Here is a 218,970-nt window from a genome sequence, read left to right as displayed (position 1 = left end):
TTCCTGAGAGAACTGAAGCAGCCAAGCTTTTGTCCACCATTATGTTAACCTTCTACAGGAGCTCTATCAGGAATACCCTGGCCAGATGAATTACAGTGTGGTACGATTGCTGCAGAGAAATGGATCCGAGGTCAATCCACAGGACCATAATAGTGTCAGAGAGGATCACTGGAGTCTCTTCCCCTCCTCCGACGTGATCTACTGGAATTATTGTCAGAAGAGGGTGCACAAAATCTTTCAGGGCCCCTTTCACCCTGCACTCAGCATCTTTCAGCTGCTCCCATTGGGAAAAAGATAAAGAAGCCAGCACCACCAGGCTGGGGAACAGCTTCTTCCCATGGGCAGTGAGAACGCTGAACGACCAAAGGAACTGCTCACACTGACCACCCGAGTTCCTCATATTCACACCACAAAATTTATTTATTTGTATATATGAATCCTTGTCCTGCCTATGTATTGCTTGTTTGTATGTGTGTTATGTCTGGTTGTGTGTCTGCATGTTTTGCACTGAGGACCAGAGAACACGGTTTCATCCGATTGTCCTTGTGCAATCAAATGACAATAAACTTGACTTGATTTAAGAAACACAGGAGCTCAAGATTGTACTTGTGTAGCTGGAGCTGTGAGACAGCAGAAATATTAGAGCCTCCCAAGGGGAGCTTTGTGGTCAATTTGAGAGCAAATCATTTGCAATATTATGGGAAAAGGGTGAGGGAATGGGATTGGTGAACTAACTCAATGGGCCAAATGGCCTTCCTCTGTTTGATAGCATTGATATGATTCTATAATTTCACTGTGCCCTTCTTCGGGTCTCTGGGCTTTGCCTCTCCCTTTCTCAGGGTAGATAGTGTGAAGATGTTTCATCAGGTTGTAGTTATCTTGAACTCGGGTGTGGGGAGTGGGAGGGGAGGAGGTCATCATCTCAGGGCAAGGAGATGAGACGCGGAGGTATTTCTTCCCTCAGAGGTTGTGCTTGTAGGATGTTCTACCCTTGAGAGATGCGTGCTAAATCAACTGAGTATATCCAAATGTAACACCTGATGGATCAAATGGCCTGCTTCTGCTCCTATTTCTTATGGTCTTGTGATCTTGTGGGCCTAGTATGCTTCGTATATGCTCTTCATAATCAATATGACAATTGTTCTTTTGCCATTACACCCTTTCTCTTTACTATCCCCATTTCACTAATATCTGAAAATGCATTAATTCTGGCTTCCATATATTCATTGATTGAACCTTCATAGCTCTCCAGAGTTTTAAAAAATCCAAAGACTCACTGACCCATGGGTGAAGACATTTTCCTCTCTCTTTGCCCGTCATGAAGGGAACTTCATGTTTGACTGATCTATTGGACTTTTTTATGAGCTTATGACTAATAGAATGGATAAAGGGAAACCAATGGATGTGGTGAATTTTGACTTTCAGAAGCCCTTTGATATGGTCCCACACAGGAAATTGGTCAATAGGTTAGAGCACACGGGAATTTGGAGCCTAGTGTGCAGTCTGGTTGCCACATTTACAGGAAGGATGTGGAGGGTGCTGAAGTGGTTCATCAGGATGTTGTGTGGATTAGAGAGTATTAGCTAGCCAGAGAGGGGATTGGGTAAATTGGATTGTTTGCTCTCAAGCATCAGAGGTTCAGGGGATGTTTTGCTGGTTCCAGGGTAGTTTGTGGTTAGGGATGGTGGTGGTGGTGGTGGTGGGGAGGGGGAGTTCAAGAGCCTGGGCACTGTAGGGGACCCACATTCACCTGTAGACATTTTCCTTTTTGAATGTCTTTAGTGGACAGATTTTTGCATTAATGAGTCCAGGTACAGGGGAACAGGAGATCTGAGGCCAAGATCAGATTAATCTTGATATTACTCTCACAGACAAAGAATTGCTAGATGAACTCAGTAGGATAGCTCAGTGGTCTTGTAAACCAGGAGTCGCGAGTTCATTCCTCGCTGGGGCCTCATTTCTGTGTGTGGTGCTGGACAAAATGGCAATTCCATCTTCCCAGACAAAATTAAAGGATTTCATGTAGGCTACATTTTAAATGTCGTATTTTGTGACAGTAATGAAACCTTTACCAGTGTCCATGGACGCTGTCTGACCTGCTACATTCTCCCAGCAACTCTTTGCTCAGAATTTCAGTATCAGTAGCTGCTGTGTTTCTCTATTGAACTGACTAAATGCCCATGCAGGTCAAAGGCCTACCCTTTGTCTTCTTCCTTCTGTCCTTCTCCTAATCGGACAAATCTCCTTGCACTCCCAGGATTCTAATCTCTTGGACATCCTCAATAGCTGTTGTTGCCGACCTTGATTTTCAAAGGCATCCTGAAGGTGACCTCCTGTTATGACAAAATGTGTTGCAACTTTACTCTGACTTATCTCTCTGGGCTGCCCACTAATACAGTCAAACCCCCAGTATCCGGCACGTAGGGGGCTTGGTAGATGCCGGATAAGTGTATTTTCTCTGACTTCTCTGACAAGGCCTAACTAATACACCGGCATTAAGAATACACTGTTTAAAAGACAAAAATACTATTCTGTACTTACACGGAACAAACTTCACTTGCATGAATATATAAAACTTAAAGCATTTTACTTTATTTTCAGTCATATTCTTTGAAAACATTTAACCGTCGCTGCATCTGCAGGTTCCTCCCCCTCCACGGGGCCGCCCGAAAGATGAACAATAACATTATAGATAATTAACACCCCACCTCTCCCAAGTTTACAGATGAAGCCTCTGACCAGGGTGACTCTTATTACGCAGGGATAAGGAGACACTTTAAGAGAGTCGACCCAACGGCGAGCGGCATCAACCAGCTCTTCACCCTGGGCATTGCCATTTAATTCAAACACAACTTTATTCAAACAGCTGCTATGAGCAAAGCCCGACCAAGGCCCTCTGCTGGCTGAATATTTGCTCCCATCTTCACCAAAGGTTTTTGTGTAACTTCAGAGAACATTTACATTTACAATTTTAAACTTAAGTTTTTTTTTACCTATTATTTTGTTCTTATTTATTTTCCTCAATTTTATTTTTGCCAGTTGCTTGAATTCCGGATAATGAGGGTTTTATAGTATTGAAAGACAGAATGAACCTGGCTCTCAAATGAACAGATTAGGTTGGTTCTCTCGTTTAGAGAAGAAGGATAAAAAGTGGAGATAGAATGATCACAGAGAGATAATTATGATAATGAGCCACAAAGTCTTTACTTGCTGCAGTCGAACAGGTATTTCATTAAAAACTACATCTATACATCAAATTAAAAATAGATAATAAATACAAAATATATGCAGTTTATAAATATTCACAGTTACCATAGTGCAGGAAAAAAAAGTGGTAACAGTGCAGACAATCCTTTTGTCATTTGGAGTGGGGCGGTTCAAAAGCCTGATAGCTGCTGGAAAAAGATGTCTCTATTTTGGAGATAGAGCACAACTAGTGAACGTCAATATAAGAAAGTCACCAGGAAATCTAATCAGGGTTTTGAAAGAAGCTCTTTGACTCAGGGAGAGGTGAGAATGTGGAACCCACTTGCACAGGGACCATCAAACTGAAGGGTTTAGATCTATTTAAGGACCAAGGAAGAGGCCAGAGAGATTTTGTAATGATCGGTTTACATGGAGAAGGCCCAGTTGGAGTACAGTATTAGTTCCCACATGAAGTGGTGGGGCTGAATGACCTGATTCTTAATTTAAAAAAATGTAGACATACAAGCCCTTTCAACCCACGAGCCCATGCTGCCCAATTGACCTACAACCCCCTGAAAGTTTCAAACTGGAGCCCCTGGAGGAAACCCACACAGACACAAGGAGAATGTACGAATTACTTACAGACAGCGCGGGATTCAAACCCCGGTCCCAGCCCCTGGCACTGTTACAGCATTGCACTAACTGCTACACTAACCGCGCCACTTATATTCCAAGTAGGAAGGCAGGTAAGGATTCATCTAATGCCAGTATGTGCAAGTGCAGCTGGAGTGAAACAGATGCGCCGTGGAAAGTATCCTGTCTGGATTCATCGCTGTGTCGGATGGGGCACTTCCGTCCAAATCCACAGGAAACTGCAGCGAGTGTTGGACGCAGCTCACACCATTGCACAGGCCAACCTCCCCTGCATCGACTGCAACTTCACCTCCCGCTGCCTCAACAAAGGAGCCCACTCACCCGTCATATACTCTTCGCTCCCTCAGGTAGTTTGAAAACACATGCCATGAGAGTCAAGGACAGTTTCTTCTCCTTTGTTATTAGACTCTAATGTGGACCTCAGTAAAAAGATGCTTTAACTGAACCTTATCTCTATAACACCACATTCCACACTTCTGTTTTGCTTTCTCCAAATGTTGTACTTAAGCATTGGTTGGGGTGCCTGGATAGCACACTAAACAAGAGTTTTCACTGTATTTCGAGGCACATGACAATAGAATCCAATCAATACCCCTGACATCAGCTATGACTCCTGGAAACCAGGCAGCCGAGGATTTGGGCAGTAACTCAGCTAAGCCAAAGCAGATAATGTCCACTAAGGACATGCAGAGTAACACATCACTGCAACCCCTGACCATCTCAAATCCTTGCCCATCCTCTCCCTCCATCCAACCCCATAATGCCACCCTGCAAAACTGAGGAAAGCAGGGACATAGGAGCAGGACCAGTGTCTGGCCTGTCAAACCTTCTCCGCTTCTGAAAGATCATGACTCATCTGACTGTGAACTCAGCTCCACCTCCCTGTCTTTTGCCCATAACCCTTAGTTCCCCAAATGTGCAAAAATCTATTTAACTGTAACTTCAATACATATTAAATGGCAGCCTCTTCCTCGGATGGAGAATTCCACATTCACTAATCTCTACGAAAGCACTTCCTCCGCATTTCCTAAATCTACTCCTCAGAACTTTGAGGCGATGTCTTCAATTTCTTAAAACTTAGACATGCATCACAATAACAGGCCCCTTTGACCCATGAGCCCGTGCTGCCCATTTAATGGACAACCCTGGTACATTTTGACGGGTCGGAGGAAATCCATGCAGACTTGGGGACAACGTATAAACTCCTTACAGACGGGACTGGATTCGAATCTGCGTTGCTGGCGCTGTAACAGCGTTGCTCTGATCGCTACACTAACCGTGCCACCACAGAGTTCCCTAGTTCTAGTAGACCAGGTGCTGTAGGTTTCTGTGAGGGGTGCTGGGCAAAGTGGTGACTCTCTGTCTGCCTTACAGTAGACAAAGTTAAAGCTACGTGTCAATAATGGAACCTTTACCTTATGCACCCTCAACCATGTCCCCTAGTTCCAGTAGACATAGCTTCAAGTAATCACTTGGTTCCCTTGCTGACCCTTTCTTGGTTCTAATTGGCTCTGGAAATGGCCGTGGAACTCAGAAGACATCACAAGCCACCTGTGGAATCTGAAATGCAAAAGGTTAGTGGTTTCAGTCTTGCCTGACACCATGCTAGATGCCTTCACTTTGCACAAATTAAAGGTGCTGCAGTGCATGGCAATGCTGTCAGCAACTGACCACACATCATTGTTGATGATGACAGTGACAGAGACTAATCTAGTGATTTACTTAAGGTAGAAGCCAAATACTGAAGATGTTGGAGATCCAAAATAAAGAGAAAAATGTTTCAAACACTCGGCAGGTCAGGCAGCAACTGTAGGGAGAGAAACAGTTAATGTTTCAGATTCCTGACCTATCATGAAACTGCAGAGTCCGGATCACTGATTTCCTCAAATGCACTTTCTTATTTGTTCTCTGTTATTTATGATGGTGACAAGGCAGTATTTATTGTTGTCACAAGATGGTCTGAAAGAATGTCATATTTACGTAGAGTCTTTCAAGACATTCCAAAGCAATCTGCAGACAATGAAGTGCTTTTATTGAACTGTTATCTCTGTTGTGGCTCTAAAAGCTGCTGCCTGACATCTCCTGAGACCTACATTCAGTCCCAACCTTGGGGCTGTCTGTGAGAGTTCTCACATTCTCCCTGTGAACACTTGGCTTTCCCTCTCCCCCCCCCCCCCCCCCCCCCGCCCCCACACCGATGCTCCTGTTTCCCAAAGCTGTGGGTTAATTGGCTGCTGTGAATTGCTTCCAATGCCTGAGTGAGGGGTGCAATCTGGGAATATGAGGGAACAAATGAGGGCCAGCATAGGATCACTTTAAAAGATGCTTGAAGGATGCACCCAAGTTGATGGGCCGAAGGATCTGTTTCCCGGCTGGGCAATTCACTCTATGACCTTGTTTTCAATAGCAACCAATAAAGGCTAGATTTTTGAAAGGCCAGATTGAGAAATAAATTTTACCTGGAGCAAACCATCCTTGAAATGGCGCTGTGGGGTCACTAACACCCAAAGAATATACCCAACAGGTCCTAGGTTTAACATCCCTTCTGAAAGGTGCACCTCTGACAGCTTGTGACTGGCAGTGGGAGTTTTAAACTAGTTCTCAGGTAAAGGCTTGAGCCAGAGCTTTTAGCCTTGACAGCAAGAGGAGATGACCACCTCAGCTCAGCAATAACTCCCAGGAAGCTTTGTGGATGATAAATGTCCTTCATTTTCATCTCCAGCAATGACCGTGGCAGACAGTCGCCAGACATCTGTCTCCACCTATCATGGATTACAAAGAATGTACATCTACAACAATCTGAGCAAAGTTCAGTCAATGGGCCAACACAATAATCAACAATTCTCTTCATAAAAGGCTATAAAATCGGTCTCAGCTTCCATTGATTTTTTGGCATAACTGATTGAAACAAATGCATACACTTCATCATTTATTTATTGGCTGCTCTGCTTTGCTTTAACGCTTGCTGGAGCTCCAATCTTTTTAGTGCAAAGGCTTTGCAATTGGTTTTGACCAGATATTCACCTTGTGAGGGCCTCACAAGACTTCTGAGAGGTTGGGAGGAGGACTCTAACCAGTAGAGCATCAGGAGTTTGAAAGAGGAATGTGGAATACAGAATTTTCTGACTCATTTGCTGTCATTATCACAGGATTAAGAGCTTCCCATTGGTGGCTCAGTGTTCGTGCTGACCCAAGGGATGCGGTCAATCATTGTGGGGTGCTGAGTTGGCCCATCGCAGTCAAAGCAAGTGCATGAAATATTCCAAATGAATGTGTTGTTGCCAGTAAAATGTAAGTCAAGTCAGGCCAGATTCTAAACATTTCCAGCCGTTTGTGTTTTCAATTCAGGATCTTTGGCTCTCATATAATGTCCCAAAGGTTTTAGACGCAAGTCCCTCGGCAGATAATGGAGCATATAGTCTCGGCTGACATTGCAATTCAGGACTGAGGGAGTATGGCATTACTGGGCACACCGTCCTCAGATACAAGGCCAAATGGAGGCCCTACCTTCCTTCTCAGAGTGACTTAAACAATCCCATGGGACTACATTGTTGAAGAGCTGAATGTAAATGGTTCAAATGAATCATCTGCTTATTTATTACAGTATCTGTAACGTTTATAGAAGGTTACTGCAAACAATTTGACCCAAAGGATAGACTAATGCTTTCACTGCAAAGTAAGGGTGGTAGGGATCCCAGCCTCAGCATGGAGCTATTGGTCTACCAGGAAGTAGTGAACTCTGCCCTCCCAAATGCTTAGTAGGCGTAGACTATCCATGGCAGGCAACTCAAAGCACTTGAGAGATATCTCTGATGTGACTCGGCAAAAATCCTACAAATTCCACTGGAAGGATACATAAACCAATGTCAGTATCCTCTTTGAGAATATCATCTCCTACGAGCGAGGCCCTAAATGCACTCTGCCGGTTCCAATGAGAAGTTTTCTTGCCCCGTACAAGATTTCTGAAACAGATGCTCTTCTGAGCTCTGTCAGAAAATTGGATTGTCTGGTGGACAGAGGAGATGAACAAGAACAATGAACAAGTCAGTGTTTCATACACAGAAGTGCTAGAGAAACTCACCAGGTAATGCAGTGTCCGTAGGAAGTAAGGATAATATAACCAACATTTCAAGCTTGAGCCTTTCTTCAGGGTATGAACAAAAACAAGTCCGAGTATTGTGTGCAGAGGTTGGGAGGTCAGAAGACATTGGTGAGGCACCAGTGGGGCATTGTGTTATGTTTTGGTCACCATGCTACAGGAACGATATGGTCAAGCAGGAGAAGGTGGAGAGAAAAGTTCCAGGTGTATCACTAGGGTTCAGGGGCCTGAGCTATAAGGAGAGGTTGAGCAGGCTGGAGCTTTATTCCTTGGAGTGCTGGAGGATGATCGATAGAGGTGTACAAAATCATGTGAGGGTGAGTTCACAGACTTTTTGTCCAGGATAGCAGGAATCGGTAACCAGAGGACAGAGGTGAGGTGGGGGGAAGAGATTAACAGAAACCCGAGGGATAACATTTATTCCACAGAGGATGGTAGGTGTATGGAATGGGCAGTCAAAAGAGTTGTAATGTTTAAGAAAAGGATACATGGATAGGATGGGTTTAGTGGGTCAAACGCAGGCTGATGGGACTAGTGCGGGTGGGACATTTTAGTTAGCATGGGCAAGTTAGACCAAAAGGGCCTGCTTCCACACTGTCTGACTCTAAGAGTATTCTCAATCCTTGGCCCATGGTCATTCAAAGTAGACAGGGGGCACTTGGAACGATATTGAAAAGCTTGAGGTCAAGGGCAAAAGGAAGCCTAGTGTAAAAAACAATGGTGCTGATCACTCTCAGACCAACTACTCACTAGCTACCAGTTGGGTCCAACCTGTGGCAGAGTCTGGGGTGTTCCACATTGGCCCCTCAGTAACCACAGGAGATGGAAGGTAGGGCCTCCATTTGGCCTTGTATCTGAGGACGGTGTGCCCATGATGCAGAAAGACTGGCCGAGGAAGAGAGAGAAAGCGACCCCTCCAATTCTCCCTTGGTGCAGACGACACAACATTTTCAAAGGACCGGCCAGTTGGAGTGGATGATAGGTGAAGGTAAATGACAGATGCAGTGGTGGTGCAGAGCAAAAGGAGGTGGAACCAGAGAAAAAAGTTAAAAAATTGGCTTGGAGGAGATGGGAATAGCAGAGACAGGATTAGATTGGCAGGTGTTCAGCGGAGTGTGGAGATCTGGAAGATCTTGAAGTACAGTTCCCTAAAGTTATGCTTTGGCTGCAGAGGGTAAGAGGTCGGGGAGAGAGAGGGCAGGAGAGAAGGGACACTGGTTTTAAAATGGCACATAACTAGTTATATGGTGCGACGCTGGAGAACTGAATTATAGGGTAGAAGAGCAAAGCAACAGAGAAAGGAGTCATAGAGTCACACATCAGAGAACCGGGATTTCAACCCATCTTGCCCATGCCAACCCAGTTGGCATCCTGGCCTGGTCCTATTTGTTTGCATTTGGTCCATATCCTTCCAATCCAAGTGTCTTGAATGTCGAAATTGTACCCACTTCCACAGTTTCCTCTGGCAGCTCATTCCAGATATGGACCACCCTCTGAGAGGAAACATTGCCCCTCAGGTCCCTCTTAAATCTCCCCCCCCCCCACACCTTAAACCTCTGCCCTCTTATTCTAGTAAACAAGTGGTAGCAAGAAAAAAGGATTGAGGATTGTTGCCAATGGAACTGGGATCAGTTGCAGAGATATCTAATTATCTTGAAGCAAATTTGACTGGCTGTGAAACTCCCTCCTTAAACATGCAGAAGTAAATTGTCACACGATTACTTATTTGAACAGAGCTACAGTCTGGCAGATTGTCACAGAGTCACCCGGTGAAAAATTAGCGGCTGTCTTGACTTGCATTTGACATCCTCTGTGGGACTAAGATTAATTATTTGACAACAGAATTGCATTATGGAAAACTAAAATAATCCCTTGCTAGAATACAAACTGGGTTGTGTAAATTGGAAGCAGCATTACGGGGCCACTGTGGGAGCTCTCCTGTGATGCAGCCTGGCGATCCTTACACGGGCACTTACCAACTGCAATGAGGGAAGACATCAGGAACTTGTTTGTCAACTTCCTGCTCGGTGTGCTTTTCCTTGCCGTGTGGTGAGAAGGTTGCAGGATCCATGTTAACTTCCTTATGCCAGCTCACTATCTTTCCTTGCGACTGGCTTGTTAAATAAAAATACACCATCATGAATCCCTTACAATCTGCAGAAGGCAGGGTGGAGTGAAAACGGGAAAGAGGAGAGAAATGAGATATCCCACCCCCCTCCACCCCCCCCCCCCCAACAGTGTGGTGCTAAACCTCATACCTTGATGGTTCTGTATCTTTATCTTTGCTCTACAGTATAAAGTACATGCTCTGACCTGCTGAGTTTCTCCAGTGCCATGTTTTTACTTCAATCATGGTGTCTGCAGACCCTGATGTTTTACTCCTGACCAAGAGTTTGGATGAACTCAGAAGCTGAGCTTGCTCTGCTTTTAAGAGTTGGCTTGGTAAGGCCAGGGGGCATGGTTTCCAGTCTCACTCCAGAGACTTGAACTAAAAAATTGAGGCCAAAAGTCCAGTCAAGAACACAGTCAGAGATGCTGTCTATTGGTGGTGAAGGTGAAAGAGCCCATGGGAGTATTTAAAGAAGAGCGATGGGCCCTGGCCAATATTTATTCAGCATCAGACCTGGTGAGCAGCACCTTGGTGTTACTGGGATCAACAAGCACACACCCTCCCTGCGACCACTGTTCAGCAACTCCGAGTGTCTGCCAACACTTTGGGACACTGCGAGGCTGTAAAAATACATTCCGTCTTTTATTGCATTGACTTTCAAGAGATGGGCTTGAGATGAGCCTAAAAAGAGCTCTTGCAGCATAAGCTTTAGCTTGGGAAACTCAGCTGTCCCAGACAGCAGGGAAACAAAAATAACACACAACAGAAAAGAACCCTTTGAAGGCAGCACCACTCAGGGTACAAAGTCTTTGTCCTGCCCCTGATCTTTATGCCTGGACTAAATAGCTCCAATAAATCAGTCACTTTATTCCTGCCTACTTGAAAGATTCACTTTCCCTTGTGGCAGGGAAATCAAATAATGGGATGAAATGATTCCCTGTGCAGAATGAATATAATTAAAAAAAACAAAGGGTGCATAATTTGAAACTTATAAGACTGCTTTCATGTATTTGGGTTAACAGTTCAAAAAGAAAGCATTCCAACAAACAATTAAGTCTAGTGTTTGATAAAAGAGATTGGACATTCTCCAAAGCCTCTCTTGGCAGTAATCAATGGGAATGGAGTGAATGGGCCCAACTACAAGTAATTGCAGCTTCCTCTCCGATTGTGTTCACCAACAACAACCCCTTCCCCAACCACAGCCTCCTCCCCTCCTTACCACCACGCAATCCCGTTGCGCAATGTATCCTTATGTGGGAGAGAGTAAGCTAATTAGTGGTGAACCAATCAGCGTCTGCAGCATCAATGGGGCATTAGAATCCAGGACCTGTCTTTGCCAGGAGAGAAGTAAAACACAAAAGGCTCCAGACACCGTGGTTGAAGTGAAAACACAACGCTGGAGAAACTCAGCAGGTGAAAAGGTGTACTTGATGTAGCGACGTTAAACCTATGTTTCGGGCTTGAGCCCTTTTTCAAGATATGAAAAAAAATGCCCCGTCACTTCTTCATACCTTGATGAAGAGCTCAAGCCTGAAACATTCGTTATGTATCTTTATCGTTGCTATATAAGGATGCCATGGTTGGCATAGCGGTTAGTGCAACGCAGTTACAGCACCAGTGATCAGGACCTGGATTCGAATCCCATGCTGTCTGTAAGGAATTTGTACGCTCTCCCCGTGTCTGCATGGGTTTCCAGTTTCCTCCCACTGATTGAAACGTACGGGGGTTGTAAGTCAATTGGGTGTAATTGGACAGCACGGGATTGTGGGCTGAAATGACCTGTAACCGTGCTGTAAGTCTAAATTTTAAAATGTATAAAGGACACTGTTTGACCAGCTGAGTTTCTCCAACATTGTGTTTTGACTTTGCCAGAGCTGCTCTGGGCTCTGTGGGAGTTAAACACAGTACATATATTTAAAACTGTTTTTTAAACATTTTTTTGGAACCATTTTATTTCTTTAGTTGGAACAAAGTTGGAGATGCTCAGCAGGGTGAGGAGTTTAGAACTGGGAGGTTAAACAGCAAAATCACTGACCCCAGAGTTCTGGCCATTGAAAACAGGAAACCCCAAAATTCAGCTCCCGCAACTAGCTTGACACACCTTCCAAGTGCAGCGCTATGGCTGCAGTCTGTGCTGTCTCCAAGATGAACCATTAGAATATCTTCTCCCTGACTGATCACAAGATATAGGAGCAGAAGCATGCCCTTCGGCCCACTGAGTATGCTCCGCCATACTAATAATGAGCTGATCCATCCTCCCACTCAGCCCCACTTCCCGACTTTCTCCTCGTCACCCTTGATGCCCTGAATAATCAAATACCTGTCAATCTCTGCCTTAAATACATCTAACGACCTCGCTTCCGCAGCCGCCTATGGCAACAAGTTCCACAGACAATTGTGTACAGTTCAGATTCAGATTTCAGATTTATCGTCAGCGTATATACATGACATCGCACACAATCCTGAGATTCTTTTTCCTGGTAGTGCAAAAAAAAACTGTTCAAAACGTACACTCGTAAACAAATAAAGAACTGTTAACAGATACAGATCTGGTCAAAAAGCTGAAAAAAAGTTGGAAATTAAGATGGAAAGCGTGCAGGAAAGGTTCATGAGAACATTGCCAGGACTGAGGGTCTTGAGTTACAAGGAAGGGCTGGATAGGCTGAGACGTTTTGCCCCGGAGCATAGGTGGCTAAGGGGAGGACCTTGTAAATAGTCACAGTCTTTTCCCTAAGACTAGAGGGCATGTATTTAAAGTGAGAAGGGAAAGATTTGAAAGAGTCCTGAGGGGCACTTTCTTCATTCAGAAGATGGCAGATATATGGAATGAGTTGCCAGAGGAAATGGGGACAATTGTAATGTTTCAAAGTCATTTAGACGGGACAGGAAAGATATGGGTCTAATGCCTGGACAACTTTGACAACAGGGTCTGTTTCCTTGATGTGGACTTTGGCAACAGGGTCTGTTTCCTTGATGTGGAACTGTGATGAGAAAGGATGTAGGAGTTGTGAAATTCAGAGCAGAAAGTCACGTCCAGCAGGTGGGGTTGGGAGTGCCCTCCACTCCCAGAGAGAAAAGCAGAAAGCAAGGACATCGATATCATAGAGGGACAGAGCTGACGTTGTAGAATTCAGCATGTATTCCAGATGCTGCAGTGCTTTCCGGACAGAAGATGTGCTGCCGGTCCTCAAACTTGAGTTTGGCCTTCACTGAGTATCTTGGCTGTCCAGCATGGGCGGCTTTGGTTTTGATTTTTAAATAGGAATGGGAATGACAAACCCTTGCGTCTGCTTCACAAGTGGGTCTAAAAGGGGCTGAGGATCCCTCTACAGAATGCTTGAGGAATCACTGGTAAATTGCAGCAAAACAGGCTGATGCAAAAGGATTTGTGCATCAAACAACGTTACACCAAGCCCCATTGACAACTCTCAGGGTTTTGAATGGTCTTCTAATTACACCACTATTGCTATAATGGGGAACCTGTTTTGATAGGTTCAAACACTCCTGGATTGTTCCATTGACAGCAGGAGTGAATAGCACTCCATCAACAAGTGCTGACAAAGAGAGGGGCACCCAGTGTTCTCCAATGCAGAGAGCTAGTCCAGATAGATGAGGCTTTATCCTTCCCTTCCCCAGAATTATGGAATTGTGAAGGTAGGGGAAGAGAGCACCAAAGGGCCATAAAAAGGCTGATCAGATCCTTTGAGTCTGTCCTACCGGTTAACGAGACCTGAACCTTAACTCTATGGACCCCTGGACCCCCACAGCAGGGAAACAGGCCATTTGGTCCATCGTCTCCTCCCATTTACACTCACCCTCTTCTAATCGCATTTGATTCTGCCTCCATCCCATGGACTCTCCTCAAATGTTATCACCCACTTGACACAGTGTGCAATTCTCGGCAGCCAATTAACCAGATGACCTGCTCATCTCCCACATTCCCAAAGATGCATGGGTAGGTAAGATGCCCCCGAGTGCATGGGTGAGGGGGTAAAATCTGTGGGATGTCGATGAGCGTGTTGGGAGGGTGAAAGATGGGATTAATATGGATGGAAGGGCCTGTTCCCCTGCTGGATCTGTGTAGGAATCGATAGCATCCGGAGTTTAAAACCTGGTACTAGTATGTTGACGTTGAAACTACTGAATTGTTATCTGGTTCATTAATGTCCTTCGGAGAAGTTCATCTGCTATCCTTGTCCAGTTTAGCTGATATATAATCAAAACACAGAAATGCTGGAGGAACTCAGCTGGTCTCGCAGCGTCCATAGGAGGTAAAGATAGGTGACTGATGTTTCGGGACTGAGCCCTTCCTCAAGGTATGAGCAAGGTTTCACTGGCTGATGGACAAAGTTACAATGAACTGCCTTTGATTTTTTTCTTTTCCTTGTACTATTTTTATTAGCTCTAAGGTTGTTGTAGCCGAAGGATGGTCATGGGGACGAGCTCCCACTGTTGCACAAATGTTCTTCAGGGCCTGTGCCTCAAACAGCCTCTGACAACCAAGTCCAACTCTTGACCTTCATGTATGGCATAGATCTTATGCCAGGAGAAGGGGCAAAGTCAGGCCACTGGCACCTTGATTCCAGTTGCTCCAGGCAGATGGGGCTCGTTAACCACGGATGAGGGAAAACTCCGACTTCAAACCTCCACTGCCTTGCGGCTATACCCGCTAACGGGAAAGGCTTTGGGAGTAAACCCCGAGGAAAAACCCGGACTCGGAGTCCCGAAGGCATCTGACTGCTGCACCCAGCATCGGGTCGGCAACTCCTGTGATGATGTTGGCACCAAACCGGTCGTTCCTTTGGACCTGTCATTAGCATGGGGGGGACACTGCAGGGGCAACAGTCGGATCTCCATATCAACTCTGCCCTAGCTTGTGCCTTGGAGAGGCCACTTCAGCTACTACCCAAGGTCAACCACAACCGACAGAGGCCACGCTATTTTTATTAATTTTATAAGGTGGTTTAAATAAATGTTTGCACAGTGATGCTGCCATAGAACAATATTGTGACATGTTCATGTCAATAAATTCTAATTCTGATTCTGAAGTACCAAGTACAGTGAGAAGGGTTCTTCTGCAAGCAGATTAATAGGTTATTCCTGGCATTTGTACAGCTGTATAAAGAGCACAATTTACAAAGTGGAGGTTTGCAGAGAAAAGGAAGATCAATTAGCTCCAAGGTAGGGCAGCAATATATTTGGCTTCAAATGGCCCAGCACACCGTTCCAACCGGGACCAACGGGAGATGTGGCGTGAAGCCTGATGCAATCAGTAACAAGCCCACTCTGTGGATGAGAAGATTAAAACATTCCCCAGAATGAAATTCAAAACCACAGGCTGCAGATTGAGTTGAGTTGGACCCCTGGAGACATCTGCCATATGACACAAGAGTCTGGGAGGTAATCCGGGCGAACCTAACATTTTCCCGACTTCCTGCTCTTGTGAACCAAAGGAGAGAGTGCCAGTTACCTAGAGCAGGGACAGATTCTGTTGCACTACCTCCCCGTTTGCTCTTCCTGTTGCTGAGAACCTCACCCACCCCATTCCTAGTCATAAACTGGCCAGAAACACAACTGAGCACCATGTATCAATATGATAATCATTTGAAACATGCTTGTTCACTTTGCTCCCTTCCTAAACCCAAATCCATCCAAGCACGGACAATTGTTGCTTTCTGTATTCTGTGTCGGAGCTGCGTAATTGGTCAGCCAAAGAAGGTGTAAGGTGCTCCTTCCATCCGATGGCCTACAGGTCACCCTTGGGCAAGGAGTAGCACCTGTGTAGCCTCCCAATCAGGGTCACGTGAAGCCACAGATTGCAGATGGTGGATGGTTTTTAGAAGAAGATTCTACTAATTGGAATTTCTGATTGTAAAACTGGGCAGATGAATCTGCTGATCAATGGCCAGGGTTTACCCGTCCAGTACGGACCCTGCAACTGAAGAAGGCAATGGAAAACCACTTCAGTATTTTTCCCTTGTATAATCATGAACTCAACATTGACTACAGTCTCAGCTCAAAGATGGAGCCTTCGCCGAAGGAGAACAGGGGAGGCAACAACTACAATTCACAGGGTCAGAGATTGTGATGGATGGATAGACATGATTGCCCTCGCAAGGCACCCGAACGTATTCTTTCACAGGAATAGAACTGTACAGCATGGAACAGCCCATTCAGCCTAGCTGATCCATGCCATTCCATATTAACCTCAGCACATGGACCATAACTGTCACTGGGCAAAGACTCATCCAGACAGATGTTGTCATTGACTCACTTTTAATGATTATACCTTAATGAAGGGCTCAAGCCAGAAAAGTTGGTTATATATCTTTATCCTTGCTCCATAAAGAACGTTGTGGGACCTGCTGAGTTTCTCCGGCACTGTGTTTCTATTACAATCACAGCGATTGCAGATTTTCGTGTTTCATTCAACTTCAACCACCCTTCTCCAGCAGACTCTCTGGGTGAAGAAGGTTCCCCTCTTATCCCCTCTGAATCACTTTACCTTAGCCAAATTGACTTGTGTATTGTCACGTGTACCAACATACAATGAAATATCTCCAGGCAAATCAACCCGTACTTAAGTGCACCAGGGAGCGCAATAAGTGGGCATAGGTTTCAGATGAGAGTATGTGTTGCAGAGAATAAAACTCAGTTAAGACAGTGCAAGGGCAGCAACGCTTTGCAAATGACAGGTCCATTCTGAGGGGTGAGACAAGTGGGTATGTGACATTGAGGTATTATAGTGCACCAGTGAGAGCTCACTTGCAGTATTGTGAGCAGTTTTAAGCTTCTCATTTAAGAAAGGATGCGCTGATGTTTGAGAGGAGGTTCACAAGGATGATTCCATGAATGAAAGGCCTTCCTATGAGAAGCATTTGGCTGCTCAGTCTATATTCGCTGGAATTTAGGAGAATGAGTGGGGGGGGGGTGGATTTCATTGAAACTTTTCATTTGTTGAAAGGCGTGGACAGAGTAAATGTAGAAAGGTTGTTCCTCATGGTGGGAGAGTCAAGGACTTGAGGGCACAACTTCAGGATTGAAGGACATTGGCTGAGAAAAGAAATGTGGAGGCGAATCTGTGGAGACCATCATTGGGTATATTTAAAGCAGAAATTAATGGGTTCCTGGTTAGCCAGGACATCAAAGGTTATGGGGAGAAGGCTGGGCAGTGGGGCTGAGTGGGGAAAATGGAGTGAATGGCGCGGCAAACTTGATGAGCTGTATAGCAAATATTTGCTCCTATGTCTTATGGAAGTAACTGCCCTTGAACCTGGCAGAGCGTGTCTTCAAACCCATGTAGCTTCTGCCTAAAGTGGGGGGGGGGAAGAAAAGAGAATGACTGGGGGTGGGATGGGTCTTTTGGATTACTGGCTGCTTTCCCAAGGCAGCAGGAAATGAAGAGAGTATCCCCATGTCCTCTAGTTTTATCTATCTCTGCTATGTGGAAATGTTTCCTGCAGTCTATCATTATCTAGGCTCATAATCTTTATCTGGGCTGTGAAAAACGTTGAGTCACTACTGCCTTCTGGTGTCGATCTGATGCAAACTTCATCCTTACTGTCCAGACTATTGGTGGTGAGATGTTCTGAGCAACTCCATTTTACCCTCTAAAACACAGAAGTCCTGGAGAGCCTCCACGTCTCAGGAGTAAAGACACATAACCACATTTCGGGCCAGAGCCCCTCATCAAGGTATGAGGAAAGAGCAGGAAGGTGCCTGCATAAAATGGTGGTGGAGGGAACATAGGGAAGAGCACAGGCCCACAGACAAGGGGTGGGAGGGCAGAAGAGAAAAAAAAAGCTGAGAAGTAATGGGGGAAGGGGATAGCTCTCTGAATGGAGAGTGAAGGGGATTGGGAGCTGAAGGAGACAGGCAGAGGGATGGAGAAAGGAGAATGAGTCAGGAAACTGGAGATGTCTATGTTAATGTCATCTGGTTGGAGAGTGCCCAGACGGAATATTTGGTGCTGTTCCCTCCCGACTCTGATGTACAGCTGGGGAACATGGATTAAAGGAGATATCCCACAAATACACGCCCCTTTTACATCACAACTTCCAGTGCTGCCTATGTTTCACAACCAGGAGCAGGCTTGGAGTATCCTCAATAAAGAGCAAGTCCCACCCGTGTGCTCATTTTAAACACCTGGGGCATGAAACCTGCCCAGGTGTAATTGGCATTGAAAGAACCAAAGACTTGTTGATCCAAACCAAGGCTTTTATTAACTAAAAGACTGGAGCATATCACAAGTAGGTCGACCAGTTCAGAATGACCTGGTCTGGCTAGGAGCAATCCTTTAAGACCTGCCAGTAGGCGTGGCTACACTCTCAGCCAATCACAGTCATCCTACACTACCATCTGTACATATACACATTTGTGATAGAATCTGTACTATTACACCAGGTATCAAGTCACATGATTTCAGGTGAGAGGAAGATGGCCAATTGGAAGGTCGTGTTGGCTGTGGGAGGATTTGGGCATGAGGGAAGTGACCTTTGACCTATTTCCTGTCCGACCAGTGAGAAGGCCCCCCTATGTAGCACCATCTCTGCCACTTTCTCCAGAAGGAGAGTCCCTCTCTGAGTCCTCGAGTGTTCATTGGATTCGCCTCCTGGCCTGCCGCAGCCTCTGCAGCCGCCCAGAGTCCTGTCCAAACCATCAGTAACCCAAGCTCCAGATCCGAACCTCCGACATGACCAGGAAACCTTCAGTGCCTGCGGCATCCTCTCGTGTCCCAGTTCCAATACCTGGTGCCCTTTCAGTCAGTCTCCAGGCAGCCTCCAGTGGTCCGCACCTGGTGTGAACCACCTGGCCCCAGTCGCCAGCGGCCCTCAGCCTACGTGGGTTCCTGGGCTCGAGTTGCCAATAGACCACCGCCTGTGTGTTTCGTCAAATCGCAGACCCCCCCCCCCACCAATCGGTCTGCCGACAGGGCCACCATCCCATGGGTTATCTCCTCTTAAACAGGAGGTGTTCTCCCTGCGCCAGTCCTCTACTTCCATGGAATCTACAACCCCTCGTGGTTGTTGCTGATCAGAGGCGCTGCCATCTTGGATGCAGACCCCACGGTTGCAGTGTTTTTAAATAAAAACCACTGTCAGCCCCATTTAAAGCTTGTACGGAATTGACGGCAGTTGAACTGGGCGGATGGAGTGCGGCGTCTCCGCTCTCCACTGGTCCACACAAATGGCAGTGCTGCCGTCACAGCAGTGCTGCCATCTTGAGAATGTGGATGGGCAAGAGGGCCCACCTGTGCGTAAAAGGGTGAAGGACCTGTGTCTGTGCCCTATCCTGCAAAGGTCCCCAAGGCAAGACCAAATCCACTTCCCTTTGAAGGGTTTTGGCCTGAAATGTTGACCATTCATTGCCTTCCAAGGATGTTGCCTGACCTGCTGAGTTCCTTCAGCACTTTGCTCCATTTTTCCAGCACCTGCAACCTCTCCTGTTTACCTCCTTTTGAAAGTTGCTGTTGGATCTGCTTCCATCCTTCCTGCAGGCAGTGTCTCGCCACCACAACACTCATCATGTGAAAACTCTTCTCCTCTGCTTAGTTTTTGATAATTACTTTGAATCCTTGAGGGTTCGCAGCACTGCTCAGAGCTGACCATTGACCTCCCTCCTGAATCACTCTGGGGAGCTTGTTTCCACTACGCTGTGCAGAAATCATCTGCAAGCTTTTTTTAAAAAAACACGGCCGCAGCGTTCTGGGAAATAATTCCTAAATTCCCGTAAAGCAATGGGTGTAGAAAGATCGGAACGCAAATGAGTGACTCATTCCCATTCCGAAACTTTATCTGCGGCACACCTGGACGTTATTGCAGTCTGAACTGCAGGTGGTCCACAACAGTGGTCCAATGAATACGACATTACGGGTGACGTCGACCCATGTTCATCCTACGTAAGTACCGTACATAGGGTACTTAGTCTAAACACGTGGCGGTATGCATACACAGGTCATTCTGTGTGAACAGCCACCCCAGAAGGTAAATGTGAAAAATGATGACAGACAAATAGCGCTATTTATATGTAAAAAACATAGATGTTGTTGCTCCAGTAGCTGTGGTTAGTAGTTCTTGCACACGGTGCGTAATCTCTGCAGTCACAGCACAAACATAGGGAGGGTGGGGAGGAGGGATAACTAACTGTTAATTAGGCTTCTGAAAGGCAAGCACTGCAACATAACAGAGCTGTACAGGTATTACATCACGATCCACTAGCACCAGCTGCTAAGAGGACTAGAAGGACCCGTAATTAACTGGAAACGTGTTTGAAAGTGGAAGGGTAATTAACATGCAGATTTCCACTTACCCAAAACAGGTGGGAATGTTTCTGGTTCGTGAAGTGGACGGACAGCAAAGTGAGAAAGTAGCGTAACGCGGTGGAAAAGCGAAGGTAGAAAGGGCAAGGAAACTTCCCAAGGAAGCTCAAAACGGTGGAGTTGTGGACAGTGTGGAGGGCTGTCAAAGAACGCATGACGTGGGCCAGTTATCAATGTGGGCAGAGAAATGGCAGATGGAGTTTAAATTTAAATATAGGCATAGAGCACGGTAACAGGCCTTTATGGTCCACGAGCCCATGCTGCCCAATTACACCCAATTGACCTACAACCCTCGGTACGTTTTGAAGGGTAGGAGGAAACCAAACAGCTGGAGGAAACCCACACAGACATGGGGAGAAGGTACAAACTTCTTACAGACAGTGTGGGATTTAAACCCTGTTCTGGATTCCTGGCGCTGTGACAGCATCGAGCTAACTGCTACGTAACACGGTTGAGTGGGGTGTTAATCCAGACAAATGTGGGGTGTTGCCCTTCAGGAGGTAAAAAGTATTGGAAAGTACACAGTAAATGGCAGGGCTGAAAAGAGCACTGATGGCGGGGTGCAAACCTGTAGTTCCCTGAAAGTGGTAATGTGCATAGATGGGGTGGTAAAAAAGGTGGACAGCAGATTGCCTACATCGGTCAGAAAACTAGATGTCATGTTACAGCTGTTTAAATGACTATCGACCAATGGCTCTCCTATCCAAAGAGATTAAGTGTTTTGAAAGGCTGGTACTAAAGAATATCAGCTCCTGTCTGAGTGGTGACATGATTCTGTTCCAATTTGCCAACAGATCTACGGCCGATACTATCTCACTGGCTCTACACCTGGACAACATCAGCATCACGAAGAAAGCACATCAGCACCTCTACTTCCTCACAAGTTTGCAGACGTTTGATATGACATGGAAACCCTGGCAAATTTCTACAGATGTGTGGTGGAAAGTGTGCTGACCAGCTGCATCAGTCTGGTATGAGGACACCAATACCCCTGAGTGTAAAGCCCTGCAAAAGGCAATGGACACAGCCCAGGACATCACAGGCAAAACTCTCCCCACCATCGAGAACATCTGCAGGGAACACTGCTGTTGGAGAGCAGCAGCAATCATCAAGGATCCACACCACCCAGCACACACACTGTTCTCACTGTTGCCATTGGGAAAGAGGTATTGGATCAGGTTCAAGAACAGCTGCTCTGGCTCCACCATCAGACTCAACAACAAACTCAGTCAGGGACTCATTTAAGGTCTCTTACTTTTACACTTTATTGATTTTTTTTCTCTCTGTGTTGCAGTCAGTTTGTTTACTTGTTTACAAGTGTACCTATCTTATTGAGTACAGTTTTATGCACGAAGACAAAGTACTAAGTCTGCCTCGCCCTCAGGAAAAAAGAATCTCAGGGTTGTATGTGATGTCAAGTATGTACTCTGACAAGAAATCTAAACTTTGAATTTTGTAACACATTGATTCGTGTTGTGTGCAGTTATGGTCGGCCCATTTCAGGCTTTGGAGAGGGTGCAGAAGGGGTTCATCAGGACGTTGTGATAAACATCATGCCTTTGAACCTCCCAAGCTTTCTGTGCTGCTCTCATTTGAACCTTTGGATTCAGCCAGAAGTTTAATCACCTGCAGATTTCAGATTTATTGTCAGATACATACATGACATCACTTATAACCATGAAATTCTTTTTCCTGCGGGCCAGGCAGAATTACAATTTAATGGCAGTACAAAAAAAATGTGCTCAATTTACACCTGTAAACAAATAAAAGAGAGAAAGAAAATCTATAAAGTGCACAAGTAAGACCCCTTAAATGAGCCCCTGATTGAGTGAGTTTGTTGTGGAGGAGTCTGATGGTGGAGAGCGAGCAGCTGTCCCTGAACCTGGTGGTGCGAGTCTTGTGGTGCCTACACCTCTCTCCTGATGGCAGCAGCGAGAACTGAGTGTATGCTGGGTGGTGAGGGTCTTTGATGATTGATGCTGCCCTTCCTGTAGATGTTCTCAATGGTGGAGAAGGTTTTGGTTGTGATGTCCTGGGCTGCGTCCACCACCTTTTACAGAGATTTATCCTCAGGGGTATTGATGTCCCCATACCAGACCAACACCATAGTTTCAGCTGCCTCAGCCCTGGAGCTGGAATTAATTCCTTAAACCCTGCAATCTTCGATTCGCCTTTAAAGTGCTCCTTAAAACCTACCTCATTAACGGAGTTCTGTTCACCTGCTGGGATTCCTATCCATGTGCCAGATTTGTTGTTCTCATTCTAAAGTGTTTTAAGATGTTTTGCGCTGTTAAAATTGCCCATTTAAATGCCAATTGCTGTTTTGTGAAAACACCTCGACATTGTGCCTTCTTGGCAGCTCCAGGTTAATTCTGACCCAGTGACAAAACTCTGAGGTGTCCAGAGATAGAATTCTCAACCCCACTAGAGCAATGGGAAATTTCACCTCAAGGTACAGGTATACCCTGCTTTACAAAGGTGGAGTGTTCCTGAGAAACCGCTCGTAAACCAAAAATTCGTAAAATGAAGACTTCTTGACTACTATTGGAGGCAATTTTTGAAAATGTGAAAACTCATTATTATCTCATTATAATTTCTTCGTAAATGTGAATTTTTGTAAAGCGACTATTTGTAAAGTGGGGCTTACCTGTATTACATTTTATAAAAACACATACATCTAAAAATAACTAGTCCCAGTAATTGTAACCAGGAAGCTACTGGAGTCATTGGTGTCACCAATATCCTTCGGGGAATTAAACATGTCAACACTGCCCATATGTTCAAGGTTCATTTTATTGTCACATAATAATACATTAAAAATGTAATGTACACGATATGTTTCAAATTTTGTCCGCCGTAAGGCAAAGAGTTGCCATGAGCATTGCCCAGCGCCCCTAACAACAGGAGAAAGAGAAGTAAAAGGGAGTCCCTTCAGGGACAGTGAGTGTCTGTAGTGCTCCTGCAACCTCTGCAGCTGCTTAGACTCCTGTTCAATCTGCAACCCGAGCGCCCGATCTAAATGTCCGACATGATCAGGGAGCCTTTGGCGTCCGAAGCCCTTTGGGAGCCCTTCTTGCCCTCGGCACCCACCTTCAGAACCATCAAAGTGATGGGCGCCAATGTTCAGGCACAATTTGGGATGAACAGTAAGTGCTGGCTCTCTCAGACATGGTCACATCCTTTGAACAAGTTAAACAATGTCCAACCTGGGGTCATTAATGACTCTGAAAGGCAGGTGAAATCCATTTCCAAGTCCTTTCTGGTGGTAGTAGTCACTGGATCGAAGGGTGACTTGGTTCATTGTTCCAGAGTTTAGATATGCCATACTCCCGCAAAGCCCACCTCACTGACAAAAGACAAAGGAGGAAAAACCCAACACCCAACCCCAACCAACCAATTTTCCCTTGCAACCGCTGCAACCGTGTCTGCCTGTCCCGCATCAGACTTGTCAGCCACAAAGGAGCCTGCAGCTGACGTGGACATTACCCCTCCATAAATCTTCGTCCGCGAAGCCAAGCCAAAGAGAGAAGACTCTATGTCCCTGAGTCATGCTCCCCAACAAGGTACATTCACCTGGCTTGAGAGATAAAGTACCATTTCTTGGCAGCCCTGAGTGGGAAAATGGTCAATGACCCCCTGAATTTATGCTCCTCAACCACACTGACTCCCCCAGGTCTCTGAGTTCATACTATGATTCCTTTCATGTAATATTACATGAATATGCTGTCCATATATTAATGTGAAAGTACACAGAGAGTCACCATTAGTATTGTTCCCTTCAGAGTCACTGAGTGTTCGTGGATTCACCTCCAATACTCTTGCAGCCTCTGCAGGTGCACAGGCTCCTGTTCGATTCATCGGCAGCCCAAGCTCCCGATCCAAACTTCCACCTCCAGCCTCTGAGCCCCTAAGCTAGCCCGTTGCTGTGGTCCCCTTCAGCATAGGTTCATCTCCTCTGCTTCTCCTTCTCAATGGTGGTGTGGGGGTGTTCTCTCCTTTTCTGGTGCCTTGCCCCGGTCCACTGATCCCCAGAGCCTACACCCTTGTGGCCACTACTGAGCACAGGCCCCTCCCATCTTGGGCACAGACCCCCCACAGTTGCAGCATTTTACTTACCAAGACGATTGGCTCCTTTAACAGGCCATTTAAAGCCTGTACGGAGCCACCAGCATTAGGACCGGGCGGTTAAACCCTTCGGACCATTGATTCTCTGCTGGGATAACCAGCGGTGTTGACTATCTTCAATCAGTGCATGTGGTGGAGATCATATGGGCTCATCGCAAGCAAATTGTAGAACTAGCAACTTCAACGACATCTGAAAAGCCTCAATTTAGAGAGTGGGGGAACCTCAAATCTAAGCAGGGAACTTTGTATGACAATACAGGGAATGGAGAAAGTTACATATAAATGATCTGCATTGATTCTGCATCAGTTCACAAACTGTGATGCAGGCAGGAGGGTTAAGTGAGTGAAGTTCCCTGATCATGAAATTAAAAACTGGAGGTGCTAAAATCTGAAATGCAAACAGGAAATGTTAGGAACACTCAGGAGCTCAGCCAGCATCTGTGGACAAAGAATCAGTTTGCCTTTCAGAGCCATTCTGACAAAAGGCCCCAAAGCTGAATTGTTAATTGTTTCCCCTCTCCACAGATGCTGCCTGACCTGCTCAGTACTTCCAGTATTTTCTGCTTTTATTCTGAATTACCCAATTGTCTTTTTCTCTCACACCATAAGGCGACACTAATGGCAGGTTTTGTCCCCAGGCAGAAGGTAATTTTATGTAATATTACATATTCTGTACTCTCTTCTTTCTTCTTTGGCTTGGCTTTGCAGACGAAGATTTATGGAGGGGTAATGTCCACGTCAGCTGCAGGCTCGTTTGTGGCTGACAAGTCCAATGCGGGACAGGCAGGCACGGTTGCAAGGGAAAATTGGTGGGTTGGGGTTGGGTGTTGGGTTTTTCCTCCTTTGTCTTTTGTCAGTGAGGTGGGCTCTGCGGTCTTCTTCAAAGGAGGTTGCTGCCCACCGAACTGTGAGGCGGTGATATCAGCCCACTGGCGGTGGTCAATGTGGCAGGCACCAAGAGATTTCTAAGGCAGTCCTTGTACCTCTTCTTTGGTGCACCTCTGTCTTGGTGGCCAGTGGAGAGCTCACCATATAACACGATCTTGGGAAGGCGATGGTCCTCCATTCTGGAGACGTGACCTACCCAGCGCAGTTTGATCTTCAGCAGCGTGGATTCGATGCTGTCGGCCTCTGTCACACTCCTGTTCAGCTCCGAATCATGGGTCCTTTACCGGCCTCACCTACGGCTCCTAGAACACTTCCACCAGCATTGTCTCCGCTCCATCCTCAACATTCATTGGAGCGACTTCATTCTGTACTATTGCATGACAATAAAGGCCATTCAGCTCATCCTGTTCAATGAACAACTATTCAATAATTAGGTTGTGCATTTCCTGAGGTTCAATCTGTATCCTGTTGGTCAACAGCTGATGCAAGTACTTCTTAAATGTGATGAAAGATTCTGCTTCCTCAGACAATAATTTCCAGACTCCCAGTAGGCACTTTTAGGTGGCCAAAATCCCCGATGTAAAGATGCATGTTATGCCCATATACGGCTGTCAGGAGGCCACTTGAAAGTGCAGGAGGTGCATGCAAGGCGAACTTTGTAACCCTCCTCCGGGAGGGATAATCGCCAGAGCACTGAGGTCCTCCCCGCCCCGGCACATGAATGCAGCTGCCTGAAAACGACTGCTAAGGGGATGACAGTCAACTGGCGAGCACCTGACAGCCCCCCTCCCAGCTGCTTCTGCCCCCACCCCCGGCGTGGGACGTCAGGACAGGAGCAGCAGGCGTGGGCTGTCAGCATGGGGATGTCCCACATGGGATGTCCCCACACTGATCCCGCTACACCACTCTTTCCCTACAGTCCAATATCAGTCCCCAGTGTGGGCGGGACATCCCCACACTGACAGCCCGTGCCGGCCGCCCCACAGTGTGGGGACTGATATCGGACTGTTGGGAAAGAGCAAGGCAGGAGGATCAGTGTGGGGACGACGCGCATGGGAGGTCCCCGCGCTGACAGCCAGCCATCCTAAACCTGACAACCCAAAGGGACAGAAGCCAGAGTGCGCTCAGAGGCACATCCGGTACAGCTATCCCTTCAGGTGGCCAGCACTGCTCTTTCAGCGCTACCACCTGAATGGCAATTCAAAGGGCCACTTCCGCTTCTGCAGGCGCATTCCTGGTGTAGAATGCACCTGAAGAAGCCCTAGTGATGGCTCAGAATAATTTTCTCACCCCTCTAATTAAACCAATATCCTTCCCCGGCCTAGTTAGTGTTATCAGAACTAAGAGAAATAGGTCCCTCCAATTCATCCAGTCCATCCCGTAAATCTGCCTGCTTTGTTCCAAATAAATAACATCAATAGAGTTGGTCTCCTTTTGATGAATGTTCTGCAGCCCTGGAAGCATCTCAGGAGACCACTAGCAGGACTGTGAGGTCCGAGCATGGAAACTACAGGAGAAAGCACAAGTTGGGTTGATGAGATGTTGGGAAACACATGAACTGGCCCATGAGCCTGTGCCGCCCAAATGTCATCAATTAACGTTCTAACCCCGAACGTCTTCAGAATGTGCGAGGAATCTGGAGGAAACCCATGTGGAGGAAACCCATGTGGAGAACGTACGAACAGCACCAGATTCGAACCTGGGTTACTGCCACTGTAATAACGCTGTCCTAACCACCATGTTAACCATGGTGTAGGGAGGTTCAAGAGCCTGATAACTGATGAGGGAAAAAAAAATACTGGTCTTGAGGTGAGGTTTCTTGACTGAATGTTTCCTACCTCTTCTCTCTTTCACACTTTCTGAGGCAGGGGTTCATTGACCTCCTTGATTATCTTCCAGGCAATTGGGAAAGTGGGGACTCTCACACCTCATTTAGCCCGAACATTTGGAAGCGTAATACAGGAAACACACACATAATATTTGGGTGGCATAGCGGTTAGCACAACACTGTTACAGCGCCAGCCTTTGGGACAGGATTTCGAATCCTGCACTGTCAGTAAGGAGTTTGTCTGCATGGGTTTCCTCTGGGGGCTCCTGTTTCCTCCCACCATTTGAAATGTACCTGGGAGTAAGTTAATTGGGTGTAATTGACCAATATCGATCTTGTGGGCTGAAATGGCCTGTTACCATGCTGCATGTCTAAAATATAGTATATATATATATATATTAAGGATCCTACAAAGAACAACATGTCAATGACCCATTAATCAGGTTTTAGCAGAGTTGTTCCAGAATAAGTGGCAATGGGTGAATTTGGGAGATGTGTCAGGTACAGGGCTCAGTAATTGTATTTATCTAGATGCTGTCAGGAAATAATCACAAATTTCTAGAAAAAAAGCAAAGCTTGATTCAGGCACCCGAATATTTTCCACTTGCCTGGAAGTGTCTGCTCGAACCAAAGTCCCTTGGGTGGAATTCTATGCAGCAAACCTCCATGCCAGCTCATGCCTCTCAGAAGTAATAAAGAATATCACAGGCATCTAATTGGATGTCACTTGGTGGATTTGTACAGAAGGCTCCGATTTAATTATAATTTAAAGATACAGCATGGTTACAGGCCCTTCCGGCCCATGATCCTGTGCCACCCAAATACCCCAATAATCCAACATCCCCGGTACATTTTGGAGGGTGGGACAGCGTCAGATTCGAACCCAGGTTGATGGTGCTGTTACAGTGTTGCGCTAACCACTACCCTAACCATGTTCTTTGGAGGCAGGCATTGAAAGCTATCAAGGCTTTGTACGCCTGCTCACACAGAATGACTCAAGAGCTTCCTATTGCTGTTTCCCTAGCTACAGCACTGCCTGCCCCTGACCCCCTCCAGCCTCCCGATAGTAGCCAATCAAAAGTAGTGCCTTCACCTCTCCAGGCTCAATATTTTATTAACTTCTGCAGCTAATCTGGAGATGAGTCCAGATGTTTCCTCTCTGTGTTCACTCAAATCTGCACATAAGGTAAATTGTCCCTCCTCGCGCAATCCAGCCTTCAACATCTGCCTCATTAAATATTAAAATTTGTGTTTGCTATTAATCTGGGAGCAATAAATATTTTAAAATGTCACTCTTCAATATTTACAACCTTCTGATTGCCTTGTAGTAAAGGGGAGGTGCTGATACTGCCTGCAAAAATGGAATAGGAAGGTGAACTTGCCGGGGAGATGGGGGGGTTTCTATGCCGAGCCCCTCCAAACTCACACAAGGGAGAATGAACAGGTGAATTGTTCATCAGGCAGCACCTTGTTTGGGTTGCCAACTCTCCAGGGCTGTGGATTCATCTCCAGGACATCAGTTGGAGGAGGTGGAGGGGGGCAAACGGGAGCAGAACACAGGAAAAACAACCATGTTCTTCAATAAGCTTCCCCACCGTCAACTTGCTGGTTATTTTCTAATTGCCGTTGAATACTCTTGTTATAACAATATTGCAGAAGTAGCAGTGGCAGGGCAAGGTTGGAATAGGGAAGGAATCTACAGGAAACTACAGGTGTACCATGGGGAGCAGTCTGACTGGTATGGAGGTGCCAATGCACAGAATAGGAAAAGGCTGCAGGGAGTTGTGAACTCGGCCTGTGCCATCATGGGTATCAGTCTTCCTTCCATCAAGAAAGCAGCCTCTACCCTCACCATCAGGCCATGCCCTCTTCACTCTGTGACCATCAGGAAGGAGGAAGCTCAGGTGTGAAACCTTCCAGTAATTTATTGACCAATCAATGATGCCTGCGTCCCACATTGGAATTCCCCTTCCAATTGAATGGCTAGATGCTTCTCAGTCCCACCGAACGTGTTCCTCGCATCACAGATGTCACCCCTGGGCCAGATGATGTATTTGGCCCTTGAGCAGGAACAGAACCCCAATTAAGAAGAAGGAATTTACAATGATTGATTCGTGCGTGTGCCACAAAAATCCCCCCCAAATTTTGACTGGCACACAGCTTGCAAGTGACTCTCCAGCATTGTCTATAACTCATGACGGAGTGTAGCTTGCGTTCATTCTCAGCTGCTCTACGTGGTGGGCCTTGTACCTACAGCCGGCTAATGGGGGCCAGCTCAGGTATGCCCAAACTAGGGCAGGTGATTAAAGGAGCCAGTGGCGAGCAGAGTATTCCTTCAAAGGGGCCAAAGGCAACGTGTGTGCTTGCTGCGGGTGGTCTTGACCTTGATTGCCAAATGTGGTGACTTCCGACCAGGTTCCTGCCTGGGTTCAAATGACCGTCCAGACAATAACGTCCCAGCAAGTTGAAAGTCCTTCTGGCATCTGCTAGTAGCTGGGAGGTGGAGGTAATTGTGGACCTTCTAGGCTCTGTTAGCTTAGCTGCAGATGTGAAGTGGAGACTCAAAGGAATAGGGTATAACATGAAAGTCTGCAGACACTGTGATTATAGTAAAAACATAGAAATGCTGGAGGAACTCAGCAGGTCTCGCAGCATCCATGGGAGGTAAAGATTTATTACCAATGTTTCAGGCTTGAGCTTTTCCTCAAGGAAAGGATGGTAATATATCTTTACCTTCTGTGGACCCTGCTAAGTTCCTTCAGCATTTCTGTGATTTTACTCAGAGAAATAGGATTTGATTCAGATTGCTGTTTACAGAAGACATTATAATGTCTTCTCCTTGCCCTGAACTGACCAGGCTTTAATGCTCCTTGTTTGTAAATCTTCTGTGAATTCCTCACCTGTCCATCAACCTTTGGTTTTTATAGTAAGTGCAAGTTCCATTTACAGAAAAACTGCCATCGATTGTTTGGAAATCCTGACGGTTTGGTATCATTCCCAATTGGAGAGGACATAGGAACAAAGGCCCGGGGTCTCACATTCTCTTTAAACTCACCAGGGAGTGGGCTCTAAGCCCCTTTTAATACTCAAGTTCACTGGAAAATGTATTTACTGCCTTGTCGCTTTTAAATAAAAAAGTGAATTAAAAGAGTGTTAAGGCAGCCATTCTCAATGGTGGCCCAAAGATCTGCTGGAGGCCACAGCACATTTAAAGCCTTGCTTTTTTTTTCACCTCACGTTACACGTTTTTTTTTTAAATGTTTTTTATGTAGTTGGTAGAAGTATAGAAGAAACCAAATCTTGACTGCTTCACAGGGAAGAGGGTTCATAAACTTTGAGCAAAGTCCTAGGGGGGGCCTTAACTTAAAAAAAATGTTGAGAATGGGTGTGTTAAAGTAATCAATAGGAGTAACAATTTAAATGACTTGTTGAACAGCAATGGTCACATGCCGACACATGCTCTTCTTCCTCAGGTTCAGAAGGTTCATAAGTGAGATATTAAGTACTGCCAGATTCAAGGATAGTTTTTTTCCCAATGTTGTCAGACCTCTGAATGAATCCCATGCTAGTTCCGTTTACCTGTATCTCTGCACTCTGTTCTGTGCTTCTGTGCTGTACGGGCTGACTAGCTAGACTGCACAAGCATTCTCACTGTACCTTTGTATGCGTGACAATAAACTTGGATTGGTCTCAAGAAGCCACACAGATTTAATATATCTCTGAGAAACACGTGGAAGGTAAACTGAGACAATTAACTATTTTTCTGTATGCAGGGGCTGCTAAATAATTCAAATTTCATTTTTATTGTCACGTTATAGAGGCCCAGCAAGTCAACCCTAACATTCATTTAGCTGGACAAGAATACAGTTATAGATTACAATGAGAAAGAACAATTATGCAAAGTTACAGGAGCAGGATAAGACTGTTGTGGAGTTCATTCAGGAGCTGATGGCTGTGGGGAAGAAACTGTTTTTAATCCATTGGACTCCATGTCCTGGTTTTCAGGGACTACTAACAAGTGCATATACTCTATGTCCCAGTTTTACAGGACTGGTTTTATACCCAACCACCAGCTGGTTTGTATTGGTTATTTGTACTGTCAAGTTTTACCCATGGTCCCAGTCCAGAGTATGGTATAAATTATGAAAGGTAAAAAATGGCCAAAGGGTTAAGCCTGTTGGTGCACAATTTCATACTCATGAGGTTTCTCCCCGATGGCCCAATGGGAGGAGGGAGAAGAGAGTGTGTCCAGGCAGGGTGGGGGAATGTTCTTCAATACGATGAATGTCTTACCTAGGCATGGTGTCGTTGGAGGGGAGTGTGTGATGCTCTAGATGCGTTCACCATCTTTTGCAGCTTCTTGTCATCTTGGGCAGATCCGTTCCCGGCCCACGCTGTGATGCATCCTGATGGCATTTCTCTCCTTCGCCTTTATTTGATCAGGGGTTTTTGAGAAAGGAGTTACTTTCCAATTTCTGCACAGTGCTTCTTAAAATTATCTGTGTTTTTAAGATCCAAAATTATTTTATATTTAAAATTTTCAGCACAAATTAAATTTAAATAAATAGCTCACCAACAACCAAGAGTTGAAATAGAGTCAGAGAGATACACAGCATGGAACAGGCCCTGCAACCCAATTCATCCATGCTGATCACTTTGGCATTCCAGGCTAGTCCCGTTTGCCTACATTTGGTCCATATCCTTCGAAGCGGAACAGAGAATTGGTTAACCAATAAAAAGCAGAGAGCTGGGGTACAGAGGTGTTTTTCTGGTTGGCTGACGGCAATGTGCTACAGGGGTCAGGGTTGGGCATGCAACTGTTCATAATATACATAAGCAATCTAGAAGAAGGGACAGGGTTTTGCTGATGACACTAAATTGAACGGAAAAGCAAATTATGCAGATAATATGGAGAGTTTGTAAAGAGATATCGATAGGTTAAGTGAGTGGGCAAGGGTCTGGCCGATGGAGTACAATGTTGGAAAATGTAAGGTTATCCACTTTGGAAGGAAAAATGAAAGATCAGATTATTATTTAAATGGTACGCAATTGCTGCATGCTGCTGGGCAGAAAGATATGAGAGTGGTTCAGGGTGGTAGATTTAGGCCGGAGATGAGGAAGGACTGCTTTTCCCAGAAGGTGGTGAATCTGTGGAATTCGCTCCCCGTTGAAGCAATGGAGGCCAGTGTTCCCTCGAAGCTGTGCCTGTGCGCAAATGCGGATGAAACAGCCTACGTGCGTGCACACGCTTGCACAATGTGCGTTCAGCGAGTTCCTTTGTGCGCACGCATGCCGGCACAGCTTAGAGGGGACTCTGGTGAAGGCGACCTCAGTAAATTATATTTGATAAGATCAGATAGATTTTTACATAGTAGGGTAATTATGGGATATGGGGAAAAGGCAGGTAGGTGGAGATGAGCCTTTCATCAGATCAGCCATGATTTCATTGAATGGCGGAGTAGGCTCGACGGGCTGGATGGCCGACTCTATTTCTTATGCTATTATGTTCTTCCTGTGCACATATTTGTCTAACTGCCTTTTGAATGTCATTATTTTACCTGAATCAACAGTTTCCTCTGGCAGCTCATTCCAGGTACAGACCACCCTCTAAGTGAAAAAGCTGTCCCACTGGTTCCTCTTAAATCTCTCCTCAAAAGTATGCCCTCCAGTTCTGGGCATTGGTGATGGGAGAAAACTTGGCTCAGCTTTGCTGCAAATAGAGTTATTTTGGCACATTTAATTCTGTCCTTTTGAACTAGCTTTCTTCCATTTCCGCCTCAGGAACTGTAAGACGTTCACTGCCGAGCATTTAACATTCCTGCCACATGCACACAGCCACGATTTGGGACACTACATCAGCCTCACAGCAAGGTGCCTGAAAACACATTTTCACCTCCAGTGAACAATTGACTTCCCCGCACTTGCTGGGATTCTGGCAGGGGATGCACGGACCACAGCAAATTGATTTCTAGTTTTTATAGGTAGATCAAATATGAAACATGTAAATTCACTTATTGCGGTGATGGTAATGTGTTGTGACCTGAATTAAGCAAATGAGGCGACTTTGAAAACCATTGTTAGCGTCTGCTCAGAGAGGTCTTATATAAAGCTACATAGAACAAATACACAGCGCAGAAATTGGCGTGAACATTGAACTCTCCACCTTCAGGTAACCCACACCCCCCCCCCCCCTCCCCAGTTCCTTCCTCTCCTGAGTCGGGTCCCCTCATCTCCCCCCTCCCAGACCCCATCAACCTGTTCCAATTAATGCCCCCCCCCCAGTTCCTTCATCTCTCCTGAGTACCACACCCACCCCACCCCACACCCCAACCCCACCCCCCACCCCCAGCCCCAATCATGCAGTTCCTTCTCTTCCAGGTCCTCTCACTCCTTTCTCAGCCCCCATCCCTTCTCCTACCTGGTTGCATCTGCCTATCACCCTCACACTCTTCCCATTTGCACCCCTCTGCCACTGTTCCCATCTTCCTGATACAGTCCCACTCATCTCCTCCCTTTCTTATCAGATGTCTTGGTTATCAGCCCATTCTTCTCCCCACCTATCGCATTACAGCTCTGTCATCTCCACGCCCCCCCCCCCCCACCGCCCCCACCTCCATCTGCCCATCATCTTCTCCTCACCTGGATCCACCTATCACTTCCCAGCTCCAGCCTGACGCCACCCATCACCTCTTTCTCCTGGCTGCCTCCCCTGATGCAGGTTTCCAAGTCTCTTTGTTCCGCAACACTCCCCAGGCTCCCACCATTCACCGTGGAACTCCTGACCTGGTTTAACCTCCCAAAGTGTAGAACTTCGCACTTGTCCGAGTTAAATTCCATCTGCTATTCCTTGGCTCATTTTCCTGCTTCATCTGGATCCTGCTGTGATCTTAGCTAATGTTCTTCACTGTACCACCAATCTTAGTGTCATCAACAAACATACTAAACTATGCTAACTACACTGTCATCCAAGTGGTTCACATAGATAACAAGCAACAGTGGACCCAGTGGCAGAGCTTCTCCCATGAGGTCTGACCCTCCAGTCCACATGACAATGAAGGACAGGATGGGATGGGATGAGTCTTTTCATTTGTTGGCGGCTCTTCCAAGGCACAGTGGGAAGTGTAGATAGAGTCGGAAAGGAAGGGTGGGGGTGTGTGTGCGCGCGCAGGCACGGGCACGTGATGCTCTGAGCTGCATTCACTACTCTCTGCAGTGTCTTGTGGTCTTGGAACAATTCCTCTCCCACCCAGTGCTGCACCCTGACAGGATACTTTTGATGGTACATCTGTAAAAGTTTTTTGAGGGCCCTGCAGAATTTCTTTATGCTTCTGAAGAAGGAGTGCTTTTGGCCTGGTTGAAAGGTTAATGTCCCTGGGGACATCCCTCCAAAACATCTCTCTACACACTCTTTGCAGAGGGAGTGTACGAGCAGGCAGGGGGGTTTCTGAATCAAGCCTCAGAAAACTACAGGCCAAGTGCTTGTAGATGAGTATAGCTTTGATAAGAACACGATGGTCCACGTGGACTGAAGGGCCTGTGTCGGTGCTGTATGACTCCACGAATCTCTGACTCTCCAAGTCTTTCTATGTTAAACAATGCCAGTGACATTTTATTTAAAAAACTCACCTAATTGCGATCCATCTGATTGGTTACCATGATCAATACTAGTATACAATTATTCCAAAAACAACGCAAGTTGCCAGCTTGTGTGTCGATCTGAAGGATGTTACTTGCCTCGGCTCCCTGATGGTACTGTCAAGATTCATCACCTGCGAAGAGCCGGCAAAAGGTTGTAAATGGTGGGCAGATGTAGCGGCCAAAGGACAGAAAGCAATCGAGGGAAAGAGGAAGGTATCAGGAGAAAGAGGTGGATAGGCAAAGAGGGAGAAGGAAAAATAGAAAGAGAGAGAGAGACAGGCAGAAACAGATGGGGAAGAGCAAAAGAGTAAGAGAGAGGAATAAGAAAGTGCAAAGAGCGAGAGGGAGAGAGAGAAAATAACATTCAATTACAGATCAAGAGACAAATTACTGGATCTGGAGCAGGGTTGCACATCACAAGTTAAATCATTGTTTTGAAAATTCATGCATTTCAAATGTTCTCATTTATCTTTTGCAAAGACTCTGGTCTTTAGTAAGTTTCAAATATCCTTAATGTTTATTTTTTTTTCTCTTGTAGCCCAAGAATATTTTCCTAATTACTATTTTCGTAACAGTACAGAAAGCCATCACAGTTTCCACCCCATCAAAAGAAGAATATTTGAGAGCAGCTGACATTCCACCTCACACTGATAAGTTATAACTGTCCCTTTGTTGTTCTTGCGCTTTGTAGCTGAACATATTTCTGTCCGAGCAGCAGGTGACAATGGAGCGACTGGGAGCAGATAACAGGCCTGGTAGTTCAATTCATTCTCATCATTAACATGCGGTTTGTTGCAAAAGTGCAAATTTGATGCTCACTTGGGCTGAGTTATTGCCAGTTTCAATCAACGTGCTTTGAATTCCTCGCCAGGTTTGATAGTGTACAAGTCTGGCTTGGATAAACAGAGGGAAGATGTTATTCTTGGTGAAGAGTCAGGGATCTGGGGCAGATTCCAAGTGATGAGAAAACTACACAGCCTCATGATTGGCTGTGATTTACTTCTCTCCGTGACTTGCTTAATTGACTACATAGCTTCATGTTCTTTGGAATAAATGCCTTCGATGATTTCACCAGCATGTTGACATGACAGTCAAAAAAGTGCGCCAATGGGTCTACTTTTTAAAAGATTAATGAAGTTCAACATGTCACCCCCTAGCCCTCAACAACTTCTACAGGTGCACTGTTGAGAGCAGACTGGCTTGGTGCATCACAACGTGGGACAGGAGCAGTTCTGTTCAAGGTCAGAAGCTGCAGGGGGTGGTGAATGTGGCTCATGCAAACTTCCCTCCTGTCCACAGAATCCACCTACATGTCCTGCTGCCCTGCAGAGGCAGCCAACATACTGATGCCCACTCTTCTCCCTCCTCCCATCAGGGAGAAGGCTCAAGTGTGTAAAGGTGTGTGCCGACAGGATTAATAACTGCGTCCTCCCTGCAGCCATCAGGCTCCCCATGTCAGTGCTCTCATGCTGCCCTTGCTTGGTGTTGGTTGATCTTTACTTCCACTGTAATCTTCCACTCTGTATATTGTGCTCTTTACATGGCTGTATGAATGTTTTAGATAGCCTATTAGATTGCTTGCAGAAGAAATCCTCTCACTGTAGAAGGTATCATTTGTCAAAAAAAACTTAAAGAAACGTAATTCAGGTCCAGTTGGGTGATGGTCTGGAGGTAAGTGGAATGTGGGTAAAATAAATTGGGATTAGTGTTGGGTTAAATCAGATAGGAACTTGATGGTCACTACACACATGGTTCAGACTCACATATGGACCATAGAGATAGTTGATACGCACATGACCACCCGTAAATTGGAAGAACACCTGATTTTCTTTCTAGGCTCTCATGGCATTAACATTGACTTCTTCGGTTTCTGATGACCTACTCTCCTTTCTCCCCCCACCCTTTCCCCTCACTTCTTTCCCTTAGTTCTCCACCTCTTTCCCTGTCTATTCACCCAGCCATTCCCTCCTCCCCCCCCCCCCACTTGCTGCTGTGCCCACCCTCCCTTCTTCACCTATTACCTTTGCTGAGGTTTGAAGCTCAATGGTCGTGGTGTGAGGCCTACTGAAGAGACCAAGCCGCGGGTTAATGTGGCCTTCTAGTGGTGCCTGCTTCGATGGTTGAGGAAATGGCGCAACATGGCGGAGACAGAGGAGGTGTCCCACTACGACTAGAGCGGTGGAGCAGTGTTAGTCCCGAGAAATCCTGAGGGAGGTGTTGGTCGTAGTCGATGACGACCTGAAGCGCGAAGCTTCATGGAGTTCAGATTGTCTGAAGTTGGGGTGGGGGTGTGGGGGCTTTGAAGTGATCTGTTCCTCTGCCACCTCGAGCAACTGTGACTTGTTTGGCAGTTTCCCCTTTGAAGCTGGCAAACAGTAACATCCAAATCCTGCCGACGCCGGTAAACCAGCCCCAAGATGGCTGCAGTTGGACTTTTTGTAACATCCAAATGGAATTTTGACAGGGGCTATGTGTTCACTACTTGTTCTTTGAAGTCTGGTGTTGTTATCACTGTTGTTCATTTGAAATTGGGAAGTTGTTCATTGCTGCGACCAGGAGGAATGGGTTAGGGTTTAAATAATTAATGTTCTAAGGTGGATAGTCTATGTAAAAAGATGGCCACGCCAGTATATTGTGGCTGCCTGTCATCATTTAGACAGTAACCAATTTATTCCTAATTGTATGTTCGGCGCTTGGATCAATGTGCACTGTGTTAAATGCTCTGTTTAAATAAACTACTATCTCCCAGACATCTGCTGTCCCCACTCAATCTGAACCCGCCCATGTCCTAACCAGCACACCTCGAGATCCCACTCAATGGGACCGGCAACCAAACTTGTGCTCTGTGCACCCACACACCAGGAGAACGGACCGAGGAGTGTATTTGTTAACAATATTAAAACCTTCCAATTCATTTCACATCTAGGTTCCCTTTAAATACGAGTTACCAGACAGCTAATTTACTGACCTGTACTGCCAAGTTATCAAGCTTATTATTGATGTTGTTAATTCATCTCTCTAATGACAAAACATTAAAATGACTTTTAATCTTTGGAATTCCAGTAATGTAATAGGCTTTTCTTTTTTACTTTGATGGTATTGAATTAAGAAGCTTCTTCAATTAATGATCCTCAAAGGGAGCAAAGCAAAAATCATTGATTCGCCCATCTCTTGAGGTTTCTTAAAAAGTCCGTTTGACAGGGCTAATGTTTTAGTGTGAGGTGTCTCAGCATTGGAATTAGTTACACCTATTTATTTCAAGGCCTGGTCAAGGAGTTAATGTGCTCAGGTGTGGTCAGGGTGGCACTACCCTCTGGTCTGGCAAGGAGACTGTTCCGGCCCTGGTCAGGGGGTGGAAGGTGCTCTCTAGCCTGATTAAGGGGTATGGACAGTGGGTAGCACCCTCTGGCCTGGTCAGGACATGTGGTGTCCTCTAGCATGTGTGAGGGCAGTTATTGAGGGAGTGCTGCAGAGTGGGGCTGTTAAACCAAGGGGGATGTCACTAAAAACTGAACACAGATGTTGCCTCTTCATTACTCAAGAGAAGCAAGCAGATATCTGGCCATGCAGTTTATTCCTCAACCACTCCGTGGAAACAGACGATCTGCTTCCTTTACCACTTTGCTAGTCGTGAGTGCTCGGTAGGTATTGGTCTCCCTATGGTGTCTGAATCTTATTGGTTGGTAAAATTACTACATGTTAAAGTTCATGGCAACTTTTCAATGTACTTCAGCACACATCCTGTTAAGTAACTCTTTCACAAATGTAATCAGAAGTTCCTGATATTGGAGGGCTTTGTTAACGCAAGATTTAGGTCCACAAAGATTTTGCTTCCTGAAAACCTTTGAATGTATTGTATGGATTCTGGGCCGCTGATCATGAAAATCACCTTAAAATTTTCCTATCACAGACCAATTTTTAGATACAACCTATTTTTGTGATTTCCTGTCATATTTTAAGTCTACTTCAAGCCAACAAAACCATGATGTGCAACCACGTTACTGAAAATTCATTTTCTGCCTTCACACTTGGACGTCTTCCCCGCTGATCTTGGTGCAGTCAGTGAGGAACCTGGTGAAAGGTTTCACCAGGTCATTGCGACCGTGGAAAAGTGGCATCAGAGCCACTGAAATCTTTCAATGCCGGCCGACTATTGTTGAACACTGACGCGAGAGGCATCAGATGCTGAGTACAAACGAAACATTTTTAGGTCAGTTGAACTAAAGCAATGTGTCAATATCGTTATGTGATTAAACCTGCTCAATTCAATGAAAGTGAATTTAATGTTTCGCCAGCTTCCAGCGTGATACAGCAAATCTGAAATTATCTTTGGATTCAGCTTGAAGTTGTCTATCGTAATGCCTCATTTCTTTTCAGGAAGCGAACATTTTGAAAAAATGTTGTTGTCCAGTGCTATTGAAGTATCACACAAGGTGAGAGGAAAATAAACATAGCCTGGTTGGGAATAGGATGGGGGGGGGGGGGGGGGGGAAAGTTGGGGATTTGTTGGATGTAACAGTCCAGGGATTAACTTGCATTCAAGATTAACAAATGTTGCCGAATAGTTGAAGAACGAAACAAACTGATGAATCGAAAAATAATATATTGTACTGTCAACACTAAGATAAAAATTAATCAATATGAAAACTGGTGATATCCAGCTTATCATTTCATAATAGTGTGACTTATTTAGTCCCTTAATAGAGAAACCAAGACAGATGTTTCTCTGCAGTACATTTTAATGTGGATCTGATTCTATGAAACTCCACATCAAGCAAATAACACAGTGCTCTCTGCCCTGCAGCCCTGATTTATGAACCAATTTGCACAACCTGTCTGCCGGTCCAACACATCTCAGAATGATGGAGCAGGAAGCAGGAGGAAACGTCAGGCAGGGGCAATTAAAACAGATCCTGTGCAAGCTTTACCTCCACCCTCTCCCCTTCAATTTCTGCGTCATCGTTCCCCACTGGGGTCAGCAACAGCCGGTGGGGAGCAACGTTGAGCAAAGAGGTGATTAGCCCCAGTGATGGATGCCCTTTGCTCTTGCAGAGCTTGGAGCAAAACGACAAGCCTTGGGTTCAGCAAGTTGGCCTGGTATTAAATCAGAAACATATTGGTTTATGACCAAGGATGCATGACATTAATTGCTAATGTACCCATAGTCACTGCATGGGTAACAGATGTAATGGACTCAATTCATAAAATCTGATAGTTAATATCTAAAATACATTCAGCCAGGCTTTAGGGCAGGACTTTATAATTTAATGTAGATGGCTCCTTTTGCTCTGTGCAATCAAGGTATCTTTCAAAACCATCCGGCTTCATTTCTCAGCTTCCTCTGGACGGAAGAACCTTTTCTTGCTCTATAAATCAGCTGTTTAAAAGTGACAGTAATTCATTCCCTGCATTAAGACTCCCCTGATGGCTGGTTGGTTGAAGCATTGTTGGAGGTCCCAGATTCAGCTCTGTGCTAAATGACTCAGTTCTGTCCACTGTGGGGTCAGGTGAGCTGCTACTGCAGCCACTGGGGGAGGAAAGGATGGTCACGCATACTTCCACCCCCCCACCCCCCCACCATCTGGGGGGGTGGAGACTGGGGAGAGAGGAGGCCAAGGATTGGGTACTTCCACAATAGCTGAAGATTCATCCAGGACTACAACACAAGGCAGTGAGAGATCCCAAAGCACTTCACAACTAGCCTGGAGGTGTTCAAACCAATACCCAAAAGTTTAGTCAGAGAGCTGGGCTTTGTTCTAAAAAGAGCAGGGAAAGGAAAGACCTTAAAAGGGCAGCAGAATTGGCGTAGCAGTTAGCATAACGCTTTTACAGTGCCAGCAATCGAGATCAGCGTTCAAATCCCGCGGTGTCTGTAACGAGTTTGTACGTTGTCTGTGTGGTTTTTCCCATGGGCTCTGGTTTCCTCCCACCATTCAAAACATATGAGGATGTAAGTTAATTGGGTGCAAATTGGGCAGCACAGACTTGAGAGATGAAATGGCCTGTTACCGTGCTGTATGTCTAAAAAAAACTTTAAAGAATCTGGTGCTCAGGGTCTTGCCAGGAGTAGATACAGGCAAATCATCAGGAATAAACAAGCTGTGAATTAAAGTGCTGTGAAAAATCAACCTCAGTTCCATCAAAGAAGGATTTGAGGTCTTAGAGGGATTTGAACTCAAGATTAAGGGGTTTTAAGGGGAGGCAACAGTGTGGGGCAGCAAACGCAAGGGAAGATTGGTGAATGGGATAGTGTGAGATGGGACATTGGTATAAGCCTGGGTCAGTGTGATGATATCCATTTGAGAGCAGTCCCTAGCCATCCCACCCTTCCAGGACACCAAGCCTTAGTGTCAATGGAAGAAGGAAAGGATTTATGTTACAGTTAGAGACCTTATGCACACTTTCACCACAGGAGCTGAACACTAAACATGATAGTCAGCATTGCTCTGTGCATGGGAAATCATGTCTCGTAAATTTGACTGAGTGTTTTGAATTGGTAACCAAGAGGATCGATGAGAGCAGGGTAGTAGACAGCGTCTACGTGGACTTTAGCAAGACTTTTGACAAGGTAGATATGTGCAGAAGGTGAGATCAGATGGGATCCAGGATGAAATTCATCAATCCCTTCAATGCACCAACACCACCCTTGGTCAATTAAGATAAAGGACGTTAAAAAGTCAGTACTTTATGCCTGTAATAGACATCACAACCAAATGGGCAGCAGTCATCCTGGCCCAAACATGCTCCTGATACCTAGAATGTCAACAAAAGGCAATTCAAGGTGCTGGAAAATATCGCAAATAATGTACCTGAAAAATCCTCCAAATTCACTTCACAAATATGAAAGCCAACATTAATACACTCTCCACAATTCTGGGGACCTGATTACACTCTGTCAGCAGTGTTGGACATGCTATGTCTCTCACCTGCAAGGACCAGTCTCCTCCAAGTTCACGGAAAAGACTACCAGGCAGATAAAGCAAAGGTACATGGCTAGGAACGGGTTTAGAGGGATATGGGCTGAATTCAAGCAAGTGGGACTAGCACCTTGGTTGGCATGGAAGAGCCCATTTCTGTTCTGTATATGATTCTTCAGGCCCTTTAACACTGCCCTTGAAAGATGGTAATCAACTACCTTTTAACCGCTTCACTTACCTGTGTGAACTCGACAAAACTGGGATGTGGGGTCATTTTCATCCCGATACGTACTCACCAATTTAGGTAGTATCAGAGGGAATGCGTTTTACACTAGTTCTGGTATAAAAGGCTCACCCATCTTCCGGGGACGCCAACACTGTCATGCTACAGGTCCCGCCTCCTTTGGCACCGGGATACCGGGTCCCTATGTAAAAGATTGCACTGAACAGGCTTTTCTTGGTTCAGTGTGAATGACCTAACCCAATCTGGCTTTAAACACGGGTCATTAGTGGGATCTCTACAAAGGGTTATATGACTCCACCTACTGACTATTATCCTTTACGTGGTGGACAAGAAAGTTTGGCCCTGTGGAAGAACACGGTTGCACTGAGATTCAGAGGCTGTGTGGGTTATTTGTGCTTTAGTTGTGCACAGTGCAAGCTACACGTCACCTCTCACTTCCTTTAATCAATTCGCACCAACCACTACTTCAGAAAGGACCACGTTGCCCTTAGCAACCCTGGATCTGACAAGAAGAGTATTTCCTCACGAAACTGGTTTCACATATGGAGCACTAGCCCTTCGTAAACTGAGGCACCTTTTCTGTGAGTCTTTAAATTCAGGGCCTTGGTCGCTACCTTCCAGTGTACGGTTGTGCGTCTAGGATTATCAGACTTTGGTTAACAGTTCCTCAAAGCTTTCAAAATAAAAAGAAATTAAACAAAGCATTGGAGCTCATTTCTGAAGATGAACTTAAAACAAGGAGCCACTGCAATATCCTCACACATCCTTGATTGCACCAAGTCAGAGAGCAATACCATAATGGTTAAAGAACTACCCAGCAAACCCAAGGCAGGTCTGACGATTGAGGCAAGAGTTCAAAGACCATCAGACCAGCTGGTGAATTTAAAATTAAATAATCAGATAATGCAGAATTCTTTTTTTTAAAAAAAGCTACTGGGAGAAATGATGACCTGGCAAAAAGTGGAAAATTCACAAATGTCATTTAGGGAACAAAATCTCGGCTGGCCTTACCTATTCTGGCCTCAGCGTTAATGTAGACAAAGCATTTACAGTAACCTTTTTGCTCTTTTTAATTTGCAGCTCAACATGACATTGTGAGTAACTCCAATCACCTTTGCTCAGTTGCCTTTCACTTCATATGGGTGTTCCTGACAATTCCAGCATAAAGCAGTGGCCTTACTTCTTAACTAACCTTCCAATGTAACGACATCAGAGCATTACATCTACGTAACAGTTCTTTGAGGCAAACCCTCTCTGTGATTCACCGCTGAGGGCAGTTAAAATGGGAAATAAATGTTGGACAACAGATCCCACGTCTCCATGAGAAAATTTACAGAAGAACCATGTTTGCACGTAGCTCTTGGGCTTCAAGCAACTAAAGAAGAAATGTACAAACTAGGAGAGGGAGAAAAGAGAGAGAGAGAGAGAGAGAGAGAGAGAGAGAGAGAGAGAGAGAGAAACATCCACATCTAGAGAATGAATTCATAAAAACAAGCAAGATCAGAAAATGTCAACACAAATTTATGAAAGTGGAATAGTTTTTGACAAATGTCTTGTCGAAGCACTGGGAAAAATAGATCTAGGAGAAATGCCTGTGATTTTCCAAATGCCTGTGATTAGGTACCACTGAAGAGGTCGGTGGGCAAAATGAAAGCCCATGGGATTGGGGATAATACATGGACGTGGATTGAGGTTTGGTTGACAGACAGGGAGCAGAGAGCAGGGACAAAGAATCCTTTACCAAGGTGATGGGCAGAAATTAATGGGTTCCTGAAGGGGGTCAGCATTTGGTCCCCAACAATTCACTATTTACAATCTACAGTATAGCTGACTAAATACATTTGCCAGCAGGAAACCAGATGATATTGTGAGGCCTGAGGAGGATGCAAAGAGGCTCCAAGTTGACAATAGGTGCATTGGGTGCATGGGTAAATACATGGCAGATGTGATGGCCTTCACTGCTGGTTGGATTGAATTTAAGAGCAGGGAAGTTCTGTTGCAAATGTACAGGAAAGTGGTGAGGCCGAACCTGGTGTACTGCATGCAGCTCTGGTCTCCTAACCTGAGAAAGGAAAAGACTGGTTTTGTAGGTGATCAGAGAAGGTTCACCAGGTTGATTCTGGAAATGTGGGGGTTATCTCATGAGGAGTAGACTTGGGACTATACTCATTGGAGTTTGGAAGGATGGGGGAGGGAATCCTGTGAAAGTGAAACTAGTGGGCTGTAAAGCTCAGAGCCACGGCAGGTCGGGTCTTGTGGGTTGTGTTGTCAAAATCCTCCTTGATTCCTTTTCTGTGGGCCAACTCGCTGAACATCTGTGGCAGGTACATGGCTCAGTCAGATTGATTAGCTTACCATAGCCGATGGTTGTTGGATCTCAACACAGGAGATCCTCAGAGAACCAGCAAGCATCATGAGGAGATGGATGGAAGTGTTTGCACAATATTCAACTAGATTTGTAAATCCTCAGCAAGTGAAACAGCCCATGTTCACTTACAGCACAACCTGGCTCACAGTTGGGTATGGGCTGATAATGGCAAGTAATGTTCATGATCAGTGGTTCCCAAACTTTTTTGGGCTGCCGCCCCCTTGAATGATCCCAACCCCTCACACATATATATATAAAATGAACAAACACCTCTTTCTTGGTGTTAGATCTACTGCAAATTTAAAGCAGCAACTAATCTAACACTTTAAACAAGTGTATGCATTTCACAAATAAAACTTATAGTAAGTCCATTTATTTAGCAATATGGAAGGGTAAATTTAAATCTCACCTTTAACTAGGCAGTGGTTCTCAACCTTTTTCTTTCCACTCACAGACCACTTTAAGTAATCCTTATGCCATAAGTGTTCTGTGATTAGTAAGGGATTGCTTAAGGTGGTCTGTGAGAGGGAAGGGAAGGTTGAGAATCACTGCTCTAGACCCAATTGTTACTGAAATATTTTATATGAAAAAAATTGTCATTGGCCCATTTCCTTTGGAGTTCTGAAACCGTGCACATAATGAGTCATTTAGGGTTAAATAAAACAGAGGTTTTCAAACTTTTTATTTCTACCCACATACCACCTTACTAATCACATAGCACCTATCGCCTTGGGATTACTTAAGTGGTATGTGAGTGGTAAAAGGTTGAGAACCACTGAACTAGAGTCTAGACGCAAATACAATTGTGAAAGGAATAGATAAGGAGGGAATAGATAGGAGGGAGGTTGTTTCCACTGGCAGGTGAGAAATGAAGCACCCTCTGCTGTTTGGTTGGGCAGAGAATTGCACAGATGTAGAACTAGGTGACGTCGTCGAGTAGATTTAAGACAGAGGAGCTTCTTTTCCCAGAGAATGGTGAATCTGTAGAATTCTCCACCAAAGGAAGGAGTCCAGCTGCTACACTTTTCCATATTACCCTCCATTTGCTAGATTTCATTTTCCCACTCCTGTTCTGATTTCTTATGCTCTTCGTTGGTGGAACAGGCCCAGGGGGCTGAATGGCTTTCTTTGAGAAGTGTGGTGAGGTTTGCAGTAACCACAACAGTTATGCAATGTTTGCCGTGTTTAGTAAGTAGCGTTCAGGATGGAGACTCTTTGGGTTAAAGTTTGCTGTAGATTTCATCATCGAAGAATCTAAACCTTCCCTTCAGTGGCTAACTAAATTAATGAAAACGTTTGCTTGTCAAAGAGGGCCACAACTATAGATTTCTATTTGACAGAGAATGAGGCCATTCAACCCATCAGGTTTATGAAATCTCATGTTATAATTTTACTCCCTCGTTTATTTTCTCTGAAACCTACTCTCTCCAAATTGGTATCGGTAGTTTTAAGTCTGATATGTCTGGTCGTGTTTGTAAGAGTGTCGGCAGTTATTGGTATCAGTAGTATCAAGTCCAATTTGACTAGTTGCACTGTGTCATGTGATTGAGAATACTTGCATGTGTTATCCCTGTGGCGACCCCCTTACGTGTGTTTCAATGAAGATTATTTCTGCATTCAACCGGTGTCCAGACTTGCTATTCTTTGAACCCACTGAACTTTTCTCTTCCGACACAACAAACAGTTTGGTGGGATTGGCTCGCAGTGTGAGGGAGAGTGCATAGTCAATCGATTTGTCTCAAGGCCAGCATTTATTAACCTTCCTTGCCCACAACTGAGAAAACAGTGACGAACTGACTCCTTCAACTGCCTCAGGGCTTCTGGAGAGGTCCCACCCATCTTTCCAGAACTTGAACCCAGTGACAAGAAAGGATGACCGATGCAGTTCCAAGTCAGTGTGGATGGGAAACTGTAAGTGAGGGCTCCCCTTGTTACCATAGTCATTCCTTCAGTTGGAGGTCATGACCTTGGGAGGAGCTGTGGAAGTGCCCTTTTCCATTGAACTCCAGTGGTGGAGGGAAGGAGGAAATGGTGTGCTAACCATGTAGGTTGCATGGATGTGGCTGGTGCTGCTCCCAGGGCCATAGCAATGCGGAGTAACCCACCACGCACCTGACCTATGCCTTGTAGTTGTTGGAAAGGCTTTGGGGTAACTGGAGGCGAGACATCCATCACAGGTGGTCCAGATGCTTTCACAGGGAATGGTGCCTCGGGTCACTGATGGTGATCTAACCCAATGGTTATCAACTTTTTTTTTCACTCACATACCACCTTAAATAATCCTTTACCTACCATAGAGCACCCATGGCATAGGATGTCTTAGGAGCTCTGTGGTTAGTAAAGGATTACTTAAGGTGGCATTGGGTTAGATTCTCTCATGAACATTACTTGCCATTATCAGCCCACACCGAACTGTGAGCCAGGTTGTGCTGTAAGTGAACATGGGCTGTTTCACTTGCTGAGGATTTACAAATCTAGTTGAATATTGTGCAAACACTTCCATCCATCTCCTCATGATGCTTGCTGGTTCTCTGAGGATCTCCTGTGTTGAGATCCAACAACCATCGGCTATGGTAAGCTAATCAATCTGACTGGGCCATGTACCTGGCACAGATGTTCAGTGAGTTGGCCCACAGAAAAGGAATCAAGGAGGATTTTGACAACACAACCCACAAGACCCGACCTGCCGTGGCTCTGAGCTTTACAGCCCACTAGTTTCACTTTCAACCCAACATCCAACTCCAAGGCGCTTGGACCAGCCTTCAAAACTTGACCAGGAACAGAGTGGCAGTGACCATCACACACCACTTAACCCACCGCCAAATACAGTAAGCAGTGAGCTACAAGGAGAGTTTTGGTCTTTAAGAAACAGTTCAGCTTAAGATGCACAAGGTGAAGTTTGAGGGTGGTTCCAGACTCACTGTCAATGTTTCCATTACGTGTAGCATGTCTGTTTTCTGTGCAGAATTGTTGTGACCTCTCCATCTCATGCTATGGTCGAGGCAGGGGAGGAACAAAAGCCTTCTCATTGCGTGCAAACAGCAACCTCAGCAAATGTGGTTTCCACTTTCTGCCCAACGTGCACCAGTGTGGTTGGCAATGATGGCTGTGCACTGCTCCCCTCAGGCAAGGAGTCACTGTTCTACTGAGAGACGGCTGATTGATTGTGGCTGTGTGACGTGTTTGTGGCTGGCAGCATTTAACCAGAATGGAGAGAGGAGGAGAGAAGCAGAAGCAAGAAAATGAAGGCCTTCGAAAGTGGCGGCCTCTTTGTGGGTTGTCTATCTCATGAGATCATACACTTCTTTTACATGGCCCACCTTGAGTGGAATTGTGGTCCTACCAAGATGCTGAAACATTGCTTGCTAAAAATAATGCCTGCGCTCGAGCTTTGTCAAGATCTAGGACACTGAGTGAGACTTGTTTCCTGTTTATTAGAATCTTCGACACATCTGCAGCTGTGCAGAATGACTCAGGGAGAAAAGAAGCAAATGTCCAAGGGAACTGGCCACCTCTGCAAGAGGAATTCTCCTCACATAACAGGCAGTTTGTCTGGGCCAGCAACATAATGAGCACCACACAATTATGGGGTTACCATTAAAGACTCGGATCTGGGTGTCGGAGAGGCAATTTACTTGAGGTGTTTGTGACAATACAAGAATTCCATTGGGCAGACATGGGAAAATATTTCCTCTGGTCAGGGGAGTAAAGCACAAGGAAACCTAACCTCAAAATAAACTCAAGGCTGCTTGAGGGTTTAAATTAAATTATAAATTTAATTTTTAAAAATGTTTATTTACAGCACGGTAGAAGCCGATTCTAGCCAGTTAAACCTGTGCCACCCAATTACACCCAAATTAATCTACAACCTCGTACGTTTTGGAGAGTGGGAGGAAACCAGAGCACATGGATGAAGCCCATGCAGACACAGAGAGAACGTACAAACTCCTTACAGAGTGTGCACGTTTCGAACCCCAGGTTGCTGGCACTGTGATAGCGTCGTGCCCACCATGACACTAACCATTACAAATGGAGGTTGCTGCAGAGGAGGTGGACCACCTCACAAGCCACCCACTCCTGTCCCATCAATGGAGGAGAGCACAGGTCCCACAGAACCAGAGAAGCAAACCACCCTCAGTCCTGGCAAACTGCCTAAGAAGAAAGAAAAGAACAATCGGATATCTAAAGCACACATACATTCTGATGGTGGCAGGCAGCTGAAAACATCAAGCTTGAGATGAAGACTGAGGGACCAAGCAAAGTTCAACATTCAGATTTACTGTCAGAGTACATACATGACATCACATACGACCCTGAGATTCCTTTTCCTATGGGTGAAGCAAAATTGCCACTTATGGGTCGTGCAAAAAACTGAGCTCAAGAAGTAAATGAGTCCCTGGTTGAGGAGTCTGATGGTGGAGGGGTAGCAGCTGTTCCTGACCCTGGTGGTGGGAGTCTTGTGGCACCCACACCTCTTTCCCGATGTAGCAGCGAGCACAGAGTGTGTGCTGGGTGTGGATCCTTGATGATTGCTGCTGCTCTCTGACAGCAGCATTCCCTGTAGATGTTGTTGATGGTGGGGAGAGTTTTTCCTGTGATGTCCTGGGCTGTGTCCACTACCTTTTGGAGGGCTTTATGCTCAGAGATATTGGTGTCCCTATACCAGATGATGATGCAGCCAGTCAGCACACTTTCCCCCACACCTCTGTAGAAATTTGCCACTGTTTCCGATGTCATACCAAACCTCCGCAAACTCCTGAGGAAGTAGAGGTGCTGGCGTTCTTTCTTCGTTATGTCATTGGTGTGTTGGACCCAGGAAAGATATAGAGAAAGTTAGTGGGGTTGGGGAACCAGCCACCCTTGGTCCCACTCGATGGCAGAGGACAATCACCAAACTCAGTCACTTCCTCCCACTCTGTGACTTGCACTTTGGTCTCAGAATCTGCAGAAGTCAAGAACCCTCAAGAGCGGAGAATGGGCAAGATACAAAAGAAGGCAAGCTTTCAAGTAAGAGCAAGGTGAAATTTCTGTGGAAAAGCTGGATATTGGGAAGATCAAGTCTGTGGAAGCATTGGCTAAAATTTTAGGGTGACATCAACTGTCACCTTTACCTGCCCCAATCTGTATGTGGGGTATGTTGGGGAGGGACAAACGTTAGCACTGATGATGAAGAGCAGATCATAGACCCAAGCATTCACATATTGTTAGAGTGCCGAAGGGCAGCGGCACAAGTCAGATTCTATCTGGACCCAGTCTCCAAACTCTCCAGCAGAGAGTGACCACCATATTGTGGATATGGACTCTGGTCCTTGGCCTAACATTCAGGGTGAACTCTGCCAGCCTGGATGATAAAAATATGGTGGGAGTATTTTGGATGAAGCCAAGATGTCCATACCTTCCTGGGTCCTGAGGCCTTTATGTAGCCCAATGCAAAATGGGAGGAATTGTGCTTCATTTACCCCACCCTCTGGCCTCTCAATCCCCACCCCTCCTGAATCACAGACCCACTCAGACCCAGTCCCCACCCTTCTGATTCTGTGCCCACCCTCTTGACTCTCACACCCTCCTGAATAACATCCACCCAGACCCAATTCCTACCCTCCCGACTGTCCCCACCTCCAACTCTGTCCCTACCCTCCCGACTCTCAGTTCCCACCCTCCTGACTCTGTCCCCTCCGTCATGAATCACAGATCCATTCAGACCCAGTTCCCATCCTCCCAAACCTGTCACCATCCCGACTCTCAAACCCCACCCTCTCAACTCTGTTCCCATCCTCCTTATTTTCTGTTCCCACCCAGAGTCCCTATCCTCCTGACTATCAGTCCCTACCATCCTGATCACCAGCCCCTACCCTGCCATAGTCCCCATCCAAAGTCCCCACTCCCCTGACACATTCCCCGCCCACCCCCACCCCCCACAGACCCACCCTCCTGACACTGTGGACAGGTGCTGATCTCATGTATGTTTCTCTGCACGCAGAAGCCTCTTTTGAGAAACAGAGAGAACCCAGCAACCTTGAGATCTTGGGGAGAATCTCCTGGACCCCCACAGACACCCCTCTCCCCCACCCACACCTCTCTCTCCTCCCCCAGGAACATTGGTAGGGGAAGGGGCTAAGCTGGATGTGGAGCTCGGCTCTCTATTGGCTAAGATTCAAAGTTAAACACTTTCAGATATTCAGACATTTTGAGGCTATTACAATGGATGCAAATTATCTTAAAGAATAAAAAAGATGCTCTTGAAAAATGATTAAGTATATATTAAAAGAAAAATAGTAAAATAAATTCAAGAGTTTATTTGTAATTTATATGCACACGTAAACATGGCCAAAAGCAGGTGAAAGTTGCTCCCAACTTGGAACACTGACTCTCGCCTGTCTCTTTTTCTCCATGGATTCTGCATGACCTACTGAGTTTCTGCAGATTTTTGTTGTCTTGCACATTGGATACGTTTTCTGCCCTTCTGGGGCTATCCTGTGTTTGCTCAAGATGCTACACATTACAGGTTTTTTTTAGACAGTGATGTTGGAAAAATCTGTGAAAATTTTAACGTAAATTAGCATAATTACTCACCTTACAGTTGTTTATGCCCTGTGCATGTTAGTCCCAGTGCTTTCATGTGGATCAACGTGGCCTGCGTCATCAGCTGGGCATCTGATTCACAAGGTGAGTTGTGCGGTCCGATTTAGACTGTAGGCTTCCCCCAAAAAGTAGTAGGGGGTCCTGCAGGATAAATCGTGGTGCAGGAATGGACTAAAAATTCCTGCTCTTTCCTTTTTAGACTGCCCGTGTCGCAGCAAATTTCGTGGATTGTGCCGTTACATGCCTGCGGTCTAAAAACTCTGGGTGTCTTCATTTTAACATCTCATTCAGAATCAGAATCAGGATTTGTTGTCATGAACAAGTCATGAAGCTTGTTGTTTTTCAGCAGCGTTCCAGTGTGAACATTTCTAAACCACATTGCAAAATAAATAAAAATAGTGCAAGAAAAAGAGAAAGACAAAGTAAGGCAGTGTCTGTGGTTCATTGTTCTGATGGCAACGGGGAAGAAGCCGTCCTTGTGCTGCTGAGAGCTTGTCTTTAGGCTCCTTTTTCCCGATGGTAGCAGAGTGAAGAGGGCATGGCCTGGGTGGTGGGGGTCTTGGGGGATAGAGGCTGCTTTCTTAAGAGACCGCCTCTTGTAGATGTCCTCGATGGAGTGAAGACTGGTACCTGTGATGTTGCAGATTGAGTTAACAACCCTCTGGAGATTTTTTTTTATCCTGTCCCAAGTAGCCCTGACAGCACCACCCACCCTCAACTTTGGAAAGGTTCAGTTTTGATTATGCACCTGAGTTTCTGGAGAGAGGTTTGAAACCGCAACCTTCTGATTTCCCTTCAGTAAATTAAAAGGTTGTGCTTTTTAATTAACAATGTGCACATGTCCCAAGTTTAGATAAGTAACAAACTGCAAAACTTAAAGACAAAATTGTTGTTGTTTTAATAAATGAAATATTTATTATGTACAAAATTTGTTGCAGTTCTCGCATTGTACATTGTCAAGAAAAAATGAGATACATTACTGATTGCTTTTAACTATAATGTACCACTTTTTAGATGCTTAATTTAGTAAGCGAAAGTTTAAATAAAGCATTAAGCAGCATGTAAACAGCAATTACTTGTTAATTTGACAAGAGCATCTTGAATAACAAATGTTTTTGCTAAGTTTGTATGAGACTAATAGTGTGTTTGGTTTTAAGGATGGCTTTTCCAATGAAGTGGTGACCAACTTTGTTGTCACACCAAAGACAAAGAGGGTCGGGAGGGAAGGGAGGAGAGGGAAGGAAGGAAGGGAGGGAGGGAGGGAGGGAGGGAGGGAGGGAGAAGGGAGGGAGGAAAGATGAAAGATTCCCACTGCCCCCTCCAGTGCGGCTGCCTCTGCCACCCCAGGATGCTGAGCTCAAGACCACATCAGTCCTTGGCAGGAAATCTCGGAGTCAAACTCTGCAAGGGACCAAAGAGGAAGAATTGTGCGCAATGGAATAAAAATGGGCTGGATGACATTCTCGTGAAAGACCTTGAAACATCACAGAGGAGTTATGTAAATGCAGTTTGTTGATTTTGATGTGGGCAAGCTGAGGTTGCAACATCCTTTGTTTGAGATGCCTGAATCCCCCAGATAAAAGAGAAGATCCTGACAGGAGAGGGCCTTGCAAACCACCCCTGCAATCCATGATTTGTCCCTTCCAATTAAATCCTCTCAACCATTGATTTCATGTAAATTCAGTACATTCAACCTCTTAATGTGGGCTGACAGTTTCTTGCTTTAAAAGCTAAATAAAGTCACTCACTGACACATCCTTTAATGTGAAATGTGACTTTATTCCAGGCTGTCACTTTTACAGGCTTTTGTAGCACACGGTCATTTTAATTGTTAATGATAATTTATTGTACTTCCTCTTTGCATCTTTGTACTTGCAAATCACCAAGGGAAATTATTAGTGAGATCCAAGTGTTGTGGATCGATCACAGGTGAATTCCCATCCCATGTGGAAAGGCATTCCTCAGCCAGGATGTTCCTAATGGGATTTGCAGGGATTTACCCTCTCCGAGAGTCTGTACTGAGGTTTACAGATTCCAGACGATGGAAGACTGAGAAGAGAAATATCCTGACTGGATGAATGTTTGGTGTTCTCCACCTCCTCCATGGGTCATGGGTATTGAGTCATTGAGTAGAGTCAAGATGTTGGAGTGATTATTCTAAAAAAGTAAATAAAAGCCTCAGGTATGAGGAAGGCAGGCTAAGAGTGATCTGACTGATCTCATTGAGTGAAGGTTCAGTCTCAAGTGGGCTGAGTGGCCCTATCCTGACCTCCCACATCATGTCTTCTCACTTTCTAATGGTCGTCAAAATGGAGTTTGATGCTCACGGAGAAAGGAAAGGAACAAAAATATCCTCGGACATTGTTGCAATAAGTATCAAACGATACCTTCTGGTCAGCCATTTAGTGAGGGAGTGTCGTGGTCAAAGCATTGGTGGGAAGGGAAAGATGTCAGTAGAAGGGACGCCGAGAGTCAGAGAGGGTTCGGGAGGTCATTCTGGAGCTCAACACTAAGGCAGCAGTGGCACAGATGCTGGTGCTGAGCTGGTTTGGGTGTGCTTATGATCGCAAGACCAGAGCTTAGAGGATCGAAGATCAGCGAGGATCGTTCGCATGATTATTCTATTGCAAAGAATCACCTGTGTTGTCATAAGGACATGAAGTTCAGGTGACAAATCCACCGCCCCCTGCTCCAACGTGTGTAGGAAGCAAGACGAGAGAAGGGGCGGGGGGGGGACGGGAGTGAGCCGCGCTCGTCCGGGGGAGGGGAAAAAATAAAATAAAATAAAGAAATATATAAAAAAAGGACATGAAGTTCAAGGTTGCTAAGCAAACTCAGGATGAGATCACTGAGTTACATGCTTGCGCTCAGAAGCAAGGATGAAATAGTTCCGTTTCCTGCCTTGTAATATGATTAGCCAGACCCTACTGAGATTCCGATGTGTTCAGTAAGATTTTCAGGGGCACTAACCCTGAAATGTCAAACACTCATTAAGCCACTGTAATGATGTGAAACCTGAAATGGGAGTTCCAGCTCCAAATCCCAGCTTCACCAGGGATAGAAAACCCAAGCACTTGGACACAAGATCAGGAGCAAAGCACGAAAGTCTCCAGACACCACGGTTGAAGTGAAAACACAACACTGGAGAAATTCAGATGGTCAAACAGGCTAGTTTCAATGGCTTGATCCCTTCATCAAGGTTTTCACAACCAATATTTTGGGCTTGAGCCCTTCATCAAAGTATGATGAATGGCTTGATGAAGAGTTCAAGCCCAAAACTTTGGCTATGTATCTTTATCTTTACTACATAAAGTACACTGCTGAGTTTTTCCAGCATTGTGTTTTTACAAGAACAGAGGCCCTGTGAACAGCTCTGGGAACTCTGGTGGAGGCAGGAATGGAAGAGTTGATAGATTACATAGATCCTGTAAACCCAGTGAATTCCCAACATCAGGGAAGAGTTAGAGATTCACTCCAAGCCTAGTTCTTAGTGACAAGTAGCATCGCGCATGGATTATCTCTGCTTTGCAGTTCCTCACTGGTGATCTCTTCCCTTGGTTTGACAAGGAATTCATGGTGGAATTCTCAAGGAAGACTTTGATAGAATGAAGACTCAGCCATTTCCAGCTCTGCCCAAATATCAACTGTTGTGTTCTCAAACCAACTCCTGAGGTCATCTGCCCTGGTCCCTTGTGCTACAAGACTCCTGTTGTAAAACCATGGCTGATGGGTTGAGTATGAACATGGGAATAAATCCAGGTAGCACGTATATGGATATTACTGGATTTGGTTAGTTGCTGTTGGTGTTTGGCTATGGATGACATGAAATTCACCTTGGCCAAGGGTTTAGTGTCTGTTGAACACTCAGAAGCAGAGGAATTGGCATTCAGTGTCTGCTGCCCTCTTCTGCTGGAACCTTGAAATGAGATCTTGTGGAGGAAGCAGCCATGGTTCTATTTGAAAGACGGGATGTTTCATCGACATGACCAAAACCATTGGGCATGATATGGCAAAGCAAATCCAACCAGAGTAGGGGATGAGGCTTGCAATGAGCGGATGCCACAGGCAGTACATTACATGGACAGATTCCATTACAAAGGCCGACTGAGGAAGTGGCTTGTGCTGCAACAGGAAGGGGCTAGGCTTTCTCCAGCCGAGGTTTTCTTTGTTAGTCGCTGTTGCAGAGGTGACATGACAATTAAAAATTGTGCTCTGCTCCCTGTGCTGTGTTAGAAGCATGACTGGTTGAATTTCCGCAAGATCAGCTGACTTCAAGCTCATTAAAAATAACTCAGTACTCTATTTTGTGCAACAGTGTTTCTCATACATCACTTCTTGTTGGCCTCAGAGGAGGGACGGACAACAAGCCTTGTGCTTAATAAAGGAAAGCCCCTGTGCCTGTGGCAGAAGAAAATGAGGAAAAGAATGGAATCCTCCCAATGTCCATATCTCTCCTACTATTGCTGGGAAAGAGAGAAGGAGAAAAGGAGGCCAATACAATGATAGCATTTAACCCTTTGGACTGTCCAATTCTAACCTTTCATAATATATACTGGGTCCATGGGTAAACTACAGTATGAACCAGCTGGTGATTAGGTATAAACCTGTCCAGGAAAACAGGAACACTAAGTATATGCACTTGTTGGTAGACTCTGTAAACAGAGACATGGAATCCAAAGGGTTATGAGGCTTCCGGATAGACACATGGATATGCAGAAAATAGAGGGATATGAACCATGTGCATGTGGTAGAGCATTGCTTTAATTTGAGCAACATGTTCAACACAGATATTAAGAGCTGAAGGCCCTTCCTATGCTATACTGTTCTATGTTTCATGTAAAGGAGCAAGAAGATGAGGGAGAAGGTTCAGATAAAAGGAATAGAATGCCAAGTTAGGGAGAGCTTTTCTCCGTAGACATGGCTCAGCTGGATTAAACATGCTCCAACTCTACCCATTGGCATCCTGGGCAGCAGACCCAACTTTCTCCCACTCTGCACGGTTTAATCTCGGTTCTAGATGTCAGAGGTGGAAGAGAAATGTGTGATGTTTGCACTATCCCATGTTCTTGAGATTCAGAAGAACTTTGATGTATATGGAATTAAAACCATAATCTGCTGACCAGCCACCTGCAAAGAAGAAAGTCCTCCATTCATCTTGAGATAAGAAGGCTGAGATAATGAAATGTGTGGGTAGAATGGATGCAGAGAGAATGATGACAATACATTTATTCCCATGTACATTGAACAATGTACACAGCACTGTAATTCTTTTGTGCTGCAGCCAAACAGGTACTTTGTTAAAAAAAATTATAGTAAACTTAATTGAGTTGAAAAAGTTAATAAAAATGTTAGGTAGATAATACATATTCACAATAATTCTGGTGCAAAAATAACTGACAGTCCTTTTGTGGTGTCAGAACCGTCCCTGATCAGTGCAGCAAGGGGAAGTTCAAGAGCCCAATAGCTGTGGAAAGAAGCTGTTCTTGAACCTAGAAATGCTGGTCTTCATGATTCTGAATTTTCTGCCCAAAAGGTAGCAGTGACCAAGCAATGAGGGTCCTTTATGTCGTTGGCTGCCTTCTTGAGGCAGTGCCTCATATATATATGTGTTCAATGGATGGAGGAGAGGTTGGGGTCCTTGATGAACCTGGCTGTGTTTGCTACTTTCAGAAGTTTTCTGCATTCCTGGGAACTTGAATTTCTTCATGCTTGTCGAGGGGTGGGCAATAGATGGAAAAAGGTCAACATAGAGGGCCTCTAGTATCATACCCAAGCTGAGAATAGCCTGCTAGCACCTAACTGTAGCCCATCTGATACCCATACAAGCCCTAGAAAATCCAGCATTGTTCTGGCACCACTTGCAATGCACAACTGGGGTTAGGGATAGGGTGTTTGTACAAAATGACAAACCAAGAGAACTGGGTGTGGAGATCACATTGTGAAGAAAAACTCCCACTGAAAACAGATCATGTTGAAAGTCTCATGCTCTGGGAGGAGCTGCACTTTCCAAACAGTGGTGATTTAATGTATACTGTTGTGAATGGTGCACCTTACGTACCTGTGTGGCTGCAGCAAGTTAGAATTTGGGTGCATCCGTACTTATATGCATGACAATAAACATTTAGACTCAGTCCAAATGCACTGTCTTGGCTGTTGAGCGTCCTGGGGTGTCACCAGGTCAGTCCTAAAGTCTCATGTTCTTTAATCAATTACTGATTTGCATGATAAGAATTGCAGGTCCACAACTTGCAAAATGTAGGAAATTATTTCACTTGGGTAGTGTTTGTGGTGTGTTAGAGCTGAAACTATCAACAGGGTAGAGACCTGGTAGCTCCAGATAGGTCCTCCTTGTGGAACAATACCTCAGCCTCTCTTGTGCTTTCCTTCTCCTTCCCCTTCCTACTGGTCTCTCCTTTTACCCGCCTCTCTACCTCTCACAACTTTTTCCCAATACCCTCAGCCTCTCCATCAGTTTCTTTCCCCTTTTATAGACAGTTCCAGTTGACCACTGGAATCCTCTGCAGCTTCGGCTGGAGGTGGGGAGAAGATTTCCAAGTTTGATCTCAATTTAGTCCCAAAAGCATCTCCATCTAATTAAGAGGTTGGGAGCTCGCCAGAGTGACAATTCAAGGATGATGATATATTCACAAACCAGCTCAAAGAAACACGTCTGGATCACCAGTCACTAGTCACATTCTGGGAGATTAGCAAATACATTTTGACATTGAGCCACATAAAGAGATTAGGACAAGTGACCAAAAGCTTGTCCATAGAATTAGGTTTGAATGAGCATCCAGATTCCATTATTGTCATTTTTTTTAACCAAAAGCAGAGTACATACATGACATCACGTACAATCCTGAGATTCTTTTTCTTACAGGCTAGGCAGAATTTTCACTTATCAGTATTGTAATCTGCACTCATATATAAAAGGAAGTGCAATCAAACAAAAATATTCAGTAATGAATAATGTGCTAAATAAAAGTCCCTGATTGAGTTTGTTGTTGAGGGGTCTGATGGGGGAAGGGAATTCAGGAAGGGAGTTCCCGTCTTGGATCCACACTGTTGATGACAAGTGATGTAAGTCATGGAAATGCAAGAGGCTGCAATTGGAGGAGGGTGGAGATCTCAGTGAGCTGCATCATCACTCAAGGTTGATTATTCAACCCTCACTAATCACCTGGACTCAAACAGGAGCCCCGGCCCTTTCTGGGAGAGGCGGCTCCTGGTGTGGAACTTCCTTGAGGGAGGGAGTCAACATCAACAGAAGAGGAGAGGTTAATTGACAAGCCATCGAGGGGGAATAGATGTAACGGTGCAGAGAGCAGCAGCAAAAACGTGTGCGTCCTTTTACTAATTCAATTTACTATGAAGGTTAAGTTGTCCTTTCAGAATGCAAACATTACACCATTCGGAAACTAATTCTGGATTCCAATTTGTCCAACAAGCATTACATTTCTGAGGACGGTTGAATTAGTTGTTTAATAATGCAAAGCTCGGCATCCAATTATGTCTGAAGAAATTGACAAAAGCACTGAGTAATATGATACTTCATGTACGAACAGGACAGGTTAGAGATATTAAGAAGTTTCTGTAGGAAGGAAACAGCAATACCTACTCATTTCATGGGCTCCAAAAGGCATATTGCTCCAGACTTTGCAATTTGTCCAAATTTTGTCTAGATTTTTTCCTGATGATTATAAAAGGACCACCGCCAGTGGGCTGATAACGCCTCAAACCGTGCATCTTGGCGCCTCACAGTTTGGCGGGCAGCAACCTCCTTTGAAGAAGACCGCAGAGCCCACCTCACTGACAAAAGGCAAAGGAGGAAAAACCCAACACCCAACCCCAACCAACCAATTTTCCCTTGCAACCGCTGCAATCGTGTCTGCCTGTCCCGCATCGGACTTGTCAGCCACAAACGAGCCTGCAGCTGACGTGGACTTTTTACCCCCTCCATAAATCTTCGTCCGCGAAGCCAAGCCAAAGAAGAATAAAAGGACAGTGTAACAAGAGTCAGCCACATTCCCCCAACTCTTTGATTCCCTTTCTGTCCAAAGCTTTACTGACCATTGTTCATGCATTCTCCCCAACAACTGATCATCCCTATGCCCCTGGGAAGAGAATTCCAAGAAACTGCAACCCGCTTGAGGAGAAATACCTCCTTATCACACAAAAGACCCTTGCAAATTTCTACCGTGTACCGTGGAGAGTATTCTGTCTGGTTGCATCACAGCCTGGTCTGGAGGTGCCAGTGCACAGGACAGGAAGAGGCTACAGAGAGTTGTGAACTTGGCCAGTGCCATCATGGGTATCAGTTTTCACTCTATTAAGGACATCTACAAGAGCCGTTGTCTCAAGAAAGCAGCCTCTATCCTCAAGGACCCTCACCACCAGGCCATGCCCTTTTCTCACTGCCACCATCAGGAAGGAGGTACAGGAGCCTGAAGGCAAACACCCAATGGTACAAAAACAGCTTTGTCCCTCTGCCATCAGGTTTCTGAATTGACAACGAACCACAGACATCACCTCACATTCTCTTCTTTTGCACTAATTCTTTTTTTTAAATGTGCTTTATAACAATTTTTGCACCTGTGATGCTGGCTATAAAACAGCAAATATTGTGAAACATGTTCATGACAATAAATTCTGATTCTCAAGGACTTTGACAAAGCCCTAAATCAGTTGTTCTCATCCTTTTATTTCCACTCAGATTAGTAAGGGATTACTTATGGTGGTATCTGAGTGGAAAAAGAAAGGTTGAGAAGCTCTGACCTAAGTGATATGAAAGAGACTGAAATCGAGCCAGTTCTCTGCCTGCATGTTGCAGAGCTGAGTAAACCCAGAAGTTGAGGGAAGAACTTGGTGACAAGTGTCGGATGGCCAGCCACCCACTGACTGGACATTACCCAGCCCAGCGTCGTCTCTCAACGACATGCAGCACCTGGGGTGGTCACCCCAGACACAGCTTTAAACTTGACTCAGCCTAAAAACAACCAATCTGCCTTGACCCAAGCCCCAAGATGTAATATTTTCCATTCCTGATCTGATGCTGTTGATCAGTTTGAGGATAAAACTCCAAATATTGATGCAGAACTGAGAAAGTAAATTCAGTAGAGCATCCTGGCCTTGTTTGGGATAGTTGAACAGAAGGTAGTAAAATTGTCTTCATCTCAATGCCATATATTAGCTTTATTGCAAGACATGTTTTTTTGATCAGATAGAAAGATGATGCCCCGGCAACTCATAATCAATGATTACATGATTTGGTGTTATATCTAACTTTGGAGAAAGATGTTCAACAAGTATCTTAATGTTATTTTTATTTAGTGATATGAAGAATATTGAACTTAAGATGAAACGGAATATATATCAAAAAGAAGTTTGTTCAAAGTGCTTTAGAAATAGCAAGAAAATGTATTGCCATAACTTGGAAGTCTAACATGGATCTGGGTATACTAAGACGGCACACTGAAATTCAAAAATGTATATCACTTGAGAAAATTACTTATAATTTAAGAGATAAATATTATATATGTTGGAAGATACGGAGACCTTACTTACAAAATAATGGTGTTAATATTTAAATGAGGCTTTGACATTCCTTTTCCCATTAAGGTCTCAGTATAAGATTTTAAGTAATAGGTACCCTTGTTGAGGGTCTCTTGTCCCTTTCTTACTCTCCTGTCTCTTCCTTTTCTTTTTTTGTAGGGTGTGGGGGAGGGGTGGTATACGGGGAGGTTTTCTTTTTATACGCCACATGTATTTGTATTCATTTGAATTATTTTTCATTATGTGCTTTATTTGTGTGGTTGTAAATTTATAAATATTTAAAAAGTGTTTTAAATTTAAAATTTTCAAATTTTTGGGGCTCCTTTTTGAATTATTTTCATAACCTTTAATGGTAACAATAAATACGTAATCTTTGATTCTCGTGGATTTGCGGTTCTTTTTATTTTTACTAGTAGTGAAAACTCTCTTTTTATTAGCCATGCAACTTTGGAATGGTTTGAGGTTTGGATTATAAAATTACTTTTATTATTTTTTCTTATCTTTTCTACTTTATCTTTGAATCAACAGTGTTGAATGATGTAATTTTATATATATAAGCTTGTTTACCTTGATGTACCATGGTTAAGCATCAATCTCTTTTTCTGTATACACTCTTATATAAAAATCTAATGAAAGTATTGAAAGAGAAAGGACTGTTTGGGGCCCTGAATGGTGGTGAGGGAAGAGGTGTGGACGCAAGTGTGGCACTTCCTGCAGTCACAGGAGAAGGTGTCAAGGGGGCAATTAGTGGGAATGGATGAGGTAGTCACAGAAGGAGTGGTCCCTAAGGAAGCCAGAGAGGGGAGGAAGAGGGGAAGACATGCCTGGTAATGGGATCATGTAGTAGGTGTCGGAAATGGTGGAGGGCAATATGTTGGATTTGGAGGCTAGTGGGATAGTAGGTGAGGACAAGGGGTATCCTGTTCTTGTGGTGTCTCGGGACAGAGGGGGCCAGGGTGGGGGGGGGGTGCGGAAATGGAGGAGATGCAGGTGAGGGCTGAGTTGATGGTGGAGAGGAGAAGCAGAATCCAGTTTTGGTGAGTGGACGGTTGAGTGGGTTGTAAGTGATGTTGCTCCGTACCTCTCTGTTAAATCTTTATTAGACACGCTTGCTGATCTCTTCTTTCCCCTCAATGGTGCCCAGTGCAATCAAAACACAGTAATAAGTACCATGGAAAAGAAATTAAGTTTTAACTCTATTTTGCAACTAGCTTTTATTGAAGATGGATGACAAACCACTAATATTTCAAGGCGGACTTAGGTTAAAGTACTTATCCATTCAACATTCTAAAATCCATTTCAGACTGCAATTTATCAATAAAAGATAGCAAGGTCTGGGCATATTTTTAATAATGCAGTGCTCACATTCAGCACTTGATAAGGGCATTATTCAATAGTAATAATTCATACAGGACTAGGTTTACATATTTGCCCTTGTGTAGTTGCAAAATGAATTTCAAAGTGCAATTTATCAACGGTGCTAAATATAATATTCATTATTGCTTATGGTTTGTAAAGAGTCAAGCTCACAGTTCAATTGTTCTCAAAAACATTCTTAAATGTTTATTCTGTGATTGCTTTGATCTGTTCTATGTTGTAAAAATTAATGGATTTCTCACTGAAGAGAATTATGATTCTCCATCCAGCGCAGAATGTGGACCCAGCTGCCTGTGTACCCCAAGCTTATTGCACCTCAAAATCCACCTCCTCAGACCATTAAGCCCTAAATCTAATCCTAACCCAGGTGCCCCCAAAACTTTATAGCTTGCAATTTGTTCTACGTACATAAAAGAACAGCAGGAAAGTTGCGCACAGTTATGTCCCAGAGTTAGCAAAGTTGACCAGACAGTCTTCACTAATGACGTGGTTAGTGCAGCGGTTAGCTCAGTGCTATTACAGCGTCAGCGACCCGGGTTCGAATCAGCGCTGTCTGTAAGGGGTTTGTACATTCTCCCCGTATCAGTGTGGTTTTCCTCCAGGTGCTCAGGTTTCCTCCCACCCTTCAAAACTGTTCGAGGTTGTAGGTTAACTGGGATAATTGGGCTTGTGGGCCGAAAGGGCCTGTTACTGTTCTGAATGTCTCGATGTCTAAATGTCCTAAAGACATGGGTTACTAGGCCATTATAAATTATCCCTAGCGTGGAGGTGAGCTATAGAGGTGGGAGTTGATGTGAATGTGAGGATCTCAAACTGTTTTAGAAACAAAATTTGTAGATCAACCTTCAATGCAGGTTCAAGCTTATTATCATCCGATTGCACAAGTACAACCCAATGAAACAGCATTCTCCGATCCATGGTTCAAAACATGCAGACACACATCAAGATATAACACACTCCTCTGAGAGCTCTGGTTTCCCCCCAACCCCACCCTTCAAAACATATGGGGGTTATAGGTCAATTAAGTGTAATTGGGTGGCTCGGGCACATGGGCTGGAAGGGCCTGTTACGGTGCTACATGTCTAAATATTGCTGGGGAGGATGCTGTAGACATCCACAGCCCCCTTATCTCTGGCATGTTCTCCTCTTTCAAAAGGTGTAATGTGTTTATACTGTTGCTTATCTTAGCGTTATGTTGTTCTTTGCGTGATGTGAGTCAGTCCTAGGAGGTCAAAAGCCAACAACTTTCCTGATGATGGGTCACCCAGCAGTCATGTGTACAGGGCATGGGTGAGATCACACTTGGAGCAGTGCCTGCAATCCTGGTCACCAGAAGGAAAGAGATTGGAAAGGGTACAAAGGAGATTCGTCAGGATGTAAGCTGAATGGGAGGGCTTGAGTTAATGCCAGAGGTCGGATAGGCCGGGACCTTATTCCTGAGAGTGAAGGAGGCTAAGGGGCGACATGTGAAGGTTTATGAAGTCGTGAGGGGAAAACATTTAAATTTAAATTTAGACATATGGCAGACTAACAGGCCCTTTAGGCCTACAAGCCCGTACCACCCAATTGATCTACAACCCCCGGTACGGTTTTTTTGAACAGTGGAGCCCTCGGGGAAAACCCACGCAGACATGAGGAGAACAGACAGTGTGGGATTCTAACCCCGATTGCTGGTGCTATAACAGCGTTAATCTAACTGCTACGTTAACTATGCCGCCTGGATAAAGTGAACGTTCAACGTCTTTTTCCAAGGTAGATGATTCTAGAACTAGAGGGTGGAAGTTTAAGGCAAATGGCATGAGATTTAAACAGGACTTGAGAGGTGGCTTTTTCACTCAGAGAGTAGTCCGTATGTGGAATGAACTGCCAGAGGAAGTGGGTACAATGACAATGTTCAAAAGACATTTGGATAGGAAGGGTTTAGAAGGACATGGAGCAGATGCAGGCAAACCAGACTAACCCATAATGACAACTTGGTTAGCATGGAAATGTTGGGCCAAAGGACCATTCTATGCTCCATGATATACAGTGCAGAAACAGGCCCTTCGGCCCATGAGTCTGTTCTGTCATGACTAATTCCATATTACCTCCCCATATTCCCAGTCATCTAAACCCAGGATTTGAGCTCACTTCATGTGCCGATATAGGGGTACTGAGTGAGGAAGTTCCACACACTGAAGGAAGCAATCTTTCAAATGAAGCATTAAAATAAGACCTTGCTTTGCACTTCTATCAACATTAATGAGGACACCATCCAGCAAATGAGAGTCCATGTGTCGAGAAGTATTGGTGAAAGGAGGCCCCGTTTAAGATCTGACACATGGAGTGAGAGCAACTGAAGTACAACCTGAAGTATTCATTAAAAGAAAAGTGAGCCAATACCTTGCATACAGGATGCAGGGCAGTAGGGAGAGAGGCAAAGACTGATCCGGGCTCCATAACCAACCCCACCAGCCATGGAGGAACAGGCAATGTGGGATCTTCCTGTGCTTGTTTCAATAGGGAACTCCCCGAGGCTTTTTGAGGAGGCTACAAAACCACACACCACATGGTCTTTCTCTCAATGTACTGGGGTAAGAGGTTGTGCAGAGGAATCCAGCCAAGTTGGATGGTCTAACTGGAGTCCGTGACGTTGAGTGGACCACGCAGGAGACAGGTCCGTGGGGATGATGCTAGGAAGCCTGTGCCAATGTCAGTGGACAGTGGAGAGCTTTCCCCAAGCACCAACATTGCACAGATGGTGTACTGACTCAGCAGGAGGGCTAATTAGGTCAGGTGGAACCACAGATCGAATTGATTTGCTATTGCCATTAAAAATAGCTCTGATTCAGTGAATTGTTATATCACAGTTCCTCCTTGTGGTTACAGACACATCAAAACTGGGAACGCAGTTTCTGCAGCTGACCTGATCTCAGGGGAAGTCCGTGGAATGGATGCTTCTTAACCACATGTATTCATATGATTCAAAGAGAACTGGAATGTTTTAGAGAAATATTTCTTTGCTTCGCCCTGAGCTATTTGCTGCTTTAGATGGGAGGGTCTTGTGATTTCCTTGTTGCTGCTTGAATCTTTGTTGGTCAAATTAGTGAAACTGGATATCAATCACTCTTAATTACCAAATATGCCGGTGTAAAGGATGACTCAAGTATAGATCAATCCCAAATTTTCTACCTGGAAGGTAGGTTTTGAGTTAATAGCCTTTGTAATAGGACGACCCAAGTCTGGCACTTACCCCTGACTAGTGCCACAATATTTTAATACCAAATTACCATGTAAAGGTTTTCATTTTATTAACATTTTTTTTAAATAAACCATCATCGGCTTCTGTAACAGGCAGTTTAAAGCTGCTTCATAGGTGAAGGCAGTCGGACGAGGCAAATGGACACATGCAGGTTTTCCCCACTGAACGGGCAATGCCCCACAATGTGCGCACATTCTTTTTGTTGTTGCTACTTGCATGGAGGTGAGTTGGGTTGTCAGTGCGAGGAAGGAGCGGTGAGGGTCTGACCAAGACACTTGCATGGAGCTGAGTCGGCCTAGGGCCTGACACTAGAGTCAGAGCCGGAGGGATAGGATATGGAGGGGATGGGGAAAGATGACAGTGGTGTTGAGACTTCAATGCCAAGGTTTGAAATTTAGACCTGGTGTATAAGATGACCCGATTTTGAAGCAACATTTTAAGTTTTGTGTTGTACTATACACTGGCATATATGGTAGGTCAATGGGATAATTGATTAAACCAGGTCGAATAAACGTTTGAGCGAATCACAGTGTTTGGTCTCTCCAGCTCAACAAATGGGAGATTGTTTTGTCCAGTACATCTGCTCTCTCCGCTGCAATAGCAAGGACCTCCCAGTGACCGATCACTTCAACTCCACATCCCATTTCCACATTGACATGTCTGTCCATGTACTGGCAAGATGAGGTCACTCGTAAATTGGAGGAACAATGTTTTGGCATCCTCCAAAGAGACGGCATCAATATCGACCTGCATTTTCTGTAAAACCCTTCATTCCTGTCTCCCTTCCTCCAGTGTCCCATCCCCTTTCCTTTCTTTCTGAGTGCTCCACCCTCCTCACTCACCCCTCAGCTCCCCCCTCCACCTATCACCTGCAATGTGATGTGATCCACATGGGGTGAGCTGACGTGGTTTGAAGAAACCAGTGACAGTGCTGTGGGATGCAATGAAACGTAACTGAGGATCAAAGTTCAGGTGAATGGGGTGGAGCCATGAATCGAATTCCAAAGGGAGGGTTAAGTACTGCCTTCATTTGGATAGGCTTCAGGACCATGAAGGCATGGTTCTTCACCAGGACAGTGCCCAAGGTGGAGGGGTTGAGTCACAAGGAAAGGTTTGATAGGCTGGAGCTTTATTCCTGACATTGTAGAAGGCGGCGTGGTGATGACAGAGCAGTAGTTTTCAAACTTTTTTCTTCCCACTTTAAGTATTCCCTATGCCATCGGTGCTCTGTGATTAGTAAGGGATTGCTTAAGGTGGTTGAGAATCACTGCTCTAGACCCAATTGTCATTGAAATAATTGCTTAAAACATTCACTGATACAGTTTAAAGTTGTTCATAGAGCTCATATGATAAGAAATATGTGACTGATCCTACTGAAGAACTTTACAAACAAAGAATTGAACTGCAGATGGAATATAATTTGTTACTTACATTTTCGATTGAAAACCAGTTAATTAGATCTAAATCTGATTTTTAAGTGTCACTCTCTTAACAACTGATAGTTCACCATCTTGGGTGTTGGAGGGCTGTACTATTTCTCTGTTCTAGTCATTCAGGGGTTCTGATTTAATTCCATGAAACCTTTCAAAGATCAGTCAAATGTAAAAGAGTTCAATGATACAGACCTACATCTGTAAGTTGAACAGTCAGATTCATTAAGAAAGCATTAAAACAATAGTTCTGGGACCACAAGGATAACTGGGTCACTAAGTTATTAGAGGATAGAAATATTAAAGAGGGTCAGAATATCTTGAATGTATGAGGGAAAAATGATGGGGAAAATGTACCATAAACCCCACTGATTTCTCTGCAGGTTGTCACTGATCTGGAAGAGTTTCAGAGAATGATGGGTCTCTAATCTTCCCAGCGTCTGTGCCGAGCTTGCTGGGGGAAATTCTAATTGTGTATTCCGCTTTGACAGCCAGCCTAGTGATCCTAAATAGAGATTTGTCACACTTCATTCAGGTCTGTCTCAGGGAGGCAAGCTGCCGATGATCTCTCAGAGTCGCAGGAGGTCAAGTTCCAATCAATGCGTAAAGTGAAAAAGCCATCAGTAATTCAGTGAAGAAGAGAGGAATTTAAAGGCATAGGGGGTGATTGCAGAGGTCAGGCATGCATGAATATAAAAGAGATCGATATCTAGACAGCTATCAGTCCGATTATATAATGGTGCTGTGTGCACTGTTGCAAAAGCAATGATACAGCTCAGTGAGACGCAAGATTTAAGACCAATTTTATACAATTTAACTGCTCAGAGTAGTCTGAAAGATGTATCATATAATGAAAAGTTTACAGAATCAGTGAGTTGTTCAACATGGAAGGAGACCATTTGGCCCAATGAGTCAATTCTGGCTCTATGGAGATATAGCCCATCTGGTCCCACTGCCCAGCCTCTCCCCACAGCCCTGCAATCTCTTTCCTTTTAGATGCGTACCCAGCTCCCACATGAACACTCCCTCCACGCCACCAGACAGAACATTCCATACCCCAACTGCCTCCTGGAAGCAACTCGTGCTCATGCCATTTCGACTGGTTTGGGAATTTGAGTGGCCAGGAACACAAAAAAGGCCGCAGAAGGTAACAAGCATAGCCAGGTCAATCAAGGGCTCCAACCTCCCATCCGTTGCAGACGTGTGTGTGAGGCGGTGCCTCAAGAAGGCAGTCAATGTCATAAAGGACCCCCTTGCCCTGATCACAACTTCTCTCATGGATACCTTTGGGCAGACGGTACAGAAACCTGAAGACCAGGCCCTCCAAGTTCAAGAGCAGTTTCAACAGATATCACGCTCTTGAACTTCCCTTTGAAACACTGATCAGGGACTGTTCTGCCACCAGAGGCGGAGTCTGCACTATTGTAACACCACTTTTTCTTGCACTATTAAGGAAACTAAATATTTATGAGCTTTCTGTCTCTTATGCTTTATTATATTTTTCAATTTAATTTAATGTTCTGGAAATTGCAGTTCAGAATGAGAAAGGTGGGCTAATACTGATGACAAGAGATAAATTCGAGGTAATTGTATTTTCCTTATTTCATTGCAAGAAAACACCACACAGCTACAGACACAGGTAGACCACAATTTGTCAGAGTTTTATGGGCTCATCGCTGAGGGGAACATACCTAAGAAGGAAATGCAAGGATGAACATTGTGATTCCAAATGCCCTGCACCTGGGCAGCTTATGGATAAATCTGTTCCAGAGGAAAGTTTGCAGACACTGATTGTAGTTCCATACACAAAAATGCTGGAGAAACTCAGCAGCTCACGCAGCATCGACAGGAAGTAAAGTGTTACCAACTCTTTGGGCCTGAGCCCTTCGTCAAGGTGTGAGAATAAAGCAGGCAAGCAGCTGAATAGAAAAGTAGGGGGAAGAGAGGAGAGGAGGGAGGAAGGGGCAGGGGGAGGAGGACAGGCCAACAGGTTAGAGGTGGATATGGGTGAGAGTGTTAGAGAGAAAAAGCTGAGGTGATGGGGGTAGCTCTGATTGGAGAGGTAAAGGGATGGGGAACAGGAGGAAAGGAAACTGTAGCCCCTTTCACACTGCCAACCCTCCTAGGAAGTGGAAAAACCTACCAGGCCTTTCCCATTGCTCCATGATTTACCTGATTAATTGGCAACCCAGCATTTTAAGTGGGAGGAGGGTCCTGCCTCCAGCGGTAACAATGCAAGAGCAGGTTGTGCTTCCACACCGCCAGAAGGTGATTAACGAGTCAACTCGGCCGGGCTCTGACACTTGCCCCCACCAAGTGTCAGAGCCAAGTTGAATTTAACTCGCCCTGCCAGGTTGGGACATTTCACACCGCAGGATTACTAGGAATAGACCCACTAAATGAGCCGGTTAACCCACACGGAATTGGGAGTGTGAAAGGGATAAGGAAAGAGAGAGATTCGGGGGAGAGGTGTAACAGAAACCGGAACAGTCAATGTTAATTCTGCCTGGTTAGAAGGTGCCCAGACAGAATATTACGTGTTGTTCCTTAATTTGTGGGTGGCCTCGCTTTGGCAGTGCATGAGGCCATGGACAGATGTCGGTGTACTAATAAAATGGGAGGCTTATTGCAGCTGTATATTGCATAATGAGTTGGCCTCTATGTTTGTTCATTGAAATGTAATCTGTAGATAAAGAAATATGCCAATTAAAAATTGACGGTGGTTAGCACAACGCTTTTATAATGCCAGCGATCGAGACTGGGGTTCAAATCCCACGTAAGGAGTTTGTACATTCTCCCTGTGTCTGTGCAGGTTTCCTCCAGGGGCTCCAGTTTCCTCCCACCATTTGAAACATTCTTGGGGTTGTAGGCAATTGGGTGTAAATGGGCGTCACGGATTCGTGGGCCGATATGGCCTGTAACCAGGCTGTATGTCTAAATTTTTAAAAATTTTAAAACATGGGTAGTTTGGTGAAGCCCAACCCATGAGATAATGTTCGCAATGATTGACATGTGAAAGGCATGGACTCCAGAATTGTTTAACCTGAAGGAATCTTAAACTGATCAGAAGTAGATTTAGATTTCAAATTTATTGACAGAGTACCAACATGATCACATACAACTCTGAGATTCTTTTTCCTGTGGATGAGGCAGAATTACCATTAATTGGTAGTACAAAAATAAACTTCAAAATGTACACATGTAAACAAATAAAGCAATGTAAACTGACAATGAATGTAAACAAACTGTGCAACACAAAGAGAATTTTAAAAAATCAATAAAGTGCACAAGAGTCCCTGATTGAGTTTGCTGTGGAGGAGTCTGATGGTGGAGGGGGAGCAGGTGTTCCTGAACCTGGTGGTGCGAGTCTTGTGGCACCTAGACCTCTTTCCTGATGGCAGCAGCGAGAACAGAGCGTGTGCTGGGTGGTGTAGATCCTTGATGATTGCTGCTGCAGGTAAAAAAGGAGTCTGTAGATCTTGGATTGAGTGCAGTGAAACGTGCTAGAGAAACTCAGCAGGACACGCAGCATCTACATCAGGGGTGGCCAAACTGTAGTTCGCGATTCACATGTGGCTCGCAGAAATACATTGGGTAAGACAAGGATCATACGAGTCGGTGTTCACAAAGGTAGTTTTAGTGGGTGCGGCTTTCGATCATGTGATTGTGGCCTGTGTGGCTCTGTTAAGGGCAGTAAAATTAATGGAGTGTTAATGTAAACCCACCCTCCAGAGCTCACAATGCCCCGACCGCAGATCCTCACCTAGGCCCCAGCCACCCGACCATCCGAGCTCCTGATGCCCCGGCCGCAACCTTCCTCCACCCCCCCATCCAAGCACCCAATGGCCTGGCCGCCCATCCATCTGAGTTCCCAATGTCTTGGCCACCCTCACATTGTACTCTGTAATGAAGTTCATGAAGTCAAAGCAATCCTTACAAATCGACACCTGACAAGAGTTAATTCTTGATAATGTATCAGCCAGATTTTCAACTCACAGCCAAGATGGAGACTCAGTCAAGATTTTGAAAATATTTTGTACTTTGTGGCTATCGAAAAATAATACAAATTAGCAGTATAAAATCTACATACATGAATAAATATTATTACACACACATTTCTTAGTATTTATATAAAAAATGTGCACGTAAGAGTAAAAATATACATGTAATATTTTTTCATGTCTTGCAGCTCTCAAACATCTGAAGTTTATTGTATGTGGCTCTTACGTTAAGCAAGTTTGGCCACGCCTGATCTATGGGAAGTAAAAGACTGTCAACATCTCGGGCCTGGGTTCTTCTTCAGGAGTGAAGTTTTGAGCACTTCAACTGATCAGAGTTGGAGCTGTTGAAGGAACCACATCAAGGCGGACTGCGAATTCAGGTCCTGAGCAAGGGGCAGCCTCGAGAGGTCAAAGATCTATCACTATCACTGAATGCTTCGTGGTTTTTTTTTCTTTTTTGACAACAAAAGGCTTTAATCGTCTTTGACTTCAGTCAGCTTTCAGAGAGCCACGGGCAACATTACAACAAAGCGCAGAAAGAGACAGGTAGAGCGATGAGTCGTGTTTGCGTTCCCCCACTGCCCCCGAGCTACAGATGTGACGGTACAGGGAGTTGCTGTCAGAGCAACCACAGAACACAGAAAGTAAACCTTCTAATGCCCATTGAAAATCCTGGAGTTGAAAGGTAAAGACTGTACAGAGGGAGAAATCTTTTCTCTGATGCAGACAAACCACACTGCTGAACTTCAAGCATTGTTCTCTACAACTGAATCCCATGTGGAAATCTGTATTCTTGTCACATCACTCTCTTGAAAGCACTGGGACTGCTGGCAAGTGCTGACCTTTGCCTTCCAAAGCAAGCTGATGTACAAGTATGATTGCCACTGATGTAGCTCCGCTTCTAGCCAAGAGGCTTTTGTACCATTTCAAAACAGTAATTTCTGTGAAATTGCTGTTTGGAAATGCCCTTATCATCATAATTGACGGTGAAAGAGTTCTCAGCTCATCACCTTCATTGCACTTTTGTAAACCCACAGGATGCAGCTCCCTGCTGAAAGAAAGAACTGGCATTTTGATAGCACCTTTGATGAGCTCCAGATGTGTCCAAATGCTGCACAAAATGATGCTCTGAAGTGGCTGGCAATTTACACACAGCAAGATCCCACAAATAAGACAAACACACCTAGTCAGCCAGTGTACTTGCTGTAAACATGCCAAAATGCTGGAGGAACTCAGCTGGTCTATAGGAGACAAAGGTTTATTGTTGACGTTTCAGGCCTGAGCCCATCTTCAAGGAAAAATCAGTAAAAGGCAGGAGCAGGATGTATCAGAAAGTCTCAGAATTCAAACAATGGGGGAGGAATCCAGACCAACAAAAGGTGTTAATTGGATATGATAAGGAACTAGGTAGAATTGGATATGATAAGGGACCTAGGTGGAATGAGGGATGATGAGTAATTGGAGTGGAAAGTTTCTGGAGCTGTTCAAGGGTCAGCAGATTCTGTGACCAATCTGAGCCAGAAGGTCACTTCCCTCCCTCATCCAGGATCATAGGAGCTGGTGAGGTCCACTCTGCCTTTTAATCCTGCTTCAAAATGACTGATCTAGATCTCAACACCATTTAACTCCTTTAGCTCCAGGACCTCTCAAGTGGGATGGACAAGGGAGAGGCTGTGGATGTTGTGTATTTGGATTTTCAAAAGGCCTTCAATAAGGTGCCGCATAAGAGACTGCTTAATAAGATGAGAATCCATGGAATTACAGGAAAGATATTAGACTGAGTAGAGCTTTGGCTGATAGGCAGAAAGCAAAGGGTGGGAAAAAAGGGATCCTGTTCTGGTTAGTTGCCAGTTACTGGTGGTGCTCCACAGGGGTCGATGTTGGGGCCGCTTCTTTTTACAATGTATAATGATAATTTAGATTATGGATTGAATGGTTTTGTGGTGAAGTTTGCAGATGACACCAAGATGGGTGGTGGGGTAGGAAGTGTTGAAGAAATTAAAAGGTTGAAGAGAGACTTGAACAGCTTAGAAGAGTAGACAAAGAAATGGCAGATGAGAAATTTACATTTTGGAAGAGGGAATAAACAGGCAGATTATTATTTGGATGGGGAGAAAATTCAAAATGTGTTAGTGCCTCGGGACTTGTGGGTCCTCTTGCAGGATAACCTAAAGATTAACCACCAAGTTGGATCGGCATTCACTTTAAGACCAATAGTGTGTAAGAGTAAAGAGGTGTTGATGAGGCTCTATGGGGCACTGGTGAGTCCTCACTTGGAGTATGTGTGAAGTTTTGGCCCCTTATCTTACTGAGCGATGAAAATTCGGGGCAATGCGAGGTAACAGCTCGAATTTTTCCTCAGTAGAAACACATTGGGTAGTGGCCGATGCGCGGTGATGCGAGGTGCTCCGTCGTCCACCTTTTGAGGTGGTCGATGCGCGGTGATGCGAGGGATGATTTTTCAGTAAAAACACAGCAAGTAACAAATTCACGGTGTACCGGAAGTCTCGATTTTTCGCCCGCGCTTTTCAATTGATCATCGCATGCACGCACCGGCACAGCGCATTATCTTATTACGTATATATACTGCACAAGCTACCTACTAGCTAGCTATACTGCGTTCATATCGCCTCCGCTGTCCCTTTGTGTATCGTTAAATTGGAGTAATTTCCCTGGAGAAATATCAAGCTTGTCTGTCATTATAATAACTTTTTCGTTTCTTTGTTGCAATATGTCGGACAGTATCAACTGGACATTTGATCTTCAGCGATTCTTGATCACAAAATGGCAGGAAATGATGGTGAAGGGCATTTTGGATGGGAAAACAAAACGACCTGATATGTGACCTTAAAATACACTACTTCCTGGTCACCTCGCATCTCCCCACATCACCGCGTATTTATCGCTCAGTAGAAACAGTTCGGGTAGTCGTAAAATACGAGGTGATGTGGGGGACAAAAATTTGCAGTGATGCGGGGTGATACGAGGTGTCCCAGTAGAAACACGCACATTGAAGGGATGTAATGATGTTGGAGAGAGTATAGAGAAGATTTACTAGGATGATTCCTGGAATGAAAGGGCTAACATATGAGGAACATTTATCAGCTCTTGGACTGTATTCATTGGAGTCTAGAAGAATAAGAGGGGATCTCATAGAAACATTTTGAATGCTGAAAGGATTGGACAGAGTAGATGTGAATAAGATCTTTCCCTTGGTGAGTCCAGTACAAGAGGGCACAGTCTTAGAATTAGAAGGTACTCATTTAAATCAGAGATGAGGAGGAATTTCTTTAGTCATGGATTTGTGGAATTCGTTGCTACATGCAGCTATGGTGGCCTGATCATTGGGGGAGTTTCAGGAGTCAGGGTAACAAGGGATATGGGGGAAAGGCTGGAAATTGGAACTAGATGTGAGAACAGTTTAGCTCAGGGTGGATTTGTGGAGAAGACTCGATGGGCTGAATGGCCTACTTCTGTTCCTTTATCTTGTGATCTTAAAGTCCAACAACCTGAGTTTTGAAACCTTCAACCTTAACAACCCTTTTGGGTGAAAGAATTTCATATTTTCAATATCCTTGAATGAAGATAAATCCCTCGCATAACTATTCACTGTTATCCAAATATTTCTTATTGTTACTGTTAGACAAGACACTGGGATGAATTCTTTCATTCTGATTTCATATTATTGTCTGCTGATCAGTGTCATCTCCCAGCTACCATTTAATTATCTGGGAAATAATCTTTTCTAGTGAAAGCAAACGCTTCTAAAATGAAGTATTCATATCCACACAGAGCTGTCAATGCCCTCAACAAATCTGGCACTAAAAATTCGTGCCAACTAATACTAGCCTTTATAAAATCTGACAGAGTTGTTCTGGATGAATAAACCTGTATTTTTTTTCCCCCATCATTGCTTAATTCACCAATTGGCTGCAGCCTGCTATGAATTCACCTGACAACTCTCGATGTATTTATAAAACATATTTATGGCTGCCAGGAAGCCCATTGCAGCTGTCTTTAAGGTATGACCTGCCAATGGCACCTATATCATCTCAAATCATTTTACATTTTGTGTTATTGCAAGAAATCTAGGAGATTACAGTTCATATGAGTTGAAGGTCTGAGTTCTGTTCCTTAAATCCTTGGCATCCTCGTTGGAAGACCACAGTCAGTGCGGATTGGTAATGTCTTCTCACTGTCAAACAACACGGTCACACCTCAAGGATGCAAACTTAGCCCTCAGCTCTGCTCGCTCTACACTCATGACCATGTGGTTAGGCACAATTCAAATGCCATCTACAAATATGCCGATGATTTGTCATCAGTAGGAGCATAGATAGAAATGAGGAAGCATACAGGAGGGAGACATCAGCTGGTTGAATGGTGTCACAACAACAAACTTACAATCAATGTTAGCAAAACCAAGGTGCTAATTGTGGACTTCAGGAGGGGGGGGAACCTGGAGAACACAAACCAGTCCTCATCGAGGGATCAGCAGTGGAGAGGGTCGAGAACTTCACATTTCTGTGTGTCAACAACTCTAAAGATCTGCCCTGGGGCTTCCATGTTGATGCAATCATGAAGAAGGCTGGCCAGCAGCTACACTTCAAGGTGATTTGGTATGCCATCAAAGACTTGAAAATTTCTACAGGCGTACCATGGAGAGCATTCCAATTGATTTCATCACTGTCTGGTGTGGAGGTGCACAGGAGAGGAAAAGGCTACTAAGAGTTGTAAACTCGGCCAGCACCATCATGGGCAACAGTCTTCCCTCCATTAAGGACCGCTGCAAGAGGTGGTGTCTCAAGAGAGCAGCATCTATCACCCAGGCCATGCCATCTTCATGTGGCTACTATCAGGAAGGAGGTACAGGGGTGAAGTTGAACACCGAATGATACAAAAACAGCTTTGCCAATTCAGATTTCTGAAGGTCACTACCTTACTTCTTTCCCCTCTTCTTTTCCACTAATTTATTTATTTTTTAAATAGTGTATTTACGTAAATGCAATTTTTGCCCTCATAATGCTGCATCAAAACAACATGTTCATGACAATAAGCCTGACTCTGATTTCCTTCAAGATTCTACATTTAGTCATTTAATATCCTAACATGTCTCAGAAGCAACAGAGAGGCAATTGTTTGATTATCTCTTCTTAGCTGCTACACAAATGGAAGGGGCTGCCTCAGCCACAGCACCTGCTCTGTGACATCAGGCAATGAGTCTTCCTGCATAGCTCCTGGTCAGATTTTATCCCACCACTGTCCAGCTGCAGAACATTAATCACAAGCAGTGAAATGAAAAGCTAATGACTTCCCAAGGAGTTGACGATCATATCCCAGAGTTCTAGAAAGGAGATTTTAGAGGTAGTGAACACTCTTCCAGAGTTCTATAATTCTGGAATGAATGGTTCCTGTGGATTGGAGGTTAGCAAACGCGACTACATTATTTAAGGAGGGGAGAGAAAGAAAACGGAGAGAAAATCTGACGTCAGCCATCCGGAAAATGCTCCAATCTTTAACAAATTATGCAATAAACACAACCACAAAAATGAGTCCGTCCTCACCAAAAAACTGTCTGCATGACTGAAACATCAATTTACTTTTCTTGTTGTATTAATTGCAACTGTGAATATTTATTTCTCTGTCCTTTGATATTTATCATCCCTTTTTCTGCCTTGTTTTTGGGGTATAATACATTTTTACTACTGAAGTTGGTGTATCTTAAGTAACTGGCTGCAGCAAGTAAGAATTTCGGTGCATCTGTATATTAAGACCATAAGACATAGGACAGAAATAGGCTATTCATCCCATCAAGTCTCCCCTGCCATTCAATCATAAGCTAATCCATTTTCCTACTCAGCCCCACTCCCCATAACTTTGATTCTCTATCTATCCATCTCTGCCTTAAATACACCCAATGACCTGGCCTCCACAACTGCTTGTGGCAACAAATTCCACAATTTACCACCCTCTAGCTGAAGAAATTCCTCTGCATCTCTATTCTAAGAAAACGCCCTTCAAATCTGAAGTTGTGCCCTCTTGTTCTAGACTCTCCCACCATGGGGAAACAACCTTTCTACATCCACTCTGCCCATGCCTTTCAACGTTCAAAATGTTTCAATGAGATTCTTTCTCATTCTCCTTAATTCCAATGAATACAGGTGAGCTGTCAAACGCCCCTCATACGACAACCCTTTCATTCCTGGAATCATCCCAGCGAATCTCCTACGAACCCTCTCCAATGTCAATGTTCCCAGTCTGAAGATGAGGTGCTCCTCCTCAAGCTTGTGCTGTGCCTTTCACTTCCCATGGATGCTGCACGACCAGCTGAGTTTCTCCAGCATGTTCGTGTACTGCACTAGATGCCAGCAGTTGCAGACTTTCTTGTACTATGACTTGTGTACTGCAGGGTGGGGCAGAGAGAGGGATAGTGAATATTTGAATTTCAAATTTTAAAAATGGGTTTAAAATTATGGATGGCAGCCAATTAAAACCCAATACAAGATGTTTGGAGATTTGCTTGCAGATTTTCTGGAGATGTTTCTCTAAGTAATGAAGATTCTGCCATTTTATTGTCATGTACAAAGCATAGATGCACCATCATTCTTATATGCTAGAGTCACCCAGGTATGTAAGATACACCACCTACAATGGTAAAAATGAAAATGACCACAAGAAGAATGGTCACCAATCTGGTTAAATTACCACCTAATGCCAAAACAGAAAAAGATTTAATAAATGAAAAAGGAGGAATAGATAAATAATCACCATTGCTGTTAGTGCAAGAAAATAAAGTGACGTTTCACTTGTGCAGACAGATCTTTTGGTGGTTACGTAGTAGCTTAGGGTTAGGGTATTACAGAGAGGTACAGGATAACTATTGGATTAAAAACTCAACTTGAACCTGGGAGGTGATGGTCTCAGGCTTCTGTACCATCTGTCTGAAGGTAGCAGTGAGAAACTCTTCTTGAACCTGGGAGGTGATGGTCTCAGGCTTCTGTACCATCTGTCTGAAGGTAGCAGTGAGAAACTCTTCTTGAACCTGGGAGGTGCTGGTCTCAGGCTTCTGTACCATCTGTCTGAAGGTAGCAGTGAGAAACTCTTCTTGAACCTGGGAGGTGCTGGTCTCAGGCTTCTGTACCATCTGTCTGAAGATAGCAGTGAAAAACTCTTCTTGAACCTGGGAGGTGCTGGTCTCAGGCTTCTGTACCATCTGTCTGAAGGTAGCAGTGAGAAACTCTTCTTGAACCTGGGAGGTGCTGGTCTCAGGCTTCTGTACCATCTGTCTGAAGGTAGCAGTGAAAAATTCTTCTTGAACCTGGGAGGTGCTGGTCTCAGGCTTCTGTACCATCTGTCTGGAGGTAGCAGTGAGAAACTCTTCTTGAACCTGGGAGGTGCTGGTCTCATTATTTTTACATCTTTATATGTAGTTTGTCATCATTTTTCGTTCTTGTTACATTTCTTCATCTCTCTTTCTATCCTGCAGGTGTTCTGCAAATTCTTGTGCTTTCTCCAGATCCGAGAACAGTCTGTTTTGCTGCCCCGGGATAACTATTTTAAGCACTGCTGGATATCTTAACATAAATTTATAGCCTTTCTTCCATAGGATCGATTTTGCTGCATTAAACTCCTTCCTCTTCTTTAGGAGCTCAAAACTTATGTCTGGGTAGAAAAATTTTTTTTAACCTTTGTATTCCAGTGGTTGTTTGTCTTCTCTCATTTTATTCATTGCCTTCTCCAATATATTTTCTCTTGTCGTATATCTCAGGAATTTTACTAAAATGGATCTTGGTTTTTGTTGTGACTGTGGTTTCGGGGCTAATGTTCTGTGCACCCTTTCTATTTCCATTCCTTCCTGTATTTCTGGCATTCCCAGGACTTTTGGGATCCATTCTTTTATAAATTCTTTCATATCTTTGCCTTCTTCATCTTCCTTAAGGCCCACTATCTTTATATTGTTTCGCCTACTATAGTTTTCCATTATATCCATCTTCTGAGCTAACAACTCCTGTGTTTCTTGAACTTTTTTGTCACTTTCTTCCAATTTTCTTTTTAAGTCATTCACTTCCATTTCTACCGCCATTACGCGTTCTTCCACATTTTCAAATCTTTTCCCTACATCTGTTATGACCAGCTCACTTTTTCTTCTGTACTTTTCATTTTTCTTTTCATTTCACTAAATTCTAGTGTCAGCCATTCTTTTAATGCTTTCATTTGTTCTTGAAAAAATTTTGTATCTATGAACTGTCCATTCATTTTACCTCCTATTCCTCTATACAGAGCTTGGTGTTCTTCTTCTTCTGTGTCTGCTCTTGGGTTTGTGTCTCTATTTCTCTTCCTTGTATCTGTGAATCTTCTGACTTTCTTGTTGAACTGCTTGTCTCAGTTTGTTGGGTATTTTTTTTCCAAGGTGTCTTGATGTTGGTCCTCTTCTTCTGGGCTGGTTATCTGTTGTGTCTCTAGTTTCCTTTTTTCTTTCTCACCCCTCCCGTTCCCATTGCTTTCTTTATCTTCCAGCTGGGAGCCCTGCTGTCGGGCCTCTCTCAGCTGTTCGTGCTGTGGAGTGAAACTCCACAGCAGGTCCCCCCTCCCGTCGGTGTTGTCCTTGTCGTGCGCATGCGCAGTTGCACAACCGTTTGGCTCCTTGAGCCATTTTTGCAGTCCTGCGGTTAGACCCCTGTGGGGTCGCCACTAACCTCGGGGAGTGGGCTCCTCTTTCCACGGTGGGTCCTTGCTTTTTCGTGCAGGTAAGGCCTTCGCCTTTCTCTTCCGGTGTCTTTCTTTCTTCTTTTCTTCCCATTGTTTTTGGCTTTTCTTTCTTAAGTGCCATTTTCTCCACACTTTTATTCGTTGTGATTTGTGTGTCTGGGGCTTTGCTTTTTCTTCATTTTTTTCCTTCTTTTCTGGAGAGGGCTGGTATTCTCCTACCGGCCACTACGCCATCAAGTGACTCATGTCGCTGCCTTCTTGAGGTAGCTCCTCATAGATATCTTTACATGGCTGTATGACTGTTGTCGATAACCTGTTAATCTGCTTGCAGAAGAACATTTCTCACTGTGCTCAGTGCAATATGACAAATAATATTATTTATTATGGAGATCTTATTGAGCTCTCAAACTACGGGAGGCAAGGATGATTTCCAATGGTCTCCAATACTGGATGTGTCTCTAGTCGATTCACTGCTAGCATTGATCAATATCTCCAAAGTTGTATCCTTTGACAAACAACATACTAGATGGCAGGGCAAGATGGATGTGAGTCTTTCTTCATGGCAAAGTTCCAAAATTACTGTATGCTTTAACCCATCTCTAGGAAAATCAGGTGCTCCTATGCAAGGTAAACAAGGAAGTCTGCAAATGCTGGGATCTTATGCATCCCAAAGAAGGAGGACATCTGGAATGCCCTGGAGTGGAAGAGCTCACCCTGAGAGCAGATGCAGTGGAGATGGAGAAATTAAGAGATAGGAACAGAATTCTTACAGGAGACAGGGTGGAAATGCCCATACATTAGTTATGATTCCCACACTCCAACCAGTCCTTGTGACCTATTGGAGTTTGATTGCCAATTCACAGACAATTAGTAGAGGATTTTGAGCAGATGGAGCAAATTAAGAATTAGGTTGTGACTAGCCAAGCTTGCTTAATGAGCCAACAGAGAAAATCTATTTTTATCTCATCAATCTGGGCGAGAATTGGCCCAAGGTCCCAGTGTTATTAAGGAAACATAAAGGATGATGAGGAAGGTTGAGAGGGAGCATAAACGTCAATAGGAATTGAAAGAGCTTTTGCAAATGAACAAGGACAGCAAGATGTGGCGTTGGCCCAGACCAGACAAGAGAAAAGTGGAGGAACAGAACGAATTACAGTAAAAGTCCAAAAATCTGGATGCCAGAAATCCGGACCACCCGAGAATCCAGACTTCTCAGAAACTCTCACCTCAAATCCAGGCCATCTGAGAATACGGACATCTAAAACTCTCAGCTTTTGCATGTATGCATGTATTGTGAACATCGCATAAGTGCCACAGCTCTACTGCCCAATAATCGAGACCAACCCAATCCCGAGCAGTCCGGATTTTAGGACTTTTACTGTACATGCTAATGGCTTTGCCTCTTTCCATCAATGAGTATTGTTAAAATGAAGGAAGCCTAGCAACCATTTTGTGCATCACAACCACCCACAGACTTAAATGTGATTATAAGATTACCTGTTTATTCGTAATACTGAGGAATATGTATTGGCCTGAACATTTCCCCTGTGGGATCTTTTCATGTCTGTCTTAGGGAATGGATGGTTCTTGTATTCACAGTACTTTAGAAATCCAAGTACTTTCTCTCCACCCAGAGCTTTGTGCTCAACAGGAGTGAAGTGAACGTTGGGTTACAAGAGACAGTGACAGGTGTAGGCGATGTTGATGGGGGGGGGGGGGGGGGTGCGGTCTTTACATGACAGTGTGAGCCACGCTCACATTTCCCTGCTGTTTCTTGCGGGCTTGGGCAGAGAAGTTGTGATGCATCCAGTCAGGAAACTTGCAGCGATGTTCCTGTAAATGTTGGTAAGGGACCTCAGGGACTTGCTGAGTTTCCCGAAGCTTCTGAGGAGATGTTCTCCTTGAGTAAGGAGTCTAGAACCAAGAGTCTAAGGCTCAAAATAGGAGCCTTTAATATAAATGAGGGGAAGTCCTCCACTCAAAAGGTGGTGAATTTCTGGAATTCCCTATCGTGAGGGGGGGGTGGGTAGGGTGAGGAGGGGAAGTGTTTGTGGAGACGGTCATTGATTACATTCAAATCAGAAGTGGAGAGGGTTATCGAGGCTATGATGTTTGAGGTTGGTCACCACGTTGAAGGTCAAAAGGCTGAATGACCTAACTCTTCCTATTTCTTGTGTTTTTTTATGAAGAGTGAATCATTGTCAATTTATTCTGGAAACTGGGTTCATTTAAAATGTGGATGAAATTGAAATTATGATAGCAACTTTGAATAAAAGTGGGGCAATTTCTCAAAATAAAAGTGGGTGTAGGATAGTTATATGCAAATTAGGTGAATGAATGTGAATATCAATGGCCTCAGCTTTCTAAGGGGAGAGATAAGAGCATGAGAAATAGGAGCAGGAGTCGGCCATCCAGCCCGTCGAGCCTGCTCCGCCATTCATTGTGAACATGGCTGATCTGATTATAGACTCATCCCCACCCACCTGCCTTAACCCTGAATTCACCTGTAAAAATCCATCCTTTATATAGATTCTCTCTCCACCTACACATTTGCTGTTCCTCTTGTTCCAGCTCTGTGTTCGATCAAGGTTCTTAATCTTCACCTCTACTCAATGCCCCGCGCAATGAAGGCAAGTGTGCCATACACCTTACCTGCCAGTGTGGCCAACCCATCGCTGGTTTCCAGGGACTGAGAGATGGGCAATATCAGCGAGAGTGGGCCGAATGGTTTCCTCTATTCTGTGATTACGGTCCAAGGGAGCTCATTTGCTGCAAAGTGTTTGGAGACATCGTGGAGTCATGAGAGCACATCTATCTTTCATCCTATAAATCTGTGACCACTTAGCTTTCAAACGTATCTTCAGACCAGAAGTCATGAGCTCACCAGAGTCGGAAAAAGGACAATAAAACGCACCTCCTCAGACAACAGTCCATCACCAAGTGTCTCAGTCGGGGCTGCGGAAAGATAGATGATTTTCAATAAATAGTTAAATGAAGTAACTGAGCCCTAAGCACAGCAGTGAGGCAAAGCTAGCGAAGCCATTTAATGCCAGACCCTGGGGTCTCGTCTTACCTATTACACATTGAGTTATGTATTCATGATTGCAATATCACTGTTCATTTCAGTTCCTGGCTCCATTTTTTTTTTCAGGATAATTATTCTTCAAAGACAGGAAATATGATGATTCCAGTCCAATTCACAACTCAAGGCCCCAGGCAAAAAATTAAATGCCTAAATTGAAAAAGCAGTTTTCCATTATAGTGGAATGAAGGACAGAACAAATCTATTTCTCATTGCTTGACCTCAGTGATACATCTCAGCAGATAGATATGCACGCATGAAACACATTCTTAACGCAAGTAATAAGGATTCTTCTTTTTGAAAAACAAGTAATAATTTTAAAGCAAGATTTTGGGGCCGTTGACATGCGAGTTCCTCTGAGTATCCTGGATCTTGATTATAACACGTACCCAGGAGTAATATTCTCTAACCCCAGGGTCCAAACGAAACCAGACCAAGAAAATGAGATGGGTCTCATTCATCAGATTGTTATTAAAGATCCTAAGTGATAATGTTCAAGGCTATTTCAATCTAGGTGCAGTGCAGACACAGGTCCCTAATCAAATTGGCTTTCAAACCAAATTAATTTTGCAATCTTGCTTAAAAATTCCGCAAGGCTACAAGACAAGAGGGACTTTAAGTCTCTTGCTATTTGAAAGCAAGATGAGAAATTCATTTTTACGTCACTGCTCACAGACCCTCTCTGCGGATTTTCTTGTTTAAGACCCTTTCGAGACACAGTTCATGTATTCCTCCAACGTAAGATCTAGATCGACCCACCTGGGCAATGCAGGTTCCTGCAAACACCAACGATGTTAAAAATGCTGGAGATGGTCAGTAGGGTCAAACAGCAGCTGTAGAGAGAGGAACAGGGTTAAAGGCCCAGCTATTCCTTTACCCAGAATGGTTGGCTGCTGCATCTCCTTTACCCCACACCTGTACCTGCCTGGGCTGGGTGTACAGAGCCAATCTCACTGGCTATGAGCCATGGTCACTCCAAACCAGGCCCAACCATGACAACCCAAACCAGGTGAAACCATGGCCAATCCAAATCAGGCCCAACCATGCTCAATCCTGACCAGTCCCAACTAAAGTCAATCAAAACCAAGCAAAACAAGGCCCAATTACAACAACCCAAATCAGCCCAACCACGACAACCCAAACTAGGTCCAATCACAGTCAACTTTTGTGTTTCACCCAATCACACCCAGTCCAAACCAGGCCTAACCACAGCCAATCACAGTTAGCTTAGCAATTAGCATATGCTGTTAGAGCCCCAGCAACCAGGGTTTGAATCTGGTACTGTCTGTAACGAGTTTGTACATTCTCCCCATGGATGTGGGGGTTTCCTCTGGGTGCTCTGGTTTTCTCCAACCCTTCAAAAATGTACCGGGTGGGAGGGGGGGCTTGTAGGTTAATTGGGTAACACAGGCTTGTGGGATGTAAATCTAAATTTAAAAAAATAAATTAAAACCAGGTGAAACCACAGCCAATCCAAACCAAGTCCAACCAAATGAAAACCAGGCTCAAATACTGCCAAGCTGATCTGTCACAACCATCAGACCAGACTTACCCACAATCCAGACTTAAGGTGACCTCTATTAGTCAAGATGACCCAATTATAGCCAACCCAAACCCACCCTGAGGCTTTGACATTTTCCCTGCCTGTTTCAAACCAACCTCACGTCAGGCCCATTTGGGTGGGGTAGCCGTTCTCAGTGAGCAGGCAATCAGCACAAGGCATCAGAGTCTGGGGTAGAGGCTGCTCAGACAGAGTGAGGTGCAGTGTGTCAAGGGTGTCAAGGATCCGAAGGGCAGAATGTGGTGGAGGTGAAGTGAGAGTCAAGAGAGGCTGCACAGGAGACAGAGAATGGGACACGTTCCGCCTCCAATTGCCGCAGGATATTGCAGAACCTGAAGCTTACCTTATCATTCGGGATTAAATGATATGGAAAAAGCTGTCCAGTTGTGCCCACATTAATCTGAATGGAAAACAGCAGGTACAAAAGAAATAAAAGCAGGAAAATGCTCCTCCAATTTGTGATCTAATTTTGTAGCACAGCAGTGTTGCATTAATAGTGTGATGGCTTTATTTCGATATCTCATCAAGGTATTCCTGTGGGAAATATAAAAAAAAGCAATGTCTGGCTTTCTTATTTTCTGCCGAGGAAGTTGAGCTTGGATCTAATCTGCTAAACTCAAAAAGTATCAAAGAAAAACCTATTTGAAACACTTCAGCAACTTCTGGCCCTTGTGATTGCACAGCCTGATGCTCACTCGTCGCTTGGAAGCAAGTTGTTTGTGGGGAGCAGGACAGAGACAGATACATCCACCACCAGAATTGGGCCTAAAGATGTGATTCCAGTCATCAACCGAGTACTTGTGTGAAATGCTAAAAAGATGTATCCATCTCTGAAGGGTAAGAGGGTCCTTGTGATGCAATTGGAAAGGCTTTGATCTGAGCGCTGACATCACTAGGAGGGCACGGGGAGTCCGGAGTGCAGTGAGTGACACCATCAGAGGGGGTGACAACAAAATGACTGTCTCTAAAATTTTTGTGCAGTGTTTCAGCAGAAATTTATTAATTTTTTTATAAAAGTATCCCTGTAGTTAGAGATAACAACAAAAACATTTTTTTCGTAAGCCCAGCTTACATGTATCAATATACCTACAAAGCTAAAACTCTCTGGTAATTTACTTTTGGCATTCTCCAGTCAATGGCAGCCATGGAGCAGAGAACTGTGGACACTCGATATTCAAATTCTGACCACCCGAGAATCCAGACTTCTCGACGACTCTTGGCGCGCGCAATTTGTGCGTGCATGCATTGCATGCGTGCACTACATAAGCCCCACAGATGTACTGCTCGAGAATCTGGAAAATCCAAAAATTCAGACTGACCCAATGCAGTCCAGATCTTAGGACTTTTACTGCAGCAACAAAGGTTTGGAAATAATGCCCACCTCCCATAGAAAAATAAAAAGTAATCACATGATCTTCATCCAAGAGCAAAAAAATTCAAAGATTTTCATATACTGTATTAAGAATCCAGAATATTATTGCTGTAATGTAGCCTGCCCATTGGATATGGTTACTAGATATTAAATTAAACAGAAAGATCGATCTTACAAAATGTGTGTATCCTAATCAACAAGGGAGAAATTGATGACACGTTACCCAAGTTACCTGGGCACAGGAAGAATTTTAAAATGAATTGACCACAGCTATGGACCAGACTAGATCCCTGCTTTTCTGTATTTATTTCTTTTCTCATATAAAGACACAATTTAAAATCATAAAGTGGTTTTTTTTTCAGTGCAGGTAATTTTTGGCATTTAGGCAGTACTTCTTGAGATCTGGGAAAGCCTGTGATCTCTAACTGTGAGCAGTCAGTCTTTCAAAGGGCAATATTTACCCTACTGATGTGCTTTCCTTTTCAAATTATGAGCTGTTTGAAGAATAGTTGTGTGGCAGTGGAAATGGTTAATGATCAGTAAAGGCTCAGTGATGGCAGCTTCACCTCTGGCCCAAGACCTTGGGTTTAACTTCAATTCCAGAGACATGAACACCAAATCCAGTCCAATGTTCCAGTCGCACTGACCAAATGTTGCATTCCCCAGTGTGTTTGCCTGGAAACCCAGCCCTGATAACGAACAGCGCAGACTGGGATATCACTTCGCTGAGCACCTTCGCTCTGCCCGCATCAATGACAGGGATCTCCCAATGGCCAACTATTTCAATTCTGCGTCCAACTCCCATGCCGACACGTGTCCATGGCCACACGCACGGCCAAACCAAGGCCACCCGTAAATTGGAGGAGCAACACCTATTCTGTCTGGGCACCCTCCGAACAGATGGCATTAACATTGACCTCCCTGGTTTCTGCTCAACCACTCCCCATTCTCCATCTCTTCCCCTTCTTTCCTCCAGCTCTCTAACCCCTTCCCTCTCAATTGACAGAGCCATTCCCCTTCCCCCTGTTTGCTGGCGTGCCCTCCCTCCCTTATCCACCTATTACCTTCTGCCTGTGGGACTGTCCTCCTCCCCTTGCCCTCCCCACCCCCCATCATTTAATTTGGGCACCTGTCCACACTTTGTTCATCCCTTGATGAAGGGCTCAAGCCTGAAACGTTGGTTATGTATCTTCATCTTTGTTATATAAAGTGCACTGTTTGACCTGCTGAGTTTCTCCAGCATCCAGCATTTCAATCACTATGTCTGCAGATTTTTGTGTTTTACCCCTGATTCCCAATATTGAGTAGAGTAATGTAAACTCTGTACTCTAATCAGAAAGTGCCAGCCCATTCTGCCTCTCCTTTTAATTCAAGCCCTCCGTCCTGGCAACATGCTCATGAAACTTTTCCATACAATCATATAACAGTTTACAGCGCGGAAACAGGCCATATCGGCCCTTCGAGTCCATGCCAGTTCACTTGAACAACTCCACTAGTTCTCCCCTTCCACTCTCCGCCCATAACCCTCAAACCCCCTCATATCCATGTGCCCTTTCCTTAATGACATCCTTCCTAGAACTGGGAAACCAAATACTCCAAATTTGGTCACACCAATGACTTGTTCAATCATTACATAGCATCCCAACTCCTGCAAAACAAGAAAGTCTGTGAAAGTGCTGGAGAAGTGTTGATTATATATTATTACCTCCCATGGACCTGCAAAGAGCATTATTGTGCATTTATCCCAATTCCTGTGCTCTGTGCCCTTAACGATGAAGGAAAGCATGACAAATGCTTTTTTTTGTCTACCTGTGTCACCACTTTCCTGTATTCCCAAGTCTCGTTGTTGTTGAATGTTCATCAGAGCCCAACCTTTCACCGTGCAAGTCCTGCCCTGGTTTAACTTCCCAAAAAAGCAACACATTGCATTTTTAAGTTAAATCTCACCTGCCCATTCCTTGAGCCTCTTTCCCAGATCCTGTTGTGATTTCCTTCACATGTATTTTGGTATCAACAACAAACTTTCTAACCGTACTGACTACATTCTCATCCAAACCGTTCATATAAATGGCAAAAACATGTGGATCCAGCACTGATCCCTGCAGGACACCACTAAGCACAGCCCCTCCGATCTGAGTAACAGCCATTTTGACTCTCACCATCAAGCTAATTCTCTATCCAATTGGTTAGCTCATCCTGGACCCCATGGGGTCTGACCTTCCACACTAGACTGCTCAGCAAGATCTTGTCAAAGGGTTTGTTAATGTCAATGGAAACAAAGTTCATTGCCCATCAATTCTCTTTGTCTCCTCTTTTAAAAACCCAAACTTGTGAGAAGTATGTACATCCCATGGACCGAGCCATGCTGATGGCCCTGAACATTCCTTATCTTTCTAAATGGAAGTGGCCCCTGGTCGGCCCTTTACAGGAGTACAAAGTCTATGCATATATGTGCACTTGTTGCATGCATAATGATCTAGAGCAGGGAATGCTGTCCAGAAGGAGTATTCAAGACTCAGCCCTGGTGACTATTCTTGAAGATGTGGGCCATTAAGGCTGTGCACTATGGTCCAAGCACACCAAAGGATCATCAGCCCACACACACAGACCAGATAACGTTTACGACTTGGGATAAAACTGATGGGATGACAGCTATTGGTTTGTGTTCCCTGCCCAGCACCAAAATCTGTGTGAAATCTCAGGATGGCCTTGTCCATCACTGACATTGTGATCTCCTCCAGCTCCGGTCCCATCTGCAACCCAAAATGTAATTGCTTGTCACACCTTCCACTGACTGGATCAGCATATAGAGCAATAGCATAGACGACGTAATGATGAGACTCTATAAAGCACTGGTGAGGCCTCACTTGGAGCACTGTGTACAGTTTTGGGTGCCTTATTTGAGAAAAGACATGCTGATGTTGAAGAGGGTTCAGAGAAGATTTACTAGAATGATACAAGGAATGAAAAGGTTAGCATATGAGGAATGTTTGTTGGCTCTTGGTCTGTACTCTTTGGAGTACAGAGGATGTGGGAGGACCTCAAGGAGGAACTTTGAAGCCTGAACAGAGTGGTTGTGACCATGTTTCCCATGGTTGGGGAGTCTAGGACAAGGATGCACAACTTCAAGATAAAAGAGCATAATTTAAAACAGAGATGTGGAAATTTTTCTTTCATCTGAGGGTCATGAATCTGTGGAACTTGTTGCCACAGGGGGCTGTGGAAGCGAGGTCACTGGGTGTATTGAAGGCAGAAATTGCCAGGTATTTGATTAGTCAGGGCATCAAGGGTAATGGGGAGGAGGCCGGGGAATGGGGCTGAGCGGGAGGATGGATCAGCTCATGATTAGAAAGGTAGAGCAGACTCTATGAGCCAATGGGCCTACTTCTGGTCCTATATCTTGTGATCACTCAGCAGATCAATCAAGCAGCAGTTGTGAAGACAGAAACAATTAATGTTTCAGCTTGAATACCCTTCATCAGACTGGAAGAAGATTTACATTTCAGTAAAGGTGGGGGGAACTGTTAATATCTCAGGGGGAGAATGTGTGATGGGATGAAGAGAGGGTTCCTCCAGTGATAAATAGCCATCCTTCATGGGCCCAGACCTCCCATCCATTGGAGACATCTACATGAGGCATTGCCTCAAGAAGGCAGCCAACACCATAAAGAACCCCCATCACCTCTTCTCACTGCTACTTTTGAGCAGAAGATATAGATGTCTCAAATCCAGCACCTTTTGGTTCAAGAGTTTGGTAGTCATTTCCCGAATGGCTATCAAACTCTTCACCCTCTCCATTTTATCCTAACCCTAATGGTAAACTACTCTGGAGCCACCAGGGGATCTGTCTGCGCTCTGAACCAGCTTCTACATCTCCTTACCTAATATCCAACTAGCCTCCACATCCAACACATTATCCTCCATAATTTTCACCACCTACAACATGATCTCACCAGCAGATACATCTTCCACTCTCCTCCCCTCTCTATCTCCCATAGGGACTGCTCCCTCTGTGACTCCCTCATCCACTCATTCCTTCCCATTAATTTCCCCCTCGGCACTTTCCCCTGTGGCCGCAGGAGGTGCCATACTTGTGCCCACACCTCCTCCCTCACCACCATTCGAGGCCCGAAACAGTCCTTCCAAGGGAAGCAACATTTCACTTGCGAATCTGCAGGAGTCATCTGCTGCATCCATTGCTCTTGTTATGGCCTGTTCTACATCAAAGAGACTGGGCATAGACTGGGAGATGATTTCGCTGAGCACCTTCTCCCAGTGGCCAACCATTTCAATTCTGCACCCCACTCCTGTGCTGACATGTCTGTCCATGGCCTCAGGTACTGTCAAACTCAGACTGCCTGTAAATTGAAGGAACAACACCTAATTTTCCATCTGGGCACTCACCAACCAGATGGTATTAACTTCTCCAATTTCTACTAACCTACTCCCATTCACCCTCTCTTCCCCATCTCTTCTTCCCTCCAGCTCTCCACCCCCTCTCCATTCCCAGAGCCATTCCTCCTCCCCGTGTTTGCTGCTGTGCCCTCCCTCCTTTATCTACCGATTACCTCCTGCCTGTGGGACAGTGCTCCTCCCCTCTCCATTTTTATCCCGGCAAAAATACGTTGATAAGGGGCTCAGGACCGAAATGTTGATTATGTGTCTATATCTTTGCTATATGAAGTACACTGTTTGACCAGGTGAGTTTCTCCAACATTGTGTTTTCATTTCAATCACCATGTCTGCAACGTTTCGTGTTTTACTACTGAAACATCAATTGCTCATGTCTTAACTGCAACTATGAATGTTTCTTTATCTTTTATATTTATTATCTCTTTTTCTATCTTAGCATATTGTGGTAATTTAATTTACACTGCTGTAGTTGGTTTATCTTACATACTTTGTGGCTGCACCTATACATTGCACTTATGTGTATGACTATAAACTCTCAGACATCCTGATAGCGGTCAATGAACCAGTTAGAGGGTGATTGTCCAGATAAAGGATGTAAAATATTGCTAAATAGGCTGTTTTTAATTGAGGGAGAGAGAGAGAGAGAGAGAGAGAGAGAGAGAGAGAGAAATGAGCCCACATCACAGCAGAAATTACCACTGGTATTCTTCTGGCAGAATGTGTTTGGCTTCAGATTCCAGTACCTTCAACTCCTGTTTATCTCAGAGAACAAGCATTATCTGAAGTTGCAGGCTTTAATATAGAGTCCAGAGGGCACCAACATGTCTTTTGTGCTGTTTTTGCTTCCTGAACATTTCTGGGTTTATTTTATCGATTTTGGGCCGCTGATCAGGAAAATCGCCTTAAAATTTTCCTGTCATGTACCAATTTTTAGATGTAACCTATTTTTGAGACTTCCTGTCATATTTTGTCTTCTTCAAGCTTCCAAAACCATGAAGTGCAACGTGTCATTGAAAATTCCTTCTCTACATTCGTACTTGGACATCTTCCCTGTTGATCTTGGTGCAGTCAATTACGAACATGGTTAAAGGTTTCACCAGGACACTGTGACCATGGAAAAGCAGTATCAGGGCAACTGGAATCTACCAATGCTGGCCGACTACTGTTGGACACTGACATGAGGGGCATCAGATGCTGAGTACAAATCATTTTTAGTTCAGTTGAACTGATGCAATGTCAGCATTATTATGAGATTAAACATGCTAAATTCAATAAAAGTTAATTTAATGTTTCTCCAACTTCCTACATAATATAGCAAATCTAAAATTATCTTTATGTTCAGCTTGAAATTGTCTACCGTAATCCCCAATTTTTTTTTCAGGAAGCAAGCACTTTGGAAAAAAAAATTGTCCAGTGTTATCAGACTCGTGAATAGACCCCATTGATGATGCTCCTGCACTGTTTATCTCTCTCACTATCCAGCACATTTTTCTGAGTAACAAATATGCTTTAACTTTGTCTTCTTTGGCTTGGCTTCGCGGACGAAGATTTATGGAGGGGGTAAAAAGTCCACGTCAGCTGCAGGCTCGTTTATGGCTGACAAGTCCGATGCGGGACAGGCAGACACAGTTGCAGCGGCTGCAGGGGAAAATTGGTGGGTTGTGTAAGGTAAAACATCATGAGATGGGAATGTGTAAGGAGTTACCCTGCCCTGTACAGGGCTGTAACAAGATGTAAATGCATCCTTGTACTTACAAGATAAGAGAGACATTGATGGATTGAGAGGCAGGAAGCTAGCAGGGAAAGGATAGCAACAGTTTTAGTCATTGGACAAGTAATGATATGATGATGTTCTAAGCATGTATCCAAGGGTATAAAAAATCACCATTTTGCTGATAACGGCAGAATGCATTCTCCGACTAACATGTTTAGTCGCAAGTGTTACAATCCGGTAATAAAGAACAAAGAACCCTGATTTCGACTCAGCCTGGTGTTTGTCTCACTCATTCATGAACAAAGCAGACCTAACAGTTGGGGTTGGGTGTTGGGTTTTTCCTCCTTTGCCTTTTGTCAGTGAGGTGGGCTCTGTGGTCTTCTTCAAAGGAGGTTGCTGCCCGCCAAACTGTGAGGCCCACTGGCGGTGGTCAATGTGGCAGGCACCAAGAGATTTCTTTAGGCAGTCCTTGTACCTTTTCTTTGGTGCACCTCTGTCACGGTGGCCAGTGGAGAGCTCGCCATATAACACGATCTTGGGAAGGCGATGGTCCTCCATTCTGGAGACGTGACCCATCCAGCGCAGCTGGATCTTCAGCAGCGTGGACTCGATGCTGTCGACCTCTGCCATCTCGAGTACTTCGACGTTAGGGATGAAAGCGCTCCAATGGATGTTGAGGATGGAGCGGAGACAACGCTGGTGGAAGCGTTCTAGGAGCCGTAGGTGATGCCGGTAGAGGACCCATGATTCGGAGCCCCACGCTTTAACTTTACTATAACACTATACCCTGCACTTTTGCATCATAATTATACCACCTGCGGACTTAAGTGTGCGTAGATTTCCCTGGCTGGATCTCAATTCATGACAATAAGCAATCCAATTCAATTCGATACAGGCCCTGCTCCTCAAGCTCATTTTAACTGTCTGGAGGCCACAGACAGAAAGGTCACCATTGGAGTTGGATGGGAAATTAAACCTGCAATTTCGATCTGATTTCCATTTACCAGGGCAAGACTATTTGGGATCAGGTTAGTGCAAGGGAGGCAGAAAGGAGACAATCAAGGTGCTTTAAACCATGTGACCTGGGTGATTTGCACCGAAAGGGCCTATTTGCTTCATACTTAAGCAATAACTAGAATGCATGGAGTTAAGGTAATAGGTGGAAGGACTGGAAGGGAGTTGTTGAATGAGACTTGCTGGAACTCTGGGGCCTTTAGGAGACAGAATGCCTGTGTATTGGAAGTGTGTAATGAACAGGCATTGGATATGCTGTAGGCCATGGGGAGTGGAATTAGTCTAAATCGCTCCTTTTCTGGCCAGCATCGATCTGACGGGCCAAATAGTTTCCTCTGTGTCATAAGCATCTCCGATTAGCCATATCCTCATTGCTCGGCCACACATAGTTGGAAAGTAACTAATCCCCTGGCAGTGAGTAGAGGGAAGTTTCCTGCCTGGAGGTACAGCAATTCATGTGGGAATTCAGATCATTGTTGCATGCTGATTTGCTGTTGTCCAATCCTGTCACAGACTGTCTCTCATTAGTGAGAGAACGGAGTGAATTATTGCCAGATTCCAGTTGCAGATTCTGTGATCTGAGGCCAATTGGCTTTTCCAACTTTTCCTTCTTCAGAAACATAAAGCAACTTTCATCCCTAAATTTATTAATAATGAATTGTGACATTTGGTCATGTAGCCCAATCACAGAAAGGTTTTTGGCAAAGGCAGTGATGGGTGGTTTATTTATCCTGGCACTGAATAGAGCAATCCTGTAACATAAGGAGTTTTTTTTTTCAATCTGAGTTAACAGGAGATTTTTTTTTGAGTTCTAAGTTCAGTTTGCATCTTCTTCCAATGCACCTCAGCACAATTCTGGGTGGCTACAGTCCAGCCCCAATATTGCACTCATCCTGTATCTAATCTCCTAGTGTCATTCTGTTCTTTAAATCAAAAGCTTTTTCCAAACTTTAAGCCATGCACTAACAGATGAGGAGAAATATTCTTCCATTGTGAGTTGCTCCAGTCTAGGTCAGCCGTTCTCAATGACAGTCATCCAGTCTCGCAGTGTCCAGAGAAGGTAAAGATATATTACCGACATTTCAGGCCTGAGCCCTTCCTCAAGGTATGCGTGAAAAAAGACAAGCGTCTGAATTAAAGGCTAGTGAAGGGAAAGAATTGGGGGAGGGGGGTGGTGTGAAGGAGTACAGACCCACAGGTGAAAGGTATATATGGATTTTATTTTGGAGGTTCCAGAATAGATCATGACTGGGGTAGTAGTATGGTCTGATAGCTGTTGGAAGGAAACAGATCTTGAACCCAGAAGCGGTGGTCTTCTGTACCTTCTATCCAAAGGTACCAGTGAGAGGAGGTTGTGAGAGGAGGTGATGGGCGTACTTTATGAATAGAATGGAATATATGCTCAGTTTGAATGGTTACATTGCATCACTGCAAAATTATTAATAGGTTTGGTTGGATGGTGGCTTCAGCAAGGAATATGGAAGTTGACACAGATGTGGGTCCAAGTTGGGTGGTCTGATCAATGGTGGGGTTGGGAGGGGGTTAAAGGTGGTGGGAGTGTCTTTCATGAGCAGGATGTTTACAACTGATAACTTCACTATCAACAGTTGGATCAACTTCATTCAGCTGTGGATGTTTATTTAGTCTGACAATTAAAGGAACTGCCCTGACACAGAAGACCCACGATTCTGCTTGCATCAGTTTTAAAGGACAGAGGTGGTTCACTGTTATTTTTCCACTCTGTGGGAAAACGTGTAACCCTCTCCCATAGGCAGTGGCTGAGAACTTCAGCCGTGTCATCACAGGAGGGAGAATGGAAATTGGAGCTGTAGCTGAGATGGCAAAAAAAAATTTTTTGTAGCATCTTTCACTCCTTCAACTTCCCTGTTCTATTTTACAGACGATAACGTACATTTTTCAGGATGGATAGTAGCTGTGAATGCACAGCAGGTTCCCACACATGGCAGTGGGAGATGAACCAGATCATTTGTTTTGGCGAAGGAGTGATGTTTAATTGAGCTCAGGACCCCAAACTGTTTATCCAGAAGACCATGGTCCACAGTTCCTTTCTCCAATAGTATCTGCCCAGCTTCATGGAATGCAGAGCCCTGGAACAAGTCTTTCAGCTAAACACATCTGGGTTGACCATGATGCCAATCTAAATCATCCCATCTGCCTGGACATGGTTTGTATCTCTGCCATTCCCCACCTGTTCACATGGTTCATATCCCCCGTTCCCCACCTGTTCACATGGCCCATATGCCCCATTCCCCATTTGTTCATATGGTCCCTATCACTGCCCTCACCTCTTCACATGGCCCATATGCCCCATTCCTCGTTTGTTCATATGCTCCCTATCACTGCCCTCACCTCTTCACATGGCCCATATGCCCCATTCCCCATTTGTTCATATGGTCCCTATCACTGCCCTCACCTCTTCACGTGGCCCATATGCCCCATTCCCCATTTGTTCATATGGTCCCTATCACTGCCCTCACCTCTTCACGTGGCCCATATGCCCCATTCCACATTTGTTCATCTGGTCCCTATCACTGCCCTCACCTGTGCACAGGTCTGTCTAAATGCCTTTTAAATATTGCTGTTGTATCTTTCCCCTCCCCTGGTATTGTGTTCCAGGCCCCAACCACTCTCATACTTTATACATATATATATATATATATATATATATATGTCCGTGAACTACTCTTTGCAGATGATGCCGCTTTAGTTGCCCATTCAGAGCCAGCTCTTCAGCGCTTGACGTCCTGCTTTGCGGAAACTGCCAAAATGTTTGGCCTGGAAGTCAGCCTGAAGAAAACTGAGGTCCTCCATCAGCCAGCTCCCCACCATGACTACCAGCCCCCCCACATCTCCATCGGGCACACAAAACTCAAAACGGTCAACCAGTTTACCTATCTCGGCTGCACCATTTCATCAGATGCAAGGATCGACAATGAGATAGACAACAGACTCGCCAAGGCAAATAGCGCCTTTGGAAGACTACACAAAAGAGTCTGGAAAAACAACCAACTGAAAAACCTCACAAAGATAAGCGTATACAGAGCCGTTGTCATACCCACACTCCTGTTCGGCTCCGAATCATGGGTCCTCTACCGGCACCACCTACGGCTCCTAGAACGCTTCCACCAGCGTTGTCTCCGCTCCATCCTCAACATCCATTGGAGCGCTCACACCCCTAACGTCGAGGTACTCGAGATGGCAGAGGTCGACAGCATCGAGTCCACGCTGCTGAAGATCCAGCTGCGCTGGATGGGTCACGTCTCCAGAATGGAGGACCATCGCCTTCCCAAGATCGTATTATATGGCGAGCTCTCCACTGGCCACCGTGACAGAGGTGCACCAAAGAAAAGGTACAAGGACTGCCTAAAGAAATCTCTTGGTGCCTGCCACATTGACCACCGCCAGTGGGCTGATAACGCCTCAAACCGTGCATCTTGGCGCCTCACAGTTTGGCGGGCAGCAGCCTCCTTTGAAGAAGACCGCAGAGCCCACCTCACTGACAAAAGGCAAAGGAGGAAAAACCCAACACCCAACCCCAACCAACCAATTTTCCCTTGCAACCGCTGCAATCGTGTCTGCCTGTCCCGCATCGGACTGGTCAGCCACAAACGAGCCTGCAGCTGACGTGGACTTTTTACCCCCTCCATAAATCTTCGTCCGCGAAGCCAAGCCAAAGAAGATATATATATGTGTGTGTGTGTGTGTGTGTGTGTGTGTGTGTGTATCCTTAACTAACATCCTCCTTAAAAACATTCCACCTCTCAACTTAATGATAAGCCCTCTGGTATTTAACATTTCCACTCTCAGAAAGACTATCAACCTTATGTAGCCTCATTATTTTATAAACTAACTATCAGACGGCCCCTCGGCCGCTCCTGAGGAAACAATCCAAGTTTGCTTTTCTGAAAGAGGTTGACCTCAGACTCAGGAACTACCATGTGTGAATTGTTTAAAGGAAATTCTCTGTTCTATTGTGCAGGACAAGAGGCTCATGTGAAACGTAAAGACCAATATGTGGTCAGTAATGCTGCAATTCAGATAGAAATATAATTCAATGTACATGTTGCTTGACCATGGGTTTGAGTAGGGGACAACAACATGTCTTCAACTAAAAGCATGCATGTACCGTTGAGGATTATGTCAAGCTAGCAAGATTCATCAAGGCTGTGATCCTCGGGAGGTTAGTACATTCAAAGATAGCACTGTTTAGAGAACACCTTTTAATAGGCTGCCAGTAGACCACCCTATAGCTTCCCCTCGACAGAGAAGCTCACCAAGGATCCTCCTGAAATACCACATCAGAGCATCACCAACTACGTTCCCACCCCTCCCCTCCATAGTACCTCCAAAATTGGAAAACCTCCAACTACGTTCCCCTTCCCTCCCATCCCCTCCACAGTAAAATGCCAAAATTTATCATTGATTCTTCAGCATCAGCAGGTCTAAATCCTTGGACTTCCTGCCTAACTGCGGTGTAGGAGCACGTAGACTGGGACTGCAGCAGTTGAAGAAGGTGCCTCTCCCACCTCCTTAAAGGGCAATTAGAGAGGGAGTAAATGTTGACTTTGCAAGTAATGCCTTCTTTCCCGAAGTGAGCAGGAGGATGCCCACTTACTGGCCTCCTGGGTTTTCTCAGCCTCTTGCCTATTGCAAAACCATCATGTGTGTAACCTTCCATTGGCCAGAGAAAAGTGGCTCCTTCAGCAGAATGAATTTGTATTTACAATGGTTGATTTCATGAATTCGACCTACTCATGCACAACCTCATGCAATGAGAGTGTAAGTTGTTTGTTTCATCACCTTGAGGGCAAGTCACTATGGGGGGCATGAACCTTCACTCTTCATGAGTGCATCAAACTTGCAAACCCCTATTCTACCCTAACACCGGTTTACAACTTGCAGGGAGGGCAACAATAACTCACCCCCTTGGAAGCCAACAACTGGTTAACCCTTTCTCTCAAGATTGCCTAGTGGGTTAACACCAATTGCTTTAAACTGATTAACCACTGCAATAAAACACCACACAAAGGAATTCAGACGCATATTAAGCAGCATGCAATCAGAGGAAATTAAAATGTGATGTTCCCAGTGCAGTGTATAATGATGTCAGAAGCTTCTTGGTGGAATGAATATCTGTAAAATGCTGAGAGCTATCGTTTGTGATTTAATTCACAGTGGAAGCCTGCAGTGGGAGAGTTAAAAGTAAATCTGCAATAGAAATCTCTGATCTTCCTTCAGGCAGCTCACACAGCCAAGAGCAACATTCCTACTGCTATGTTCCCATTACTCCTGGCTCTGCAATTAAACAGTGCCTTTCCAGAAACAAGGAATTTTAACACGGGGTCCCTCTGCTTTCAGTGTATTGCACTTAACCCTTTCACCTCCATGTCATTTCCTTCTCATTTTGATCACCATAACACTGCCTTTTAGAGACACAGTTATCTGGAATTCAAGCAATCGGCAGCCTCAAGCCAACAGCAAAAAAAAATGCCAAAGATAAATAGGTAAAATAATGGAAGTTTAAAATTGTCCCGCCTCTCCATTCATGCAACACACAGTCTCAAGGAACCGGAAAACTCACTTATCCAGCATATACCAACTGCCATAGGTACCGGATACCAAGGGGTTTATTGTATTTATGGGTGGCACAGTTAAGCGTAGCAGTTAGCGCAACATTGTCACAGCGATCAGGACCGGGGTTCAAATTCTGTAAGGTGTTTGTACGTTCTCCCTGATTCTGTGTGGGATTCTTCCGGGGGTTTGGTTCCTCCCACTGTTTGAAGTGTTCTGGGGGGGTTGTAGGTCAATGAGGAGTAATTGGGTGGCACAGGCTCGTAGCCCCAAAGGGCCTGTTATCTTGCTGTATATCTAAATTTTAAAATTTTAAATTAAAATAATATTTTTTTTAAATGTTTTGTTTGCAATAAGAAGGATTAACTACAGTTATGATTCTTTTATACAGAAAATAAAAGCTTGAAGTGGTAACTGGTAGACATCACAATCACTTCTTGTGACCATGAAGGCCAATGGCAAGAATTAAAAATGGATCGCGAGCTTGAACTCCGCCCCAAAACAAAGACCTTGATCAGCCCCTCAATGTAGCAATCCTCAGCAGGTCAGGCAGCATCCGTGGAGAGAAATGGCGAGTCAATATTTTGGGTTCGGACTCCTTTTTCAAACTCAAAAACAATACAAAGGTGGAACAGTTGACAGATTAATTGACCTCATTGTGTCAGATAGTAGGATATGAGGGGGGAGTTGATGAGAGGGTGGAAGAACAGATAAAGAGATGAGAGTAAAACGGTGCCAGTGATCAGTGTGACCGATGGGCTGAGTGGCCTTTGCCATATTCATCTCTACATGAATATAAGGCAACAGCAAAAAAAAATTTGCCTGCAAGTTTTGGAATGGAGAAAGGCTATCGACATTACTGAATGAGTGACATGGTTAGTGTAGCAGTTGGCGCAATGGCGTTACAGCGCCAGCGACCTGGTTTCGAATCCCACGCTGTCTGTAAGGAGTTTGTTCGTTTTCCCTGTGTCTGCGTGGGATTTCTCCAGGTACTCTGGCTTCCTCGCACCCTCCAAAATGCACGGGGGTTGTAGGTCAATTGGGTGTAATTGGGTGGCATGGGCTCGTGGGCCGGAAGGGCCTGTTACTGTGCTGTATGTCTAAATTTGAAGGAACATGACTATACCAGACTTCCTTCCTGATGGGCCAGCAGAACGATCTCTTGCTTCCAAGCAATTCACTCTCATGAAATCCAGTTGTTATTTATCGTGAGAGCCAAGCATCAACAAGGGACAATTATTCTTTTCTCCCCTATAATGCCGTCAAAACCTATTTCAGAACACTTTGCTTTTGAAATTGTAGCTACTAAGAAAGAACTAAGTGTTATTTGCTTGTTCTGTCAATCTAGAGATAGACTGCATTTTATGGCAAAAAACCTATTAATCCATAGTGTAATGCAGCCATGGATCAGGAACACCTCTTAGCCCCTAAAAGCACGTTAATCCTCCACACTAGTGTCTTGTTAACTTCTTTTCACTGAGGTTCAATTCAAAACTGACCTTTTGAATTAATGACCATATCTACTCTGCTTGGAGGTAAACAAGAAAATCTGCAGATGCTGGAGTCTCGTGCAGTGCACCAAGGAGCTGGAAAAACTTGGCTGGTCATGTAGCATCCATAGAAAGCAAAATATAATCAACGTTTCCATCCTGAGCTCTTATTCAGAAGTGTGGAGCAACACTTCACCTTGTGCATCTGCAGAGGTTATTTACTGCATCCCGTTGGATGTGGACTCCACTACATTGAGGAGGCTGGACGCAGAATGGGAGATCACTTTGTTGAACTCCTTTGCTCTGTCTGCTGCAACAGCAAGGACCTCCCAGTGGCCAACTCTTTCAACTCCATTACCACACTAGCATGTCTGCCCCTGGTTTCGTCACTGCCAGGTTGAGGCCACCAACAAATTGGAGGAACAACTCGCATTTCGTCTCGGCAATCTCCAACCAGATAGCTTCAATATCAACTTCTCTAATTTCCCTCATCCCTCTCCCCCTTACTCCAACACCCCACCTCTTTCTGCTATCAGAGAGCTACCCTACTTAGCTCTCTGCCAAATTCTTGGACCTCTGCCACAGCAGTGATTCTCAACCTTTTTCTTTCCACTCACATACCACTCTTAAGTAATCCCCATGCCATCGGTGCTCTGTGATTAGTAAGGGATTACTTAAGGTGGTATGTGTGTGGGAAGGGAAGGTTGAGAACTACTACTCTAGACCCAATTGTTACTGAAACATTTTGCTAAAAACAATTGCTATTGGCCCATTTCCTTTGGAGTTATGAAACCGCACATAACGAATCAATTAGGTATGATTAAAACGATGATTTTCAAACTTTTTCTTTCCACTCACATATTACCTTAAGCAATCCCTTACTAACCACAGAGCACCTATGACATAGGGAATACTTAACGTGGTATGTGAATGGAAAGAGAAAGGCTGAGAATCACTGATCTGCAGGGAATGATGCCGTCAAAGACCAACAGCATCATCAAGGATCCACAATACACAGCCTACACTCTGTTCTCACTGCTACCATCAGGAAAGAGGTATAGGTGCCACAAGACTCACACTACTAAGTTCATGAACAGCTTCTATCCCTCCACCATCAGACTCTTCAACCACAAACTCATTTAAGGATTCTTTAATTAAGGATTGCACTTAATTTATTTTTCTCTCTCTCTGTAGAACCATAGAACATTACAGCACAGAAACAGGCCCCTTTGGCCCTTCTAGTCTGTGCCAAACCATTATTTTGGCCTTGTTCCACTAACCTGCACCCAGGCCTCCATTCCTCTCCCATACATGCATCTGTCCAAATTCTTCTTAAATGTTAAAATTGACCCCATATTAACCACTTCAGCTGGCACCTCATTCACAGCTCCCACCACTCTCATATGTGAAGTTCCCTCTCATGCTCCCCCTAACCTTTTCCCCTTTCACCCTTAACCCATGTCCTCTGGTTTGTATCTCACTTACCCAGCCTCAGTGGAAAAAGTCCATCTACATTTACTCTGTCTATCCCTCTCATAATTTTAAATACCTCCATCAAATCTCCCCTCATTCTTCTACGTTCCAGAGAACTTTCCCGGTAACTCAGTTTCTGAAGTCCAAGCAACATCCTAGTAAATCTTCTCTGCACTCCTTCCTGTAGTTAGGTGACCAAAACAGCACACAACACTCCAAATTTGGCCTCACCAATGTCCTATACAACTTCACCATAACATCCCAACTCTTATATTCAATACTGATTTATGAAGGCCAAAAGCTCTCTTTACAACCCTATCCATCTGTGATGCCACCTTCAGGAAATTAAGTATCTGTATTCCCAGATCCCTCAGTTTTACTGTCCTCCTCAGTGCCTGACCGTTTACCATGTATGTCCTTCTAAAATGCAAGTAGGTTTGTTTACATTTCCTTATTTGCTTACCTGTGTATGTTGAGCCATTTTTTTTCCTCTAAGTGGTACAGGTACACAGGTTCCTTTATCCACAACCCTTGGGGGACAGGGTGTTCCAAATTTCGGATTTTTCTAGATTTCAGAGACACAAATACAATGTACCAAGTTCTTACTTGCTGCAGCCACAAGGTATGCAAGATACACCAACAACAAACTAAATTACCACAATATGCCAGGAGACAGACAAAAATAATAAATATAAAAAGAAAGATAAATAAATATTCTCAATTGAAGTTCATGTAAAAATAAGAAATGATTCAATAAGATAGACAGATCTTTTGGTGGTCCCAGAGTATTACAGTGAGGGTAGCACAGGAAGGTTCAAAGCCTGATAATGCTGGAAGATAAAACTGCCTTTACATGTATTCATTCATAGAGTTGCTATCAGGCATATGACTTGTTGCCTTTTTGCTGCATGTAATCTTCCCAAAGAAACTCTGTTGCGGGACCTCCAATTTTACCAATTCCCTGAGCTTTGGGAAAAGAAATGTTAAACTTTCTGTGGGAAAAGTCTTTGCAGCGAGACAGAGAATTGGGGATGGGTGTGTATGTGGTGGGTGCATCCTAAATCAGAATAGGGGCTCTGAGTGGCTGAAAGAACAAGATGGCGCCTTCCAGCGGCAATTCTTTTTGTGCAACTCCCAGGGGAATCATCGCACGTTCCTGTTCTGAACTATAACCATAGAAACCAGCAAGTAATTCTGCTGAAGGATGTTTGTAGATCTTGCAATTGTCAGGAACAGCAAGCTTCAGTGGGCTGCGGGAGATGCCAACAGTTAGCGGCTATTGGGAATTACCAGCAGCTGACCCACAGGCTATTTAAGGAAGTCCTGACCATACAGATGTGGGGGGGGGGGGCGCGCTGGTGGGGTGGCAACAGGTAAGATGCTGGCCCCAAGGCCTCTGCTCCCTACCACCCTCCTAGCTAACGTACGATCCTTGGCAAATAAACTGGATGAACTCAGAGCCAGATTACAGAAGCAGAGACATCAGGGATTCCTGTGTGATGTGCTTCACCAAGACATGGCTGAGTGAGGGCATTCCGGACACAGCACGACAGCCTCCACTGTACGCACCAGATATTGGCATCAGGAAAATCTGGGGGTGGGGGGGGGGGGGGGCGTGCCTACATCATCATCAATTCATCATGGTGCACAAGCTTGATGGTTATGTCCCAATTCTGCTCCCCCAACCTGGAACATTTGGCGATCAAATGTCACCTATTCTACCTGCCTAGGGAGTCCACTGCCATCATCCTGGTTGCAGTGTACATTCCGCCCCAGGCTAACACTGGAGGAGCTGAACTCTGTGATCAGCAGCCATGGGACAACACACCCTGATATTTTTAGGGGACTTACAATCTTAAGAAGTCTCTGACAAACTATCACTAACACAATACCTGCAAAAATAGAGGAGCCAGAATACTTGACCACTGATGACACCACCATGAAGAACACCTACCGAGCCATCTCATGACTACACTTCGACAAGTCTGATAACCTGGCTTTAGTTCTACTCTATGCGCACAAGTGGAGACGGAGGACTACAGCACCTGCAGTGAATATAGTGTAAGTATGGTTGAGGGAGGTGGAGGAGCACCTGCAGGACTGCTTTGAATTGGTGGACTGAACCATATTCAAGGGCACATTCCAAAACTTGAATGAATATGCCATGGCTGTCACCGACTTCACCAAGACCTGCCTGGATGAGTGTGTGACGACACATACTTACCAGAAGTATCCCAACCAGAAGCTGTAGATGAATCAAAAGATTCACAACTAGTTGAGGGCGAGATCAATGGTGTTTAAGGCCAGTGATCCAGATTTCTACAGGAAGTCTATGTACTCCCTATGGAAGGCCATCTCAGCAGCAAAGAGGCAATTCAAAGAAGCTAGAAACCGCATCAGATACTCACCTGCTGTGGTAGGAATTACAGGCTATTACTTCCTATAAGGCGAGGCCAAATACCATAAATGGCTGTGATGTCTCACGACCTGATGAGCTGAACACCTCACTCTGAATCCCAGCAGAAGCTGACAACCCTGTGATATCTGTCTCTAAACCCAATGTCAGAACGTCCTTCAAAAGGTGAACACTGGCAAGGCGTCAGGCCCTGATAGCGTGCCTTGCAGGGTACTGAAAATCTGTACCAACTAACTAGCTGCAGTATTCACAGACATTTTCAACCTCTCATTGCTGCATTCAGAGGTTCCCACCTGCTTCAAAGGGCATAAATCATCCCGGTACCCAAGAAGAACAGGATTTTTGCCCAGTAGCCCTCACATTTACTGTGATGCAATACTTTGTGAGGTTAGACATGGTCAGAATTAACTTGTACCTAAGTAAAGATATGGACCCACTGCAATTCGCTTACCATCACAGTGACTCCACAGTAGATGCAATATCACTGGTTCTCCACTCAGCTCTGTATTACCTAGACAACAGCAAAACGTATCAAGATATTCTTCAATGACTACAGTACATGAGGGAGATAAATCAGCCACAATAACCTTGCACTCAACGTTAGCAAAACTAAGGAGCTAACTCTTGCAAATTTCTACGTGTACCATGGAGAGCATTCTGACTGGTTGCATCACTGTGTGGTATGGAGGTGCCCATGCACAGGACAGGAAAAAACTACAGAGAGTTGTGAACTTGGCCAGCGCCATCATGGGCATCAGTCTTCACTCCATTGGGGGCATCTACAAGAGGCAGTGTCTCAAGAAAGCAGCCTCTATCATCAAGGATGCCTCACCACGCAGGCTTTGCCCTCTACATGCTGCTATCATCAGGTAGGGGGTACAAGAGCCTGAAGATCAACACCCAAACGTTACAAAAACAGCTTCTTCCCCTCTGCCATCAGATTTCTGAATGGACAATGAACCCCAGACACCAGCTCATTTTCTCTTATTTTTGCACTAATTTATTTATTTTTAAATGCAATTTATAGCCATATTGGAACCAAAAATGAAGCCACAAAACAACAAATGTTGTAATATGTTCATTACAATAAATTCTGATTCTCTTCTGTGAAAATGGGAATTCAGATGAAGGATTGGTTGTAAGTGAATACCGCTGACACCATCAGGTAAAACAGCAGAGTTTAATGTCCATCACCTGCTGCTCAAGCGTGTAAAGCATTGTAAATTTAAATTATTTTCTCAAAATGGGAATGTTGCAACGCTTTTGATGCTACTTAAAAACCTCTTAACTTAAGGTTCATGAAGCACATTAAAACCTATTGCTGACAACCATCATAAGTTTATCAGGGTGTAGAGGTCAAGAGAGTACTATTATCTGCCCATCTCCCCCTATTACTTCCCTTCATTAAAAATGAATTTAAAAATTATTCTTTTCTTCTTGCATGTGGCAGATTAAAATTAATCAAGTGTTGAAGAAATTATATAAAGAGGGAAGAGCGTTTAAGATTGCTGGCTGCCTCTGAGACAACTGCTATCTGTGACCAATGCCTGGTCATCAGAGTAGAAGAGCTGATTTACCCAAACAAGGAGAAATTGTCTCATTAATTTATTCTGCCACGGTTATACCACAGCCAGCTGAATTGTCTGGTTTACTCCCGAGTTTAACAAAGCTTAGCTGATTTGTGAAAAGGGCCTTTGCTGGTTCCTCTGCCACTCGGTTTGATCCTGACTGATTTTTTTTTTTAGCCCGGAGATGAGATTGGACGTGGGTCATGCTGTGGGGAGTGAGCATAGACAATGTTTCAGGTCCATAAGATGTAGGTGCAGAAATATGCTATCCAGCCCATCAAATCTGCCCCACCATTTAATCATGAGCTTATCCATTTTTACACTCAGCCCCACTGCCCGGCCTTCTCTCCATATCCTTTGATGCACTGGCTCATCAAGAACCTATCAATTTTTGCCTTAAATACGCTCAATGACCTGGCTGCCGCAACTGCCTGTGGCAACAAATTCACCACACGTTGGCTCAAGAAATTCCTCCACGTCCCCATTCGATGCGGACGCCCTTCAATCATGAGTAGTGCCCTCTTGTCCTCGACTCTACCACCATAGGAAACAACCTTTCTACATCTGTCCATGCCTTTTATCATTCAAAATGTTACATTGAGATTTACCCCCCCCCCCCCCACCCCGCCACTTCATTATATAGTAACCCTTTCATTCCCGGAATCATCCTTACTCCCCACCTCAACCATAATGAAAATAGGAAGCAAACCCATCACTCATCAATGACTACATTGAAGTTCACCCTTTTCATAGCATCAAAGGGGTAAGACACCTTAAGAAGTCCTCCGAGGAACTTCGCAAGATAAAGGTTGGCACCAAGGCAAAAAAATTCACATGACCCGATCATCACTTAAAGAACATTTTGTTCCCAAATAAACATTTATTTAAGATTTCATGTTATTGTTGATCAACAAATAAATGCGCTTTAAGCACCGCAGAGAGGTGCAATAAATTTTGCGTGGACCATTATGATGGGGGGTGGGGAAATGCTGCAGAATACCGCTGACACCATCAGGTAAAACAGGAACATCAGCTGTCAGCATTAGCTACGTGGGATTTATAAACTTAAAAGGGGCTATTAAAAGCTGTGCTGTTAATGGGATGGCCCGGAACTCCAACTACCTTATCCAGGTGATATTTTGAGGACAGTTGATTGGCCATACGCAGGGGTCATGGCTTTGTGTAAACTGTCATGGTAGTTTCTCACGTCTTTGGTCTCTTTGTGCCATTCCTATCCTGGCATCACTGTGAAGACTGGTTTCTGGTCTCATGTAAATGGGTCTATTCCCAGGACCAACTTTCAAATAAATACATTGGCAACCTTCATCTCCACTTATCGTCCCACCTGCCATGTACAACGTAGCTTCCTCCTCTCAATGACTCCTTTCGTTTCCTTCCTGCCTCTCCCTCCCTTCATCTACCCCCTACCATTCAGTCCACCTGTCCGTCACCCTCCACCCTGGTCTGGTTCACCAACTTCCTCCTGGCCCTGTCCACCCCTTCCCAGCCTTTTCCAGCCTGAAACGTCGACCGTTCTGCTTCTCCCACCAGCGCTGTGCGATCCGCGGAGCTGCCCCCAGCAGATTTTCTTTTACTGTGAAGATCATTGAGGACAGGCTGACCAACCAAGGCAGCTGGAATGCCCTCGGGTTTACCGCAAGGTGAATGGGGAAGGGTGGCCGGGTATGGATGTGGGTCATTGTCGTCATCTTTCTGCAGCCAGCTACAATCCTTCCATGATGTGCTTTTCAAGTGGTTCTGTAGGTCTGCATAAAGTAGATGGTGCAGAGGAGCCAGCTGGCATTTCACAGACAGAACTTGTCGAGTTTGCTCTGTTCCCAATGATTCTCCTGACTAAAATTGGCATTCTATTGCTAATCATTCAGCATTTCCTTCCTTATTGAATCAACATTTAGCCAAGTGCCAGTGGAGAATCTTCAAACTCACTGAAAATTCAAGACGCAGAACATAACCGAGCAAAACTGCAATCAGATGATGATAGATGAAGCTGTTGGAGATTTATATGGCAAAGTTGAGACTCTGCAAAATCATGTTTACCCCTCGTATTTTCAAACAGCAAGGTGCTTGCTGAAGTGGCTTTTATAAATCTTGATTTGATTAAGTGTTGAATACAGATTTTGCTTGCTGAGGTTCACTAGATAGAGAGAGATTTGATCATCCGATTTGAGTTTATACTGCAGGACAAGCTGCTGGCACCTCTCGATGATACATTAAAAGGCTCCTGGGCTTGATCTTGAAACCAAGAGCCAATCAGCAGAATATTACAGCACCAAACAAATCCTTGGTTGGTTCATTTGAAGGGATAGCAGAGGCAAGAATGGGGATGGACAACAAGAAATTCTCCACCATGGACAAGGTGGACCAAGACGGGGCTACAACAACCTTTCCACTCATCCAACTCACAAAGACAGAATCAGAAATGGTGGGAGCTTTATGCTGCCCCCTTCTTCTCCCAAGGCAGACACTCAGCTTTGCAAAGCACCTGCTTCCACTTTGGATTAGTGCTTTATTAAAATTTTATTAATTTAATTCAATTTGGACATACAGCACGGTAACAGACCTTTCCGGCCCACAAGCCCATGCTGCCCAATTACACCCAATTGACCTACAAAACCCTCCCCCCAATACGTTTTGAAGGGTGGGAGGAAACCGGAGCACCCAGGGAAAACCCACATAGACAAGGGGAGAACGAACAAACTCTTTACAGACAGTGTCGGTTTCGAACCTGAATCACCGGCTACACTAACTGCTTTGAGGAGGTTGATCAGCTCAGTCTCTTCCACAACTGGGCTAGGAGGTATCTGATAGACAGGTCATCGGATGACATACTCATTCTGCCACTGACGCTGGCCTTTTGTGTGTCCCTGACGCATAGCCTCAGGTCCTCGGTGTCTTCCTGAAAGCTCCCTCTCTACTCTGAGCAGTTATGAGCCAAGGATTCCAGGCAATCAGTGGGATTTCTTCACAGAGTCTTCCAGCGCATCCATGAACATTGTCCCTCCCACCAGATAATCCCTTCCCATGGCAGAGCTCAGAATAGGGACCCTGTCTCACCACAAAAACAGAGAAAATACATTCAGGCAGGCAATATCGGTGGAGGGAAAAAGAGTCAACTTTTCAGACCTACAACCTTTGGCAAAATAGAGAAGAGCGAGAGATACGGGTTAGTTTTCAGTGGGAGAGAAGGTGGAGGAGAGATCAGTGAAACAATAAGAGTGTCTGAGATAGGGCAAGACAAAATGAATTAATAGACACAGTAAACAACACATTAAACCACAATGCAAGTAATTTCTTAGAAATTTAGACATACAGCACAGCCACAGGACCATCAGGCCCACAAGTCCAAGCCATGCAATTAAACTACGACCCTGATAATCTTTGAATGGTGGGAAGAAACTGGAGCTCCTGGGGAAAACCCACACAGACACAGAGAATATACAAACTCCTTCCAGAAAGCACTAGATTCGAACTTGGGTCGCTGGTGCTTTAATAACATCAAGCTAACCATTACGCTCACCACTAACCCTGTGTTGACATGGTAGGATTGCAGGAATAGAAATAAAAAAGTGAACTAATATAAAATGGGAAATGCTCTGGGGCTGACGGACACACACAGGCGGCAGACTGCTGCTGGCTTGCAGGTGAGGAACCCACACGGGCCACGGGCTGCTGGTGACAAGGTCAAAGGGCTCACGCCAGGCTGTGGGTTGCTGGAGACGGGCTCATGAGAACCAGATATCGGAAATGGAATTCAGGAGGGCACTGAGGGCAAGGAGGGCTCCTGAAGGGCCCTGGGCGCTGAAGGCTTCCTGATTGTGTCAGAGGTTTGGATCTGGGCTTGGGTTGACAACGGTTTGAACTGAACTGGAGACTTGGCGACTCTCTTTTGCAACTCTTTCTCTGACTGTAAGGGGCGCTGGACAATGCTAATGGCAAACCTTACAGCAAACTAATGGCAATTTCATGTTATATTACATTTCTGGTTTATTATATTACAAATATGGCCCGAACAACAATGGAAACAGTGTAGTTTGAGAGGTTAGCATGGGAGAGAACACTAATATTAATATTGCTTGTTAGTGAAGACAGTGTAGATGATATCTTACCAGTGTCCTGAAGTTATCTAACTCAAGGTCACCCATCTCTTCTCAAACTAAGGGGCCACTTTAACAACACAGAAAAGCAGAAATGTCTGGTCATCATCAAGTCAAGTTTATTGTCATCTGATCGCAGAGGATTCATCTATACAAATAAATAAATAAATAAATAGATTGAAATTGTTTCATGAATATGAGAGTCTCAGGTGGTCAGTGTGAGCAGTTCCTTTGGTCGTTCAGCGTTCTCACTGCCTGTGGGAAGAAGCTGTTCCTTAGCCTGGTGGTGCTGGCTCTGTTACTCCTGTATCTCTTTCCCAACAGCAGCAGCTGAAAGATTCTGTGTGTGGGGTGGAAGGGGTCCTTAATGATTTTGTGTGGGCTCTTCAGACAATGGATCATTTCAGATCTTCAATGCACCACTTTCCTGGGCTGAATCGCAAGAGTTGAACGCTTGTCATAACCCATCAATGCATGATAGTGTGACGTTCTACAACGTGACATTTGAACAGGAGCCCGAGGGCAGGCTTGTCTGGTTTGTAGCAACTGCATCTAGTAGGAAGGATGCTTGGTGTCGGACCGCTGCCAACATTGCATACAAAATGATGAGTGGGGAGCTCGTCAGGAGCAGGGGCCAGAAGTGAGAGGAATCGTAGTGACAGGGTGAACATTTGGGATGAACTGGTTGTGGCGCTGAGGGAGAAAGGCTTTATCTTCAGCACCATTTAAACTGTCCCCAGGTATTTTTCTGCACCAATATTCTCTGCAAAAGAAACCACTTGTACTGCTCAACATTTGACACAACCTCACCCTGCTTTGAAGCACATTGGGAGACACAGCCACCATAAAATCCATTTTATTGTAATGATAGAGGGGCAGTAACATCCCAGGGAGAGGAGAGAATCTCCTGCTCTCCTTTGGAATAGCAGCACATTACTGTTGGGAGACACAGCCACCATAAAATCCAGTTTATTGTAATGATAGAGGGTCAGTAACATCCCAGGGAGAGGAGAGAATCTCCTGCTCTCCTTTGGAATAGCAGCACAGCTGGTTGAGCCAGTGTCTCACCGTTCCAGTGACCCTGGTTCAATCGTGATCACCTGTGCTGCCTGTGTGAAGTTTACACCTTCTCCCTGTGACCACTTGGGTTTCCTCCAAGTATCTGATTTCCTCCCATGTCCCAAAGATGCGGTGGTCAGTCAGTTAATTGGCTGCTGGAGGAGAGTGGGACAATCTGGGAGAGTTATTGGGATTGTTTGGTGGATAAACCTGGGATTGTGTACAGGGGTGATCAGCATAGACTTGGAAGGCTGAATGGCCTGTGTCCAAGCCATGGGATCTTGCAGATCCCCACTCAAGTCTGATGGAGGGGCCTCAGTGTAAAGTCACATCCAGAAGTTAGGAGAAGCCAGGGTTTTTGGTGGACAATGCCACCAAGTCATGAAGAATGGTTGTGGAGGTCAGGAAGTGAGTGAAACACAGAAGTCTGCAGATGCTGTGATTGGAGTAAAAATACGGAAAAGCTGGCCAAACTCATCAGATCTCGCAGTGTCCATAGAAGGTAAAGATGTATCACCGATATTTCAGGGCTGATCGTTCAGGAAGGGGGGTTCTCAGTGCTGAGAGATGCACAACACAAGAGCAGGATGAAAACTGACATAATCATCTAGCGATAAAAGATATAATCAGCCCACTTCAACTTGAACCAGAATCAGAATTTATTGTCATGAACTTGTGTCACGAATTTTGTTGTTTTGTGCCAGCGTCAACAGTGCCAAAAAATTGCTATAAATTACACTTTTAAAAATAAATAAATCAGTGCAGAAGAGACAAAGTGAGGCAGTGTCTGTGGTTCGTTGTCCATTCAGAAATCAGATGGTGGAGGTTTTTGTGCCACTGGGTGTTTGTCTTCAGGCTCCTGTACCTCCTTCCTGAGGTAAAAAGAGGGCATGTCCTGGGTAGTGGGGGGGGGTCCTTGAGGATAAAGGCTGCTTCTTGTAGATGTCCCTAATAGAGTGTGTCCTCAATTGGTGTGCGTGTTCTGCGAGAGATGAGGATTTCTTCTTGGAAATGCAATCCTCCACAGTCCCAGAAATACTCTCCCAGAATTATAATGTCGCGGAGTAATTAACAGCAGTGATCGTTTGCCGTCTCTGCAAGCTCATTTTAATAATGTTTACTTTATTATCAAAGGACAAAATTATCCCAGGAATTTATTTACATACCAGAGTAAGGATTGTAACAGCTTGCTAATTGCCTGTTAGGTGATTAATAATCCAACAGCAGATGCTAATAAATTGGGCATGTTGTTCCTTCTAAGGTGTACTTGTAGGAAACGAGTGTTTGGCATCTTAATTAGTGTTATAATTATGTACTTGTTGCTAATGCTTTCAAGCAAATACCAACCAACGTTAGAAGATTAAAGTGAATTATATCACTAAGAACTAATCATCTTTAAGTGTTTTTAAAGCAGCTCCGTTTTACTGTTTGGAGAGATAAGGGTGATATATAGCACTCTTTTTTTGATTGGGGGGAAATGAGAAATAAAGAATTTATAGAATGCCTTGTTATGTCTCAAACATTCCAAAACTCTGCCAACAATATTTGGTGATGGTTATTGAGTAAGGAAGGACTTAATTTGTCAGAGTCCCAAAGCACTTCATAGACCAATTTTAAATCTGTCTCTGCTGGGTAAAATGACAAGAGTGGATTGGAGATATTTTTTCCACCTAAAATCTGATGAGAGACTAGAAAGGATGAGGGCAGAAAGTCTCAACAGGTTTTAAAAGCATCTAGATGACCGCTTGCTTCAGACTAATCAGAGCTGAGGGGGTCAAAAAGGTGCAGGAATCTATGAGCAAACGTTGAGAAACTGAAGGGACTCAGCCTACCTGTGGAGAGAAATGGTCAGTCAGTGCTTTGTTAATGTCCCTTCACTCCGACCTACCCCGCTTGGAGAACGACGCCTCATACACACCAGGCTGCTGTTCATTGACTTCAGCTCGGCATATAATATGATCTTTCCGCAGAGGCTGGTGGAGAGGCTTTCCTCGTTGGGACTCAACCTACTCTGGATTCTAGAGTTCCTCACAGAAAAACCACAGTCTGTCTGGGTCGGTAGCAGAATATCGAGCACTGTCACGCTGAGCACTGGCGCACTTCACGGCGGTGTGCTCAGCCCACTCCTGTTCACGCTACCGACCCACGACTGCATCACCAAATCCAGCTTCAACAGAGTCATCAAGTTTGCAGATGGCACATCAATAGTTGGCCTCAACAGCAACAATGAGGAGAGGCACTACAGAGAAGAGGTGGAAAATCTCGTGAAATGATGCAAGAGTAACAGTCTCAATGTGGACAAGACAAAGGAAATGATCATGGATTTCAGGAGGACCAGGAATGACCATCCTCCACTACACATCAACAACTCTGTAGAGGAGGGTGGAGAGCACCAAGTTTCTTGGAGTTCACTTAACTAATGACCTTTCATGGACACTCAACATCTCCTCACTTGTCAGGAAGGTGCAATAGCAGCTGCTCTTCCAGAGAAGACTGAAGTGGGCAAGGCTACCGGCTGCCATCATGTCAACCTTCTACAGGAGCTCCATCGAGAGCGTACTGGCCGGCTGCATCACAGTGTGGTATAGTTGCTACAGAGAAATGGATCGAAGGTCAGTCCACAAGACCATGAGTGACAGAGAGGATGACTGGAGTGTCCCATTTTTCCCTTTCCACCCAACATCTGCCCCCCTTCCCATCGACATGATCTACCAGGATCGTTGTCTGAAAAGGGTGCGTAAAATCAATGAAGATCCCTTCCACTCTGCACACATTGTCTTTCAGCTGCTTATAAGAAATAGGAGCAGGAGTAGGCCATCCAGCCCATTGAGCCTGCTCTGCCATTCAATAAGATCATGGTTGATCTGATAATTTCCCATCGGGAAAGAGATACAGGAGTATCAGATCCAGCACCACCAGGCTGAGGAACAGCTTCTTCCCACGGGTAGTGAGAATGAACGACCCAAGGAACTGCTGGCACTAACCATCTAAGACTCTCACTCCCATGAACCAATATTTATTTATTTATTTGTATATATGAATACATGTCCTGCATATGTATGTGTTATGTCTGGTGGTGTGTCTGCATATTTTGCACCAAGAACATTGTTTCATTGGGCTGTATTTGTGCAATCAGATGACAATAAACTTGACTTGAGAAGGTCAAAAAAGTATTTGAGATGCTTTCCCTTATAAACTGAGGTTCACTATAGGAGATGAGATGATGTGCCAGGCACTTGAGCAGTGCACACAAATCTGGTCACCTCCACAGCCAGAAAGATGAGGCACTGCAAATGGGAGATGACAAGATTTATGAAGATGTTGCCAGGAAATGAGTTGGAGATGTTTTGCTTGCAAGAGGAAGCCAGGGGCCTCTGAACTCAGGTCTATAAAACCATGTTGGCCTTACATGGAATAAATAGGAATAATCTATTTTCGTTAGCAGGAGGGTCCGAGATAGCAGGAATGCTGCCTGGCCTGATGAATATTTCCAGCATTTCCTATTTTATTACTCCTTTACGTGCTAGTTAGACTAGGTCAACAGGTACAAGCTCATATTGGATGTTGGATGTTTGTTTTTACCTAAATCCTTTAGCTATGGTACTTACAAACAAGTCTGCACTCTACCCAGTGAGCAATGGAAAAAATGACCACAGGGAAGATGGTTGCTAACAACCTCCCATAACTGGTAATGTCAGACTGAATTCTGGAAAAATGCTGAATCATAAATTACAATGGTTGAGTGGGAGGAATTCCAAGAAAATTGATCTTGTGTCTGGGCACAGCTAACAACACCCTCTCCCTTGGGTGTACAGTCCAAGAGCTAACTCAGATCTTCGTGCTACTATCTTCTTGCATTCGCTCCCTGTCCAAATGTGTTTCAAATGTTGCAATTGTCTCCACTTCTACCACATCCCCTGGCTGCTCAATCCACATACCCACCATCTCATGTGAAAAGGGTGCCTCTCAAATCTTTCCCCTTTCATAGAACACTACAGCACAGCCCTTCATCCCTCAATGTTGTATCAACCCATATATTCCTTCCTTTAAAAAAAGTACTAAACCCTCCCTACCCCATAACCCTCTATTTTTCTTTCAGCCATGTCTCTGTCTAAGAGTCACTTCAATGTCCCCAGTGTTTCAGCTTCCACCACCATCCCTGGCAAAGCATTCCAGGCACTCACAACTTTCTGTGTGAAAAATAACTTACCCCTCATGTCTTGCTTAAACTTCCCTCCCTTCACTTTGTACATATTTCCTCTGGTATTTGCTGATCCTAACCTAGGAAACAGGTGTTAGTCGTCCACCCTATCTATGGCTCTCATAATCTTGTAGACCTCTGCTCATCCTTCTATGCTGCTAAGTGAAAAGTCCCAGCTCCGCTAACCTTCCCTCATAAGACTTGTTTCCTCAAGTTTTGGACTCCCGTACTCTGAGAAAAAAATTGACTGACTTCTTTATCTTTGCCTTTATGATTTTGTTGCCTCGACAAGGTCACCCTCAGCCCCCTACACTATAAGGAGAAGTGTCTGGGCCTATCCAACCTCTCCTTATAACTCAAGCTCACCAATCCTGGCAAAGTCCCTGTGAATTTTTTTCTGCACCTTTCCAACTTATTTCCCATGGCTGGATGACCAGAATTGCCCACAAATGTGGACTCACATATATCACATTTCTTTATTTTCTGCATTTATATTCCTCAGCTGCAGTTTCTATTCTGATCTGGGCATGTTGATCTTTTATCTATTGATTAGCAGCTTACTCTTGTACCATCAACTAGAGACCTTCGTTCCCTTGATTAGACAGTTGGCTGAAGTTGTTTCCATCTGGAATTCAATGAGCCCAGGAGCTTGGATGTCAGGCAGAGGCCAGTCAATGTTTTCCCCAGACTCATTGCTCTAAATCAGCCATTCTCAACCTTTCCTTTCAGCTATGACCCCTTAGGACTCTGCACAAAGTTTATGAACCTCCTTCCCAGTGAAGCGGTCAAGTTTTGGTTTCTTCTGTACTTCTCTCCTAGTCCGGGAAGGCCGTGGGGCTTCTGTTGAGAATGGCTGCTCGAAACCCTCATCGCCTGTCACACTTTCCCCAATTGATGCAGAAACTTTATCATCTCTTCCACTTCCAACATCGTGTGCATTCCAGGATGTCATCTAAATTCTGGAGATTGTCCACATGTTCATCCATTTTACATCACTGAAGCCTCAAACCACTCACCGCTTTCCCTTCCACCATCTCAATGCTCCAACTCATGGCAATGTGAAGTCCTGCCCATCCACTTACAGCACCTAACTCATTAAAGGACAGACAACATTGAGAAACAGCAACGTATAATCCAGAAAGCAAGGTTCAATCCAACTGCGGCTGTCTGAGAATTCAACTGCAGTCAAAAATGGAGAAATAACGTGAAAAGCATTTCTCTGAAAAAGTGATTAGATTAGAGAAGCATAAAAACTGCAGATGTTGGAGTCTAGAGTATACATCAAGCTGCTGGAGGGACTCTGTGGGTCGGGCAACGTCTGTGGAGAGAGATGGTCAGTCAATGTCTTGGTCACGATCCTGAATCAAGACTGGCCATTTCTACCCCTGAATGTTGCCCAACCTGCTGAGTTTCTCCAGCAATTCACTGTATGCAAGGCAATAGATTGTTGTATAAACCTCACAGTTCCACCAACATTTAAATGTCTGAGCCAGAGAGTGACTCAAACCCCAGAGCAGCCATTCTCAATCATTTTATGGCTAGGGCTCCCTTAGGATCCTCCTCAAAGTTTCTGGGCCCCCTTCACTTTCAGTAAAACACGAAAGTCTGCAGGAACCGTAATTAAAGTAAAAACGCAATGCTGGATTTCTCTTTAAAATTAGACCAACAGCACAGTACCAGGCCAATACGGCCCTATGAGTCATTTCCTCCCAAATTACACCCCATTAACCTACACCCCAGTATATTTTTGAAGGGTGTGAGGAAACCAGAGTCCCCAGAGAAACCCACGCAGACACAGGGAGAACATACAAGCTCCTTACAGACAGTGCGGGATTCGAAACCAGGTCCAGTCCCATCAACTGCTACACCAACCATGCTGCCCAATCACTAGTTACGATAAACCAGTCACGGGGAGGACATACAAACTCCTTATGCTATTACAGCGCCGGATTCGAACTTGGATTGTTGACATGGTAATAGTGTTGCACTAACTGCCATGCTAACTGAGCCGCTCAGTGTCTCATGTTCTCTTAATCATTAGGAGGGCCTAACAAATGACTATAAAAGGAGAAATGAAAGCAGACAAATTTTAAAAACTGGCAGATATTCCTGGAATGAGCTTAAAATACATTAAAAAATTTCTGGTCCAAGGTTATGACTAAGTAATTGTATTGCCCCACAACCCACTCCCAGGTCAACCGTGAAATTACCGGGTATTGGAAAATAATAATTCCTCCAATGGTCCCTTGGGCCAATCCAGGAAATCACCCAGAACTTGCATCATCTGGAAGTCTTGGGTTCTTTAAAAGGCATTTTATTGAATTGATTATTGTCAAGTGTCCTGAGATATTTGAAGACTTTCCCACTGGCCCACCTCCGACACTGTCTTTATGTGACTCTGTCGCATTTTGTGAGATAATGTATCTGGGCATGTTTTACTAACGTTATTGATTGTTGCTGGACAGCAGGACGGAGGGAAGGTGAGGAAGTTTGGGCCAGTCAAGGAGAAAGAGCTTGATGTGGGAACAATGAACACAGAGGAAGAATATTGACTTGAAACTAGTAAATTGGGAGAAAATAAATGTCACGACCTTGTCTTTGAGTAATTGAGGTCACTGTACCAAAGTGTGCAATTCCCGTTGGGCTGGCATACAAGAGAGCTGAAGAACTAAGCAAACATATTGATCTAACAAATGTCTATTTGCTTAGTGACTCTGGTAGAAGATTAGTAGAGGGGAAAGGTTTATCATGTACCAATAAACAGCAATGATCTGGCTGGCAGACATTGGGTGCAGGGGTGTTTCATTGTATTGTACTCAAGCAACTATGCATGAATTGTTAAAGATATCAGGTGTTAATTGAACATTACATATATCTGCTCACAAACATGGCAATTTTAATTATTTAATCTATTGCTATTGTAAGACGTGTTACACTAATGTGACTTGCAGTACAATGTTTAATAAAGGCAAGATAAAGGTTAAGATGAAGGTCAATGTGAACAAGGCCTGAACCTATCGCCCTTTCTACCAACCAGCAGCAATCTAAATTGTTCCAATACATTATGGTTTTAAGTAACCAGGGAACATGCCTCCAAGCATCGCGATTGGTTGACATTTGATGCTGTACCAAGCTGTGAATGGTTGCAGTCTTGATTCAGCTCAATTATTGGGCAGAAACCCTCCCACCAGCACCAAGTACATTAAACCCCCAGGAATCCAGGACATACAGGGATTGGCAATGATGGATAAGCGAGTTTTCCAGTTTCTTGAGACCTGCTCTTACAATGCCTAGCTAATACACGAGCATTAAGAACAAACATTTTAAAAGACAAAAATACTAGACTGTACTTACACTGAACAAATTTCATTTGCATGAATATATAAACCTTAAAGCATTTTACTTTATTTTCAGTCATTGTCTTTGAACTGTCACTGCATCTGCAGGTCGGATTAGCCAGAAAGACAAACAATAACATTATGGATAATTAATCCTCCCCCCTCCCCCAAAGTTAACAGATGAAGACTTATTAATATACTGAATAATACGCTAATAAAAATAAAGAATCCTACTAAGCAGGAATAAGGAGACACTTTAAGAGAGTCGTGCCAACAGCGAGAAGCATCAACCTGGGTGACACAATTTTATTCAAATCCAACTTTATTCAAGTAGCTGCTACGAGCAAAACCCGACCTTCACATTTACTCTTACAATTTAAAACTTTTTTTTATGTTCTCTTATTTATTAGAATTGTACTTATTTATTTATTTTCCTCTTTTTTTTTGCCAGTTGTTTGAATTCTGAATAACAGGGGTTTTTTTTCTGTACATCAACAGTGGGCTTTCCTCTCTCTGTCATCTTAGCTCAGACTTGTCCAGATCAAACACAAACTGCTGGAGGACTTCAGCAGGTCGAACAGCATCAGTGAGAGAGAAAGGATGGCCAACTTTTCAGGCCGGGACCTTTCCTCGAGAATACAAGAAGGAGAAGCCAGTGCAAAGTGGACAAGGGTGGTAGGACGGGGGTCTGTGTGGGATTGGTGGACCAGGGAGAGGTACGAGCTGACAGACAGAGGTAGTAGATTGGCAAATGCCAGAGGAAGAGAGAGAGAGAGAGAGAGAGAGAGAGAGAGAGAGGCAAGAAAAACAAAGTGGGCCAGCAGGAGTGTCACACAGGGGAACAGGTTATTTGAAGATCAAGATTACAGGAGCTGGAATCTGAAAGAAGAGGTGACTAGAGGAACAAAAAAAAGGAGGTAAACAAGAGGAACTACACTTCATGCTGCGCCCAATGGTGCGAACATACAGTTTTCTAATTTCAAGTAATGAATCCCTCTCTCTTCTTTCCTACACCTTCCTCCCAGATGGACACCAGGGGGAAGGAACTTCTCCTTTGAATTTCTCAATGCAGAAATCGGTCACTCCATTAGCAAGTAGCCATCCTTTTGCTGGAGGGGGTTTCCGAGCTGCCTAGCGACGGTGGGATCAAGACTGTCTGCACCCTGAGCAAACTGGCTCTTCTACATGGGTGGAAGTGAGGGAAATCTTGCCATTCATTAAGCATAAATGCCCCTAAAGTGATAGGTTACTGTAAAGTAGACTGAAAACCCAAGTGTTTTGTGGATGGGTTGGCTTTGTGCAAAACTGTTTTTGATTGCATGTTCTGTGGGAAACATCTGAAAAGAAGTAAAGGTTGATCAAGATTACACACAAGAGCCAAACACACTCTGCTAGAGGAACTCAGCGGGTTGAGCAGCCTCAGTGGGGAGAAAAAGAATGCTTGCCATTTCAGGCCAGATGATCGTGCATTGGGACATTGATTAAAGAATCGATATTACCAACAGGTCCCCAGAGGAAAGACCCTGCTCTTTATGTAATCAATGACAATGTAGCAAGCCACTGGGATTGTCAGCTGGAGTTCAATCTCCAAGTGGTATTTGAACTCACAACCCCATGAGCCAGGAGTGAAAAGACAATCCACTATGAATAGGGGATCGAAAGCAATACATTTCAACAGTGATACATAGACTGCTGTTACTTTCTGGGAAGGCAAGGTTAGATACAGTAAAAGTCCTAAAGTCTGGTCTGCTTGGGGATTGGTTTGGTCCAGATTTTTCAGGATTCTTGGGCAGTGTATCTGTGGGCTTAGGCAATGCACACAACGCATGTAAGTGCACAATGTACGCATGCATGCATGCGAAAATCGTGAGTTGTTGAGAAGTCCGAATTCTGAGTGGTCCAGATTTTAAGCGAGAACTTGCAAAAAGTCTGGATTCTCAGGTGGTTCAGATTTCAGACAAGAGTTGCAAGAAGTCTGGGTTCTCGGGTGGTCCAGATTTCAGACTTTTACTGTACTAGGAATGTTACCTGATGGATTGAATGCTTTGAAAATGTTGTCTGAAGCACGTTGAAATGTTACCAATTCTTGATACAGTGAAAAAGTCTTTTGTAAAATATGAGTATTTAAGGGAGATGGGGTCGTTATCTTGGTTTAGTTCTGCAGGCATTTAATTGGAACAAATTGCTCCTTGGTGTTTAACTTTTCAGTAAAGCAGATGAACATACTAAATGTACAAGTAAGCCTATAGCTTTCACCAAGAGAAATAAAAGGGATTATTTGTGTGGCGTGTTATTGATTTGGATGGAAAAATGACCTTGGGCAATTCTCATGCAGATCAATGGGAGAATGAGTCCTGATTGGGTGTTCTTCTCCAGCATCCCCATCACTGTGACCCCACGTTTGTCCTTTTGCTGGCTTCGAAGAGGACTGACTTCAGCTCGCATGTCTTTGATTCAGGTTGTGACCTCCCCGCCCCCTCCCCAGGGAAGCAGTAATCCTCTGCCATGACCCGTCCTCATTCACCCAAGTTCCCATTGCTTTGTGGAAGGTTTGGAACTCCTCATTAAAAGAACAATTTTTTTAAAAATCATTTCTTGCCCTGGATAGCAAGGTATTTAACTTGGAAATATTGAAAATAAATTACTCAGATGCAATGCAAAATTCACACTGGAGGATGTGGATCCACAGCTTGTGGATGTGCATGGTAATCCGTCTGTCATATACATGGCCCTATGTACACAAGCACAAAGATTCTTACCTGCTGCAGCCATACAGGTCCTTGGTTAAAGCAGCAGTTTACTTAATTGAATTAAAAAGAGATATTGAATAAAGAGAACTTTAATTTCAAGCCATTGCAGGGTCTGAGTGTAGTGAATGAGGTCAAGAATTTAGTGAATGGGACATGAAGGTGAAAACCTACATCTCTCTTATCATTAACACCTTTTGTGTGTCTGGACTTCTCCCCCTAGCCATTCTGCAGTCTTTACTCTGATGCCTTCCTGTTCTTTGCTTATACCTTGAAGAATGGCTCAGGGCCAAAACGTTGGTAATATATCTTTACCTCCAATGAGTGCTGCAAGACCAGCTGAGAATTTCCATGTGTTTTTTTACTACAATCACAGTGTCTGCAAACGTTCATGATTCACTCCATCTATGCCTCTAACTGCCAATGTATTGAAGGATCTATCTGACCCTGGTCACACTCTCTTCTCCTCCCTTCCATCACGAGCTTGAAAACACAAGCTTGGCTCAACATCGGAAGCTACAGAAGGTGATGAATACAACTCAGAATATCACACAAACCTCGCTCTCCTCCACCTGCATCTCTGGTGCCTAGGAAAATCAGTCAGACCTCCAGATTAAAACACAATTTCTTTCTGCTGTTACCAGGCTCTTAAATGAACTTCTCATGAGTAGAAGTTGAGGTTCTGTGCTGTTTTAAACTACTTTTCCCTCTCCCATGAATAATGTGACTTATTCCAAGACTACTCCCTATGCTGCTGTTTTGTTTGTTGCACAAGCTGACTGGCCTGAATAGCACGCAAAACAAAGCTTTTTGCTGGATATCAGTACATATTACAATGTACCATACCAGACCCTCAGTTGTATTCTCTGCAGTCCATGTGAATGAAAGACAGACTTTAGGGAAAAGATGTTGTACACATGGTGTTATGTTTGTGGAGAATTTGATCAGAGCTCACCGTTTTTCTTTCAAATACCCATGCAGTTAACACAGTGGGCAAAGTCCCAGATCTGATATTTAGCCCTTGTAGGAAAGAGCCTTCCAAACAGTGCACAACAAAGCCTTTTGCATAACTGTTGTGGTACACAGCAACTCACAATTACAGCAAGCACCTTCTCCCAGCAGAGAGTGCCGGCAGGAATCTGCCGATAAAGCCCACCCACTGGTGACACCAGTCTCCCCATCCCCATTCAATTAGCACGATAAACACCAGGCCCACTTTGACAGGCCGACGCAGAGGAGAGGCTTGTCATCCACTGCAGAAACAATTGTTTGATATACCAATCAGCACAAAGGCCCTCTTACCAGCCCCAAACGCACTTGAAAATCAATAGAAACAGTAAGGCCACAGTTTTAACAAGGAAAACTGCTGGGCAGATCAAAGAAAATACTCATTGGAGATGTCTGCAAATCCACATTGATGGTTCAGTTCAAGTAATACAAGTAATGGCTTTTATAGCCCTTCTTTCCTGGATCAGATACAAGTGATAATATGAAAGGAATTAACCAGACCAGCAGCAGCTTATCCATCCTGCATTAATCTGATTTTTATGAATCTATGAGCAGTATCAATCTTTTCTGTTCTTCCCTCGTTACTTACCAAGCAGAATAAAATCACCCTTCTTCAACAACTGCAGCTGAGCTGGGGGCATGGGCCAGGTGCAGAGACCCCAGACAGGAGGAACATACAAATTGGGGATAATCAATCACTGAAGCCTACTCCACCATTGCTGTTGACTGGAACCTCCACTCCTCATTCCTGGCCATCCCTGATAACCTTTCTTCCCCCTTGCTTTAAAGTTCAAACTTCAGATTTATTGTCAGAGTACAGACATGACATCACATACAGCCCTGAAATTCTTCCTGTGGGCCAGGCAGAATTTCTACTTAAACTGTATACAAAGGAGAGAAATGTAAATAAAGTAAAAAATATAAACAAATTGACTGTGCAATACAGAAAAAAATTTCAGAAATAAATAATGGGCAATGTAAGAGTCCTGAAATTAGTTAAATGAGTAATGCTTATCAAGCCATCCATGTCTGCCTTAAAGAAGACCAAGGAAGTATGACACATCCCCCTTTTGCTCAACAACTTCTATAGGTACACTATCAATGTGTTCTTGTTGGACACATCACAGCGTGATACAGGAGTAGCTTGACTCAACATCGGAAGCTATAGAAGGTGGTGATTGCAGCTCAAAACATCATGCGGAGCTTCCTCTCAGCCACTGTCTCCATCTACATTTCCAGCTGCCTCGAAAAGGGAGCCAACACACTGAAGGACCCATCACACCCTGGACACACTCTCTTCTCCCTCCTCCCATTGGGGAGAAAGCTCAAGCATGTTAAATCTTTCATGCACCAACCGTTTCTTCTTCCCTGCATCTATCAAGCTCCTAAATGATCCCCATATCAGTATTACCATTTTTGATGCTAATTGACCTTCCTTTTCATTGTATTCCTACACTTTGTAAATTGTGCCCTTTAAACAGCTGTATGAATGTGAGAGATAACCTGTTAGTCTGTCACAGAAGAACTCCTCTCACTGTCCTAGCATTTTGTGACAAATTTTAAAACAACATTTACACTCTCTGCTTCCACCACACACAGAGAGATGGAAAAACTTGTCACCATTGAAAGAAAGTATTCACCTGGAAGTTCCAATGTAGATGTAGAGCTGGTCATCTTTCTGGTGGTGTGTGGAAACACACAGAGACCTCGTTAGATTATAACTAGCCTGCTGTTGCCTTCATCTCTCGGGTATCATTTTAAGGCAGATCAAGCCAGCACAACGAACACCAAGGATTGCAGGGAGGCATTTCGCAGTCTTTGGGAATGAATGCTGAATTCGCCCCCACTGTCTCAGGCATGACCATTAAGAACTGTCCTTCAATGCACCGACAGGAAAGGCAACATTTTCAGGGTGTTCCAGTTTGGAGTGTGGGGTCACCAGAAGTTCAGAAATCCAGAGCGAATTCAGCCTGGGGCAGTGGATCCCCAATCTGTCAATCAGCACATGGAAATGATGACCAAGAAACCTCCCGGGACGAATCATTGTTTGTTCAAATGATACCAGGAAGATTTACCAAGGCTCATTGGAAATTCTTGGCTGCCTATCTGGTTCCCTTTTGCTGCTTGAGCTTGCATCTCCAAGTCACAAGGCTTAAGTCATCCTAATTTACACTGATCCCACATTAATCCCATGATTTTATTCTCCCTTCATTCTTCTGCATTCCAGTGCATAAAGTCCTAACCTTTTTAATCTTTTCCTGTAACTCAGTTCCTCAAGTCCAGACAACAGCCTTGAAAATCTCCTCTGCAGTCATTCAATCTTATCAGAATCAGAATCTACTGTCAGGAACAAGTAATGAAATTTGTTGTTTTGCGCCAGAATCATAGTATAAACGTTCATATTACAACATTACTACAAAAAAGGTAAAAATAATAGTGCACGAAACGTAAGGCAGTGAGGATTCATGCTAGTCTATAGGATGTTACTCCCCACCCACCCCCCCCCACCCCAACCAGAGACTTTATGAATGTCCTTGGAGTATTTTTCGTTAACCTGGGAATTCCTTCATCTGATAGAGCTTAAAGCGTATGTTTCACAGGTATTGATGATGTGGTCCACCCACCAAAGTTGAGTGAATTTGATTGAAACTTTGATGCTGGCCAAAGAAATTCATGACTTACCTACTTGTATTTGAAATAAAAACATTCCAGATAACCTCTGAGAAGTTGGGATCATAACTATTTTCAAGAAAGAGCACAAGGCGCATTGTAGGAAGTGATGTTGAGGCCACATTTAGAAAACTGTGTGCAGTTCTGGTCACTGAATTATAGGAAGGATATCAACAAAGTGGAGAGAGTGCAGAGAAGATTTATGAAAATGTTACCTAGGTTTCAGAATCCAGATTACAAAGAAAGATTGAGCAGATTAGGTCTTTATTCTCAAAGTGTAGAAGGTTGGGGGGGGGGGGGTGTATTTGATCGAGGTATTTAAGATTATGAAGGGGATAGAGAGAGTTGTCGTGGATAGGCTTTTTCCCTTGATGGTTGGAGAGATTGAAAGAAGAAGTCATGAATTAAGAGTTAAGGGGCAAATGTTTAGAAGTAACATGAGGGGGGAAACTTCTTCACAGAGAGTGGTAGCTGTATGGAATGAGCTTCCGGGAGAACTAGTGGCAACGGTCTATTTTGTCATTTACAGAAAAATTGGATAGGTGGGGAATGGAGGGTTATGGGCAGGGTGCAGGTAGGTGGGACTAGAGGAGAGTACTTGGTTCGGTGTGGACTAGAAGGGTCGAGATGGCCTGTTTCTGCGCTGTAATTGTTATATGGTCTCTGGTTCACTGATTATCAAGAACCTGATGGCAGCGGGGGAAAAGCTGTGCTTGTATTGCTGAGTGCTTGTCTTTAGGCTCCTGTACCTTTTCCCCAAGTGAAGAGGGCATGGCCTGTTGTAGGGGTCCCTGAGGATAGAAGCTGCTTTTTTAAGACACTGCCTCATGTAGATGCCCTCAATGGAGTGAAGTCTGGTGCCTGTAATGTCACAGGTCAAGTTAACAATCCTCTGGAGTTTATTCTTGTCCTGAGAGTTGGTGCCTCCATACCAGGCAGTGATGCAACCAGCCAGAATGCTCTCCACCTGTAGAAGTTTACAAGAATCTTTGGTGATTTATCAAATCTTCCCAGATTCCTCATGAAGTATAGCCACTGACGAGCCTTTTTTGTGATTGCATCAACATGAAGGCTCCAGGATGTATCCTCGGGGATGTTGACACCAAAAAATTTGAAGTTCTTGTCCCTCTCTACTACAGAGCCCTCGATGAGAACTGGGTCTTGTTCCTTCAACTTTTTCCAGAAGTCCACAATCATCTCCTTGATTTTGATGAAGTTGAGTGGAAGATTATTGTCATCACACCATTCGATGAGCTGACCTATCTCCCTCCCGTTCGCTTCCTCATTGCTGTTTGTGATTCTACCGACAACGGTGGTGTCATCGGCAACTTGTAGATGCCAATGGAACTGTGCCTGGCCACACAGTCATGGGTGTATAACGAGTAGAGCACACATCCTTAGGGTGCACCTGTTGATAATCAGTGAGGAGGAGATGTTGTTTCCAATTCGTACTGACTGTAATATGCTGATGAGAAAGTCAAGGATCCAGTGGGGCACAGACTAGAGTGAGAAGCTTCTTGACCAGTACTGAGGGAATAAAGGTATTGAAGGCTAAGCTTTAGTTGATGAAGAGCAGCCGTAGTATGAATTGATATCATTCTTGTAGTTAGGTGACCAAAACTGCACTCAATACTCCAAATTTGGCTTCACCAATGTCTTATAGAACTTCACAACATCTCAACTCCTGTTCTTGATACTTTGATTCATGAAAGTCAACGTGCCAAAAGCTCTCTTTATGATCCTATCTATCTGTGATGCCTCTTTGAGGGTATTATGCATCTCTATTCCCAGATTACTCCAATCTACCACACTCCTCGGTGTCCTACTGTTTAAATTCATATTAAATTCCATCTGCCATTTTGCAACCCATTTTTTCCTGCTAGTCCAGATCCCACTGCAAGCTTTGGAAGCCTTCATCACTGTCCACAACACCTACAGCCTTTCAAAAGAGTAAGTGATCCTAAAACTAGCGGACATAAATTTAAAGTGAAAGGGGAAAGATTTAAAAGGAACCTGAGGGGCACCTTCCTCACACAGAGGGTGGCGGGTCTGCAGAACAAGCTGTCAGAGGAAGTGGTAGAAAGGGGGACAATTGTAATCTTCAAAGGACAATTAGACACAGGATAGGAAAGGTTTGGAAGAATATGGGCGAAATACTGGTAAATGGGACTAGTTTGGCCATCATGGGCTAGATGGGCTGAAGGGTCTGTTTCTGTGCTGTGGAACTCAATGACTACATGTTCAGGATGTAGGAGGACACCAAAACAAAGTAAATCCACATTGCCAGAGGGAGAATGTGCAAACTCCACACAGACAGGGCCAGTTTGAACTTGGAGCTGTGAGGCACCAATTCTACTGACCGCACCACAGTCCCATCTAGACCTTTCAAATGGTGGTTAAACCAACTCTTGGCCTCCTCTCCCAGGTGGATGTAAATAATCCAGCAAGATGGGAGTTAGTGTCTCAGGAGTTCTCCCCAGTCTTCTGGTATCCCAGTATTGATACGCTAAATAGTTGGCTTAGGCATTATGGAGAGTGAGCTTCTGTATTGTTTGATGCTCTACCCTCCATGACTAGTTTATGGCCACTTTTTCTGTGTGACTCATGGAATGCTATGTGTCACGTCTCCTACAACAGAAACTAAACGAAGCCCTGTTGGCGTCAAAATATTTTGCAACATTCTGAAAGGATGTGGAAGAATCCAGAGAAATGCAAGCAGGTTCGGGGGGGTCACTGGGGAAAGTTCAAACATATTTCAAGATTTCACCACTCCCCGTCCCAATTTTCCATTTCTAGGAGTTAAAATTCCCCTCTTATTTCATTCAATTAAGAAACAGTTATCTAAAACATTTCAACTCATGAACAAACAGGTGTCCAACAAAAGCTAAATGACTTTGCTGGCACCTTGTCTGATCTGCTCTTGGGTCACTGCAGTTGTCCAAGGACATTCCCAGCCCAGAGATTAGGTGAGACACAAGCCAGAGGACAGGCGTGAAGAGTGAAAGGGGACGGTCACTTTTGCTTCTCTTTCTCTGACTGTAAGGGACTCAGGGCAATTTCTGCTGATGGCAAATCTTTGCCTGCCTTACAGCAGACAAAAGGCAATTTTGTGTAATATTACATCTATTTTATTACATGACAATAAAAGAATTTTGAATTTGTTTGGGGGGGGAGAGCATTAGGGGGAATTTCTTTGCATAGTGAGTGGTGGAAGCGCAGAATGAGCTGCCAGCTGAAGTGGTGAATATGGGCTTAATTTTAACATTTAAGAAAAATTTGTATAGGTACATGGATGAGAGGGATTTGGAAAAGGTGCGGCAGTGGAACTAGGCAGAAAAATAGTTTGGCACAGACTAGAAAAGTCAAAGTGTGTGTTTCCTGTGTTACAGGACATCCCTGTCCATGAACTGGGTGGTTCTAACAAGGGGTCCATCAAGTCAGATGCTACAGTGAACCTGAGTGTGATGGTATTTACTGTGATCATAATGCTACCTTACAGCTCCCTCTGTTGAAGGTCTGAAAGTAAAATTGGAGACAAAATAGGGAGAAATAAAGAGAATATGATATTAACAGAGACATTGAAAGGAAGAGCAGAGCTGGATGAGAAAAGAACTTTGGTAATTGCAGCTACGGCCCTGCAATGAACGGCCCAGGGTTCTGCACACTAATGTCTGCTCAACTTTTCTCATGACCAGTTTCCCTCAATCATCTAGAAATACAGGAACTTCTCAGTCAGGCAGAGCTAGTGGAGAGGAAACAAGAGTTCACCTTCCTTTCATCGGAAACAACAACCCTGTTTCTCTCCGCAGATGGTGCCTGGCCAGATGAAGATGTGAAATGTTGACTCCTCTTTCCACAAAAGCTGCTTGAATTTACAGCAATTTCTGTTTTATTTCCATTTCCAGCAGACAGATTTTTTCTTATTTATTTATACAACGTCAATAACTCCCACCAGGCTGCGGGAGATTGGAACCGGATAGTGAGGCTGAGATCCATGAGGGCATTGATAGGGAGTAGGGTTTTCACAGGGGCCAAGGGAGAATTGGAGGCCTGGAGCTCAGGTTCACCGCTGAAACGGACAGGACAGAAGCCGTGCGGCTCCGGAGATTACAGGAGACGGTGGGATCCACAGAGCTCAATATCTCTGAAGGGAATCCTCTTTGTTTCCCTTTCTCATCTGGATAGGGGTGCTGGACTTGGTGGGGGGGTTTTTGTGTGTGCTTCTCCAGGGAAAACAAATGTGTGTTTGTGTACATGACAACAAAGGAACCTTGGATGTTCAGACCAATTTGACGTCATGCCACATTACGAGGCAGAGTGGCTTAGACACTAACCTTCTGGATCATCAACATGCTGCAAAGGAGCTCGGAGTTAATTTTGGATCAGTGAAAGGCCATAACGTTGGTTATGCATCTTTATCTTTGTTAATATAAAGAACACTGTTTGAGTTTCTCCAGCAATGTGTTTTTAACTCTGAATCCACAATGGTGACCAATAACCTACAAGGGTTTCTAATCTCCTTCAGGAAATAAAATCTATAATCTTTCTTTATTCTTATTCATATGGGACTCTGGAACCACCAATGGTGGTGCTGTGTGAGGACAAGAAATCAGGAGTGGCTCAGTGTTTGGGTGAATGATCAAATACCTGTGATGTATTGTCAATGTTGCCATTGAATATCAGGGGAAGGAGGAGAGGAGAAGGCCCTTGTAGGGTGCAGAGGGGATTCGGGAGGGTGCTTCCAAACTTGGAATCTAGTCAGTTGAAGACAAGGGTGAAGAAAGCGGAACGACAGGAACATATAATCCATAGATGGTGGACCCTTGAGCAAGTGACAAGCTGCTGGAGGGTCTGAGTGAGACAGGCTGCATCCGTATATAGAAATGGTCAGTCAACGCGTCGGGAAAGGCCCCAACCCAAAATGTCAACTGACCATTTTTCCCCACAGATGTTGCTTGACCCTCTGAGGCCCTCCAACAGCTCACAGCTTTCACAGGGATGGAAAGGAGGAGTGGAGTGTCAGGACAGAGTGTCAATACCAGATCTTCTGGAACTGCAGGTGCTACAAGCCTCACACCGTCAGGACCTGCTGCTACTCCTCCACCATCAGACTCAACAACAAACTCGATCAAAGATTCATTTAAGGACTCTTACTTTGTGCACTTTATTTTTCTCTTTGAATTGCACATTGTTTACATTTTTTAATGTGTTCTCATGTATATACATCTTCTGGAGTACAGTTTTTGCCCTACCAATGAGTGGTAATTCTGCCTTGCCTGCAGGAAGAAGAATCTCAGGGTTGTATGTAATGTCATGTATGCACCCTGACAATAAAACTGAACTTTGAAGCTTGTTCACTGTATGGACCATACCCATTCATAGAACCAGAGAACACCTCAGCACAGAAACAGGCCCTTCAGCCCTTCTAGTCAGTGCCAACTTATTATTCTCCCTAGTCCCACTAATCTGTACCCAGACCATCTCTCTCCATACCCTTCCCATCCATTTTCCCATCCAAATTTTTCTTCAATTTCAAAATTCAGCTGCTCATTCTGCAACCCTGCTCTCTGCATGAAGTTCCCCCGAATGTTCCCTTTAAACTTTTCCCCTTTCACCCTCAATACATGTCCTCTAGTTTACATCTCTCAAACCTTGCCCACTGTCAGAAAAACAATGGACCTTCAAGTCACGGTATCAATCTCCTCATCAAAATTGCTTGTCACCAGAAGGCTTTGGTTTAAGCTTTTGGATGCACTCAGCAAGCGAGCTCTTTTCAATTAAGAAGGATTCATTCTTTGCAGTTACCTCATACTGCAGGTGGTGATTCTTATCAGGACCAAAGCTGTTCCTGGTGTCAGTAAGTGAAACACATCCTGTTAAAGACAATTTCAGAGCAAATCTATTTCACACCCACTAAGGAACTCTCACTTTATGTTAAATGGTGAGGGAGAGGATACATTGGATGTGTGATCTTTTTGGAATTTTTCAGAACATAACTGGATAATTTGAACAATAAATTATTTTTTAAAATGCTACCAGGCGTTCTAATGGTAAATAATAGACAATTACGGTGAAATAGAAATCCTTGCAAATAAACTGGAACCAGACAGATTGGATATATGTTTTTGGGATATAATGAACTGGGAGGAATTGTTTCCTGATGTAGAGGGGTCAAAAAACCAAGGAGACAGATTTAGGATTGTTGGTTGAAGGATTCATCCAAGTAAGAGTGGGAGACTGGATCTCACTGCCTAATGGAGGCAGGACACCTCCTCACACACACTGTGCCCGGTTCATATTCAGCATTCACCAGGCTGGGAGCTGGGAAGTGGAGTTAGCCAAGCCTTGGCTAGCATGAACATGTGGGGCTGAAGTTGCCTCCCTCCCCTCTACAAATTGTATTCAACAGTCGGCTCATCCCATGCAAACCAAGGTCACTCCTTCCAACAGGCTATCTGAGTGCAGGAGGCATTCACACTTGTTGCCAAATCGAACTGCAATCCCAGCTATAGAGCGTTCACTTGAGGGTAAGAATGTGGGGCATTAGGGTGATGCATGTGCTTATACAATGGGTGTGGGGGGGGGGTGTGTGTGTGTGCTTATATGAGGGGTGGGTGTGCTTTTACAGATTCTCACCAACCATACACCTTTAATTGCATTGTCACAGGAATGGCAGGAGTCTATTAGACTTTCAACTTAGAATGAAATGAAGCACAGGTTGTCAAGTTTTAATCCAATACGCAGAGATCATTACATCCCCCTCACCAGCTGACCCCAGAAGCAACACACACCCAAGAATTTAGCTCCTACACGGATCCAGATTCCCACCAATAGTTGCCATATTCATTTACCCTCACAATGCGGTAACCCTTGCGAGTCGCTCATAAGTCTCACCAGTGGCTTACAAAGTCTCAACATTAATTACATCCCTGCCCTTATATTCTATTCCTCTTGAAATGAATGCCAACGTGGCATTTGCCTTCTTCTCCACCATCTCAACCTGCAAGTTTGCCTTCAGGCTGTCCTGAATTAAACACAGGTCTGTGTGACAGTAACCCTTGCCTCTCTGCCATACAAATCATTCCAGATTTGTTCATCCAGTTCAAATTCTCCAAGATGAGATTTGAACTCATCACTTGAACACAAGCCCAGATATGTAGATTGTCGCTTGGAATAGAATCACTGAACTAACATTCGCCATAAAAGTTATAAGGCAGCTGGGTTCCCTGAAGGTTATCAGTATCCAGAAAGAATCCATGGATTCAGAATAACTTTTATTTACAAAACAAGTTATCTGGATTTTTCAATATGTCGACTGTGTATTCATTTAAATCTGGCAGTAATAATTATGTAAAACATTTCAATAATGACCACAAATGAAGAATATTTATTGGAGAGGATTTGGTGAGAGAGTGATTGTGATTTTTGGGTTCACTGACAAGCCATGTTTTAAAATATTCTGTGGCTAAAAATCCTGTAACATTTGATCAGATACTATTTATTGTTATGTAATAAAAAAGAAATACAATATCATACAAAATTGCCTTTCATCTACCATAAGGCAGACAAAGATTTGTCATTAGCCCAGTGCCCCTTACTGTTATAGAAGGAAAAGAAAGTCAGAGGGTTCCTGGGTTCACCTCCAGCACTCGCATACCCTCTGCAGCCACAGACTTCAGTCCAACCCATCAGCAACCTGGGCTCCAAATCCACACCTCGGGAGCACCTCTCACCCTCAGCACCATCTCAAATCCCAGCTCCGATACCTAGTTCTAATGAGTCAGTCTCCAGCAGCCTGCGGTCTTTGAGGTCCTTTGACCTCAAGTCACCAGCAGCCCGCAACCTCTGTGGGTTCCTCTCCCACAAATCGCCAACAGCTCACAGCCTGCGTATGTCCTTCCACCATAGAGTCCCTCGCTGGTTCACTGGCCTGGTTACAGTCCTTGGATTTTTCTCCTCTGCTTCTCCTTCTCAATGTGGGAGGTGCGGGATGTTCTCCCTGTTACTGGTGCCCTGCGCTGATACACTGCTCCCCGAAGACTGAAACCCCTCGTGGCCACTGCTGTACACAGGTCCCGCATTCTTGGGCCTGGACCCCATGGTCACAAGATTTAAATAAAACACTACTGGCTCCTATAACAGGCAATTTAAAGTTTGTACAAAGTTGTCAGCAGTAGGACCCTTCGGATGAGTGCTCTGTCTTCACTCCCTGGTCTCCTCAGGTCCGACACTGGTGTTTCAGTAGCTCTGGCACTGCCGCCTTCTGTTTATATATCACATGTAACACTGGTGCATGAATAATTGGCTTCTTCACAAATCTGGCCTCATTTGCTCTTGCATACATTGCTTCCAACTGCTGTCAACTGTCATCTCCATCACTGCACAGGACAGATGCACTGCCCAAGGCCACAAGAAACAACAGAGGGTTGTGAACGTGGCTTAGGCATTCACACTCCCCTCCTAAATCCATCTACAACTCCCGTTGCCTTGGAAAAGCAACCAACGTATTAAAATACTCATTCTGCCCCAGTCTCATGAACAAGAGTTATTTTAAAGGTTTCATCAGCTTAGTCCATGCAAGAAGGCAGCCAATATCATAAACCCCATGATCCTGATCACAACCTCTTCTCACGACTACCTTCAGGCAGAAGGAAGTTCAGCACCACTAGGTTCAAGAACAGTATTTTCCCCATCAGCTATCAGGCTCTTGAACCTCCTGTTGCTACACTAATCATAAACTACTCCAGGGCCACTGAAAGATCAGTCCGCACTTTTGAAATGTCTTTCTTTTCTCCCTCTAACTGCAACCGTGAATATTTATCTATCCTTTGATGTTTATTATCTCTTTTTCTGTCTTGACAATGTAATTTATGCCATTGTGTTGGAATGTACATGACTGCAGCAAGCAAGCAAGAATTTCAGTGCGTCTGGACATTGCACTGACGTGCAGGACAAGCTCATCTCAGCAAATCTTTTGAGACCTTTAGATTTATTTCTAGGTTTGAAAACGTTAGCGTAAACCTTGCGGTAAGAATGAATGAGCACAAAATAACTGCACAGTAGACTTGAACGGAGGTGCTAACACAATTGACAAAAGCAGCTTACTAAGCTGTTCCAGACCATCCGCTGTCAGTACCAGAGGTTCAATCAACACCAGAAAGCACTGAGCCTCACTGCTCAAGTTTTCACAGGAAGTGCCTTCAGCGATTGCAGAATGAAGGTTGTACATTGAGCCATTATGCTCTCCAGTAGTGATTTCCTGACTTGTATCAGTGTTTTAATGGAATAGAATCTGTCCAGTGTGTCTGGGCTTGAAAGATGTTCAGCTTCAAATGCAAATTGCACAAGATGGCAGTCCTCTCAGGAAGCCAGTGCCATGTCCCAGTTAGGGGAGACCCAAGAACCCATTCACCTTCAACCCATCCAGATTTTGGACCCAAGCACTGGAGTGCCCGGTCATCACAACCTTCCAGCCAACAGGACAGACAAGAGCCTTTTTACACCAACCCCGATCAGCAACTGTTGAGGAGGGAGAGAGAGAGAGAGAGAAATCCCGTGCATTGACAACCTTACCTCGGTGCCCATCAGCCTTGGTTCAGTTGCCCACTATTGTCCGGTAATAGTTGGCAAGACCTGCCCATGCACTGGCACTTCACTCTAACACAGACGCATTGGACAGCAGGAGGGTTTCAACCATTCCAATTTATCCTGGAGGCCCAGAGGGCAATTCTTGCATCTCATGCAAAGCACTTGGCATGTTCCTTATTTGTATTCTCCCCAGAGTCACGTTAAACATGCAGTAAAGTCAAGATACGGATAAAACATCGGCCAGTGAGTCAGGCACAGAATGGGCTGAGAGATTTGTGCACAGTATAAAATACAAGCAATGTCAATGAATTAAAGCTGCCAGAAGCTCAAGTCATTCACCCTTGTATTGTAATTTTCCCCAAGAATGTTCAATGGGCAAACCTTCTGAGCCATAGGACAATGTCATAAAAGAGCCATAAATTTAATCTGCACTGCATCGAAAATAAACTTTCTAGATATATTGACCTCCAAGGGAAGAGTTCTGACAAATTATGGAATCTGCTTTGAAATTATAGAATTTGACAGCAAAGAAAGTTAAACTTCTTCATTCATCAAGAATTCAGTTGTCGCCCTAGTTAACTAGAGGAGGAGACCAGAGGGAGAGACATTTCTCTTTGGTCACCGTGGAATAAATGAAACTGAATCAGAACACTGACAGCTAATACTCTAACACATGCTGTGCCTCAGTAACCAAAGATATTTTTCTATCCCACTTAAGAGTCCCATATTTGAACTGTGTTCAGCACCAAATTAACTGTACACATCCAGGAGAAGCTCCGTGTTCATGCAGGGAGTGGAAAGGAGTGTTTGGGAAGTGTTTCTTCTGAAAGCATAAACTGGACAAGGTCAGAAGATCTCCTCACCTGCCATGACCCATAAAACAGGAATTGTGTCCTTCATACATGGGAGAGCAGAAAGGATGCAGATGGGCTGAGAACACTGGGCAAAGAAGATTTTGCTTCCTGAACACTTTTGGGTGTAATTTTATGGATTTTGGGCTGCTGAACACAAAAAAATCACTTTAAAATTTTCCTATCACCGTGTTTTTTTTAGACATAACCTATTTTTTGTGATTTCCTGTCGTATTTTAAGTCTACTTCAAGCTTATAAACTTGGACGTCTTCCCTGCGGATCTTGGTGCAGTCAGTGACGAACATGCTGAAAAGTTTCACCAGGACACGCAATCATGGAAAAGCGGCATCAGGTCAACTGGAATCCATCAATGCTGGCCGATTATTGTTGGACCCTGACTCAAGAGTCATCAGATGCTGAATAAAAACAAAGAGGAGCGGCAAAATATTTTTAGGCCAGTTGAATAGTAATTAACGCAATGTGTCAGCCTCATTATGTGATTAAACAAGCTAAATTCAATAAAAGTTAATTTACTCTTTCTCCAACTTCCTACGTGATACAGCAAATCTGAAATTATCTTTGTGTCCGGCTTGAAGTTGTCCATCATAACCCCCAATTTCTTTTCAGGAGGCGAACCTTAAAAAAATTTTTTTTAAATAAATAATTTTTTTTATATAAATCGGATGCCGTAGGTGCTCAGTGGTTAGGAAGGAATTACTTAAGGTGGTATGTGCGTGAAAAAAAAGGCTGAGATCCGCTGATGTAGATGGAGGGGAGGGGGTTTTTGTGATGGTCTGAGCTGCTTTAAAGACAAGATGACAGGGAAATATTCAATGAATCACTGACATTTTCTAACTCTGGGCAGTAGAGCCACACTCACAGAGAATATTCAAGATACAGATCAAAGCATTTTTAGATAACCCCTGGCACTTTGGGCAGCGGTGATCCTTGCCCTACTGCACACTTCTGGGACCTGGATTACTTACTGCAGGTACTGGGGTGATCCTACCACCCCGGTTCTGCCAATTCCACCAGCTGTATTATACAGAGAGGCAACATCAGTCTGTGCCCTGCCGAGTCACTGAACTGAAACTTTGCTTTACCACAAATGCTGTCCAACCTGCTGAATGTTTCTACCATTTCCTCTTCTCCTCCGAGTTCAGGGAAGAATCAGTCTTTGCTCTCACTGCCAATCATTACCTAGCAACTCCAGCTGCGAAGACTGTGAGAGAGGAGAACCAAAGTAATCTCTGGTAAAACTGAATGTTGTCCAGGGCCATGTGCAAAGAACAGCTAGCCTTGGAGCATACAATACACAAAAGGTGCTGGAGAAACTCGGTAGGTCACACAGCATCCATAGGTTAATCACCATTTCTGGCCTGAGCCCTTCATCAGGAATAAAGAAAAACAGGTAGATGCCTAAATAAAAAGGTGGTGGTGGGGGGGGGGGGGGGAGGGTTGTTGAAGAAAGGAAGGAAGGAGAAGTGTAGGAGGATGTTAGCAGGAAAGATTTTAAATTATTTGTCAGATATGACATCATACAACTCTGAGATTCTTTTTTCTGCAGGCGAGGCAAAATTACCACTTAATGGTAGTGAAAAAAACGGACTCAACGTACACATATTAACAAATAAAGAAATGTAAACAAATTGAAGAGAGAGAAAATAAATCAATTAAGGGCAAAATTAAGAGTCCTTAAATGAGTTTGTTGTTGAGGAGTCTGATGGTGGAGGGGTAGAAGCTGTTCATGAACTTAGTAGTGCGAGTCTTGTGGCACCTGCACCTCTTTCCTGATGGCAGCAGCGAGAACAGATTGTGTGGATCCCTGATGAGTGCTGCTGCAAAAGAGATCATAGGTGGAAATGGGTGGGAAGGCAGAAGTGATGGAGGGAGAGGGCAAAGAAGGGTAGCTTTGAGATAGGAGATGGAAGGGAAGGGTTGGGGAGCTGGAGAAAAGACAGAGAAATAGGGAAGAAAGAGACCATGGGAAGGGGTGAATGGAAACTGGAGGTCGATATTAACGTTGCCTGGTTTGATATTGCCCAGACGGAATTCAGAGTTTCTCAAAACATCTCTCTCACTAGCCTAAAATCAATCTTGGATCCAGGAAAAATACCAACCCACATTCCATTAATCCTTTGATGAAGGGCTCAAGCCCAAAACATTGATGATGTATCTTCACCTTTGACCTGCTAAGTTTCTCCAGCATTTGTGTGTTTTTTCACTTAACCAGGGTGTCAATAGAATCCTGTGTTTTACCTTCCTTGAATCCTTTGAATAGTATTCAAAGGTCTCATCCCTCCCCTATTGCCCAAACCTGCCCTAGCACAACTCCCTGGCCTCTCCAGGGCTTGACTTGGTCACTTCAGTATATGCAAATTCCATCATCCAGTAGGTTCTGGAGTTCCCTCCTTGAACCCCACAACGCATTCCCCACCTCCGCCATTCCCATAAGATGCACTTTAAAGCCCACCTCGTGTCCTTTCATCTTCCTTTGCGCCACAGAACCACACTTGGTTGAAGAATGCCCCAATGAAGTATCTTGGTTCTTCATACCGAGATAAGGGCACTATAAAAATGCAAGTGATGGCTGAGAAAAGTGCACACAAAACTAGCCAGAAAATGATTAAAGGATTGAGCTCTGCTTGAAAATAACACAAGGCTTAAACAACCTTCCTGTCGAAGCTTGACCCTTTTAATTCCTATTACGATGGCCCTCGAGACTAACAGAGAACAGGTGCTACCCAGAGTACTGAATAACAAAGGCAAATATCTAACATTCACCAGCAGGCAGATTTATTTATGCCCAACTATGTTTTTTTATGTGAGAAGCCAGCTATAATTCGCTTATAAATAATTGACTTTTTCCAGCTTATCCTCTTGAGGGCTTCGAGTTTATTCAGAACTAGTTTCTGCGGCATGTTGCAAATTAGGCTTTTCAAACTGCCTCATCTCCACCAGCAACATTATGAAGAATGATTTTCTTCATATAATAACCTTCAACTAACCTTTAAACTAAAGTGAATAATTTAAATCCTATTTTCATATCAATAGAGGAGTCAAGCCAGTCAATTATCTTTTATCTGTACACTATCCTTTCATTGCAAAGAATAATAAACCCTTCCCAAGCGGCAGAGAGAGCGTGCAAGAGAGACCTTATCTGAAGCCATTAATAGGATGAATTATTCAGTAATGAGAGTGGTATCCATCTTATAGGAGCTGCTGTTTACATCTGCACACAGCTCCATTCTGTGCATCAGATGTAAAGTCAGGTTCAAGATAAAGATGACAAATTGGATGATCTGGCATATTAGTGTGGTGGAAGGTACACCGTGCCTTCAATGGGGAATGCTCCCAGAAGCCAATGTGATCCAAACAATGGGAAATTTTTCATTTGTTGCAGTGAGAAACAGAGCGACAGTAGAGGGTAAATGGGAGGAGAGAGGGGCAGAGAAGAGAGGAGTCAGAGGAGAGAGAAAGAGAGAGGGGGCAGAGGAGAGAGACGGGGTGGAGGAAAGAGAGGGGGTGCAAGAGCGAGGTGGTGGAAAGAGAGAGGGGCAGAAGAGAGAGCGGAGGAGAGAGAAAGAGAGGGTGAAGGAGAAAGAAAGGGGAGGAGAGAGAGAAGGGAATGAGAAAGAGAGAGCAAGGGAAAGAGAGAAATATGATATTGAAGGCAAAAAGAAAATAGCCTGTGGTTCTCATTAAAATTCCACAGCACCCTGCCCCCTCCCCTCCCTCCAGACTGTCCACAATCATTTTTATTAATTCATATAACATTGCACAAGTGATTGAACCTGATGATTACTGGAGCAGGCAAACACAATGTACTGCTGAAGTACTGCAAGTCTGGCTCTCAGGCCTCGGAGCAGATCACTGGCGCAGTTTGGTTATGAAATATTAATGGCGGAGAGCAGCCGGGGGAGGGAACAGGAGAATCAATGTTTCCGGAGGTGACAATTGAGAGGGGGTGGTTATTGGGTGTAAACAGCCCTGGCATTTTTCATCTCCTACCATCGTCCTTTGAAATCAGACCACTGCAAAGCAAGCTCCATTATCACAGCGTAGCATACTCCAGTCCTTGGCAACTCATCAATGATGTTCCTTCAGCTCATGAATGAGAGTGGGGGTGTGCTTATCAAGACAGCCTCAAGAGGATTTGCTCGAGAGGATCAAATGTACATTTTTTTTTAAAATGCAGCAGCCAAGGAACGAGAGAGAAGATCTCTGCCGTTACTGTTCTTTGATTCCTTTGTAGAGAGATTAGGCAGCACAGCCTTGGATGTTGATGGCATTTGAAAAGTACATCAAATTAAATATTGCTACACTCCAATCAATCCACAAACGAGACACCGAGATGATGGTAAAACACGAGAGTCTTCAGACACCGTGGTTGAAGTAAAAACACAACGCTGGAGAAACTCAGCAGGTCAAACAGTGGACTTAACTTAGCAAAGATATAGATATATAACCAATATTTCAAGCAAAATGTAGGCTTGAAAGGGCAGTCCACATTTCATGCCTGAGCCCTTCCTCAGGAGTGCCAAGATTCAGGCAAACACCCAAATAAAAAGGTGTGTGGGGGGGTGGGGGGGGGGAAAGAAGAAGCTCACAGGTAAGATACAAGTGAGAGGGTAGAAGAGAAAGAAGTTGAGAAACGATGGGGGAGAGGCCAGTGAGCTGGAGGAAGGGAAACAATTGAGAGAAAGAGAAAGAGAGAGAGATCAGGGAAATGAAGAAGTCGATATTGATGCCATCTGATTGGGGACTGCCGAGATGGAATACAAGGTGTTGTTCCAGTCATTTGCAGGCCTCAACCTGGCAGTGCCCGAGGCAGTGGACAGATATTTCAGTGTGACGTTGGTGTGTGGAGTTGAAATGGATTACCACTGTTATTTCAGTGGACTGAACCTCAACCAGTGATCTCGATGTGGTGCTCTCTGCATCAGCAAGACAGGTCGCAGATTGGAGAAAATCCCTTTGTAAGCGTTTGCTCCATCCACTGAATAAGCAAGGACCTCTAAGTGGCCAACCACTTTAACTCCTCACCTCATTGCCCATCCATGGCCTCAAGTACTATCAAGTTGAGGCCACGCGTAAATTGGAGGAACAAAGGCAAACCAACCACATGGACGAAGGCTTAGGGAGCGACTTGAAGACACAAAGAATGGCGAAAGGGTGGGGGGGGGGGGGTGGCGTGCCTGAAAATTGAACCAGCAACTTCCAAAGTTCATCCCAAATGCTCGCTTTGAAAAGCAAATGGAACATGCACAGTTTCTGAGCCTGTGAAGAGAGCAGGAATGTTGACAGAATAAGTTACACCAGTATCACATTAGGCAAGAAATGTTTTAGCAGCTCAGTCTTGGCTCTTACAATTATTGCACAGGGTTCCAAACAAGATTATATCATGCTCTTCAAATGCTGTTCCGCACTGTATTATGAATTTTCACAATGAAATGTCAACACTGACAGCCCAGAGCGAGATTTTATTGAAACAATTCTGCTTGTATAATTATGTTGGTTCTCAGTTGTCGTGGATTATGTCGAGAGTGCTCCACTTTAGTCGATGTTAATGCAGCTGTGCGCCAGATATTAAACACCACAACCAACAAAAACAATCAGCTAATTAGTCAGAAAAAGTGATGAGAAGCACTCGGAAAATATCACTTTCCAAATACTCTGTTAAACCGAACAATCCTTTGTTAAGGGTCGCAAGAAAAAAAGCAAAGCTGCAGGTCAAGCAACATCAGCGAGAGAAGAATTGTCAGCATCTCCGGCTGGAATCCTTCAAGTCTCTACGATTGGCCTGAAACAATTCTTCTTCGGCCTCGGATGCTGCTCGACCCACTGTGTTCCTCCAGCAGATCGTGTGTTGCTCCAGAATCCATCATCAGCAGGTCACCTTGGTTCCTTAGTGTTCCTGGAGGGTTCCTACCTATAGTTCCAGGGGACCTCAGTGAGCATGAGATTACTACCAGCTATAAAAAGATAATAGGATTTACAGCCATCGGTTCTACTCTCAGTGTTGGTGGATTATGAAGGAAACTTGAGGGTTACCTACCAGTAACATCTTGGGTGAGTTGCAGGCAGAATCAAAAAATTTAACATGAGAGTGTAGGCTGGTCCTCCCTGACCCTACTCAGGGAGGGTTGCACTGTCAGAGGGTGCCACCATTTGCATGTATAACATCTGGCGCACAGCTGCATTAACACTGAGTAAAGTGGAGCATTCTCAAACTAATCCACAACAACTGAGAACCAACATAATTATACAAGCAGAATTGTTTCAATAAAATCTCGCTCTGGGCTGTCAGTGTTGACATTTCATTGTGAAAATTCATAATACAGCGTGGACAATGTGATATAATCTTGTTTAAAATCTAGTGCAATTACTGTAAAAGCCAAGATCGAGCAGCTGAAACATTTCTGGTGTAACGTAATATTTGGCTCAGTCTGCACTCTGGATGTTGAAGACTGCATGGCATTATTTTGAAGAACAGGAAGATTCAACTTCAAAACAATTAAACACCATCATTAAACATGGGTTAATCATTATCAAGCTTGTGGGAGGTTGATATTCCCAAATTACAACTGTGATTACCATCCAAAAACTACTATGCCAGCTATAAAGGATTTTGGGATATCCTAAAAGGGATGTGAAAGGTTCTTGAGAAATGCAACTCTCTTCTCTGCAAGAAGGGACGAAGTGCTTCCCCTATGTGAATTTCTTTCTTTAATCGGCTCCTCCTTTATACCTTGCAAGATTATTTGGGGCAAGACCATGATCAAAGCTGCATAAGAGGCTTTCAAATTTCCCACAGCAAGGGTGGAAATCTCTGTAGAGGTCATGTAATCAAACCTTCACAAACATCCATTAGAACCAGCAAACAAACTCCTATTTCCATTGGCTCATCTGCCAGGTCCCACTGATCACCAATACATCAATGTCCCACCTTCTCCAGGGATAACTGGAAAATGAGTGTACTTCCTTCTCCAATTGACAACCTCTTTCCATGCACAGGAATCTTTTTTGTATCAGACTCCCATGTCAGTAGGAAGGATTCATTCCCCCTAGCAGAGAGGCCAAGAATGTACAGTAATCAGTAGAAGAATTAGAAGGGAAATGAGGAGGATATTTTTTTTCCAAGAGTATGGAGGAGATCTAGAATTTGTTCATTGTCACATGTATCAAAGTTGCAGTGATGGAAGTTGTTTTATGAGCAGACTAGTAGAAATCTCATCCATAGTACAAGTTGGACAGTGCAGAGTTACTGAAGAAAATGAGTTGGTACAGATCAAAGTCAAAACATTTTATTATTGTATTTTGGACTTGTTCAGGAGTCAATCTAATAACAGCAGGAAAGAAACTGTCCTTAAATCATGATCTCATACTCATGAATCTTCTTCCTGATGGGAAAGGGATGAAATGATTGTCGCTGGGTGGGAAGAGTCTTTTAATATGTTAGCTGCTTTTCCATTGCAAAATCCCCCTTCCTCAGCCACGGAGACCCAAACTCCCCAATGGTGTGTGTTGATGCAGGAAGATATCCTTCCTCCTTGATGAGCAGAATAGACTGAGAACACACTCACCATGTACATAATGTTAACAAGAAATGTAGGGATCTCTGGAAAGGATCACACATTATCCCATCTACAGATGCCTTAGCAATTAAGGCTTTCAGTACTGAAACAGGTCATGTCCAGAATGCTGTAATTGACCTTTCAATGCACTGTGGGATGTGGTCAACATTTTCTTATTCCAGAGAAGAACCTGTTGAGAAACATAGGAAGTAGGAATAGGCCACTGCCACTCCCCCACCTATGGACTTTGCCTCTCACTAAGCTCACGGCTGACCTGATCATTAGGTTCAACTCCATCCTCTGGAGCCTTTAATGCTGTCTGTCCAAGGGTTTTCAATGCTCCATTTCTTGGCATTCCTGATGAAAGGTTCCGGTCCAAAACATCACTGTCTATTTCTCCACAGATGCTGCCTGATCCACTTAGTTCCTCCAGGACTTTGTGCATTGTGTCAGCTTTCCAGCATCTGCAGAATTTCTTGTTAACCTCCAATGGTCCAAGAGAAGTTTCTTCCTCACCTGTCCAGCATAGATGGCTCTTTATACTGAATCTGTACTATTGCAGGCAGGTTTGAAGATTTTAATTTGATAATAATGAAGGCATAGTGATACATTTCCAGATTCGTGTCTTGGATGGCAAGTTGCAGGTGAGTTCATAGACACCTGCTATCCTTCTGCTAAGCAATAAAGTTGAGGATTAGGGAGCCTATGTGTAGGTAGTTCACAAGGTCATGACAGTGTACAGAAAGCCCATGAAGCAGATTCCTTCTCATTGGACCCTGAATATTTTTATTGCTGCATGTGTTCAGGTAAGTGGTGTTTACAGTGGGACCACTGAATCACAACTAAATGCTGTAATCATGTTTTCCTTTGCCATTGTTAAGTCCCTTCAGTAGAGTTCCAGACTACAAGGGTCAGCTGAATTTCCACAGTACCACACATGGGACTTCAATTAATAAGATGAACACCATCAGCATCTTCTTCTGGACGCCATTATATTTCACATTATGCACAATCTAGCTCCAGATTCCGTCCACAAACACCTCTGCTTTGAGTGAAACACGAATGTATGCAAGTGCTGTAATTAGAGGAACTCAGCAGGTCACACAGCGTCCATAGGAGGTACATATTCCTCTAGGATTTTTTGGGTTTTCACCTCTGTTTCGAATTCATTATCATCTAACTGTACATATACAACCAATCAAAACAGTGTATACACATCCATTTCTCACACAGCACAATAATCACATATATATAAAACAAATTTAAATATATACACATACACACACAAATATATATTCTATCTCCCTTTTTTAAACGCACATCATCCCAAATCCCATTACTTAAGTCAATGTCAAACTGTGTCTCATTTCAAAGATCAGGGATGCTACATTAGCTCAAATTGATTCTGCATCCAATACACTTTGCTAGGAGTCAGAGGTGGTTACAAGGCCACTGGTCTTCAACCCAGTGGCATCAATACCGACCTCTAAGTTCTGGTTATCCCTTCCCCCGTTGTCTTTCCCTTCATCCCTCTTATTCCCTACCACCTGCACCACAGCCCCTTCCTCAAATCAGAGAGCATTTTACCCTCTCGGCCATCACCCCAGCTCCCCCCGTACACCTGTATCCACCGATCACCTGCTAGCCTGTGCTCCTCCCCCCACCTGATTCGTGTATCCACCTGATTTTTGGGCAATCCTGAAGAAGGGCTCAGGTCCAAAATGCCAACTGCCTGCTGCTGTCCATGAATGCCATGTGACCTGCTGAGTTCCTCCAGCCAAGGGAGACACAAAAGTTTGCAAATGATCTGATTGTAATTAAAAACACACAGAAGTGCCAGAGGAACTCAGCCAGTCTTGCACCATAGGAGATAAAGATATACTGCCAACATTTTGGGCCTGAGCCCTTCTTCAAGAATAAGCACAGAACGGGAAATCTCAGCATATAGTCAGTGCTGGCTGGAGAGGAGTCCAGACCAACAAAAGGTGATAAGTGGAGAGGTGAGAATTGATTCTGGCTCTGTGAAAGGAGGCGGAGGTAAAAGGGAGAAAGACTGCTGGGGAAAGGTGACTGGGGAAGAAGGAGGGGCGGGAGATTTTAACAAAAACCAGAGAAGTTTATATGAATGCCATCGAGTTGGAGGGTGCCCAGACGGAAGATGTGTTGTTCCTCCAATTTGCGGATGCTCTTGCTCTGGTAGTGCATGAGGCCATGGACAGACATGTCAGCAAGGGAATGGGATGAGGAATTGAAATGGTGGCCATTGGGAGATGCAGGCTATTGCGACGGACTGAGCTGAGGAGCTCAACAAAGTGGTTTCCCAGTCTGTGCCCAGTCTCTCAAAGGTAGAGGAGGCCACAATGGGAGCTCCAGATGCAGTGGATGACCTCTACAGATTCACTTGTGAAGTGCTGTTTCACCTGGAAGAACTGTTTTGGGCCCCGAATGGTGATGAGGGAGGAGGTGTGGGAGCAAGTGGAGCATCTCTTGCAGTCACAGGGATAGGTGACGTGGGGACAATTCATGGAGAGGGAGTGAACAATGGAGTCACGGAGGGAGCGGTCCCTGCAGAAGGCGGAGAGCGGCTTGCGTCCTGTTACAATAACAAGGCTATTGTTAGCGTTCAAGGACTGTTGAGAAAGGAAAGCAAGATTGTTGCTGACAAGCAGGGAGGACAGCAAGCATGAAACTCAAACATTGCCACAGATATTGGAGAGCCTCCAATGCACAATTTCCTCAAGGTCTTCAATAATCCAATATAGGAGGTTAAAGTGCCGAAAGAACCTAGTTATTTAGCAGCTCACAGACTGAGGCAGTAAATAGTGTAATCCATGACAAATTAGCGGAAAGTGCTAACGTTGAACAAGTTGACAAGATGAGACAGCAATTTTGAGAGGTTAATCAGCAAGGGTCAAAGGAAAATGTTTGCTTCATTGCCATTTGCTGGCTTTAAGAGAGACTGTGGGAACTAAGATATAGTCTTAAGAATAACGCTTTTGACACATTTGTTCACCATGTGAAAGAAAGGGGTTCTTGAGTTTTTTTTTAAAAAACACGTTTAAAAACAGCTAATCAAATGCATACTTTCCGTACAAATTTATGGGGGATGAAATCCACGCTCTGTGTGTTTATTTTTATTAGCTTAGTTTTTCATTTATGGAAGAGCACATATTTTCTGTGACTTCCTGGACTGCAGTCTATGTCAAGATTCCTTTATTGTCATGTAATAGAGTACAGTATTAGGCTTTTTTTTGTTGCCTGCTGTAAGGCAGACAGATTCACCATCAGCAGAAATTGCCTGAAATGCCTCTTACAGTCAGAGAAGAAAAAGTGAGATCCCCTCGACAACTCGAGTCACTGAGTGTCCGTGGATTCACCTCCAGCACTGCCGCAGTCCACAGCGACCCACAGTCCACAGCGACCCACAGTCCACAGCGACCCACAGTCCACAGCGACCCACAGTCCACAGCGACCCACAGTCCACAGCGACCCACAGTCCACAGCGACCCACAGTCCACAGCGACCCACAGTCCACAGCGACCCACAGTCCACAGCGACCCACAGTCCACAGCGACCCACAGTCCACAGCGACCCACAGTCCACAGCGACCCACAGTCCACAGCGACCCACAGTCCACAGCGACCCACAGTCCACAGCGACCCACAGTCCACAGCGACCCACAGTCCACAGCGACCCACAGTCCACAGCGACCCACAGTCCACAGCGACCCACAGTCCACAGCGACCCACAGTCCACAGCGACCCACAGTCCACAGCGACCCACAGTCCACAGCGACCCACAGTCCACAGCGACCCACAGTCCACAGCGACCCACAGTCCACAGCGACCCACAGTCCACAGCGACCCACAGTCCACAGCGACCCACAGTCCACAGCGACCCACAGTCCACAGCGACCCACAGTCCACAGCGACCCACAGTCCACAGCGACCCACAGTCCACAGCGACCCACAGTCCACAGCGACCCACAGTCCACAGCGACCCACAGTCCACAGCGACCCACAGTCCACAGCGACCCACAGTCCACAGCGACCCACAGTCCACAGCGACCCACAGTCCACAGCGACCCACAGTCCACAGCGACCCACAGTCCACAGCGACCCACAGTCCACAGCGACCCACAGTCCACAGCGACCCACAGTCCACAGCGACCCACAGTCCACAGCGACCCACAGTCCACAGCGACCCACAGTCCACAGCGACCCACAGTCCACAGCGACCCACAGTCCACAGCGACCCACAGTCCACAGCGACCCACAGTCAAAACCATCAGCAGCCCGAGGTCCAGATCCGAACCTTCAACGTGATCAGGAAACCTTCAGGACCCTTTCTCATCCCAGCTCTGATACCTGGTACCTCTTCAGCCAATCTCCAGCAGTCCACAATCCGGTGTGAATCTCTCGACCACAGTCGCCAGCAGCCCACAGCCTGCATGGGTTCCTCACCTCAAGTCACCAACAGCTCACCGCCTGTGTGTCTCTTCAACCTTAGAACTCCTCACTGGTCTGCTGCCATGGTCCACCAACGTGTCAGTGGCATCACTAGATTTGGTGTCACCAACCCACCCCAATGGACCTCCTCCCGTACCAGACCGTACAAAATCCTTAGTAACTTTTTTTGTACTAATGTTACTTATAAATCATAATTCCCAAATGTCACTGAATGTAATGGCAATAGCTGTGAGATAAACAACCAGCAAAATTAAAATTACACTTTTAAATGACAATATCATACGCCCAGCAGCAACGAAAACAACAGCGCTTGCTTGTGGCGCGTACAGACGAAACCATGTGATTCGAAGTGCCGTTGTCATTGGGCAATAACAACAGCTCTGACCAGAGCACATTAGAAGGTTCAAAAAGTAAATTAGCAGAGAGTTTTAGCTTTGTAGGTATATTGATGTAAACTGCCTTACAAAAAATATTTTGGTTGTTATAACTAACTACAGGGATATTTTAAAAAAAAATTTCTGTTGAAACTGCACAAAAAATTTATAGACAGTCCTTTTGGTGTCACCCCCTCTGATGGTGTCACTCGGTGTGGTCCACACCCTCCACACTCCCCTAGTGGGTCGTCTCCACAGCTGCTGCTGCTCCTTATCAAATGGTGGGGGGGCGGGAGGAGTGGTCTCCCCATTTTCTGGTACCCTGCGCCAGTCCTCTGCTTTCTTGGAGTCTGCAACACCTTGTGAATGGTGCAGATCATAGGCACCGCCATCTTGGACGGAGACCCTCACATTTGCAGGATTTCCAAATAAAGCTACCATCGGTTCCATTTGCAGGCCGTTTAAAGCCTGTACAGAGCAAATTGCAATTGAACCAAGTTGTTGGTCCCCGCAAGAGTGCTGTGACTCCTCTCCCTGCACTTTGCAGGTCTGCTCCAGCATCAGGGCTGCCGTTAAAGCAGCGCCACCACCTTGTCTCGATGGTTCTGACATTTATAAAGATCCAGAGGGGTCCTAACAGGCTGGATGTGGAGAGGATAGCTTCCTCTTATGAGCGACACTAGAATCAGGGTTGCTGGTTAAAAATAAGGAAATGCCTCACTCAGAGAGAGGCAACCTTTTTTATCTCAACTTTGTTAATGGAATTTCCTCAAAGGCCAGTGAAAGCAGAATCTTTAAAGATATTTAAGTCAGTGGTTGGTAAATTCTTGAAAAGCATGTGAGCGTCAGGATTACAAATTCCAAGATTAGAATCCGATTTGCCATGATCTTGTCAAATAGGTTCCATCTGAGCAGTATCTTATTCTTGCTTTCATTGATTTATTCATCCAAGGGTCATGAGAAAGATATTTTGTTTTGGTGGGCAGGGGAGAGCTGCACTGACACACCAAGACTCTCCAACCCTCCAGCCAGTGGATAGGAAAGGTTTAGAAGGATCTAGGCCACATCCCAGGCAAATGGGGCTAGCCTGGTCAGCAGGGACATGTCAGGCAGAAGAGTCTGTTCCTGAGCTGGAGAACACTTCTTCCACTGTGTCAGGCAGGAAACGGAAGTGGAACCCAACAGACCAAAATCTCAAGCTTTTGGAAGGCATCAAGTTAGATAAGTTGCCGGGACTGGGATGAAATGTACCCGAGGCTACTGTGGGAGGTGAAGGAGGAGTTTGCTGAGCCTCTGGCGATGATCTTTGACAGGAGAGGTTCTGGAGAATTGGAGAGTTGAGTATGTAGTTCTTTTATTCCAGAAAGGGAGTAGAGATAGCCCAGAAAATTATAGACCAGAGAGTCTTACTTCAGTGGTTGGTAAGGTGATGGAGAAGATCCTGAGAGGCAGGATTTATGAACATTTGGAGAGGTATAATATGATTAGGAATAGTCAGTATGGCTTTGTCAAGGGCAGGTCATGGCTTACAAGCCTGATTAAATTTTTTGAGGATGTGACTAAACACATTGATGAAGGGAGAGCAGTAGATGTCATGTAGATGGATTTCAGCAAGGCATTTGATAAGGTTGTTCATGCAAGGCTTATTGAGAAAGTAAGGAGGCAGGGGATCTAAGGGGACATTGCTTTGTGGATCCTGAATGGGCTTGCCCACAGAAGGCAAAGAGTGATTGTAGATGGGTCATATTCAGCATGGTGGTGTGCCTCAGGGATCTGTTCTGATGAACTGGATGAGGAAGTGGAGGGATGGGTTAGTAAGTTTAGTGATGACACAATAGTTAGGGGTGTTGTGGATGGTGTGGAGGGCTGTCAGAGGTTACAGTGAGACATTGATAGGAAGCAAACTGGACTAAGAAGTGGCAGATGGAGTTCAACCCAGATAAGTGTGAAGTAGTTCATTTTGGTAGTTCAAATATGATGGCAGAATATAATATTAATGGTAAGACTCTTGGCCGTGTGGAGGATCAGAGGGATCTTGGGGTCCGAGTCCATAGGACGCTCAAAAGTTGATTCTGTAGTTAGGAAGGCATACAATGTATTGGCCTTCATTAATCATGGAATTGAATTTAGGAGCCAAGAGGTAAATCTTGCAGCTATACAAGACCCTGTTCAGACCCCACTTGGAGTACTGTGCTCAGTTCTGGTCACCTCATTTCTGAAGGATGTGGAAGCCATAGAAAGGTGCAGAGGAGATTCACAAGGATGTTGCCTGGATTAGAGAGCATGCCTTATGAAAACAGGCTGAGTGAACTCGGCCTTTTCTCCTTGGAGTGAAGGAGGATGAGGCGGTGACCTGATAGCGGTGTATAAAATGATGAGAGGAATTGATCATGTGGATGGTCGGAGGTTTTGCCCAGGGCCAAAATGATTGCCACAAGAGGACATGGGTTTAAGGTGCTGGGGAGTAAGTACAGAGGAGATGTTAGGGGTACGTTTTTATACAAAGAGTCTTTTAAGAGGCTTTTGGATATGGTACATGGAGCTTAGAAAAATAGAGGGCTATGGGTCTAGTAACTTCTAGGGTAGGGACATGTTCAGCCCAACTTTGTGGGCTTGTATTGTGCTGTAGGTTTTCTATGTTTCAAAACTTGAGGAAGAGAGGTGGAATAAAAACACAAATGCTGGAGGAACTCAGCCAATCTCACAGCGTCTATTGGGGGTAAAGATATATTACTGACATTTCAGACCCAAGCTCTTCCTCGAGGAATGGAAGAGTTGGAAACTTTACTTACAGTGAAAGATTTTATATTTAATAAGCAGCAAATGAAAGGATCAGATATAATAAAATCGCTTTTATACAGAATTCAAGCAACCAGCAAAAAAAATTACAGAAATTAAATAGGGAAAATAAATGTGTGTGGCGGCTCACCACTAGGCAGGCGAACCGGCCCCACTAGTAAGCCACACGGCGGGGCAGCCGTCCAAAATGGCACCGTCGGGGGTGTTCCCTTCCTCCCAGCACGGGGCTCAGAAGCCCACGCTGAGGGACCAAATGACGCCCGGGTGACGTCAGCGCCCTCCTGCGCGGTTCTCAGCCAGGTCCGGGCTGGGAGTATAAGTACAATAAACTAGTCTGCTCACTGAGCTCAACCGGTTGTGTGTGTTCTTTCATGAGCAGTGTAGCTGCCACTACATGTGTATATTTAAAATTGGGGCATTTCGCCATTCGTTCGCCAATTGCATAACACTCAATTGGAAAATTAGTTTATCTGGCATCCACCAATTGCCATGGGTGCTAGAAACCAGGGGTTTTACCGTATATTACACTGCAATTACAGCACAGCTTGCACAGAGATAGAGGTTCAGTTTCCAATACAAAGTCAACAATCCAAGCTGACACCCAGTGCAGTACTGAGGATGAGCCACACTGCCACAGGCACCACATCCTCGACAACACTTCCTCTGCTCACTCACTAGCAAAAAGAAACCCCAAGAGGAAGTTGACAGACATAATCCTTTAATAACAAAACAGGACTGCTGAGAAACTGAACAAATATTGATCTCATGGTGTCCAGTTTAGAAGATTTAGTCTCTCCATAAAAGGGGTTTAAAACACCATTAAATGCTTCAGACATTGAGTAACGTATCCTATAATTCCCTTCATGAGCAAATAGCATCAACTCCAACATTGATTAGAAATTAGTTACCACTTAACCATCATGAACAAACCAGATACAGTAAAACGCCTCTTATCCAGAATTCAAGCAACTGGCAGCCTCAAGCAACCGGCGAAAAAGAAAAAAATTGAGGAAAATAAATAGGTAAAATATAGGGAAGTTTAAAATTGATGCACCTCACCATTAGTTTTCCAATCTACTCAACATGCAATCTCAAGCAACCAGAAAATTCACTTATCCGTCATTTAACAATCCCCCTAGGTGTCAGATACTAGGGGTTTTACTGTATTAATAATTATTGAGTGTAGACAAAAATATTAACATAGAACAGCCAACAGTCAATAAGTCATCTGCCAGAGAATACAGGGAGGATCACTACAGCTCCAGCTGTTGAAGCAGTCAGACAGAGAGGACAAACAACTGACCTCAAAGCATACTAGTATCTGCACCATTCTCATTTTCATTGCACCCACCAATTAGACTGCTTTCCCTCTCCCATCTCGTGCAGTGGCTCCTCTCTGACAGAGCGGTGGAGGTTATCAGTTTGTACGAGCATGCTTCAGAGCTCTCATTATCCCCTTGTCCATATATTTATCTGGCAGGATAAGAGGCAGGTCAGCGACCAAGCTATCAAAGATTAATGGAAAGTACGAAAGAGAAATCAGAGTTAACATGCATCCCGGCTCGCACAAGAGAAGGCACTGACAGGATTATTAATCAGCAGCGAAGCAGATTTGAACCTGTCCTCCTAGTCCTGAGCATCTCTTTCCAATTTAAGTCGTTAGTTTCTCCTTACTATGGCAACTGGAGGTCAAGAAGCCAGTTACTAATTGGTTCTACAGGGTACTGCATGGTAATGAGAAGGGTCCAATTATCAAATCACTTGGCATTAGAAATGATTAGCATGTAAGGTAAACTCCCAGGCCATGGGTGAGGAGCAGCACAGATTGGCTGTTTATCACACTCTTACATTTTCCCCTGGTGTTAACTATTAATAAAATTTATAGCTCAATGCCAGCATTAATTTCATAAAGACTGCAGGAAAAGCACCCAGTGTTCCCTCGATGATTCTGCCTTGTTCACTTCTCCGGTTAATATTTTTTAAGTGCTCAGCGATCCTCTGGGATGGATGGGTTACCTCAGAGATCTTGTTCAGAGAGAGTTGGTCTTTGTCAGATTGCTACCGACTGAGTCTCATGGGGCAGTGAGACACTTGCCTAGGACTCGCTAAATTCTGGGTCTGACTCAGAATCAGAATTTATTGTCATGAACGTTGTTTGCGGCAGCGTCACAGGTACAAAAATGGCTATACATTACATTTTTTTAAAAATAAATTAGTGCAAAAGAAGAGAATGTGAGGTCATGTCTGTGGTTCGTTGTCCATTCAGAAATCTGATGGCTGAGGGGAAGAAGCTGTTTCTGTACCATTGGGTGTTTGTCTTCAGGCTCCTGTACCTCCTTCCTGATGGTAGCAGTGGGAAGAAGGCATGGCCTGGGTGCTGAGGGTCCTGGAGGATAGAGACTGCTTTCTTAAAGTACCACTTCTTGTAGATGTCCTTGAAGGGGTGAAGACAGATGCCCAAGTTCCCAACTCTCTGTAGCCTGTTCCTGTCCTGTGCATTGGCACCTCCGTACCAGACACCGATGCAACTGGTCAGAATGCTTTTCTCTGAACATCTGTGGAAATTTGCAAGACTCTTTGGTGATATACAAGTTCAAGTTTATTATCATTTGATTGCACAACCCGACAAAACAGCGTTGTTCAGTCCTCAGTGCAAAACATGCAGACACACAACCAAACGTAACATACATACAGAAAAACAATACATAGGCAGGACAAATATACATATATAATAATAAATAATCAATATGGTTTAGTGACTATTAGAGTCTCAGGTGGTTAGTGAGCAGTTTCTTTGGTCGTTGAGCGTTCTCACTGTCTGTGGGAAGAAGCTGTTCCTTAGCCTGGTGGTGCTGGCTCTGAACCTCCTGGATCTCTTTCCCAATGGGAGCAGCTGAAATATGCTGTACACAGAGTGGAAGGGGTCCTCATTGATTTTGTGCACCCTCTTTAGACAATGACCACATGATGGGGGGGGGGGGGGGAAGAGAGACCTCAGTGATCTCCTCTACCACTCCTATGGTCCTGTGGATTGACCTCTGATCCAATTCTCTGCAGCAACCGTACCACACTGTGATGCAGCCTGCCAGAATGCTTTCAATAAAGTTCCTGTAAAAAGTTGGCATGATGGAGGCTGGTAGCCTTGCCCTCTTCAGTCTTCTCAGGAATTGCAGTTGCTGTTGTGCTTTCCTGACAAGTGAGATGTGCGTCCACTATAGGTCACTTGTTAAGTGGTCTCCAAGGAACTTGGTGCTCTCCACTACAGAGTTGTTGATGTGTCATGAAGAGTGATCCTAGACCTTCTGAAGTCCACAATCATCTTCTTCACCTTGTCCACATTGAGAATCAGGTTGTTACTCTGGCACCTGATCACGAGATTTTCCATCTCTTCTCTGTAGTGTTGATGAGGCCAACAACCGTTGTGCCATCTGCAAACTTGATGACTCTGTTGAAGCTGGATCTGGCGATAAAGTCATGGGTCAGTAATGTGAACAGGAGTGGGCTGACACACACACTCTGTGGTGCACCAGTGCTCAGTGTGACAGTGCTTGATATTCTACTACCAACTCAGAGAGACTGTGGTCTTTCTATTAGGAAGTCCAGAATCCAATTGCAAAGAGGGGTGTTAAGTCCCAGCGAGGACAGGTTCTTCAGCAGCCTCTAGGTAATGATCGTATTACCCAGCTGGTCAATGATGAGCAGCCTTGTGTATGAGCCGCTATTCTCCAGGTGGGTCAGGATGGAGAAGAGAGTCAAGGCTATAACATCACCAGTGGAATAGGCTAATTGAAAGGGGTCCAGAGTCTCTGGGAGGTGTGCTTTGATGTGTTCCATCACCAGACGCTCGATGCATTTCACAATGGTGGCGGTCAGTGCCACAGGGCAATTGTCAGTGAGGCATGTTTTACTGTCACCCTCTTCGGTACCAGGATGATGGTGGCCATCTTGAAATCTGCAGAAATGCTGGATTTCTGCAGTGAGATGTTGAAGATTACCATAATCTCAAAAGCCAAAAATAGGGGGGGGGGGGGGGGGTCAATTTTTACATGGGATATACAGAAAATATGTGATTTTTGGGCCATAAAAGGTGGGGGGGTCAACTTTTACACACAACCAACTATACATGAGTATATATGGTAATGCTGTTGTGATCTGAAACACTTGGGCTGAAGTCCAGTGAATATGTTTCAACAGGAACTTCAAAAAGTATTAGGGCTCTAACAAGCAGAGAGGGATTGATTGATCCCCTTCAAAGAACTGTTCTGGGGACAAGAGCCCAAAAGGTTTCAATTGCATCTGTGCATAGAAATAGTACCTTTTTTATTTGGCTGACCAAAAACATTGACTGACCATCCCAACCGACGGATGCTGCCTGAACCACAAAGTACCTTCAGCAGCTCATTGCTTGCTCAATTCCAGATGCAGTCTTTGTGTTTCACTTTATACACAGGAAGGAGTAGAAGGTGTGAAGGAGATCCAAGGGGAGGCAAAGGGCAGAGGATTGGATGTCATGTCAGGTGAATTTAGGAAGGGAAAGCGATTTAAGATCAAGACAACTGTGATGGAACTGATCACCATAGAATCCCACCTGATCTTTGATCCCAGTCACAGGGATGCAATGGATTCAGTCCCCAAGAAGCGGAAAGTGCTTTTGAGCCCTGAGACACCTCTCCGACAATGTGCAAGAGAGAGAAAAAAAATCAAAGATGGACTGCAAAGTGTGAGAGATACGGGGCTCACTCAGAAATGAACAGAAGACAGGCCACAGTAACCTCACCGCTAATAATAATCATTCTTAGACAAGGCTAAAGTGTTTTGCAAGCACAAACTGTCACAGGTCAGCAGACAAATACATATCCGTTTTTGAGATGAGAGCACTTACTTTCCAGCGAACTTGGTCTCCCTCATTCATCTCAGACCCACCAAGCAAGCATTGTGACAGTTGCTCACCCTGCACCCCTCCACCTCTCCCATCTGGGAAATCCAGTGCCCATCAGTAAACACCTCTTGATTTAGAGAGAATTTAAGGTAGTACATCAAGCTTAGCTTTCTAAAGTTCAATTGGCTAAATTTGACTCTAACCTTTCCTCGAAATGTGACAGTTGCAAGACTGAAGAAGGTGCTTTGTTACTTATGTTTTGGTCTTGCTCCTTTCTTTCCATTTTTTGGGAAGACATCTTTCATACATTACCTTTAGTTCTCAGAGAGAAAAAAAAATTTAAACGGAAGAACAGCCATCATTTCTGAGAAAATCCAAACATGAATAAGTCACTTCGAATGTGGTTGAGGTGTGGTTATGTGAAGTGGCCAATGAAGTGACTTCTCGTAGTGACTTTAGTTGGAAATCAGTTGCTTAACTTCTGTATTGAATAATGCAGGCTTCCATCTAAAGTTGAAGTGAAAGCAATATTACAGTAAGCTGAGAGGTTCAGTGAAGTCTGCACACTGTTCTCATTTCACACTCTGCCCTCCAGAAGTCCTGAGGAAGACACATCAAATGTGCAGCAACAATTGATGCCCCCCCCCCCCACATGTCTGTGATCTGAGAGGACTTCAACAAACCAAGAGACAACTCTCTCGAGGAGGCATGTATGTGGCCAAGCTGCTAGAGGAAATGGTAATGATATTTAAGACATGGATTAGGAAAGGGTTGGAGGGATATGGGTCAAACATAGGCAAATGGGACTTGCTCAGGTGGATACCTTGGTCACATGGACAACCTGAGCCTAAAAGCACATTTCCCCAACCATAATTAAGATTCCATGAATTTCAATAACTCTCAAAACCATAAATGACCACAGATTAAAGAGAACACATGCTCAACTAACTAAATAGTTTGCAAGAAAGCTACATGACCCTTCTGTCATGGTGAACACCATCCCAGGCAAAAACTCCCACCTCCCTACTTACACCCATTGGGAAATCTCCCCTTTTACCAACATGCATAAATAGTTTCTTGTCACATGATCATTACTTCCTGTCATGTTACTACAGGAAATTGCTTCAATCCAGCTCTTGGTCATGTTTTGACATCCTTTCCCATACTAAGTCATGTTTAATGTCATCTGCTTACAAAATTACAACCCAAAGAAAGAGTGCTCTCCAGTCCTCGGTGCAAAACATGCAGACACACAACCAGTCGTAACACACATATAGACAAAGAATACATATGGAGGACAAGTATTCATACATATAAATAAATAAATATTCCTTCATGAATATGAGAGTCTCAGATGGTTAGTGTGAGGAGTTCTTTTGGTCATTCAGCATTCTCACTGCCCGTGGGAAGAAGCTGTTCCAGGGAAGGGGGCCCATAAACTTTGAGCAGAGTCACAGCCGAACAAAGGTTGAGAATGGTCAGTATAGATGTTTCACATGTGACAAACAAATGGTTGGGAGGATGAACTTCAAGAGAACATCTTGGGAGGCTAATCCAGTGAGGTCAGAAGTCAACAATATTCTAAATATTTGAATGTAGGGGGAGAGGCTGGACTGAACAAGAAGGGCATAAAAATTGGAGGTGCCATTAATCTCAAGGAATGACTGATCATTTAGCAAAGGTGAAAGGCAGAGATATTGAGGAAAGTTTCCTTTGACCACAGATTGGGTACAGAATGAATGGTAATGGAGAAGATCCCAATTCTCCCTAGGGTTAACAACTTAAAGAAACAAACAAAGGAAATATTTACAAGCCTCCATCATCACATTGCACTTCTGGACAAAGACAGTGTGGGATCTCCAACAAAGTTAAACATAATATAATTGCAGAAGTTAGGGCCTTGACAAGACATTTTGATGCAAGAATATTGAATTATTCAGTAGTGGAAGCTGCTTGCCGGGCGCAAGGTAAACAGAATCAGTAACTTGAACTTCAGACTTGGAGCTACAATACTATCTGGCATGTTAAACAACCACTTCTTTGAATCACCGCCTCAAATGGAAACAGATGTGGGATTCTGTTTTTAATTAGCATCCTCGTTCTCCCAAAGAACCATTCCTGGGATTTCTTGTTACCTCCTGCTGAGTATGGGTAGTTCCACTTTCCTACTCTGGCATATTGAGGAAGATACAACCCTCCACCAGTGGTTTGTAACCAGTAGTGTTTACTGCATAAGGACATAAGAAATAGGAGCCCATCGAGCCTGCTTTGCCATTCAATGAGATCAGGGCTGATCTGATGATAGGCTCATTTCCACCTACCTGAATTTACCCCATACTCATAATTCCCCTACTTTGTAAAAATTTATTTAGTGAAACAGTCTCCAGAGTGAATTCCACAGATTCACCACCCTCTGGGAAAATCAGTTCCTCCTCGTCTCCATCCCAAACCTTCTACCCTGAATTTTGAGATTATGTCCCCTCAATCTGCTGTCCCCTACCAATAGGAACAACTTACCTAACTCTCTTATCTATGCCTTTCATAACTTTATACATTTCTCTAAGATCCCCAGGCAGAGGTAGGTGTTTCAATTAGTGGGGGAGACTAGAACTAGGAGACATAGCCTCAGGATTCAGGGTGGTAGATTTAGGACGCAGATGAGGAGAAACTGCTTTTCCCAGAGGGTGGGGAAATCTGTGGAATTCACTGCCCATTGACCTCAGTAAATATATTTAAAACAAGGATGGATAGATTTTTCCATAGCAGGGGAATTAAGGGATATGGGGAAAAGGCAGGTAGGAGGAGATGAACCTATCATCAGGTCAGCCATGATCTCATTGAATGGCGGAGCAGGCTTGATGGGCCAGATGGCCGATTCCTGGTGCTGTTTTTTATATTCTTCTGCCCCCAGTGTGCAAGAGTGTGGTAGAATCTGGGGGCAAATGATGGGAATGTAACAAAGATAAAATGGGATTCATGTGTGCACGTGCCTGAAGGTCAGTATGGAATTAGTGGGCTGAAGGACCTGTTTCAATGCTCTCTGCCTGTTACTATCTCTGATATTTGACGTTCCCTTTCTACTCTCTGATAGCTAGTCTTCAGTGGTGAGGCCAACCCACAAGCTGCCTTCAGTGGCCCAACAAATGTCTTCACAGGCTTCCCGTGAAACCTGAGGCTTTGGGCAGAGTGCTTTGGACGGTGAGGTTGGCAAGGGTTAGACCAGCCATTCTCAACCTTTTTTTAAGCTATGGCCTGCTTAGTTTATGGGTCCCCTTCCCTGTGAAGCAGACAAGTTTAGTTGGTTTCTTCCATACATCTCTCCTATCAGCTAAATAAAAAACATTAAAGACATTTTATGATTTCAGTCCATGCCCCCCCCCCCCATTAAAAAAAATGTGCTGTGGCCCCCAGGGAGAATAGCTGGGTTAAATTGTTGTGGAGGCTCATCAATGGCTCACTGCTCCAGAGAGCCAATCCAGGGATGAGATCAGATATTTTTACTGATCCTGCGTTAACCCTGTTTTATTGGGATGTCATGTTGCAGCTATAATAAACATCAATTGAACTGTTATGGATTTGCACCCCAAGCTTCCCCTGTAGATCAACACTCCTGCCATTTACTCTGTCCTTAATGTAGAACTGTACAGCACAGTACAGGCCCTGTGGCCCTCAATGTTGTGCCAAGCTCTATGCAACAACACTCCACATCAATCTAACTCTTCCCTCTATTACAGCCCATAAACCCTCCATTTCTCTGGCATCCATGTACTTGTCCTAAAGTCCCTATTATTTCAGCCTCCACTACCGCCCTGGCAATGCATTCCAGGCAGCCACTGCTCTCTGTGACTTCCCTCTGACATCTCCCCATAACTCACCTGGTGTCCTCCACTGTCCTCTGGTATCCTAGGCATATAGATGTAAGAAAAATAGAGGGCTGTGGTCTATGAGGTTGGGAAGGGTTAGACCAGCCATTCTCAACCTTCTTTCAGCTATGGCCCCCTTGGGACTCAGTTCAACATTTATGGGCCCCCTTTCCTGTGAAGCAGTTTAGTTGGTTTCTTCTGTACTTCTCTCCAACTGTCTACATAAAAAACAAAAAATATTTTATGATTTCAGTCCGTGGCCCCCATTAAATGTGCTGTGGCCCCCCCTTTGTGAATGGGTGGGAGATCAGTACAACATTGTCTTGATTTACTCCTCTTGCAGTGTTTGCTTATCATGCAATTTCCTGCGAATTTTTAAATTCAACATGGCACTGGAGATAGGGATCTGATTGTGCCAGCTGTATGGCTAGCATGCAAAACTACTGTATTTACATGTGTAATAGTCGATACCATTTAAAAGTCGACCACTCTATTTTCGGCCTCGGCTGCCCGCCCATCTGAGCTCCCGACACCCCAGCCACTCACCTGCCCGCCCATCCGAGCTCCCGATGCCCCGTGCAACCCAGGTAGTTAACGCTGTCAAAAGTAGTATGCGTGTAATAGTCGACCCCCTAAATTTTACCCTAAAAATTGGCCCTCAAAATTCAATGATTACACAACTGTATATGGCAAGCTTCTTCACAGTATCTCTGTTCACATGACAATAAACTAAACTCATTTAAGGTAACCTGATCATTATCTTTGGGCTGTCTGTGGTAGCTTCTTCTGCAATATCAAACTCAAAGGCAGTGAGCTTCCTCATTGTTGAAGATAAATTGAGGAAATTGTTGATGGAAAATTATGAACACTAATGCAAAGAGCCATTCTATGTTTGGAATTGTGATTAGCAGCTTTTGAGGCCTAAATAAGTCCAAGCTGAATATAAACTGGGCTTCCTTTGAAATTGCGACTGAAAATAAATATGCTGAAGTTTGATGTTATCATACATTAGTTGTTTAATTCAGGAAAAGTTCAAAGCAGCTTTGTGTACATGAGAAGTGGGCACTGGTGAGTCCTCCCAAACTCACTGAGAGCGGAAACTGCATTTTCTGGTTAACGAGGGATTACTTTACAAACTGTGCTTGTCATGAGATCAGCAAACTTGGCCATCGTCCATGAAAGTCATTTTTTAAAACCTACAAGTATGGCACACCACAGACAGAAAGAACATCCTGACTAATACAGAAATGTTGCAGTTAAACTCTCAGCTGTGGTTTCAACCAGCTGTCCTGGTTAACCTAACCCTGACTTCAGATTTGTTTTAAATGCTTCCAGTTCCTCTGCTGTGGTCCTACAGAGTGGCTCATCCCATCACAGCTCCATGTCACCACGAGGAAGGGAGCCGTCTGGCTCTGATTGGTGAGAATACAATTGGAGTTGACTTTTTTTGGGGGAGTCTTGTATCTCAAGCTCAAACTCTCGTCCTGCCCTTGTGTGATCATACTTATCCAGGACGGGGCTCAATTTGTCCCAAATTCCCAACTCGCATCCCTTTCACCCCCATCCTTGGCTTCCCACTGGTTCCAAATCCCTGTCCTCGATTTCAGGTCCCTCTGTGGCATCACTCTGCAATTCTCTGCCCAAGAAACCAGTAGAGGCTGCCTCATTAAATGTATTTAGGATACAGTTAGATTTTTGTATAATAGGAGAGAGAATTAAGGAGTTATGTGGAAAAGGTGGGTAAGTGAAGCTGGAGCCTCACTAACCCTTCCCCATCCATCTCCCCCTTCCCTGACCTGACGTTGGTAGTACCAATGCACTTAATTCATCAGCCAAGTCTGCACCTCCTGCAAACTTGGACAAGGGCACATCCTACCTAGTACACTCTCCTCTCTATCCCCTTCCGTGAGGTAGAAGACACACATGCTTAAACAAATGTCCAGTTTCCAGGACAGCTTCTTTCCTGCCAGGACAGCTTCTTTTCTGCTGTTATCACATTCTTACATAGAACCCCGACTGAGCAAAACCTGGTGCCCCTGCACACTCTACCTTTCTCTTCACCCACACCATTTTATTTATTGTAACACCACCCCTTTCACACTTATTTGTTATTATGGCACTATCTTCTGTATGAGTTGACCTGCCTAGATAACATGCAAAACAAAGATTTTTAGTTCAATTTTGTGGAAAATTAATTTGGTTTGATAACCTCAGCAACCTTTTAAGAGGAAATGACTCACAGCATAACTTGCTCCTCAACGTCCGCAAATACACATCTCCATATGTCTGTTTACCTGTGGAGGTGTCAAGCTGACAGACTTTATGAATGAGAGTTTATTGTTAATGTTCATAATTCCAATATAGCTGGTCAACAAGATTGTTTCATTGTTCACAAGCAGGTGGATCGCCCGACCTTACTATTGTAAGGTAAAACATCATGAGATGGGAATGTGTAGGGAGTTACCCTGTACAGGGCAGTAACAAGAAGGGGAGGTGTCCTTGTACTCCTGTTAGGTAAAACATCATGAGATGGGAATGTGTAGGGAGTTACCCTGTACAGGGCAGTAACAAGAAGGGGAGGTGTCCTTGTACTCCTGTTAGGTAAAACATCATGAGATGGGAATGTACAGGGCTGTAACAAGATGTGAATGCATCCTTGTACTTACAAGATAAGAGAGACATTGATGGATTGAGAGGCAGGAAGCTAGCAGGGAAAGGATAGCAACAGTTTTAGTCATTGGACAAGTAATGATATGATGATGTTCTAAGCACGTATCCAAGGGTATAAAAAATCACCATTTTGCTGATAACGGCAGAATGCATTCTCCGACTAACCTGGTTGGTCGCAAGTGTTACAATCCGGTAATAAAGAACAAAGAACCCTGATTTCGACTCAGCCTGGTGTTTGTCTCACTCATTCATGAACAAAGCAGACCTAACACTATCCAATGGGATCACGGTATGAACACAGGAAGTTAAACTGCACACCCTTGGCTTATTCTGCTTCATAGTTCCCATGTTGGGTAAAGGTTGAGTAAACTATGGGCTGCTGGAGGGACTTAGGTCAGGCAACGTCCATGGAGAGAAATGGTCAGTCAGGAAGTTGATGTGGTTACCTTTGCTCACCTCCTGACAATGGATAAGGCTGAGAACAGACAAGTTGTCAAGTAAATGAATGGGGAGTTGAGATGGTTGGTACAGGACCCAAGGAAGGTATTCAATCAGTCTGTGTCCAGTCTCCTCGATGTAGAGGAGGGCCTAATTGGATGGTTTGTTGCCCATCCACTGGCTCCTTTTCAAAGCAATGGTTCCTTTAGCCACGCTGACCTCTGGTGACAAACATTAAGTTGCACCTCTGCATTGCATTATCTGCCTTGTTTATTACAAATTACTTTACAGTGAACTTTCTTTGTTGTGACAGATCAGTAATGACAAAGAAAGTGGGAAATCTTTATGGAAGAAACAAAGTTGAAGTGAGATGACACCAACATTAAAAAGGTCACCAGAACAGCAGGACGACAGACCCAGTTTCAGATGATTGAACACCATGTTTAGACAGCAACTGCCACACACCCTGGTCTCCCAGAGAGGCGAGTAGAGATAGAAAGTGCAAACCCATTGGATAGTGTGGGTGGTCTGGCATTTCAGTGGATAAGGAAATGGTAGTTCATTCTTCCCCTTCGACTCTGCTTAGCACTGGCCTACTCTCACAGCGACATGTTGCATGGTTAGCACAACGCTGTTACAGCGCCAGCGATCAGGACCGGAATTCGAATCCCACACTGACTGTAAGGAGTTTGCGTATTCTCCCCACGTCTGTGTGGGTTTTCCCCGGGAACTCCAGTTTCCTCCCATTGTTCAAAACAAACCAGGGGTGTAGGTCAATTGGGTGTAACTGGGCATCACAGGCTCGTGGGCCGAGAGGGCTGTTTAAAGCAGCTCCCGTGAAGATGGATCAGAAGCAGCTGAATGTTTACGACATTTCCACGTTACTTTGCCCCACCCTCAAGTGTTAAATTTGGAGAAATTAGACAAAAGGATGAGATGAATGCTGAGTGTAAAATGAGGCACGAGAACAGATGGTTGCACCCACATCGCAGGCTATTAGTGTAGGTGAAGATGCCAGTGTTAATTCATGAAAATTTATTGCTGCAAAAATCTGTCAGTTGATGGCAGGTTTTTTTCCAACCTCGTCTTATCAAACCACAAAAGGAGTTTTTCTTTCTTCTTGACACCAGTCCAAGTGCTGAGAACACTGTTTCACTTCCCACAGTCAGCCACTGACTATCTTCTCTCACCCACAGAAGCCAGTCATCAGATCTACTTCTCCTTTCCCACCACTCTGCTATCTCTACCCTGACCTCAACTAATGTCTTACACAGCTTGTATGAAATTGCTTCACAAGCCTTCAGCAGTTCGTCCAGGCTTGTGCCAACTTCACGTCACATTTTTTTTTCATTTTAGATCAAGTGACTCACTAACGAGCTTGTATAGACAAGTTTTGTAACTTTAGCAAAAGACCCTAAGAGAGGAGCAGATATAGGCTGCCTTGCCATTGAGTCTGCCTTGCCATTCAATCATGAGCTGATCCATTTTCCCACTCAGCCCCACTCTCTGGCCTTCTCCCCATAACCTTTGATGCTCTAGGTAATCAAAACATTAAAAAACTAAAAACTCAGTCTTAAAGTCACCTAATGACCCGGCTTCCACAACTGCCTGTGACAACAAATTTCACAGATTCACCACCCTCTGGCTAAAGAAATTTCTCCACATCTCTGTTCTAAGTAGACATCCTTTAATCCTGAAGCCGTGGCCTCTTATCCTGGACACTCCCACCATGGGAAACAACCTCGCTACCTCTACTCTGTCCATGCCTTTCAAAATTTTAAGTGCTTCAATTAGATTCTTCCCCCCACATTCTCCTGAATTGTAATGAGAACAGGCCAAGTGCTATCAAACATTCCTCATATGATAATCTTGTCATTCCTGGAATCATCTTCTGAACCCACACCAATGTCAGCACATCCTTTCTTAAATGAGGAGCCCATGGGTGGCATTACAGTGCCAGCAACTTAGGGTTCAAATCTGGTGCTGTCTGTAAGGAGTTTGTATCTTCTACCAATGTCTGCATAGGTTTTCTCCCTCCAAACACACATCCCTCCTTTTTTTCACCTGCAGATTTGGAAGATTTTCCAGACTATTAATATACAAACACACTTTCATTTCATGTTTTTTTTTTACATGTAATACATTAGTGTAATAAATGTTGCAGGTTAAAGGAAGTTAGAAATGTGCAAACTCTCCAGACCTCAGCTCTGGTTGCAACCCCTTCCCACATTCCTGGTTAGAAGCTAAGTTAGAAATGAAATCATGGATGCTATATCAGGGCAATGGCATGGAGTCATCAGTGCAGTCCACTTACTAACTTTTTTTTTTTTTTTTTAATTTTTTATTTTTCACACCATAAATCACAATAGCCATGATATACACTTTTTCTTTTCCACACATTTACAGTGACTTTTTCTCCCTCCCCCCTCCCTCCTCCCAAGCCACCCCCCCACCCCCCCCCCTCATCCATTTTAGGTATACAATCTAGGTTGCATTAATTCAGTTAGACAATGTTGTCATTCAACAGAAATACACCAGAAATTCTACTGAGTCCATTCTTTTCTTTTCTTCTCCTTCCATCAACTTAGGTAATGTTTGTTCCCGGTAGGTTTTCGCTATTGTATTTAATGTAAGGCTCCCATACTTGTTCGAATATTTCAATATTATTTCTTAAACTATATGTTATTTTTTCTAATGGAATACATTTATTCATTTCTATATACCATTGTTGTATTTTCAAATTATCTTCCAATTTCCAGGTTGACATAATACATTTTTTTGCTACGGCTAGGGCTATCTTGACAAATCTTTTTTGTGCATCTTCCAAGTCAATTCCAAATTCTTTATTTTTTATGTTACTTAGGAGAAAGATCTCTGGATTCTTTGGTATATTGTTTTCTGTTATTTTATTTAATATCTGATTGAGATCATCCCAAAATTTTTCTACTCTCTCACATGTCCAGATTGCATGAATTGTTGTTCCCCTTTCTTTTTTACATCGAAAACATCTATCAGATACTGTTGGGTCCCATTTATTTAACTTTTGCGGTGTAATGTTTAGTCTGTGTAACCAATTATATTGTATCATACGCAGCCTCGTATTTATTGTATTTCTCATCGTTCCAGAGCATAACTTCTCCCATGTTTCCTTTTTTATCTTTATATTTAAATCTTGTTCCCATTTTTGTTTAGTTTTACCATTTGTTTCCTCATTCTCCTTTTCTTGCAGTTTAATATACATATTTTTTATAAATCTTTTGATTAACATTGTATCTGTAATCACATATTCAAGGTTACTTCCCTCTGGTAAACTCAAGTTGTTTCCTAATTTATCTTTCAAGTAGGATCTCAGTTGGTAATATGCCAGCGCTGTATCTCCAGTTATATTGTACTTATCTCTCATTTGTTCAAAGGATAAGAATCTACTTCCTGAAAAACAATTTTCTATTCTTTTAATCCCTTTTTTTTCCCATTTTCTAAAGGCAAGGTTGTCTATTGTAAAAGGGAGTAGCTTATTTTGCGTCAATATTAGTTTTGGTATTTGGTAATTTATTTTATTTCTTTCTACATGAATCTTCTTCCATATATTGAGGAGATGGTGTAATACTGGAGAAGTTCTATGTTGTACCAATTTTTCGTCCCATTTATATAATATGTGTTCAGGTATCTTTTCCCCTATTTTATCTAATTCTAGTCTCGTCCAGTCTGGTTTTTCCCTTGTTTGATAAAAATCTGATAGGTACCTTAATTGTGCGGCTCTATAATAATTTTTGAAGTTTGGCAATTGTAAGCCTCCTTGTTTATACCATTCTGTTAATTTATCTAGTGCTATCCTCGGTTTCCCCCCTCTCCATAAAAATCTCCTTATTATTTTCTTTAACTCTTTGAAGAATTTTTCTGTCAGTTGTATTGGCAATGCCTGAAATAAGTATAGTATCCTTGGAAAAATGTTCATTTTAATACAGTTTATCCTTCCTATCAGTGTTAGTGGTAGCTCTTTCCAATGCTCTAAATCGTCCTGTAATTTTTTCATTAGTGGATTGTAATTGAGTTTATATAATTGGCCTAGATTTTTGTTTATTTGCACACCTAGGTATCTTATTGCCTGCGTTTGCCATCTGAATGGGGATTCCTCCTTAAATTTTGAGAAATCCGCGTTATTCATAGGCATTGCTTCACTTTTATTTACGTTTATCTTGTATCCCGACACTTCTCCATATTCCTTCAATTTCTTATATAGTTCTTTTATTGATAGTTCTGGTTCTGTTAAGTACACTATCACATCATCCGCAAACAGACTGATTTTATATTCCCTGTCTTTTATTTTTATTCCTTTTATATTATTATCTCTTCTTATCGATTCTGCTAGTGGTTCTATAGCTAGCGCAAACAATAATGGTGATAGTGGGCATCCCTGCCGCGTTGACCTGCTTAAGTTAAATTGCTTTGATACATGTCCATTTACTGTCACTTTCGCTAACGGTCCCTTATATAATGCTTTAATCCAATTAATATACTTCTCCGGTAAACTGAATTTTTGCAATACTTTGAACAAGTAATTCCATTCTACTCTGTCGAAGGCCTTCTCTGCGTCTAAAGCAACTGCTACTGCCGGTGCTTTATTTCCTTCTACTGCATGAATTAAGTTAATAAATTTACAAATATTGTCTGTTGTGCGTCTTTTTTTGATAAATCCAGTTTGGTCTAAATTTACCATTTTCGGTACCTGTTCTGCTAATCTGTTCGCTAATAGTTTAGCTATTATCTTATAATCTGTGTTTAGCAGAGATATTGGTCTATATGACGCTGGTGAGAGTGGATCTTTCCCTTGTTTTAGTATCACTGTAATTATTGCTGTTTTACATGAATCTGGTAAGTTTTGTGTCTCATCAATCTGGTTGATTACATCCAGGAGGGGCGGTATTATTAGGTCTTTAAATGTTTTGTAGAATTCTATTGGGAGTCCATCCTCTCCTGGTGTCTTATTATTTGGTAAATTTTTTATTATCTCTTGTATTTCTACTGTTCCAAATGGTTCTGTTAATTTATTTTGTTCCTCTATTTGTAGTTTTGGTAGTTCAATTTTAGTCAAAAATTCATCTATTTTCCCTTCTTTCCCTTCGTTTTCGGTTCGGTATAATTGTTCATAGAATTCTCTGAAGTTTTCCTTAATTTCTTTTGGATTATATGTAATTTGTTTGTCTTTTTTCCTTGTTGCCAATACCATTTTCTTAGTTTGCTCTGTCTTAAGCTGCCATGCTAAGATTTTGTGTGTTTTTTCACCTAGTTCATAATATTTCTGTTTTGTCTTCATTATATTCTTCTCCACCTTATATGTTTGTAATGTTTCATATTTTATTTTTTTATCCGCCAATTCTCTTCTTTTGGTTGTATCTTCCTTTATTGCTAATTTTTTTTCTATGTTTATTATTTCCCTTTCCAACTGCTCTGTTTCCTGGTTATAGTCCTTCTTCATCTTGGTTGCATAACTTATTATTTGCCCTCTAATGAATGCTTTCATTGCGTCCCATAGTATAAACTTATCTTCCACTGATTCCGTATTTACTTCAAAGTACATTTTTAATTGTTTTTCAATAAATTCTCTAAAATTCTGTCTTTTAAGTAGCATGGGGTTTAATCTCCATCTATACATTCTTGGAGGGATGTCCTCTAGCTCTATTGCCAATAACAGGGGTGAGTGGTCCGATAATAGTCTAGCTTTATATTCCGTTTTCCTAACTCTCCCTTGAATGTGGGCTGATAACAGGAATAGGTCTATCCTTGAGTATGTTTTATGTCTAGTCGAGTAGTATGAGTATTCCTTTTCTTTTGGGTTTTGTTTCCTCCATATGTCCACAAGTTTCATTTCTTGCATTGATTTAATTATAAATTTGGTTACTTTGTTCTTCCTGTTAATTTTTTTCCCCGTTTTATCCATATTTGGATCCAAATTCAGATTGAAATCCCCTCCTATTAGTATGTTCCCTTGCGTATTAGCTACCTTCAAAAAGATATCTTGCATAAACTTTTGATCTTCTTCGTTAGGTGAATATATATTAAGTAGATTCCAAAGCTCTGAATATATCTGACATTTTATCATAACATATCTCCCTGCTGGATCTATTATTTCCTCTTCTATTTTAAATGGCACATTTTTGCTAATTAATATAGCCACTCCTCTTGCTTTTGAATTATACGATGCTGCTGTTACATGTCCTACCCAATCTCTCTTTAATTTCTTGTGCTCCAATTCAGTTAAGTGTGTTTCTTGGACAAATGCTATATCTATTTTTTCCTTTTTCAGTAAATTTAGTAGTTTCTTCCTTTTAATTTGGTTATGTATTCCATTAATATTTAGAGTCATATAGTTCAGCGTAGCCATTTTATATTTTGTTTATCTTCTCTTTCCGTTTTTCCATCATTACCTTTCCTCCTTTTCCATTTCTGTTTTCTTATTTTCAACTCTTTACCAGACAACATTCCTACAACATCCAACATTTTCCTTATTCTCCTATTTCTATCTTCTTTATCCCCAATCTCCCCTTCCCCTCCTGAGTTGCCCTTTATCCCTTGTCGGACAACCACATCTCCCCTCTCCATTTGGATTTGCGAATCCACTCGCAAGCGTCAACTGATTTTGCAGTGACCGCTCTTTTCCCCCACCCAGCCCCCCCCAGAAAAGATTTCGCTTTTTATATGTCACAAAGGTCACTCTTTTAATTCCCTACTTATTCTCTCTATTCCATTACCTTCTCTTATTAATTCTTGTCTATACTCTCTATGTTTTCCTCTAATTACAGATACTTTCACATATGCCCATTGTCTCTATTCACTCTTATACCTCTTTACCCGCATACATATCAATCGTGGTCATTTTTACCCTCCTTACCCTTCTTCATCCCTCAGTCTATTTTTGTCTTTACCCACATACATATCAATCGTGATAATTTTTGCTCTCATTACCCGTCTTCATCCCTCAGTCTATTTTTGTAATTGTTCTGCAAATTTTCGTGCTTCTTCTGGATCCGAGAATAGTCTGTTTTGTTGTCCTGGAATAAATATTTTCAATACCGCAGGATGCTTCAGTGTAAATTTATATCCTTTCTTCCATAAAATCGCTTTTGCTGTATTGAACTCTTTTCTCTTCTTTAGGAGTTCAAAGCTTATATCTGGATAAATGAAGATTTTTTGCCCTTTATACTCCAGTGGTTTGTTGCCCTCTCTTACTTTTTCCATTGTCTTCTCCAGTACCTTTTCTCTTGTAGTATATCTTAGGAATTTTACTACAATAGATCTTGGTTTTTGTTGTGGTTGTGGTTTAGGGGCCAATGCTCTATGTGCCCTTTCTATTTCCATTTCTTGCTGTAGTTCTGGACATCCTAGGGCCTTAGGGATCCATTCTTTTATAAACTCCCTCATATTCTTGCCTTCTTCATCTTCCTTAAGGCCCACTATCTTTATGTTATTTCTTCTGTTATAATTTTCCATTATATCTATTTTTTGGGCTAGTAATTCTTGTGTCTCTTTAGTTTTTTTATTAGATTCCTCCAATTTCTTTTTTAAGTCTTCTACCTCCATTTCTGCTGCTATTGCCCGTTCTTCCATCTTGTCCATTTTTTTCCCCATTTCTGTTAAGGTCATATCCATTTTATTTATTTTCTCTTCTGTGTTGTTTATTCTTCTTCTTAAATCATTGAATTCCTGTGTTTGCCATTCTTTAAATGACTCCATGTATCCTCTAACAAGAGCAAGTATATCCTTTACCTTGCCTTTCCCTTTATCTATTTCACTGTACTCTTCCTCTTCTTCTTCCTCTGGGTTGACCATCTGTTGTTTCTTTGCTGCCCTTTCCTCCTCTTCTTTCTTGTTTCCATTGTCTTCTGTGGTCTCTTCTTGCTGCAGGTGTTCTGCAGCTGTCGTTGCCGGCTGTGGAGATCGACTCCCCAGCTGGTCCCCCCTCCCGTCGGTGTGTTTTTTTGCATGCGCGTCGCGCATGCGCGGTTGCGCACTTTTACTCGGCTCTGTGAGCCATTGTTGTAGTTCTCTTTCTACCGACCTGAGGTAGTGGGGTCTTCTCTCCACAGCGGGCCTCTTCGGACAGGTAAGGCCTTCACCTTTTTCCTCCGTTGTCTTCTCTTCCTCTCTTCTTTCCGTTGATTTTGATTTTTCTCCTTTTGTCTCCATCTTCTTTCCACCTTTATACTCACTTTTCTTTAACTTGTATTTCTGTGCCTTTGTATTTTCTCTTGTTTTTCCCGACTTTTCTGGAGAGGGCTGGAGTTCACCGTCCGGCCACTACTCCATCACGTGACTCCTCGTCCACTTACTAACTTGATGGCCTTTTGCCAAACAGCTAGAAATGTGCACCATACTCCGAGCATTGCACACCAATCCACAGTACTGTTCCTCACAGCAGAAACATCCTCTGGTTGGATGGTCAGTCAACAACGTTGGAGCCTCGATAAAACATTCTGACCCGAAATGTTGACTGACCATTTCTCTCCACAGACGCTACAAGACCTGCTAAGTCCCCCCAGCTCCTAAACATTTGTTCGAGTTTCTGGTATCTCTCGAAAAGTCTGAAAGTCTTTTGTTGCTGCAGTACTGTTTGTGGGATCTTCCTATGCATACTTTGGCTGCTGCTTCTCCACCATGACCACAGTGCAAGGCGCTCATTGGCTGTGAACCTCTTTGGACATTGTGAGGTCACAAAAAGCCTCAGTGCAATCCACAAGGAAAACCATAATTCCAGTGTCAACATCACTCCAGAATTGAATGTTTTTAATGTAATATTTAACCCAAGTGAAACACAAGAAATCCTTCACTGAAGCCAAAATATCTCCAAGAGGGCCTTCTTAGCAATGCACCTCTGAATCTCTCATATTCCTTTATTTCTTCATGACATAGGAGACCATTTAGCCCATCAAGTCTACATCAACTTTCAGGGGAATCCCACTGGCCCCTTTCTCCCATTTATTTCCCCAGTAACTCTCTCGAATAAACACCCATCAACTCTCGCCCAATTTTCCTGCCAGCCTAGCTGTGGCCAGTTAACTGACTAGGAAGTGGAGCACCCGGGGAGGGGGGAGGGGGGGGGAGTCCACCTAGTCACAGGGAGAATGTGAAAACTCCATGCAGACCACACCAGAGATCAGGATTGAACCCTAATCACTTGTGCTTGGCGGCAACAATTCTACAGGCTGTGTCACTGCACTAGCTTCACTAGAGATTTTATTGTACAATAATACGGTCCCGTCTGTGCGAAGATGCACGTTTCAAAACACTCACCTCCAGATTGAAGGACTGTTATTTTTAATTTCAATTTTTAGATTCACAGCACAGTAACAGGGGCCATTTCGGCCCACAAGTCCACATCCAATTAACCTATACCCCTGCTACATTTCAAACAGTGGTAGGAAACCAGAGCCCCTGGGGAAATCCCACAAAGGGAGAACATACAAACTCCTTACAGTGCCAGATTTGAACTCCAGTCCTGATTGCTGGCACTACAACTGCGTTGCCTTAACTGCTATCTATGCAAATCGTGCTACTGGTTCTTCCCCACTTTGATCGGACGGACCTCTCAGTGGTAACATAATGTTAACCTTTCAGTATTTTAACTAAACCTTTTCTCTGTAGACAGCACTCTCCACTTTTGTGCTCTTTTTCTCTACCTGGATGGGTTGATCTGTATATATAGCGAACACAAAGTTTTTTCACATTTTTCGGAACATGTAAAAGAAGCAATTTTATAAAATGCACAAAACTTTGGCAGCGCCAGACCAGAAGATTTTCTGGATTATGGGTCCTTTTATTTCACATTCTGTTTACACATTGCACAGTAATGAACACACTGTTTCCCAGTGAACCTGAGGTCAAAGGAAGCGAGAAAGGTACAAACTCTCCACACTTCTGCTCTGGCCCAAATCCGACCTACATCCCTAACTCTTGGTGCTCCAAATCCCAATTCCAATGAGTGAGGCAAATGCAAGATCACTGGAATTTTTGAAGTACCGGATGCTGGAATATCAGAGGGTTACAAGGTCACTGTTCCCACACGATGCCCTTCCCAACCATGATAAGTCCACCAGGTTCCTGTGGAGGCTGCAGAAGCTCTGGGGGTGAATCCACGGACACTCAGCGACTCTGGGGGGACTCTCTTTTGCTTTTAGTTCTGACTGTAACAGGCAATTTCTGCTGATGGCAAATCTGACTGCCTTTTGGCAGACTAAAGCCAACTTCCTTTAATATTACACTACTTTTATTACAGGACAGTAAAGGAATTTTGAATCTAAACACGCAGTGACGTTAAACGAGATCTCCTATACAATGTCCTCTTCGTACAACATTCCTCCTATATCAAACTCATCCATCGTCCCTGCTCAGCCTTGAATCTAACCACGGTGGTGAAAATGAGGGAGGAGGGATTAACGCCTGAAGAAAATGTTTTAGAAGTAAAAGTTTTAAATTTAAATGGTAATTACTGTGTTATCAACCTGCTAGTTTTCTGCTGTGCAATCCCATCTGTTTATAACATCAGTAGAGCATCAGTCTGATCAGTCTTTCAAGGAAACAGTCGATCAGAACAAAGTTAATCAAATCAGAAAGACATCCCCCTCCAGGTTATTTGTATCTTGTTTTCTTGCCAAAAAAATCTGTTGCGACCCAGTTTTTAAAAAAAAGTAATAGACTTGGATGTGAAATCAGTCCAGGCAGAATTCTAACCTTGAGGAATAGGGAGGCCATATCTCCACCTTCCACTTTGTCTCAATTTACACTCCCTCACCCTTACCCTTCTACCCCAGGTTGGAAGTTGACCTGCAATGTCCTTTACTCCTCAAATTAAAAAAGGGAAAAGAACATAAAAATGCAAATGCTGCAATATCCAGCTATTTGGTGATGCAGGGACACAGTGTCGTGGTCTGATCGTTATCTTTCTGCCTTCTTTGATAGGATAGTTAAGAAGGCCTATAGGATGCTGGGATTGAGTTCATGAGTAGAGAGGTCACGTTGCAACTCTACAAATCTCTGGTTAGAACATACTTGAAGTATTGTGTTCACCTCATTACAGCAATATTATGGAAGTTATGGAGAGGGTGCAGAGATTTACAGGATGTTGTCTAGATTGGAAAACAAGTCTTAGGAGTCAAGGTTAACAGAGCTGGGACTTTTTTTTAGTGTGAAGAAGAATGGGAGGAAAATTAACAGAGGTGTACAAGATTCTGAGGCATAGATAAGGGTGGACAGCCAGCACCTGTTTCCCAGGGTAGGAATAGCAAACACCAGAGGACATATGTACGAAGTGAAGGGAGAGAAGTTTAGGGGAGATATCAGGGGTAAGTTGTTTACATGAAGAGTTGTGGGTGCCTGGAATGCCTTGCCAGGAATGGTGGTGGAGGCTGAAACATTAGGGCACTTTAGAGACTTTTAGCACGTTGATGAAAGAGAAATAGAGGGTTACGAGGCAGGAAGGGTTTAGTACTTTTTTTTGGAAGGAACATGTGGGGTGGCAAAACATCGAAGGCTGAAGAGCCTGTACTGTGCTGTAAAGTTCTCTGTTCTATCTCCATCCAAACACGATCATCAGGGTCTGAGTGCAGGAACAGGGAGGTCAAGTTGCACTGATCAGGACATTGGTGAGACCGCACCTGAGAGTATTGTGTGTAGATTAAATGTATATCACAGTATTAGGCCCTTCTGAACGATGAGCCCTTGCCCCCCCCCCCACTCCAAATACACCAATTGACCTACAACCCCCGTATATTTTTTTTGAATGGTGGGAGGAAACCAGGGCGTCCAGTAAAAACCCATGGAGACACAGGGAGAATGTACAAACTCCTTACAGAGAGTGCCGGATTCAAACCCGGGTTCTTGGCGCCCGTAATAGTATTGCAGTTAACCGGCTTCCCAGTTCTGGTCACCCAGCTAGTGGAAAGATATCACTAAGCTGGAAAGATGTAGAAAGGACTTATGTTGTTAGGCCTAGCAGGGTTTAATTAGAAGGAGAGGCTGAGTGGGCTGGGACCTTTCCTTCTGGAGCGTGGGAGACTGCGGGGAACCTTGAAGGGAGACAATAGACAAGGTAAAGAGTCATAGTCTTATTTTCCAATGTCTAAAACCATCGATTTAAGGTGAGAGGTGAAAGATTTAGAGGGGATCTGAGGGGGATTTTCTCACAGAGGGAGGCAGGTATAAGGAACCAGCTGCCAGAGGAAGTGGTAGAAGCAGGGACAATGTGTGGCGATCCTCAGTATTGCTTGCTTGTGTGTAGAAGTAGCCACTTGTAGTAGCTTGTTGCTGACTCCAGGAAGACTGGCACTATAGGCTAACCTATATACAAGTGTCCTGATCTCTGCTCTTCGTTCAGTTTGGGACTAGCCTTGTGGATGGCTAGCACTGCTGTGTTCTTGCTAATAAGAGCCAACGTTATTAGTTTGACTCAATTCTCATGAGTCATTGACTGCGGTTCACAATGGTTTCGTTCGAAAGACATTTAGAGAGCAACATGGTTTGGAGGGTTATAGGAGGAGCCTGCTCAGCATGAATAAGATGGGCTGAAAGGCCTGTGTCCATGCTAAAGAACATTGTCATTCTGAGTCACGATTAGAGCAAAACCCATGTCTGTTTGGCAGGGTGGGGTGGAATTGTGGGTTTTGAAACCACAATGCAAGTGGGTGAAATGTGAAACATTTCACTGAGGCACTGAAATAAATGAAGGCCAGGGATGTGTGGGAGGAAGAAATTCCCTTCAATAAAAAGAAATTTTAAAGCATTTTAAGTTCCAACAGTTCCAAAACCAAGATATTGCCCAGGACTCAAAGTGAGGTGACTAAATAATATCGACGTAGTTAACAACTTTATCTGAACCACATTCAATGAGAAAACATCCACTTTCAATTAAGCAGAGGCCTAGCAGATGCCGAAATCTGGAGCAACAATTTGCTGGAGGAACTCAGCAGGTCAAGCAGCATCTGTGGGAGAAAAAGAGTGGTTAACGTTTCCAGTTGGAACCCTTCACTCAGGTCTGACCAGAAACATCAGAGTTTATCTGGTGCAACTCAACCTGGCTGAGGTCTTCCAGCAGATCATGTTGAGTTCAAACAAGTATCGTGCTTCGATTCTGCTGAGTAATTTTGCCGAGTTGAGGTCATGCAACACAAGACAATTTAAAAGATTTGTTACTAGTACAGTAAGAAGAGTTCTTCTGCACACAGACTAACAGGTCATCTTTAATACAGACTAAAACATGAAAGTCTGCAGACGCCATGACTGAAGTAAAAACACAACACTGGAGAAACTCAGCAGGCCAAATTGTGTCCTTTATGTAGCAAAGATATAGATACATAACCAGCGGTTCTGACTTGAGCCCTTCGTCAAGGTATGTGGCTTCCCCTCTACCACCAACAACCCAGCCCTTACCCGCATCTCCTCCACTTCCCGCCCCCTCTGCCCCTGGATACAACAAAAATGGGATTCCCCTTATCTCACCTACTGCTCTACCATCTCTGCAACCAACATATTATCCTCCGCAATTTCCATCACCTACAAAATGATTCCACCACCAGACACATCCTCCCCTCTCATCTTCCATACGGATTGCTTCCTCCGTGACTTTTCCACTCATTCCTTCCTACTTATCACCCCCTTGGCATTTTCCCCTGTGACCCACACTTCCTCCTTCACCACCATTCAGGGCCACAAATAGTCCTTCCAAGAGAAGCAATACTTCACTTTTTTGTGAATCTGCAGGAGTCATCTACTGCATCTGGTTCTCCCTTTCTGGCCCTCTCTACATCAGAGAAACTGGACACAGACTGGGAGATCACTTCACTCAGCACCTCCGCTCTATCTGCAACAATGATAGGGAACTCCCAGTGGTCAGCCATTTCAATTCTGCACCCCACTCCCACGCTGACTGTCTGTCCATGGCTTCATCCACCGCCAAACCAAGGAAATTGGAGGAGTAAAACCTAATATTCCGACTGGGCATTCTCCAACCGCATGGCATTAACTTCAATTTCTGCTAGCCCACTCATCTCTTCCCCATCCCTCTTTCTCCTTTCTTCCTGCCCTCCACCCCTCTCCATTTACAGAGCTATTCCCCCTCTCTTGTGCCTTGTCTGTGAGCTGGTGCTCCTCCCCCTGCCCCCAACCACCACTATTTTTGTTCATACCTTGATGAAGGACTCAGGTCCAAAATGTTGGTTATCTTTGCTACATAACGTATATTGTTTGACCTGCTGAATTTCTCCAGCGTTATGTTTTTATCTTCAATACTCATATAGCCATGTAAGGAGCACAGATTACGGAGTAGAGAAGTACAATGAAAAGAAAAATCAATTAGCACCAAGCATTATAGCATTGTTATGGGGTTCATTCAGGAACCTGATAACTGCAGGGAAGAAACTGTCTTTAAGCCTGCTGATGCATGAAAGTTTTCAAATACTTGAGGTTTCTCCTCAGTGGGAGTGTGTCCAAGTTGTAATGGGCCTTTCAGCATGTTGGCTGCCTTTCCTAGGCAGCAGGAGTGCATGGAGGGAAAGGAAGTTTGGGTGATATTCTGAAGAACGTCTTCATGCTATAACCTATCTGCTTCCCAGATTAGGCCATCTTCGGTGGTTCTAAACTATCCTGAAGCTGTTATTTTACAGGTAAGCAATTATTTGTAATTGTGACCCAGTTATTTTCTAATTATAGTAATACAACCACCCCCTCCCCCACGCCCCCACCACCCCCGGGATCCAGCATCAATGGGTATTGGTAGATGCTGGATGAGTTAATTTGCCGGTTGCTTGAGATTGCATGCTGTGTGATTGGCACACTAGGGGCACCAATTTTAATCCTTTGTATTTTTTAACCTTTTTATTTTCCACAATTATTTTTTGCTGGTTGCTTAAGGCTGCCAGTTGCTTGAATTCCAGATAAAAGGGATCTATGGTATCAGGTTAACAATAGACAATCTGTCCCAAACAAGTTCCATTTTCTGTGAATTGTTCATCCTCTCTTTAATAGAACCACCACTTGCCTGTTAGTTGGATGGAAGAGTTGAATGAAATGATGTGTTCCATTTCATCTGAAATGTGGTGTCATCTGGGGTTCATGACTGAGAAGTGTGACCAATATCTGCCAGCAACAACCATAGACATTCCTTGGATGACTGTACATGTCTACCTCCAATACCTAAAACCAACTCTCCCAGGACAAGGGCTCTGCAGCTTTAGCCCCGAGTCCTATGTCAGTCTCACCCGCCACCCCAAGCTTGCTCCTCAACAATGCCGCTTGCTCACGCTAGTCTCAGCTTCAAGATCTTGATCTCAGCTTTCAAAATCATCCATGGTCATATCCACCCTCTTCTCTGTGTTCTGTGCCATGATTGCTCAGGTCCCCATGCCAATTCAACTCCCCTCTCTTCACCCTCCTTGATGAATCCAACACTGGTAGCCAGATGTCCTGAGTCGCCAGCTCAAAACTTCCCTCCCAAAACCACATCCCTGCTTGCCTCTCTTCCTTTAAACATACTTAAAATCCACCAAAATTTCAATAATCTTATTACTAAAATTTCAACATCTTTGCCCCGAGTCCATTTGGATGCTGAACTTTCAAACATCATCTCTCTCTCTCTCATTCTCTTTCCACTCTCTCACTCTCCACCTCCTCTCTCTCTCTCTTCCACCCTCCCTTTTCTCTCCCCACCACTCTCATTATCTCTCTCTTCACCACCCTCTTTCTCTTTTTCCTTCTCCTATTTCTCTCTCCCCCACAGATGCTGGGTGTCCTACTAACTATTCCCAGCATGTGTGGCTTCATTTTATGTTTTGTTTCATTGTCTTTTCTGACCCATGTTGCTTTGCTTGCACTCTCAACTGATTCTTTCCCAGAAGTGTAGTCAGAAGGCAGGAACCAGCACCCCTCCATCCCCGAACCCCTCCTAACTGTGAACCCATGGCAACATCTCCATTGTCCTTCCTAATATTTTGTCTTGCTGCTCATTTGGGTATGGGCTCAGAACCACATACGCCCCAAAGACTCAGCATCAAATCCCTGTCTGATTCTCTCATGCATTTTCCCTCTAAAGCAGTTCCTTCTTTCTCAGGCTCTGACAGCTTCTTCAACTGTCCAGTGTGGAGCACTGGGACATGTTAATACAGAAAAGGTCGCATAGTGGGTAGAAATCCTTCAGCACCACTTTGAGTGGATGCTGTAGGCTAGTTTCACAGAATCGTAAAATATAGCTTCAGGAGAAGGCCATTCAACCCCTCGAGCCTGCACCTGCATTCAATGCAAATATGGCTAATCGTGACCACTGTCCTGCTTTCTCTCTGTAAACCTTGATCCCCTTAGCCAAAAGGGCCATATTCATCTGCTGTTTGTAATCTATCTAACAAACCAGCCTCAACAACTTCCTAAAGCAAGGAGTTCCACAAGTTCACGACTCTCATCTTCTTATCTCAGCCCTAAATGGTTTCCCCTTTCCCTTTAGGTGGCACGGACTCGTGGGCCAAAAGGGCCCGTTACCACGCTATATGTCTAAATTAAAATTTAAAAATTAAAATTAATCTGCTTGATGGAAGGGGGTGGGGGGTGGGGGGGAGAAGACAGTGTGTCTAGGGTAGGATGGGCCCTATAATATTTTGACAGCTTTTCCAAGCCAGTGGGAAGTATGGACAGAGTCGATGGGTGGGAGGTTGGTTTGTGTGACAGTCTGAGCTGTGTTTATCTCTCACTGTGGTTTCTTGATGTTTCAGGTGGAGTAGTTCCTGTTTCACGCTGTGATACGTGCAACTTTGTATGTTGCCTCTGCGAAGGTTGGAGAGAGACCACCATTCTTATCACATTTACCCCAGCCTCCTGCCATTCCACTTCTCTGCACACATGGCTTCTTCAGACTACAATGACTCCAAGATTCACATCTACAAACATCCCTCTTTCCCCAGTCTCACCTCCCCCACTTTCCCACCTCCCTATTCATGGACATCAATTCCCCTGAGCCCCCTGATCCCCGTTCTCCCACCCATGTCATCCTAACTCCTGAGAACCTCCAGACCATGAAAGCAATGAGAAGCTTGGAGTCAGGGTACCCATCCACCCAGGTGGGACCCATTACTTATCACAGTGTTTTCAACAAGTTCCTCAAGTACAGGAGTGAGATAGATCAATTAGTTGAGTGGAGTCACAACAAAAACTTGCACTCAATGCTAGCAAAACTAAGAAAGTGATTATGGACTTCAGGAAGGGGAAACCAGGAGAACACAAACTAGTCCTCATTGAGGAGTCAGCAATGGAGAGGGTAAAGAACTTCAAATTCTTGGGTGTCAACATACCTGAAGATCAATCCAGGGACCTCCTTGTTGACGCAATCATGAAGAAGGCTCGCCAGCAGCTACACTTCATCAGGACTTTGAAGAGATTTCTTGTGTCACCAAAGACTCTTGCAAATTTCTACAGGTGTACCTTGGAGAGCATCACTGTGTGGTATGGAGGTGCCAATGCACAGGACAGGAAAAACTACAGACAGTTGTGAACTCAGCCAGTGCCATTACGGGCATCAGTGTTCACTCCATTGAGGACATCTACAAGAGGCAGTGCTTTAAGAAAGGGCCCTCACCACCCAGGCCATGTCCTTTTCTCTCTGTTACCATCAGGAAGGAGGTACAGGAGTCTGAAGATGCATACCCAACATTCCAAACAAAGCTTGTTCCCCTCCGTAATCAGATTTGTGAACAGCCCATGAACCGCAGACCTTACCTCATGTTTTATTTTTTAAAAATCTTGATTTATGGATAGTAATTTTGCATCTTGTTCTGCACAATACTGTTGCTGCAAAAGAGCAAATTTCATGACACATGCGCATAATAATAAACGATTCAGATTCTGATTCTGAAGACCTTCCTGGTCCAAACCCAGAAACTCAGCAACTAAATAATGCTGTGGTTTGAGAAAATACCATCACCACAGCATGAAATACAAAATTAAAACTGATTACCTTCACCACCTGTAGAAAGGTATTGGACAACCACAGCTGTGTGGGTAAGCAAGAAACTTGAATCAAAAGGTTTGCGAGAGAACTTCTGCAACAAGGTCACGATGTTTGAAAAAATAATAAACATGAGGGAGGATCGGTCATTGATCACCATTTCTTTTATTCTTCACTTGATTGTTTCCATGTTTTTTTTTAGTTTAAATACATCATTCAGAATCAGAATCTATTCTCATGAACGAGTCACAAAATTCAGGTGCTTTGCAGCAGCGTCACAGGGAAAACATTCATATAAACCACTTTTACAACAATCAAGAGTGCACGAAAAGTAAGGCCGTGTCTTTGGTTCTTTGATTATTCAGGAATCTGATGACAACGGGGAAGAAGCTGTCCTTGTTGCCGCTGAGTGCTCTTATTTAAAATTATATATGCAAATCAACTTAGAAGTGGTGGGAATTTTCCATGCTGAGGGCAAAAAGGTCTCCTGAAGGGCCTTGGGTGCTGAAGGTTTCCTGATAGTGTCAGAGGTTTGAACCCGAAGCTCAGGCTGCCGAGGAATCCAACAGGAGTCTGTGTGGTTACATAGGCTGCGGACACGAAGTGCCTCTGAAGGGACTCTATTTTACTTCACTTTCTGTCATACTGCAAGAGGTGCAGGGCAATACCAATGGCGACCCTACAGCAGGCAAAAGTTAAAATGCATCATGTAAGTTACATTTTCAATGTATTATTACATGACAATAAAAAGGAACCTTGACCTTGGTCAGCTGACCACAACCGCCTTGAATTCGACCACAGACTCTGTAAATTGGTTCATCTGTCTTGCATGAAAACACCTTGGAGCACTTGTAATTCCTCATTACATTCCCTTTGGAGTCGTGCTTTGACCCTTAGCCTATTGATTTTGCATTGCATCAGACTCTTAAATCATACCCTGACCTTGAACTTTCAAGTGTGTCAAGGAATGAAATGCAGCACGCTTTATCCATGGACTTTGAAGCATAGAGAATGTTGGTGGGTGGGGGGGGGGGGGAGGGGGGGGGTAGGGGGGTAGGACTCGCACTGGGAAAAATGCCTCTGCTTTTATTTGCTGTCGGAGTATGTTCCTGTTGCTCTGTGTTTACATTCAAGTACTTGGTTGAGCCTACCTGACACCAGCCTGTCCCAGGAGGATCCCAGAAAGGCAGAGAAGAGTGTAACTCACGGACCACTTCTGTCCAATCAGATAGCAGCCCAGCATTTGGTTAACTTGCAGTCATGTGTCTAACAAATTCTAGAAGTTCTAGACCACACATGTCAAACTCTGGCCCTTTGGCCCGCGATATAATTATATTTGGCCCGCAAGATCATTTCAAAAATGTATTAGAGGTGGCCCGCTGGCCGCCGCGCCAGTATAGCGCATGCACAGTAATACAACAAATCCCAGAATGCATTGGCGTCAGCCTGCTAATCGCCCCCACCTCCTCTGTTTACGTTGCAGGGTCTCACCGTGGACTCTGGTTTTGGGGCCTGGCCGGTGTCAGGGGAAGCCAAGGCCGCTTCCCAGCGCCCAGAACCGGAGGCCTCGGGCCTGACCTCACCAGGACTGTTGCCCACTCCCCCTCCCTGCTGCAGGCCGATCGCGACTCACGGTAACGGGGCCGCTGATCCGCCGAGATGCCGCCCTGCAGCGAGAGCCGATGCCCCCGCACTATCGTAGTCCAACCCGATCGCTTGCAAATCCCCGCCCTCCCGCACACAGGCCTGAGTAAGTATTATGAACTTTAATCTCAGGATAAAACGATCTTCCAATAGTTTCATGTCACAGTGATAAATATATTCCTGGTTAAAAATGGTCCTGCACCTGGATACAAGCTCATTAGGCATAAAACTTGAAAAGTGTGTCAATCAAAGGATATCTGTACCAATGGAAAAAGGGCATGGCAAATAACCCTGCTAGAGTTCATGCCCACAATCAGTCACCCATTTGATTGTTTCAGGAATCATGTTATTCTCCCACATTCTCAATAGCCCTCAGATTTTACTATTCGACAGCACACTAGCAACATTTGACAAATCCTCTATAGAGAAATATTATTTATTGAATATTTTATTTCTCATTTGTTAATGCTTCTGGAAAGAGTTTATCCAAAACTATTATTAAACATTTATTTTAATAAGAAAAAGTTTAACATTATATATGTTGAAAGAAGAGAAAACATGCAGATGTTGTTGAAAATTTTCAATAACTATTTAGTTCGGCCCTCGACTTAGTCCAAGTTTTTAATTTTGGCCCTCCGTGAATTTGAGTTTGACACCCCTGTTCTAGACTGCACTTTTGTGTTCCATTTCATGTCAGTCAAAATAGAAATAATTGTAATGCAAATAATTGTGCCTAGTTATAGAAATTGAGAGTACCAGATTATGGGACTACTTTCTCAAGTGTTGAAGAACAGTGTGTAGTTCTGGCCACCACACTTTCGAGGTGGGAGAGGAATGCGATGACACTGGAGAGGGTGCAGGGGAGATTCACCAGAATCTAGTCTGGGAGGGGGCATTTAACTTATGAAGAGAGGTAGAAAATGCTGGGTTTGAGCAGACAAGGCTGGGGGTGGGAGAGGACCTGATACAGAGGTACAATGTTATGAAGGGAAAGACTTCAAACTTTTCAAGTTCATTTATTTTCAGGTGTTAGGAGATACAGTGAGAAAATTAATCTTGCTGACAATCAAGTGAGTCAATCTATACATAATATTGCGATCAAAAAATGAAGACATTGGTTTAGGGAAGGGGCTGAGGTTCAGAGGGGACCGGACAAAGAACTTTATCACAGAATGGGTGATGGAGGCAGGCTCCCATTCAACATTTAGGAGATATTGACATGAATCACTAAGGCAAGGAGATCTACAGACCAAGTGCAGGTGAAGGATTATTGTGGTTGGGTAATTCATGGGATGAATGGACAACTTGGGCACAAGAGTCTGATCCAGTTAAGTGTATCACTATAATTCTCCTGGTCTCCTGGTGATTAATCCTACGAAGCAGCCCAGTCCAATTTCCCAATGAGCACCATTTCACCCAGAGCGACCACTCAGGTTGAATCAATTCCTGCATGAACTGTACACCTGAGACAAATGTTCACCAGTCCATGACCATAAGACATAGGAGTAGAAATAGGCTATCGAGTCTGCTCCACCATTTAATCTTGAGCTGATTCAATTTCCCACTCAGCCCCACTGGCAGGCCTTCTGCCCATAACATTTGATGTTCTGACTCATCAAGAACCTATCCATCTCTGCCTTAAATACACCCAATGACAGCCTCCACAACTGCCTGTGTCTACAAATTCTAGATTTACCACCCTCTGGATGAAGAAATTCCTCCGTATCAGCTAGCATAACAGTTTGCCCAACACTGTTACAGCATCAGTGATTGGGACAGGGGATTGAATCCTGCCCTGTCTATAAGGAGCTTGTACATTCTCCCTGTGTCTGCGTGGGTTTCCCCCCCAGGGGCTCCAGTTTCTTCCCACCCTCCAAAAATGTACCAGGAGCTGTAAGTCAATTGTGTACAATTGGGTTTGTGGGCTGGAAGGGGCCTGTCACCGTGATGCATGCAATAAGATAAATAAAATCTCCACTCTAAGCAGACGCCCTTCAATCCTGAAGTTGTTCCATCTTGTCCGTGACTATTCCACGATGGACCCACAGCAGGAATGTGGGGGAAATGCCTCCAATGGACTTGGCACCTCAGCTTCCTGAACTTGGATGACCTTCCTTTACTGAACTCTCCCTCCCTTCCTCAAGCACTCCCCAGCTTGAGCTTCCATTGATACAGAGCTTCGCCGGCTTGTTGCTAATAGTCCAATTAGCAAGCAGTTTCATAGGCTCTCTTAAATGTAACACCAGCCTGCATACAAATTCATTAAATGCAAGAGTTTGCAACAAGGCCACATTTTTCACCATAATTACTAATGTCATCTTCTAGCCCTCTGAGGATCTGCAGAGAATCCAGTGAGCTCTTGAGGGTGGATTTACAGTCCAGGAAACATTGGAGTAAGGAGTAAAAGATTTCACTTCCTGCTCATTGAGACAGCTTGTCAAGAAATTAAGCATTTCATTCCTTTCCTACAATCTAATTTTCTTTCATTAATCTCCCTCTAATTGGAACATTGTACTATTTTGTTCATAAAAATCTACTAGAGTCCTCTCCCCATTTCTTTTTGGAAGTTGTCGGGGTCAGGGAAGGTCCAGACTCCAAGTTTGGACACTCCCGAGAACTGGGCAGGTCTTTGGTTTCATTTCTTCAAGCGCTGTGTTACTTAGGTTTGGATCTATGGAGTGGCCCCAATCAGTTCTTGCTGAACTACTCTGGTTCCGTGACCCAACCGTGCCGTTATAGTGAACTCCTCGCCCACGTCTTCAAATTTCTCGCCCCCTCCCTACTGCTGTAAGCACCTCCCAGTTTACCAGGTACAGTGATGCCTCTGCTTCCACAGTCAGAGTCTAGAACCAGAGGGCACAGCCTCAGAATGAAAGGACATCCCGATACAACAGAGATGAGGAGAAATTCCTTCACCAGGAGAGTTAAGATAATATGGAGTTCATTGCCACAGACGGCTGTGGAGGCCGACATCAGGTAGATTTAAAGCAGAAGTTGATAGGTTCATGATTAATAAAACTGTCAAATGTTATAGGGAGAAGGATGGAAAATGGGGTGGAAAGGAAGATTCAATTGGCGGAACGGATTCAATGGGTCAGATGGACTCGGGTGATGAAATCTGGCATGTCGCCTACATCCCTCAATGACTTTTACAGATGCTGCACTTTATGGGATGGGAACTGCTCTGCCCAAGACCACAAGAGCAGCAGAATTGTGAACGCAATTCAAACCATTGCGCAAACAACACCCCATCAATAACTCCCACTCTGAGAAAAGCAGCCAAAAACAGCGCCCTCCATAATGTTTGGGACAAAGTCTCCTTTTTCCATTATTTGCCCCTGTGCTCCACAGTTTTAAATTTGTAATCAAACAAATCACATGTGATTAGAGTGCACATTCCAGATTTAATTCAAAGTTATTTGTGTACATTTTGGTTTAACCATGTAGAAATTACAGCACTTTTTATATACTTAATTCCCCCATTTCAGGCACCATAATGTTTGGGACATTTGGCTTCACAGATGTCTGTGATTACTTGGGTATGTTTAAGTGTTTCATTGATGCAGGTCTAAGACAGCTAGGCTGGCTTCTAAGCCTTTTTATCACCTTCTGAGTCTGTAGTTGTCTCTTTTCCACACGAGGACCAGAGTTTGTGCCAATGAAAGTCAAAGAAGCCGTTGTGAGGCCGAAAAACAAGAATAAACAAGAGACATCGCCCAAACTTTAGGATTACCAAAATCAACAGTTTGGAATATCTTTAAGAAAGAGCAAAAGGGCTGGTAAGCCAAGGAAGACCTTCCCTGTGTTAATTACAGAAGAAGTCTTATCATAATGAAGAAAAGTCCCCAAATGCCTGTCCAACAGATCACAAACACTCCTCAGGAAGCAGGTGTAGATATGTCAGTGACTGCCCTAGATCCAATGCATACCACCTCATCTGTGAAACATGTTGGTGGGGGTGTTCTGGCCTGGGCATGTATGGCTCACTTACCTTCACTGATGATGCACCTGCTGGTGACAGAAGTAAAATGAATTCTGAGGTGCATAGAAACATCTTATCTGCTAAAGTTTAAGCAAATGCCTCCAAACTGATTGGACGGTGCTTCATCCAACAGCAAGAGGATGAACCCAAACATACTGGTAAAGCAACAAAGGAGTTTTTCAAAGCTAAAAACTGGAAAATTCTTGAATGGACAATTTAGTTGCCTGATCTAAATCCAATTGAGCATGTCTTCCAAATGCTGAAGAGAAAACTTAAGGGTACAAGCTCCCAAAACAAGCAGGAGCTGAAGATGGCTGCAGTGGAGGCCTGGCAGAGAATCTCCAGAGAAGCTACTCAGCACCTGATGGTGTCTATGAATTGCAGACTTCAAGCAGTCATTGCATTCAAGGGATATACAACAACAACGTATCAAACATGAATACTTTAATTCACATACCAATGCTATGTCCTAAATATTATAGTGTCCTGAAATGAGGGGACCGTGTATAAAAAGTGCTGTAATTTCTACATGGTCAAACCAAAAAGTCAACAAATAATCTTGAATAAATTCTGGAATGTGCACTCTAATCACATGTTTGATTACAAATTTAAAACTGTGGAGCACAGGGGTAAATAAAGGAAAAAAGCGTCTTTGTCCCAAACATTATGGAGGGCACTATATATATTAAAAGACTCATCCCACTCCAGCCACACTCTCTTCTCCCCTCCTCCCATCAGGAAGAAGATTCACGAGTGAGAGATCACACTCCACCAGATTCAAGGACAGGTTCTTTCCTGCTGTTATCCAGCTGCTGTTTCACGTGGTAAGACTCTCAGTCTCTCGCTTTTTTGGATATTGAGCAATCTGTAGGCCTAGCTTGGTTTCCCAACAGGGAGTTTAAAAGGAAAATAGTTCGGTTTTATAACCCAGAGACCTCAGAAATACCCCAGAAACATTTAGAAATTACTGGAGACTTTGGTCAGATCCATTGAATGACCACAGGACTCAGATGGGTCCACAGAGTCCAGAGCTTTACCTTGTCCTGAAAACAAAGCAAAACCTATGCACAGGGCAGAGGGAAATCTCTGGGAAACAAGACCACAAAGATGCATCTCACGCAGCCTTGGTTTTAATCATTATCTCTCCCTTCAGGCCCAGAACCAGCCGGGAAGTGGAACAAGTCAAAGACCTCTCCTGTTTCCATGTCTTTATCAAAACACAGGCACTGACAATTCTGTTGTTTTGCCCTTTTCTCTTGTTAGTGAATTCTGAAGGCAAATCTCTCCCCCTCTCTCTTTAGGGAGTTCAGTCTGAAACATGATATTGTGTATTTAATCCATTCTCCACCTCCTCACGAAAGCTGCTGAGTCCTTAGCACGTTGCCAGCATTACAAACATCTGATGTCACGGACGTCACATTAGCAGATTCCACCCTGACAACGCGGGGAGAAATGTCAGCATGTCTCGCCACCTTCGGAAGCACTGGCAGAGACTCCGTCTGTTGCTGCGCTTCTAACACCATCAACTCCTGCAGCCAGCTCCGCTGCACTCAGTCTGGCAAATAATGTATCAAAGCCGGCGCAACCTTCAACAGGCGCTGTCAGTCCGCCCCCAGAGGCCGGATCTGGAGGCGGAATTAAAATAGACATCGTCTCACCGTAACAGAGAAGAGAACATCTTTAGAAGCAAATCCAAACTCATCACAGTTCCACTGACAGGAACAGGCTCTTGCAAAAAGAAGGTTAAACTGCTTCAAACAACAAAATAATCTACAACAGGAATTTGATATTTGCTTGTTCATTTTCATCTCAGGAAATTGAAAAGGGGAATGTAAAAGATATTTTTATGTAAGAACCAGGCGCAGGAGTCGGTCATCTGGCCCGTCGAGCCTACTCCGCCGGCCACTATTTCTTTTAAATTTAGACGTACAGCACAGTAACAGGCTACTTTGGCCCATGAACCACCCAATTAATCTACACCCCCAGTACATTTTGAAGGGTGGGGAGAAACCAGAGCACCCAGAGGAAGCCCATATAGACACAGGGAGAACGTACAAATACCTAAGAGACAGCGCTGGATTCTAACCTGGGTCACTGGCACAGTAATAGATAGCATTGCGCTAACCGCTACAATAACCACGCCACCCAAGGATCAAAGGCTAAGATCAAAACTGATCTGGTCATGAACATAGTTCCACTTATCCATAACCAGTAATTCTCCTATTATTAAAAAAAATTCTATCTCCATCTTAACCACATTTAATGGGGCAGCATCTACTGCTTCTTTGGGCAGAGAACACCACAGATTCACTGCTCTCTGGAAGAAGTAGTTCCTCTTCATCTGTCTGAAATCTACTCCACTTAATCTTGAGGCTGTGTCCCTTCATTCTAGACTGACATGCCAGTGGAAATAACATTCCTGCTAAATCTTAACTATTCCTTTCAGAATTTTTATACATTTTTGCAGACATCCTTCTAATCTTCAATTGATATAGTCCAGTTGTTTTCATCCTTTTTCTTTGCGCTCACATACCACTTTATATAATCCCTATACCATTGGTACTCTGTGATTAGTAAGGGATGGGATGTGAGTGGGAAGGGAAGGTTGAGAATCACTGCTCTAGATCTAATTGTTACAGAAATATTTTGCTTGAGAAAAATTGTCATTGCCCCATTTCCTTTGGAGTTATGAAACCATGTACATAACAAGTCAATTAGGGGCAATTAAAACAGTGGTTTTCAAACTTTTTCTTTCCACCCACATACCACCTTAAGCAATCCCTTACTAATCACAGAGCACCTATGGCATAGCAATCCCTTACTAATCACAGAGCACCTATGGCATAGGGAATACTTAAATTGGTATGCGAGTGGAAAGAAAAAGGTTGAGAACCACTGGTTTAGTCCCAGGTTACTCAATCGCTCCAAATAGGCCAACCCCCTCATCTCTGGAATCAACCTGGCGAAAGCCCTCTGCACCGCCTCCAAAACCAATACTTCCTTCCTCAAGTAAGGAGGCCAGAATTGCACGTAGTACTCCAGGTGCAGCTTCACCAGAACCTTCCTTTTCCTTAACTCAATCCCTCCAACAATGAAGGCCAACATCTGAATACCTTCTTGATGCTTGAAGAGTGAATGGCATCCCTGCAACAGAATTCAATGTCCATCGCCCACACCTCGCACATTCCTGACTCGCTGTCTTCTGACCCTTCATCTCCCGATGATTTCCCCATTCCTTTCTGCTGCCTTGAGTTCATTAACCATGTTTATTAACCTTGTTTGTTAAACATGAACAGGAAGAGTGTTGGGCATCCAGCTGGCCCCAATGCTTGAGTTCAGCCCATTAGCTCAGCTCAACTCCAAGTCTGGTCCGCCCACACTACCAGACTTTCACAGGGCGACACGGCAAACGTAGCAATTAGTGCAATGCTTTGAAGTGCCAGCAACTGGGGTTCAAATCCGGTGATGACAGTAAAGAGTTTGTACGTTCTCCCTGTGTCTACGTGGGTTTCCTCCAGGTGCTCTGGTATTCTTCCATTGTTCAAAACGTACCAAGGTGGCAGGGGCTCATGGGCCGAAAGGGCCTGCTACTGTGCTGTTTGTCTAAATTTAAAAGTCACAAAGTACATGATCATGTGTGAAGTAATTAAAAACCTTAGTAGGACATAGTGTTTGAAAGTTCAGGGAATTGAGGGCTTTGGCAGAGGAGGAAAGGCCTGGGGCAGATCAAAAGTGATCATATTGAATGGTGAGATAGGCTTGGGTGGCCTTCTCCTGTTCCTATTTCCTTGTGCTCCATGTTAAGTACCCAGTGTCCTGCACTCAGATGTCAAGGAACAAGTGCTGAGCATAATCAGTCAAGGGTAACCAGATCAAAACTCAAGAGAGGGGAAACATTCCAGAGAGTGGGAATGATATGGCAGAATACCGAAAGGAAGAAGGGAAGGCAAGGATGGACCACGAAAAGGCCAGCTCCTTAGCGTGTGGATAGTTAATGGCTAACATGGACTAGGTTGGGTGAAGGGCCTGTTTCAATGCTGTATGACTTCATTATTCTATTAAGTAACTAGCAAGAGCTCAGAAATGATCCACTGAAGAGGGAAGAGAGGAGTCGAGGTAAAGTGCTACCCCTCCACCATCAGATTCCTCAACAACTAACTCAATCTCCTGGGATCGTTAACTGAAGAGGGCGCACAAAATCATAGTGAACCTTTTCTACCCTGCACACAGCATCTTTCAGCTGTTCCCGTCAGGGAAGAGTTACAGGAGTATCAGAACCAGCATCACCAGGTTGAGGAACAGCTTCTTCCCACAGGCAGTGAGAATGCTGAACAACCACAGGAACTGCTCATACTAACCATCCGAGATGCTCATCCTCAAGAAACAATATTTTATTTATCTGTCTATATGAATACTTGTCCTGCGTATGTATTGTCTGTCTGTATGTGTGTTATGTCTGATTGCATGTCTGCGTGTTTTGCATTGAGGACCAGAGAACCCTGTTTTGTCGGGTTGTACTTGAACAATCAGATAACAATAGATTTGACTTGACTATCAGGGACTCATTTAAGGACTCTTATTTTCGCACTTTATTAATTTCTTTTCCCTTTCTGCATTGCACAGTCAGCTTGTTTAGATTTCTTTATTTGTTTATATGTGTACATTTCTTCTTGAGTACAGTTTTTTTGCATTACCAATAAGTGGTAATTCTGCCTCAACACAGGAAAAAGAATCTCAAGGTTGTGTGATGTCATGCACATAGTCTGACAATAAATCTGAACTTGAACAGTGAGATTCAATAGGAGAATTTCATGCAAAGATACCATGAGTCAGGGGCAACAAGTAGAAGGGAGGTGTGGGTTAGCAGGACAACAGCAACTGAATCGTGACCACTGAACACCGTATGGAGGAGAGAGGCAGGGAGCTTGAACAAAGAGTGGCAGGGAGTAGTCACCTCAGAGGTGGGGAGCAGGCGGAGGAAAGAGCTGGCTCAGTAGTGGAAGTACAAGGCGAAGATGGATGAATCTGTCAGTTGCTAGGCGTGTCAATGGCAAGACAGAGGAGTGTTACACCTCCACAGCACACTGCTGAGACTGCACTTGGAATATTACGCGCAGTTCTGCACGCCCAGCTGCAGGAATGATATCATTCAACTTGAAAGGGTACAGAGATCCACAAGGAGCTACCAGGATTGCAGTGCTCGAGTGAGAAGGAGGAGGTCAAGAGGAGTCCTTATAGAGATTTATAAAATCACACAGGGCATGGATAAGATAAATAGTCACAGACATTCCCCAGGGTCAGGGAATCTAAAATTAAAGGACATAGATTTAAGGTAAGAGAGAAAAGATTTAAAAGGGACCCGAGGGAAGGAAATCTTTTTATCACACAGAGGGTGGTGGGTCCATGGAATGAGCTGCCAGAGGAAGTGGTAGAAGCAGGGACAATTAAAAAGCAATACAGGCCAAACTCAGGCAAACGGGTATAGCTTGGGTAGACAACTTAGTCAGCATGGAGAGGTTGGGTTGAAAGGCCTCCTTCCATGCTATGAAACTCTATGACACTATCAACAGTGATGGCTAGTTGACAGAAAGGAGCCTCAAGCCTTCATTTGGAATTGGTTGCAACCCCTTGGCCGGACAGGGTATCAGATGAAGAGCTGAGAGCCACTGCACAGCTGCAGTGACCCTGCGCTTAGGAAGCAATGACATTGCTCAGTGTTGCTCTGAGATAGTTCAATGGGAATTCTGCACCACGGCCCAGTCCAACAGCATCTCCCAAACCAGTGGTCTCCATCACTTTGCAGACTCCCTTCCAATTTTACAGCAAACTTGAGTGGAAATATAGTGCTATTCCTTCACCATCACTGGGTCCAAACCCTGGAACCCATTCCCCAACAGTCCCTTCACCTCAGGAAATGGAGCTGTACAAGAGGCACCTCACCACCACCTTCTCAAGGACCAATTGTTGAAGTTTACGAGCTCACACTGTTAGTAAAGTGGTCTTTACCAGAGTTTGCACACAGCTTTGAATCAATATGCAATAATCTGTTGCAAATTTCTTCAATTGTTCAGTAAATATTTGAGAGGTTGTCGCTTGCCAGAGAAGCAACATTTGAGGACAGGATTAATTTGTAGTGTAACATGTGGTTCTGGGATTCACTCACTCCCCATGGCTTCTATCGTCTTTATAACCTGCTTCTCAGTGATAAGTACAGAACAAATTGAAGGTGAAATACAAAATTGAAACTCATGCTAAATCAACAGTTAATTGGTATATCTTCCTGCACAAAACACACCTTCATTGATTTCTCCAATATCCTAAACTCTCTTTTCTAAGAAGTCTTGAGGAGATTCGGCATGTGATTGAATCCTCTATTGAACTTCTACAGGGGTACCCCGCGGCAAGTATACTCACTGAATCATGGCCTGGTTTGCAAACTCAAACGCAGGAAGTGGCAGACACCGCCAAGTCAATCACAGGAACCAACCTCCCATCCATCGAAGATATCTGCACGAGGCACCGCCTCAAGAATTCAGCCTCCACTTAAAAGATCCCCATCGCCCTGGCCATACTCTCTCTATAGCTCTGCACTTTTGTACTGTGTCTTCCTTGAACTGTGGTGTAACAGGCCAATGCAATGCAGGCCTTCATTTTAAGAGGAATATAATATAAGAGCAGGGATGTGATCTTGAGGTTTTACAAGATACTGGTGAGATCCCACTCTGAGCATTGAAATCAGATTTGGGCTCCTCATTTTTTTCAAAATCAAAACATACATGATGTTTTAAAACTAACTCCCTACAACCTCCCACCACCCCCTCCCTCCCTAACCTACCCACCCAAATCCATGCCCAATTTTGGACTCATCATCTGAGAAAGGACGTGTTGACATTGGAGAGGGTTCAGAAGGATGATTCGGTTTATCATATGAGAAGCATTTGACAGCTCTTGTCCTGTACTTGCTGGAACTTAGAAGAACGAGGGTTGGAGGCGGGGGGGGGGGGGAAAGATCTTGATTGTTGAAAAGCATGGACAGAGTAGATGTAGAAAGGTGTTTTCCCCCAGTGGGAGAGTCTAAGACAAGAAGCATAACTTCAGGATTGAAGGGTGTCCACTTAGAACAGAGATGCAGAAGAATTTCTTTAGCCAGAGGGTGGTGAATCTGTGGAATTTGTTGCCACAGGCAACTGTGGAGGCCAGGTTATATAAGGCAGAGATTGATAAGGTCTTGATTAGCCAGGGCATCAAAGGTTATGGGGAGAAGGCTGGGAAGTGGGGCTGAGTGGGAAAATGGATCAGCTCATGATTAAATGATGGGGCACACTTGATGGGCTGAAGGGCCTATTTGTACTCTTATGCCTTATGTATTAGATGTCCAATTAGATTGCTCAGAATACAGACTCCATCTTGGTACGTGACAATAAACTTGAACCTGCTACCTTGAAGATACAGAATCCTCCCCATTATCTCCTGAATCACCACACTACTCCAAGGCTGAAGATCTGTATGCACCAATGGCACAGCACTTTTTTTTTTGCACTGCAGCTGGCTGAATATTTAGTATTTATTTTATTTTCCCTTCCTTTTATGTCTATCATTTTTATGTTTCTCTTTTTAGTGTCTTATGCATTAATTATTATAGCGCCAGTCACCGAGGTTCAAATCCACCACTATCACCAAGGAGTTTGTACATTCATGGGTTTCCTCCGGGTGCTCCAGTTTCCACTCACCCTTCAACATGTACAGGAGCTGTAGGTGAATTGGGGTATTTGGATGGCAAGGGCTAGTGTTACAATGTTGAATGACTACATTTAAAAATTAACCTGAAGTTGCTGTAAGGGATGTAGCTGGGAAACTGCAGCAAGCAAGACTCACTGTATCTGTACATTGTACTTTTGTATATGACAATAAACTTTCATTCATTCACTCACTTTATCAGACCCTGCCTTGAGCACGCTCACACTTCTTGGATAGACAATTCCACCGATTTACCATCATCTGGGTGAAAATCTCATTTCCTGACCCGAATGGTTGGCCCCTTGCTTCGATACCATGACTCCTGGGTCCATGCATCCCAGCCGAGGGATATGACAAACCCTGGCTCTCCCCAACAAGCCCAGGGAGAATTTTGTACAACTTCACCTCATCTGATATCTCCCCGCAAGATTCAAAATTAAAAATCTTTTGATTACAGTTTCCAAAACACCCTGGGGAAGCTTTAAAACATTTCAATGTTTGTGACCACAGTAGAATGCGAGATCCCTGTGGCTTTTCTGGGAACAATGTTGACTGAAGGTTTGCAGAAATTAGTTTAATTCTGCTCTGCATTGGAGCTGAAACTTTTTTTTTTGTCTAAAACAGCTCCGTGGGGAACTTCAGATTTCTCAGAACTGTCACAATCCCAAGTTTCAATGGAATAAAGATGGCGGATTTATAAAACATTCCTTTAGATCTTGAGGATACATAGAATAAGCACAGTTTCCCTTCCAACTGTTTTGAGGACTGATTCATTTCTCTTTAAGTGTAACAGTGTGAGGCTGATTCAGACACTCTCGTCTTTCATTTTTTCATAAGCTCAGCTCCAGTACCTTGGTACTGCTGGCTTTTACCCCAATTTAGGCCAGCTGCTCCAACTCAGTAACTGGAGCTCTAAAGAGACTCATTTTGATCCCGTACGGTAGCGCATGAATTATCAGGTCCATTTCCCATTCCTCTGACATTGACCCTTGGGCAACGTATCCAACTCCTTTCACTTCTGACATCAAGACAGGTGGGGCAGGAGCTGCCACAATCTGCCCACCCTCTCCACCCACTGAGTCCAATGGTGGAGCCGGTCGCACACCACACCAGCACCAGCTCTGCTAGGCCATGATCTGCAGAGGCCCCGGCCCCCAGCAGTTGGGATAGCTGGAGGCAGGGCCTGGCCTTCTTTTGTAACTGTCAATCGATTTAGCAGTTTACAATTAGACCTGACATGTAGAGACATTTGGAAGCAATTAAAATTAAAGTAAATTATAGGAAAAACAACAAACCCCTCTCCTCCAATCACCTGTCCCGGCTATGTCGCTCATCCACATAACTGCAGAAGATCCTCCCCCAGCCCTTGCACCTCGTGATTTCTCTCCGTCAAGGGAGCTCACCATTCTCTCTATCGAGGCATGTTCATTCCATGCCCTTACATCAGAGGACAGTGAGATGATGGGGTAAAGGCTGGGGCATGCTAGTCTCATGAGGAGCTGAAGAAAGGTGGAGCCAGCCAGGGCTTGCTCTGAAGCAATGGAGAATAAGAGATGACTTAATACAGGGGCACAAGAGTCTCAGATAGAGTGGACAGTACAGGGAAGGAGCTTCCTGTGGCTAAACGAAAGATTGCAGTCTCAGAATAAGCAGATGATCATTTAGGACTGAGATGAGGAGCAATTCTTTGACAGAAATGGCAAATCTTTGTAACTCCCAATCCTCAGTCTTGGATTGTACCCAAAACAGAGATTAATAGATCTAGATTTTAAAAGGATTCGGGGATATGAGGCAGGGCAGCACAGTTTGTTTGAGGTTAAAATTCAGCCATGATCCTGTAAAATGTTGGAGCAGGTTCAAGGGGATTAACAGCCTCCTTCTGCTTCTAATCTTCTTATATTCTTACCTATTCTGGTGCTTTTCGGGGCCAGTAGACATACTCTTCAAGATCCTCTGTTCCTCACCATGAGACGATGATGAGATGAGAGTTTGTGGTCATATCCCTGAGTACAGATGCACCAATATTCTTGCTTGCTGCAGGCAAGACATGTAAGAAACATTAACAAACAATAAGCATACATTAAATTAACACAAAGCACCAACGAGAGAAAAAAAACAAAAGATAGAAGTATAAATCGTAAATGCTCAAATTTGCAGTTAATGCAAAAAAATGTGATATTACAATAGTGCAGCCAGATCTTTAGTGTTCTGGTTAGGATAGTAAGCTTCAAAGTTCCTTTGCTGTCACGTACACAAAAAACACATTTTTTTGCCCTTTACTTTCTCTGTAAAGACACATAAAAAGGCACCACTGATCCAACTCCACTATCAAGACAACAAAAATCAGGGGAGAGTCCTTTCAGAGACAGCGAATGTCTGTGGATTCCCTCCCCTCCTCTGATGCTACTGTCTCTTTGGTCCCATAACCTTCATAGCCACACAGGACATTGAGTTTCAAGGGCCCAATAGCTGTTGAGGAAAATATAGTCTTTGAACCTAGAGGTGCCGAATTTCAGGCTTTGGTACCTTCTGCCTGAAGGTAGCAGTGAGAGGGGTGTGTGACCAGCAAGATGGGGAATCATGTTGGGGGGGCGGGGGGGGGGGGGGGGGGAGAAAGACAGTGGAGGTGGGGGTCGTGGGTCTAATTAGAAAACTCTTCCAGAAGTTGCAAAAGGATAAAGTTGAATGGTCGCATTCTGTGCCATGGGGTCTGATGACCCCATAAATATTGCCAATGACAAAGAGAGATTCTAAAGCTTGAGCTAATTGCTGAACAGATAATCAGATAAAAGCTATCACTGGTAATAGTGGTTTGAAGCCAAAACCATGATATGGAGATAGAACAGGAACAATAAAGTGGACTCATTTGAGTAATTCAATAAATCACCATTCAAAGACAATTTTGTGATGCTTGCAAAGGCCCTCGAGATTTTAAAACAAGTCCAAATTGACTCTTGGCAGAACTACGTCAATTAATAAGTGCTTATAAGAAAATCCAGCACTAATTAACTCCAGTTCACAGAGGCACTCAAACACAATGGAGAATAATTCAAGGCCACGTCAGATTTCTGAACAGCTTCATTCTGGGGTGAAGCCTTGTTATCCATCTACCTTGTTTCACTCCAAGATACCCAACTTCAGGATGGCAAAACAAGTCAACAACTCACTTTTCAAACACAATGGAGAATAATTCAAGGGCACATCAGATTTCTGAACAGCTTCATTCTGGGGTGAAGCCTTGTTACCCATCTACCTTGTTTCACTCCAAGATGCCCAACTTCAGGATGGCAAAACAAGTCAACAACTCACTTTTCTTTAGCGCCTATCACAACCTCATCATATCTTGAAGTACATCTGCACCTTTGAAGAATATTGTCATTGAGGTAATGCAGAAAATCTTTTAGCTAATGGGTGGCAGTTTGCATAGTAGTTCACGCAAAGTTGCCACAACACCAGCAACCAGGTTTCGAATCTCGCGTTATCTGTAAGGAGTTTGGACATTCTCCTCATGTCTGCGTGGGTTTCCTCCCACCATTCAAAAATATACCAGGGGTTGTAGGTCAAGTGGGTGGCACGGGCTTGTGGGTCTGATACCATCCTTACGTCTAAAAAATTTTAAAAATGAATTCACTTACAAAATGTCACCAGCTGCTCATAGAAGGAGTGTTACACACAGCACCGTACAGGAAGGGTGTGGTCGCAAGGGAGAGAGAGGTGCTGAAAAGAACAACAAACTCAGAGACTCATTTAAGGACTCTTGTATACTTTATTCATTTTCTTTTTGTTCTTTCTTTTTTGCAGTCATTCGTTATCGGTTAACAGTTCTTTGTTCTCATTTTACACTGAGCAGCTTATTTTTTTGGACTAGCAATTAGGGGGATTTCTGCCGCGCCCGCAGGAAAAAGGAATCTCAAGGTTGCATGTGATCCCATATATGTACTCTGACAAGAAATCTGAAATTCACCAGCTTGTTCTTCATCTAATTTTGGTCTGACCGATGTAGACGAAGTGGCAACAGTTTCCCCTGGTTGCAATTAAGTCTCAGAAATAAGGAGCTGTTCAGCTAGAACTAAGATAAAAGGTTTCTTCACCCAATGGGTATGAATTTTGGAGTTCTCTGCCCAAGCAGGCTGTCCCTGCATATACTGAACATAAAGATTGAGAGACTTTTGGATATTAATGAAATCGTAAAGTCTGGGGTTTGTGCAGGAACGTAATGCTGAGTTAGAAGGTCAGCCATGGTCTCAATTGGTGATGGGTGAGAAGCTGACTCCCACTTCTGTGACTGACATTCTAAACATACAGCAGTACTGGATAAATGCTCACAGCCCTCACAGGAACAAATCACCTGGGCCTGATCAGATATATCAGAGGACACTGGAGAGAGAATTGCAGGTGCCTTGGCTGAGATTGAATACAGGTGAGGTGCTGGAAGACTGGAGAGCGGCTGCAGGGAAAAGCCTGGGAACTAGGAGAGAGAGCCTAACATCTGTGATTGGTAAGTTACCAGAAAGTATTCTGAGGGAGAAGATGTATATACACTTTATAACTTGGGAGTGGGATCATGTTTCATAAATCTGCTCGAGTGTTTTTGAAGATGTGACCAGGAAAGTTGAAGAATTTCAGCAAGGCATTTGAAGTTTCCACACAGTAGATTACTCTAGAAGGTTAGATCACATAGGATCCAAGACAAAAGAGAAAATTGGCTCCATGGTAGAAAGCAGAGAGCGATGGCTGAAGGTTGCCTTTCAGACTGGAGGCCTGTGACTAGTGGTATGTTGCTGGGCCCATTGACACCTTAAGCAATCTCTTGCTAATCACAGAGCACTGATGACATAGGGATTACTTAAAGTGGCATTTGAGTGGAAAAAGGTTGAGAACCAATAATCTAGATGAAAATATACATGGCATGATTAGCAAGTTTGCAGATGACACTGAAGTACCTGGTATTGCAGAGAGTGAAGATGGTTGTCAAAAATTGCGGCAGAGTCTTGATCAGTATGGGCAGGTGGGCAGAGGAATGATTGATGAAATTCGATACAGAGAAATGTGAGGTGTTGCAGTTTGGAAGGTAGAACATGGGTAGGACCTACAGAGTGAAAGGCAGAGATCTGGGGAGGGTTGTGGATCAGAGGAATCTAGGTGTATGTTAACGTCCACACGCGCTGTAATAAAACAAACAGCATGAACAGCACAACCAATTAAGCGTACAACAGTTTCTTTATTTCATCTTGGTAATGCTAGTGGAAGTGAGGAATGATAAGGAAAGAGTTTAATAACTTGTTCTCTACACTGAATACTCACTCAAAGCATCAAAGTGTCACCACACTTTGGACAGGGACCCTGACAAGTTTCAAATGAGTTTCACACATCTGGCAATTTTGTGTTCACATTAACATGCTATCCTGTGGTGTCTAGAAATGTCAGGGTATCCCTTTACTCAAGATATGTTGACATTCTTGTGGAGTTAGCTACAAGCAGCAATTATGTTCCCACCATCTTACAGGCAACTACTGTATTTTCTCACCTAATCCATTAACCCTTTGTTAAGCATATTTTTTAAACTTATTATTTCATATGTACATATACATATCTTGAAAATGATGCCAGATAGATAGGGTGCTCAAAAAAGGTTTTCAGCACATTGGCGTTCATCATTCAGAGCATTGTGTATGGCATCGTTTGGAGTATTGTGTTCAGTTGTGGTAATCATCCTGCTGGAAAGATGATGTAAATTCAGAGAAAAGATTCATGAGGATGTTGCCAAGACTCAGAGGCCTGATATATAGGGAGTTGATCAGGCTAGGGATTTATTCCTTGGAGTGCAGGAGGTAGAGGGGTAATCTCATTGGGGTCTACAAAATCATGCGATGAATAGATGGGGTGAACACAAAGAATCTTTTGCCCCAAGTTGGGGAGAGGGGGGAGAAAATGATCGGTAACCAGATTCAGATTAATTGACATCACATACCCTGAGATTCTTTTTCGTGTGGACGAGGCAGAATTGCCACTTATTGGTAGTGCAACAAAAAAAAATTGTACCCAATGGACAGATGTAAAGAAATTTTAAAAATTGACTCTGCAATACACCAAGTGCAAAAGTAAGAGTCCTTAAATGAGTCCCTGATTGTGTTTGTCGTTGAAGAGTCTGATAGTGGAGAGGGAGCAGCTGCTCCTCAACCTGGTGGTGCGAGTCTTGCACCCCTTTCCTGATGGGAGAAACAGGAACAGAGCGTGTACTGGGTGGTGTGGATCCTTGATTGCTGCTGCTATTCTTCGATGGCAGCGTTATAACCATATAACCATTTACGGAGCAGAAACTGGCCAGGTTGACCTTTCGAGTCCCTGTAGATATTCTTGATGGAGAGGGTGGTTCTGCCTGTGATGACCTGGACCATGCTCACCACCTTTTGCAGGCTTTACGTTCAGAGGACATAGGTTCAAGGTGAGGGGGGAGGGAGGAGATATTTTACAGAAACCTGAAGGGTAACTTAAGTTTACACAGAGGGTGGTGGGTGTATGGAATGGGCAGCTAGAGAAGGTGGTTGAATCAGTTACTATTGCAATATTTAAAAAAGAATTTGGATGGATACATGGCTTAGTGGTATATGGGCCAAACACAGGCAGGAGGGAGAAGTGTAGGTGGGATCATTTGGTCAGCGTGGGCAAGTTGAGTCCACCCTGTCTGACTCAATTGGCACTTTTACACAGAAACTTTGGAAATATTCCAAAAAGAATTAGCACACTTACCTCCATTGTGTCCCAATGTGGTCGTTTACACAGGCACTTTTCTACAGCCTTCCTGTTTTGCGGAGTTTGTTGGATGGGGAACATGGTATTCATTAGGCTTGTTTCTTACGGAGTGCCTGGTGTCAATTTACACTGCAGCCGCTCCGTAAAAACTTGTTAGGGGTACCAGTGGAAAAATTACGGGATGGAATTTGCATAATAAATTTCGTCCTGACATTTTTACACGGTCAACAGAGCAGAAATTTTCCGTTGTTCAGTGGCTGTGTAAAAGTGCCTAACGACAGAAAAATAGGAAAAACAGAAAATCAATTACAAAACATTTGCATTTAAATTCAAAGACAAATTACACAGAAGGTGATCAAAGACAGGCAGATCAAAGTAACAGAAGAAAGGATGAAAGAACTAGAATTAAACAGATTTCTGTCCCTTTCACTGCTAGATATTTAGATAAAAAAAATTAAAAATTGTGTTAATATACTGTCACCTAATGAAGCTTAGAAAGGCTATTCAATGTGAGAAGCACTGAAGAAGATTCAGCGCTGTCTTCTGCACCTTTCTGCACACATCAAAGAGCATCTTCAAGGCTGTGATAATTGGGAAGAGTAAAATGATCAAAAGTAGATGCGATGAATTACATTTAAACAGGCTTAATCACTTCTAGCTGCACTAGTCCAGTTACATTCACATTTCATTACTTTCAAAGGATTCTCTTTTTGATATTCGCACTCTTTTCTATTCCTGAGTACTTTTATCTTCTTCAAGTAATTGTTGGAATCCACATGGGTTCCCGTCCAACCCTTCCCACCTCTCCTATCCCTCCCACCATCCAACCCCGTCTGACCCTGTCCAACCCCTCCCACCCGGTCCTCTTTACACCGACTTCTCTTCTTCAGTCTTGAGGAAAGGTCCTGGCCCTGAACCAAAAAGCTACAGGAAGGGTCCCAACAGATGGAAGAGGATTTTGGAGGCAGAAGACAGGCCACTGGCATTCCCTGTGTTCACCATGACTAACTGAGGGTCATCTGCCAAGAAAATCCCCCTGATGTTCAACAATGTCGACGTTTCCAGAGAACTTCCAGTCAAGAGTCAAAATAGCAGAGAACAGGTCCTTCAGCCCAACATATCTATGCCAACCAAACTGGCATTCTGGGCTAGTCCCTATTGCCTGCATTTGGTCCATATCCTTCCAAACCTTTCCTATTCATATCTGTCCATATGGCTTTTGAATGCCAAGATTGTGCCCACCTACAGCTTCCTTGGCAGCTCATTCTGGTTATGGACCATGCTCCAAGTGAAAGAGTTTCCCCTCAGGTCTCTCTTGCATCTTTCCCTCTGACTTTCAATCTATGGCTCCTACTTCTAGGATCATCTACCCTGGGAAATAGAGTATGAGCATTCTCTTTATCCTTAGTCCTCATAATTTAATGAACTAATTTTATAGAGATGGAAAGGATAGGGAGAATGGATGGGAGGATGGATTATTTGGAAAGTAAACAGATGTCAGCCAGTTGATCCAAGGGACTGCTTTCATTGTTGTATATACCATGTAATTCGGTACAATCAATGAGCTGAGGAATCTGGGTCTGAAGAGTTGGACCACTAATAGCCCTTCACCAACCTTCTCAGATCTACAAAGGCCAGACTGACCAATTCCTAGCTCAACTGGAAGCATTCAGGAGGAAGTCAGGGGAACACGACCCAGTGCTCATTGGGGGCTCAGTAGTGGAGAGGGTCAACATCTCTGAGGATTTGTCCTGGAGATTCCATGTTGATGCAATCACAAAGAAGGCTCACCAGCGGCTATACTTTGTGAGGTGTCTGAGGAGACTCTCAAACTTCTACAGGTATACCATGGAGAGCATTCTGGCAGGTGGCATCACTGCCTGGTAAGGGGGCGCCAACTCTCAGGACAAGAATAAACTCCAGAGGATTGTTAACTTGGCCTGCGACATCACAGGCACCAGACTTCACTCCATCAAGGACATCTACATGAGGCAGTGTCTTAAAAATGCAACTTCTCTCCTCAAAGACCCCCACCACCTAGGCTATGCCCTCTTCACTTGGGGAAAAGATACATGGGCCTAGACAAGCACCCAGTGGCATAGGGTCAGCTTCTTCCTCACTGCCATGATTCCTGAATATTCAATGAACCAAAGACACTGCCTTACTTTTCGTGCACTATTATTTTTATATTTTTTTAAGATGGTTATAATATGAATGTTTACCATGATGTTGCCACAAAACACCACATTTCATGACTTATTCATGACATTAAATTCTGATCCTGGATGAAGTCTTCTAAAAACAATAAATCTAATCAAAGTGCTGCATTGAGAACCGTGGGGCTTCATTACAATCTATTTGAAAAGACAAGCTTGAAAAGCTATTCAATGCGATCAATAATAAACCTTTAATTTGTGGATCACGTTTCCTGCACCTCACGTTGTCACAGGAAGTCACCTCACTAAAGACAAACACATGCTAAATCAAGTCTAAAGGAGCCTGTATTAGATTAGACTAAATGTTAACATGTGAGCGGGAAATTCTGGCCTCAGGTTGTACATCAAGGATCACTTAGAAATCTGCTACCATCCACAATTAAATTACAGACTCTGCCGAAACCATGTGTGTGCTTTATGAATTTAATGTGATTGTTTTTTTTCCTTTACTCTTTGGAATATGATATCTGGTTTTCATCAGATTATAAACATCTGCATGACAGCTGGCGTGTGAAGTAAAGAATATGGGTTTCTTTTTACATCGCTGCTACAAATGTTTTGATATTCAATTTAACCAGCAGTAATGAGCAGTGTACCCAGGATTACAAATGCTGACACTGTCAGTCACCTCAAACCATAGTAGACAAGGAACAAACAGAAAATTTTGATCACCAGCATTTCACATTAGTAAATAAATGCCCAATTCTCTCAGAGCCTCATTTTGGGGCCTCTGCTTTGATCAGTCAATACCTCTCTCTCATCTCAATATTGAGAGTTTACTGGTTTCAGGTCTTACTTCAGAATATTTTTTTTTATCATTTATTTGTTCACAGGGTGAGGATGTCATATTTTTGATGACAGCATTCATTGTGTGATCCTAATTGTTCCTCCACTCAAGTCAACATCACTCAGGGGGCATATCGTCAAGGATGGATTATTGAGGGGGGAGGTGCTGCAGCATCAGCGATCTGGTCTTTTAAACTGCGGTCTGTGGCGGTGGAGGGGGGGGGTCTCTACAATATTGTGGCCATCAATGAGATGTCTTTGAAAGATGGACAGGACCAGCAACAGTATCCCAGGGAACAGAGTGTTCAGGCAAGACAGAGGGAGAAGTAAAAGAGGTCCAAAGTTTTGTCTCCATAAATAGAGGAGGTATTCAATGCCTTGGCAGGCTTAAAGGCTTCTTGACCCCGGAGTCCCTCCAGCAGTTAGCGAGGTAGAGGCTGGATCTCATTGAAGGGGAAAGTAGGCTCAAGAGGTTGAATCACCGACTCCCACCCCTTCTGCTTTGTTCATATCAGCTTGCTCTCTCATAGAAATCTCATCTCATGGAGGTGGCCTTCATGTTTTTTCCTTCCTTTATATTTATTATATTTTTCCTCTTGCATACTAAATCTACTTAAATTTATGCGTGAAGCTACAGCAGTTAAGGCTTCATTTGTACATTGTACTTCAGATTTATTGTCAGAATACACACATATCACATACAGCCTTGAGGTTCTTTTTTCTGTAGGTGAGGCAGAATTACTACTTATTGGTAGTTCCAAAAAACTGTACTCAAAGTACACACGTAAACAAATTGACTGTGCAATACACAGAGAAAAATATTAATAAAGTGCAAAACCATCCTTAAATGAGTCCCTGATTGTTGTTGATGGTGGAGGGGGAGCAGCGGTTCCTGAACCTGGTGGGTGAGAGTCTTGTGGCACCTGGACCTCTTTCCTGGTGGTAGCAGCGAGAACAGAGCGTCTGCTGGGTGGTGGGGGTCCCTGATGATTGCTGCTGCGGCTCTCTGAAATCGGTGATCCCTGTAGATCTTTTTTCCCCATCAGCAGTTAGCACATATCCTTGAGCCGCAAGATTGTGTGTTCGAGCCCCACCTGGGGACAGAATGGAATGTAACGGAGAGGAAGCCTTCCACTGTCAGAGGTGCCATTACTGTCTCAATCTCTCTTCCAGGGACTCTAATTAATGTGAAAAGCTCTGGGCATTGCTCCAAAAGGGTGTCAGCTGGAACCTCTTCACCCCAAAGCTAAAAACTGACCATTCATCCTATTTGCGGCTTGTGCCTGCTCCTTTAATTGACTACATAGTTACAATGCAATAGTTAAATCCAACTCATAGTTCAGCAAGCAGAGGCGATTCATACCCTCCTGTACACGGAGACAACACCCACCCAAAACCTCTCCAGAAACACTTGGGGGAAAAAAAAGCGTTAAATTCCCACTGGCTTCTGACCTTAAAATGGAGAAGGTACTAAGGGTTCCAAGCCCTTCTATTTGGAACGTACGAAATCCTAAGGTAGTCCAGCAATCCAAACTAAGCACCCATCCTTGCCAACCCAGACACAGCATGACCCAACCGCGGCCAATCCGAAACCCAGCATGACCCAACCGTGGCCAATCCGAAATCCAGCATGACCCAACCGCGGCCAATCCGAAATCAAGCATGACCCAACCGCGGCCAATCCAAACCAAACACCTAACCACAATGCAAGGCAACATTCAATGAAGGTGAAATGGGGAAAGGAACAGGGTGGGGTGTACATCAAGAGGATGAGGTAAAAAAAAGATGGTGTAAAAGTTGAGTCCCTTGATTGGCCAAGACAGAATACGTGTGGGAATACGACTGTAAAATCTGAAGGCAATGGGGGTCACAATCGAAGGAAGCCAATTAAGAATGAGATCAGGAGAAATTTTAGAGAGTTGTGATCTTGTGGAACTCTCTACTACAGAAAGATATTGAAGCTGTTTCATTGGATAGATTCAGAAGGGGTTGCATGTTGCCCTGTTAGATGAAGGTTACAGAGGTCAACCACTGATCAAATTGAGTGGTTTGCCTTGCTCAAAGAGCTGAATGACCACCCCCTGCTCTTTTTTTTTAAATGATTAGCCGTAGGAAATAAGGAGGGGATCTATGCTGGAATAACAAACAACATCTGTTTAGCTACAGCTTGAGTGAACTTGACAATCTGGTCCACACATATTTAAAATTCGGTTAGATAAATTACATGATAGAGAAATTAGGGGATATGGGGAGAAGGCAGGTAGGTGGAGTTAGGTCAAATTAGATCAGCCATGATCTTATTGAATGGTGGAGCAGGCTCAATGGGCCATTTTTGGCCTACTCCTGTTCCTACTTCCTATGTTCCTATCACAGTCAGGTGTGGTTGCAGAGGAGATTTATGAGGATGTTGACGGGACTGGAAAATATTGGCTGTGAAGAAAGTTTGGGCAGCTGTGGGCCATTCAAATGGGACAGAGGGGAGACTGGTGAGGCATGCAAAATTAGGAAAAGTACCTCAGGATAAGTAGACCAGATGGACCTGGTGGGGTGAAAAAACCACCAGCCAAATACTTAAGCACTGGGTACAAGCACTGGAGAGGACTTGGGAAAAAGTCTTCCCTTCCAGAGGAAGGTGGGTCTGAACTCACTGTGGACAGGATGGCGGGTATTTTGGGTGTATGCTCGATGAACTGTGAACTGCAATTCAATGAATCCAGTACTGGAAGGTGGGATCGGCTCCCAGCTCCAACACAAGGGGCTGATTGGCTACCCATTTTGTCATTTTTCTCTCATTTCTAAAATGCTACATAAATGCAAGTCATCTGAAGAGGAGTGAAGTGGATACAAAGGTCCAAGAGTGAAAAGATCCCAGAGGGACAGTTCGAATACCAAGATTCAAGATCAAAATTCAATTTTTTGTCATAATAATGTGTCCTATTAAATTCCCTTTTTCCTGCTGCAAAACAGACAGATTCACCACTGGCAGAAATTGCCTAAGCGCCTCTTACAGTCAGACTTAGACAGAGAGAGAGAAGCAAGAGAGTTTCTCCACCCTCCCCCCCACCCCGAGTCACCAAGTGACCGTATTCACCTCCAGCACTTCTGCAACCTCCACAGCCACCCAGAATCCAATCCAAACCATTGGCAGCCCGAGCTCCAAATCCAAACCTCTAACATGGCCAGGGTCCCTTCGGTGCCCTTGGCACCTCCTTGTATGCCGGTTCCGATACCTGGCACCCCTCTGGCCAGTTTGAGCCAGTCTCAAACAGTCCACAGCGTGCTGCAAGTTTCTTGCCTCCGTAAGGAGTTTGTATCTTCTCCCTGTATCTGTGCGGGTTTCCTCCAGGGGCTCTGGTTTCCTCCCACACTTCAAAAAAATGTACTGGGTTGTAGATCAATTGGTTGTAGTTGAGTGGCATGGGCTCAAGGGCTATTACCGTGCTGATGTCTAAATTTTTTTTATTTTACATTTCTGGTTGGAGAACCTTTATCAGAATGGATGTAAAGTTTCCATAGTTAGAACTATAGAAGACTACAGAAACAGGCCTTTTGGCCCTTCTAGTCTGTGCCGAACCATTCTCCTGCCTCCCATCTATGTACCTGTCCAAATTCTTCTTAAATATTAAAATGGACCCCACATTCACCACTTCAGCTGGCAGCTCGTTCCACACCCCCACCACTCTCTTTGTGACAATGATCCCCCTCATGTCCCCCCTAAACCTTTCTCCTTTCACCCTTAACCCACATCCTCTGGTTTGTATCATGTACACTCACACAAATATCCAGTCCATCCATGACCTCTCACAATGGCTGTTACTCCAGTCTCGGGACTCTCCAAGGGCAGCAGCTCAACTGTGTCAAAATCCATGGAGACCATTCAGCCCATCAGCCCACCCTAGCTCCACAATGGCTCTCCTAGTCACACCACTAGTGGCTTTAGGCCTTGTCCTCCCCACGCCCAACACAATAGGATGGCAGGAAGCCAGGACTTGGCTGTGACGAGCATGGCTTAGCACTGGCAGGCTCCTCCCCCCCCCCCCCCACCACCCCACTTTTCTGCTCCTCAACCTCCCTCCCTCTGACCCTGCTCTCTTTGGCCCCTTCCCCCAGACCACCCCCTTCACTTCAACTCTCTGACCCTGTTTTCTCCCTCTGCCCCCCACCCTCTGCCCCCCTGCTTCCTCCTTCGGCCCTGAAGTTGGAGGACAGAGATCTCATTTCACTCTTCAACGTAAGACACATTTACAAATGCCTTTCTTTTACTCTTCCGAATTCTTATTAAAACTCATCAGTCCAGATCTCCATCAGCTGTTGTGCTCAAGGTATCTTTAAGCCCACAAGGACAGTATCAATGAAGAAGCGTGGCACGGTCCAATACACTACAGTATGTACAAACACAAAAGCACGGGGGAGTGAATTACAAGCAATAAAGTTCTATAAATTCACAACCTCTTGACTAATTGGAAACAGATGGCCCCTGTAACAGACCTCGATAATTCCTAACTGACTGATACCCAGAGGAATAAATCGAAAACGAAGACCAGGTGTCACGTTTTCTCATTTCCAACAACTTCTAGAGATCCCTCTACAGTGGAACTGAGGGAAGAGATAGTTCTATATATTATTCTGGAGACAGGGATAATGCTAGCAAGACGAAGGTTTATTGGCTGCCTCTTGATGCATTGGTTTCATGTTGACACAACTGAGTAACCTGTCCAACATCAACCATGATTTTGTGGACAAGAGTCACAGACCAGTGAGAGTACACACTTCCAAGGATGGTCAAGATTCACATGCAGGACCTTAGGAACAAGCATGATTTTCTTCTACTCTGGAGTGGACAGCACCAACCAACCCCTTGCACTAGAGCTGCCAGCCTATCCAACCTTCCTTGGAGCTCAATTATCTAGTGACCTATCATGGACACACATCTTCTCACCTTTCAGGAAGGCACAACATTCTTCTCTTCTTGAGAAGAGAAGTGGGCAAGGCTACCACCTTGTACAGGAGCTCGATCAAGAGCATCCTGGCCGGCTGCATCACAGTTGCTGATGTCTACAAGTCCATAAGAGTGGCAGAGAGGATCTCTGCCCACCACATCCTCTCTCCTCCCCTCCCCCCCTCCCTACCAAACCATTGACATGACCTACCGGGATGGCTGTTGGAAGAGGGCATGTAACATCATGGAGGACCCCTTCCACCCCACACACAGCATCTTTCAGCTACTCCCAGCAGGAAAAAGATACAGGAGTCTCAGAGCCAGCACCATCAGGCTGAGGCACAGCTTCTTCCCACGGGCAGTGAGAATGCTGACCAACCAAAGGAACTGCTCACAATAACCATCCGAGACTTTCAGATTCACGAAACAATTTTTAATTATTTATTTGTATATATGAATTATTTATTTAGACATACAGTAAGATATCAGCCATTTCGGCTGCCCAATTTATCCCCAATTAACCTACACCCCCAGTACACTTTGAAGGGTGGGAGGAAACTGGAGGCCCTGGGGAAAACCTTCACAGACTTGGGTGGGGGGAATGTACAAACTCCTTACAGTCAGGGCAGGATTCGAACCCCAGTCCAGTCCTGATCACTGACGCTGTAAAGACAATGCACTAACCGCTACACCAACCATGAATATGTATTGTTTATCTATAAGTGTCATGTCTGGTTGTGTGTCTGCACATTTTGGACCAAGGACCGGAGAACACTGTTTCATTGGGTTGTACTTGTGCAATCAGATGATAAACTTGACTTGTAGTTCAATATGGGATCCACAAACACATCCACTGATGAGACAGGAGGTGCTTTAAGGTGAGGAGAGGATTGTTGGCTGGCTCCCACCCCATTTATGGTGGGCTTGGCTTCCTCCCAGGATTGAGCTGCTCAGTGCCGTGCTGAACCCTTCTGTCCATTGAGCAGCTGTGGGCTGGAATCAAGGAAGAAGACTGATACCCAGAGGAATAAATCAGAAATGAAGACCAGGTGGCAAGTTTTCTCGTTTCCAACTTACTTCAACTTCTATAGAAATCCCTCAACAATGGAACTGAGGGAAGAGATGGTTCTATATATTAAATCCAGGAGCAGGCTCTCTGTCACACCATGACTGTGCGTGTTCACATCCCTCCCTTCCCACCTGTTCAATGTGCCTGCCAAATACTTCTTACACCGTGATGCTCCTCTCTCTGCTTCCACCACTCCCCCTGGCAGTACAACCCAGGCACCCACCACTCTGGTAAAAAGAAACCTCAGTCCTGCATCTCCCTTAACCCTTTGGACTCCGGCCATTTTAAACTTTCATAGTACAGTGGTTCCCCCTACCCCCCCCCCCCCCCACCCCACTTATCCGCGCTTTCAGTTACCCGTGGTCTGAAAATATTAAATGGAAAGTTCCAGAAATAAACAATTCATAAGTTTTAAATTGCATGCTGTCCTGAATAGTGTGATGAAATCTCGCACTGACCTGCCTAGGACATGAATCATCCCATTGTCCAACGTATCCACACAGTATAAACTACCCGCCCGCTTGTTACTTAGTAGTGGTCTCAGTTATCAGATTGTCACACGGGTAAACCTTTACAGTATGAACCCCAGTAAAAACCAGCTGGTGGTTAGGTACAAGACCAGTCCTGGAAAACCAGGACATGGAGTGTATACACTTGTTGACAATCTGGCAAAAATCAGGACACTGAATATATTCGCTTGTTGATAGTCTCTGAAAACCAGGACTCTGAGTCAAAAGGGTTAAACCTTCCTCCTCTCACTTTAATCCTACACTCTGGTATTTTGACACCCATCCTTGGGAAGACACTCCAACTATCTTCCTTATGAAATGGCAGCAGATCAATGGGACCGGCAGAATAATGGTCAGCACAGACTAGAAGGGCTGAATGGCCTGTTTTTTTTGTGCTGTAGCATTCCATGGTTCTATGCTCTCACAGATTGCCCTTTAGCCTCCATCACACCAGTGAAAACAAGTTTGTCCAACCTTGCTTTAAAATTAGAACTCTCAAATTCAGGCAACATCATGGTCAATCTCTCCTGCGCCCTCTGCAAAGCCACAGCTATGTTTTATACAGCTGTGACATGGCTTCCTGACTTTTATACTCAATGCACTGTCATTAAAACAAGCATGCTATGTGTCTTTTTTTAACCACCCTCTTTACTTGTGTTGCCACTTTCAAGGTGCAACTATGCACCCCACAGTCATTCTGTACATCAATGGTCTCAGAATCCTACCGTTTACTGAGAACATTCCCCTTACATTGACCTCCCAATACTCAGAACCTCACACTCAACCAGATTAAACTCCCTCGGCCACTTCTCCACCCCACACTTCCAACTGGTCACACACCTCACTCAGACGAACACCTTTCCATCACCACCTCCCGCCACCCCCCACCCCCAATCAACATGATCTACCAAGGCCATTGTTTGAAGAGGGGGCGCAAAATCCTTGAGGACCCCTACCACCTCACACAGTATCTTTCACCCACTCCTGTCAGGAAAGAGATACAGGAGGATCAGAGCCAGCACCACCAGGCTAAGGAATAGCTTGTCTATCCGTGTGCTATGTCTGATTGTGTGCCTGCATGTTTTTTGCACCGAGTGCCGGACAGTGCTGTTTCATCAGGTTGAACTGATACAAATGAATGATAATAAACTTGAACTGTCGACTATTAGAACATAAGAAATAAGAGAAGTAGGCCATTCAGCCTGTTCTGCCATTCAACGCTGATCAGACGATAGGCTCATCTCCACCGACCTGCTTTTTCTCCATATCCCTTATTCACCCTACTTTTTAAAGAATCTATCCAACCTTGCTTAAATACATTTACTGAGGCTGCCTCCATGGCTTCAATGGGCAGCAGATTCCACAGATTCACCATCTTCTGGAAAAAGCAGTTCCTCCCCATCTCTTTCCTAAATCTACCACCCTGAATCTTGAAACCATGTCCCCTAGTTCTGGTCTCCCCCCACCAATGGAAACATTACCTACCTCTATCTTATCTTAGCCTTTCATTATTTTATACTCTTCTATAAGCCCCCACTTCCTCAGGAATTTGCTGAGGTTTGATATAACATCAGAAACCCTGGCAAATTTCTACAAATGTGCAGTGCAAAGTGTGCTGACTGGCTGCATCACGGTCTGGTATGAAAACACGAATATCCCCGAGAGTAAAGCACTCCAAAAGATAGTGGACAAAGCCCAGGACATTACAGGAAAAACGGTGAATCTGTTTTGCCTTACAGCAGACAAAAACATATTTCGTGTAATAATGCATCATCTTTAAAATAAATTGAATCTTGAATCCAAGATTCACAAACCTTGCCATCCCTCCCCATAGTCTTCATTCTGGCCAGCTGGCTTTGAAACAAGTCCCACATATCCGACGTGAACAGACTCAATCACAGCTGCTCCCACTCCACCCTCCCCAGCTCTGGTCCAACACTTTGGTAATTAGCCTTACCTCAATCTAACCATTCACCCAGGTCCATTCTTTCCCTTGTGCATCACCATCTGAAAACATCCCCAAAATGCCTTCCTCCTGACGCCAGGCTCATTTCCCAATGCAAAGTTTTGTATGGCCCACTCCCTGGTTGGATTATCATAGGATCACAGAAAATAGGGATAGGAGTAAGCCATTCAGCCCTTCAAACCTCATCAAGGATGAGGATTTAAATACATCTGTGGATTTTTACTCTGCTCCCTGTAATCACCCCCCTTGGCTCAAGCCTGAACCATCAGTAATGTATCCTGATCTCCAATGGATGCTGTGAGACCAGCTGAGTTCCTGCAGTATTTCTGTTTTTACAGTCACAGCTTCTGCAGACTCCTCCTCCTTTTCCTCACCACCCCACCCCACTCCGCCCCACCAAGATCTCTAATGGGTGTAGCTGCACTTAAGATGAAGCCCTCAGTAAAAATCCAGTTTCAGGAGTGAGAAGTAATCACTGGAAAACCGATTAGAGGCTTAACTCCCAACTGCACAGGGGCACAGGTTCTGGCACAAGAGTTCTGAAGTTTGGCTGCTGGCCAGAGATTTTCCTGCTCAGAGACAGGCGCCACCCCTGCTCAGCTGGACTTCAGTGTGACTCAGGGGCAGGTCATTGGTGCATGTGACGGGGGATAGATTCAAAATCATTTGTACTGTACTTCAAGATTACAACCATGCTGGGGCAGTGAGAACAGAGCTGACCCTCCCCACTCTCTCCCAGTAACAAACCTGCTCTGTAACCAGCAAGATTCAAAGACACTCTTTCTAGCAACTTCCAGATTCCTCATGAACCTCAGAATTAAATAATGTTGGTCTTGCTCCTTTCTAACCAATCTCTCTCCGTGTGCTGTTATTTGTGCTGTGTTTTATTTGATCTACTCTTGTAGAGGTCACTCTGTTATCATCAGGAAAAAGATACAGGAGCCTGAAGACAAAACACTCAACAGCACAAGGACAGTTTCTTACCCTCTGCCATCAGATTTCTGAATGTACAATGAACCACAGACACTGCCTTATTTTACTACTGATTAATTTTCACACCAAGCCTTCGTGGCACAGAGCTGATATGTTGGCAAGGACTGGAAGGGAAGCTTGGTTCCACAGACTGGTTGAACATCTTCAAGCCCAGATCTAGTGGTGGCAGGGTTGTGTCCTGCATAATGTGCAGCTGTTGCCACCTACAGGCTATCCCTTGCATTGCTGCACAAAGTCTCAGTCAATGGACATCACTCATTTAAATTAAATAGTCAAGGCAACCGCATTACATTTATTTAAGGCAAGACAGATTTTTGAATAGTAGGGGAATTGAGGGTTGTGGGAAACAGCCAGGTAAGTGGAGCTGATTCGACAGCCAGGTCAGCCCTGATGTTATTGAATAGTGGAGTAGGCTCAACAAGCCAGATGGCGAACTCCCGCTCATAGTTGTAATGTTCTTACAAAATTGAAGGTGTCGGAACAAAACAAAAATTGGAAATGATCGGCTTGAATTCTCTTTACTGGTAGGTTAACTTGCATTTCTCTCTCCACAGATGCTGGTCGACTTGCTGAGAGTTTCCAGCATTTTGAAGCTGATGGATTTAACCAATTCATTCTCAGCTCCATCTGATACAGAAAGGCAGGACAGAATTAAGCTTAACCTTTCAGGAATCAATCTTCCAGAGGCTGCGTGCCTTTAAAATGATCATGGTTCAGATTCCTTTGTTGGCTCCCATTACAACTATTCAACTTAGCCCTGACCATGCCTCTCTCTCAATCCTCACCCACTACAGACATTCACCCTTAAGCTGGGGTCTGGCTGACCTGCATGTGAAGGCTCCAATTCTCTGTCTGCAGCAGTTATGTGAGAGGTTGCACTTGGAAACTCATCACTATTACTGGGTCCAGCTTATGGAAACCCCACCACCACCACAGGATCCATACCTAAACGGCGAGACTAGCCAGCTTGGTTTTCTGTCCATCTCCCTGTCCACACTCCTTCTCCCATCAGCTGTGCACGGACACGACAGTTGGGTCTTGGAATGGCAAGAGCATGATCGAGGGGATTGACCTTGACTGAGTGGACAGTATGTGTGCACAGCAAGATCCCAAATAGCACAGAACAGTTCATTTGGGTCACCTCATCCTTAGCATTCCAAACTGGTCCAGTTTGCCGGTGTTTGGTCCACGTCCTTCCGAACCCTTCCTAGCCACGTCTCTGTCCAAATGGTTTTCGGTCGTAGTAATTGTACCCATTTCTACAGTATCCTCAGGCAAAGGAAGTTTAGGTGTTCAAAGAAAAATAAAAGAGGGCTTCAGGAATCTCTCTCCCCTCCCCCACTCTGTCCTGAGAATGCTCTACCCAACACCTCTGACAGGCTCTACATCCTGATTACTGAGCACAGTTTGTTGAACGGATTAGGCCCTTGTGTTAGGATTTGAGCCCCTGATATACAGAGCCACTACAAGCACAGATCATCAATGAAATCTTCACAAAGTCCAAATGGGTCTTGACTCACATACGTGTGGTAAAACATTTCAATTCCAAGTTCATCTTTCGTTAAGTATCTGTCTGAACTATTCAGCTGCACATTTACCACAGTTTGCATTGTGACCTCTGGCTAACTGGCAAAACAAGCCTCTTCCTTTCTGAACTGACAGATCCAATTTTAATGTGGCAGTGGTGAGATCCCCTCAACGTCCCATCTGGTAAACCTTCCTCTGATGCAGACCACTTCTCAAATCCAATCTGGAGCACAGAGAGGGAAAAAAAAGGAGTGAAGGCATCCATTCCTTTAAAGCAGGTAACAGTCAAAACCCTTTGAGCTTGGAATTCAGAACCATATTGAAGCAATAAACAATTAATTGACACCATGCACAACACAAGGCCCGAAGGAAGTGAAAGAACCATAAACTGAATTTTGTGAAGGAACAACATGTTCATATTTATCAATTACAGAGGGGGGTGGGGGGGAAAGAGAGGAGATATCACCTCATTAAAGTGAAGGAATTCAGTCCAACCTTGGCTTCCTATTTTTTGGGTATTTTCTTTGCTGTGGTCATGGGGGTTAACATAACCACAAGCCAGATTAACACAGGTGAAGATAATTAAAAAGGTAATGATGAGTGAGATGGGAGTTGGAAGAAAGTATTTGCGGTTTGCAATCCAAATCCAAGAAATGAACATCAAGCTGTCCTTGTTCTTCGTCCGACTAACTCAGAGCAGCTTGGGGGTGCTACTGCACTGAGCCATCAAACCACTTGAAAGGGCTCTGCAGAAATGGTCTGGAACAACATCTGCTCAGTCATTGAGGCTTCGAAGTGATATTGTGGTGATGAATGTTTCTCGAACCACCGAGCCATCTGCTCCTCATTAGCTCCCCCAGCTTGGAATGGCGGGCAGCCAGCAGTGAGCCAGCCCTGTGAGGTTTGCCCACACAAAGCTCCATCTCTCCCCAGCCACATGGACTGGCTGCGTGTCCCAGTGCGGAAAGAAACCCAAACTAGAGGAAACAGAGCTCTCTGCATCCAAGCACATATAATGGACTTTCATCTCTATCCATCCACTGAACCAGATGTTCGGAAAAGATCATTTCAGAGCTATTTCATACGCTTATGGAAAGGAATCATGCAGAAATGGATAATAGCTCTTCGTATCACCTCTTTAAGATGAGTTTCAACCTGCATTTATGTAGCACCTTTAACTTTCCAAAGCTAAAATGTCACAAGATGCTTCTTGGAAATTGTGGGGGGTGAACTTCCTTCTAGACGCAGAATTGTTTCTTCTCAGGAATTTGGTAGTTATAAAAGTCAACTTATATCAATAGCCATAGCGGTAACATGGAAATCTGATTCCCTACTTCACATTGATCGTTGGAACATGGAAGTGCAAAGTGGTATTCCCTTTGAGAAGATTACTTGTAGTCTTAGGAATAGATATAGTATGCTCATTGAAATTTGACAACCTTTCCTTACTTAAATGCCCAGATTGTATAATTTATTTTGATATTTGTCAATTCGTAAACTCCTGACTAGAAATTTAATACTTTTAAAATGATGCGACTTAGATGTCAAACCTTGTTCCTGTTGCTTTTTCTTTTCTATTTTCTGTCTATTCCCTTCCGTCTCTCCCCTTTCCTTTCCAATCTGGGAAAGGGGCGCTGGGAGAAGAGACTCTCCTTTTTATTTTTTCAGACCTTATGAATGTTTTTCTATGATTTTATATTTAATATATTATTGTCATATTAATTGAGTCCTATTCTGCATTTTCTCAGAACAAATAAAATATTCAAAAAAATTTCTTGGAACATCCTCAAAACAAATTTCATTCTCAACTATTTAAGTAGATGATTAGGTTCTAAACAAGTGAGAAAGGCAGTGAGAGTAGCAGACCCAATGTCCAAGCAGCCCAAGGAACAGGTCTATGGTGAATCTGAAATCCAGGGATGGCTGGTGACTAGGGACTAGGTGAGGGGAGAGCAATCTGAAAACAAGGCAGAGATTTTAGAATCCTCAGGACAAGTTTCAGGTGGGGGGTTAGTCAGCAGGGGAAGGGGTGGGGCAGTGGAAAGGATTTCACCAAAGCTTAGCATGTTTGGCTTCATAGAGTGGAAGGTGAGAGTCGAGATGGAGCAGGTGAGAGGTGAGGCAGGTGAATGCTGGCAAACAAAAGTATGAATTAATAGCATGGACATGGTGGGTTTTAAATGTGGTAAATAGGAACACAGCTCAGACCAGCATACAAACCCCACTCCCTCCCCTCGAGCAACTTCACATGCAGTCAACACATCGCATTCCTGGACAGAAGATTCAAGAGTGAGAGCGCACGCATCCAAATTCAAGGACTGCTTCCCACTATTCAAGTTTATCATCATCTGAATGCACAGTACAACCCAACGAAACAGTATTCTCTGTTCCTCGATGCAAACACACATCCAGACAAACTATACATATATTGTGTGTGTACACATTATTGTTAAATATGGGCAGTAAGAGGGATTGTATGAGCAGTCATTCAGGAAACTCACTGCCTATGGGAAGAAGCTGTTTCTCAGCCAGCGGTTTTGGCTCTGATACTCCTGACAGGAGTAGCTGGAAGATGCTGTGAATTGAATATTAGGGATTCTTGCTGATTTTTGTGAGCTCTCTAAACAACCCTGGTAAATCCCAACAATGATGATGGGGGGGGGGGGGGGGGCAGAAAAGAGGCCTAGTGATCCTCTATTCTCCTTATGGTCCTGTCGATTGTAGCAGTGGTTTCCAAACTCTCTCCCCCCCCCCCCCCCCCAGACTCTCATTCCACTTTAAGTAATCCCTATGCCACAAGTGCTGTGATTAGTAAGGGATTGCTTAAGGTGATATGTGAGGGGGAAGGGAAGGTTGAGAATCACTGCTCTAGACCCAATTGTTACTGAAATATTTTGCTTGAGAAAAATTGTCATTGGTCCATTTCCTTTAGTTAAGAAACCGCGCCCAGAACGAGTCAATTCGGGACAATTAAAACAGTAGTTTTCAAACACAAGGATATCTTTTCCACTAGCCTCTGGGGTATGATCATATTAAATGCAAAGCTGGTCAATGAACAGCAGACTTGCTTATGAGGTGTTGTTCTCCAGATGGGACAGGACAAAGCTATAGCATCATCAGTGGAATGGTTCCATCTGTAGGCAAATCGAAATGGGTCCAGTGTGTCTGGGAGATGCAACTATGGACATCCTCATTAGCATTTGTAAAGGAGCCAATCTATTTTGATGCAGCAAAGAGGTCAGAACAGACTGAGGCATCCCCCATCTGCTGAAATGATGTACCTCAGGCCAGTCTCAGGTCATCGCCTCCCACTCACCCCAAGTCCACTCTTCCCCAGTCCTTCACCATCCTGGTTTCCTTGAAGGAAGTAGAGATGAAGACATGTAGGCTGGCTGAGAGAACACCTGCCACAGGGAGCCACTGCTTGCTTAAGCAAGAACCTCCTTGAGATCTAAACACGAAGAGAGACTTCCAACCCACCATTGAATCATGGGAACTGTCACAGCAAAACAGCCCTGAATAATTTTTCCATGCTTTAGTGGATTCAAATTCGAGATGCAACATTTTGGAAAAACATTCACATTGGTTGAGAGGAAAATCTCTCCAAAGTCGGAAGGGGGGTTGAAACAGCACCAATCAGGGCAGTCAAAGCAGAATTCAGATTGGAATGAAGGGGGAGGCCTTGAAAGGATGTCTCATAAAAGCAGCCAGATTTACTCATTCTTTTCATCACCTGAGAAAGATATACAACCTGGCAGTTTTATACAACGTGAAACATTTCCCAGCACTGGAAGTAATTTAACTTGCAGCATTAGAAAGTCAGCCAAAACATGCAGTGGTTTCCACAGATTAAAGCAAACAGGACTCCATGAGATCTGGGCAGCAGTTAGTGCAATGTTATTACAGCAGCAGTGATAGGACAGGGTTCAAACCCAGGACTGTAATAACTCTGCACCCTAAGGATTTTGTATGTTCTCCCCTTACCTGCATGGGTTTCCTGCCACGTTTCAAAACGTACTGGGGGTTGTAGGGCATTTGATAGGGAACAGGTTCGTGGACCAGAAGGGCCTGCTACCAAGCTGTATGTCGAAATGTTTTTTTTTAAAAAGGCCAAGTCCACAGAAGCTACAGCTCAGATAGTTCTCACTTTTAGAAAAGCAAATGCAAACTAAAAACAGAATTTGCTGGAAATTCAACAGGTTAGGGTGTGGAAAGAATTATGTTTCAGGTCAATGATCTTTCATCAGGCCCTACAGTTCTCAACATATTTGCTTCTCTAATTCCCTCCATCAGGGGCATGGTTCAAATTTATTGTCAGAGTACATTTTGGGTGGCACAGTTGGCATGGCAGTTAGTACAATGCCTTTACAGTGCCAGTGATAGATACCAGACTTGGGTTCAAATCCCACACTATCTGTAAGGGGTTTATATTCTCCACTTATCTGCATGGGTTTCCTCCTACCCTTTAAAAACGTAGGTTAATTGGGTGTAATTTGGGCAGCATGGACTTGTAGACCCTAATTGTATGTCAAATTTAATTTACATACATCATATACAATCAATATTCTTTTTTCCTGCAGGTCAGACAAAACCTACTTATTGGTAGAAATTCTCTCTTGTAGAGGTATCTTGAGTGCAAAAAAGACTGCGCTCAGGATACCTATACAAGAGAGAAATATAAAAAAATGCAAACTATGCAATATAGAAAATATTCAATAAGTAATGCATCCTTAAATGAGTTCCTGATTGAGTGTTGTTGAGGGGTCTGATGGTGGAGGGGTAGCAGCTGTTCCTGAACCTGGTAGTGAGAGTCTTGTGGCACCAATACCTCTTTCCTGATGGCAGCAGTGAGAACAGAGCATGTCCTGGGTGGTGTAGATCCTTGATTATTGCTGCTGCACTCCGATGGCAGTGTTCCATGCATATTTTCTTGATGGTGGGGATAGTTTTGCCTGTGTACAGGGCACTGTGCTCACTACCTTTAACAAGACTTTCTGCTGAGGAATTGGTGCCTCCATTCCTGGCTGTGATGCAGCCACTACACATCCGTTTGCTAAAGTTTTCACCATCATACCAAACCTCTGCAAACTCCTGAGAAAGTAGAGGTGATGATGTGCTTTCTTCACAATTTAATTTGTTGGGTCCAGGAGAGATCCTCTGAAATAGTGACTCCGAGGAATTTAAATTTGATCACCTTCTGATCCCAATGATCACTGTATCGTACACCTTTGGTTTTCCCTTCTGCCAGTCCACAATCAGCTCCTTG

General features: G+C 44.2%; 3 long non-coding RNA genes across 3 annotated transcripts; all 3 read right to left on the bottom strand.

Moving 5' to 3' along the window:
* Positions 1-2,247: 2,247 nt before the first annotated feature.
* LOC138749465 (uncharacterized) lies at positions 2,248-10,041 on the bottom strand. Its single transcript, XR_011348668.1, has 3 exons — positions 9,916-10,041; positions 5,256-5,400; positions 2,248-2,333 (listed from the first exon to the last, which is right to left on the bottom strand). It is a non-coding gene; the product is annotated as an uncharacterized lncRNA (long non-coding RNA).
* Positions 10,042-32,787: 22,746 nt separating this feature from the next.
* Positions 32,788-83,186, bottom strand: LOC138749616 (uncharacterized). The gene is made up of 5 exons (XR_011348774.1): positions 83,109-83,186; positions 82,341-82,499; positions 81,920-82,222; positions 34,835-34,977; positions 32,788-32,918 (listed from the first exon to the last, which is right to left on the bottom strand). It is a non-coding gene; the product is annotated as an uncharacterized lncRNA (long non-coding RNA).
* Positions 83,187-84,314: 1,128 nt separating this feature from the next.
* Positions 84,315-194,976, bottom strand: LOC138749274 (uncharacterized). The gene is made up of 3 exons (XR_011348531.1): positions 194,853-194,976; positions 101,442-101,543; positions 84,315-84,444 (listed from the first exon to the last, which is right to left on the bottom strand). It is a non-coding gene; the product is annotated as an uncharacterized lncRNA (long non-coding RNA).
* Between the last annotated feature and the right edge of the window lie 23,994 nt (positions 194,977-218,970).

Source organism: Narcine bancroftii, chromosome 14, assembly GCF_036971445.1.
Source record: "Narcine bancroftii isolate sNarBan1 chromosome 14, sNarBan1.hap1, whole genome shotgun sequence".
NCBI classification, from domain to species: domain Eukaryota; kingdom Metazoa; phylum Chordata; class Chondrichthyes; order Torpediniformes; family Narcinidae; genus Narcine; species Narcine bancroftii.
The sequence above is the reverse complement of the archived record's forward strand: the minus strand, read 5'-3'. Positions and strand labels throughout refer to the sequence as shown.